This window comes from Columba livia, chromosome 4, assembly GCF_036013475.1.
Source record: "Columba livia isolate bColLiv1 breed racing homer chromosome 4, bColLiv1.pat.W.v2, whole genome shotgun sequence".
In the NCBI taxonomy this organism is placed as follows: Eukaryota; Metazoa; Chordata; class Aves; order Columbiformes; family Columbidae; genus Columba; species Columba livia.
In genome coordinates, this window is record NC_088605.1 from 69,317,417 (window position 1) to 69,528,758 (window position 211,342).

Here is a 211,342-nt window from a genome sequence, read left to right on the forward strand (position 1 = left end):
GATTGCATATTCTTGGCGATCTGTAAGAAGTGATACAATATATATGCACATATAAGTTTCAAGATGAATTCTGTTAAGTAAAATTGATAATTTGTTTGTTAAATAGCTATAACATACTTTGGTAAAATTTAAAATAAGCATGCTTTTCAATTACATCTCGCTTGATGCAGAAATTACATTTATATAAATGGATTACAGGTGAAAAATTAAACATTCATAAAATCTGAACCATGTCCAGCACTCCAACACCCCTTGACCTTTTTTGAAAAGAAATTAACTGCAGACACATACCACCAAAAACTACTAAATTGCGTATTTGGAGCTATAAATCAGAATAAAGCTGTCATGAATGAACATTTAGAAACAAGTTAGTCATATTATAGAGTTACTTTTGTAATGATTATATTAAGGAGAAAACAGAAATGGACTTCTTGAATCATTACCTATAAGTAATATTTATAAAAGGATGATGCGTATCTGCATAAGTGTTGAATGTTGTCACTGTTCTTTCTCACGCTGTGCAGTCCTCAAGAGGACTAATGGATTTCCTCAAGAATCTGTCTGGCTTTACTGAAGATACAGAACTGCTCCATGAGTAACCAGGATCTCAACTGTTCTCTCACTTTTTCCAAACGTACCATGATGTCCTTAAAAGAAATTATAATAACATCTTGAGATATTATACTCCCAAGTGTGGTGTGTAAAATTAATGTCTGACAAAATACCTATCTTTTTTGTCTTTGAGAAAAGGTGAGACTTTTCAGGTTAGTTTGGATCGGCTATCAATGCAAAAGTATATTTACAAATTGGGCAAATGTAGAAGTGATGACTTTTTATGATGTTCCTTTTCTAGTCTGGGGGAGAATCTACATTTCAGTAATGAATGTTAGGAGAGAAGTCACGGAAGCAGGATCTGGTTTTGAAACGTTATACTGTCTAGTTTACAACTTAGCACATAAATCATTGCTTATGTTTGAAATACTTGAGTTTCACACTGAGTTCAGCATTAGAAATAAATAGTAACTTTTCCGAATTTCAGAGGTCACTTAGAAAAGGTCAAAATTAGATGTGTAAGCTCAACTGTACATAAAAAAAAGGACTGAGATTTTCTTTAGTTTATTTTGGCATAATAGAAATAAAGGCACTGTGATAGTGTTATCCTCATAGCATCGGTGACCGCTCTTTTCCACAAAAGTTTTACCATGGCTTTGGCTTTTATTGGACTGAGGCAAGCAGATAGCTTTATTCTCTGACAACATTTTATTCTATAATTATTTATATCTGTTCTTTCTCAGGCAAAATGGGAGTCCTTGAAAGTAATTGGTGGAAAACAGAACAGTGGATCGGTTCTTGCGTGCCTGGTATATTAAATAAGTGTGCCACCAGAGTAAGTGTTTGTAGAGTACACAATGGGAGTACGTTTTCTAAGGCTGCACTGGCTTTTAGTTAGGCTGATGCCCTTAAAATCAGTACTCTGATCTGGCATAGGGCAAAGAGTGGGTTTACAGTGGGTTTGAAATTACCCACGATTTGGAAGCCTTCCTGAATATTTTGTGAAAAGATCCTGATGTGAAAGTGCTGTGTTGCAGTTTTCCTGTCTACTTTCACACATTACTTCTCTTTTCACTCCAGCAATACAGCTTTTGATGACACCATAAAGTTCTCAAACCTGACTTTCTGTTTACAGAGTTCTAAGCAGTTCATACATTCCCACAACAGGATTTCACAGGTTATTTATGTCGTAGAGTGTGTAACATGTCTAATCTTTGGGAAGGTGTGAAAGGTAAACACTGCAAACGGTTCAAAAAAGGCTACTAGGCTTACTGAAACCACAGTCCTGTATTCTGAAAGAAAACCAGCAGTCCTCATCATTTCTGGGCAGACACAGAGGGAGTTACCGCTTCACTCAGGCTGATACGTTTGTGCAACGGCAGTCTTGAAAACTAATTGATATATGGTCTAAATCAGTAACTGGTCTCTCTACCCGTATTTTTAAGGGATCCAAAAAAAGACTGGGTGGGGAGAGGATTTATTTATTATCTCACGAATTCTGTTCCCCGTATGCTATTATGGGTACAAGACAAAAGCAAATCTGATAGTAACTCTCTGATCTGCTCTTAGTGACATCTACACCTTTGGGAGGACCAGCCTGAGCAGGGAGACTATTTCTTCCTTTTCCACGTGTTATTGATAGCTGTGATCCTGGATCATCTTTTCTACACCAAGGCAACCTGAAGAATGAGAAGGCTTGCTCGGGGAAGAGAGGAAGAAAGAAAAACTTGAGAAAGAAAAGACCAAAAATGAAACCAGAAGCAAGAAAGCTTTGCCTTGTGGTCTGTGCTCCCTGAATGTAGTACATCATGCTGAATGGCTTTTAAAATCTTGTAAGTGCGAAAAATACCTGTGTTGTTCTTTTCAGGCTTTCTCAATTTTATTCTAAAGACCTTTGAATTACTTTTCTAATGGTTAGATAATTTTAGCTTGTTAGTTTTTTGTTGTTGTTATTACATAGTTGTTGTTATTACATAAAGTTGGAGACAAACCACTCTCCTGGCTACAGATACAGACTAGTGGAAGAAAGTGCCAAGAACGGTAAGTAAATCTGAAATGGCAGTCTTTATCTGTGGGTCATGTTGTAATGTATCAAGGAAAGTCCATGTGGTTGTGAAGCTCTGGCATGGAATGTGAGTTATCATAACGAAAGGAGCCATTTGTTTCTGAAGATATCCAAAAGGTTCTTCTATTGCTGGCATATGAGGCTTTTTTGGAAGTGAATTAGGCCATTAGACCCAGCAACTTTCTCTGTCTTCTGGAAGTAATTGGGTCCTGATTTCAAGCTGCTGAAAGCACTCATGTTTCCATCTGTTCAGGATTGTATGTAATGGGTTGTCTGAGGTATCTAGACAGCATTGAAACTCAGGTTTCTGTGATCTCACTGCACAGAACAAGCTTCTTTTTCTTTCTCTATGTTTCATGTGCTGCACATTCAGCAACCAGCGCTCCCACTTTTACATATCCATCCACATTTTGAAAGTTACCTTTTAAATAAAGCATAAGCTTTTTGCAACAGAAAGCAAGACAGCAGCAAAAGTTATGTCATATAAGGTCAGATATTAGACTGCAGCATTTAGGGAATAAACTAGGGATGGACTTGCTGTTAAAATGTCTTTCAGTTGAAGTATCTTCAGATTTGGTTGATGGTAAAGAATAAGAGTAGTTTCCAAAATGCCATTAGACAGAAGAAAAATGAGCATGGCCAAATTCTTCTTAAACTGCAAGAAGATACTGGATTCCTCCTAGTGGCAATCATGAGTGCTAACGGGGGTGCTGCATCTACCGGCTTCTACTCTAATGATGGTTCAGAAAATACCTGAAGAAAGAAAAATAAAGGAAGAAAATAACATATGGTATGTTTTATAGGATTTTTTTCAGAAGTGGAGATCTATGAACAAAGGATTGTACCTTTTTTGACAATTGTGCATTATACATAAGTCCTAGAAAAGCTCAGTGATAATTTTCAGTATGTAACATATAGAGACTACAGGTTCCTTTTGTCATCTTGCTTTAAAACCAGTGGATATTCACCAGCGATGTTGACGCAAAGCAAGTTAAATATAGTTTACTTCGTAGTGCATATACTGTATGTTATACTAGGTCCACTTTTCCAAAAGATAACATTAGCTCAGAGAAAGAAACTGCAATATACAATATTCCTGTTGACTACTGACTCAATAAGCTGTACTTTCAGGACAGCAGTAACTTCTCTTTTTCTGCTCTCACTCTTTTATGTTCTCATTTCCAAAAACAGGCAGAGAATGCATTTTCCCACAGACAGAAAAGAGCATAAGATTTAATTTAGCAGTTAGATAACAGAAGCTTCACTTCAGCGTTCTGTTCTGTTGTGTTCAGCAGAGTGCTCAGTAATGTACTCCATTTCTGTGGAACATGTCAAGGTCTTGATGAAGTGGAGAGGTTGTGTAAAAGGCAGGCCATTGTGAAAACAGAAAACGTTCTCTTTCCCTGAATTATGCTTGTTTTCACCTCTGCCAAGTGAGTTAATAGTAGTAGATACAAATACAGTTAAGAGCATGAAAGAAGATTTAATTAAGTGCCTGGATTTGAATTAAAGTTGCAACAAAGGTATAACCCATAATATAGTTCAAAGTTATTTCATGAATTCCATTAATTTCAATTATAATCAGAGCAATGCTGCTGAAGTTTAGCTTGTGACTGAAGTAACAGAACTGATTAATGACTGTTATTGTGGATTTCCATAAAGAGTGGAGAGCAGGGTCCTGAAATGTCATACCGACATAGCCTGAAAAATATATTTTTAAAATTTCTTATACACAAGAGTCTCAGAAAAAGTCAAGTATTTAATCACCTAAAATTAGTGCAGGCTGCGAAGTTTTTTACTATTCCCTAGGCTTGCTTACAAAGATCACTCTTGAGAATTACTAGGTAAGACTATGTTTATTCCTCCTTTAAATGCAGCTTTGCTTCTGCTGGTTAAGATTAGCCAGTACACAGCTGCATGCAGAAGAAAGTCAAACGGGCTCTAAAAGTGAGAATGGTTCTTCATTATAAGTATATAGTATACAGTTTGGAAAAGAATATCATTAGTATCAGAATCCAGTATATTTGGAGAGATTTGCCAAAATCTAATGTGATAGACTGATTCATTCCTTTTAGATAACCAAGACATATTTTTATTCTTTGAGATGGCTAGAGAAGGAGGGGAAACATGACCCTGTGAGAAAAAGAAGAGCACCAAGGTGTGGCTGGTATGGTCCATGGAATGAAGAAATTGCAAGTTGCTTGAAAGGAACATTTTGGGAGGGTGAACTGAATGTCATGAAATAAATACTTCATCTATCATAATCTGGTTTTCCTTTAAAAAAAATCCCAAAGTTCAAAGCTCTAAATATTGGCAAAACTTAAAGGCCAAGGGTGTAACTAGTAATGTCTTCTCTTTGAGCAACCCTCTGAAGTCTTTCTCTGACAACATACCTTTCTTATAGTGATTTGTTCCAGTTTTATTTGGGTTTTTGGTAGCAGGTTTCTTATCACTCTGGATGGACTGAACATAGTTAGTGTTGAGAAAGAGCATGTTGGAGCTTTTCGGTCAGTATTGTTTACCAAATTGTTGAACCTCTCAAGTAATCGCTAAACAGTCTCTTAGACCTGTTCCTAATATATTTAAATAATTGATTTCTTATTATTATGTGGGTAGCTATTGAGGATTTGAAAATTACATGTACATCATCTCCATTCTGTTTGGGCAGCAGAGAAAAGTATCTGCAGTTAATAAACTTTAATCTCCACAAGGAAGAGTTTGCAGAGATACAGAGGGAGCATACAGCCCTGGCCTTCAGCCCGCATGACTTCAGCAACTCACAACCTTTTGTCTTTAAACATGATTTCTTTGACATTTTTACTGCCAGTAGATTTTTTTTTTTACTTCTCTTTGAAAGGAAAAAGGCTAAATGACTAATTTTGCTTTCAACATCGGATGTGAAAGTCTGCTTAGAACCCCCCCTGCGTTGTACAGCAGCACAAGCAGAACAAGAAGTGCCTGGTTTGCGTCAGGAGGAACATGCTGTGATGCTTCCCCTCCCACCGCTCTCCTCAGCCTCCCACAGGCCCAGCTACCAAGGCATTAACAGGGAAGTCACTGAACTTTTCAGCATGTGAGTATGCCAAGATCAAATAGTTATCCCCAGATAATGAGCAAATCTAATGACATGGCACCCATTCTGGTTCCTGTATTTTCTTTCCAATCACTTTCTCGCTTCCACACACTGACTAAACTTGAGGGATGGTTATATTAAAATGAGAGGAAGATTTTCTCTATTACAGATTCATCAGGGTGAGATCTCACTGACCTCTGTTTCCTTCTCATCCGTGCCAGCAAAGACCAGCATGAGGACTTGTGCTAGAAGACAGTTCTTGAAGTTCAGCTCAAGTCATGTCTTTCTCCTATTAGTTTTTTCTCAGAGGTACACAGGAAAGCATTTCATATAATGTAATCCTAAATTCAGCTAAATTCATAAACAAATGATAACTGTTCTCATTGTCCTGTCTGCTTATACATTAGACTTGTTAAATATACAGTGTCTTGCTAAAGACAAGCTCGCCAGGTGGCTGTTTCCTATACTTTTCTTTAATTCCCATCTCATTACTCAAACCTAATAATTTCTACTTAACTAGAAAATAACTGTTACTTAATTAAACTTCATGAAAAGCATCCAGCTCTGATTTAAAGCAGAAAAATATGAAGAATCTATTACTTCCTTTTGTAAAGGTCTTGCAACAGTTAATATCTGAGTTAAAAATATATATGTGCCTTCTTTCTAATTTGATTTGATTTTTTTTATCTGGCTACAGATTCCAGCCTTATGTTATCTTTATCCTCAAGACTAAAGAGTCCATTGGCACCTGGTGTTTTCCTCTTACAATTATACATCTGTATTCCAATCTTTATTTTTTTTTAGAAGCTGAACAGATGGGGTCCTTAGGGTCTAATTATTGTATGTCATTTTCTCCAGTTCCTGAATAGGAGCTAAGACTTTTTTATACACCTTCTCCAGTCTTTCAGTAGACTGTGAAAAACATGGACAGATACAGTATTCCAGTACTAGTTTCATTCAAACCATATTAAGGAAGAAATACCACCTCCTTAGAAGTAACAAGTGCTCCTCTCTCTCTGAACTGGATGCCTGTTGTGACTCTTAAATTGTTTTAAGCGTTCTCACCACTCCAACCATTCTTCTGGTACAACTTCATTCGCTATTACACGTATTCTCTATTAGTCCTTAGCTAGTTTCACAGTATCACAGTATGTTTGGGATTGGAAGGGGCCTCAAAAGATCTAGTCCAGTCCCCCTGCTGGAGCAGGAACGCCTAGGTGAGGTCGCACAGGAACATGTCCAGGCGGGTTTTGAATGTCTCCAGAGAAGGAGACTCCACAACCTCCCTGGGCAGCCTGGTCCAGTGCTCTGTCACCCTTACTGAAAGAAGTTTTTTCTCAAAACTTTTGAGACCCTTGTCCTGTCATTGTTTGCCACCGAGAAGAGCCTGGCTCCATCCTCATGGCACTCACCCTTTATATATTTATAAACATTAATAAGGTCACCCCTCAGTCTCCTCTTCTCCAGACTAAAGAGGCCCAGCTCCCTCAGCCTTTCTTCATAAGGGAGGTGCTCCACTCCCTTAATCATTTAGTGAAACACATTTTGTTGAAGACGTTGAATTTCTCCGAGTCCGTGAATTTTTCAGGTAATCTGCATCACTTTGTGGTTGCCCTATCCTCCTTGTTGCACACCTCTCCAGCAGTCTTTGTGTCACCCGCAAATCTTGTCTGCAGTCATTTTGCAGGGCTGGACCCAATACTGCTTCCCATGAAAGCAGCTCCTTTCAATGATGATTTCTCATTGCCAACTACATTGGAGGCCTACCCGGTAGCCACTCCTAATGCAATTTGCTGCACGCTCTGCTTGTACTGAGTTATTTTAACCTGTTGCTTGCTTGGTTCATGTAGCAAAACAGTTTGGCATCCAGGAGTCTTGAAAGGCTAAATGTGGTGGGATGGAAGGGAGCTGTAGTACTCAGACTCTGCCCTGGGCATAGAGCATCCCCTGCTGCCTCAGTCTCGGGATCACACTCTCCTGGGACTGTGTTTATTTTGGTTGTTTCGTGTGAGGCAATCTCTTACCCCTTAGGTGTTGTTTAGTCTTACATGGGGAAAAAGAAACAAAACTGAATCAAGTTTGAAACTGCCCTGTAAAAAGTATTTGATTCTGTTCTCTGTCTCAACTTCTATAGCCTTTTTCTAAAAGTCCCCTGTGCAAAACAGAGGCTGAACACTTATAAAATAAAGAGGATACAGAATAAGCTCTCTAATTATATTTTATATCCCAAATTATACTAACAGCAACCATGCCTATAATGTCCAATTTAGGAAAAATATGGAAGTCTTTCTCTAAGGAGTGGATTTTCACTTTTGCACATTTCGTGATTCCCAAGGGTAGTCACTGTTTAAAGCACACTTATTTAAATCAGATATATCGTATTTATTCAGATATAACCTTCAGGGTAGCATGCAGAACTGAAGTGTTTTAGCGGTTGCATTTTCCCCACAGAACATGTTGAAGATCATCTAGGTGAATAATCAATGCCATACAACAGCTACTCCGTTTCCATCGCCACGGACAAATCCTCATGCTGATTTTCCTGGTTCTGATTACAACCTGCTGCTTTACCACTGCTGAATAGTGAAACTCACTCCATCTGATTGATACACTACTGTGATATAAATGCCTAGTTATTTCTTTCAGTATTTTACTTAACACTCTTGATTTTGAGCTGTTTCTGTACATGTACTAAATCTACCCTCACAGTTTTCAGTGCAGGGCATTATTTCTGTCCCTGTTTTATGTATAGCAAATAAGTCACAGGCTGTTCCAAGATAACAGAGGGAGTCATTGGCAAGGGCTAGCAAAAGCCCTGATATCCTGAATTGGAGTTTAATGTTTAAACCATAAGGTCCTCATACCTCAAACAGTTCATCAGGTGTGCTCTACTGGAGTTTTGTGGCAGCAGCAGGTAAATCAGTGGGCAGTAGTACCATGGTAGCCTCTTGAAGGCTTAGTTTAGCTGTTGCATACTGGGTTTGGAGATGAAGAGCGGATTTGGATGTTCTCACTACCATCCCAATGGGCTGGGGAGGCGAAGGTCACATTTCAAGATCAGCTCCTACCTGTGCTCACATTTCAGCTGGGATGAGACTCAGGTGGACTTGATGATTTGCATGTTAAAATATTTTGCTGCATCTTACAAGATGAGTAATTTTTTTCCCTAGGACAGTATCAAAGATATTTGTAAAACTGTCATCTAATTCCAGAATTTATTCAGACTGTAACTGCCTAGTGATGTGATTTCCCCAAAGAGATTTTTTTTCTTCCACCAAGTACTTTCTGAAAATCTAAACAAAAGTAGAGTTGCACAGCATCAGTACTGCTGGAAAACATGAACAGCTTTAATAATGAAAACAGGCAGGACAGAGGGTTTGTAGTTACTGCTGTTTAGAGTTCCAGGTGAGATATTGTTAATACTTACTGGCTTAAGTGGGGATTTTGTGGATTGCTAAAGTAATTGCAATTTGTGTATTAAGGAGAGGGTAGATGGAAGAAAAAACACCGTAGGTGCAATGTTACTAACACTGGCTTTTATTCCCAAAGGAAAAGACATGTCAATGACTCTCTTCTGCATTTTCTTCTGAGACAGAAGACTTCCCAAGGTACAAAAGCATGTTCCTAGTGCTGTTGTTGAGATTTATCAATGCAATACTATAACTGTGTCATATTAAGGTTCCTTAGTTTACCTTAAACAAACAAAGAAAAACTTTTTATTGTCTGTCAAATGTACTGCATTTACCCAACACTACTTCTACTGCAACATCTCAGTGATATTTTAAGTCTCTACCATTCACTATAATCACATTAGGTTTCCCTGGATTCACTCAGCCCTCAATCTCTCATTCTTTACTTAGAATTTAATGTCTTGTTTGTCTTTCTCTTCACTTGCAATTTTAATTTATTTTCATTAAAAGCAGTAACACTCTTCGTAATTCTGGATCTGCACTGGTCCTGTAAGCATGTTAGTTTTTAAGCAATGCAGATATTTCCTGATCCGTAATACGCCATAAACAGGTTATCCTGTGCAACTAGATGGAAGATTAAATCGGTGCTTTTGTTAGCTAGTTGAAGCACAGGCTTTTGCTAAATTATCCAGAATGCCTTTGCCTGACCATCTGTTTCAAACGGAAATGAATCTTGGGCTTTAATTATAAATCTCTTATGAATATTATTTTTATTTTCTTCTTTTCTAACCCAATCTGGCCTTTTGGAGATTGCTCGAAATCTCCCTGTATTATTTCAAATGGGGATGGGATTACCAGAGTGGCTGATAGTCTCATTTAATTTTTTTTATTAGCTTTCCTGTTAATGATTTTCAATCTATCTATGAATTTGCTTCAAGTTTAAGCAAAAATCTGTTACCAAACTGTGTTTATAAATTTATTACAAGATACCATGTTATGAAGCAGTCTAAGTACAAACATGTTAAACCATATGGAAAATCCGCCCAAATCCTGCTAAATTGTTCCAATGTTTAATTACCCAGATCATTAAAAGTGTGCACCATCTTTCTAATATGTTTTTATAATTTCATGGTCTAGCCTTCAGATCATATTGTAATTCTTTATGTGTTGCCCATGAAGGTGTGAATAGATTGAGACCAAACACAAAAACTCCTACTTCAGGTGCCTTCTCCAAAAAAGAATTACTCATCTCAGTAAGGATTTGTCATTAAAGCGCTTTGTAGATTTTTTTTTTTCCAAATAAAGAGTGAAGTCATTCTTTTTATTTTAAATTAAATGGAGGGAATGGAGAAGGAAACAGAGCTCTGGGCTGGGGTGTCAGGGGAAGTCCTTACTAGTGGTAAGTTACTCTGTGGAGCTTTGATCTCCTTTCCCTTCCTCTGGTAGAGTGGCTTCCTTTCCATTCATGTTGTCGGCAATCCATTCTCCATTTGGTTTCTTCTAGCTGCCTTGGCCAACATGCCTTTTGCGCCCAGCACGTACTTTTCTCCTCTGCCTACCCAGTCCAAATCATAGTACTGTCCTAACTTGCATCTTCTGTGACGCAGGGCAGCAACTCCTTTTTATGACCAAGAAAGAAGAGAAAAACAGAGTTACGCTTCTTGGCACGTTTTCAGTCTTCGCTAAAGAACTTGGCCCTTGCTAGTCCGTAAGAAGAGCTTGAGCAAGCAGAGGAATCTTTTTCCTGCCAAGCTGTCTTTCTGAGCAGAGGCCAACTTGCAGCAACACAGTGTGGAGATGAGTCAGTGAAAAATGGGCTTAGGTAAACACTGTTAACTGATGTTACAAAAGTTTCTGCTGTGTTTCCAGAGACAGCTGCATTTATTTCTTCATCCAAGATCCACTGAGGTGGGGAGGTATTTGAACACTCCTAATTGAAATCCTATGGTATGTGCTGGTCTTCTCCTCATAACTTTACCCCTGCCATTTTTGGTTCCCATCCCTCTTCGTCATCAGCTGTTGTTGCATGTCATCACAACGCAGGCCCACACATAGCACTGCTTATGAAAAAGAAAGCGTTTAGCTCATTCTCCTCAAAGATTTTGCAACTTTAGAAGGGTGCTAGGTTACCTTTTTATCTTCTTGAAGGTATTTTCTCTCCAGAATGACCAGAGTAACTTTTACCCAAATGCACTTTATTCAAATGGTCTCATAAAATTCTTAAATTAAAAACAATATTGTTTTAAAATAAGCATAAAAAGAAATGAAAATGGGAGGTTTTTCTTGTTTTATATAGCTCACTGCCATTTTGCAGATGTTCATCCAGCCAAGGCATACATAACATGCTTGCATTAAATAAAAGGAGAGGAATTTCTCCACTCTTCCCTCGTGGTCAGTTAGACTGTACTTGTTAGACCCATTCTAAATGTATATTTTGTACCAGTATAATTTGCTGATGTGATTTTGCACCAGTGTAATTAAACCAATGCATCATATCCATGATCTCTTCTACAGTGATGGATAGGTGCTTTATAGTAACATTGCAATACGTTTTTCCTCCCTTCCACACAGAATATAGATGGATATACCTACATGGGCTTCTTTATGGGCCTTCCCTTAGGGCAAATTGCCTTAATTTGAATTATGCTTGCTAGAAGGCAGAGAATCCTTCCTGCACCCTTTGAAAGTGCTTGACCATCACAACGCTTCTCTCTTGCCTTTGAATTGTGTTGATCTGCTTGCCCTGTAATTTCACATGGTGATTGTGCAAAACTCTGTGCATATCTCCCAGACCTTGGATGCCATCTCCCAAAGCCTCTCATCTTTGTACTCACTGCCACTGTTACATCAGCCTGTGGGGAGTTTTTTTCCTGTATGATTTCCCTCTACAAAGTGTTTGTACAGAAAGTGTATCTACACTAAATGTTTCATACAGCTTTTAAAAGAGTCTTGAGAAGGTTTAGCTGTTACTTTATAGCGTGACAGAGGCAAATAGCTGTACACTCCTCCCTTTTCCCCCTCCATTTCTGTACTATGTTCAGTGAGTGAAAATGATTCACTATGAATCATTCTTATTCCTTCCCAAGCTGTGTTCTACCCTGAAAAGTACAATATTTCTTTTCATATTCTCCATGAATACTGTGGCTGTGACGTCTTTCTCCTGTGTTTCTCCTAGAGAAGTTTAACAGCAGCCCCTGGAAAGAATGGACATCTGAGCAGCATGAGAGAAAAGCTGGTATTATATCTGGAACCAACACTGTGCACCTCTCAGAGAGCAATATATCTGCCCTTGGCAAAGGGAAACGTGCTCTTGAGAATTGTTCAACTGGACCTTAAAGTTACTGGGCTATGAAATGCAGAATAATAGGATTAGAGAAGCAGGAGATGGAAGTTACCTACAGAGTTCTCTTCATTTCCCTGCAAATGAAGGCTATGGCTTTACACACTCAGCTCTTAAAAAAAATGTCAGTGACAGGACAGATATCACGGGTTTGTGTAAAGCAGGAAAGATGTTGATACTTCATCCAGTTCTTTATCTGTGTTTGAAGGAAGGCCTCCAAACAACAAAAGCATTCATCTGGATTTTTACACCAGTAGATGACTGTTTACAACTTGTATTCTCGAACACTGTGTATGTGTGTATTTAGTACTAGGCAATAAAAGATAAGCCAAGAGACATGCAAACATTATCATGTGATGTTAGCAAAGTTACTCTCACAGCAAGACAAATAGTTGTATTAAGCAACCTGATCCTGGAATTTGGGCACCCTTACTTTTCCATTCATAAATCTAAACCTGTGGCTTCTGAGTGTTTATCACTAGCATTAGGTCTCTCTATACACATGGTCCTTAGGAAATGAAGCTTTGAATATTTGTTTCAGGTTCCAGCTGCTCTGCTGTGGTGTGCGAATAGTGTGCTCAGACTCATTAAATCTGCAGAGCTTGGAAGCTGTTCTCGTGGTTACACCATAGATAATATCACATGCGAGACCCAAGTGCTGCGAGACTTTGGCATGAAGCACAGTGCATGCAAGAGTTCGGCAGCAGTTCCAGAGCCGACTGTAACACATCTCCTGTTTTTCAGCTGCTGACGAAAACGTGCTTTTTTAAAAAGTCAGAAGTTAAACAGATGTCCTTGGAGAAGCTGAAGATGGAAATATTTCTCATGTGAGCAATTGCACACACACAGAAAGGAGGCTGCCCTGGTAGGCTTCTCAAGAGACCAGCAACCTTACCTGCAGGTCGTGGGGAGCAGAGTTGCTTTGCTTCTTTTCTGCCTTGAGTTTTGCAGGTGAAACATGATATGGTGCTTAACGTTAAATTCTCAAGCACATGGAAGATAAAGTCCTATGGGTCCAAATTTCCCTTGGCTAAGAGGGCCCAGTACTTTTTAAAAACGTGGATAAGCCAGCTCTGCTACTGTGGCACTTCAGTTGCTTCCAACTACAAGCAGAGATCCAGAGTCTGTTTGAAACCCACAAACTGTATGTTTAGGTCAAGTTGCAGTTGCCAGTACATAGGCGATAAAGTAGAAGTTTTTGTGCCACTGTTGACAGATGGCAGGGAAATCAGACGGAAATACTAAATAGGAAATTATTAGCTGATGAAGGGAGGGGAAAAGAAGGAATCTTTTCACTTCCTTTAGGCTTGCTCATTTCTTGAATTTAACACAGATAACCTGAAATACTCTATTTTTTAAAACGCTGCTTCTCATTTGCTTTCGCATTGCTTTCATCTAGAGTGTGAAATTCCAAGTCACTCTGAAAAAGCTGCCCTAGGGATATTCTTGGCAATACTGCAAGCAGAAAGTACAGGAAACCTCACAAGCAAGTTTGTTCCAGCAACACTGCCATCCACGTTTCACAGCTGCAAGGACATTCAAAGCAAAGCTGAACACTGTCTTTTCCCTTTTACAGAACCTTGCTGAGGTAAAAGTACCTGGCACCAGAAAAGCTGAAGTTAATGCCACAATCACAACCCCCTGGAATAAAAGAAAAAAAGTCATCCATGAGAAAAGTTTCACAAACCAAAAATGGGGCAAGATGTTACAACCCAGTTACTGCATGACGCGCTGGCCACCAGGCAGAGCAGGAAACCAAAGGGGAAATATTAAGAGCAAACATTTCTCTGCTGATTATTGCAGGCACATTTGGCAAACATCTGTAAGTGAATAAAAGCTGTGCAGTAATGACTGCTGGAAAGAGGAAGGGAGCGTTGTCTCTCCCATGTGCCTCCAGTGCTACGTCGTACAACTGCTTCTGTTCTAGTGGGCCAGTGAAGTTTTTCTTGGACGTATTTTTGGAAACTGATCATAGGCTAGCTCTCTGAAAGCATATATAAGTAAAGAAAGAGGGTGTATATGTTTATGGGGGGTTAAGCTTTCCAGTACTCTTACAGGTGCCCTAATTTAGCTGCTAAGCTTTGCTGCACTAGTATATTGGCTTTATCAGTGAATGAGATGAAATTTATTATCGGTACAAGACCTTAAATATCATCTTAATCTCTGTGCCTCATCTAAAAAGTCTGTGAGATAGAAGAGGTCCTAACCACCGCATTTTGACCAGGAGATTATTCCTCTAGAAAAGCTACTGTGGAGGAGACATAAAGTTGTATTGTTTTGTTAAAATACAGAGGCCTTCAGTGCTGAAAACTGCAAAAGAATTTGAAGGGAATAAATGTGATTCATAACTTTATTAGATTATTTCACCAAGTGTTTCAGTGCTGTCTTCCTTGAATGACACAGAAACTCAGCTTTGACTTGTATATACTGTTCTACAGTTTTTAAAGCTCCTCAGGGTGCCCCTAAAGAAAAGGTAATATCGCCAAAGTTATATTGAAAAGTATACTGTTATAATTGCTCTTCTGTTTGGTTTTAATCTCAGTTTTGCTTCAAGTTTACAATATAAGTAACACGTTTAAAGTTCAATACTTTTAGAATTATTTTCCCTTCAGGCAGTAGATGGGTTATTTATTTATTGGTATTATTGAATTTTCTTAGTTCTCTATTGGAATTGACAGATCTCTTTTTCTAATCCTGGCAGCTGTAATAACCCTGAACTTGCAATTTAACTCACTTGTGTTTATTTAGGAAGGTCATCAGAGAAATCTCCTACAGTTTAAAAAAATACCTGTATAGCAGTGTGAATGTGTATATATGTAAACAGTGAGGCATATCAGGAAATAATGTATCAGTAATTTTATCAGTAATTTTTATGTGGAAGTCCAACGTATTATTTTCTAACATATAATATTGGAATAATACAGATTTCACTAGGCAAATTACATGCTGAGTAAAATTCAGTGACAATGCAAATATTTGGCTCAACGAATTAGAATGCTTTACTGCTAGTCAGAAAAATGCAGTAAATGGTCAAAGTCTAGGCTGGTGAATTTATTGTAAGTGTAATCTCTAAGTAAGAATGACTGCTGATGGACTAAAGTCTAACTGGCACAGGGTTCAGAAATTAAAAGCTGTCCTCAGCATTAACAGTAAGATTTACATATATTAAAATAATTCCAACTATATGTTCCAACTTTTGAGGATACAGCACTGAATCCAAAAAGGCATCCTGGAACACATCTTTATTTTGTGATGCCTCAGCTCCAGTTGATTCAGAGAGAAGTTAACTAATAGCATTTAACTATAGCTACATCAAAATCTTGTGTCAAACTGTGTATGTAAGTGAAAATGGAATAACAGTCAATTCATATGCTTTTGAGACATTTCCAAATATATTAAACTTAAAAAAATATCTAAATGTATTTCTTAAGGAATTACAGGAATAGGAGATACAATTTTCTTGCAACAAATGACTTTCAAACAGAAAATGCTGATCACAAAGAAGGGGAAAGTATTAACAAACACTTGATTGCACCAAATAATCATCCTTAAAAATGTTTCTGATTGTCATGACCTTTTCTCTCATTTACCTGATCTGCATGTTACGAGTTACTAGTTGAATTGAGTGTAAAAACAAAAAAAAAAACCCCAAGTCTTTGAGAATGACTTAAGTAAAACCAGATGACAGAAGATAGCTATGCTAGAACAACAGTATTCATTATTAAATAAATGTTATATAGTAAGCTATATAGAGCACTGGGGAAAACATTGGGAAGGGGGAGTATACATTTTTTCCAGTTGTTATATTATCTTCAAAAAAAAATACAGTCACACACAGATACTATGTTTGCAATAAAATTGACACATGGAAAAAAAAGACCCTCTAAAAATTGCAGTGTTTACAGAAGTTATTTATTGTATACTGCACACATATACACAAAGCACCAACAGTCAACTTTTGTTGTTAATAGTAGCTTTCCTTTATTTAAAAAAAAAATGAATACATATGGAATCTTTGAATTATGCCTTCTTGGTCAAACCACTACAAAAATAAAGGAATATTCTGTGTAGTTGTATAACTGGACTGCTATGGCAAGGAAAATCAGTAAATCTATGTATCAGGGTAAAAAAAGAAAATGTGCAGGATCTTTATGCCCCTCTCTTATTCATTTAACTTCAAAACCAAATTCTATACTGTCTCTGATAGTACCTGTGCCATATGTGTCAGGTCAAGATTCAAGAACCTACCTATAGTTTTCCATGCTGGTTCTTGCTGTGATTTGCAACAGTTACGTATTGGCCTAGATATCTGTACGTGGCATTTAATATCATAAAAACTCAATAATCTTGATGTCTTTATAAATATCTGGTGTCTCCTTGTGAGTTTTGCTAAGATGTTGCATTTGGTGACTTCTGGTGGTGTTGAGTTCCACCGTTTGGTTACTATGGAGAGGTATTTTTGTGTCAGTCCTGGTTTTCACACCTTTAATTTAATTGAATATCATCTTGTTCCTGAGCAGTGAGGTGCAGAGACAGAAGCTTCTGAATCACCTTCTTTATTTGATGTACTTTGCCGTATCCATCTTGTGAGTTTCTCTTTGGAAAACAGAACCTCCATCTTTTCTGTCCTTAGTCATATCAAACGTTTTACAGCCCCTTAATCACTTTAGTTCTCTTAATCCTTCTTCTTCTGCAGCGCACTTCATGACATGAGGCAGCAGGTTCCGTACGGACTGGCTGCAGAGGCCTGTGCTTGTTGTTGCTTCATATTAAGGAACTACAACTTTTGCTTTATTTATTGACTTATTCCTAATGCATCCTAGCATCTTGCTAATGCACTTTTCACATCTGCACATTCTTCAGAGACTTCAGTAAAGTTTATTGTAAAGTATCAGTGAAGTATGAAAAACAGTTAACTGATGAGAAAGGGGTGTAATTTACTAAATATATTTAAGATATAAGAGACTTAATAATCTTTTTTGCTCGTGGAGTAGTTATAGTATCACACAAAGGAAACATACACTTTAATCTTTTGCTAAGATTATTTTTTCCTTTGTTTTCCTTGTATGTAAAGTAAATAATCCATGCAGAAAATGAATAGTAATGGTGTAAGTACTGAAAACTATTAATCATATGATAGGCAGTAGAATGAGAGGGCTACCTGGAGGGAGAGGATACCCTCAGACCTCATTACATGTATCTGGATTATTTACCTTTGTTTTAAGAAGCTGCTTGAGTGTCATTTTAGGTCCCTTTACATTGATGTAACTGTCATGCTTGATTTGTGTACATATTCTTGTATTAGCAATTATACAAAATTATAGAGAGGAGAAAAAGATGCTGGACAATTTCCTTATAACTATAGGAAAGGTTTGTTTTATACCATTTATGTTGCTGTGACTTTGAAACCAATGGGAAGATACTGGTGAGACCAATATCAGGTCTAGGCAAGTTGTATCTCCTGTTCATCATGTTGATTGCTAACTGTGACTGCCCGCTTCAGCTCTAGCCCAAAGGCTTGGCAAATACAGGAGCAAAAAGAATCCAGGTGCAAAGTGAAAGCATCATAATGCAGCAAAACCTTCAGGCAGCAAGGTATGATTTGGTATTATTAAGTGCAATGTCCAAGAGAATGAGTTGTGATAAGCAAAAGTTACCAAGTAGTTGTTTCCACCGCATTTGGCAAATCTACTCTAATATTGTTTTCATTTGTTGTGTCTACTCAAGCGTTTTTTCCTGGAAGGTATGGGAGTTGTAAGTTGGGAGTGGTGACGGGTTTTGACAGTCACTAATTCTTAGAATGAGAAGTGTTTGAAAAAATTGGCCTATCCAGTTAAAATGCTGAGAAATTTCTAGACAGGTGAGATGTAGAGGCACCCATGAGATTACACACTCTGATTCTGCATTCCCAAAAAGTTATGAGGATTTTGTTTAATAGGTACACCATGGTCACAACGAAGCTTTACATCTTTAAAAGATTACATTACGCTTTCCTACAGCAGTACCTTAGCACTACATGAGAGCGGGCTCTTCCCGCCAGCTTAGAAAGCCATTTTACCTACTGCAAACATGAAAACTCTTTGAAATAAACAGAGATACAAATGAGTTCTGCAGACATTGGATTAGGTACAAAATGCCGTAGTTTGAAATGGTTATACATACGCTTGCACAGAGACCACACAGGCTTTTCTTCAGTTTTGCTGGGAAACTCTTATCTACAAAACCTTCCAAAATCTCCATTATTGCTCAAAAAGTATCAGTATGGACCAGTAAATCCAGTGGTTTTTTTCATAACTTGGCTGGAATCACCATAATGACTCTCAGTATGCAATAAGATTTTCCCATTGGAGTTTGGAGAGTAACAGTTAAGAGAGCTCAAATCCTGTATTATTTTGGGCAGCTGTAAAGGAAAGTATTTTGCATTTGGTCGAGAGAAATTACTCAAGCATGTATTTTAAATTGAAAGTGTTCACAAAACCAAAGTGACCTAAATTGAAACTATCATGGTTGTTCACAAGCTGTAATATTTCCTTTAATTTGATCAAGGTGGGGGTGGGGATGCAGAATTATTACTAAAAGCAAAAAGTATAAAACCCCCACTTTTTAAGGAAAGTAATTTTTGTACGTTATTTCTAGCAAGTGAATGAAACCCTTTTTTAATCCATGTAGTGATCCAAATATTGTGACTGCAACGTTTTCTATCAGATTTCAGTGGAACAGCTATTGAGTTTATGTAAACTGTCAAGGGTTATTAGGCTTTCTGGTTTTCATCGTACTGGTAGCTGAGCTGTTGAAGCCTAAAGCTAAAGAGAACTTCTGCATGGAGTGATAGAAGCAATGATCAAAAATATTTATAGTCAAGAATAACGCAAAGAGAGAATACATGAAAGAGATTACATAATATCAAGGATGTCAGAAGCCTCCTATATTTATGGAAAGGGAGAGAGAATCAATATGCAAGTGGTGACTTAAATGTTCATTTATTGCTTTGATTTCTACATTTAAATCAAGTATGTATCCAAATAGTGCTTCTCCTGACACATAAGTATATGGTTATCTTCACTCATGTTAGAGGCCGAGAATGTTGTCTAGAGCCACAGTATGAATGTGCTGCATTCAACATTTGCAACATGTGATGCTTTTGCTTCCAGCACCGAGTGATCCTGGAGATTTACTTACTCCATTTATACCACAGCTTAAATTTTCTTTTGATTCCAGCAACAGGAAACATGGCAATGATGTTTATCTCCCGAAGGAGACACAGCAAATGGTAAGAGCAAACATCCATTCTATCAGGTGGTGGCTATGAAAATACTACCCTACCTGAAACACCAGTAACCTATGTTTTCTGGCTCGGTGTAAATTTATCCTGTCCCAGGCAGAGAGTCAGTTGCATTCTTTTCACTAGAGATTGACAAGGCGATTTGCATTTCTTGTGCTTTTACTTTATCTCCTCTCTGAACAAGCAGCAAATTTCAGCAGCTGGCATGGCTGTTACAGTCCTTCCCTTATTTACATAACAGGAAAGGAGAGAAGGAAGAGGAGGATATCTGGGGGAAAAAATAGAAGAAAAAATAAAATTGAAGCCGTAGGGAAAATACTTATTCTTTCTGAGTACAGGAATTTGAGTGTATAATAAATGGGGTCAGATAAAAAAAAATAAAGAACCATACCAAATATCATGTGCACTTATGATTCTGTAATGATTTAAGCTATCTGGCTTTTTCTGGGAAGCATCCCATATGCCATGATTATTACTAGTGACAGCTGTCATTTGTTGGTAGTTCCTCCCAGGTTGCTCAAGCCGATCAGATAAATAAACCTGCTTGCCTGCTATTACCAGTTAGTACTTGTTTGGCTGCACGTTTTCCTTTATGTCAGAACTCTGACCAGAACACTTAAGTATTAAATCATGAAATTCTGACACAATTTATGTAATCTTTGTACACAGTGAAGTACTGACTCATTGATACGTTTCTACTGTAAAATAGATGCACTCCTGAAGTGGAAACATATACTCCCTCAAATACCGTCGTTATTTTCACCCAGAAGCCTTTGTAACTTTTCTGTGGAAAGATCCCTCTGTCAGATAGGGAATGGCTACAGACCAGTTATCTTTATCTACCCAATCTGCCTATGGTAGAGGGAAAATAATAATGTTTGACATTTTCTTTAATGACCCATCATCAATCTGTCACTTTGAAAAATAAGAAATAGTTAAATTAATTATTCTCATATTGATTCCTCTTTGCCAGATTCATTAGACTATCCTATCCCTGCATAAAAAAACCCAAAGTCTTGTCTGGGTATAACTTGGCAGAAAAATGCATTGCCTCCACCAAATGACTCATTTATATTTCATTATTTTAAGAGGCTTCCTTTGTAAATATTTAATAGATGATGTATATATCTAGATGAATATCGAAGCAGAAAACTTAAAAAACCTTGACTGCAAACTTTCATGGTTCCTGATGAGATGAACTTTTTTCGTCAGAAAGGAATTAGCGGCTCATTCCTAGGACAAGCTGATCAGCTTTTTCAAATTGTGAGTAATTGCTTAAATACTAGGATCTGTCCAAATACTTGCCATTACCAAAAAGCATGAATTTGTAAATGCTTGCAGACAAGATTGTAGCAGTTGTTCACCTGTGTTCTTGCAAATGAGTCTTATTATTCAAGTCAACAGTATTAGGCACAAGGTCTATTATTTGAATCAAAATTGAATTTGTATCTCATGATGTAGAACAGAGAAGGTGTCTGTGTATTTCTTCCACATTTCTAACACCTGCCACCAGAAACCTTAGCTGACTATTTCTTGGCAGTTTCTCTACATTTCAGCTGGTTCAGAGAGACCACTGTGCTTATCATTTACACAGAGGATGAAGCCAGTTACAAAGTACAGCCATAGTAGCTCACATGAAATCTAAAGATTTGACTTGTAAGCATCGGGGAAGTATGCAGGGGCATCAAAATTAACTGTACTTGAGTGTAAACTGTTGAAAAGCTAAATCTCTTCAGAGAAGGATTTGTGGAAGCACAGTGTTCTTCAGGGAACCTTGCAAATCTGCATTGCAATAGCCTGTTTCCTGAGACTTCCTTAGGGATCACAGAGGATTTATAGGAAGGCTGTATTTTTTTGTAGCTACTCCAGCTTTACCAGCTGCACAAAATTCCTTCTTGAATGACTACGTTCCATAAAAGCAATTACAGAGAATTCTGGGATTCTTATTTTCATTTCCTTTGCTAGCTCTGTAGAGATAACTTTTCTGTAATAGGTAACCAGAGAGTGCACATGCAATGACAGAGAATGCTATGAACCAGCCTGCACATTTATCCTTTACACTGAGGATATTTGCAAAATGCTATTATGTTTTCATGCATACTGTATGCTGTTCAATTGCAACAATGTATGTAGTAAGAAATATTAAATAGAGCGTAGAAAGATGTACTTAATTTGTGTATACATGTTTGGTGGAATGCAGAAAAGGAAATGCTGGAAGGCTTCTGTGAAAACAATAGCTCAGTCGTTGAGGAGGGACTGGGTACTGATGGCCATGCAGATTTTATCTTTTCTAGTGTTGCTGCTTGGGAATATGGTACTCTTATCAATATAGAAAAAGGTCTTTTCTTTCAAAGCAACAGCGCACTAAAAGAAAGGAAAAACTGACCTCATTTGTTGGTAACAATGTGGAAAGGAACTGCAGCTCTGACCTATTTCTCCGGAGTTACAATTATCTGCAGTAATGGTACCACTTCACTTTTAAAATCCTGGGTGACAGTACTTTGAGATTAAGAGAAGTTACTCTTTGGTTACAGACCTTATTACTTGAGGGGCAAGCCAGCATGAGAATGGATGTATGTGAATGAGCAACGACAAGGTATGTGATCAAGTCATCGTAATGAGTTGGTAATTTTTATTTGAATGCACATATATATACAATTATACAATTTTTATATATATAATTTGATTTATTTATACACGCACACATGTACATAGAAATAAAATATATTGATATATCCGTATGTGTACCCACACAATGAGCTCAACTGAGGTCATGTGCTGAGGGGTTTGGGTTTTGTTCATTTGTTTGCAGACTTGACTTTGCTGAGATTTGATCAGCTTCTCTGTGCAACAAGGGAATGATAAATATAAAAGACTTGAAGAAATCAAGTTCTTACATATTCAGAACCAAACCCCTTGGTGATTGAAGTTGACATAGCTGCCTTTAAGTCAATTTAATACCTGCTTAAATCAGTGGAAGGAAAGTGAATTACATTACGTGGAGATCTGGTATTTATAATCTGATTTTATTTTTTTTAACAGTGTATCCAACCTTACAAAACAAACTTTGTTTTCCCCTGAGTTTCGTATTTATCTGTCACCAAAATGAATAGAAAACCCGATCTTATGTTTTCCTCAAGTCAATTTTCCTTAGTAAGTTTTCGATCTTTAGAACATATAATTCATCTTTTTTTGTGTGTCATCACTCAGGATACTGTTCGCAGCATTTGCAGCAACATTGCGCTGGTAACAAACATTGAGTACTGCCAAACCCAGTCATGCAGAAATCGTGAATCAGATTCTCACAAAGCATCTGATTACTCTAAAACTCAGTTTTCAAGGGGGAGTGGGGAAGAAAAAAACACAAAAAACAAACCCCACCACACAAAACAAAACACAACCTCATGTCTTTTTCGTTTACCCTCTGCTTTTTAGCACATTTTTAGCTTTTCCGCAACCTGTAAACACTGATAAAATACTTAGCACCGTTACTCAATTATATGCCAACTGCTATAAGCATAACTCTCCAGTTTCAACAACAGTACACGGTCAGTTCAGGCAATTCATTTTGGACAGGTTAGACATAGTTTACTCAATTATTTTTGTCTGCCTTCAGTTTGATGGAAAATCATCCCTTTTTTGGTAACAGATCAACTCTATAGAAGGTGATCAAATAAAATGGTTGTTCAGGGCTTGTTGGTGCCCTGCTGCCTTTCATCCCTGTCACTACGATGCTACGAGCGCTGTCCACAGAATTAATGAATTTTAAAGAGAGAAAGCCTTTCAGTAGTTACAGCAGGCTGAGTTCAAGTGAGGACAGGAAAGTAAACTCTAACTTGAATTCCTCTTAGTGAGGGGCCTCATTTGTTTTTTTGAATCCTGTGCAAAGTCATTAAGTTTTGCTGGGAGGGGAATGGTACTCGATGCAGTTTTGAGGAGACGTTTATGGCTCCATCCCCGGAGGGCTGACACGCAGGCTAAGCATCTGCTAGCATCAGCTAAATATGCAGGGGAGAATACAAGTATTTGGAGGAGCATTAGGATAACATTTGGCCGAGGCAGCTGAGAAGGATGAAAAATTGCTGCTGTTATTGAAATTACTTAGATTTTAAATGTTTTCCTGTCCTTTTCCATCAAGGTAGCAAAGAAGTGATTCAGATTCCACTGATGGAAAGGTTTGGAACAGAAGTGAACAGAAGATATTGCCATGGTTTGCTCAAAAACGAGACAGAACGTTTTCATTACTCTTGAGGGCTGTTGTCTCAGAACATGTAAAAGGTGGGTGCATTTGAAGTGGCAATAGTGTTTTGCTATAAAAGTAGGAAAGTACACTAGCATTTCCAACACTTATTATAAGAATAAAACAAACATTTCCCTTGTTCTCTGAACAAAACAGCTGAGAAAATACAGCAGAAAAGGCAGATGAATAATCTATTCAGCCTTGGTTCTCATCTCTCCAGAGAATTTCATGTACTCTTTGAATCTTGTGGCTTTTACCATAGCAATAACGTGTGTTTTTTAGATGGGACTTTTCTATCATTCTCTTCTTCTTTTTGTCTACATGCAAACTTTTTGTGATAGCAAGACACATACATTCACATGTCTTCCCCTACATAATCAATTACGTAATTATTATGGCTGTTATCATAGTCAATTACCTTTTTTCCCAATAAAATATTTAGTTACTTTCCAGCTCAAGACTACTTATAAATGTTCAATATTTAACAGTTACTCAATACATATTGAAGTAAAATTCTTAATAACATCAACAGAGGTCTTGATAAACACTTAAAATTGTGAAGTTTGTTCTAAAGTTTTCATGATGGATAACAGTTTCAATTAGAAGAAACACACATTTAACCCTGTCATCTAGTGGGACTGAGTCTTATCAAAGACATTCTGAGAATGAAACAGATTGTATTGTCTGTAGTTGCTGTTGGCTCCAGCTGAATACAGTGTGTTACTCCTTGCATGTATTCAGAATAGAATTTATAGATATTAAAACAAAGGTCTTGGTGAAGGTTATAGCAACAGGAAACATCTTCTCAAGTTTCAGTCCTTCAGAACAATCACCCTTGTCCAAATCAAACAGGGCTTAGGCTGAGCTAAGTTTCAGCCACTGTTTTGTGTCTGTTACAAGCTGTACTTTTCCTCAGGATATCATGTATCACCAGCAATGTAATAATCTAATAGACACAGATGAAAATATGTGTATTCCTTTTTATGGATCTAATATAAGAACTAATTACCTCTTACATCATGCAATGTTTAAAAATTAGGTAATGTTTCTAGACTAAACATAAAATTCCAGGTTATGAAGTATATCCTGTGGACATTTTTTCAGCTATCCACCTCATCTTCTTAGAACAGAACACTTTGCTACAGGGAAATTGTAGTAATAGTGATTCCTTCCTAAGAAAAATATGAACATTTTTTACAATGTGGCTTAGTTTATTTTTTGTTATTAAAAATTTAAAGTAACTTATTGGTTTTATTTTGACATCACTACCTCTTAAAGACAAAAGCACAAGAACTTTATAAAGTAGTAAACAGTTTGTCTGTTTTGAATCAGATTTCAAACTATGAAATTTTAACCGAAATACGGGAAAAAAAATGCAATTAACTATGGAACTGGTCAGGTTTTAAATGTCAAATGCTGATTAAAAACAAATATGTTTAAAATCTGAAGCATTTGTCCAGCTCTCCCCTCTTCTCACTTTTTCTCTGCTAGCTCAGATGGTAGTTTTTAAAGAAGAGGAAATAAAATTTCTGTTCACCATCTGTTATCTGACATTTGAGAAAAGTCATTGTTTGACCAGTAATGAGACAGTTAGCAGCATTTGGGCTGTAAATCATTAGCCTCTAATTTGCAAAGCTGGTGCATTTTTAAAGGCAAACCAGATAATGCCCTATATAGAAATGGCCCCATAACCCCATCCAAGCATTAAAACACAAAACAGATGGAGGAAACCTTTCAAGGCAATATACATAAGGGAAAAAAATTGCTGTGAAATATAAGGAAAGAAAACTCTGCCAAGCTCAACAGGACCATAGGAAGCGTTAATGACCCCAAGGATTATCTTTTCCAAAACTAAATGAAAGACACAACTATGAAGAAAGATGTTCTCCTAATACAAACATCTAATCAGGAAATAGCATATACCGACATGGGATTATCCCTGAAAGATGAAATTGGAAAGGATTTCCCATCCTAGTTATATCAACTTTTTAAGGGTCAAGTTTAGAAAAAACATCCTGAAGCTGACTTGACAACTTCACAGAAGGACTAAAAACTAAACTAAACTAAACTAAAATAAAATAAAGTAAAAAAATTTTAAAAATCAGATGTTCTGTGATATGGGAGACTTCATATTAATGAATCATGTGCATTATATAAGCAAAGGATTAAAAAAAGACCATCTGAAGGCCAAGAAATAGATGGCTGTTGTGCTAAGCATTGTGAAAACACGGGGTATTAGTTCCTGCCTCAAAGAGTTTGAGCTGTAAATAGAAATCGGTAGAATGCAAAGTGAAGGAGAATGATGTTGTAGCAGTAAAACCAATGGGCATTTACGCTTATTTCCTTTGCTCCAGGAGGGTTTCCCTGGGAGGGAATATGCAGCACAGTAGAAGGGAAATGAGAAAGGAGAGGACTGGGCCCATTGTTCCCATTTTTTTTTAGCAGAAGTAAAAAGGTAGATCTCATCGACTGCAGTAGAATGTGATTTCAACGTATGTAAACAGCATTTAGATATGAATTCTGTGAATAATTTTTATTTCTGTTTTTGCATTCTCTTTCATATGCTCATGAGAGATTATGAATATGCCTCAACATTGCCAAAGAGTACAGACTCTGGGGTCATGCTTTGAAGTCTGTGAAGATGGCCCCTAAATCCTTGCTTTCCACACAACAAAATGACACATATGAACGTGTCTTGGTGTTTTTACCTGCTTTGCTATGGGTGTACAAACATACCATCTTGTATTATTAGATTAGCAGATTGGTAATGGTCAGCACTTAATAAACGGACTTCCACAATGGGGAAACATTCGTATTACACAGACCACAGGAATTTTTACATGTGTAAGAGTGAAACAGGCACCCTGAACATAAGAAGTGACTGTGTCTTTTTGTTACTGAAAATGAGATGCACTCTGTAAAATGCATGAGTGAAAGTGGAATATGTTTCCTCTTCAGACAATCAAAGTGAATAGAGTGGGAGGGAGGAATAAACAGATCTTAGCCCTGAGGGCTGTGTTAAGAAGGCACCAGGACTTGGTGACTGACAGAGAAAATGGCCTTACAAAAAGGGGTCCATTCTTCATGACAGTCGCCTCATTCTCTTTGTTTGATGAAACACTCTGTGAAGGATTAGTTTTAGCTGTATGTTTCTAGGCAGAGAAAATGCAGTGCATCAGCTGTGTAAAGCCATAAACTGTTCAGAGAGGAGCTGTGTTTTGCTTAATCACAATATCTCAACTGTCACTTGCTCTGAAAAAATAATAATCTACTTTCTTTTTTTTTAAACATTCTACCTTGGCTGTGTCTCTCCTCTTTCCTTCCTTACTACAGCTTTTATTTGTTTGCTCATGGGAGGAAAAGCAATAGGTAAGAAAAGCCTAATTGAGGCAAGATTAATGCAGTTCCACCGAGAATAAGGAAAGATTTATTCTCTCCCTCCCTTCCACAGATTCCTTGTTAGGGACTCAGCCTCACCTTACATATATACCTTTATTCATTTACTTCCTTCTCGTCCTCTGGGAGAAGCCTATCTCATGTAATTTATTGACTTGGCTGCTTTGTTTGTATTCACGGTAATGCTAAGATGTATTGAACACTTACATATTAGTCTTATTCTCAGATGCGCATGAAGGGGGGTTATCTATGTTGAAAAATATGTACATTTGGCTTGCCACAACTAGGAGTTACCGTAAAGAAAATGTTGAAATTGGAGCCTCTGAGCTGGCAAGAAATGTAAAGCTTTGAAAGAGTAGGATCCAGCAAAGCTGCTGAAATAAAGCATCAAGTTCAGAAGAAATGAACAGCCTTGTGATCCTGCTCTATGATTTTCTTTCAGTTAGCTGACTGTCACCTTGGGCTGACAACTTTAGCTAACGACGACAAACATTAGCAAGTGATGGAGGAAGGAAATATTTATTTTAAGTAACTGTTTGATGAAAGGCTGTGAGAGGAGACGAGGAGAATGTAGGAGTCCAATTTAATTTATATATAATTGACTTAGGCAAGGGGAAGGAGCTTGGGCCAAACACTGCATATATTGCTTTCTTGATAACCTTGTACTTGGGACTCTGGTATATCAGAGTTCTTTCTGGAAAGAACACGTTTGAAGGTCACCCCATGGTGTCATTGTAAAATTGTACTCTGTCTGAGGAACACACACTTATATCAAGCCTAAAAAGGAGCGTTTTTACTCATTGTCAGGTTCAAAAACCTGTTATTGACATTATGAAGCTCGAAACAGGCACTGGGCCTTTTTACCAGGCAGCTGTATTTACTGAAATTGCTGATATTTTTCTGTATTCAAAATGACACATTCATTTTTCCTTTCAAGAAGAGTAACACTGCTGTTCTTTGCTTTCTAATATGCAACGTACCATTGATATTTCACGACTTGTCATCTTGCCAAACATAAAGCTCCTGGAAACAAAGTTCTGTTGGGATGGTGTGAGTGATGTTCCTGTTACTTCCTCTCAAACTGGTCTGAAACTCCAATGGACGACATAGGGACCAAGAGTATATTTTTAAAGCTTTCAGTGTTTCAGCTTTGCTTGCCACATACATATTTTTGTGCCCTTTGCTTCCCTTTCTTCAAAGTGCAAGTTTTTGACTTTTCTTCACTGTTATTGTCATCTCCTTCTCCTGTTAATGTGTGTTAGCCCAAGCTTAGGAAGGAAGGGTGTATTGGTTAAAGGGGCAGCCTGACTACCAAGGAAATGAAAGCACCAATATTTATCTCGCTTTATTGTGAGTTTCATTTCTTTCAAAGCCAGGCTACTTTTTAACCCACAGGTTTCTTTTTCAGCCAAAGCTTCTGGTTTTGGGCAATCTATTTAAGTTCTCAATTATCTGTCTTCTTTTTTCAGTTTAATTCTTCTTCTCATGACTCATTATGCATTAAATTGTTTCTGGCTTAAACACCAACCAAAATATACTACTATTCAATGTGGGAAATGGCTTCTTGAGTTAGGGAACTGTACTGTAATCTGTAGAAATTCTAAGGCTGTTTAAGTACTAGAGGCCCAAGGCTGCCATCAGACTATAGATAGGTACTTAGTCCTACTCTCAATGCTCAAGGATGTTCTTGTAGCACAAGGTAATGATGAATTCCTCTTTGTGATTTAAACTGTAGAGCTTTGTTCAAGACAGTAAGTGTCCAGTTTGTCATTTCCTTAGGACATGATTAGATAGAGATATAGATACATATATAGATATATAGATAGATATATATTTCTTTAATAGGGTACTGATCTTACTTCCCTTTTTATCCCCTTGATTCTGGCTCCAGTCAGTGATTTAGCAGTTCATTTGTGAAAAACAAAATCAACCAAACAAAACCCCACCAGATGCAAGTGATACCTGCTAAAATAGGTGCATGCTAACTAATAGATAATTCCAGTTGTTTTTATTTATCTCTGCAATAGGTTTAAAGTACATCTTCACTTTTGCTAAGTGATTCATTGGTGTTTTTCTTGTCATCTTGACTGTTGCAAGGTGACTTTTCCTATATTTTTCCTGTTTCTACTTTTTCATTGTGTTGGCTTAAGGGTCTCCTTGCCACTGTACACTTGGCTTATCATAACATGTGAACTATCCGAGATGCCTTAAAACTTTTTATACAGCCAATGGTGCATTTATGGATTTTTCTCTTCTCCTTTGGGACAGGGAGGATTTCTAACAAGATCCTTTAAATATTATTTTCTTCCAAGTTCTTCTGAGCTATCTGAAATTTTTATTGGGTAGTTATGAGGCCATAAATACCGATGTGAACTGTTATCGATACAGATTTGCCTGTTACCTCCAGAAACATAACATTCCTATACCTTGAACACATGTCCTTGTTCAAGGAAGACCATTCATACTCCTGCTGATTTATTTTTTACTGCAGAATCTAAAATTAATCTCAGTTTATTGTAAGACACACTAAACTCTCTCAAGTTGGGATGCTCAGCAATCATTGCCTGCACATTATGAATCTCTGCACTCTAATCCACCAACTCGGCCTTCTGAGATACTACTGTGCAGCTAGAAACCAAGTCAAGAAAGCAAACTTGCCCTGGGCATCCCTTCATTCCCCTCAACACTCCTCTTTGTCAGTCTGTTTGCTATGGACTAATTTTCTATGATTTGTTTGATTTGCTACATGAGCACACTGATCACATTTAATACCTTTTAGGGAAAGCAAATGAGATAGTAATTTGGGAGTTATGTCTGAACAATGATGCTCATTCAAACTAAGAAAATTCTGCTTCTGCAAGGAATTAGCGATTATTTTCAGCTCATGAATAATCAGTAGTATTTGAAAATTTTTTGCACTGATCCATCTCCAAATAAAAAGTGGCATTTTTCCTCTCAGTCTTAGATCACTGAAGATAATTTATCTTAATATTGCCTAAATCATCCAACCTCCAAAACTAATAGAGAGTCGCAACCAGGCAGTTGGCAGGTCACAAATACCAGCCCTGGGGGCTTGTCGTGATGGTGAGTAAGCAATTTGACTGCTCAACAGATCACCAAGAGACATTTTAACCTTCACAATTATTTTTCTCAAGGTCAATGACGTCATGAAAGGAGCCAGAAACATATTTCTCTGGACAATTATAAGCAGAGATTGCTCTTGACCTTGATATTTATAGGGTCTCAACCATCAAGAGGCTTGTGGCAGGAGCTTATATGGGTCTCCAGAGCAACCCTGCCAAAAGTTTGGAAAAGTTCCAAAATAGCAATAATCCGTGATTTCATTATGCATCGCTAATTGTTTTTCCCGAAAGAAAATCTCATATATTTGGCAGGTAGCTCTGTAGCAAAGAGATAGCAGGGGCTTTAAATCCCTGAACAGCTATTATTGCACAACCAAACTATGTAACTCATATATATCTCCCCTGGAAATACAGTAATATGCTGCTGAAGTCAGAAGAAAAATGGGATTTGGGGCCATAGTATTTTGTTACAAGCTACAGAGCAGAAACTTGAGACTATTTTTAAGAAATTATTAGCAAGGAAATGTATCAGTGTGATAGTATATCAGTATGTAGTATAAATATGGTCAAGAGGTCTATTAGTTCACTAAATGGAAAAACAACAACAACAAACAAAAAAACCCAAAAGCATAAACAAACAAACAAACAAAACCAAAACGCCACTAGGTAGATTCTATTTTTATAAACAAAATTTGGTACAGAAACACAACCATTTACCACAGAAAATTTCTTTCTTTCACCAGTGAAAGGAGAACACAAATAAGGGGAAAAACTTTGATGAATCAAACTTGTGGTCTGGTCTACTCAGCTTATGCTACAGTCCAAACACTCTTGTCTTTCATGGGGAGGGAGAAGTGTCCTCTTTTGGACTAAATCCCCATTGAATCTTGGCTGTCTGTAGTTGGGTGTGTGGGCATCTTGTTTCCTTCATCACTTGGAAAAGACTATTTGGAGATAGGCTTGGGTTTATCTTATTCAGGTGATAGTGATATGGGATTTGTGGTGCTAGAATTTATCAGAGTAGACATAAGTATGGTTTTATATTTTAAGCAGAAATAGAGAAGGACTGATGAGATGTGTGTGTGCCCCAAATAATTATAAATGAGAATTAGAGGTGTAATTATAAGTAGTATGTAGAATTTGGCTTTACCATAGTCAAGAAAGTCAAACCTGAACAGCTACCAGGGGAAGATCTGAAGATGACAGGGAAAAAGGAGAACCTGTATTCTCATCAGAGACGAAAAAAACAAACAAAGACCGATAAAGGATGAAATTGCACTCTCGACACAGAAGAGCGTTAACAGCATTTGGGGACAAGCTTAATGGAAATTAAAGGACAACATTGGAACAGAACAAACGGCTCCAAGCTCAAAATGGGTAAATACAGGCTGGATATTAAGCAAAGTTTTCTAACCCTTAATGTGGTAATGGTATTGAGCTGATTTTTAATCTGGTTAGCAGAGGAAGAAGTGAAGCCTGGCCATATTGTAATGGGCTAAAATGGCCCAGAAGCACTCTTTGGGTCCTATACATTTAATTCCTGTATGTGGCATGCCTAGAATAAAGACAAGGCCTGAGGGCACACCAACCTGAGATGGAATCACACAAGAAAAATTGGAAAGAAACCCAAGTAGCTCATAAGTTTCTTGCTGAGTTTTCCTGTTTCCTCAGAGGTTGTCATCCACATTGCAATTTCATAGACTCAATCCATTCTGTCCATTGTTATGAATCTGATCAAAAAGAAACAAACTAGCGAATACTCAGTTAAGCAAGTGTATTTCTCAGTTAATTAAAGGTGGAGCAGTGAGCAAATGCAGACTGCTGTTGATGGCATGAAATAGAACCACTTTTGTTCTATACATATTTGCTCTGATCAGCCTCTTTCCTGTTTACCCTCTCAGAGGCCATTAATTTGGTAGCATCACAACTGATCTTGTGCATTTGTGCATTTCAGGTGGTAAGCAATTTTTTTTAGGTCACTATAGGTTATCATAATCAATTTCTTCATGCTTTTTCAGTGTAAAATTTGATCCTTTTTTTCCAAAAACATATTTTAAAAAATTCTATCAAGAATAGCTGGATGATTCTTTGCTGAGAAAATGTATCTGAAACTTTGTGATGAATATAAAATGCATAAGCTGAAAATAGTTTGTAATACATGTATATAATGACCTCATAAACATGTTTTTCTGTGCAGCAGTACCCTCAGTGTTTCTTCAATTATTTTATAGTTTTTAACAAAAATAACTAAACCTTTTGCTGCCTCAATAGGAAATAGAACCCAGGTTTTTAACAATTGTTTGTTTGTTTGCTTTGTTGATGTGGGTTTTTTTGTGGTGTTTTTTGGGGGGGCAGGAGGGGGAGGAGTGTAATTATTTTTATACATATTTATTTTACTTTTTTTTTACTTTTGTTTCTTAATTAAAACTGTTGGCTGCACTATTAACATGTCAATCATCTCTTGGATCTATTCCAGGGGTTATCTGTTTCCTACATGATCATCCATGCAGATTGTTGACCACTGAATTGCATAGCAACTGGATTATTCTCTCCGATTCAGGCGTTCCTACAGGAGCGCACTCATTCCCTTTCTAAATGAGCTCTTTCAGTGTTAATGATGACCAGGTACTTTTCAAGCTATCAGCAGGTGAGCTCTCCAGAAGGCTTGGCTGGAAAGCCAGCAATTAATCCCAGGCAGGACTGACCCAGGCTCCCCTAAGACGCCACGTTCTCTGTGACACGCTCATTACCTGCTGGCAACATGTCAGTTCTCTGGTGGCAGCTATTAAAGCCAGAAGAGGTCATTAGATGACTGTGCCTGACTCCTTCATAAAACAGACCATTCTGCTTCATGCGGTTTCCTCTGCGCTGAGCCTCACAACTCCTAAACCATCAAACTGCCTTTGAGAAGAGCAGCTGGTGTTGCCTTTGGAGCATCCAAAGATGAACATTTGGTTCTTGAGCAGTTTGCCTCTAGTCTAATCATTAGGAAAACTGGGAAGTACCCCAGACTCTACCTTGAATCTCCATGGTTAGCATTATTCCATTCACTAGCTTGTGGTAACCTAAATTTTCAACTTGATCAAGAATTTAAACTAGCAGGCAGTATCTATAATGCCCATAAGTTCAACTATGACATTTGCTTTTAAATTATTTGCATAAAAGCACATGCTTTCATTCTAGAGTGACACATCAGGTAATTCTCTTATGAGTAGTTCATTTATTAAATGTAACCAATGATAAGACAAGGGGCAATGGGTGCAAACTGGAACATAGGAGGTTCCATTTAAATATGAGAAGAAACTACTTCTCAGTGAGGGTGACAGACACTGGACCAGGCTGCCCAGGGGGGTTGTGGAGTCTCCTTCTCTGCAGACATTCAAACCCGTCTGGACACCTTCCTGTGTAACCTCATCTGGGTGTTCCTGCTCCGGCAGGGGGGATTGGACTGGATGATACTTCAAGGTCCCTTCCATTCCCTGACATTCTGTGATTCATCCACACTAAAAGAAAGAAAAAAGTCTGAAAGGCAAAGAAAATTTGCTGTACTGGGAAAAATATTAGGGACTGACATTCAACCCCACCTGCTAAGAACATGAGAAACACTATGAGAAACAGTGTCTAAATCTCAGCTGAAGCCCTCTCCTTCTTATTATTACCATGTGTCTTTTTCATGCCTGAAAGTTGTAATGTTTGTATGAGCTTCAAAAAATGTGTAATTGGTAAAGCCAGCACCATTACTGATACTTTCTGTTATTAATCTTGTTTTTTTTCGTTTGAGAAGAAAAGAATAAACTCTGTAGGGAGAGCAGAGAACTGCATAGAACTATTTTGCTTTAATCATCCAGAAAATATCTTTTCCTCAAGTCAGAGGTTTTTCTGTGATTCTGTTTCAAGGTCAAATAAGTGTCTTATTTTTCAGCATAAATTGGGAAGGGGATGAAAGATGTGGTACCACTAGAGTCCTGTCTCCACATTCTGAAATAGAGAAGCAATCTTGTGTCGTGGATGAACTTATTCTTTAACAGATTATGGGTAAATTTATTCATCAGCTATTGTTGTTCATACTTCCAGAGATGCTGAATTATAAATGCAGGTGAGATGTAACACTCAGGAAGCAGCCTTTCTAAAACCTTTGGCAGGGCTGTTTAACTGAAGCTTTTCTCTCTCAGAGTCTCTTGGGGCATATTAATCCTTCACTTGGAGGTCTGTCAGATGAATGGTTTGGTATTTTTTTAATTGTGTCTGAAATACTATCAGTACTGTTTACAAAGCAGGTGAAGCCAGCATTGAGACACCAAAAATCTTACATGATGCCTCTTTCATTTGCAAGGTGCCCAGCTGACCTGCTGCTGCTCAGAAAAGTGATGGCTGGGCCTTAGTAACAGCCCATCGCTTCCAGTCTCCCCTGAAAAGCCCACTGGTGATGCCAGACAGGCAAGACCACGGTGGAATAAGAAACTCGCTTCTCTAGGAGGGTAAGCACAGATGCATGATGGCTACTTTGGGCTACTACTGTGTTTTCCCAAATTGGCAGCTGTAACACCGGCTAAAGCACAGGCTGAAGCACAGGAGGTTCCATCTGAATATGAGGGAAAAATTTATTTGCCTTGGAGGTGACAGACACTGGAACAGACTGCCCTGAGAGGTTGTAGAGTCTCCTTCTCTGGATACATTCAAAACCCGCCTGGACACATGCCTGTGCAATCTACCCTGTGTTGGACTAGATGAACTCCAGAGGTCCCTTCCAACCCCAACCATCCTGTGATTCTGTGACATGAGGTGTTCAGCAAACTAATGAACCACTTGTGAGTGCTTTGAATGGTTTCCTTTAAAGAGACGTCTTCTAAGACATGATATAGCTCTCTGTGAACGGCAAAATTTCATAGACTTCTCCCCTTGCTTTCTCCCCATCCCCTCTTGACTGTTTCTATATGCAATATATCACAAGTACTGTTCTAAAATCCAGCTGTGCATTTTGCGGGGTGCTGGAGTGGAGCTGGCAGGCAGGCTCTGTACTCAATACCCGCACAGCGTTTCCTCCTGCCCCTGGGAGAGACAGCGCACGGGGCTGGACCAGCCGCTGCTTTGAGGCAGCAGGGCATTTCTTATGCTCTTATGCTAGTTTGATCCTACAAATCCTTACTTACAAAGCAATCTTCTCTCATATAAGTAGCTTTGAGCACTCAGGCAATATATGGTTCTTTATCTGAGCATCCGATCCACATTTTTGATAAAACAAAATGGGTCACAGTCATTATTCTGTCAGTCTTTCATCCGACAGATCTACACCAAAAGTAAATCTGGTTTGCTGTGTTTATTGAGAAGCCTGCTTTCCTATGCCAAGTACTTTGCCAGCCATTTTTGAAGCTTATCATACCAAGGTATTCCACGTAAAAATGACACTCATTTTTTCAGCAAAATGAGAGTGTAGCAGCCAAATTTAATGCAATCCATCTTTTGAAACTCAGACAGGATTCAGAGTTGTTCAGACTGTTCTGGTTATGAATGGCTTACTGAGTTTTGAAAATCTATTATTCAAATCTTTCTTTGCCTTTTATTTAGTTTACTCCCCTTTTTAAAAAAGTGTTTTCAGAAAGAAAACTTGACCAGTGTTTTCTACTTAGTTCTGAAGTTGGTAAGACAGAAATATGAAGTGTGCAAGAAGTAACACACTGGAGCAGCATTTAGTTCTGTTCTGTAAGCAGAGAAGTAATTCGTGCCACAAGAAAGCCTTGTCTCCATCAGATACCAAAAAATACCGTTCCATTAATGGCACTTCCAGGTTTTCAGGTTGCCATTTGTAACTTTGTCCGTTATCAGACATTGGAGTAGTTGTACTTTCAGCACGTAAGTACAAAAAGTGCTGTGACCTCTTCTTAATCCTGACCATTTTTCCTCTATTCTGCCCAACAGAAACCTGAGAGAGCCATCATTTGCTTCACGCAGAGTTAGGCATAAATGTGAAAACTGAAGAGACCACATATTCACCATCATTCTATGCAAGTTGCTTGGGACTCCTGTGTATTTTGCATGTATATTAATGTGTAAGAAAGGGACAAATACATTGTGAATCTTACTGAAATTGATTATTAATACGTGAACATACCAAATTAATAAGTCTCATGATGGCAAGGAAAATACAAGACAAATGGAGTATATTATTTGTGAAGAACACCAAAGATGATGTAGAGACAAAAAAGAGTTTACATTTCACATTTTCAGTTTTTAGTTTTACATTTTACATGTATTATTAACTTTAAATAGTTTACAGTAAGAGAGAGAGGAAAGCAATAGCATAGGTACAAGCAATAAATGAAATTATAAACCAAGGAAAGAACATTGTCAGTGATTTACCTGTAAGGCTTAACATGTCCATGAAAGAATGTGCATGTTCTTTTCTTTGTTTTAACTAACTCATGTGACTATGGAAATCTCTCTCTTCCCCTTCTTGCCCCCCACAGCGAGGTCATATACCTGTAGGTCAAGTACAGAGAGCCTGAAGAACTACACCAACCAGGAAGCAATGCAGAAACAGAATCCTGAATCAATACTCAGTCATAGTCATTAATTATTGTACCCATGTAAAAAGATCCTTAATTCTGAAGCAACTTGTGCCTAAGGAAAAGGAGTGGAAGAGATTGTTATGTCCCTGTGGGCAGCAGCTGTTGGGGATCATGATATAGGGAAGAGATGGAGAGCATGCGAGACACTGAATCTCAAACAGTCTGAAATTCAGGAGCAGTGATGATACCCAAGGAGAGGAGAAGATGGACTTAAGGGCAATAAATTATTTTAGAAGCATGTAACAAGCTGATTTTGCCCCATCTTCATATCAGCTGGGGCATCCGATATGAAAGGAAATGTCTGCAATGAAGAAAAAGTGGAAGGGTGTCAGGCCATGGAAAAATCTCTTCACGGATTCATTACTTCCATGTTGGAATTCAGGAAGAGAGGAATGTAATATCAAACCAGCTCACATTCTACAACTCCTAAACTGGCTTTTTAAAAATAACAGAAATCGTATCTGTTCTCTCCTTTTATAAATAGTCTCATATTATACAAAAATTTACATATAGTTCTGGATCAAATACTGTGGTCAGAACCTCAAGCAGCTTCATATGATCAAAACTCCAGTCAAGTTCTTTCAAAGGAGAGTTCAGATTCCTCTCTGTACGTGTCTGTACTCGAGTGATTGCAGCATGAAAAACATCCAACCAGAAATAGCTGACGTTATGAAATAGCTGAAATAGAGGACAGTGACAACCAGCTTTGGAGTAGAATTCTAGTTGAAACACAATAAAACATCACCATCGTTGGAGAATTAATTGAAGTATGTCAGTCAATGTAAACATGAAACATAATACCAGATTACAGGTATTCTTCCAAAGAAAATTACTTCAGAGAGTTCCTGGTTTCAGACTTGCTCAGTCTGAGCTCTGTCTCTGGCAGCCTTCTGTCAGATGTACATAAGATATGTATGGACATATGAGGCTCACGTGCTTCAAACCCTGATTAAAAGATACTGGGAAGCAGGAATGTTTGCTGAATGGCTAATCAACACTCAAGGTTGTATTAAGTTTACAACCCCTCCACCCTCCCCACTCCCAGTCCTTCCAGTCTGCCCCACAAAACATCTGGGAGTACAATTGCTGAGATACTGATACTTGAAACAAGTAAATTGCAGAAAGAATCCAATGGTTCTAAACATCTCCTGTGAGCAGGGAAAGGTAAACAGCATTTGAACAGGCAGCAGCCTGCCAGCTAATAAACAGCCCATTACTTTGCATCTCATAAATCTCCATGAAGTTCATTTATTCCCTTCTGAGAATGAGTAACTAATGTGAAGCCTCTTTTTGCCAGTTATTGTAGCACTACACAATGCAATTTAGATGTGGAAGCTGCTATTAATAGCAGCGAACAAGCTACTAATTGGATGGTTATGTAATGGCATTGTTATAAAACCTTGTTTGGGTTTGACACCTTCTGTTTTCTAAAAACAACACTAAAAACCCCAAGCAGATCCATGGTTAGCAGTACATAACATGAAACAAAGACTAAATAATTACCAAATTCAAATTACCAATTCAAAACTCAAATAGGATTAAAAAGAAAGAAAAACAATTTATTTATCTGAATTCTGGTAGAAATGAGCTGGAAGTGAATCATTCAACTGATCTGCTGTTCAAAGGGAGAGTTGAAAGTAACTTTCTTTAATACCTGCTCTGCAAATACTGACAAGGGATTCAAAGTAGCCTGTTGCTGCGACTTGTGAAATTGCAGAAAGGTTTTTTTTTAATTTAAAAATGGGCTTTGAATGAGATCTAGTATTTACAGAATATAGTTTAAGGAAAAAGAACGAGCAGAAAATATTTCTGTGACACACACTGATAGAAATCACTTACTAGTATTTGGTGTGGATCTCTCCTTTTGTAAACAACAATACAGATTTACCTATAGAGTTTGACGTTTGTAAAGTAACTTTTTTTCTTTTTTTTTTTAAAAAAAAGGAAGAGAGAGAGAAACAAATGGGGATGACATTTTGTTCGGTGCCATATAGAAGGAGAGAAAATTGCTCTCTATTAGGAGAAAGGCTTTTATCCAGGGTGGCCCTTTGCAGTGCCTCCATTCTCGGTTGTTCTGAAGGCCAGAGCATCACTAATGTACAGCACTGGGAACTTCTGCTGATGAAACCCAGCTACTGTCCTGTACCTGTGAGGTTGTTTCCCTTTTGATACATCAAACGCAACAGCACACAGAGCCTATAAGAAAAAGAAACCCTCCAAAAGTTTGTAGTTATATGTATGTAAGAATATTTAGAGATTAAAATTCTTGGTCAACACTGTACAGCTCTAATGATTCTTGGTTTAATCTCTGACCGTGTAATTACCTCTCAGCATGCAGGGTGCCAGCAATTGTTATTCGATACGTGTTACCTGAAAGGAGGTTGTAGCATAGAGGGGGTTGGTCTCTTCTCCCAAGTAGCAAGTGATAGGACAAGAGGAAATGGCCTCAAGTTGCACCAGGGGAGGTTCAAATTGGGTATTAGGAAAAAATTATTCACAGAAAGGGTTGTGTAGCACTAGAACAGGCTGCCCAGGGGAGTGGGGGAGGTTTTTAAAAGACATTTAGATGAGGTTCTTAGGCACATGGTTTAGTGGTAGAGTTAGGTTAGGTCATGGTTGGACTCGATGATCCTGAGGGTCTCTTCCAACTGAAATGATTCTATGATCCTTTCATTGCTGAGGTAAATCAAGGCTGTCTCTCCAGAGCTACTTCCTTAATGAAGCAGCCCAGGATTCTCACACAGGCAACCTAACAAACACTTCAGATGCCTGTCTGCAAACACACATCCTCATGTTTGTGCGGAGAAATCCATGAAGTTGCTTCCCATTGAGTCACCTCTTAAACTTCAGGAAGCTGTGGGAGCGCTCCGAGCGGCGTGGGAGGAAAGCAGGGTGTGGTGGCAGCATCATGAAGCACGTAAAGGAATTCAGCCCCTGAAATGGACAGTGGGTACAGGAGCATGCACCGTCCTGCAGCCAGACACGGCCTCCACATACACAGATGTACACATGCCATCACACGGATTGCCTCAGTCATCTGCAGCAGTTTTGCAACTGGTAGGATATTTTGGTTTATGCTCCTTTTTATTGCTTTTAATCTGGCAACAGATACCATACTCAAACATGCTGACTCCATGCTATTTTTCATTCCTTGTCATTTTACATTATCTGCGTGATGATTTATCCAGCACAATATGTTAGGAAGGGTTTATATCAATATAGGAAAACTCTGCTTCAATTCCTTCATTGTTAAAGCACCAGTCAAAGGGCCTAGAGACATTTGATGCACAATGTCCCAGCACTACAGTAATTACAGCTAGCGTGTCTAAAAAGCAGTGACAACTTAGGATTCAGAAACTGTTGAAAGGAACAAGACATTATAGAAACCAAACAGGAATTTGGGTGGTCCAGATGTCTTCTATATTAATTCAGTTAATGATCAAGAATTAGCATCTCTTATCCATTATATGTCTCTCTGAGTGTATGTATATATATTTCCAGACTATTAACTTCATTAGAATATTTTGGGACCACAATATGGCAAATAATACCAGAAGCTTCTCCTAAAATAAAGTATCAGCATGTTTTCCCACTCCCACGCATCAGATGAAATAAGTTCTCACTTAAATGCACATTTTCACTGATAGTGTAGTCTGTGTTGTTACTGCTCTTTTGTAATTTCACTTGCGTGAGAAGGAAGAGGTTTGCAGCAGCTCCGCCAAGTAGTAATGGTATTTCATATTTCTGTTGTGGTAATACTAAAGTGTTCCAAGAGGATACAAACTTACTTTGTCACCCGTTTCACCATAGGACAGGAGTTCATCACGCCTACAAACTTAATTCACAATCCTGTGATTTCTCAGTTCTCGATTATCCTGAATTTATACTGGTACAAATTTATGCTTTAACAATACTTCAAAGAAATTAAAATACTTTCTAAATCTTTAAATGCTCTTTATACTTTAAACACCTGGAAATATTCTGAAGTTACCTTTAAATTATGATTAACTAGGGGAAATTTTTTCCTGTGTCTGATATCACTATTTTTTTCCTCTGTAATAGTGTTTTTTCCACCCTTTGCATTGCCCACCTTTCTGCAAGTGACCTGCAGTGACAGTACATCAAGCTACAACTGCTCTCCATATATACTGCTCATCACTCTTTGTCCCAGGGTATGACAACCCAAGCTTTCTTGTGGGTGAGTGCATAGAATTGTTGTCTGTCTATTGTTTATTAACATCTGTCACCATTTCCTGCTGGGTTTATATACTTCATTTAATGTGTTGGTTATATTTTAACTAATTTCTGGCATTTTATGCTGCCGGTCAAAATTCACAAGAAAAAAGAGAAGTGAGAACTAGAACCTCTGGACCCAGTAATTTCCAAAGATAATTTTGCAGTCAGACTGTTTATTTGCATGGAGAAGCAGATTGTTTGTTTGTGACACCCCTTTGATGCTATTTTGGGAACCCAGCTTACAGTGTGTTAAAAACCCAAAATGTTCCTAGGCCTTCTGGTCTTGTTGTTCAAAGGACAAAACATTTAGCAAGGTGGTGATTAAGGCTACAACAGAAAAGCCTTCCAGGTTGATTAAGCTATTTGGGTGCTCTTTTCTCCTTTGTGGTACTTAGCTGTGGAAGGTGGAATCACAGGGGAAAAATATGAACTGAAGGAAAGTTGGTTTTCCAATGGAGAAACCGAGAAGCTACTTCTCAGCAGGATATTATCCAGGAAACACCTTTTTTTTTGTTTTACTCTGGATTTTACCAGGTCTTTTTTATGAAAAAACTCCAAACAAACAAACAAACCAACCAAAACAAACCACACACACACCAAAAAACCCAAAAACTATCATTGCACTTCTGGAACTGCACGTAACCAGTTCTATGAGGTGTGGTAAAATGCATTACAAACAATTTGAAAAACAAACCAACCAATGAAACAAAATAAAGAGAACAACAACAGGCAGAAAAGAATGCATTAATTCTGGCAATTAAAGTGTTAAATTGGTATTTACAGACAAAATGACTAGTAAAGGTACACCTAAAGCATAAGTGAAAACATTGCATATATCTAATCATTATTTGGGGTGTGAATCACCCTATATTTCATAATAATTACTAGAAAAATATTTACTTAAGCCAAAGCTTAGATACCATTAAGGAGATTAATCTAATTCAGCAGGTTTCTATGCCCTGTATTGGCCATCAATTTTACTTGAAATAAAAGTAGCACATCCATCATGTTTCACAGTTCCAAGAGAAAAACTAGTGCTGCAAGTGTGAAAAATTCCATCTGGTTATTTATACAAGTTATTTGGTGCTAATACATGGAAAGGAAGATAGGGCTGTAAAGCTGATAAGGATCCAGGCCGAGTTCAGTTTCCTTCTTGTAACACAGTATTGAATTTGCTGATTTTTCCCCTCGTCTTGGAAAAGCTCTCATTTGGTCAAATGTCTCACTGTGAAATTTCTCCCTTCGTTTCAAGCAAGGGGATTGGGAAGGGCTTGGCTGGTGAAGACACTTGCCCTTAACTGACCCAAACGCTTTGCACTTTATATCTGAAGTGGATGCAGGCAGTAAAGTCTCAAAGAACTGATGGGATCATCTTTAATTTGCTCAATAAACAGAGAACAGTAAAGATCTTTACAGTAGCCTTTTGTGCCATAAAAGCAGGGAGAACAAAGATCATGTTACGTATAACTGATACGCAGCAATCACATCCACAGCTGTGCCCTTATCAAGATCTTTCCCGCTACAACAATAGATGTTCTGTGGAGCTCCAGATAACACAGTAAAGGAAGTGTTGGGAAATGCTGGCACTCTTGTAAATAGTTAAAACAAACATGCAAAGAAGGAAAAACAGGTCTCTTGTATTACCAATTTCCATTTTGCGAAGTAACTCCACTTGGAAAGGAAACCAAAACTTCCCTTATTCAAATAGTTTTGTTCCAGTGAGCTGATTCAGACAACGTGCACTTAATTCAAGTAGTCATTTTTACTTGATGTTTTTTGGCCAGTAAAGAAGAATATATTTGTTGCTCTGAGTGTTCTAAAATGTGCTGCATATAATACATAAAGACTTAAGAAATGGCATTCTGATAAAGGTAAAATAGTCTACAGACAGTTGTACATACCTTTTTTCTTATTTCCTTTCATTTTTCTCTCACCATTAGCACTCCCTGCTGTCTAGATCACTAAACCAGTTACTATATTTCTCCTCTACTTATATTTAGAGCCTCCACAAGTCTTACATCTGTGTATTTCTCAAAAGTCAGCCTTCTTCATAGTCAACACTGTCTCAACATTAGCCCATGTACTAGTTCTTTCACTATCTTCCCTTTTCTGACCAAATCTTTTCTCCCCTTTTGAGTTCCATCTGTCCAAATGATTGCCATAAAAGTATTTCAATTTTCTCACCATTCTGAGAATGTTCTCATACTTCTAAAATCTCAACAGTGACTTATTTCTCCCATAAAATTCAAACTTATCTATTTTCGAAGCTTTGATTAATTCCATTACTTTTTGGTTTTGACCTCACCTCTTCTTGGAAAGCCTTTTAGTCTCCAGTGTTGCGAATGCTGCTGTAGGGGAAGCATGGGACATTATTAATATCCTCCTCTAAGTTTCTCGATCAACAGGATGTTCTGCATCTAAAATGCATTGTAGATTAAATTACTTTGAGTCACCTCCCCCATTTGTTTTTGGAAATGCCTGAATATATTTACAAAACAATCACAAAAAAACATTGAGAATGAAGATTCAGCATGACTTAAATGCCTTTTAATTTCTACCAAATGAAGGGATATCTTGAACTTTTATATCCTTGACTTCAGTTAGACCAGACTAGGGTTTGCTTCTTGTTGTGATAACTGGCAATAATTTCCAGCAAGCTTTTGGGTGACAAAGGAATAACTGAAGGACATCATATTACTACCATTCCTTTTCACTGGCTCTTCCTGTTCCAGTTTTTATCAGAGCTGTGCTGCTGGATTCATAAGACCAGCACATAGTCACAGTAAGTTTGGAGCATTTTGGAGTTTTCTGCAATCTCTGATGCTTTTATGTAGCTTGCTTAATGCAAGGGGAGCAGAGCAGACAAGTGAATGCAGACTCCTGTGTTTTCTACTTCATTTGCAGACCTGTGAGCTTCTGTGGAGTATGTCAGCCCAGATCGTAGTTAATTCATAATCTTGATGATATTGAGGTTGTCATAGCCACCTTTTCCAGATGTGTATATTTCTCTTGAATTTATATGACAAGAGAACATTAAAATCAGCCCTCTTACCATGCCAGAGAAACACATGTATTTCTCTGAGTCTGTCACTACTGAACCAAAAGTAACAAACCCCTGGGAAGGCTGGAAGGAGATACGCTGATCCTTTCTGAGTCATCGGGTCACATGGGGCACAAGGCTGGCGCTGAAACTTCCAGAAACATTTGGAAAGCATCCATAGAAATCAATCAAACAAAAAAACCCTCAAAGAGAGGTAAGAGGAACCTACAGGAGCCCATCAGAGCCAGCACTCATTCGTCAGCTGGTCCATGTGCCACTGTTCCTACACGTGAAATGAGCATTGTCAGCAACAAATCTATACCCTTACACACACAAGATTTCATGAGCAATTTTCCAAAGGTAACTTGATTTTCTGGAGTCTGATCAGTTTTGTTGTTTCTTTTCCTTTCCTTGGAAGGAGCTTTGTCAACCTGATGGTTGATTCTTCTGAGTGGGAGATCTCTTTTCCTACTCCTCCTCAAATAAAAGTAGAGAGGAATTTAATGAGGTCTGGTTCTACATAAGTTTGAGATAAATTTGTAACAGTTATGTCTCCTCATCTCATCTGTGTTTCAGACCAGAGCAATTTTTTGTTAATGTGGGCAGCTCTGACCAAAGAAAGTATTAAAGTCATTAAATGTAAACTATGTTAGGCAGTTGATAGGGAGGAAAATACAGATCATGTTAGTGGCATCTTGGAATCATTCAATTTTAATTCTTGAAATTAATATCAAAGATATTTTTCCTGTATGGAAAATTTTCATAATCTCTTTTTTTTGTGCTTATCTCTTCCTCACAAACTGCAACATAACTGTGCATATGTGTGTGCACATCCCTATATGTAGTTACTGACAGCATTTGGGATATCAGCTCCTGGATATTGTGTGAAGCAAATGCAACTATGTAAGCAGTTTACAGCCTAGTGAAGTCTTAAAGAATTCGGTCGGGGGGCTTTTGTGGCTCTAGTGCCCAGAAGAGAAGCGCACTCTGGAAAAATCTTCTCTGTTTTCCTCTGCAAAGTGGCTTTTGAGGTTCAGCAGTAATCTTGGCAGCCTGTAAGCTAGCCTGGTTGCTTGAGAGTATTTACAACAGCTCAACTAGTCCGAGATGCTCTCTGCACCACGTCCACCAGGTGATCTACTGAAAACAAAGGAAAGAATCCCATTAATTTTAGTAGCTGTTGGGGTAAGTCCTTATTCAACTTGGAAGGGAAGGGTGATTTGCCTACAGATAAACACAACTGATGATGAAACGATTAATAATCCAGCTAGCCAACGGCTCAATTGTGGGAAAGAGAAGTATCCCTTTCCCCTTTTAGAAATATATTGTAACTATGTAGTAATGCTCCAAATGTTACTGTTTATAATGCCTTTATTGAAACATTCTGGACACTTTCTATAAATCCCTGGTCATTTCCCAGTTAGGTCTGAGTATTCAGATGTTATTGCTTAAGAACGATGGCGTTGCTGACTTTGTCACTGGATCTGAATTAATGAATTTGGCGTCTCATTGACATGCTCTCAGTCATTAAGTGCATAAAATAACAAGATGCATGCTGTTCTGTTCTTCCTTCTCGCCTTCTAGTCCTTGCTCCATTGCCTAATTAATTCACAGCATGAAGTGTCTTTTTAAAAATAATATCTGCCATTCTAATCAATGTCATGCCAGTCAGTGGCAAAAAGTATAATTCTTAGAGTGCTGCTGACTTTGCTACTTGCTTGTAAGAAGAGCTGGGTAAATAATGTAATATTTTGTTTGCTAGGAATTCATAAAAAATTACTGAGCTCAAAATTGAATTGCATTAAAAAGAAATCACTCTCTTCAAAAGTATTATTTTAAAGAAACATTCTTAATTAAAAATACCTTCAAATAAAAAAGAAGAAAAACCTATTATTTAAAGTTCTGAGGTGAAACTTGTATCTTACTAAAGCATTTGTTTCCTTTCCAATGCAAACAAATTAAAACATCTCGGTTTTGCTAAGCCTGTATTTTTGTCCTTGCCAGATACACATGCACCAAAAAAAAACACAAACCAAAAAAGATTTAAAAATATATAAAAATCCACATTAATTCTTCACCTAGTTCTCTCTGTAGTGCTTCTGGAGGTAGGAGTTAAATGGCCAGCAACCTCTCCTAGTCTGTCAGGAGTAATGCTTTTTTAGGCCAGAGAGAAGTCTTGGTCTCCTGCATACCAAGAGCATGACAGAATCACTGAGCTATCAAATCAGTTATTCTGCCAACATCTTTCTGGTTCACTGAAAAGCAAATTAATCCTACGTAAGAGTGCTCCAGCAGGAGAATAAGAGTGAACATACACACACACTGCCATAGTCAGGTAGTGAGATGCTTGCCAGGAGTGTAAATAATGGATAAACAATTAATTTTCTTTGGGGAACCTTCAAGGATCTACTTCTCGGAGTGCTTATGCACGCATGGTGGAACAACTGCAGCAAGGGACTGAGCAAGAAAGCTTCCCCATGGAAAGGAAACCAACCCTAGGGCAGGTTCCTCAGCAGCTCCACCTCAGCTCTTTAGGACTCACTGGAGACCCAGATGATCTGGGACTGGCATCCGGTATCTGGAGTCAGCACCCGGGGCTGTGGGTGAAAAGGTGTTTGGGAGGGAGTTGCTCCAACAGAAGACATTAGGACACGTGTTAGACCACCATCATCACTTGAAAATTACAGGCTACGATGAGGGAGTCTCTGACATGCCAGCCAGGTGATGTTACCACTGCCTCTGCCTCCCAAAAACTTTATTTAGGAAAGTCCAACAGCTCCAATGAAAAAACAAAAGAGAGATACAACATGTGGTGCAACAAATGATTCAGGACTGACCTGAAATTATTTAGGAAAGTCCAACAGCTCCAATGAAAAAACAAAAGAGAGATACAACATGTGGTGCAACAAATGATTCAGGACTGACCTGAAATCTGTTGCCTCCAGTTCAAGCTATTACAATGAACAGGAAACCCACATATTGCCTCCTTTGTGATTTCTCACTGTTGATGCTTTTTTTTTTTTCCTTCTGTTCTTACACCTTCCCTTGTTTCCACATACTTGATCTTTTCTCTGATTAACTTCTCTCCATTTTTCCTGCTATCTTCAGATACGCTTTCAATATGTTGTTAAGAAAGTGACTGCCAACTAATCCATAAATTTTAGCAGTTTGGATTGCATTTTAAATCAACAAGTTAGGGATATTTTATTGATCAAATTCCAGGTTTTCAGCTTTACTGCAAAAATGTACCTGTAACTGCTCCAGTGTTTTCAGTCAGTTGCCCCAAGGCCATAAGCGCTTTGCCACAAGAATACATGAAACCTTTGGAAAGACTAAGGATTTCTGTTCAAGACCATCTGGTTATAAAGTGAGGATTTATCTAAACCCCAAGATTACTCAGGCTTTCAGGCCATTTTCTGCCTAGACCTCTGCTGTAAATGGCTGCTGCATTTGTTCATGAACTAAATATACAATATTCCTAGCAGTGCCCATAATGAGAAGTTTACCCGAATGACCTTTTGAAAGCCCTCTGACTCCTTCAAAACATAAGCAAATTGAAAATCTGTATTTGCAAGATCAGAAATTAAATGAAAACCTCACTTTGGCAGTCTAAAAATAAAGCCATATAAAGCAACGACCTTGCTGAATAGCAAACTCTTAAAATAATAAAATTTTCTTTGCCACAATAAATGTTTCAAATTCTGAAGCTGAAAATATAATTCATTCCACCGAGCTGTAACATTTTGTTATTCAGTTTCTTACAACTTGAACTGCTTACTGCTCCATGAAAAAAAAAAAATCTGAAGAAGAGAAACACGCTCTGGGATATTTTTAAGCCTTTTTTTGTTCATTATTGAGATCTGACTTTCCATATCCACTAGAGCAACTACAGATTAAGTGCTTCTGTGGCCTTAATAGAAACTTGAAGCTCTAACCAGCTTTTAGAAGTTAACCTAGAAGGGCAGATCCTTGGCTGCCATTCTGGCTGCTTTGGTCTACTCCGAAAGAATTTGGGGAATTTATGGAGTACTTAAATGGCAGCTACAAATTACGTTTTTTTTTCAGCTCAAGAGTGAATTACATTAAAGAAAGGGTTGTTGTAATAAGAAAAAAGCAAAATGAAACAAAGAAAAGAACCACACCTGAAGTGTTTTCAGGCTATTAATCACTTCCCTAGTATCTCTCCTCATGGAAATTCTCCAAGTCCTATGATACTCATCTTGTAAACAACTATTTTCTTTCCTTAGCTCCTAGTAAAAAAATCGTACTTGATATTTCTGTGAGAACTCCTTGGCCTCTTCTTGGACTTTGTTTGTTTGTTTTCAGATTGTAAAATGGGAAACAAACAAACAAGCACAAACAAAATGAATTAAAACAAACAAACAAGCAAACACTGTTTGGATCACGCATCCTTATGTCATTAAAAAAATCAGCAAACATGTGAATTGAGTTTAATAATGTCTCCTGAACATTTTTTATTAATTAAATAATAAATGCATGGCACAGTACTGATATTTTGGCCAAATGCTTGTTGTCAGGATATACTCTGACATAGGACAGGGGAATATGTTTTTTAATGTCTATGTATGTACAGATAAGGAACCTGGCAGACATATCCCCATAAATACTCACAATCATCACACCACTCTGGGTTTCAGTACTGCTGAATGTGTTATTTATGCAGATATATACAAAATTATGCACAACTCGCATGTTATATTTTTGTTAGAGGGAACTAAAATATATACTTCCCTTCTGAATACTTTTTAATGCACTGATCTGAGAATAGATTCATTCTTGCTTCCATGTAAATTTGCTGCTCTAAATTGAAACATCCTCCAGTCTTTTCCTACTCGTGGTGCTGCACCAAACGTTCCCTTGGAGAGGAACTTAGAGAGTAAACGTTTTGTACTTGCTCGCAAGTTTCAAAGTCTTCCTTTGCTGCAGCCTTTATGCCATGAATTTCAGTGTATTTGTACCAGGGGCAGTGGCCTCACCCAGAGGAAAATTGCCCTAGTATATAGGTTTATGCATTCACATTGTACACACATCCGTGTTCACATATTGAATAAACGTTTAAAATGCTGTGCAGATGTTAATTTAACTCTTATCTCACCACCACTTAGTTTATCAGAAGAGAATAAAAGCAAAATGACTTGCTCAAAGCAAAGCAAATAATCATTGGCAAACCTGAGGCCACAAACAGGAGTGAAGTAAAACAACAACAACAACAATTTGGTGGTACATACACATTTGAAAAGCTTTTTAAAGTAAAAATGTCAAAGTTGGGAAATAGTGAGTTTTGCTTTTGAAAGTTGTTATAGTTCCAACAACTACCATTTCTTCATCTGGCATTATTTCCGCTTTAAATATTTTAGAAAATGAAATATTATGGGTAAACCAAATATCCACACCTTTTCCACTTCGACCACAAAATTCCAACACACAAACGCTTTATTTCAACAGCATTTTCAGTATTGCTCTCAGAAACATTAAAACAATTGCATCCCAAACACTTCAAAAATTAAAAATCACATTTGCAGTATCTTGCAGAATTATCTCTTGAATTTCAGTGCAGTTCGGAGGGCCTGGTAACGCTCATTTTGCGCTCATTCGGTGATGTGGTGGCACGCTCTCTGCCCTTATCTGGGACAGAAATTAGCCCAAGGTCACACAACCGACACAGCTGGTTACTACTGCGCTTTATCTCCATCACCGCACAAGCGCTGCCTGCGCGAGGGCTCCAGTCGCCCCGTCGGGCTGCGCAGGGAATATTGGGCACAACAGTTACTGTGACATGTGGCAGTGCCGGGCGGTGCGGGGCTCGGTGTGCGCGGGTCTCGGTGTGCGCGGCGCTCCCCGAGCTGCCCGCCGTTCTCCTCCCTGGGTCCCGCTGGGTCCCCTCACCGCGCGCGGTGCCGCCGCCGCCCCCCGCACAGCGCCCCCCGCGGTCCCGGGGCTGCCCGGTGCGGGCACGCGCTGCCGCCGCAGCCCCGCGCGCGGCCCCACGCGCGGCCCCGCGCACGCGCGGTCCCGCTGCCCTCCCGGTCCCGCTGCCCTCCCGCGCGCGGGGCAGGGCCACTCGTGACGCCACGGGCCGGAGCGCGCGCCGGCGGGCGGGGCGCCCCCGCCGCTCCCGGGCTCGCGCTTCCCGGCGGGTGCGGGCGCTGCGCGCGCACGCGAGCTCCGCCACCGCTTTCCCCCTCCGACCCCCCCCCCCCCGGCCCCTGCCGGGCGGTTTGTGACGTCAGCGGTCGCCGAGGAACGGGGCGCAGGTGCATCCGCTTCCTCCGGGCGGGAGGCAGCGGGCGCGCGCCCCTCCCGCCGCTGTTCTCGCTGCGGAGCGGGGGGGTCGGGCCGGGTCGGTCTCGTCTCTGCCCCGCTCCCGGTGCAGCGCAGGTGCCCGGCCACAGCGTGACAGTCCCCTCCGCACAGCGTCCCCGACGGGCGGGGCGGGCCGGAGGCAGAGCCGGCGGCGAGGCGGCAGCAGAGAGCCGCGACGGCGCGGCCGCGGGTCGCTAGGGGGAGGCACGGCACCGGGAGACGGGGCAGAGCCGCGGCGGCCGCGCTGGCTGGCAGGAGGCGCCGGGCCCGCTCGCCGCCAGGGGAGTGCGGAGGGAGGAGAGCAGAGGACGGACGCGCCCCCGACCCGGTTTTATTTTCCCTTTCGGCGTCACCTCCCCCGGCGGGCGGCGCGGGCTGGAGAGAGAAGAGACATTTATTTATTTATTTTCGTTAAGGGTGGGGAAGACCTGCGCGGGGAGGACGCGCCAGCTGGCGGAGAGGAGGGCACGGAGGCAGCGCCGTCACGGGAGGAGGCGGCGGCGGGGAGGAGAAGCCCGCGCGGAGGAGAAGCCGGCGCGGAGCTTTGCTTAACCTCGCCGCGCCTCGCCCGCCGCGCAGCCCCTCCGCCGCTACCGCCTCGCCGTCCGTGGCCGCCGGAGGCACCGGCGGCCGCCCGTCCTCATGATGGCCTCAACCGCCACCTGCACCCGGTTCACCGACGAGTACCAGCTCTTCGAGGAGCTCGGGAAGTAAGCACGGAGCCCGCCGGGCGCGCCCCGCCGTTGGGGACTGGGGAGCTGGGGCGGGAGGAAGGCAGCGGTGACACCGAGGGGTCGGTGCCGGGAGGGAGCCATGGCCGGGGGCCGCTTCACCGGTGCTGAAAGCCCGGCGGGGCGCCCCGCTGTCAGGGCCACCTGGGGCAGCGCCCTGGCCCCAGCCCTGCGCCCCCAGCCGGGCGGTATTAGCGGGTGCGGGATCGGGCTCCGCGCCCGCCCGCGCGTCCCCGCGGGTGCGTCCGGCCCCGGGGCGGCGGCAGACTCCAGGCGGGCGGCGCGGGGCTGCCCCCGGCCTCCCGACGCGGGAGGCGCCGGAGCTGCGTTATGGCCATTTTTTATTGTTATTATCATTATTGTTCTCGCTGTAGCGGGTGGGGCTGGGGGGTCGGTCGGTGACCGGCGGCCGTTGGGGGCTCACGCGCGCCGCTAACGGCCGGCGCGCGGGGTGGGGCGCGGCGCCCCCCGGCGGCGGGGCGGGAGGCGACGCGAAGCCGCGGCCGGCGATTCTCAGGTCCCGCTCGCCATGTTGGTGTCACCGGGGCGGGGGGGACGGGGCCACCGCCGCGCTGCCCCCGCCGTGTGTGTCGGGCTGGGGCGGGTGAAGACGTGCCGCCCGGCCGCCCGGCCGAGGAGCGCTTCGGCTCCCACTCGCGTTTCTGCCCAGAGTTTAGTGCTCGGGTGAATAAAATCAGTGTGGATCGACATCGCACCTCTCGCTGACGCCCGTTACAAGCCTCGCGCCGGCGGTGGCAGCGACTGTTGCAGCTGGGCTGACACTTTGTCTGCTTCTTGGTTTCCAGAGGGGCGTTCTCTGTCGTGAGGAGGTGTATGAAAATCACCACAGGACAAGAGTATGCTGCCAAAATTATCAACACCAAAAAGCTTTCGGCTAGGGGTGGGTATATTTTCACCCAGTATTTATGATACCTTCTCCCCGTTTTTCTTTTTGCATTCTTGTGGAAAGCGTCAAAAAACAAAACCAAACGAAAAGAAAGCCCCAAACCACCATCAACAAAAACCCCCAAATTATTTAATTTTCCTAATACATTCTTCCCCCCATTTCCTTTAAGAGCGCTTGTTCTTTTTCCGTGTTAAATGTGTCATGTATTGATTGCATGGAGGTCTGAGGTTGTTGCAAAGCATTTCAAGATGTACAAATTCTAAAACAATGTACCGTAATGCAGCCTCTTTATTTTTGTATCTAAATAACTTTGGATATCAGCTTGCAGGCATTTTACCAGCTGATTTTTGGAGGGAAGGCTGGGAAATAAGTTTCCATTATAGTTTTTATTTTAGTGTGATATAGCTTTACTGAATTCTGTGTTTCCACCGTTGCATTTAAACATGAACATCAAGGCCTGTCTGACTATGAATGTGTGAGAAAAAGTACACTGCTACCCTATACTAGACTTTGTTATGATATACAATAGGAAGGAAATTGTCATTTTATCAACTAACCATTTGTGAAGCAAGTCATTCTGATTAAGTGATGGACTGTTTACTGTTACAACCCAGCCATAATACCTGCTGTACAGCTTGTTGATACTTTCTGTGTGATGTGTATGTTTCCTAGATATTGTCAGTATCAGTGGATATGTCTGTGTGATACATTTTAGGAAAATACACACATACTATGGGCTGTTGTTGTCAAAAGCAAACCTTAATTGTGATGTGTCAACTCCTCCTTAAGTCCAGGTCAGAGTGCTTGTGCTAGGATGTCAGGGATTATGGATTACTATCTGTTAATGTTATCTGTGTTTTGATATGAATTTGTGTTGTGGTAAAGAACACAGTAGTGAACAAGCAATGTCAGAGTGTAAACCTGTTCATGGCCTGGTTTGCTTTTGATGCAAAGGAATCGCTGTAGGTAAATGGCAGCCTGTATTCACTAAATTTAAACATAAAATATTACATATGATATAAGGGCATATTCTGGTAGTGTGCTGCTCCCTGATAAAGATCTTTCAATATTGTGTCAATACTCTTATTTTCAGCTGATGAGAGTTGTGTGAATTTTAGTCTTTGTACTTTTGACTGTGGGATTGGTGTTTCAAAACATACTTAAATTCAAAATACTTTTTTTTTTTTTGGTAGAGTTATGGATTTAAAGGGAGAGAGCCTAAGAAAATGGTAATACTTGATAAAATATTTTCATAAGGTTGCTTAAAACAGATCTTTCTTTTTTATCTTGTTAGCACAATAACATGATCCATTGAATTTTGATGCCTGAAGTAAACCACCACATTCTGTGCGATTTCATAGATCTAAGTACCTTTGAATGCGAGAAGCTGTTGCGATATGAACATGAGATTACTTGGTGAAATACGCGTTATTGTCAGAACACATGTGATGCTATGTCCATGAATGCAGCAAATGCACTTCTGTTTCTGTTTTCAGAGATCCCAGAAGTAGTTGACATCTTTTATTTGCTTGTTTGTTTTTGCGGCGGTTGTTTAGATTCTTAGCTTTTTGAAATCTACGAGGCAGCTTTTGAAGAGCAAACTTCTTAGAAGAATCTTCAGATTCTTATTAGGCAATTTTTTCATTGCAGAAGGGTGCACTGTAATTGAATTCATGGTGCAAAAACTAAACATTAAAAAACCTCAAACTGTAATACTTTCTCATGGGTGATCATAAGTATACAGCTTATAAGTAAGGTACTTCTTTCCAAATCTAAATTGTGAGTCTCATGTTGCTCACATTTGAACTGCTTTTTGACGAGGTAACACTTTTGTGTTTCATGCATCTCACTTGAAGCACCAGTTATAATGTAAATCTTAAGGACTGTTCATTAGATCAGCTTCCTGTGTGAGCAGAGTTAGAGGCTCTTGCCTTGGAAATGCCTATCGCTTGTACAGTGCCTGGTGCTCTGGAAGTCTTATAAGCACAATGTTGAACTTGGGCGTTCCTGCATGCAAGATGGAAGCACAGTTTAAGTGTATAATACAGAATCATTTAGGTTGGAAAAGGCCCTTAAGATCGAGTCCAAATGTTAACCTAACGCTGCCAAGTCCACCACAAAACCCTGTCCCTAAGTGCCCTATCTGCAAACCCCTCCAGGGATGGTGACTCAACCACTTCCCTGCGCAGGCAATGCCTGACAGCCTTTTCTGGTAAGAAATTTTTCCTAATATCCAATCTGAACTTCCCCTGGTGCAACTTGAGGCCATTTCCTCTCGTCCTATCACTTGCTACTTGGGAGAAGAGACCAACACCCTCCATGCTACAACCTCCTTTCAGGTAGTGATAGACAGCGATGAGGTCTCCCCTGAGCCTTCCCTTCTTCTTTTCCTCTTTTAATTTGGAGGGCAAAGTAAGCTATCTCCCGTGTTCTACCAGAAGTAACCTTTGCTCTTTTAAGTTGATGATCAGTTATTTGTATCTGCTATGCTCTTATTTACAAATTGTAATCTGAAATATAATTAAAGCACTTAAAAAATATGATCTTAAATACTTTATGTTGCAATTCTTTGTTTTTCTGATGTTAGTAATACAAATAATAGCCATTTGCAATTTAAGTATATTTATTTCAGTATGGCAATATGGTTTTATTAGAATAGCATTCTCTTATTAAAGTAAACTTAAGCTGCACTTAAGTATTCTGAGCTTTCACTCCACGTCTGCTAAGTCACTTTAAGTATTAAACCTATATTAGAATTTCAACAGCTAGTTTTGTATCAATAGAGTATGTTCTACACAAGCTTGCACTGTTTAAATATGCTGCTCATTTTTGAAAAGGGGGAAAAAACCCTGTTTGCAGCATACCCCTCTAAAATTAATTGCAACAGTGAACAAGCACACAGAAAACAAAGAATAAGTGAAGAATGTATGTTTGCTGGGTCTTGGTTCTGTATCGTTTCATCTGATGAAGTCATTGGGATTTTCTTGTTACTCAGTTTCTAAAATGTGCTGTTTGGGCTTCTCTGAGTTTTTATGGTGTTGAAAGCAATGTAGATAAAAGTGAACTTCCATGAAGTGGCTTTACTTTTCTTCTGTCTTTTCCAAATACCAAATAATTACACAAATAATCTTTTTATTTTTGTCATTTTCTGTACATCTTTTAACTTCTCTTTTCAGAGTCTTCTGGCTTTAATACAAATTGATTTCATATAAACAGATGCAATTTTCTTGACAGGTTTGGGCCTCATTTTCTGAAAAGAAGAATTAGACGAGTGTTTGCTTCTCTAATCATACTTGAAAAGATCAGTTACTAATGTATTTTCATTGGCAGCGTTTTTTGCTGATAACTCATACTGACCTTTTCTCTCTAGTGGCCAAACGCACTGTGCCTTTGATGGCAGTTTGACAGCATCTGTGAGAAGAAAGTCATATTCCAGTCCATTTTCTAGGGTGCTTTTTTAAATACTGCCAAGACACACCTCTCCCAGCCCTTAGATTGCTGCAACAGAAATACAAACTGCTTTGTTTATGAATAGACATACTATTCAGAGTAATGCAGGAATCAGCTGGAGGTTACCACTTTGTCCAATGCTCTCATGAGCTTTCAGGGACCAGCCATTCCATTAGCTTCAGTCTGCTTTTGAACTTTTAGCCTTGGAGGCTTCACTGTGATATTTATCTGCCTTTATAAGAAGGAAAATTCCCAGATCTTTTTCAGTATCTTCCTATTCTTCAGAGAAAAGAGTATTTCCTGTGAGCTTGTGACTGCAGATGCGAGGCATGGCCAGAGGTGAACTAGACCCATTGCATTTGCCTGCAACAAACTCTGATGGATGAGGAGGCTGAAAATCCCACCCTTTTGGAACAGTATTTTAGCAGCAGTGTTGAGTAATTTTGCTGTGTGAAGAGTATTTCAGTGTCTAAAGCTGTCCAAGCAGAGCACTTCAGGATCCCTAAAGTGATTTAAAATACATTAGGGTGATGAAAGAAATGGAAAGCATATAGGGTAGTATTTTTCAGCATAGCTTTTCATGACACAGAATAAACATTTTTGTGGTGTCACTAGACCAACATTTCATTTAGTCAGGTAGCGTGTGTCAGTGCTGGATGTTTTACAGGAAGGCAAGCTTTGATAAGGCTTCCTATACTCTGTAGGAGGATAAAATCTTCCTAATCTAGCAAAGGTTCCTAATCTAGCTAAAAATTGCTGAAGCATACATTTACCTGTGCAAGTTTATTATAATGTGTGTACTTGTAATGCTAATTTCTGTTCTTATGTACACATGGTTATTCCCACACCTGGAGTGCTATCCTTAAGTGCATTTAGTCATCATTGAAGCAGGTTTTGTCTTAGTGATGGCAAGAGTTAATCGTGGGATTTTAGTTATTTTCTTCAGTGTCTTGCTCTGGTCTGTTTCTCTGATTAATTACCTCTCAAGGAGCAGTATTTTTGCATTCCTCCATGTGCTAGGAATGTGTTTAGAAATTTTTGTCCATAGTATGTAAGAAGGCTTACCTGCCCTTTTTTAATGTTCGTGCTCTTTCTGTCCTTTGGCTTAGTCATGACATTCTTTTCAGTTTGACATAGATGTTTTGTTTTAACAACGGTACATTTACATATTTATCTGCAGGTATTTGTTTCAGTTGGTAATTAACCATAATTTAGCAGGCTAAACAGTTTCTGTGAGTGTTAAATGAGTCAATTCAGAAAGCTTACGGAGTAGTAGAGAGGTTAGGTGTTTTGTTTGGTTAGGTGCTCTGTTTTGAAGGTTTGGCGCTTTTATTGTGTTTTGATTTTAGTGAAAATCTGTAGAGGTTTCAAATACCAGTGAGAATAAGGACTTTAAACTCATTGTGATGGATGTTGGTCAGTAGTAATTTATTCTAACGGTTCAAACTAGATTTGAAATGAATTTTCCTTGCAGTTCATAGTTAAATTATCCATAGCAAACATTATATGATTTTGATAACGCCACTTCTGTTTTTCTTTGTAAAGGATTTGTTTTCTCTGTCCATTGTGACTTATGATAGCTTCGTACACTGATGGGCCTTAAATAAACTTCATTAGAATCTGGCGATGCACATGTTGCTCTTGTTATCACTGGAGCTTGTTGCTGGTGTTCTTACTGGGAGGTATGTACTGGAAAAGGTTAAAATTGTAGTGCATTTTTTAACATATTTCCACATGGAGGATGGGGAAAAAGGAATTAATTTTGTGTAGTGTGCTGCTTTCCTCTTCACACACTTCAGATGTCCTCGACATGTAGCTTCATAATTTGAGGTGATACTCCAAAAATAGTGCTTACAAGTTATCCTGAAAATTGACATTTGTGGAAGTGTAGTCATTGATTGCAGTGGACACATGACCCAAATCCAATATGTAAAATAACTTGAGGGAGGAATGGAGAATTAAAAAGGTGTTTGCATCGTCTGTCATCTAAGTTTGACCATGCTCAATGCAGAGGAAAGTATGTAAGAGACGTTTTTCTGTCTGAACTCCAAGATTATTAAGCATGCTTGAAAGTGTAAATCAGTTGACTATAGTTGTTCCTCTTGGGACCTTCCCACTTCCTGTCATTGTATTTGCCCACTACGTTGGCATGGACCCCTCTCCACTTTCGTATCTTTTCCACTGAAATATTAACACCAAAGGGATTCTTGGGAACTTATTTGGCTACTGCTTTCCTTGCGAATTCTGGCACTGATGTGTGCTGCTTTTGTGTCTGTTTGCTTGCTGCAAACTAAAGACTTAACTACACATCTGAACAGCTTCAGACTGGATTTCTTTCCTTCTGTTGGGAGAGAAAGAACTGGACTCAGAACCGAATACTTTTATTCAGCCTCTGCATCTGCAACCTGATGCTAAGATGTGGATTTGTTCTTTTTCTCCTGGTCTGAGAGAAGTTGTGTTCCCTGGAAATGTTTTACTACTTATGTCCAAATAGTCCTTCCAAATGAAAGCTTTTGGTCAAATATGAAAACAAGGGATTGGTTGTCTGCATGTAATACTATACATAGAAAACATTGGTTTATAACTATTGTAATGTGAAACCACAGGTCATCTGAGGTATTTAAGTGACTTGCATTTGTCCTCACTGACAGCACATTAGAAATGTACTTGTTTCTCAGGGAACTGAGACTGGATTTCTGAAGGTTTATCCTGCATCTAATTTCAAAACCTTTCTTAGTCTTAAAATCTTAAATAAAAATGGTATTATAATATGAAAGTACTAAGTTATGTAGGTATATTTTTGTTCAAATACTAACAATTATTCACTTTGTCTGGTGGTAAGTGGTAAATCATCTCTGTTGCTTTTATTTCCACTTTTAAGATTTCAAGGTCTGGGCTGGTGTTTTGTTTTCTGATGGTGACCATTTTGGCTATTGCTTGGAAGACAGGAGAAGACTGTATTTTTAATTCTTTCTTCATTTAATTCATAAGCGCGTGATCTGAGAGACTGAAATAAAAGTTAGCTAAATATTTCGCTTTACAAATGTAAATTCTGCCCAAATAATGCTTTTCATGTGTCTGTCCTTCATTTGACCTTCTCAGAAATGTAGGCCAGGGTATTTCATATGTCAGGGTCCAGCTTCCTCTTCCATATACATTTATTGCAGATTTGTCAAATGCTTTTTAAGGATATCGTGGGGCTTTTTAAAAGATTGTGTGAAAAACAACTTCCCCAGTTCATTAAAAAATGTTCATAGAGAACAGAAACCTAACTTAAAGATGGTAGCTCCTTTTGTTTAATTCCTTATTACAAATAATTATGCCTTGAATTTGAAAAAGCATCTGCTGTGTTTTGGAGAGACACAGAAATCCAATCTGTCTGTTTATTCCTTGTATGTGTTGAGTTCTGTGTAAATCTTTGTGTGCGTGTTTATGCAAGCTCCTTCTCCGTTTAATCCTAGTGTTATGAAAAATGTCTTTTGCATTGTATCACAGAAGGTGGAGAATTTGCGTGACATGGTTTTAGTATTATATTTTCTTTTCTTCAGGGAAGAGACAGTTGTTCTGTTATCTAATGTAATTTTCTAGATTGTTGTCAGCTTGTTCTGAAACACATTGAGTTTCAGTTGTTTGAATTAGAAAACTACTTTGAAAGCTTTGCAGCCCTGTTAATTTCTGTAGCATTTGATTGGAAGCTGCTGGATATATTCTGCTGAACTGAGTGTTTAATTAATTTGTCTTGAATCTATCGCTTCTCAAAATGCCACTGAATGGAAGCACTAGCTCCAGCCAAGAGTAATATACTCAAAAACTGGGGAGGGCAAGCTTATGCAAACTGGCAAATGTATCTTATTCCTGATTTCGCTTTTATTCTAATCCAGGACCTCTCTAGTGGAAACTAAGAGTCCCAAATTGTGCTACAGCTTTTTTTTTTTGTTTGGTAATTAGGTTTTGAAGTCTAGAGAATGATAGTTAATATGCCAAGCAACTTCGTCCACTCTGGTGGTCTGAGGTAGCTTCTGTTATGTGAGTTCCTGCCCTTTCATGAGTAGCAAGTATTTCACAGGAAACTTGGAGAGTAAAACATGCAGGCTTAAGTTAAAAACAGACCCCAAAACCTCTCAAAAGTAACCAAGTAGATTTTGTTTAATATTGGAAATGTGATGCTGTGCATTTTTGCTGGTCAAGATGAAACGCTTCATCTTGTGATGGGAGGCATTTTTTTAGTCTAACCACTGACCAAGAATTTATACACTGCTACAACAAATTAACATCCTGGTCATGCTTTCTGAGAGAACTGTCTGGCATCCATAAAACCAGTATTAATTTATGTTTTGGCACTCACTTTCACTTTGAATATAGAGCATGCTTGTTGAAAAAGATCATGACTGGTCATGTGGTTTCTTTTGATCAGTTACAGCCAAATCAATCAATTTGATTGGCAGTTGGACAGCCTGTCCCCCCATCCTGAACGTGTTGTTTGCCTGTGTAGAGAGTTGATTCTTTTTATTGTGCACCATTTTTTTCTCTGCCAACAGAGAGCTGGCAGGGCTGTGGAAAGCATGGATGCAATTACTTTCCACTGGATGTAGAACTTCACCCAAACCCATCTTTAGTTAGTGGTTATTATTTGCAGAATTAAAAACTTCATCATTTGATCTATAAACAACAACAACAAAAAGGTGGGATGAACTCAGTGTTTGCTGGATAAAACAAGCAGGTGCATGGGTTTTGAGAGATGTCAGGTAGATGGAAGAATATATCAAAGCCTGATGGTAAAGTTAGTTCACTGTTGTTTTGTATGTAGTCTGCAGGCAAGTATACAGCCCTTCTGAACAACTCATCCAACCCTGTGGCCTCCAGCTGGCAACTCTCCTTACCTGTGAAACTGTTAATTTGTTTGTACAGCGCTATGGGCAGTGCTCTGGCTCGCGAGGCAGAAAGTGATCTTCCCGCAGCCCTGCGCTGCAGTGAACAGTGCACCTTGCCCAACAAGGGAGGTTGATAATACACCTCTGCTGTAAAGTTTCATCATCTCAGCACGTGAGGGAAGGAGAAACATAGAGCATCAAAGGTTTTATTTATGGCAAGCAATTTATTGCATGTATTTTCAGAACTTTGTTCCTGATTTAATTATAGGCAGGAACTGCTTACTTGTAAATTTTCCGCAATGTGAATGCAAGTGTTGCAGCAACAGTCACGTTGCATATTCATGTTGCTGCATGAACAGATGGGGTTCCTACATAATATCCATATTCGACAATCTGATGGGATTTGCCAAGCCTAAGCTTTCATTTAAATTTTAACCTCTTGGAGAGATAGGTTTGTGATTTAATCAGCCAAGGGAGGCCTTGAAGTTATTTGTATTGCATAGCAGATTTCAAGCTAGTGCTTAGGTATGGTTTTGGTTTGGGAGACTTCTTGTAGGAATATATTTAATAGGCTATTGCTCATTAGAATAAATAGCCACCAAATTTGAAGGTTTCTGTTGAAACCTTATTCATTTGACTGATTTTTATTAATCATTTAATAAGTGAAGATGTATTTTATATTAATGTAACACTGACAGAGTTCTGTTGCTGTGGTACTGCATTGCAGGGAGGATTTTGTACTGATTTACAGATGACCTTTGGCTTCCCTTCGGGCAGCTTCAGGTGCTGCTGAACTTTGGTCATTAAAACTCACTTAAATCTTGTTTTCCACCTTTTTTTTTTTTTTTTTTTTTTGGTAGAAAAACATCACAAACATTGTATCCAACATGCAAGTAAATTTCAGTACAGAAAGCAACCTTCTGGTTTTGGTTACTTAAGAAACACTATAGCCATGCAAATACAAAGTTCACCTTGGTGCTTTTCATACTGTTGCAAACTGCTTTTAAAACGAAGAAATGAAACTCAGATGTAAGGTAGATTGCTTAGTATTTGGTTTTTCTATGCAGTATGGACAGTGATGGAATTGTGGTTAGGACTGCATTGATACATGTGCCTGGGACTAAATTTTCAGGGCTTTTTAGAATTGCCATCCCAAAAGGGGGGAGGGGAAAAAAAATCTGTCAAATTTCTTCATCTTTCCATGATCTTCTTGGTGATACTAATAATTTATTATTATTATTTATTATTATCACCAATTTATTAATTTAACTTACAGCATGTTAGAAATATTCCTAGTTGCTCAGTCTTTCAATTAAAACATCCGAGTACTCTTATAAATCTCACTTTTTGCCAGTATTAAAAAAATTATGTGTACTAGTGCTGGATGGAAAAGCTTTCAAAAGTCGGTGACATTTCTTTTATACCTGTAACACTTTATCACCTTTCATAGCTGTTGGGCAGAAAGGCCACTGGGATAGCGTGCTGTGTATGCATGCAAACATTAGATGCAGAAAAAGATCTGGCAGAGCTTGTGTGTACCCAGCCAGCTTGTTTGCTGTAGGAAAATGTTTCATGCTAAAAGACCTATTAGCTAAGTAATTTTACTTGTAAGGAGGGCAAGAATTGGTGTCCTTAAAATTTTGTTTATTTGTGGTTAACATGATTCATCTATCTAAATTAAGTAATAAATTGCTTCCAATGCCATGCTAATCAAAACATGTTTACTAATGAGATTAATTTTCCCAGAGTAGAAGTTGCTTATGTGTGGTCCTCCCCATCTCCTAGGATATGTGTGTTAATACTACAGATGTTCTGGAGACTGGATCAATGGTGCAGCTAGCCTTGCATACTAATGGTGGTAAGCTTAACATATCTCATAGAGGGTTTTAGGAAACTTGAAGTAAGGGAAAAAGGACCCATGAACTAGCTGCGTTTCAGATCTATAACAGATGGAGATTTTTTTAAGTCTCAAAATCATGAGGTTTAATATTCCTTTCATATTTTTCAAATTAGTTTTATTATAATCACAGAATGTTCTTGTAGCCCTATAAATCTCATCAAGTTGTTACCTCTCAACAAAGTTCATCCTCCTTAAAGTACAAAATATTTAAAAAGCATTTTCTTTGCCATTTAAATAGGATTGATTCTCCTTCACCTCCTTTAATAGGATTGATTCCTCTCTATCCCCAACTCTTTTCTTCCTTAGATAGTTTTGAATGGTAGGGATTGGTCATTTGCCAGTACTCACTGTGGAAGTCAAATTTATAATATTTCAGTTGTAAGGGACCTACAATGATCATCTAGTCTGACTACCCAGCCACTTCAGCACTGACCACAAGTTAAGGCGTGCTGTTAAGTGTATTGTCTTAGTGCCTCTTAAACACTGACAGGCTTGGGGCATCGACCACCTCTGTAGGAAGCTATTCCAGTGTTTGACCACCCTCTTGGTTAAAAAATGCTTCCTAATGTCAAATCTGAACCTCCTCTGGTGCAGCTTTGAACCATTCCCACAAAAATTAGTCGGATTTTTTTGTTTTGTTTAGTAATCTGTTCTTGGTTTTCCTGTTTCATGTAACAGGTTCAGTCTAACTAAAACTGGTACCTTCCACTTTCAGATCACATTTAGGATAAGAGAACATCTGAGCATGTGATCACCAGGGGCTGGAATTAGCTGAAAAATGGGAAATAAAAAGTATCCAGGGTAAAGCTGACTTCTTCAACAGAGTAAATAATCTCATTCAGTAATCAGTCTTTACTTTAAAATTAATTGGAAGGTGAGGGATTTAGTTCTTCTTGTTTTACTGAAGAGGTAATTTAGTACTGCACTCTTTTGCTTTGAAGACTTTTCTGACTTGCAACCCAAATTTATTCATGGACAGTATTTGTTGTATGTGTCTAGGTTGTGCTTCAGACAATTCTTTGTCTTCCATCACTATATTTATCAAGGACAATCTTGTTTCCTTTTTTAATTTTTTTTTTTTTTTTAGTAGCTGCCTTCCTTTAGCTTCCTCCTGTATGATAGACTTGCCATTACTTTGGCCATTCTTCCTTACGTTTTCTCTGTTCTAGGCTAATATAGGTTTGGAATTAACCGGGGGAAAAAAAAAAATTGGATGAGGTCTCATGATGGCTTCAGTAATCACCTGTATCTCCATGGGAGGATCTTATTTGGTAAATTCCAGTGTTTATTTACAGATGCATTTGACAGGTGTGCCTTAGAGGTCGTTTTTAGTCATTCTCCCAATACAGGGATTGCCTTGTCATTCTTCTCTTTTCCTCTGAAGCTGATGAGTCTCCACCTAACAGCATAGTGTTAATTAGTCCCTAGAATAAGAGACAGTGGCCTGAGCTTCTTGCTGTTAAGTTTTGTACCACTTTTATTATTTTTGTCTTCAAATTAATCCAGTTTCTACTGCATGTTAATATGATCCTTCATGTTACAGTTGTCTTGCTTATTTACCTTAGTAATAAAGCATACAATATACTAAGACTGATTCTGAGACAGATACTGTAGAAACTTCTTTAGTAATTTCACTTCAGCTGTTCTTTTCATGATTGCATTTCCCGTCACCACTTTCGCTAATTTCCTATCAATTTCAAAGCTAATCTGGTAGTCTCCATTTTTACTTATCCAGAGATGTCTAATTTTCTTTGTTTCTACATCTTAAACAGTTGAGCCTTGCAGGAGGCATTGATCCCTGCCTGTAAGAATTCCCTGCAGTAATATTTTAGAGGATTTACTGTACACAACCAGTAACTGATATCTGTAGATATAGGTATATGCTTTTGTTGAGGGGTACAGTTTCTTAAGATCATGCATGCTTGAGAACTAAGTCAAAACCCAGTTATTTCCAGCATAGGTGTATCACTCGGTTTCTGACGTAGCAGCTTTCTGCAGCCTGCCATTACTCTCACCTCTGTGCAAGATTGAGTGGAAACTGCTGGGAAAATAGCTCCATGAAATTACGCTAAATTAGGAATAGTTTCTGAGCGTCGACGTTTGTTTCTGCAACCACAGATGCTCTTCTATTCAACACAATGGCTAAAGAAACTGAAAACTCTGCAAACATATCTACAGCAGCTTAGTTCAGGGTTTGGTTAAAGAAAAGTTGTATTGATTCACACACTACATAAATTGAAACACTTTCAAAATGTTGCTAATTGTTATTGACTGATTCAGTCAATAGAATGTAGTTTGGTAAAATGCCTGACTAGCTCAATATATATATGAAGGATTTTGAGTGTATTGCGTGGCCATTTTATTTCTTTTTCTTAGAGGTTCTTTCTCTTAATGTTTCTCAAACTCTGTTTTATAGATTGATGATTCATAAAGCTATGACAGTGGACAGCAGAAAATTCCTGAACAGGCAAAATGTGTGAACTTTCAGTTACATGAATTGCAGTGCGTGTAGTTCTCTTGCCTGGTTTGTGTTGATAGCGTTCTGGCAGTTAGCAGTGAGTATGTTGGGCTGAAGGATTGTGCAAGAGGTGCTGTTTGTGTCAGGTAAGAGTACAGGTGCTCAGTGGCACTCCCTGGTAGAGCTTTCCCTGGCAGAGGGACCGGCAGAGACCTCTGTGGCCTGAGCTTTCCTTGGGAGCTGCTACTCAGTGCCAGTTCCATGGTAAAATGCATCTGGGGCTTCTGGAAATAAGGGCTAAGTAGGCAGGTTTAAAATCTTGAACTCAGTGAATGTGTCTTTTTGGAGCAGAAAAGTTCATTATACTTATATCAGGTCTCTACAATCTAATCTTGAAAATGAGGTAATTTTACATAAATCAACAGTGGTTGTGTATTTAGCAAGAGAGGTAAATGTGACAACTAACATACTGAATTTTGTTAACAAGTGTAAGCATTCGTGAGATCACTACCTGGGTTTGCATCTGTCAAGTTTACTTTGCTATAGAGAAAAAAATATTTTTTGTGAAAAACTATATGAAAGAGGTTTTCAGGCAAAAATATTTACTAGTAGTAAACTAGAAAGCTTCACATAAAGCCACATGCTGTTTGGCGTAACCTTTTTTAAAAAATTGGATAATGTTTTTATGAATATGGGAGGTAGGTATTTAAATGGATGGAGTATTAAGCTTCCTTGCTCTTGTAAATACTTAGGCTGATTGATTGATTTAACTTTCTAAAGTAGAGGTGTGTCCCTTAATGTTGAATTTGTTAATAAATATTAATGATAAATCAAAACCTGATGCTAGACAGATTAGAAACCAAAACAACAAACAAAACTATAATTTTTAGTAAATTGTGTTGATAATTTGTTGAGATTATCCCTGCAAAGAGAAAAATACTCCCTTGTAGGACATTTTACAAGCTGCAGGACGTAGATCTTCATGGGAAGTGGGGGAGAGAATAGGACGTAGATCAACATGGGAAGTGGGGGAGAGAATAGATAATTTCCAGTATTGAAATACAGACAAGAGGTATGAAACAAGTCTATGCTAATTTAGAATTATTACTGGCTCTTTTAGTATAGAATATAATTCTATAATCATAGCAACTTAATATTATCAGACTTGAACAGCAAAAGTCAATTGAATCAAATGCATATTCTTCATATCTCTTAAATATTCAGCAGACTATGCAGATTCTATATAGAAAATAGGCTTATGGGAACTTGAACAGCTCTATATACCTAATACTACAATTGTATTCCTCTCAAAAATCTTAATAATGCATCAAAGCACAGATATCTGAACTTGACACATACAAATCTACATTTCATAGCCCAGAGTTGCTGAATAATCTCTGCTGTGATAAAAAAAAAATCTTAGATTATATTGCATAAATGCATTTTCAGCATGCAAATGACATATATAACACCTATCTGAATTGCTCAAAGTGACTCCAAAAAAAGACATAAAAACTCCAACAATTCTCTTATTAAGCAGAGATTGTAATCTCCTTTGGGAATTTTACTACTAATTTTGCCCAGAAGGTTTTTATGACATCATGATATCTAGATACCCAAAATTCACAGATATAATTCTAATGTATTTGCAGACTAAGTCTGCTTCTGAACTTGCACGCTGGGATGCACAGAATGCAAGCATTCACATTTGATTTTTTATGTATTTGAAGGATTCCCCCTCCATGTTATTAACATATTATTTCTATGCCAAGAAAAGAGTGTATGAAGGAACCATCAAAGAAACTGTATATAAGCCTGGTCTGAGAACCTCTATAGATGATGATTAAGCTCATGTGCTTTGTTTTGCACTTAACTGCACACAGTCAGGAAACTCCACTTCTGGGCAATAATGTTCCTCCGTCACTGTAAGCTGATCACATTTAGTCTGGCACCTGTAGCCTCGGCAACTTCTGGTGAGGTAACAAAAAGATATGGATAGTTTCAGAGTCTGTTCATATATCCTTCTCATGCACACTTGTTTCACTAATTTTCTTAAGGTATTAAATAGCTCCTGGTTTGAGAACCATTGTTCACAAGCCCGATGCTTGAGAAGGTTTATATAATTGCGCTCTGCGTTTGGCATGTCTAGGTTTGGTGTATTTTTTGTTTCTTTGTTTTGTTTTGGTGGGGTTTGTGTTTGTTTTTGAATTGAAATTGTTACATTTGGTCTTTATGAGGTAGGGCCCTTATAACCTCATTACAAGGCAATCTGATTATTTTAAATCTTGTCTTTTTAATATTGTTGTTTTTGCTTGAAATTGACTTGTTTTCCTTTCTGCGTTACGTGTATAGTGAATGGAACAAAAGTTCTTGTGGTTAAAATGTCAGAAAATCCTCTTTTAAAATGCATGTTCATTTGAATTTAATATGCTTTGGTTTTGGATATATTTCAATTCTGGCATACATTTTGAACAAAATAATTTCATATACAGCAGTTAAGCACCTTAAATGTTCAGTTAGTACTGCTGCAAACTGTGCTGAACTTATCTTGAAACTACAAGTGTGTTTCTGAGCTTAGATTTGCTCTTGTTTTATTTTACACTCTTAGTCTTTGAACTCAAGTTGCCTCCAATACTGCAAACATATCCTTAGCATGTGGTAGTGTTTTCTGAAGGTCACTTTTCTTTCATGATAACATTTACCCATTCCTACTGGAAATCCATGCTGCTTTAACTTCAATTCAGCTTTCTGAATTTCAGTTTTAACCTATCCAGCTGGGATCTCTTGGTGTACCAGGGGCTTTTCTCTTTACACTGTGAATAGACTGCCTTCCAGATACGGGAGAGGAAGCATTTCCATGGTTAATAGTCACCAAGAGAGAAAACTTCATGGTTATTTTAAAGGATTGAAAATCTGGAGGGAAAAAGTAACTGATTATCTTATCTGGAAAGTGTGAAGTTCATTTAACCTGTTCTAATGTTGGTAGTTTTGCCTTTACAAGTGAAAATAGTATACTGGCATCCCATTATCCTGTCAATCTAGTATAGGGGCTAAAGAAAAATGCATTAAGAAAAAAATGTCTGCTGCTAATAGAGTATACAGCAGTAAACTATTGAAATCTTATCTTGAACGACCTCGCGTCAAAATATAAAGCAGAATAACAGTTTGCAAGATTGTTAACTTTTAATTGTATGTTTACAGTGATAATACCTTTGCCTTATTAGTGTGGGAAGATTCTTCATATTTGCATAAGACTTTATGAAAAAGCTGAATAAAATGGTCCACCACTACTTCAGCCTGATTCTCATGAAATACATTGATATTCGGTGGTGGATCGTTGAGTGACAAGCATTGCAAATGCACTTGAAGTTTTCCTTAATGACTAAGCTTTCTTGCCTAATATAAAAATGAAAGGCTGCGCAGGAGTGAGCAATGTTGTCAAACCTGTCATCGAGTTCTCAGAGTTGGTTTGAGTACTTGCAATGTTCTGCCTTTAATTGACTTGGAAATTGGCAAAGGTTGATTATAAAAAGGGAAAAGCAATTTTTAAAGATGGTGGAACAATTTAGCTTCATAGTTAACTGTGCAAAGACGTAAGTAGTTGGGGTTTTATTGCCTGCTTATAGCATTTGGTTGAAACATCAACCTCTGTCAACTTGAGGATTTTAATCTTTTTTGAGTAAGACTAAGTAATTTAGTTTAAGCATCTACAGTCCTTTGACAGTGTCTGGAGGTTGAACTGAATAAAACAAAACAAAACCAGTCTTCCATTTGTTCGGTGTGAGTCTGTTGTCCCTGCCTGAATGTCACTGGTTTTCTTATTGTCAACAAAAGTGAAAAAAACCCACCTCACTAATAAGGAAGTCTAAAATGGAATTTTGTACTATTTTGACAAATGGCAAACAGTAGTCATCGTGGCAGTATGGGGACAACAGATTGAAAATTAAAAACATTTCAGAAACGGCAGGTTTTTTGAAATCTTACATCTTCCTCTAGTGCATAGCTGGTAGCCAGAAAATTGAAGTGTGCAACAGCGTAGTAAGAACTTTTAATGTCCTCATAAGCATCTGTGGCAAAACCCTGTGGAGCTTTGGGCACACAGCAAGGGTGGGCATCTGAGAAGGATCCATAATGAACTCTCCTTTATCTCATCTTTGTGTTACAAGCTTCAGCATAATCCCCAGTGTCTGTCAGAGCCAAAGGGTAGGGCGGTGTATTTGTTTCCTGTGATTATGACTTTTTGCTGCATTTATCATCAGCGTTGTGACCAACCCTTAGTACTGCATTTCTGCTGTACGATGTGGTGGGCTGCATTCGATGTGATCACAGTGATACATGATTCCTCTTCTGAACTGCATTTTTATAATTCATTGTCTCAGCAGAATTAACTTTAAAGAATAACTTATGAAACTGTTGAATTTATACAACTGCAGAGTGCCAAGGACAGATGGGGATATGCTATTAAAATGGCAGATGGGTCTCTTGTACCCTCTGCCAAAGAAATTACATTAAGAGACCAAATATTTCATTTAACTTTTGATTTCTGATGTTTCTTTTAGGAAAAAGCATATTATATTTTTTACTCTTGTGTGCTTCTCCAGTGATTCCTCTTGAATATCAGGAACTAAATCAGGAAACAGAGAATTGCCCTTGGGAAGACTATAAAAATTCACAGTATAGAGGTCTGATTTCAAATTTCTCTCTCTTAAAAAATGGGCAAATGATTGAAATGATGTCAGTAATTCTGTTTATGTGTTTGTAACACTGCATCCTGTGTCAAACCAAGCATAGAATTCTGAGTGTGGTCCCTTCACCAGCTTTGGTTGAATCTGAGGAGAGTTTAAATTGGCCAGGACAGATGGGTGAAATCTGTTCTGTAATGTTGACAGTCTGTAAAATTGCCATTTCCATTCCTTTCTAAAAAGATGCATGTACCATTAACAATTACTTGTACTTTTCCGATTTGAAATGAGGTTGCACAGCAAGTGCAACCTAGAAGTAAGTCTGCCAGAGTTTTATCCCCATTAACACTTGAGCCAATAGGAAAATTGCACAGTATGTCACAAACATTTTATGTATATATAGCATTGCTGCCACTCATTGTTGAGCCAAATAAAAATAACTTTAGCAGTTCTGATCAGTAGCACATATTTGGTGATGCCATTAAATGGACTATGGAAAGAATTTTCAGACCGTCTGTTCAAAATTCCCTTTTAATTCTTCTTTTTATATCCAGTGCTAAGTGCTGTTTGTCGTGCTGTTCCTTCTCAGAGAATATGAGGGGTTTGCGTATGTGTAACATGTGGACTATGAGAACAGTTTTAGAAGTAGTCTTGTCAGATAACCATTTGATGAATACTTTACCTACCTGATAGATTTAAGATAGAACCTGAAACTGTGTAATGTGCTTTGGTGATTCATGACAGTTTCACTTAGATCTTGTTTACACTTAATTACAAATATTTATTTATTTACTAGTCAGATGACCTTTCCTGAGTGGAAATTTTTGCCAGTGTAAGCTTTCCTTTTGCGAGGGACGTTCTCTTATTCGAGTGTAAATTATGCTGCTCTGTTAGATGGAGGTCTAGTATTTGGATTTTTTTATTGTTGAGGTCTTGTTGGTAGATTTGAAATGAGACATCTGATTTATTTTATGTAGCAATCAAATTAGTTGTCCCAAGTGGTAACTTTTCTTCTGAAACCTGGTCTATATCTAGCCAGTCACTTTTAGACCACAAAATTACTATACACTTACTACTTCTTGAACTACAGTAGGCTTTAGATATTTGAAATATTTGCTACAAGGCTATTTGATGAATGATTTGCATAGAGCTTTCCAATGAGGAATTTTAATTCTGAAATGAAGAAACAGAGCTAGTATCTTCCCACCTCTAGAATACTAGTAATATAGAACTCTTCTGTATTATATGGGAGACTTAGTAGTAGCTTAGAAAAAAAGGTTTCAAGAAAAAATAGATACACTCATTTTACTGAATACTTTGGTGATAGTGCTTTTAATATTAGTGAAATTTGATATCATAATGTTAAAATCAAATTGTAAGGAGGTGAAACTGTGTTATTTAGGAAGCTTTAGATCCTTCAGCATAATTAATTGCATATCTTGAAGCCTGTGAATAATCCATGGAACCAAACATACCTTAAGTCTGTGTTTACATACTCTGCCAAATCATAATTTCAAATCCATTTCAAACCCAGATAGTGATCATCTTTGTTTTTCAGTGATTGCATAGTTCTAATAAAAGCAAATGTGTATTAGCAGCACAGGTAATTTGTGTATGTGGCAGATTTGTCAGATAATGCCAATTGGTAGTTTTGTTAATTTGAAATGTGACATTTTATATATGTATATATCTCTATAATGCAGGGAACAATTACTAGGGTAATTTAGACTTGATGGGTATTACTTTATGTTTACTATAGAAATCAAGAGGCAAAGAAAGATAGTGTGCAATTTATTAATGATAGAACTGATCATCTCTACTATTTTATTTTTTTTAATAATAGAACTGAAAATCTTAGAATGTGGCCCTTATGAAAAGCCATGTGGCAGGCTCGCTATTGAGAGGAAGGAAGAGAAATGAGATTTCTGTCCTTGCATCTTAACATAGGTTAGTTGTCCTTTTTGCACGCAAGCTGTAAACTCATTACTGGTTTAAATAATTTTCCTGTTAAACTTTTATGTCTCTTCCTTGCCTCTCCTTTTGGGACACAGAGAGGGGGAAATTCTGTGCAGGTGGTGCTGGGAAGCAGACTGAGAGATTTTAAACAGTTGTGTAGTGTTTAATAGACTAATAAGCAAGATTTACATGTTTGGCCCCTTGCTTGTAGTCTGCCTGCCTATTGTAGCTTCTACAGGTTCAGGTGTAATCATGCTAACGGTCTTCTACAATGAGTAATGTTTTCTCTTGTTGCTGATATGGCACAATCATGACAGCCCCTATAAGCCTCACTTATAAACACTATTGTGTAAAATTCATCAAAAAATTTGAAAAGGCTGAGGTGTAGTACAGAATGGCTTGTTTTGGTTTAACATCTCAGAGTTTTAAGAACACATAGAAGGGAAGTGTAGGCTTATCTTTTAGGCTAAGATTTTCCAAAATCAAGTGATAAAAAGGGCATTTCTAGCTTCAGAAAAAAAATACTTCTTGTGTCCACATAAAACTGCATTAACCTGTGTTACTTCTTGCTCTTTATTTTCATACTCCATAATAAACCACTTTTTAATGGGAATAATTTTTATGCCATTAGTTGACAAAAAACAGCCTAGAGCAACATTCAACATTTTAAGACTAAAAGAATGAAACATTTTGATTAATATTCAAAACTGTGAAAATCTAAGAGTAATTTATGTGGAAAATAAGAATTTTTTAGTGGGGGGGAAGTGTAATGATGCTGAAACATGAAAGGCTGTTTTGTTTTTTGTCCCAATTTTGTTCAGATTTGGCACACTGTATTTAAAGTGTTTGAGCTTATGACCATGAAACGTCTGCAATGTTCTTTGGACAATATTGTTTCTGATAGAGTTTTTCTCAAGTGTTGGGAAATAATATGCAGCTTAACTGCTGCAAAATACTTGTTTTGAGAAATGATCTATGCTTCTGGGATGATGTATTCCTGTTTGCAGTGCGATTTGTAAGTGATGCAATTACTGTTAGCAAAGAAGGTGTCACGCAGGGGAGATTACCAAATTGAGCTCCTCTTAATGAAAGCCTGAAATAGGATGCTTACCATGGTTCCTACAGAGGTGCCACATGTTCTGCCTGAAATACAGATCTTGTAATGCTTGTTCACCTTTCTCAATGTCTTTGTGTGTTCCTGAAAGGGATTATTGCTGTCTGATAAGCTTCTTAGTTGCTCTGCACAGACCTTTTACTTCGTAACTATTCCCTCAAGATATTTATAGGTGCAGCATTAACAACATACTCCTTCTTAGAGGGAAAAAATGGATATTTATATAGGCTTTTACAGGCTCATTTGACTACAAAGGAAATTCAGCTATTAGGTGTCTTTAAATTTTGCAGGATGTTCATGGAGTCCTATGGGATATTTGTTTCTTGTGAGCAATTGCCCTGTGAGGTTTTTTTTCACCCCTCTTTCTACACTTGTGCATTCTATGTGAGACAGAGGTGGCTTGTGAACGGAAAGAACATGCAGCAGGAGAAAAGAGCAAATAGAGGGGGCAAGGATGGAACATGAGCATAGTTTTTTTACTTATGATGTTGGAAAGCTGTGAAAGCAGATTAGCTGTTTGACTTTCCTTATAATGCTTTGCCATGACACTATAGGATCAACCTTCAAGGGATAGAAAATGTCCTTATGCTAAGAACACATTCATTCTAGGAGGCAAATTGTAACACGGAAAGGATGCTATTCTGCTATAGTTACCTAGTACATGTTTATATATACACACCATCTCTTCACAAGGAACTTTGAGAAGATGACTGCATCCAAATCAGATTATGCTTTTTGGATGGACAGTAAAGGCATGTATAAAAGATAAGATAAATCTCTGAAAAGACTACATGAATGAAAAGCAGATATTATCAATTCAGGATTCATTGAGAAGTCTCTCTCATATAGCTTAAGGTCATCTTCATATTAAATATTCAGACTACTGTTCCTTACTTAAGTGTGCCTGTAAGCTATCATTAGTTACTGCATAGATGTACAAATCTTCCAAGGAAGTTCTCCAACTATTATTTTTGTGCATGAACTATTCTTAAAGAAATTGCTAAGCTATTAATATTAGATTATTTTAAAGAAGTTGATCCTAGCTGCTCTTACTTTTCTGGCGAAAATAGGAAATACAACTTGCCTTTTTGCCAAAAAAACCCATCTTTGCTGTTTAACTTGTTTTAAAGCACTAATGTAGGAAAGGCTTCAGTGATGCTACCTGGTAAATAATTTTGTGAGTTTTTTGATTTGCCAGTATGCAGTCTCCTTATGAAGTTCTTCACTGTTACAGAAGCAGCCTTGGTCTCAGTTATTTATCTTAGAATGAGTTAGGTTATGGTTGGACTCGATGATCCTGAGGGTCTCTTCCAACTGAAATTATTCTGTGATTCTATAATAGTTTAAAAAAATTACTACCAAGCTTAGATGAAATAATTCTGTGCATTTTATACTTGTACATGAAGGTAGGTATCTCTGGATGAGTACTTTGTTAACTTCACAAATTTTGACACGGATAAGACAAAAGCTTGTTTTGAGGTAGGTAAAGTAGAATCGCTTTTTGAACAGGTCAAGAAGTGAAGAGATTTGTGAAGTTTTGAAAGTTTCAGAAGTTCTGTGAAACACGCTGAACGAGCTCTTCTGATTTAGAAGAGGAAGAGGGGAGTTCGCCTTTGGTAGTGGGGGGTGTGAGAATAAAACAGAAAACCCCAACAGTTCCTCTAGAGGAAAATGGATGATTGAGAAACTTCCTCAATAAGCTTCCATATCTTTTGCCCAAATTGTGAACCAAAATTTTGCTGAAGTGCTCATGGAGGAAAGTGAATAGCACACACTGTAGTTCTCATGTATTGTGGAGGAACTGAATATGCTTCTGAAGAGGAACAGTCTTCTGTCCAGGCAGAATGAGTTCTTAACTCCTTTTAACCTTCTGGGAGAAGCTGCTATTTTTCCTTTTTTATTTTTGGATTAGTAGAGTTCTGGATATTAAAGAAGAAATTTTACTTAGCCTGAAGGAACTGGGAAATACTTCTGCCTAGTCTGTCCTTTACTCAAAGCTAAATGATTACCTTCCCCCCTCACACCCTTTGGACAAGTTGTATTTGTAGGTCATAAAGAAGCACCAGGCAAATATAAAGCAAACTTATTAAGCAGAGCAGAGGAGTAACACATTGTTTGATATGTTGAAAGGAATGAAAATATTTTAAAATTTTCAGTATAAGTATGAACAGTGTGATTCTGATATCCAGTGATTGAAAATTTCCTTTATATTCACTATAGCTGAAGGATTGCTTTAGCTTTGCGGGCGGTGGTGGTGTTTTGTTGTGGTTTTTTGTTTTTAATAACTTTAATAAATCAGATTTACACCTTTAAATTTTGTAGGCATTTTTATCTTACTACTACCACACACGTTTAGTACTAGCAACTGTTCAGGTTGATGAGATGATTGTTTGAAAAGTGAATAAATAGAAAGTACCTCTAGTTCCAAAAAATCTTAGTCAAATGCAGGCAAAATTATCCAGTTATTTGTGCTAGTTCATAAATAAGTAATCATTATTGCTTGGGATGCTTTTTTGTTGTTTCTCTCCCTGCCCTTTCCCCCCCTTACCCTTCTGGATACAATGATAATGTGATTTTCCACAAAGCTACCTTAACAAGTCTTCTAGCCTTCATGAAAATGGTTTTCAACTTGTTTACGTTAGTGGCTCTTTACCGATGTGTTAATCCCTAGCATCATCTGAAAAGCCAAAGAATTTTAATGCAGAGTGAACGTGAGTTAGACAAGCTTTTCTGACGAAAGGTTAATTCGCTCTTTAAGAGGCTTTTTCTTGGCGTCTTCTGGAGTATTTTTTGAGGATAAAATTCTTCCATGTTTCAACCTGGTCTGAATCTTTGGGTGACATCCCAGTCCTGTTGATACTTGGGTTGTCTTCATTGAATAAAGATTGGAAATATTTGCTTTTGACAATATTTTTCTTTTGGGGTTTTTCTTTGATCTTCACTATTTTATTTCACTGTTGGGTTTATCCACTGTGTAGCCATAAGCATGGCCAGGCCTTTCAGGTTCTATTGCTGCATGATGTTTGTTTTTTCTTCTGCTTGTGACTTCAACTTCCTTTTAAGAGTTTGCATTTTGAAAGCTTTTCTGTGTGTCACTCAATAGACGATGACAGTAAGACACCCTTCATTCCTTTCTGTGGTTTAGAGTCTTTCTTTTTCTCTTTCCGCCTCATCCCAACTCCTCCAGTCTCCTAGATGGAGAGGGGAAGACACCTGTCTACTTTAATGGGTATCAGAATGGTTTCTGAAAGCCTGTGGTGTATTATTTAAAAAAAAATGGTGTAGCTGACAGAGCGTTTGTACCAGGAAATTTTAAGAGAGGTTTGGGGCTGCTGAGGCCAAATTTAAACTAGCCCAGTGCATTGAAAACCCAATGTCACCATTTTGTGATCATCCTTTTGAGCGCTCTACCACTCTGATGTGCTGAAACCTTAGTTCATAAATAATTAGATAGTAGATGGAAATGTGTAATGGCTACCAGAATACACATTTTATTTTTATCTGTTAAAACTCAGAATTTTATTTTGTAAAAATCTCATTGTTATTGATGAATGGACAATTTTTTTCAGTCTGGAATCCCTTTGTCTGCATCCCACTAAACCTTTTGAACTGTCTAATTTGATCTGTAAGCAGAAATATTGACGCATGACCCCTAACTGCAGATATGTTAAATTAAGATATGAGTGGGCAATTAAAAATCTGTCTTTAAATAGAAGTGCTCTCTGTACAGTATCCAGCCCATTAAGCAAACTGTCACTGCAGCCTCTAATTCTCTTTGCTGAGGGAAATGGGAAATTAAAGTTCTTGAAGTAGTTTAATAGTGAAGAAAAAAAAGTGGGGGTAAGGAGGATGGAAGACGTGGATTTGAAAAAGGTAAGCATGTTTAAATTTCACCTGTTCATTGAACTAATTTACAAGTGAAGGTTTGAAGTTTGAATGTTCTGTGAGAGATGGTTGATATTACCTCACCTTATTACACTCTGAACAAATACTTCAGAGTGGCAGAGATAACCATGGAACAATGGTTTTTACTTTTCTCTCATACATGCTGCACCCGATTTGTAGGTTCAGTACCCTTCTGTACACTGAATTCTGTAGCCCTTCCAGGATGTTCCGTGATGTCGGATAACTCAGCTAAGCAGGAGAGGTATGGTCTGTGTACTGCTGTAGTGATTCAGAAATACAGCTTGGAAACTGGAAGGGGCTGGAAGGTGTTAGTTTACCTGAAGAACTACAGAGGACCTGGAAAGTTCAGAAGTATGCAGAATGAGGCTGTATTGCCTCTATAAATCTGAAAGCTGAACTTTTTCCTGTTAGGTGCAGAAACTTGATGTGGTTAATTCTGTGGAGCTTAGTTTTTTTTCCTAGTGGGATACCTAATTAAAATAATTAAAAAAAAAAAAAGTAGTCTTAATGTGTTACTTTTTGAAGTGTTGCTCTAATTCTGTCTAATGTTTTCTGAAAATCGTGAGAAAATGTGATGATTTGCTCTGTGGACTGGTGTGTGTTTACCGATAAGTTGGTACAATGTGTTCCTATTAAAACAAACCAATCTTAGTTTCTGCTTTGGTTTCCTAAGCTAGACTAATGTATTTTATATAGTGATGGTTCTCCTCCCTCTGTAGCTTAACAAAGTGTAAAAATAAAGCTCATAAAGCCATCACTTTTTGCTGGCACTCATACACACACTAACATAAAGCAATCCCAGCTATGATGGTACTGGGAGAAGTGATTCCTTTTATGTGTACTCTACTCCAGCCTGTGTTCAGTGTGACGTAGTGAATTCAGACAGGCTGTTGCTGTTCCCTTTGGGATCTATTGATGGATTCCTACATCGGAAAAGCTTAGATATTTCTTCTCCACTAAAAACACTGAAGTACAAACGCAGAGGGAAATTTTAATAAAGGTGAGGGGGGTTTGTTTGTTTATGTTTTGAGAGTTACCAGATCTGTCTGTGGTATTAGCAAGCAAAGCCTTATGTGCAGAGCTTAAAGCTATTTGAGGATCTGACCCATTGATCTTGCTTTCTGCTAAGTTAGGATGGACAATTAACTGGCTCTAGAAACCTGATAAACTTCCAGTTGCTTAACAACGTCAAAGCAAACAATAACTACCATGTGTTTTCTCTAAGCTTGTTTGTATTTAAAATAGCCATGAACATGTCAAGTAGGGACATGAATAAAATGCTGTCCAGATAAACTACTTAGATAATTAAATTAAATTGAATTTTAAGTACTCATTTGTTTCATTTTATGATGTTGCATTGTGTAAACCTATTAATTTGGGGTTTGTACAGCTGTTCCACTTACACTGGGACCAAAAGGTCAACTTTTGTTTCTTTGTGGTAGTCTCCTGTTTATGTACAGCGAACATATAGATCAGATGTTAGAACACTGGTGCAATGCCAAAGGTGCCCAAACATCTCAGCTTTTGAAAGTCTCCTGATAGGTTGAGAATGATGAAGAAAATGAGTAGTTTAATAGTGTCCGGTTACATACATACTTTAGAGTAAATCAGCATTGTGTAATCAAACCACGGATCATTAAGCTTGATGAATTAAAAGTATTAATTCTGTAAGTAAGCTGAATACTGGTCAATACAATGGGATTAGTGGGTTACGGACAACTTTTTTTGCATGACGGTTCCCCAAGTAACTGGAAAACCTTAACATTATTTTATTTAAAGAAAGGAAAAAGAAAAACTAATAGTAAAAACTTAAGCTTTCAGCCACACAGGCTCTATGCTTACACAAGAACTGAAATTTATATGCAGTAGTTGATTCTCTCCATTATCTATAAACAGCTGTACACAAAAGTAGTACAGTTTAAATACTTGAGCAGTAGCCAGGCAGTAGCCAGCAACTTGGACCCAGTAGTGAACTGGAATGAGTTTCAGGCATGTTTGGGCATGCAGGCAGCTCGTTAGTGTCCAGTTGCTGTTTTCGCTTCCAGAAGTGTTTGCTTGGTGGAGGGACATGAAGAACCTCCAAAATTATGGACCTCAAAATTTCTAAAGTTTACTACATCATAAAATAATTCATGCAAAATAATTTTGTGGCCTTGAAAGAGGTGAGCATTTAAACTCTGCTGGTTAGATGGAGTAAATGAGCCCAGAAAATAAAATATTGACAAAGAATATTTTAAGACTTTATTTGTAGCAGTATGTGCACGCAAGAGTATTTAAATTAATATGAATGTGAGCAAAAATTTGTTAGTTACGTGTAACTTGGAGAAGTTTATGTGCAAGTGAAAGTTCACAACTATATGGGTGAGTTCAGGTGACCTGACCAGCCTTGTACAGTAGGACAACCTCAGTTTGGGTCCAGTTTGTTCTTGGATTCATTAGTCTGGAGAGAGAAAAGAAAAAGGTAATGATTTAATTAACCAAGCTGTGTAGTATTTCTTTCATTTTAGAACACAGATGCCTTAACTGAAAGCAGATCAGAATATTGTTCTGCTAGTAGCCAAAGCAGATTTTTTAAAATGATTCTAAATCAATGAAGAAAAGAAGGTTAGATGAGATTCAAAGCCAGAGCAGTTTACCTGCAGCTGAGATTTGTTAACAGCTGTGAACTGGTTTGCATTTTAGACAGGCTTTTTGTTTTTTCTTCTTTTTTTAAATGTAATTTTTCTACTGTGGGTCATCAGCTAGGAATTATGGATCTTTAAACTTGTATCTGTATCTACTTTCTGTTAAGTTTGTAAAGCAATAGAATTTTTTATTGCATTTATCCAAATATATTATAAATTTAAAAGTTTTAGACAAACTAATTGTCAAATGTCCTTTGTAGCAGACTTGTTCATTTAAATGTCTACAAACTACAGCATTTTAATCCAGACAATGAATAAATTATTTGTTTAAAAGTTATCTGACATTTCACCAGTATTATAAATGGTTCTGTCAGTATAATATAAAAAATTAAAATGGGGAGTGGGAAGAGACTGTGGTTTAAATATAAATTCTATTAATAGTCTTTTATTTATCCAAGAATTGGTTGGCTCACTTGACAGCAAAATGCATGTGACTTCTAGACTGTGAACTGTGATACAATCGATGGCTCTTAATTAATGCTTTAGTAACTGAGTTCTACTTTGTGTAGTTAAGTTTAAGCTAAAGCTCTCATTAAGTTTATTATTCACTGTAATTTTGTGGATCACTTAGATTAATCTCTGTAGGTGCATACAAACATTTGTCATTATTTTTTCATAAAGGTTTTAGGTAGCTGTTTTTCTGAAATGCTGATAAATGCTCTAAGATTTATTTAATTTAACTGATAAGTGGCAGTTTGTAGGTATACTGTTTAACTTAGTAACATACTCATTATGTTATTGCGAAGGATTCATCCCTTTAGTTCATGTTAGCAATTTTAATGGTTAATTCTGAAATAGCCTGAAAGTATCTTCAGATAATTAAAAGGGGATCAGCAGTGTTCTTTTTCTGTATGAATTCAAGAGGACTTCCCAAAGGAAAGGCAGATCTTGGGCTGTTGGCAGTTGATACAGGTAGCAACTAAACAGTGGTATTCTATTCAGGCTCTTCCTGAGATTTTACTACTTGAAGTCAGACAAAATGTTCTGCATGTTTTTTTTAAGGAGTAAAATGAATGCTGGTCAGTCACAGAGTGGCTGCTTCAGGCAAAGAATTGAAATCTGCAGTCAGAACAGCCGTATCTTTTGTGCTGTGAGAAATGAGACCTTTTTATAACTCTTTGTAGCTTTTGTCTGGAAAATTTCAGTATGTTGAATGCGTGTTGGCCTGGTTCTGGTCAACATTGCCTGTTTCCACGTATTACTTCCCATGGGCCTTGTGTGCAGAGTGGTCCATTGCCAACATTGCACAAGATTTTGGTCTATTGTGCTTTTCTTAGCAAAGAAGTTGAGTTTTAAGCTGTAGTTGTTTATCTTTTCAGCTCCTGGTAGTGCTTCCCCATCTTTCCCCATTTAGTAGTTCATTTTTATCTTCTGCCAGACTGAAGTGGTTTGAATAATTTGATAAAACAGATATATAAAATAAATTTGTGATTAAATCAGTCACATCAGCTGACTGTACCTCTTACTAGTGTATTTCTTTCACTTTGGTGACAGGACATAATGCTGCATACCTTCAGTGAAATTCTGATTGTAAATTGTATTCTATGGCATCAAATAAAACAGTCTTATCTTCTATAATACTGCTTCTTGATATAATAGTTGCTGTTCACAATTTGTAGCTGATTAGCCAATTAACAGTTTAATCTAACTCTCACCCCTCTGAAATCTGGGAAATCCTTTTCTTGTGTGACATCCTCTGAAGGGCAAACTCATGTGGAACCAAAGTTCCTTTATGTGTAGACCTTGGTAACATCAGTTTCATGTGTTTGGTATCCTTACAGTGCTGTACCAGGCTGCACTGCTTCCTAGGAAACCTGTGATTTTTCTGCAGTGGCTTTGTAAATGAGTGTTAATCAAAGATGTGAAGGGGAAATCCCTGCCAGTGTGGCTGGAAAAACAATATACCCATACGTGTGTTTATTGCCACACACACTTCATTTCATTCTCAAAGCACTAAGTCTGCATAGTTTTATTTTTTTTATATACCTCACCTGAAATACATGCAGGCAGATCATCAGAATAGATAACTTAGGTAAAACTGCCTCTTACAGGGGGACTTTTTAAGAGAAGCTATGAAATTCCAGTGTCGATTAGTTTAATTACTTGAGTTTCAAGATGTATCATCCCTGAGGTGATCCAGAAGAGTTTTTTTCCCTCTTTCTAACAATTTCTCAAATAGATTGTATTACTTCAGTGAAATGACAGCATGCAAGGTGTGCTCAAGAATTTACATTCTAAATAAGCTTTTTTGATACTTCAGCTTGAGACCTTCAGGGTGCACCTGGTCATAAATTTGCTGGTGGTGTTACTATTTGAGAAAATGCTTATTAGTTGAAAGTGTGACATGGGAGGTTTCTGATTTAGAATATTTTTTTTGTTTTGCGAGGCAGCTTACAGCTGATTTATTCTATACATCTGAAAGATGATACATTGTTGACCCAGTGTCTCTCAGACATGTTCTGACACCTGGTGTCGTGGGACTAGGGGTCATTCGTGACATGAGTGGATTCAAAGGTGTGTTGGGAGAAGGTGAGTTTCATAGAATGAACCTCTTCCTTTTCCTTGCTGTCAAAAAATGAGTTCCTCTCAGTTGTGAAGGTGAAACCACTTGTAATTGCTGCAAACCACCTTCTAGTCCTTAGCATGAGAAAAGGGAACAGGGAGCAGAAGAAGGAGAAGAGTTGTGCAAAGGCAGTTATGCCTAGAAGCTTGTGACATGAATAAAAAACTTTGAGAAATGCTGGTTTACATACTACTTGATAACTCTGAAGCATGACATACTTTTGCCAGCATCCTTGGAGAGGGTGGTGGTCTAGGAATTAATGTACTTGAGAATTTAGCTGTTTTCAATACCACGGCATTACAGATTTTTATTTTACTGAAAGGAATCAGGCACACGATGTTGAAGTAATTCAACATCCCAGTGGTTAAATGCTGTAATGCCTTTGGATTCGCCTATAAATGTTGGTTGGATTTGCTTGCTTAGAGCTGATTGTTGATCTCCAAGAGGCACTGTGATTATTTTTTTCATCAACTATCCTGACCTCACCAATCATACCAAACTAAAAATGTATTTAGTCATTGGCTTGTTTATTAGAAAAAATATTTTAAGATCAAATAGAATCTGAAACTAAATAGGTTTTCATTTTGGGCCGAATTTCTCAAAATCTTCCCAGTTGCCTCTCCTCTAAAATCAAAACAAATTCCTGATGCTTTTCCCCCATAATTAAATTCACTTTTTCAGAATGCTCAGTAGTGGAAGCAAGGACCCATGGTGATCTCGGCACCTTTGGCTATTATCTGTGGATAACACTGTCTATGTTTTCTGTTGGAGTCCTGAAATCATGTTTCTCTCTCTGTGTTTTAACGTAGCTTCAGAAACTTCTAAAATTTGTCATTTCTAAAGTGTTACGTAGCCATGTGTAACAACAGTAAAAGGAAGATGCTCAGGAGAGCAGGGAAACCTCCTCTCATTTGATTTAGCTGTGAAGGACCAGTGGAGCTGCTTTGAAACTGTTTACCTACTTCAAAACTACTGTTTTTCCATCTTGAACCGAGGGGCAGGAGCTGTTTTTAATAGTCTTCCAGCCAGTCATCCTTTCTCCTTTAGGTCTTTGTGCACAGAAACATGTTAGCTGTACTTCAAAGTCCATCTTGCCTGTGTAGAGGCAGATGAAGGTATAAAACCTGTTTTCAGAGCTCTGCTTAAGTGTAAGAAAGTTTGGCCATTAGCTGCTGTTGTATTGCGCTCATTTGAGGTAGGTATCCTCTAGAAAAATCTCACAAAAATTGATGCTACTGTTTATTTGAAAAAAGTCCTTGCTGACTGTGAAAAGTTCTCATTGGAAAAAACAGTCAAGATTCGTAACGCAGTTCTATCTTTATATGTTTAATTTGATAACCACTTAAACTGTTTTCTTCTGAATGTAATATTAATAAAATACCAGGCATTCTGGCAAGTGATTTTAAAAAGTCTGATTGTCTTCTGTTAACGCTCTAATGAGGTTTTTTCCTAGGTACTTTGAGAATTGTAGCATTTTTTCTAATAATATGTATTTTTCTATGAATATATAGAATAGTTATTTTAAGTGCTATAAAATTGACTCATTAAGCTTATCACATAGCCATGAAAATCCATCTGCTTATTTCAGAGACATGGCTTGGCAGGATGCTGTATCACTTATGGGAAGTATCGACATGGGAAACTTTTTGTTCTACAAGTAAATTTTGTGGGACATTTATTTCCGTAACATAATCAAGCATTTCTCTGTGTGAACTCTGATCAAACATAAAAACTTACCTGTAATACATGCACATCCTTAATAAGGCCTGCTGGAGTACCAAGTATTTACACAAGCAGTATGTGTATTTTATCAACATGAAACCCTTAGCTGAGAATGGAAAAGGACATTCCAGGTATGGAAGTCTTTAGTAATTAAATGTATGCCCGTTTTTGTCTCAACATTTCAAAAGCAGTTTTTTTCCATTCTCTAACTTTTTTCCTATCATCTGCCTGTCCATGGTTTTGGTCTTTACTGATGGGAGTGCATATTTTTTTTTTTAAGACACATTCTTAACAACCATAATTATTACCTGAAGGTGCCAATGTAGCATCTGCAGTGATGCTGGCAGTAGGAGAGTAAAACACCCTTCAGGAATCCTTCACTTTTTCCTTTTTAATATGGCTGGATAAGAAGTTGTGTGTTGGTCATGGTGCAATGCAGGAAGTTTACTCTCTAGATGTTGGGAGCGTTAATTCTCAGGGAAGGAAAGATGGCGTGTGTCTGTTCAGACCTTATCTCACCTTTTATTATTTAGAAAATAAGAGAATATTCTTAGTGGTTCACCAATTAGATTATTCAAAGGGAGATTTGGGGTTCATAACTCACTCTGAGCATGTTTGAAGTTAGTGAAAATAGTTTGATTAATATTAGTCAGTTTTGAATAAGGCGTGGTAATCAGGAATGCTATTTCACTCCTGATTTTACTGCGGGGAATTATATTTAAAACTTTTAGTCTGTGATTTTCTTATGTGCATCGGCAGTAAAAATACTGGCCTGATTCCTTACATTGTAAGGAGTCAGTTGCACAGAGAGTGGTGTTTGCAGGCAGAAATAAGATACAATTTTATTTGCTGAAGTTTTGATGTTGGTAATAATACAACTTGATTATTGAATTCTGAGATGGCATTTCAGCAAAACGTTAATTCTAATACAAAGACTGCCAAAGGAATGCAAGTTATTTTGTTCCTTTATTTTTATAAAGCTCTGCTCAAAGTAGGATCAAAGCAATAAACCAAAATGCATTTATATGCTACCAAATGGAATACTATCCTAGTTATACTTAGCATAGATAATTGCTAGCTTAAATGCCTTATTTCTGGCATAAAATATTGAATTTATTAATAGGAACTTTCAGTTTTGGGTATGAAGTTAGACTCTAAAATCCAAATTTAGGTTTATAAACCTGTGACTTTGTTTCTTTGGTGTTGAGATTCCATATTTTTGTCAGCAGTAGTCCAGGTTTGAAAATCCGTAAGTTTTATTTGCAGTATCTGTGAGAGGCAAGAGACACAGAGGAATGCATAAACAGGCTCTTCACCAGTATGAGCTTTATATAAAGATGTAGTGCTTTTCTAAGTACATGCTACTCTTTATAAATCCGTATCTTGAGAAGAACTGCCTCTAAATACCTAGTCTTGTGAACAAAAGTTGATCTGTTGAAAGTTTTGAAGTGATACATTCTGTTTACTCTAACATTTATAAATGAAACTTGAATTGCATGCGAGTCCCTGTGTACATGAACATGTAAATATCTTGCCAGGTGTTACTGGGAAGGAGTCAGTGTGCCTGTATGAAGCCACAAACTTCCACTTGTTCTGTGAACCTCCACTAACTTTAATGTACATCATATGCTTTTCATAATGTGTTTCTAACTACCTGATGGGCCAAACTCTGTATGGTGTTCAAACGACAGAGCAAATGCCGAAGAGTGGAGGGAAGCTGCTGCTGAATGGTTCTTTTCTGGAACCATTAAGTGGGTATGGTAAAGAACTGAAGTGGGTATGGCTGAACTCCCAAAAACAGTAAGAAAAAGAGCAGCCGTCCTTCCTCCTCCAGTTTTTAATCCTGAATTTTGGATGGGGTTGGAACCCATCCCCTTGGGGGTTTGGTTTGACCCAACTCAAACCCCTTGATTGGAATAAATAAATGAATGAATGAATGAATAAATGAATAAATAAATGAATTTGTGTGTGAAGATTTTGAGGCTTACTTTGGCAAGAGCAGGGCAGAAACTTCAAGATCAGTTAATGGTACAAGAAAGTGGATGGAGCAGGGGAAAGGGAGCAAGAGGGGTGCTATAACCTAAGATAAAGAAAAACAATGCTACATAAATATGCTGAAACCATGGCAAGATTTTTATGTGCAGTTGGTGATTTTTTTTTTTTCTCCTTAAATCTCTCTCTTGTGATTTCAACAGTAGTGGGTGTTTGGTTTCAAAGATCATTTGCACAATATCTAACTTGCCTAAAATAGCAATACAAGAATGTATGAAGGTTCAGTTATTTTTTAAATGAGGCTCGAGTGTCAGATACTTTGGTACTTCCTTTGCTGCAAATGATACTGGGTCTCTGCCCTGGGAACTCAAAAGCATTTTGTGTTTCCTGTATCAGGATGCTCAACAAGGGCTGTGACCGTCGGTTTCCCCTGAATCTGTTTTGGTTTGATTTGCTTGACACTTCAAGCTGTGAGTGCTTACAAGTCCTACTAAAGTTTTTCAGTGCTTCTGTTTCAGCCTTTTAGTGTATTAAAATGTTCCTATGGCTCTATAGCTACTGAAAACACAAGGCTCATTAACCCATTTTTGTTTTGCTTTCTGACCAAGCAGTTACACATTTAAGTAATGCGCTACTCACAGCCAAGCTGCTAATTTTCATAATCTATCTAAGATACTGAGTGCATAAAAATAAACATGTCTCTTAATCTTAAAAGACGAGTTGCTAAAACTGCGCATAGTGGGTGGCAGCATCTTAGAACAATTTTTCTTACACCTGAAGCTGTAAAATAGCTCTTTCTAGGAGCACTGTTTCTGAATTCAGGCTTATGAATTACTGGAGTTGGGAAATTCCATATTTTAGTGCAGAATTCACACATTCATGAATATTGCAATCAGATGCTTTTTAGTATGGAAACTCTAATGTCGAGTGGTGCAGCCTTCTTTAAAATGTATACCAAAAGTTACTGCTTAGGTAAAAGCATTTGTTTTATTGCAAAACGATTAAGGAGTTAGATAGAGGTATCACAGCATTACCCAAGCTACATATACACTAAGCTTGCTGAAAATGCCCTTGATTTAAGGTGTTTTTTTGAAGGACCAATTAGTGGTCTTAGTGGTTTGTGTGGCTGCGATAATTTAGCTTTGCAATTGTTCTTTTATTTTTAAGTTTTTGCTTGAGTTTTTATAGATTAATTTTCCTGAGATCAAAGTCTCGCTTGTTTAATTTTTTTAATGCCCAGGCATTTATTCAATATTATATGTTACTCTGTGCATCTCCTGTGCTGTAAAACAGTGATGTGAGTTATGTGTTAGTCTGTGTCTCTTTTTTTATAGACATACATACATAATCCCAGTTTTTTCCCTTCAAATTCATTATGATTTAGATATTCTCTTCACATTTGTTGGTGAAGTGAGTCAAAAGCTGTTGCAGGTCTTTTCAAAACTAGAAAAGGTTGAGGTGTTTCACTGCATCCTATGTATGTAAGGAGAGGATAATAATAGTCTGTGTTTGTAGCTTTCTGCTGTTCCTTCTTAATGCTTCTCAAAAGCTGTTTGTCTAAAGTGATTCTGAAGTTTAAAAAAGTAGTTTGGATTTTGTTATCCTTAACTAGTTTTGGACAAGTCTCTGCAGTATCTGGGTGAAGGAAGCACATTACCTGCTTATACCTAAACATTTGTCATGTTAGCGCTAAGCCTGACTCCACAAGGGTTGTTCAGCAGTATTAGCTGGGACAACAAGAAAAGCCATTTTACTAAAGCTGGAAAACTTGCTGTACCAGATGGTCAAAACAGAGCTATGTTGTTCTTTTAGTACAACTAAGTGGATTTGTGGAATTTGCTATCAGTGAACTCTTGAAGTTGTGGGATGGGTTTAGTAACAAGTTGTTAGGCTGTTGCTAGATAACTGCAGTGTCTCTTTCACTGCAGTGAAAAAGTCAGTTTCACAGTGGATGCCGAATCTGTAATGCCTGAAAAATCCTCTCTTTTGAAGACTGTTCCAGCTTTAGCTTGAGGTGCATAGGTGAAGTGGCAGCCATTCAGTGGTTTCTTCTTCAGCACTGCACTCAAGCACATTGTAGATTTGTTCATATTCCCTGTGCTTTCAACACATCCGTGGTTTGCTTTGCCTTTTTTTGCCTGCTTTGACATTTGTATTTGCACTTCACCCTTGCTCAGTCACTTCATCTTTGCAAATTCCACATCTCTAGTTGCTTCATGCCTGTATCACCGTGGTGTTGTAAAACACACTCAGGAGACTATTTTCAAGGTTGACTTTTATTTCTTTTTATCTACTGTAGTTAATTGTTATGAAGTACAAATTACTGGTGATTACTTTCTGAGAGCATAGCATTCTGTACTAAAAATAAATAAATGAGACTGTAGACTGAAGTTTTTTCCCAGGAAGTGTCACTGTGGTGAGAAAAGATGTTCTAGGCAAATGGCTTATTCTGCCTCGGTTGAGAGGAATTGTCTCTATGTAACAAAAATCTTCTCAACTTGGTTTGAAAATGGCTTCTGTTTCTTGTTTCTGGGGTTTTGCGTTGTATCTTGTACTGAAGCTCTGAAACAGTTACAGGATTTTCTTTCTGTTTTGGATCCCACTAAACCCTGGAGAGTTGAGGAGATGAGTTTAGACTAGTGTTTAATTGTAACAGCAATGAGCAAGGCAAAAAGGTTATTGCTCCGTTTGCCTCTAGAGATCTAAACATTAAATTCGGTATTTGTGAACTGAGGGAAATTTGTTACAGCAATCACTAACACCATCAACCTGGAATATTATTAATATTTAAATATTGGTACAATATTATGCATCTGGCTTCAAGTTAATTTTTGATTAAGTGTTCTATGGCACTATTAGGTTGTTGAAATATAGTTCTCTTTGTGTTCCTGTCTTCCACTTGGTGGAAGACTATAGATAAAATATTCAATCTGTCTTATTTTTCCATATCATTGAAATGGAGATAATAGTTATTCTTTGTAGAAAATGTCTGTGTGTTTTGGTTTTTGTTTTGTGGATTCATTTTGGATTTTTAAAATTTTATTATTATTTTAATAATAAAGGAAATGTCTTATTAGTAGATGAGAAATAATGAACGAGTATATTTTGCAAAATGGAACACACCTTGTTAAGCATTTTTTTCAAAAGTAAGCATAAGATCTGTTAAATTGCGTATTCGTTATTTTTCTTCCTACCATCAATATTTTCAGGAACTATATAGAAACTACATTAAAAAATTCGGTGTCTAGAAGAGTTCCTTTATTATTGTAATCTGAAAAGGCCTTTAACCAGCAGGAACCAAGTGCTGCTGTTACTGTCTTTTACGTAGCTTTCCTAATGAATCGTAAAGCTCTCAGTCTCTGAACATGTGTGTAGGATTGTCTAGCTCACTGGTTACTGAAAATACAATATTTTCACATTTTATCTTGAGAAACAGGGATCCAAACAAGAAATATTTTTCTCCTTTTGAGAGAGATTTTTTCCTGAACTTTAGTTTGTGGAGAAATTATAAATGAAGTTGATGATAAGCTCTTCCTGGTATAGGACATCACACTATTCACACAGGTACAGAAAACAAGTCAGTTTGGTTGCCTGCTCATTTTGCGCTGAATCCCAACATACTGAAGCTTAATTTCTGTGTACTTAAATCTGATTTGCTGTGAAACACTACAATACATTTTCATGGTCTTTTCACTAGACTTTTTGCTCTTATTCTTTATGAACTGTGACAGAAAACGGAACAGTAACTCTGAAAGCCTTGCAAAAGTATTTTTGTGATTCTTACATGGCTCTTGCAAAGGTGAAGTCTTAATGTTTCTGTTAGTAAAGTGACAATACCTAAATATTTTTGCATGCTGGCATAGTTTCTCTTACAGCTCTATTGAAAGGGTCTCAGTGTGATTGGAAAGTAGGTGTCACGTAATGGATTGTGCGCTGGATGAGTGAGTGGCTGCTACTGGTGTTAGTCATCTTCTGAACCTCATGTAGTGTCTGTGGGAGACCTCAGCAGTTGTGCAGACAGCTTGTTTTAGAGTAGATTCCTAGCCTAGTTTGCCTCTGAGCCGCAACAGAATTAATGCTTTGGAACTGCCGTTTCTCATGGAACAGTCTGGAGGGCTTCAAAATTGTCTAGCCTTTGAACTTTCCACTATTCATAAATTACTTGCTCCCTCACCACCACCCCCTTAGATTGCTTCCCTTGTGGATTCACATTATTGCACAGCTTTGTAATAAGCCCATGAGCACGTTTCTTTTTTTCATCACAAGCCTTTGGCTTCATTTAGTGCACTGAGTTGCGCTCACTTGATTTGTTGCTAATTTGAGGCCTTGTGTCTTTTCTAACATCAACTCTTAAATTCCTGTTCTGAAAACAGTTACATATTCTGCAATTTTCTGCTCTGTATCAATATAACGCTGCAATGCTGCTTAAACAAACAATTGAGTTTCTTCTCTCAGTCTCCTCTGTGTGATGTGGAAGATGTATTATTCCCCTTCTAACAATAAGGACTTAAGATAGAAGTCTCTTAATTTTGAATTGAGATACCTGAAACCCAGTTGTTTTGGTTTGTATTTCAAAAAATCCCATCTTATTCACGGAAGGCATTCCGCTGGCTTCAGTTGCAAACCCCAGCACTCAGTAGTTCTATATATCAAATTCTCAAGTTGTGCATCCAGAAAATGAGAAGCCTGTTTAGTGATGTTTTGGTAAAAAAAAACTTCTGTTTAAGTGACCTGAGAAATGCAGCCCATCCTGGTTGCTCGCCACATGGCTTTGCTTCTCTAAGCAGGTACTCTAAGAAGAACGACTTGTGTAGTTGATGTGACTGTGAGATCTATTCCCAAGGATTAATTTTGGGGAGTTTCCTTCTGTACAAAAAGCTCCAACGGAGAGCAGTTCAGGACACCTGAAACTAGCTGCTTGCTCTGAAATGCTGACGTCTTTTCCTTTTTTGTGGTAGGAGTACATTGAGATTGGTCTTTCTAGCTGAAGTTAACCTTTGTGAATGTGTTTCCTCCCTTGATTCATATCAAGGGGTCTTCCTGCAATGCAGCTTTACCCACTGCTGAAAGTTGTACACTGATAGCTGTAGTAAGGTGGTTCTCCTTACAGCTGGACTGTGCATCCAGATCAAGACAAACTCATGGATAGTGATTTTTCAGAAAATACAATTGCTTGTACTACTTGGGTAGCTTCTGAAAGAAGTGTAAGCATCTAGTCCTTTTGTAATGCTTGCAGTGGGTAAAACTTGTCTGTTTCTTTTGCTGTGTTACTAGAATTAGGTATTTTCTTGATCTGAGCATAGTTTGCGCTATTATTCTAATAGCGGAGAACATTAATTTAAAATAGCGGAACTCTAGTCTGTTTTTAAAGACATGACTGTCTCACTGAGCATGTGGACTTGCAAAAGAGACCTCTATTAATTTGGGCTTTAAAGGTGATTTTTTTTTTCTTTGAAGTCTTTTGTACTTTGCTTATATTATAGATAAAAAGATTGGGTTAGCTTTTATTCTCAGTAGGAATGGGGGTTTTTTGTGTGTATTTTTGCTGATGATGACTGAATTTTTTTCTCTTAAAAGACAAAGACAATAGTATGAAGTATTTTCATATCTTTTCTTAGTGGTTAGTACATGCTGAAGAAGCTGTATGCAGAAATATGAAGCCTCAAAGTACTTTTAAGTGCAACTTCATTTCAGCAGCCATATAACAATCTTATATGACAGTGACACTGGCTTTGAAGAATGATCCACAAGGTTGCATGAAGAGACAGACCCAAGGAATCTTTTTTTGCAAGAGAAAATGTTCATGTTGACTCCTTTGGGCTCAGTTGTATGTTGTCTTATTCCTTTATGCCTGATAATTGTACAGGTCACCAAATCTTTACTGGTATCTTTGAATTACATTGTAAAAATATAAATAGTAATTGAGGAAATTCTCAAGAGAGTTAAAGCAGAAATAGAACCAATAAAATAAATGAACTAAACGTTGCTTAAAAACATCCAATTAAAAATAAAAGGCAACAGAAAGGTTTTTACAAACCCTCTGGGAGGAAGAAGTGAAGTCAAGCCATATGCAATAAATCTTTTAGGCTAGCCTATAATATACAGAAACAGTTTACTTGGTGCATATTTGTTTCTTTAACACTGTACTACTACTGCTTCAATTGGTTCTTTAAAAAAAAAAAAAAAAAAAAAAAAACAAGCAGCAGCTTGATTTCTGGTTGCCTATAACTGGGTCCCTTGAAGAAAGAGGCAATCAAATAGATGATTTTCAGTGTTTCTCTCAGTATTATGTTTATGTGCTACCTCCGGAGCCAGTTTGTGGTGCTGAACAGTCATTTGGCAGCAGCCACAGATACCGATATTGTTATGGTAAAAGCCAGATTGTAGGATGTTTGAGTGAATTTTAATTAGATGGGAAACAACTACAGGAGCCAAGTTTTTGTAGCATGACTCATGATTTGCACGGCATGGACCAGCTCCATCAGTGAGAGTTCTCCCAGAATTATGACTACAGTGACTGGCCCTCTGCCAAGAAAGGGTGTGAGTATCTGGCTTTGTATGTTTACTGAGGTGTCTATTAGCCCTTCTCTGAGTAGGAGCTCCTCTAAATGATTAACTTTAAAGAAAACCTGCCCTTTGAAGAGTGTTCATCCTTGTTCAGGACTAAATTCAGGAATGTACAGATATCAGTGGACAGTGTTGTGGAGGAGATAATTGCAGTACTACTATTTCCATTATTGATCAGGATTTTGGTGCTCTGTCATACCTCCATGGTTGGGTTCTTAGTGTTTACCTGGCATAGCACAGGTTTTACGTGCAGTATTGTACATGTGGGAGCTGGGTGGATGAAGACTGAAGACAACTCTGTTCATACATGATGCACAGTAACCTTGCACACAGTTCAGCAGTGATACAGTTTATGAATCAGACTTTAAGAATGTGAAAGTTAGGCAATTCAGAGTAATGTTTTCCATGGCTCTATCACTCAATTCAGCTTCATAGTGTAAGAGTTTGTTGTACTTGTTATGCAGAAGTGAAAGGGTGGTACAAAGAGCTATTTAGCACTTGCTAATTGTGAAAGCTGCTTTAGCCCTAGTGGGCTTTCAAGATAGACATCTAGCTTAAAGTGTATCTGTGCTAGACTGATGCTTCACAGCATACTAATGCTTCCTCAGTATACTACTTTCTCATTGTTGATACATTCATGTAGTGAACATTTGGAGCAAAGATGGAATCAGAGAACTCCTTTTCTAAAAGGAAATTTTCTGCTTATTTGCACTCTTCCCTTTATGTTGCCTGAGGAGCAAAACTAAGGCAGGTTCCAGAGGAAAATCTGGTCAGCTGTATTTGCAGTGAATATTGTTACATGTTGTATTCAATAGGTGCAACAGCAAGTGCCGGAAATCAACATCTGTCCACACCATAGCTTGGAGAATTAAAGGTTTTGCTACTATCAGCCTAATCCTGATCTCCTTGACAGTGAGATTCTTGTCATGATTGACATCCTGTTTAGCAGATAGCTTGCGTTCACATGTAGTTACCTAAGCTGCCAGACAATGGTATGATGTGCAAAGGTGTGGAGTGGTTACAATTAATTTGGAAATCTCAGAGCAGGAAGTTCATGGCAAAATAGTTAGGGTGTTGTTAAAATAAAAATTACTTAAGCAGGAGAATTCTTTGCATTCTTAAGCACAAAAAGATACATGAGAAACATCTACTAGGTTGCACAAATGGAATCTTGATGTACTAGGACAGGGGTGTCAGACTCATTCAAATGCCGTTCTCCTGCAGCGCATCCCGTGTCACACTCACTGCACGGGTGACCAAAGTGCTGGCAGGAGCTAGGGGGCAAGGAACCAGGGAACAAGGAGCCTGGGCACAAGGAGCTTGGCACTGCTGCCTGATGGAAACAAAGTACTAGGCTAGATAAAACCAGGAGGTGGGCCAGATCCAGCCCACAGCCCATGTGTTTGATACCTGCTTACTAGGAGGCCAGAGGGCTTTAGGAATGCATATGCTCTTACTAGTTCCTGTGGTGACATTAAATGAGTAGTTGTCTCTTTAACTTGGTATTGAAGAGCTGTGAAGAGCTTGGTTTGATATCAATCCAGACTTTGGAACTCTCTCTGGAAACTATTCAGTCAAGGAATGAGGATCATGATCTCCATTTTAAACACTTGTGTTTGAAGACACTGAAGACAAATGTTCGTAAGAGTCAGCTGGTGTGGGATATCCAGCATCTAGGCTTTCTTCACGCTGAGGGTTCACAGAATCGCACAGGATGACAGAATGGCTGAGGTTAGAAGGTACGTCTGGCAGTCGTTTGGTCCAAACTGTCTGCTCAAGTAGGGTCACATAAAACAGGCTGCCCAGGGCCATGTTCAGATGGCTTTTGAATAGCTCCAAAGATGGAGATTGCACAACCTCTCCAGGCAACCTGTGCCAGTGCTCAGTCAGCATCACAGTGAAAAAGTGCTTTCTGATGTTCAGGGGGAACCTCCTGTGCTTCAGTTTGTGCCCATTGCCTCTGATCCTGGCACTGGGCACCACTGAAATGAGCCTGTCTCCATCTTCTTTATGCCTTGAGAAATGATCCCTCACCTGCTTTTTCTCTAGCCTAAGCAGTCCCAGCTCGCTCAGCCTCTTTCCTCAAGTAGTAAGTAATAGGACTAGAGGAAATGGCCTCAAGTTGCACTAGGGGAGGTTTAGGTTGGATATTAGGAAACATTATTCACTGGAAGGGTTGTCAGGCTGCCTGGGGAAGTTGTTGAGTCTTCATCCCTGGAGGTGTTCAAGAGGGGCATGCATGGATGAGGTTCTTAGGGACATGGTTTAGAGGTAGACTTGCCAGTGTTAGGTTAACTGTTGGACTCAGTGACCTTAAGGAACTTTTCCCACCAAAACAATTCAATGATTCAATGGCAGAGGTGATGTTTAGCTGGTATCCTGTTCTGTCTGCAGCTGCAGCTTTGCTTGGAGGATGTTTAGATCTATCAGTGGTAGGTGAACACCACATCATAGGTGCCTTAAACCAGGAACTTTTGGGTAAGAGGGAAGGTTGCTGAGTGTTTTCCACCATGTAAGAAGACAGCAGTTTAAATGGCAAATGATTTGATCCTAGTGAGAAGCTTATGAGAAAATCCCAAGCAAAAAGACAAATTTTAAATTAAATAGGTCCTGCCCCTTTTTGTACCTGATATCTACAGACGATCCTGGTATGATACAGCAGTAATTTCTCTTGGAGGGGACTGACTTTAAAGAAATCTCTCTGAAATGTCCCTCACCTCCTTTCTCTATTGTCCTGGCATGGTTTTGTGCACTTGTTGATTCAGTGGCAACCCTGCCCTTAATTATATGTTCAGCTATTTCCAATAAGGAAGCGTTGGCTAAAGTATGCCTAACTAGTCTTACCCGTCTCTGTGTGGGTATTGGTGATACTAAGAAAATGGAAAAGGTATGTGTGGGTGAAAAGGGGAGGAGGAAAGACAGAAATGTAACATACCTGTATTTCTTTTGAAGAGGAGAAGAATACAAGTATTTTACAACATTCCATTATTACACTGTCTGTCAGGGCACTTGTAAAAAGAGGTATCTTTCAGGGCATGTTTTCAGGTTAGGGCCCCGGATCAGTTTATGCCCTTTTCACTATCATTGATTCTTTAGATTAACTTTAATGAGTTCTCCTCCTCCCCCCATAGCACTCATTAGAAGTGTTAGGAAAATGTCTGTTAATGAATTATTCTGAAGAGTTTATTTTATAAGCTACTTCCTGTCACAGATTTGTTCTCTCAAAGGCCATAGGCAGCTGAAAAAATACTGCCACGGGTTTCTCTGCCCTCAGTTGGAGCACATCCAGCTGTGTGACAGGTGGTGGAAAGGCACTAAAATGCAGATTTGGTTTTAAAACTGATGAGCTGATTGGGAAGAAACAGAAATTGCTGAGAGTGGCTTTTGTGCATTATCAATGTGTTCTGTGTCAGTTCTCATGGGTGTTTTAGAAGCAAAGTGAAAATGTTATTGTCCTTTTTCTGTGCTTAACTACAAAGCCTTTCCATCTCCCAGAGCTGTTCAATACACATGCTGGCTGTGAGCTCTTGGATTTAGCTGAATGGGCTGTGGGCAAATACAGTATGTGAGTAATACATTTCTATTCTATAAATCTGGCATAACAGTGGTACTATTTCCTTAGTGCTTTGCTAGCAATTTAATTAGAACTGGCAGTTTTAATTAGATAACACAACTAGAGGCTGGGTTACTTCCCATCTCCAGTTCCCTTACCTCACTTTCAGAAGAGAAAGATTTTTCTCTACAGTAGATTCAGTTAGTGGAAAAGTGTATATGGTAAGTACAGTATTCAGCTGAACCATGGAAACCACATTAAATTGGGCTGTTTAATAAAAGCGGTACATAACATTCATAATTTAAAGTATTTCCACTAAATAACCTTTTCAGATATGCAGCAGATCCTAGCAAAAAACAGTGATGGTACCAGAGGCTGATACTTGGAGGGAACAGGAACTGGACAAAACACCAGCTTTTCTTGTTGGAAATAACCTCTATCTAGTCATGGATTATTCTGCTGAGCAAACTGAAGTCCTTCCATTTGACTCTGAATTGCATTTTATTATTGTTGTTTAGGTATGGTTTGGGCTGCATTTCTTGGGGGTGATTGTAGGTGTTTCTTTTTTTGCTGGAGTCCTGTGCTGTGATTTTTCAAGGACATACTTGCATCAGTGATCAGGGTTTGGCAATAGAACACCTCAAGCATACCATCTCTAATTAGAATAATATAAAGTAGTGGTATGTATATTTTGAACACATCATGTTGCTGTAAGTATATTCTTATATACATAGTGTCTTTAAATCATCAGGCTAATAAAATTCAACAATTTTCCAATTATATTGATTACTTTCTTCTTGTCTTTTGTAATATCAATTAAATACTATGCAATAACTACCATTTAAAATATTCCAGTTTTACCTTTTCAGATAGCTAATATTAGTCATTGTGCCAGCATGTTCATTCTGTGGAGCATTAGAGTATCTTCCCTAGGCTCCTGATTTACAGAAACAAGGGATAAACATTCATTATCTAGAATGCTCTATTGACTGAGTTTATTTTATCCCTGAAAGCTACACGTGGTTTTAAGAAATTGATCATATCTTTAATGCTGAAGTTGTACTAGGGATGAATCTGACACTGGGAGAAACTGAAATGTGTCAAGTGTTCTTTTACATAGAAAGATTATTGTGTTTTTCTCCTTTTGACAGGTTTTCCTCACAGTTCTGTTTCTCTCTCATGCTCTGTGTGGTCTAGGATCTTTGTATTTTCCTGAAGTGGAGAACAATTTCATTAACCTGTTCATTTTGCCAGCGGAGAAATAACCTGATTTTATAGTGTTTCTGAAGAAGCTGGGTAGCTAGGGAAAAGGCTGGCAGCTTGGGAATTAACACTACCCATGCAAATACCCAAGCGTTAGTTGCCCTAACAGTGAGAAAAAGCTCAAGTGCCTTTAGGCAGGTTCTGTGCAACCACTGACCATTAAAGAGGATAAATTGCTTCCCTGCTTGCAGTACTAGACGGCTTAATCGGATACAGGTTTTCTATATCCTTACAGTTCCTTTGATTATCTTCTGGATTTAATGTATGACACAGAGTACAGCAGCCAATGAAAGAACACAAGTAAGAGAGTTTGTTAACACAATAAACCCCAGAAACTTGTCAAAAGCAAAAGTTTAAATACCTGGTATTGCTTGTTTTCCTTTTCATTTGTGGCTGGTTTTAAAAATCCTATTTATTCTTTCCTCAGCCTAATTAAAAAAAAAAAAAATAACCAACCAAAAAAGAAAAAAACAAAACCACAAAACTTCAGACTTCTGAGAGCATCTTGATTAACTGTTTGTAGAAAGAGTGAAATGATGGCAACTGTTGAATCAGGCAAGGTATTTATGTGTAAATGTCTTACTGAAATAGAACAAATTAGGAATTAGGCAAAACACTTGCAGGATTTGGGCATTTATTCTTTGTTTCAAGTGTTAGAGACTTTTGTGTTTTCGTGGTTCAATCAATTATTGTTGTTAGAAAATCCAGCTGAAAGAAAGAGAGATCTGCTCAAACTTGAGGACAAAACTCTAGATTAGTACAAATTAGACCATTAACCTTCAATAAAGGATTCACTAGTTAGCACTGGTTTCACTGACTGACATTGCTGTGGTAGTTCTTCAACAGTAACAACAGTAATCCTCTGAGATGAATTTTTTTATGATAAAAGATTCTGGGTACTGTCTTGTGTTTGCAGTGAATTGAGTTACAAGAAGGCAATTCTCAAAAGAGTGTCGAAATGACCCACTTTCAAAATAAGACCATACTCCTGCAGTTTGGGAGGTTGTGGCATCAGAGTCCTGGTATCAAAGGCTGCTGTAATAACCAACTTCAGATGGTTAAAACCTATTAATGCACATGGTATCTGAGGAGGAGATTTATTATTCTTATGAGCAAAGACTTAGCAATTTGGCAGAGTAGCAAAAAATTAATATGGTGTGTTAGTCATAAACCATTTCGTTCTTTTAAAATAAGTTAATGGAAGGAAGATAATCATATTACTATTTAATGTGGAACTCCTTTTTGAGTTCATTATTATTCCTGTTGTAGCTTTTTTATGGGCCATGTAGAAATACTTGTTTTACTTAAGACCAACTATTTGGTAAATACTGAAGTTTAGTCATTAGGATATTTTTATTAATGCAGGAGTATCTTTAGTACTATAATACTAGTACAGCCTATTCCTGTAGGCATGTGCTTATGTATTCTTACCATTTTGTTTTGTTGTGAAAAGCTTTGGCTTTGATGTGCTTAGTAAGTTTCCTCTGAGTCATGATGATAGTTGCCAAACCATTATTTTTCTTCTTTTTGGACTTGATTCTAGTTCTGCAGTTGTTTCCTCCTAGGGGGTTAAAGTCCCTGTGCCTTTATTAAGATAAATGTCAGTGATTTCAAGTGGATTTGCATAAAAGAAGCCCTTAGTCTCTGGTAGAATAAGTCATGTGTAACATTTAGTTTTAAAGTAACAGTGACTACAGAAAATGTTGGAAATAAAAGGTTTTGACCTTTTCTCCCCAGTAGAATTTCTGCCTTTGACCACTCTTTTTCCCTTTCCATTAAATAATGGAAATCTGTAGCATCCCTAGGCTATCAGTGAGCTGAACATCTCAACTGGTCATCTTCTGTTTGAAGATATAATGAAAATGTTTAAGTTTCTCCCTCCCAAATAATTAGTGCAATATCTTGTTCTAGAAATTACATCAAGGCAAAAGATAGTGATCATCGATATGCTTTATAAAAATAAATATTGCCAAAGTGAAGAACTTGAAGTCAGAGTTCAAAAGTTGTTCCCTGCAGCAGCTACAAAATCAGTAACTTACTCATGTCTGTCCAAGCCAAGTGGGTGTCCTGGGCAGTTATCATGATTTAATGTCTTACATGTAGTAATTAGTCACTTGTATTAAAATTAGCTCGTGTCAGTCAGTAGGACATGACTTATTTAAAGTTAAAAAAATAATTTGCAACCATAGTTGACATATTGCTGGGTCTGATGCTAGTTTTTGGGTTTATAGTAGTCTGCATTTTTTTTCTTTTTACTATTAGACAGTTGTTGTTTTATCAACACTTGGAGGGAAAATGAATATGTCTCATGCCTGAAACAATACTGGACAGGCATAAACGTTAGTCACACTGAACATTTGATGGCAGAACATCGCAGAAGCAGCAAACTGTAATTCTTTAGTGTTTGTTAGACTGCTGAATCAAAACCTGAAATTCCAGTCATCTCTTATTTGTGTTGTACTTTTCTGAACTGACTTTCAAAACCTAAGAAATTTTTTCCAAGTATTGTAGTTTCCTGCAAACTTACTGCAACTTTTTGCAGGAAATGAGTTAAGTAGAGAAAAATTCCCTAGTCATGGTTTAGAGCTATTCACTGAGGAGAGATAATATAACACTAATTTTCAGTGTTGGTGTTATAGACAGGGTATGTGACAATAGGCGGGAGCAAGTACTCAAGGATTTAGTGTTTTGCCGAGTGACTTCATTTTCACTTGCTGGAACATAGGACTGGTAAATAAAACCTCTATACTTAATACAACACAGCCAGCAGACAGCTGTGTTATAAAAATCTAACAAATTTATCAAGTTCCATTTAAAAGCAAATGGTCATTAAGCTGCTCACCAAGTTTGAAGTGTCCCCCACGTGGGATGAAGCTGCTATTCACATTAGCTGTATTTGCTGACTCACTGCATATATTCCTGTTAATTGAGGCATTTCTGACTGAATCAGGAAACTAAATCTGTGATTTTTCTGAATACATCATATATTGTAGCTTTCACACCTGTTAGCACAATGGGATACATGGAAAGACTTTCAGACAGATGCTTCATGGAACTAAAGTGCTGATTCAACAGCATTTTGTAATTACAAGTGATTTCGGTATGAGTTTCAGGAGCTTAGTGTATGAGGCATTTAGAGTTTTCATCAAATTGCTCTCCTTTAATCCCATTCTCCACACTTGTCAAATTGTATGATGCAGAAAGATGGCAAGCTCCCTGAAACTCCAACTGCTGAATTGTTACATATTCTTCTGTAATATCTGAAAAATGGAACCTGCCGTTTGGCTGAAACACATTGTGCTAAAGCAGTGTCAGTGCTTTTGGTCCGCTCAGGTGTGTGCTCTGCTTTAACTCCTGCTGAGAGTCAGTGAAGCAAGCTTGCATATTCTGGAATAGAACTTGTCATATCTAATGTCTGAGCTACTCAAATATGAATAGAATAGACTACTTCAGTTGGAAGGGACCTACAATTATCATCTAGTCCAACTGCCCGGCCACTTCAGGGCTGACCACAAGTTAAAGCATGTTGTTAAGGGCATTGTTCAAGTGCCTGTTAAACACTGATAGGTGTGGGGCATCAACCACCTCTCTGGGAAGCTGTTGCAGTGTTCAGCCACCCTCTTGGTTAAGAAATACTTCCTAATGTCCAGTCTGAACCTCCTCTGGTGCAGCTTTGAACCATTCCCACGTGTCCTATCACAGGATCCCAGGGAGAAGAGCTCAGCACCTCCCTCCTCACTTCCCCTCCTCAGGAAGTTGCAGAGAGCAATGAGGTTGCCCCTCAGACTCCTTTTCTCCAAATAGACAAACCCAGTGTCCTCAGCCATTCCTCAGAGAACATATGAATCATGACTAAGAAGCCTAAAAAAAATTAAACAAAATAGCAGAAAATAGAAGATAGGACAAAGCAAGAAATACAATATGCACTCAGATATTTATCAACAGAAATTTAAAAAATTAGGGGTAGAGGGCATACAGTCTGAAAGTGGGAACCAAAAATGAAAGGAGGGTAATGAAGTAAAGGAAGAGTTCCCAGCATGCAAGATGAAGGACATCTATTTGTTTAGAGATAGAAGGGGAAAATGCAGAGAGCATAGGCCTGCAAGGACAAAGTGTGGAGAGCTTTCAAAACCTAGTATATAAACACCATGCAAACAGTGACAAGTCAGCTAAGGGACCCCAGACGGTTTCCCTGGTAAAAGTGGTGGGGAACAGCTGCTTTGAGGTGCCAGATGAGGGGAGAGAAGAGTTCTGGGGGGCTCTACCATGTGAAGTAACAGAGTTCCAGCCAGAAGTGGGAAGCTGAGACTGAGGCAATAGGGAACAAAAGTGGTCAGTCTTGAAAGAATCCTTATTTTTCTGCTTTTAAATGTGCTTAGGTCTTGTACATAGAGTTGTCACCAAAACCAAACAATGGTCCAAAAAGAGGAAGAGTTAAGGTAGTTTTGGCTGACTATTGGTTGTAAGAATTTGAGAGTTTGAGTCACAAAGGAATATATACTGCTGTGGGGACAGAACGAGGTAGTGAGGAGAAGATTCTGGATGAAAAGTGCATTCAGGTTTTCCTGTTAAGGCAAATGTAGGTCTTGCATGAAGATATGATAGGGAGGTGGTACAAGATGCAGCACTGGACAGAAGACAAGAATAAAAGAGGTGATACAGAGGAGCCATGGTGGGACATGCTGTAAACAGAGTTAAATGTCAGGTGAAGATTGATTGGCAAACAGTTGTAGGTGACTAGGTGATCAAAATTGCACTGAACTGGCTCTTAGGGCCTTTCTGTTTACATTGGCAGTGATGAGTTGTACAGCGTATTATTGAATTTCAGTAGATGCCTTGTTTATATAATATGTAGGATATATATAAAACAATGACATGTAATTGTATATATATTTTTATATAAAACGTAAAGTATATATTTATTATTTTAAAAAGTGGAGATTTATCTCCTCTAACCTGATCAGGGTAACCCAGAAATAGGCAAAATACTTATAAACAATAACCACTTTTTGTTCACTATGAACTGTTTTTTAAAACCGTTTTCACTTATGCCAGTGTGGCTTGCTGGGACAGTGGAGCAGTTTCAGACTTTTACTAATAGTAGTCTTGCTTTTTTAAGACTTATCTCTGAAGAGTGAAGTGAGTGGATCACCAGCTGGCCGTTCAAATCGGCAGGAATTTACAGTATAAAAAGGGGAGGGGGAAAAAAAGGAAGGGGTTATTAACTTAAACTCGGCACCATGTGAATGCGTGCTTTTAATGACTGTTTAAAGGTTCCCAACACTAGAATAAAATACAGTCTGTATTCTTATAATTGTTCCGTTGCTCACATCGGTCTGTTCATTTTGGATATCATTGAACACAAATAATATGAAAAAGTAAAATCATCTTGGCTGAATGCTTTGTTATTAATGTCAACAGTTCTCTTTGCTCTTTTTGTCACCTCAGTTTAAAGTGCATCAAGTGCTCCTCAATTTCAGCAGTGATGCTAGAAACAGAAGAAATGCAGGAATATCCTGCACTTTTTTTGGTCATAGTTATAATAGAAATCAGGGCTATAGTGTCTTGCTGAAGTGGTCTGAAGGCACTTGTACCACGTCTGACTTTGTAATCCATGCTTTGTAGGTAGTAATAAAGTCTCTGTGTCTATTTATCAAATTTGCACATGCTATGAATGCTAAAATATTAAGATAGAAAGTGGGTGGGAAGGGTGGGAAGTGGAAGAAAGCCCTACAGGAACATTAGCTAACTGAAAACTGCTATTGTTGGCAGCCTTCACAGCTGAGCACGAATGTGCCTTTTGTTTTCTTAATGCCATGGGGCAGAATTCGAAAATCAACAGGTGTGGTTTTTATTTGTTATTGTACAAAGCATCTTGGATTCATATGTTTTGCTTTTCCTTGAGATTGAGAAGCCTGATTGAACACAAGTGTGTATGCGAACATAGCCACAGAAATAACTGGAGGCACACTCTGTGCCCTGATTTCTGGTCTCTTGATGCTTTTGACCGATGACCTAATAAAAGAATTGGCTCTGCTATTGTTGTTGCATACTCTTATCCATTACAGATCCGGGTATCCATGGAAAAGAGGTCTTTGTAACAATGAACACCTGGCATCTGCTTCTGTTCAGGAAGCATTAGGAGGGGTGGGTCAGATGAGCTCTCTTAGTGTCCGTAATTGTTTATTATAAGAATGTCCCACTTTCTTAGCTATAAATACCAGGAAGACAGGAATAAGTAGAGACTGTGTTTTCAAATGTTTCCCCAGGAGCAGGTAGTGAATGCTAGAACATTCATTTTGAAAAAGTGCTTTTGGGAATTGAAGAACTTTATTCCTTAGCATTTATCTTCTCTAAGAATAGTGGGGGGTGTAAGTGAGGTTTATCTCTGAGCATTTCTTTAGCATGAACTCAGTAATGGAAAATGCAAAGGGCTGGATGATGTACTGTTGCATGAATAAATGGGATTCTTGTTTTCTCTCATAGGCTGAAAATTACTGGGTTGCAAATTACTAAAGGTCTATAAATTATGTTTCAAAAGAACCAGCTCAGTCAGGGGCTTAGTAATATTGTTAGTCATCACTAATGACTTCAACTTACAGAAATGATCAGTTCTAAGAAATAGAACTGGACTGTTTCCAGAGTCTTAATACTTCCTCAGAGAGAGCTTAAACAAAAAAGTATTTGATGCAGTTAAATTGTGTATAAACCACATTCCTAGACTTAAAGCAAGTCACTGTTGCAACACCATTCCTCTTACACAATATACCCTTAAAACACAAATATTTACACTCCATGATGCCTAGAATACTTCATTGTGCTCTATAGAGTTGTCAGAGAAGTTGACAAAATCAGCAGGGTGTTGGTGGGGCAAGTTGTATTGCTGTGTTAACCTGTGTGTTTACCGCACTGAGTTATAAAGAGTTGGTTTGCATAACTGCCAGGGAAGAAGAATGTGTAGAAAGAACATAGTTGCTGTTTCAGGTCACCCAGGCATCACATTTGACATTTTGATATTATTGAAAGCTAAGCTTTCTTTGATGCATTTCCCCCAATCCACCTTCCACGCCCCCTGCAATTTTTGTAGCTCTGTGGCTTTTTGGCCTAGAATCTGCACACATGGAAGGGTTTATTGTCATCTTAACATTTCAATTTTACGTAGTTTTATTACATGCAGCACATTTGTTTCTCAAGGGAGAGCTCAGTTGACTTAATCAGTGCCACTGCATTGTAGGAACATCATCCACAGACTCGTCCCAGACAGTCTTTTTTGTTCCTCAAAAGTGAGATGGGAAAGCTTGTGTTCCTGTCAGAAACAGTGACCTGGCTGCTTTGCCCATGTACAGCCAGGCACTGCTGCTGCTGTGGGAAGAGGGCAATACTGCTGCAATATACCTCTTCTCCTGATTATGCATGGCCTTGGCACTTAATGATGTCAGTGCAGCCTGTGAACTGGCCCCAGAACTTCTACTTTGGGAAGATACAAGCTTTTCAGTTATTTAATAGAAAATCGGAATACAGGGAACCTGTGCAAAACAGGAAAGGTTCTGACCTGAAAGTCTGTGGCAGCAGATGATATGTTTGTGGTCTGGGGTGGGAGACCTTCAGAGCTGTGTCGTTGTTGCATGGCTTGGAAGGTATGTGAACGACTCTGCACTGCACAGTCTGTAGGGAGAGTCTCAGCTCACGCATGTGGCTCGCTCCCTCATGTGTCTGCATTTGGCAATCCTGTTATAAAGAGGAGCTCAAATAAAAAGTTTTGTTCCTTGGTCACAGACCCGCTAGGCTGTTTTCAATTCTAAACCCTTAATCTTACAAACATCCTGAATGTAGTGAATAAGGGTCAGATCTGACACAGGGTGTAAGCAGGCTTCAGGTGCCTTGCACCTGTGTTGTGCTCACGAAAATTCCCACTCAACAGCCCAAATATTACCATGTATGTTATTGCGCAGCCAGAAGCTGCTTGAAGGTTGGGTGGTTAGTTCCTACCTGGCAACCGTACTGCCTATAAATTATGTTGAGCAGGTCTTAAGTTTCTAGCAAAGGGCTTCATCTCTGAAGCAGGCTCAAAGCTCTCTGGCACTTGGTTCCCTACCAGTTCAAAGACCTTGAACACCTTTTGTCTTAGGGAATAGTCTTTTGATCTCTCTTATTAAGATAGAAGAGCTTATTCTGGTGAGATTTTTTTGGTGCCCAGAGGTTATGTTTTGCAACAACAAACTTTTAAATTTAGAAACAAAAAAACATGAGGAGAGATTTGAATGTATCACAAGGTTTCCTTTTAATACGAGCTTTGCTTTTCTGTGAAGGAGAAAGAGTGAATACAAGAAATTGTTTTATAGTCAAATAATACTACTACTAGAACGTACAGTTGTGACCTAGCACATCCCACTGTCAGAATTTCTGCAGTTGTCTTCTGATTTCTGTGGGAGGATGTAACGGGGGGCGGGAAGAAACGTACAGACAATGGAAGGGACTAAAGACATAGAAGTACTGGGGAGATGCACTTCATTGTTTGCTGTGGAGTGCTAGCTCTAATGATAAAATAACAACAGGAAAAGCACAGAAGTTACTACAGATTATTGTTAGAAAGAGGCTTTGCTCTGAAGAAGTTTGTTGAAGTTTGGATACCAAACTGAGAGGTGGTGAGCAGTAGACATATTCCTGCCATGGTGATAAGCTCAGTTTGGGTAGTCATGCAGGATCAGTGCTTTGCAGTAAGAATCATGACACTACAGTAGAAGAGATTTATGCTGAAGAGATTAATTATATGCCTCTTTAATTATAAAATATATTATGACTTAATTCAAGAAATAGTTATAGTCTATGTGTATAAACTTTTGTAAGAAAGTAAACCTTGATAGCACTTAAACAATTTGTTACTTTATTTGCCTACCTAATATAAACCATTCAGACAGTCTAATTTTCTGATGCAGATGTCTTAAGTTGTAATGTGAGATTTTGGTATATTAGAGTATTGTCATGAATTAGGATCAGTTCAAGTCTTCTTAAGTCTGTCAGTATTCCAGATTTTACACATCCATATTCTGTTTGTCTCAGGTGTCACAGGATTTCATTAGTTATAGTAAAGGCTGAATATTTCATGGTTTGGTGCATTAGATATTTTTTTTTCCCCCCTTGGTTATGTGTCATATTAAAGTTATTTGAAGTTTCCTGCAAGGTTTTTTCCATTAATAATACTCTACGATTCTCATTGCTACCTTTTTTCTGGTTGTATCATTGTTTCACAATGATTTTTTTCCACTCTTGATTACTAGCCCATGCTGACATAGATGCCATTGTTCACAGATGGTGACTTGCTTTTGTAACATTATCTAGAATTTTTAGAGTATTCCTTCTTCTGCATTTGTGTTGCTGCTTTTTGAGCTCCTTATTGGTATTTTTCATTTAATTTTCTTAGAGTTTCTTATGTAGACAGTGTAGGAGACCTTTTTATAATCAAGTATAGGTGATTAAATAAGAGCAAAGGAAGCAAGTACATAAATGTTCTTGCATGTTCCCTTTTTATCATGTATTTAAAGCTTGGATCATTTTCCCCTTTTCGTACTGACAGGTGAACAGAGTTTTACCTGATGAATTATATACTGTGAAAAAAGTGAGAGGAATTAACTTTTTGTTCTTAGTAATTGATTTAATTATATTTTTTTTCTAGAGCCTTTCCTCTGATATTCTTGTAGCATAAATGTTTAATGCTAGACGCTATCACCAACTTTCTCAGGATTCGTGGTGTTTGGCTGCCTGCTAGCTTATTTCTCGGGCTGCACTCATCACAGCAGGACATGTCTTCCCTACTCAGCCCTTGGTGCAGTGGTGCACCTTCTTATGCTTCGGATGTTTGGGGGCTGAGTGCTCAGAGTATTTTGGTTTGACTTGCCCTTTGACATTCACCTTCAGATCACCAGTAACTGAAACCTGGCAGAAAATAGGGTAACAGAAATAGATATTTACGTACAGCATTTGCAGTTAGGTGTACTTTTAAATAAGCGGAGCGGATGGGGGAAGGAACACAGTATTTCCTGAAACATGTAAAAGAAACATGCAGACTATAAAGGCAAGTTGATTTCTTGGGTACCCTACAAAGCTGAATTTTCGTTTTGTTCCCCCTCCAAAAACTTACATGCTGCAGCCTTGCCCAGAGTGTTTCTGACACTCCTCTACCAACCCTGAGGATTACTTTAGGAAGTGCAGCTGTCATCTTCTGGACCTTGATATCCATTTACATCCCTGACTCAAGGAGTATTTAATGCTCTTTCTGCTGCCTTATGGCACAATGTGCATGGTGTTGGGTATCTCCATTCATTTACAATTTCCTTTTATAACAGGTGTAATAACAACTACTCTGATGTAAGTAACTGAATGAGGTAAATGCAGAGAGATCATTATTATAGTTTTCATGACACCAGATACTACCTAATTGGCACCAGTCAATATAGTAGTTAAGTTTGGGGTGAAAATTTGCAATACTATAATGCAGTGAATAATAATAATAAAGATGTAACCTTCATATATTGCAGTGCATCCAGCAGTGTATCTGAGTAAGATGTGTTTATTGTGATTTACAAAAATATCAGCCATGTTTTTTTTAATACAGTTAATGTTCTTAAATCATGCAGTAACAAATTAGCCTATCGCTCATATCTGAAAATGTTCAGCTCTAGTATTTGTTATTTGAGCACACTATTATGTCCATAAGTAAGAGCTGAATATTAATCCTCTCTCTCTGTGTGCTGCTTCAGAAATCCTTTTACTAGAATTACATCATTTTGTGAATTATCCTCGTTTTATGGCACAGTCTGAAGCAATCTGACTGAACGCTGTGGGCATATGACATGTGGGGCATGTTTAATACTAATTAAATGTATTTTATTTAGTTAATCAATGAAAATGTTTAATGTATGTGAGAAAGTAATCATACATGGTGTCAGTTCAGAAGCTGTGGTAAAGCAAATAACAGCAAAGAAATTTCAAGTGTTTACACATTAAATTCAAAGTTGAAGTGTTTTATTATATCTGTGTTATTCCTGAAGAGTTGACATAAGATGTATTTAGCACTCATAGAGGACTCTCGGCCACCTTCCAGGCTTCTAGCTATGCTGGCTAGTCCTGTAAATATAGATGGAGGTAATACAGGGTAGCCTTTGAAAGCAGAGCTGGTGGTGCACCACAGAGAGACATCCTATGCCAAATGACCAATACACTGATCATATTTCCATCTTTATACTAAAGCAGTCTTGGTTTAATTTGCATTTCAGATTGTCTCCCTATGTTCTGTGTATAATATCGCAATGGGTTGACTCATTATTAAGTTACAGCCAAAGCTAATGGGCATTGAGAAGCTGTGACTGTATGTCCTTATGTTTCAAACCTGCTGCAAATGAATTTACTAATCTTAACATAAAACCTCAGTGGAAGAGTTCAAGTTTATAAAATAACTTTAAGCTTGTCTTGCAGATTTTTTTAAAGGGTGTTTTTTATATTTTGAACTTCTGAAATTTAAAATTACTTCAAAAAATTAACAATAAAATAAACATGGAAGAGACTGAAGCTGACAAATTTTCTCGTGCAGCTGTCACAGGCTTTGAGGCCTCACGGAGAGTTACATTGCTTTTTTTGTTTGTTTTTCCTTCAGACTTAAAAAGTGTTTTACAATCTTGAAGTGCTAAGTATTTAAAAGATGGACTTTGCTTTTTATATTTTGTATTAAATATGGTGCTACAGTTTTTAAACATATATATCTGGCTACCTGGATGCTTTGAAGTAAGGATGGAGCTTTTCAATGGTCTTTTAACATCTGATGGTAAATTGTTGGCTCTAAGTTCTCATCCATAGCAACTTTTTCATTGCTTAGTACAGAACTAACCTTGCTATGCAATTATTGCGACACATTGTCGTTTTATGTAATGCCTAAAGAGTCTCATTTCAATTTCAGCATATTTTTTTACATTCAAAACAGTTGTATTTTCCAAAGTTGGTGTTTTGGGAAATTTGTGATGCTTCTTGTAGTTGCATCATAGTAAACCCTGTAATTTAATGTTTGCATACTCTCTTTAAAAGAGTGCAATTGTTGTAGGGAAAATGAACTGATGTTTGCTGCACATCTCCATTGGGCTTCAAAAAATCCTGGAAACTTTTAGGAAAGAATATTGTATTAAAAAATTATGCCTTCATTGGTATGATTTGAATGAAAATAGTTTTTTATGTGTTTTATTTGTGTATTTTTAAAATATGAAAAAAAGATGAGAATAGCATCCCTAATAGAAGGGAAAATGTACAGAAGAACTCCCTTCTAATTAACTGATGTTTAAACATGCTTAAGCTACATGTTATTTGCCTTCAAAAGTTATTACTCTTGCTGAATTCCTTCAAACATGTTGCAGGATAGTGCTTAATTTTTTAATTGATTTTTGTCTTGTCAACATACTAAGTTAGATTTGCAGGGTAGAATCCAAATGCTTGGATTTCTCTGAGTATATTTGCTATATGTTTCTGTATTATTATTAATAATTCTGCATGTAGAGGCTGACCTTTTACATTGCGACTGTTTTTCTGTTTATTACAGAGAGAATTGCTAGAGCAGCAGCACTCCTTAATCTCTGCTACTGAATCAATGCCTACTTTATCATTATTTGACTTTGGAAATCTTTTACTTTCAGAGAAAGTAAAAGTAAATATTGTGCCTTTATGTTTAGTTTTACATCATATATTTCTCTATTAATGTCCTCATAATTTATGTTTTGTTACTGTAGCATTTAAGTGTTATTGGCAACCGTGTTGAAGATGTTTTGATGTTTCCTTAACATTCATACCAAGTACAATTGCTGCTGTCAGTCAGTGGTTCTATGATTCAGATTCCCTCTTGATTTCATGAAAAGACCCTATACAAATGTTACTTATATTTTCTGCAAAAAAAATGTTGTCTCCAGCCAATACAGTTATGGTTACTGCTTGTTTTGGCTTTTTGTGTGTGTGTTTTTCTTTACACTGCAAGCTTGCGTTGGTGACTCCATGCGAGTTTGTGTATGAAGCCTGATACTCCGTTCCTCTTGGAACTGCCCTATGGTGTCCCTCTCCTACACTGCTTGTGCCACAAAACCAGATTTGCTTGGCTTCAACACAAGAAACACGGATAATGACAAAGTGCTCTTCCCTCCCCTATTTCTTGAAGTTGTCCTCATTTAAAATTTGTTGCAGTAGTGAAACAGCTAAACTTTTTACAGGACTGTTGTATTAAAATTCATTGCTGTTTGTTGATAATCTCTCTGTCTACATCATTAATTGTGCTTACTGATTATACCTTAAACAGTTGGACAAAGTGAATTACAAAAAAAATAGTATTTGTTAATTGAGGACAGTTACTTGTTATGTTGTCATGATCTGTCAGGAACACCAGAGATTTAATGTATCTCTTATATTACTATTTGATATTATTTAATAGTATGTAATATAGGTTGGATTGGTGTGAGTTTAGCTTTAAGGAGCTGGTTCTGAATGTTTCAGACCCAGAGTTGTCTGCCAAGCCTCTTGGCTGTAAGGGTGCATCCTCCACCTGAGACGTCTGCTCCAGGAGGTTGGGATTTTCCTGCCCAACTTGTCCCTCTATCCCCATGCACTTCTTAACACAGCAGCCAAAGGTCATCTTGATGAGTGTGTTAAATAAGCCTTTAGATTTTCTGACTTACGTACAGACTGCACTCTTCAGGCTGCTACGGCACTTTTTAGAGTTCAGTTTGGTTGCTCTTAATCTTCAGAGTCTGCTTGTGTGATACTTGGATCTCTGTGTAATAAACTTGGTATCCTACCTGAGTTTTTAAACACACTTTAATTAGGTGCAGTAGGAGGGCACTAGAGTTGGGAATTGTTTGCTAACCATGTACTTTAAAACAAGCAATCACCCTCCCAACCAACCAACCATTCCACCCAAACCCCAGCTTCCACATTTCATCAATAAATTAATCTTTGATATGCTCCTTTAGCTATCATTGATTTTATAAGCACTGAAGTAACCCAAAGGATTGGAATTGTTACTATTTGTCATTTGATTCATATCATTCTCATACTTAAGAGGTTGTGCCTGTGATCAGGACTGCTTGTTCAGCAAGCTGCTGACACTGGCTAGCTGGTAGTGAACACAGACAATGGCAGGAGAAGCAGCATTCAAGATCCCAGTTCAGTCCTTGATAGTAACTGCTACTGGAACAGCAAGGATACAGAAGTACTCTTGGGACTGAGCCACCAGCCTGGTGAGAAGATGCCTGGGTTGTGGTCACTGCTCCCATCACAGCTCGTGTGTTGTATGCAGGGGCTGTTGATGCTTTTCACATGAAGCATTCCTCACAGCAGGGAGATGCAAATCCTCACAGCAGCTCCAAGGTGAATGCCCAGGATAGCTGCCATGTGCCCTTACACACCTGCTGCTCCCATCTGTACCTGCTGCTTGTCCAGAGCGTCTCTCTGTCCTGTTCAGCAAGCTACGTGTAGAGCAGCTCCAGAGCAGGCAGGCTGCAGCCAGGGCCATCGGCAGGAAAGTGAAGTTGTGGTTTCATGAGACAGTTTTTGACAGCAGCAGAGGCTGCCAGCCGCCCCCGCTGGTGTACTGTGCCACCCACCTTCCTTATGCTGGCACAGCCGTCTGTGTAGCTGTCCTGCGAATTCCGTTTTCCCACTTTTAGGGCAATCCTGCTGCTCTGTGTTTAGACTAAATTCTCTAAAATGAGCAGCACCTGATGCTTGATTGGAAAGTGAGATCTGGAAGTGCACTTTCCACAGAGCATGGTCACTGCCTGCTGGTTAAATGTGGCTGCGAGTCTTCTGGTCACCCTTGGGCTGATTTAGGAAGGAGAAGCTTATGGATTGTGGTCAGCTTGAACAGGGACATTAGGACTCCCCATGGAAGAGAAGGGTGAAAGGGGGTGCACCAGCTGAAAGGAGGATGTCAGGATCGCACTACTGTATTCAAGTCCCTAAGACAATGGGTTTTATGGTGTGTTTTTTCTTGAACCCTATTCTGATTCTTGTCTAATAGACTCTGTTGTCAAACTGGTATCAGAGGAAGTATGATTTAATGGCCTTGAAAGATAATCTAATGACATTGATGGTATTCTAAGTGAGAATAAGTACCATAATAGATCTGTAAAAGTTACATTACAGAAACAGATAACTTCTTCATTCTTACTGTAGCATTTTGGTGTATAATATTCCTTTGTAGATCAAACTTTATGTATTCTCTGAATGATGGTTATTCACCTCAAGACTTACTGGTGGACTAGAGTTTTTGTGGAGTGGAATGAGAGATAAGAATTTCCCCTTCCACTTGTTAGGAGTGTTCTCAAACATAACTAGGATTGCAGAGATGTCACAACCCAAATTACTTGTGTGACATTTGAAGTTTGAGTCCCTGTGAAGGACTGGTTATTATTATGTACTTGGATATCGAATTGGAGCTATTTAAAATAATAGCAAACCAGCCTAATATCCAAGAACATTTTATAGTTTCTCTTCTAATTTTGAAAACTTATTTTTAGCTAATATTATAAGATTGAATCTCTGCTGCTTTTCTGCCTCTTGACAAAAGCTTAGTATTCTTAGCAGCCATAGAAATGATGCTGAAGAAAGTGAGGATAAATGCACTAGAAGTTAGTTAAAATTACAGGATTACAGTAGGCAGTAACTGGCTATTTTAATTATCTCCAAATTATTTATTTTATTGCCTGAATTACTTGTTGTGTATGTTTTACATTGCTTGACAATAGACATTTTAACATACCTGAGGACCTTCAGATATTTCCAGTATAAATAATTTATGCACCCTCCCAACACACTCATATGTATTGTATAAAACAAGTACTATATTACTTAATGGTAACCAAAATGCAGCAGAAGTAGTACTATAAATGGTGGTGTTTGGAGCAAATATTATTTAAGTGTGCTACATTAAAAAAACAAAAAAACTTAAGCAAAATGGAGTTTGACGCAAGTAGTAGTATTTTTATCTCCAGTAGTGTCATTAGGGCTCAGTGGTGTACAAGTGCAGACCTGCTGCTCTACCTGAAGGTTATAAAGAATGAAATGGCAGTGAGAGGGGGAGCCAACAGATGGTATACCAGGACCTACGTTTTCAGTGTGTCTTCAGGTTAATGAATAATCACCCTGACAGCAAGATTAGCCCTGCTGGGAAAATAATAACTGCTGGTCATTAGTTATTGGAAGTTCTTGTAGCATCATATTGTGGTGGGAGCATGTGGTGACAGGAGTGCTGGCACTCTGAGGTGGCTGCTGCGTGTCGAGCTGTGTACCTAGCACACAAGATATCATTAAAGCAGCTAATGGGTAGGATTTAAGGCAATGCTAGAGGTTCAGGTTGTCCTTATTTTGTTTAATGTTGTAACGAGGTTTATTGCCTGGTAATTATAGGTCCTGGCATGACTACTTCCTGTTCTCACCAATAAATGGGCAGCATGATTTTTCTAATGGAACAGTGCCTCTGGTAGCCTATCAAAGAAGCAATCGGATGCAGTAACCAATTCAATATTACAAACAGTATGAATGTAAAATTATTTTGTTTGTTTGTATGTGGGTTTTTTGGTTGGTTGGTTGGTTTTGGTGTGGATTTTTTGTTGTTGTTGTTGGTTGGTTCGTTGTTTTTTTTCCTTTAGTAAAGTAAATACATTGAATTTAATCTTAATACTAAAAGCAACTGTTCTGCTTTCCTTTGTTGCAGATCACCAGAAACTGGAAAGAGAAGCTAGAATCTGTCGTCTCTTGAAGCATCCCAATATTGGTAGGAACATTTTATTGCTTTATATAGTAGATATCAGTTTAGGAAATTGAGGGAAAATACAGAATAACAAATATAAATAGCAGCTCAGAGAAATTAGTGGAAATATCTCCAGGCAAGAGTCTGTATTTATAATGTGGTGCTCCTTTCTAATTTGGCTATGGGATGTAATATGCCAATAGATCACCTAAAGCATCAGGTATTGTTCTCATCTTCTTTGAGCTATTGCTCTGCTATCAAGGAGCTGGCTATGCCAGGTGTTTGGGTTTTTTTGAACAGTGTGTAGGAGGAGTTATTTTCACTGCTGCTCATGACTTTTTGAGGCCTGCAGAGGAATTTCATCTAACAGCATATGTTGCAAAATGAGACAGACCAATGTCGATAACGTTAGTGTTGTTTTTATTGAGATGCTTATTTTATCCTGTTTTATTTTGTTTTCAAGATTCTGTTTTTCTGTAGAAAGGATAGGTAGATGCAGAATGCTTGGCTCTTTTTGTTTCCACAACTGTGTGTTTTCTACTCAAACATTCATGGGAAGGGAAAAAAAGATATTTGGGAGGCTGGGGTGTGTTTGTTTCCTTGCTTTAAGAACAGTAGAAAGGGTTAAGCACTTTGATCTTTAAATAGTCTATCTGTTTTTTCAGACACTGAATTATATGCCAAAGGTATCTCTCACCAGAATACTTGCTGTACCTGAGGCTTCTGTGGGAGGGTGGGATTTTCCTGTCCATCCTGTTCCTCTATCCCCATGTATGTTCTTAAAAGTTGTGATCAGAAAAAAAATAGTAATCTCATTGAAAGTTTTAAATGAATGTGTGCTTGGTACTGCAAAGGCACTTGGCAGTCTGTTTGTTCTTTCTTACTCCTGATTAGTTTTTCTCCTCATCATGTTTAACTAACAAATGCTGGTCTTCATGACATTTTTAAACTAATATAATTGTTTCATGTCTGGGCAAGAATCACCTCCTTCCTTTTAATAATAACCAGAAATTGAAAACAAATGTACTATAGCTCAAAATGAAATGTTTAATCTCTGAAAAAGCTCTCTTGTACAGTCTCAAAAGCTTAAGAGGTTTCACATGCAAATTTGGTTAAAGAGGAAGACTAGTCTTATCTGTGTTATTTTATCCCAGCTAAATTTTTTTGCATTGTAAAGTGATGCAAAACAAGGGAGAAACAGAGAGTTGGTTGCAGGTAGAAGATGTATACAGCTCTTCTACAGTTATGGAAAGCAGTGGTTACACATGGTTCTAGTCTGACTCTAGAGTCATTTACCTGTGCCTTGCTGTAACTGTTCTCAGAGTAGATCTGTGAATTTGAACAAGCCAGGGAAGATGAATAAATAACAATGATAAACTGACGAAATGTAAGAGCTGAAGTGCACAGAATTACTCAGTTGAAACAAAAGTCTAAATTGATTTCATGCAATCACATTTCTTTGGTTTACTGGGTAGTTTGGGCCGATAATTAGGATGTAGTCCAGATCCTCTGTGGCAGGCCAGGTATTTCACATGCAGTGTTTATATTTGTGAATGTATGACTTGAAATGCAGTGATGACAGCTCTGGTGACAGGCAAGTAGGGTTCTGTTAAGTCAGCACAAATTCCATGCTTTGCTACCTGCACAATTCTGTCAAAGGATTGTAGACAACTTCTTCTACTCCTGTTTCAGAAAAGATGTTTTGTTGTTCCAGATCTGTCAGTGAGAAGATTTTTATGACTTGGAATTAACACGCCAGGGTTTGGCAGCAGCCTTTACAGTCTGTTGTCGTTCAGTTTCTGCTGTCAGCTCTTCTGCCAGCCCTGCCTGTGTATCTGCTGCAAAAACCCTCTTCCAGTTACTGGGGTTACAGTAGCTCCTTGTTTGCATAATTGCTCTAGCGAAGGCCACTTCATATCTGGTTCCTCTCTTGGAGGAAGATCATAAATGTGGTCTGAAAATGAGAAAACTTTTTTGTAAACTTAGAAAGAGTAACTCTTTGCACATGTAATACTTTCAGGCCTCCGCAGTCCTGTCACGTAAGCTGCTGGGCTGCAGAGGTTCGTGTTTGCATGCTGAGCTGGCTGTCCAGTCTCCACCTGGGCCAAGTATAACACTCTCTTTCCTTCTCCTGCCCAGCCCTGGCTGCGCTTTGCTCTTTCCCCTTCTGGCTGCCCCTGCGGTCGTGTCCTCAGCCAGCTAAACCTTAACCCTAAAATCGTTCTAGGTGTGTCCTTGCTTGTACCTGGCTACATCTCTTATTCCTGCGTCACTGTCGCATCCCTTTTTTAAAAAAGTCATCTCTGATGGGTAATAATACTACATGAGATTAGAAAGCACTAATAGCAAGAAAAGGAAGTATACCAGAATAAGGTAACTCAGCTGTAACAGCAGAGATTATCTTGTGTTTTATATGTTTCAAAATGGTAAAGATTAACCCTTGTAAACAAGATATACTTGCCCTATGTGTATGATAAAGAGTATGCATGGTTTAAGATATTAGCAAGTCCATTAATATAAAATTCATGCTTTTCTCATTGTATTTTCTCCTGACTGCTACGGATTAATTTCTAATAGCCCAGAAAATAAAAGATTTTTTGAAAAGGAACTTGTCATGTTAACAATATGTATAATTTAAGAAAAAAAAATTATAATATTTTCAAATGCAATCTCTGTAGGAAAGCAGAGATCTGGTTTAATTAATGGGACAATTTCTCAAAGATGATTTTGGTGGTTTTCTCTGTTTTGCTCCAATGTAGATTTTTTAGTTGTCTTTTTCAATTCCACACTCATTGCAGGGCAGCAGACTTCTCAAGTTAGAATTCAGTAATCCTTTCTCCTTTCAGGCTGCTTCTTTATTCTTCCTAGTTAGCTTGATTAAATCTCACTTCTAAAAGTGACTTAGTGCAAAAGTGTCAGGTTAACTTTACTTCTAAAATAATACATATATAGTAGTATTCCTTTCTTATAGTGTTGCATAGTCTCTTCGGTTAATTATCTTTCACATCTTTAGACTGTCACTAGATACTTTAGGATGAAAAACTCTTTTTAGTTACCTTTTTCGTACTTTCCCTCCAGTCGGATTAAAGCAGCACAGCTGTGGTGAATCACGTTTTTATATTTCAGCCTGTGAGTAAACACACTGGAGTTTTCATATGAGAAAGATTTTCTTTGGAGAAACGGAGTAAAAACAAACAAACAAAAACAAGCCCATAAAGCACTGGAAATATTTTCCAATTATCTTTACAGAGAAAACAGAGAATTATCAAATACTTTACAGATCACTATATTTTTTTGATTTCTAAGGTAGGTGTACAATTAGTAGCTAACTAGAAAAATACTTATTTAGTTATTTCATCAGGATAAAAAAGAATTCAGGACTAAACTTCTTAACAATTGACATACCTATTTTTAGCCTCCCAACACTACTATTTTTATATCCATTTCATATCTGATTTCATGGTCATTTTAATTAATGGGTGCCATTATGCAGTTAGGAAATCTTAGAATGACATGAGTCTTTCAATTTTTTTTTAAAAGCAGAATTTAAGCAAAAGATTTGGAAAAGCACAGCCTATGGGGAGAAATTAGAGAACTAAATCAGAATGTTTTACTTCAAAAGGATAAAACTGAAATTTGGAAATGAAGGAGGCACGTGAAAATATTTTCAGTTCATTATTTGAATCTCCGCAGGCAGTCACTGTAAAATGTTAAATACAAAAAACTGAGAGGAAACAAATATATTTTCTACTGCCTTCTGGGAGTATTTATGACATCAGGTTGTTATTTCAGGAATCAACGTATCTACCAAATGTTCACAAATAAAGCATTGAAGTATGTACTGAGGGACCTTAATTCTTAATCCAAATTATCTATTAGGCATTTCTACCGAAATAATGATTTTGAATTAGGGTAAGATACCAAGTTCTAAATTAATGTATGAAAATTTAAATGGTTGATAATTATTCTCACTAGATAAGTGTCAGGAAGGGAAGGTAACTAAATCAAAATCCAGTTTTCTGGCACTTTCAAATCCTTACCAATTGAAGAAATCCATGGTAATTCATTTTGATACACAGATATTGTATCACTTGATATGAATACGTATACTTATGCATAGCTAAGCCTATAGAAGCATTAAGGTCATTTGTAAAATGCTTTTTAGATGCAGCAAATTATTTTGGTTTTAGACTTAGGTCTTGCCGACCACACTTGATATCCTCTCAATGAAGTACGGAATCTAGCTCCTAGTGTCAGCTGCCTCCTGTAAGGCATTCGTTTAACTGCTGCATTAGATGCTATTTTTTTTATTACCAAAATCAGCATATTCTTTATTAGGGATATTAGGAAAACAGATAACCACAATAAACATGTAAGACAGTAGTTCTCCTATGATGGGATTCTCTGTGGCAGAGCTCTAAAGAAGTCTCGTTCATATCTTTATCAACAGATTTAAAGCAAAACGTGGAAGTGCTATCAGTTTGATATGGTGGGACTAAGGAGCCTTACGAGCAATAGATGTGTGCTCATATATCTAAGAACAAAGAATGTATGTCAGTCTGAAAGGGAGCGTCTGCAGCTTGGGAAAGAGTGACTTTGAACCACCTGTGATGACAGGAAATAACCACTTGAACACAAATCTCATTGGGAGGCCATAACACACAGGGGAGGTACCATTCTCAGATGCACAGAAGTAACAATCACAAAGAGAAAAACAGTATTTAGTCTGTATCTGCCAGCAGAAGCCACTTCTAGAGTACTGTGCTGAACTTTGACATCCATGTCAATAGCTGCATAAAGGGGGCGATTTGAGGGATAATAGAAAAAGTTATTTATCAAGAAAAAGGCAAAAAGAAAGATGACTGTAGTGCTGAAGTCAAATGTAAGAGTTTTTTGGCAATGACTATATAAGAACTATTTATGGGTATGATGTTTTCTGAAGTGTGGATTTGATTTGATTTGATTTAATTTTATGCTTTATACTAAAAACTGTCTATTACTGAAGATGTGTATACTCCTGGTATTCAGAACTATGTACAGGCCATTATTTTTGTAAAGTTGAATATTGTTGAGCACTGAAAGGTAATGATTCTGTTTCTGGAGTGCTTAGGAAGCTGGACAGTCCTTGCTGGTTGTGTTTGTATCCAGCACAGAAGTGTCATGGAAATGTTCCTTGAAGAAAATGGTTTTACTTCACATACAAGTATAGCTTCAGGACATCTCTGAAAGCTGAATACCTCTGTCCTGACACTGCTTTTTATATAATTAATTCAGTTAGTTTCTCAGCATCTCTTTATTCAACTTTTCATTTGAAGAAATCCATGATTTCTTCTTCTCTATCCAGCTGTGTAGTCATGATGCCTACGGAATGGTGTAGGAAAAATGTCCACAAGGAAAGTGGGTTAGAAACAGTATTTCCTGTTCTTTTTTCAAATATCCATGTCCCACTTTAGTAATGTATATATGAAGGTTTGTTTAAAAAATATAGGACTTCCTCATCATTTTTACCTACAATTATTCCTCAGTAATACTAATTGCTTTTGTTGTGATTTCTGCCTCTTCTCACCTCAGTTTTTTGTATCAAAGTAATGGTAGTAGAAAGCCGCCCCACTGAATTTGTCTTTCAAATAAAACTTGTTCATTTCGGCTTGTATGTGTATTCTTCAAGTAAGCATAAAATTACAAACAATGTCTATTTCGGCATGTAATGTTTTATTTATGGGAGGCAGGAGTTTCATCTCTATTATTTATTTGTAGAAAATTATTTACTTAGTAATGCTTAAGAAGTATGTAAACATCCTTGTCTGCTGGCACTAAAATTATATTGCTTTCATAGCCCGAGTAGTTTTTTCACTTCTTAATAGCCTAATAAACAAGCAAAAATAAGGAATAAGATGGGCTTCACTCCTTTGTGTAACAGGACTCTATTGAGGCATACTTGCTCAGGACTCTGTACGTTATTGTCAGTCCAGACTCCTGCGGTCTCAGTGAGAATTAAAATGATGCAAAATCCATTAGCTGAACTTCGGGCCTTGAGAGAAAACTTAGCAGGGGCTCAGAGTCCTTTCTTCCTCTTCAGTCTTGGGCAATACTGATATTTTCTCATTTTCCAGCATTTCTTGAGTAATCTGGCTTGTTTCCTCTGTTAAATTGTGATAAGAAATTTTGAGGCAAACAAAGCTCAAGTTTCTTTAGTAACAGAGCTCCAACAGTTTGTGGTGGGTGCAGTAGTTTGCACATTACTCTGATTTTTAGTATTGCTGTATTTCTCAGGTTCTTACCATGACAAGATGACTGTAACAACATCAGTGTGTATAGGTTTTTACCTATTACAGCTTGCCAACATAATAGAGTTTAAAGTGAAACATGTAAATGTAGGTTGAGCCTCACTGTTTGGAGAATTTAGCACTTTTTCTTTGTAAGATTACACATCAAGTTATATTAAAAGCTTATCTCCTTTACTGAACAAGTACCCATGAAGGATTTGTTATCTTGTGTAACTGTTATTTTTACAACAGTTACATGTACTAATGCTTCCAATTTTTTAATTTAGAAATTTGGAAAGCTTGTAAGGATAATGATAATCTCTTCACCAAGAAATTCACTGTTGTTATCCTGTTTTCTGGTCTTTCTCTGCTTTTGGTGCATTTGAGTTTCTTGGTCCTCTGTTAAAGTTGTGTTTAGCACTCTGATTTCTAGTCTAGCAATCCATGTATGCAACACCGTTGCTTCATCTTATTATTACTTCTTTCGATGTTGATGTGGAGCCTGCTTGGGTAACTTTGGTTTATGAAGTCCCAGCAGATGATAAAAATGGCATTAGCCTGATGGTGCAAGTCCTGACCCAGTCTGAAAAACTGCTGATCCAAGCCTGGTAAAAAAGTGCATTTTTTCCCAGGTTGAGTTTGCTCTTTCAGAGTTCTTGTTGAGTTGGGTAGTATTTTCCTAAATCAGAATTAGTGTCGCGCTCTCTAACAACTGGAAGGGCTGCTGCTGTCTTTACATTCCCGCTTGTTAGACACTGTACACAGCATAATGGTATGTGCTTTTTAGTAAGATCACTGTAAATAACCTGGTTTTCTCACTGCAGCACTAACACACCTGGCTTCATCACAGAACATTGTTCCCTGTCTGCTGCCATCTCCTCCCTTTGCTTTGTAGATGGAGTAGAAGATATGGCAAGCAGACAGGATCCATTAGCCAACTACATCAGGCTCAAGTCTGACTCTGATGAATCCTCATCCCTTCCCAAAAGTCACAGCAGATTTTACTGACATGTGGCAGCCCTTCAGGTGATAAATGAAGGCCTCTTGGCAACAGGACAGGTTGTCCCTGAATGGCTTTTTAAGTCAGGATATTTAGAGGTAAGTAGGACTGCCAAGCCGGAGCGGTGCCATGTCAGCTTCAATAGGCCTGAGCCACTTGTGTGCAGATCTGCTTGCGTAGGCTCAGTCGGGCTGGAGCAGTGCCACTGCTGGCGAGCGTGAACTGCTGTGCTTGGAGGGCAGAATGGCACAAGTCTCTCTCGTTTTTGAAGAACTATAGCTGGACCAGCATATGGGGATACAAGGCAGTGTCCTTCTAAGGAAGGGTGGTTTGCAGTGGGTCAGGAGGCAGGCTAGATGCAGGACAGTCTGAGATGCCAGTAAAAATTACTAAACTGATTTCATAAATGTGTTGATGTCTATTTGCAATCAGCTCTGGTTTCCGTACTTTGAGCTGGGAACTTGTCATAAATTGCTGAGGAAATTGGCAGCACTCAAACTTGGTACTGCTCCTCCTCAAAGTCTTCGTGCCTGTGCTTCAGCTTACTTATTCAGGAGCTTCCCCTGATGCCTGAAGGAAAGGAGGAAAAGCCTGCATCTCAGGGTTTTCTCATCTCTCCCCACAGTAACACATAACTTGAGCATACTTGTTAAATGCTTCATGTGGGGGTGAAAGTAAAAAACTTTGTATTGCCTTGTCCTTTTTGGACAAAGGGTAATTAAAGATATGTGGGTTTTCTGTGTCCTTTATGCAAGACAGTGTGTCCTTTATGTTTTATATTCACCAAGTTTGTGCGTTGGACTTCATGTAAATTCACAGGAATCTGAAGAGAAACACTATTATTATAATGCACAGCAAATGTGGATTTAGTAAATGCTTTTTGACTTTCATTTGACTTACTGTGGCAAAGTTGGGAGTAGCTCCACTGGCATCGGTTAAGTTACTGTATAAACAAAATGGGGAATAAAAACCAAGCCTATTTAGGTTTGGTGGTGTAGTTCTTTAGCACAATTTTCTTCTCTGAGCTTACTTTCAAATTTTGTTCTTTACATCAAAAGTATATTAATGCAGACTTAAAAGGTAGTAAGACAGCTCTTTTCTAATGCAGTGAAAATCAAACAAATCCTCAAATATATATATAAATATATATATAAATAAATATATAAGTTTATATACTCAGGAATGTACTAACTCTATGTATATAAATATATAGGGTTGTTTATCTCTCTGTATATAACAGCTTTTGTTTATCTCACAGAGAAGCCGGAAATCTGTGGGACTGATGTATGTAGATCTCACTTCCTTTAATTATTTTTATTGCCTAAATGAGCTGAACATTTCAACAATTTTAAATCTCATCCATTCTATTGAGTTAATTAAATTTGTAATTTCCGTGATGAATAAGGTTAATCATAGTCCTTGAGAGAATTAAAATAAAACATCAAGAAAACAAATAAACCAGTGCTATAACATGATTTTGTACTTAATGTAAAAGCTAATTTAATGTTATAAAATAACAAAATCAGTGTTTCAAATCAGGTGTGGCTACAGCATGTAGCTGAATAGTGAAGTGCAACAGCAGAATACAGATGCTGGTTTTGTAGTAGCTATTTGTAGAATTAAATGTACTGTAACGAGACTGAAATAGGACAGAAGGCACAAGGAGGACATCGTGGGGTTTGGTTTTTGTTGCAGCTGGCTTTTCTGCAGTCTTTCTCATTCTCAGCAGTTTTTGTTATTAGTATACATTTGATTTCTTTTAATTTGTGAAGTTGTTGTGCATGCATAGTTGATGTTTAAGATGAAAATACTGAAAGTTTTCACTTCTGATGTAAGAATTTGGTGGGGGAAGCGCTTTCTGTAGAGCTATTGGTGGCCCTGAAGTGGGTGAAATATCAAAAAATATACCACAGTTAAAACACTAAGTTGTTTTGTGTTGATCGGTGTCAGTAATTTTCAACATGTAACGTTAAGTGTCAGTCTGGTCAGAGTGCAAAAGGAAATAAGTGTGAAGGCAGCTTTATTAGGTGTTAAACCTTTTGTTTCTGTTTCGCTTACAGCATAATCCTTTTATTCTGGTAAGAGTGGCATTGAATCTTTAGGTTTTACTCTTCAGGGTTACTGTGGAGCATAAAAATGTCTTTTAGTATAGACAGTGACACCACTCTTTGCTTCACTAAGTTAATTTGCTTTCTTTTAATGGAGGACAAGATTATTCTAGCTCAAGTGAAGCATTACGGGTTGTAATATCCCTGATAACTGTAGAAACATCCATAATATACTTAGGAAATGAGGTTTCACTAAGGTATGCCACAGATTTTGCCATTTTTTTGCCTCAGAAAGTATATATGCATAATTTGCACTAAAACGGGTAATGAAAAAGTATAAATTGAGCATGAACCTTGAAGAATTTGAACCTTGAAGACCTTGAAGAATTTTCCTTGCCTGATTATAACTGGTTTTGCATGTTTTATTAAACAAATGAAGATGGTTTTCATGGTATGTCCAGCTTCTTCTACAGGTCTTTTCCTTCCATAAAGTCAGTTACGCTTTTGTAGCCAGTCATTTAAAATGTAAAACAGAGTAATCCACAGCAACGGGAAGTGGAATTTAAATTTGTCTCTTGAGGAACTTGCTGCAGGGGGTCAGTACTAGGACGGCTGCCACACTTCCCATTTGTATTTTGATCTCCTGTTCTGCTTTACTTTCTATATATGCTTTCTGGAAGGAAGGGTTTCATAATTGCATTGCTGACTTCAAGAACCATATAAATAAGCTAGATTAAAATGAATTGCTCTGTTTTTACACACACAAGATGAATCTTTGAGAACCTACCTTTTTTTTTTTTTGGAAAGCTTTGTTTATTGTGACTCTGCAACCACGTGTTATGCATACGCATAGACATCGTGACTCCCAGCTCAACCACAAAAACGCAATTTTCCTCTGGACCCTTTCCTCTAAAAACATAGATCTCAGCTACTTAAGCTAAAGTAAGCTTTTTCTTTCAGTAAATCTAGCACAGACGTTTTTGGAGCATTTTTAGGGGATATTGTAAGTCCTGTTCCCTTTGCTTTGTACAGACAATGTTGTCAACAACTTAATGGATGAATTCTGGAATTCTGCACTGCTTCTCGGATCAATACACAAATGCCAGAAAAAATATTGTGAACCTCTTACTTGAGCTGGAAAAAAAAATACAACCAAAGTGAAAAAAGGTTGTAGTATATTTGATTGTGTGGATGGGTGCCACTGCTTGGATGGCATTAGTGCAACTCTCACAGGGGTGGTAAGATTGTTGTTGAGTGTTTTCCATTACAAACCCAGCTCCAGCCTTGAAATTTGTGGCTGTGGGCTGAACCTGCTCTGTGGGGCGCTTTGGTCTTGGGCTGTTCCCTTTCCCAAGAGAAAATAGATAATTACCGTTCAGGCAGCATTTGCTTTCCAAGCAGCCTAAATCTGCCCATTTGAAGTGTTTGGCATCCTCACCCAAGGAGGGTGGGTTGTCCCTCTTACCAGCAGGGAGGCTTGGGGGAGCAATGGGTGTGTGCGGGCTTCTGGGAAAGGTCTCTCAGAGGGGAAAGTGTGTGACCGTTCGTACCACCTCAGAGCTCAGTCCCACCCTTAACACCTCATCTCTGTTGTCACAAATTCAGTTCCCTGTGACATGAAGAAAAGGATAAATTCAGAGATGAAGGCAGAGACGCAAAGGAGGAAAGGTGGCACGAGTGACGGGAAGGAGGAAGCATTTGAGTGAGAGGATGGGGGAAAACTGGGGATCTGAGCTGGTAGCAGTGAGTGTTAAAAGGAAGGTCTGACTTTGGACCAAGGATCATGTTTTAATTTGCGATCATAAGTCAGGAGCGGCACTTTGAGAGCTCAGAGTGGAGCTTGGGAGCTCTTTTCTCCTTTTGCAAAGATGGTACAAACCCAGGAGGCTCATTAGAAGAGGCAATCTTTGGGGCTCCTCCCATCTGCCCAGATATCTTGCTTTACTTATATACCCTGCCCCCTGAAAAAAAGCATCATAAATCATGGAATCATGTGGGTTGGAAGAGATCTCTGGAGGTTATCCAGTCCCAACCCCGGCTCAAGCCATCTCCTGTAAAATTAGGTTAGTCAGGGCCTGTCCTGCTGAGTTTGGAACATCTGCAGGGAAAGAGGTTGCACAACCACTCTGGGCCCCGCTCCAGTGTTTGACCACCTTCCCGTCAACATAAATAAATAAATAAAAGTGTCTTTATGCCTAGCTGGGATTTTCCATGCTCCAGTGTGTGTCTGTTGCCTCTTGCCTTGCCATTTGCACCCTGGAGAAGACTTTCTCTGCCGTCCTGACAACCTCTCTGCTGGCAGCCGATGGCAGGAGCAAGATGTGTTCCAGCCTTCCCTTCTTACAGCCAACCCAGCCCCTCCTTGTGTGCTGCATGTAGCCCCCCAATCATCCTGGTGTCCATCTGATGGACAGTGCCTGAGAGAAATAATAGCTAGCAACAAATTAAGCTGTCCTAATAAGTACTGAAAGTGGGCTGAAATAAAAAGTTAGTGTCACAGGTTACTTCAAAGGTACAAGGAGTGACGTAATTCAGGGTGCTGTCTGTTTTCATGCGCGTACTTTTAGATATGAGCGTTGTATTATTGTGCTTTCCCAGGAGAGATGCTGCAGAAGAAAATAGTTTAGGGAGCAAAGTGTTTCAAATGTTTGTTTTCTAAAATCTTTCCTGCTGATCAACAAACAGGTTACTGGAAGGAAAAGTGGATGTTCTTTACAGTTGGACTCGATGATCTTAAAGGTCTTTTCCAACCTAAATGATTTTATGACTCTTGAATACCGCTGCAGCTATGTAGGATGTTTTTGTTATCTTCTTAAAAAAAATTTGCTTTTGTGTTTAAATATTGTGACATAAATTCTTAATGAAAGTGTAATTTGACTAAAAACTGTTCATGTTTTTTTGGAGTGCATCTTTTTCATTAGTGGCAAGGCATTCATGTGGAAGTACCTTTTGTAGCCTGAACTTGTCTATGTCATGTCACATGCAGAAACCCCTTTTCCTCTTACTTTTTGCATTTCATATAAATTTCTTCTTCATCTTTACCAATGGAATGCCTATTCAGTAAGAGATTTCATATCTTGAATACCAATATCTTGGATATTATAATTGAGGACAGCACATGGAAAATCTGGTTGCCTCCTAAAAATGTAAAGTTTTATATATAAGGTAATGAACAAAGCACAGTGAAACCGTGATACTAGGAGGCTGGCTGAACAGCAGTTTCTGGCTCTTCTCTGTTTAGAAACTTGGACCTAGGGTGTGTGCTCTCTCTATGCAAATGCACCTTATGACTAGTAGCAGTACAAATTATCCTTGTGTCGTTCTGGAGAAGTCATGAGAGAGGGGAAAAAAGTACAGCTACTTTCCTTGCTCAGATTGTGGTAACTGTGGTAACTTAGTGATGACAGCGGCCACTTGTTAAGAGACTGCTCACTGGTACATCTCAGAAAAATCACCAAAAACTTACAGATTTTGAAGAGCTTCTTGTTTAGTTCTGTGTTTTCGTAAGAGGAGTCCTCTTGTAAATTACTTACCACGGCAAAATGAGTTTTTTTTGTGGGGATTTTTTGTGTGTGTTAAATACCTGCAGGTCTGTCCTCATCAGGACCCAGGGCTGTAGCATGTCTGTAGCTCTGCTGGGCTGGTCCCCTTTGTTGTCACCCTGCATGGCAGCAGTGTGCCAGCAGCTGGTGCCCGTCTGGCTAATCCTCCCCTTGTGCTCAATGGCTAGGGGACAGAACTGACCAGTTCCAGGTTGACAGCCATCCTCCTAAGCATCCCCTGTCTTGTAGCAAGGGTTTCACATGTCCTTTAGGATTTTCCTTGCTCTTCAAATGTTTGTTTTTAAAAAGTCACAAATTCGCTTTTCATCATGTTGGGAGATTGTTGTGTTTCCCACTGCTGGAAGGATCTGTAGAAGCCATTGTGTACCAAGGGGTGCCAGCTGGACTGGTCTCAGCTTTTCACATGCTGCAACCTAGCAGAGTGATTGCTTTCACCCTGTAAATACCACTGATCTCCATCATTGGCAATGGATAAATATATTTTAATTGCTCGATGTAGCCTGTTTTTTTCGCACACTTCTGCACTCAAGATTTTCTTAGTCCTGTAGAACTGCCAATCCAGGATATTTTCCAGTTGATAGGCTTTTAATGATACCTCTCTCAGTCACCTTCCAAATTTGGAAGTTCTTTATTTAGTGGCTTCACCAGAGTGTTAGTATTCTCATGGACTGCTCATGGGAATGTGCTTCTAATTTTAGTTTCTCCTCTAGATGCCTGTCTTCTCTAAATAAATACACCTCATTACAGCCATGCTGGGGCAAGCGTGGCACTCTGCTCCTGATACTTGTATGTTGAAGATATTCTGGTACTGTAATCAAATCCGCAGCTTCTGCTCTTGGGCCGCACAGCAGTGAACAGCAGTCATGTGTATCAGGAATTGTATCATCCAAGTACTGCTTTCTAATTTATTTATTTGTTGTGCATTTATTTACCAGGTAACCTTGAGAGTTATTAAATAGTATTCCATACATTTATACTTGGTCTAATATCAATGGTCTTATTACTAGGATTATGTTGAATTTGGCTATGTAGTCTTGCTGGGAAAGAATGGCCTGATCTAAAGTCAGTTGCAGGTGAATGGCTTGGAGCTATCTTCTGTAGAATATATATTTTGGGAGTAACGGCATGTACTAAATAAGAGTAATATTCAGAGAGAAGCTTCAGCTGCAGTTAGTAGTCTGGTTTTGTGAATACAGACTGGCTTCCAGCTCTCTGGTGCAGCTTCTCTTCCATCCAAGTTTATGTGGGTTTTCATTGAGCTAATTACAATCTTACAAATGGTCTCGTCGGACAGGACAAATTCTCTAATTTCCATTTATTGTGAGACTGTGATTAAAAGACAATGGTGGTTTCTCATCATAAGCCTCAAGTTTGTCAACTATTCCATTAATATGCATTCCCTGCCTTTTGTAAAACAAACTCTTTCAGTCATTTTGGATCATCATTCACTTGTAAACTTGCACATTAGGAAAGTGATAGTAATTTATAGTTGTCTTCAGTTCTTGTAGCATGACTTACTGTGATAGATAATTGATAGAGGGGAAAACCACATGCACTCAGAAAATAGTACAGATGGTTTTGAGCCCAGCCCAGTGGACAGAGATGGAGTGGGCTTATTATTGAAGTACCCTGCCTTGGTGTAGTACTTTGAATCTCTCAGTCTCACACTATTAAAGCTATGGAAAGTTTCTACTTACGGAAAATTTTTGTTCACTATGTTTGATGTTGTATGGGTGCCAGCAACATCATACAGATAGGTAGAAATAAGAGATCAGTTATGTAATCTTATTTTTTTTCCCTTGAGACTTTTCAGATTTGTAATGACTGTAAGACACAGACTTCTTTGCATCTTCATTGCAACCTGTGACATAGTGTAAAGATGCCTAGGCTTGCTTTTTGTTTCTGCTGTTGTCAGAGAGCAGGTTAAATAAGTCATGCTGATACAATTAAACTACTAGAAGCACACGCACTGGTTTGTTTAAAGTCAGTCAGGATATCAATACACCATGTTCCCATTTGTTGTAATGACAGGCCCTAGGAAACATGCCATAACTACAACAATTACAAGTGAAAATATTTATCTGTAATTGTTATGTGCTAAATCATGCCCTGCTAACAGAGGGGGAAGTAGGAGCAGAAATCCTTCTGCAAAGTCCATAATCTTTGGAAACATCTTGAAGTAGTCAGTGTTGGCTGGAAGCCTCCCTTTCTGCGCTGCTGGCTCTCTGGGGAGCTCTAGCCGGGCAGACCGTGTGTTTGGAGGAGGTAAGCTCTTCCACCTACCAGAGCCTATTGCTGGCTTGTGCACTACCGCAGCACAATGCTCCATAAATACATGATAAATTATTGGTATCGTTTTATTGTAATATTTAGAAAAGAAGTGCTCTTTTCACAATAGTAATGGCTTCCTCAGGAAGAAAAAAAATATAGTTCCCACATTTCCCCTGTTGCTACCACAAGAAGTTCCTGTATAAGAAATAGGTAATCTCAAGTCTAAAGGGACACTTGAGTTTAATACTGCAATCTGCACTGGTATGCATTGCTGTAGTGGTGTGCATAGAGCTGATCTCTGGGTTTATCATCTTGCTCACGTTTAGAATATTCTAAAAGAGGACATTAAGGACAAAGATGTGATCACAGTTATGTTTTAGGTCTGTTTCATCCATTTTAGGTCTTTTTCCTCAAAGCCATGAACACAAATTTGGGGACCCAAACCTAAGAAAGTTTCTTTAGCCTAGTTTTTATGCACAGATATAAAAAGATCTATCAAGTAAAAGCACAGGCAGGCTAAATTTACAGTATTACTGTGTAACATAAGAAAGTAATAGGTTAATTTCCCAAAATACAGAATGTAAAAGGATAATAGGGCAAAAAGACATTTCTTTTTGCCTTTGTTCACTTGGAAGATGATCTTTTAATTCCCACTTTGTGAATAAAATGGTCCTCTGATAGAAATGTTTAGACAGGCTTCATCATCTACAAAGGGAAAGTATAGTTGTATGCAGCTATGTGATGAAGCAGTGCACAGAACTGAAAGACTTAGCCAAGTAGGCATGAACTGCAAGAAAATGTAAGTAGCAATATATGCTAACAATTGCACAACCTGTCAAGATAGGAGTAGTGGTGTTTCTTCTGAATACTTCTCTGGTCTCCAATAACTGCAGGTCAAGAGCTTCCTAAGGAAATGAAAGCTTGTATGTGTTTTAGTAGCAGTGTGAGTCTTTTCCATGAAGTTGATTTTACTGGCCTAGAAATAATTTTTGCTGGAGCAGGTCTATGGCCTGAAAATGCCACCATCACTTCAGAATACAGCATTTTCCGGTCTCCAAGGACTACTGCATGTTAGAATAACATGTGGCATATCAAGAAATAATTTAGAAATAATCTTGACTTAGTATCTTAGCTTTTTTTTTTTTTTTTACTAATGTTTTTAATTTGGAAAAACACCATTTTGATGCCATATTCCAATATTTAGTATTGCAATCAAAAGTACCTAGAGTCTGTCTTAGTGCCTCGAGTAGATGATAAGGGATTTGGTTGCCTTGTTACCCAACTAAATAAATCTTCCTCAAATTCCAGATATGATACATGGTGTGATTAAATGAATCAGTGTGCACTGTTGGTGGTCATACCACATAAAGATAGCTGTGTGTAGATCTACAGAAGTGAAACCATTTCTGTTGGCCTAATGTTTACAATTGCTTCACTAAAAAGTACAACTATATTTATGACAACTCGCGTGTTTTAAACTTCTCTATCTTGTAGAAAAGACACTATTCATGGTGTTCATTGCAAATATGAAAAATTTCAAGATCACACCGATTTCTATTGTCCACAAAGAAAATGATTAAATATGTTTAATCTTTCATGACCCACTTGCTCTTTGTGACATTGTGTGATCATTTTTTACATTCCTCATGAATGTAGTTTGTTTACAAACATCTGCTTTACCCAAGTTTACTGATCATATTCCACCAAAGTGACTGGGAGAGTCTTCAAAATGGGTTCAAGAAAACTTTTCAGTTTCTTTTTTTTTTCCTATAATGTATCTGCTTTACTCAGCAAATGCCTGTTACATCAAAATGCTGAAAAGGTTTCCTTTAACAAAATGAATGTTTGTATTTTAAATCAGTATTGGATTTTGGTGAGGTTTTTTTGTTTTGTTGTCTTTTTGTTTTGTTTTGTTGTTTGTTTCTTTTTTGTAGACTGAAAATTATTTTTTAGTATTATTAGTGAAATGACAAATTCAATATATTTTGGGGGAAGAAGTGGGGACGAATGTCAAGTTTTCACTCAGCCTTCAGAGAGGGAGGGGTGCATAATGTTCATTGTAGCTTCACTGATTCAATTAGGGTAAATTTGCATGCAGTTTCTAACAGCAAGATGGCAATTTACAATGCCTTTAATATATTAATCAGCTTATAGAGCTTGTTCTTCAACCCTGCTGCATTTCCATAGTGTTAGAACGTAGGTAAGTATAATAATCTGAAAGATAATTGTGGGGAGAACAGCTTCGTGCTTTAGTTATGTCCAGCTGCCAGTATTTGCCATTGTAATACACTAACGCCTTTGTTTTCCTAAAGTATTGAGAGACCAAAAAACAATGGCTGTGTATATAAATACTACGTTTTCAGTATTCCCATTGGTCAAATCAGTAGTTCAGATTATCATAAATATTCTTTGTTAGGATAGTTATATAGTGATGGATGGTCATGGAATTTAAGTTGGATACAAGAATCAAATTATTGCTCAGTTATTGAAAAAAAAAATCTGGCATAATTATTGATTAATATTGTCTTTTTAATTCTTCAAGCTATCACAGTCCTAATCAACTTTCAAATGGAGAATTTTACTAAATTACCTTGAATACAGAGTCATTCCCTTCTGGTTTTACTTGATGCATTTTTAAAGCTTATTCATTAGTTTCTCATAGTAAATTAAAAAAAACAAAACTAAAATTAGATGTTTTAGGAAATTCAGCTGTAGTAATTGCTGCTACTGATTGAAAGAACTTGACCTAGGTTTTCTGAAAGTGACTGTTACTCAGAGATGCCTTAAATATAGAGCTAATTGCTTTGAAAGCATTGTCTAAAGCTGCTCGGTCCATGCCTTACCCCTTTATGAGAGTTTCTAGTGGAGTAGGTGACATTTCTGTGTTACTTCTTGAGTCCTGTCACAGGATTACAATTTTTTGCTTTTTGTTTATAGTATTTAAAGTAAGTGCTTTGTTTTCATAAGCTGATGCCTTTAAATAACTTAGGGCCTAGTCCTCCTGGAGGGGAGGCATTTAAAAAATAAACATATTTCCCTGTGTGGTCATTATATAAGTTGTTCATATTTCTATGTTTAGTGTATTTTAAGAGAGGAGAGCCAAGAAGGAGGCTGCGTCCTGCCCAGTGGTTAGAACCCCCAAATATCCATTTTTGTAGACAGGTAAATCCTACATATTGTTTACATACATCTGTTTTCAATGGTGACCACCACTGTAAATATTAAAAGGGACATAGCCTAATTTTGACAATTAGGTAATTCTGTCTGAGGTTTTATGTTCTTGTGGCGCACCCAGAATCTAGCTGAAAACTTTCTTCTGGCACATTTACATTTGGCAAAAGTATCTATTGAAAAAGATACAGAACTATATATTTCCAGCAGGGATTAATACTCTTTTGCTTGTCTAATTAAGATGATAGATTCTGGGTGTTGAGTGGATTTTGTTCAGTTTTCCGTTTGATCTTTTCCCTCACTTCAGTTTCTTGAATTGCTAAAATTCTGTACGTTGCTTCATAATGAATTTTGGCAAACGATGAGCTGTCCATCTACTGTGGCAATTTTAGGATCCCTGATCTACAAAGAAAACTGACTTTAACATGAGAACTAGGCCATTCTTTTAGAAAAGTCAAGCAAATTCCATTCCCTCTCTTCGAGTATGCTGCGTGTTCTTTAGAACCTGTTGTTTTTAATTAATGTAACATCTCTTTGTTACAGCTGGTCCTTTTCTTCGTTAACACTCCGTGAAATTCTTGTGTAGATTGTCGTAATTCCTCTTCTTATGTGTTTTGATAAATGCTAAAATGGTTAAAAAATGTTAATGCAGAAAGCATCAAAACTGGCAGCTGAGGCATCAGTTTGCTCTTAGCAAAAATGTGTGTGTTGTGTTTTCTTTTAATCCATGCAGCTATTCTCATAAGGCTTAATCTGATGACATTTGTAAGGCTTTTCGTTGTATTGTAAAAAGTCTTGTTAAACTTAGAAAATCAGGGCTTTTACTGCAAAGATGAATTAGTTCAACCTGAAATGCAGGATTTCTAGTAAAAGACAGGATTATACACTAAATGAAGACATACGGTATACATTTTAGTACTCTGTTCTTTTTTTTAAAACAACCATGTACAATTTTGCTATTTTCATACCTGAATAATTAAGGTTTGTAACTCTAGCTGTTCCTTTTGACTTTGAGGATATAGGCTATGATTCCGCAGTACTCTTCTGTGCGTATGTAAATACATAAATGCACACACACATGTGCTACGGTGTGCTAAAAAAGCAATAAAAATCTGTTGGCTAAAAAAAAAGAGTAGTTACAACCACTCTCCCTGGAGAGTATTAATACACAATGGTATGTTTTGGAATGCCCATTGACTTTCTTTTCTTTAATTAGTTAATGTTTAATTTTTAACAGCTAGATTTCTGATGTTTAAACAGAATCACTGTCTTTTTGAAACATCTTTAGTTAGTGCATAGTGCCTGAAGCATGGGTAGAAGCCAGGCCTGAGGGTCTGTCTGTGCTTGCGTGTTACTGGCGAAGCCATGAGAAGCTGCCTTTTTAGGGTGTTTAGTAGCTCAATAAGCCTCCTCGGATTGCAAAACATACCTTTTCTGAAGCATTCTTTCTTTTTCTCTCTCCCTGACATTTCCCACAACGTGTATTTTGCAACATATTGACGACCTGTTTAAACCGTCAGTCTTCATCCACCAGGGATGAGCAAGAGTCTCATCATGCCAAAAGGGCTGGTAATTTGAGTCCATCTGCTTTGACATCCATACCTGGATTAACTTGATCTCACTTCAAAATTTGGTCTTTTATCTACTTTGGCAAATATATTTTCTTCTGTGTAGCAAGAGTCTTTTACTGAAGTGAACCGTTTGGCAAACTGACTTCTAAGCATGCAGTGAACTTGAAGGGTTTTAATGAAGGCAGTGAATGTAAACATTCCTGGCATTTAATCAGAATACAGAAGTTTATTGTGTGAGAGCCTTGATGGGGAGGATTTTGGTCACAAATGAGTATTTCTAGAATATATGGCATTTTGTTCTTACTAGTTAACACTGTTACAGTGCCTTGGGGACAAATGCAGTCTTTCCAAATACTAAATTGGCTCATTATTTTTCCTGTCATTTTTCATTATACCAGGACACATGCAGTTTAATAGAATTTTTTTCACGTTGTTGACCCTAAATAACTGAACTTGCACTGCAATAAAAAGTTATCTTTTGAGTGAATTTGGAAGCTGTATCATTTTCATTCACTGTTGCTGAATATAGACCTGTTAATAGCATACACAGCACTGAGGGCTTGCATAAAGTCATTTGATGATAGTAAGTATCACAGTATACTGCTTGCGTGTCTTAACAGCATGGGGGAGGATTATTTTCTTAGATACACAAAGCATTACTCTATGTTTAAGGTCTCTCAGAAATCAGCTGCCCTTGAGCATTGCTACTGTACTAATCTTACCAGATTAGCCTTTAAATATTTCAGATTGTTAGGTAATGGTTCTTATTAATATTTGCAAAGTTATTTCTGTTGTACCTGAGAAGCTTTTTTATAGAGAGCCCCAGGCTTTCAAGGTCTCAGAAGATTAGTATTGTAAATGAGGAAATACAAGCTTAAGGAACAATCTAAGCTGTAAAGGTACTGCCTACATTTCTGACTCTGAGGTCCTGAAACATGAGCAGGGGGCAAAGGACACTTCCCTCTACACAGAGGGCATTGCCCATCACCCATGGCAAGAGCCAAGTGCTGCTCAGTGACTTGGGCATCCCTCCTCTTGTGGCTCAGCACATCATGGAGGAGCTCAACCCCCACAGCTGCCTACTCGGTTTCTGGCAGCAGAAATCCAGTGCTGAGTACCTGAATATTCATCCAGCTTTCTTGGTAGGTTTGGCTGAAATCTAGAATTGGTTGTTTTCAGGGAAGCGTCTAAGCTGCACAAAACAGGAGCTGTAGCCACAGCAGTAACTCCAACTTACACTTAAGCAGGGTTGTTTTGTATTGAATTCAAAGTCTGGAGCCTATAGTCATGACTGTGTTATGCACCAGTGATTTAAGGAGTTTGGTGCTCTGCAGAGGTTTTTTATACCATGCATCAAAAGCGAGAAAGCAGTGACAATGATGGAAAAATGTGGAACATTGAGGTACAATGAGGTTGCAGTGAAGATGGGCTTTTTGAAGGAAGCACATGTCTGATCAGTGCAAACAGCAGCACGCCTGAGTAGTGGTTCTCAAGCGTTTGCATCTGCAGCTCTGCTCCCATATGCAGTTTTGTGCTTATCATGTTTAGCCTGGGATCTAGATTAAAAGCTATAGGATGAATTTTGACTTTGTTCTCAGGTTTTAGCACTGCTGTAATGACTTCTGCACTGGTATCCATGTGAGTTTCTGATGAAGTTCTAACAGTAACTTTATTTTCCTTCCCTCATTACCTTTGGTTTATTTAGAAGAACAGAAAAGATGACAAAGGGTGACTTTGCAGAAAGATCTGAGTCCTAGCAGTGTTAAGCCACTGTAGATCTTCTCAGCTAAGAGGTTTTGCTGAGTAAGAGGCAGTCTTTGTGAGTGACGATAGAGTGGAAAATGCTTATAGAAAAGTGTTTCAAAATAGAAAATAGAATGGGTCAAATATCACCAAAAAACATACCAGCTACAACTGTTCAGGTTTTGTTATACCTCTCTATTCTCAAATGCAACAGTTTATTCCATAGCTAGTGGCCAGCAGGTACCAATTCACAGAAAACCTGAGATTAAATTGAGTCAATTCCATTAAGTTTCTTTCATTAAGTATTTTAAGTTCATTTTTAAAAGTTGTTGTTTGGTTGGGGGGTGTGCGTGTGTGTTTGTTTGGGTTTCTGTGTGTGTGTGTTTAGTTATCTGCATAAGATCTGTCTGCATAAATATTTGAATACACTTCTGGAAGTGAAGTGAACATGGAGGGAAAGCAGATCTGTCCCTTTATTTCACTTTTCTTGCAGGAAGGCAGGAACTTGAAGAAATAATTTTCATATTTCAGCAAATACAGCATGCACTTTCAAACTCATTTAAACCTATACTCCTGATGAACAACCTCTACAACTTCCTAACAATGCACGAATTCGAGACATCTGGCTTCACAGAGTTACAGGATTAATGCTTCTGGGAGACCACGGATTTTAATCTTTAGCACCAAAGGGAAAATTAGTGTCTTTGAGAACATTACCATTAGCTATGTTATCCCTTGCCATGCTCTATTCTTACACACAATGAGTGGGATTGCATAGAATGTGTCTTGTTTAAAGAGTGGCAGTTTGACATCTCAGCTGTTGCTGTACTGACCATGAACCGTAACTTCTGTTTGAGTTCAGTCTTCTCAAATGTTTTGTTGTTGTAATGTGAACTAATTCACATACCAAATTTATCAAAATTATCACTTCAGTGGTTTCACAAAAATAAATGCTTTTGGCAATAGTTTTTATATGTGATTAGATATCTTTATCCTAAAGAATTTTTATCCGGCTTTATCTACTGTCCGACTTGTTTCCTTACCTGGAAAAATTTTAATTTTGTATTGAAAGTATGTGGAAAAATATTAATTTGATTTATTCTTTTAAAGACAGAAATTCAGAAGGGACAGAGTAAGGTTGTTTTGCCACTATATCAAGCTGTTTGCTGTAGAACAGACAGAAAATATTACAGTTAAGCACAAAAAGTCAAAGGAGATCATTTCACTTTTCAATCTGATTGGAGCTTGCCCACACTAATGGCTAAATGCAGAGCTAATGAAGCCAATAGTCCTCCCATGAGTTATTATGCTGATGATTGTAGAGTGGCGATTGGAAAGTATTTCAGATGATAATTAGTGCTGAAGACAAAGGGCAATATTCCTGACCTTCTATGGGCTTATAGCATTTCTCCAAATGCAAGGGCTGTGTCCTCCCTGGATTCCTATCAGACGTTTCAAATGGTTTGCTGAAGGGCAACAACTTTACTGTGAAAGGTTGTTAAACACCTTCTCTGTAACCCGCTGGAGAAGAATGACTATAGTGTTCCAGCAGGCAGGAGGGAAAAAATAATCTTGTGTCATTTCTGCCATATAATGTGTTTGTTGATGCTAGCTCTCATGAAACAATTAATAATGATTAGGTCTAACAACTGTAACCTGTTCAAAAAAGACAAATGGAACTGTTTCTGCTGTTGAATGCTTTTTGTGCCTCTGGAGCATATGTTACTGATGTGTGTGCAGTGTGAGTTACTGATGGGAGTTCTTATATTGGATGGAATAATCTTTGTAATTGCTGCCTTTTGGTTTGTCATGCCTGAATCCTGCCTGATACATGTGTATAAAGAAATACATGTGCTTGAAAAGAACACAGGAATACTTTTTGTAGTGAATCACCTCTTAAACTTTGTGAATAGCTTCTCAGATTGTCAGCACGACATCCCTTTTCTTTCCCAGTGAAAAGCTGAGTTGCAGGCAGAATGCAGCACCAGAGCCTGGGCCATGCGGGCTGTCGTGCACCCTCGACTCTGGGTTGTCAAGCTGTCTTGTCTTCATCAGAGATTCTTCTTCTTTACTTGTGCTTATGTGGGATTTTCACCTAGTGGATTTACTGGCATAAAAACTGTATCTGAACTGACCGAAGAAGCCAACATAAGCACTTGCCAAAAGGCAGTTTTGATCTTCCCTGGCTGCTTCAGTGTGTTTTCCTTTCCAGAGACAATCAGGGCAATATGATCCTGATTCAGAGGATTTGTTCCATCTCACTTCTATGATTCAGACATTTGGGAGGAAAGATGAAGAAAGAATGTGATCTGTGAAGAAAATGTCCCCACAGACATGTCAGACTAAAGTTTGGCTAGTAAGGAAATAACCAGACCGAGGAAAAACATTGTCCATAATCTCAAATCACAATCCTTTTGTAGTAAGAAGGGAGCTACGGTTCTGTTGTGACACTGAACCAAGAAGCCATCTTCTAGAAAAGGATGTGACAAAGTGAAAGCACCTCCCATTTTAGGCATGTAGTGAAGCTCTAGAAGCCCCTTCACATGGTGCCATGCTGGTCTGCTTAGTAACAGCGTTATGACAGATGACTCTATCCAAGCTAAAACTGGTACTCCTGGCTCTAGTTTTTATACACTGTATGGTGGTGTGCAAGGTATTTATCTTCTCTGACATAGCAGGAATAAGCTACTGATGTGTATGGAGCTGCTGATACCTATATGTAGTAGCTGTAATAATGTGTCTATTATAGTCTGTGTAAATATGAAGTGTTTATCACAGGCTTAAATATATTATTCCTAGCAGTACAAGTGGTAGACACAATTATTTAAAAAAAAAAAAAAGAGGGAGAAAAGGGGTTTGTACTGCCTCAAACCAATGGCAGTGAAATGCGCGTTATTCTTCTCCTATGACTTTATGGCTTCAGGGCTGCAATTTTAAAACTGCTTTAATGACCATAGGTTTGTGTTTTCATTCTTATCTAGGAGTTGATTTCTCATAAATTCATATAAGAAAGCCGTTCTCACAGCAGTTATTAAAGAATACAATCCTCTGCTTCACCTGGTTGCTAGCAAATCCATGCTGATGGAGTAGAGGGAATGAACCATAAAAACTGAGGAAGTATGAGTATGAATATTGGCTGTTGCTTGTTTCGTAGCCACAAGCTGAAACCAAGACTGTCTGTTTTTAATACAAAAGTAGTATAATTTTAAAGGTGCATTTAATTTCTAAATTTTAAGGTTTAATACTTTGTTTTAGTTCTCTAAAGCTGTTTCAAAAATCTGGGTTGTTTTAAATACTTTAGAGCTCTTTGAAAGCGGTTGGCAGCTAATATGCTGCCTCACCAGAAGTATTTGGTAGTTCTCAATATCCGTACATGACATGGGAACTCGAATATGAAGGCTTCTGCCCATCTGAATAGAATGCTGTTAGCGAGCTGTGAGGAGAGGAATGCTGCTTCAAATCAAAAAAGAGTTCACAGAAAACTATGCTTTGAGTTCTTATGAATCTATTTCAGGAACAGACAGTTTCTATCAAAAGGTATAATTTGCTATGTATTAAATTTTTACAAATTGTAAACTTTTTTTGGAGAGGCATATGCAAAACGTACCAAATGCACTCCAAAAATCAGTATTTTAGGGTTCTCTTGCATCTCGGTGACATACCAAAGGGTCTGTAGTAAATCCCATTGCTAATTTCTGAGCGTTCATTCATGAGTAGTATCTTTGATGCTACTGTGCATAGTGTACTCAAAAGGCAGAGGTTTTAGGGGTCTCTGAGACAGAAGTTTCAGGATACTGTTCTAGACTAGTACTTGGTGTTTCGTCCCACATGTGGTTTACTTTAAGGACGAGACATTTGGGGGTACTGAAATCTCAACTCAAAGAACACAACCAGCAAGAAAGTTGGTTTTGGTTTTTGTGGTTTTTTTGGGGGGTGGGTTGGTTGGCTGGTTTGGGCTTTTTGTGATGTGGCTTTTGTTTGTTTGTTTTTATGGGTTTTGTGTGTGCGTGTGTGTGTGGTTTTGTTTGTTTTTTAAATACATGAATAACTAAAGATATTAATAAATAATGTATCCTTCATTCCATAAAGAGACATTGAAAATGCACTAGTAGAAAGATCTGGAAGATTCCTATTTCTTGCTGTTCCTACACTGTTATTTGATTAATTATTCTTTTAGTGTGCTCCATTTTTTAAAATCAGTTTTATTCAGTTTAATATTTACACTATTTGATTCCGATACCCTAAAATATATGTCCCTCTAATGTCTATAAATAGGGTATGTTTTACCACAGCAGCGAAATACTGCCTTGGTCTTTTGTGCTTAAGGCTTGCACTTTGTTAAAACTAAGACAAGTCTAGAATACAGCACCAGCCAAACCCACAAGTTCTGATTTAGACCTACTTGGCTCTTCTGAATCATCACGAGCTCCAGGCAGCGAGTCAGCCAAGAGCTGGTTTTCTCTTCAGTATTGTGTAAACACAAGATGTTTCCCTGGGCTAAATATTATTAAGTAAAAAAGTAATGTTTATTTGATTTGATTTTTTTTAATGTCATGTATTGTATGAAAAATAGCAAGTGCATAAAGCCACCATCTGGGGAAATCTGAAAATCCTTTTGTATTACACTTTCTTCATCAGCTGAGTTTTGAACATGAAGCAGTTTTAGAGTACCCTGACTTTTTTATTTTTATATTATATATATTCATATATATATTTATATTCTATAAGTGATCATGATTTGGATCAAACAACGGACAAAGCTTCCATGTATTGTGGGAAAAATTAGCATTGGGAATTGCCATTTAATTTAAAGTAATTGAGAAAAACCACACGACTTAATTCATAGGTCTACCATGATGCAATTTAAATTCTTAAAATTCAAAATGAAGGTTCTGCATATGACTAGTACATTCTTGGGGAAAACTTTAGATATGGACACATAGGTGTATGTAAACATTCCACGGGGTTTTAATCATTAGGATGCTGTAGGCTTGTTGGCTGTGACAAACACTGGAAATGGTAATGACTGTTTTCTAGACATCACATCCTTTTGCTTCTGGCACGTCCTCTCACGTGCCTTACCTCTTTCCAGATACTGCTCTTCACAGTGATTTAATGAGATGCAGGTACCTTGCTGGGCTGTCCCACCTCCAAGCACTGCTGCTTTGCTCTTCTTGCCCATCTTTGCTGTCTGTAGGTCTGAGTACCCGTGGCCAAGGGGTGGGTGCTCCCCATCCCTTCCCTTTACTCTTTCTGCTGTGGTGTTGATTGCCACTGTGGAAATTCAGCATAGATCAGCAGGCATCAGTCTGCTGGGAGATTTCTCTCTTTGTGATAGAAATATGAGCAGGAATACAGCATATTCCCTTTTTGACCCCACTGAGAAGTGTCAGTTAAGAGACAGAGGCTAATGATGGAGCTGGTAGCTGTTTGATGCAGACAATGATTTTTCTTTTTTTACAGAAAGGAAAGTTTTCCTTACCGAAGGCTGCCAGATTTTCAGTCAGAGCTTTATTTTTGTCAGACAGATGTGGTTTGTGATTCTATAGGCTTTAGGTCCTTTGTTTCTCATCCATATTCCTTCCAGCCAGCATACCCTTCACCACTGCCACACACATCAGATGCAGAGCAAGACAATTCCTTCTTCACATGATTCATTTCTCTGAGCAGCTTCACATGCGTCGTCTTAGAGTTTGAGGATTTTAGTGATTTTAGTGATCTGCTTTCATAAATGAACACAAAACTTTTGAAAATGAAGACCAGCATTTAATATAATGTTTTCAGTTGAGCTAAATATGAACTTGTAAAAAGAAGCTTGCCATTCTCAAAATTTCTTCTCTTCCTACATTGATCTTTAACTGGCCTCCCAGGCAGAGACATTCCACCAGGAAAATATGCTGTTGATGGATACAAGGTCTGAATGAGTGCATGGAGTCAGTATTTTATGGGTTCTGTCTTACAGAAATATTAGTATACTCAGAATATATATATATTTTTTGAGGCTGTGTTAAGTGCTTAAGGAGTCATAGTAGGAAATGTGGGCTTAAATTGTTCTTCTAGAAGACTATTCTCGATGGGGTGGTATGGACTTGGTTGTTACCCAGTTGTCTTTATTTGATAGCGAGGGAATGAGCAGTTTGGGTTTGGTTTGGGGTTTCTTTTTAAGGGAATGTGAATGTCACACCCAAGTTGTTTCATTTCTCGCGAGTATATCATTATGAAAATGTGATGTTGCCAGTGAACAGAAAGCTGGCTTTCTAAGGGAGTAGTGCTGTATTTTTATGCTGTTGCAGCTGACTGTTAAAATTAGTCACTGTCTTGGCAGTTAACTTGTTTAAAAATTTGATTATTTTATCTTGAATAATACAGAAGGCATTTAATTAAAAGTTATAGTTAGGAGAAGGTAAGACTAAAAAAAGTTATATTACTATAGGTTCTACAGACAGTAATTTAATTTTTAATTTAAGTTCCTTTTTTTAATGATTAGTTAAGAAAGAATTTTGAATTATTAACTGAATGTGCACTTTTGCTTTCCATTTATTTTAGTATGGTTGAATGCTTTTAGTTTGCCATGATGCTTTCTCTTTCAAAATCAGCATCTATTGTCTGAGTTAACATAGCCCTTGAAGTTTGTTGTTCTGCTGAAATCTGTGATTAATTGTGCGGGGTTTGTGGTTGTGTATTGTTTTGTTTGGATTTTTCCTCTCCCCATCTTGTTTATTTACAACTTTTAAGATGTAATGCTGCTGAGAAAATAGTTGTTTGACATTAAGAATACTATTTAAGATAATAAAAATCCAGTGACTGGAGACTCCTGCATGTGCTATTTAAAAGATTGATTGGAGGTTCTGCCTAGGAAAAGGGGAGTTGAATCATACTAATACAATATATAAAGATGAAGTCTGTGCTTTTAGTACTTGTTTAGTCATGATTGAGCATGAAGAGCAAAGGCAAGGTAGGTGTGCGTGGTAGGAAATGACTTTAGCATTCTCCTGTGGCACCTTTAAAAATAACTGTACAATGAGCTGCTCACACAGTCTTTTGGTTTCTTCGTTTATCTCACCTTAGGAAAAAGGCGATTCTGAGGGTAGAGAATTTAAAAAAACACACAAAATGACCACAGATGAGGACACACATGGATGCGATACCAGCTCTACAGCAGAATTAAAAATCTTCCCTCTTCCCCAAACTAAAAGACAAGCATTAAAGACATGAAAAAGGTGACTGATGTTTATCTTTTTTTCTTTTCCCTCTTTCCATAGTGCGGCTTCATGACAGCATATCAGAAGAAGGATTCCATTACTTAGTCTTTGACTTGTAAGTATGTGTTTTGCAAATATTTAGCATGTTGGGGATGTGGTATTCAAAACTCTGAGATGTAAATACAAGCTCAAGAGATACATGCATGACTCTGCTGCAATGAGTTGGACAAATAGATGTAAACGGAGCTGAAAGGTCAGTAACATATTTGATCATTTGCATGTAGAAGAACTTATCTGTAAGCATCACTGTAAGAATTCCATATTAAAAACTTCAAAGTAGGGCCACTGTTGAAGTAAATTTTAATATAAAATGTAGCTGTGTAAGTCAAAGTTGCATGATATCTGCCAAAGCTAAGCAAACATATGACTTGGAAAATAATAATTTGCTGCAAGCCAGTTGTCTGTAAGGGAAACAAACATGTTGAGTAGTTTCTCTACAGAAAATCCTCATTGCTGGAATGAAAGGTAAGCCTGAGGCTCCTAGAGGGAAAGACTTGTTCAGTAGTTTATTCCTGTTTTATATCTTACTGATCTATAGAATGTTTCACTTTGAAGCCATTCAGAATGCAGAATGCCCAGCATATAGAAAGTTTGCCTTTTATTTCCCCTTTTACTCTTCATGTAGTGAGTGTGTGTGTGTGGAACTTGTTTCTTCTGGATGCTCTTTAGTGAAAGAAGGGATGGTGACAACATCAACTACGTGTCTCAGGCTCTTAACTGAAAAACACACACTGATGTTCTTCATTCTTCCCTGGGACAGGTGAACTTCTCCACTCACTTAAAAAGTTACTGCTTTTGGTTCTAGGTATGGGCAAACATTAATGGTTAGGAATTGTCTTGCAAAACTGACTTATTTAAGTAAAATGAATTGCATCAACTGCAAATTTTTCCGGGGCCACTCATGAATTCAAAAAAAGACTCCCCCTGTTTCCCCCCAGGAGGTTTCTTAGGCTTAACGTGGTTTTGCTGCTTAGAATGAGAATACTTTATTTCACGTAGAAATGTGAAATAGCTCATTTCTAAGCGTATAAATGGAAATATTTGCATTCAGCATAGGTAAGTCAGAACCTGGATCTTCTACAATCAATTGTGTGCTTTCATGTTCAGATTACATTCTGGGTTTTGGGTTTTTTTGGCTTAGTTTTTTTAAAGAAATTTGCAAAGACTTCTTCAAGACTAGATTTTAGACTAAAAATACAAAAATATTAAAAACTCTGTCTGCAGTGAAGGCATTCAGAGTTCAGTACTGAAATCCTAACTGGGCTCAACAGGAATTTATGGCTAATTTGTGTATACCTCAGGTAAGTGCTCTGACTGATAGCTTGGAAATGGCTCTAGGGCACAACATGCACGCTTGTCGTCTGACATGCACTGTTTTCTGTTTTACTTGGTTTTGGTTTGTTTTGGTTTTTAAGGATTACAAAGAAAGTCCTTCTATGTGGAAATGAAAAAATCTTAATCCTGAATATTTCTAAAAAGTGCATGCAGAATTCTCTAGCTCTAGGGACATGATCTCTTTTGTAAACTGGTGGCATTTTCATCTTTCTATTTTACTACTGTACTGTTAGAAACTGTGGCCTACTGTAATTGCAGTTAGTCCACTTTTGCCTTAAATTGAATATATAATGCCAAATATATATCAGGAGATCGTGATTGTAATGTAAACCAGAAGGCATTTGAACAACTTCAAAGTTGTAGATACTAGTATCTGTATTTCATTAGTAACAAAATAAATAGAAGCCTGTATTCTGCAATAGAAATTAATACCCAAACCAATGATACTGAGGTAGTAGAAAGCTCAGTTGGACAGGGAACATTCTGCACTGCCTGGAACCTCTCGTTTGCCTGTCAGTCTTGTTCAGGACAAACATATGAACAGACTCGAATGTGTGCTGTTCATATACAGCACTTTGCATGGTTTTGGTTTTCATCCTCTTCAAACAAGTAGGGCTGCAACATATACATACAGCTTTTAATGTTTTGATCATGTGGTTTGGGTTTTTCATCAAAATGAATTATTTTTCAAAAAATAAAATGTCTAAATGATAGAGGTAGTGACTGTACTGCTTGATAGTTGTCTGCGGAAAAGTGACGTGTTGCTTTCTCAAAGAACTTTTGTCTAACTAGCAAGGATGGCTGTTCATATCTAATTTTTGATTCAGACTAAGAAATTATTACTTTAATGCTCACTAATACCATGTATTAGTGAAACTTCATCTTTTACCGCAGTTAGCATGGTTAGTGGCTTGTTTAAATGCGCATAAAAGATCCGCCACCAAAAAAAAAGCACCATATGAGCTTCTTTGATATGAAGGCCAAGTACATGCTATATTTATTTAATTTTTATTCAACAGTAGCCTGACTGTGTTGTAACACTGTCACTCCACCTACACATACCATCATGTCATTATCCTAATGATTTCTTTCAGACTGTGTGGGATTCGGTACTACTGCATCTTTAGAAATTTCTTTTAGACTGCATCCCACATCAGAACGTGAAGAGGAAGAGTGCTTTTGCTCTGAATAGGGAAAAAAACCAATCATTGTCACTTTCTATTTTGAATTCCTAATAATTTCTTTGGAATCATTGTCATAGAGATGTCTGCAATCTGGTGGAGAAGCCTGTTGCTTCTCTTGCATAGCTCAGAGCTAGCTGTGCTTTTATCTGGTCAAAAAAAGAGATGGATTGCATGAAGTTTCTCACTCCCCTTCCTTTACTGGTTAAGGCAATTGTAGTTAGGATTTGTGTCTCTCCATCAGCCCATTTCAGTTGCTAAGCACGAATGAGATTGTCTTCAGCATTAATGATGTTAGATGAGTACAAATCCAATCAATTTTGTCAGTATTAATTGCTGTATCTGAATGGAAACAGCTGTAGCACTTGAAGACTCTCTTGTGCAACTCAATGAGATCCGCTTTTTTTAGTGTCTCCTATTTTTTAATGCACTTGATGAGATGCAACAATTGGTACATTTACAATCCTGGTGTTGCTGTTGAATTCCAAGTGGAGGGACTGTACTGTATAGGAGAAACAAAAATAATAATAATAAACTAATTGCAGAGCAATCATTGCGTAGGATAAGTGCCTGAACCTTTCTTTTTCAGAAGGAGAAAGGTCACAGATAAATGTAAAAAGTATAAGGCCATTGTAATTTTGTAAAACTGCTTCCTCACACCATCATTTTGAAAGCCATTTAAGAAATAAGAAAGGTGAGCCAGGAGGAAACATCCCCAATGTGATCATCAACAGAGGCTTTATAGCTAGATGTGCTAATTTGGGGTTTCCTTTTAAATATCTTCTTATATTTGTAAATTTTAATAATCAGTTGAATATCATATATAAAGTGAGTAATTTTGTATGTGTCGTTACAAATGTTTACACCAAAAAGATGACATTTAATGCTGTAAATGCAGTAATTTGTTTTAGTGAATATAGAAAGTGAGTTGAATGGAATTAAAAATTCCTTCTTAATGTACCTCTTCTGAGATTAAATAGAAATAGCATCCTTTGTACTTGGAATCCTTCTGGTTGCCCCCTCTGCAGTTTTTATGAAAGACATATCTGTTGCAGAGGGTCTTATTGTTTCTACATGCTGCTTTTACTTCTTCTGTTTGAACAAACCCATGTACTTTATTTGTTGCCATTTTAGTATACTCTTCAGAAAACTATGAAGGAATGATAGTAATTTGTGAGATTCAGTGGCTTTTAATTTGTACCCTGAAATTTACTAGAGCTGTCTTGTAATGAAATAGGACCTCACTGAAGTTGACACTCTATCTGTATCAGAAAGGCATTGAGATATGTAGCTTTATAGTGCAGGACCAAAGTTTTTGTTTGTGTGTGGTTTTTTTGTTTTGATTTTGGGTTTGGTTTTTGGGTTTGTGTGTTTTGTTTGGTTTTTTTAAGTTTATTTTTACTTTTCACCCTCTGCTTTATGATCCTCACTTACATAGTGCATAGCCTACCTGCATATATAACTGTACTGCTAGTTGTCTTCTGAGTTAAGTACACAGACTAGAATCTGTGTATGATTCCCTCTCTGCGTCAATGGTACAATGGATCAGGTTTTCATTATTTTAGCCTAAAAAAAAGAGTTTTAACAGAAGCAGCAGGCAAGCAATAGGCAAGTCCTATTTTAATGTCCTTCTGTAATTTGATTTCAGAGATCAGCCTAAGTACTTCAGTTGATATAGCAACATATGCAGGGGTTCTGATTTCAGTGCACCTCTCCATACGAGACAATTCAGTGCTCCTGCTGGTTAACAGAGCAGGATCTCAGAACTAGACATTCTCCGAAAAGTACATCACGCTTTTATTCAGGTCATGGCCTTCGCTAGGCAAGGAGGACCTCATAACTAAGGAACTCTTCTATTAGTGTAGTTTGTATTCATGATAGGTATCTCTGGTCCTTCCCTAGTCATCATATTTCATAGCTGACAATACAGGGTGCAATGGGGAGGCATCAAAATCCACCTAGCTAAATGACATCTAATAAGGAGAAGAATGCTCTGTAGACACTTCGGTATTAAACTCTTTGTAGTATAAAAATAAGGGTATTTGTAACTGCTCTGTTCTTTATTTATAAAATCAGTTAATAATATGGGTTGATAATAATCCTTAGAGGTTATCTGGTCTTGATCCCCTTCTTAAACAAGGTCCAGTTGCATCAGGTTGCTCAGAGATTTGTCAAGCTTGGAACATCTTAAAGGATGGAAATTCCACAACTTCTTTGAGCAACAAGTACACAGTAAATAATAATTATAACAATAAAGGAAGAAAAGTCCTTATACCTAATTGATATTTCTGGTGTTTCAGCTTGTCTGTTGCCTTTCATGCTGTCTCTGCGTATCCACCCATTAGAGCAAGGGTGTCTGACACATTTTCACTGGGGGCCACATCAGCCTCATGGTTGCCTTCAAAGGGCCGAATGGAATTTTAGGACTGTATAGATGTAAGAGTAGTTATATGGCCCCCAGTGAAAATCAGTTTGACACCCTGCATTAAAGGGTTGTAGAGAGCAGTGAGATCTCCCCTGGGTCTTCTTAACAGTGAGCTAAACCAATTATCTCAGCCTCTCCACATGCCTCCAACTCTGTCTTAGTGGACCTCCATTAGACAGAGTTCAGTATGTCAATGTCGTTCATGTAGTTCAAGCTCAAAGGGGAACACAGTACTCCAGGTGTGATCTCATGACTGCCAAATCCAGGGGAAGAATATCTTTCCTTCACCTGCTGGCTGTTCACTATCATGATGCAGTCGACCTTTTCTGGTGCAAGGGCACATTGCTCATGTATGTTCAAAGGCCACTAACGTGGCTGTAATGATTTTCTCAGAAGATGCAGAAAAGTTCTGGCCCCTCCTTGTCCCCTGCACTACCTTCCTTCTGATAATTGTTCCTAGTGTATCCTTCGTAGAATGTCCTGAGTTGGAAGGGACCCACAAGGATCATCGAGTCCAACTCCTGTCCCTGCATGTGACAACCCCACAGTTCCCGCCATGTGTCTCAGAGTGGTGTCTAGTCTCTTCTTGAACACTGTCAGGCTTGGGGCTGTGACACCTCCCTGGGGAGCCTGTTCCAGTGCTCTACCACCCTCTGGGTGAAGAACCTTTTCCTAATGTCCAAACTAAACCCGCCCTGGCACACCTTCCTGACGTTCCCTCGGGTTCTGTCACTGGTCGCCAAAGAGAAGAGTTCAGTGCCTGCCCCTCCTCCTCCCGTTGTGAGGAAGCTGTAGACCGTCATGAAGTCTGCTCCAGGCTCAACGAACCAAGTGACTTCTGCCGCTCCTCATATGGCTTCCTCTCCAAACCCTTCACCAACTTTGTAGCCTCTTCTGGACATTCTTCAGTAGCTTAATAATTTTTTTATCCTGTGGCGCCCAGACCTGCACACAGTGCTCCAGCTGAGGCCACGCCAGTGCAGAGTAACAGAGTGACAGAGCTTGGGAATTGTTGATGACTTGTTTCATTGCCAGTGAAATTCTTCTGCCCTGTTCTTGCTTTTATTTTGCCATTGTTCAACAACAGTTATGAATGCCAAGCAAATAAGAATGCATATCTCCCTCTTTTTTCTGTGCATGATCAGAACAAACATCAGCTTGGTGAACTCTCCCACTGAAACTCACTTTGATGACAAAAGCTTTTTCTTTTCTTTTTTGGCTTGGATCAAAAATGAGTGTTTTAGGGAAGAATAAGATCAAAGGATGCTTTGCTTTTTCATTCATCACAAAGTGAGAATTATTCCTCTTTACCAGAACTGTGGTAGACAAATATATATGCAAAAAGGAGGTATCAAAGACTGTCAAAATATGCATCACTCAAGCATTTTGTTTTACAGCAACCAAAGACAGTTTCTGGAAGGTAGAAGACAAAAAGAAAAAGAGAGTACAAATTAGGCAAGCAGCTATTATGCCTCCTACAGATTTTATTGCAGACATTTGTACAAAATAGCATTCTGTTACCTGAAGTGATTACTTTCCAAAGTCAGCAAGGTGTGAGCTCAGAATGATGTAGCCCAAATGTAAATGGAAACACAAAAATGAAGTTTTTAACTGGACTTCTGAAAGAAAGGAACTATGCTACTGGTTGAGCACATTATTTCTGTCATCACCTAATATGACAGAATAAATGAGTCTACAACAAAGTGTTAATGTAGCAATTTGTAAATTAATGGTATTCTGAAGATTCCAAGTATCCTCACTTTAAAATTTTTAATCCTATTAAATTTAATTGTATTCAATAATAATTGTATTTGTTACAGATATTTTAAGCATCCTGTAGCCCACTCTGGCTTTTACTTTGTGGGAATTTATTGAGAGTATAATGTGCTATATAAAAAAGGACTACATTCATAAACAGTAATTAAATACAAACATTGATCTCCCATCTAGGAATTATTTATGTTGGCATATCAGTAGGTCAAGATTTTGGGAAGCAGCAGACCAACTCATGCATCCTGCCTTTTGAGTCTGTGTTTAGGTGCTCTGGTTAGGCTGTGCACATGGGTGCTCCACATTGTGTGCGTCTTCAGGGCTTGCATCTGTTTGCAACAGTTCAGTACAGCACCTGAATATATGAAGATCCGCATTTAGCTGTGCAAGTATGCCAGTGTGTTCCTCAAAAGAGAAAGTACTCAAAAGGTCTTCCCATTTCTTTGAGTCCACTCTCTTGTTGACACAGGCAGCCAAGCATCATGATTCTATTTAAAAGCTCATCAATCTTAATCTTAAAAAGTAGAGCACTTGTCAGTTACTTTACCAAAAACTGTTCAATTACAGCAGTTTTATGGTTGTTAGAAAACTACTCCTGATTTTAACTCTGCATTCATTCACAGATACTATATGCCTATTTATTATTATACCAATACTGTCACTTACAATTCTCCTCTATGGAGAGTACAGTTTATGCTCTTTGTCTTCAGTATTTATTTTCATCCCTCTTAAAATTTGTTTTGCCAAGTGAAACTGACTTTTCTTCCCTGAGAAGACAGGATTAGTAGGTGAATGGGTGGCCTCATAACCATTTTCTGCTCACATTGCTGTTGCAATTCCCTGTGCTGAACGTGAGTGACCAGAACTGCGTATGACGTGCGGGGGGATTTTACTGCTGTATGCGAGGACATTGCTGTCACCCTATCTCAGATGCATTCTAAGGCTGTGGCAGCATCCTGCTGGTGACTCATTCTGGACTGTCATCTTTGGGTTATAACAACACAGTTTTATTCCTTTTCAACCACTTCCTGCTAGTAAACCTGCGGTTGTACAATGAAATGTGAAGTATGCAACCACGCACAGTTGCTTCTGTTACTAGTCCTCTGGATTGTTTAGTTCTTCCCTGATAGTATTAATGCCTCTTCAATTAAGTGGCAGTTTCACTGAACTAGTCTCACTTGCTCGACAAAGGAAAATCTTCTAGTTAAAAATCAGCCATTGAAGTAATTAAGGTACTGTGCTTCTACTGATATCCCAACTCAATAATGCTCTTTCCAGCAAAAGCACAAAAAGCAAGCCAGTCTGGCACATGGGTACACCTCTGTTGTGTTTTGACATACACTTAATAACTCTTTTCTGTTGATAGAATTATTGTATTATTCTTTCTCTACGTCTATCGTACATTGCAGTTCTCAGTTTATCATGAAGTGTTCTGATCTTCAGCCACAATTTTCCTTGCTGGTCAGTTCCCTTTGTTCTTGTAGTTTACTACTTACTCTTGATGTCCTTAACTGATGTGTGGCATCTTGCCCAATAAACACTTACTCTTTGCTTTTATTTTCCAGTTATGATTCCTTTTCTACCACGTCCTTTGAATTCCTGTAATAATTTGGGTGGACAAACCTTATGCTTAGATCTGTCACCTTTCTGGTCAAGACCTCTTGCATTTCTGTGCAAATATTTCAATTATTCTTCTCTGACTTTTCCCTGTCAAGCTAATTTAAGATGCACATTTTCACTTCTGTAATCCTTCCCACCTTGCTTTTTCTAACAGAGTCACTGGAGGTGAACTGTTTGAAGATATAGTTGCAAGAGAATATTACAGTGAAGCAGATGCCAGGTAAGTAATTTGGTTTTCTAATGTTGCCTTTAATAAGTCTAGAATAGTTACTTAAATTTCTCATGGTGTTTGGCATCAGTTTCCCTAGCAGTCTGTGAGACTCAAGGATTTCTCCTGGAGTTCTCTTAGACTTGGAAGGCCACGGTTTGGGGTTTTGAGCTCATGACTGTGTGGTGGAGAACTCATATGAAATCTTGATTTCTGCTGATCTGAAAAAGCTGAGATTGGATCTGTTTGTTAAAATCTTTGTAAACTTGTGAAGCTGGTAGAGTCTTACCCAGTTTTTTCCTTTGCAAACTGGATATAACATTTCAGCTATCTCATCTAAGGATTCTTACATTTGCTGATCAAAGTTTGAAATATATGTTGGTCTTGAAAGAATTTTATCATAAATATAATTTTTGTTCTTGATCTAGAATTACTAATTTCGTTTTCATATTTAAGCATTTTCATTGTGTTTCACCAATAAGCAATTATACTGTGCATCTCATAGTCTGAGCTCAAATTTGAAATCTCTAGTAATTTCCTGCAAGTGCTTGTTGAAAAAGTTGAAGAATAAGTTGAAGATTATAATAATTTGCATGCTGACATAAAGTATAAGGACCATTTTTCCATCTCAGAATCTGTTTGCCCTCATATAATAATAAATCTTAAATATTCTCACATCATGATGAATCTCCAACACTGTGGTCAATTACTTTAAAGAAAATATGTTCTGCCACTATACTGTTAACAGAAAATTTATCTTTTAAGTAAATTTAAAGAATTATCATGTTTTTGTGTGTTCATAGTCACACACCGCCATTGATACATATTTAGTACATATAATTTTCAATTATTCCTTTACATTTGGAATTAATTTGCAGATGACTGGAAAGCATTAACTGCCCCCAACAACAGTGATAGGATAATAACCAACAACTAGAAGTTACTCTGAATATTAGGAAGCTTCTGCTGCTTATTGCTCTTACTAATATCTGTAGGAATGTTAGAGGCATCATTACTTTAAGCATTTAAATGTGGAACAACATATAACAAAACACACTGTAGAAGCGAAAGCAAAATTAGTAATTTGGATGGGGTGGAAGGAGAGGCGCTATGTTTAAATGATTTTTTAATATTTTTTTTGCCTGCTCTGATTCAAGCAAAATTTCTAATATTGATGCCAAAGGCCAGCGTATGGTGTCATTGTGTGGTTTTAAGATTATTGTGATTTAAAAGGAAAAATTGCAATGATTTTTTTCTGTTCTAGAATTATGACATATTGGAAGGGGCTATGCATATATATATATACAGAAGATATACATATGCATTTTATATGTTCAGTAAAAACTAGACCAAAGAACTAAAATATCTAGTTATAATGCATCTCTGTATTTTTATATATTTTAATATATATTTGTGTGTGTGTATATGTGTATATATATATATCTATCTATATATATAGTGCGTGTGTGTGTTTATATCCCTATAAAATAGTTATTGGACTTAATAGATGCATATCCTAGGACTGTAATACGGGTCTGCTCCTGCAAGCCCTTACTCATGCAAGTAGTCTTTGTTCATACAAGCCGTCCAGTTCAGTGAGTCGAGAACTACTCGCATAAGAAAGGGTTTTCAGGCTTGGGCTCCCAATTACTGATTTATGACCATTCCTTCTGAATCCCATGGTCAAAATGTTTTGGATGGGCAGTATCAAACCCTTGGCCCTTGACTATAATATTATTATTTATGGTCACTGGCTTCTGCCACAAGGATATCTTAAAAAAAAAAGCTGATAAGCTCTTGTGCTCAAAAACATCTGAAAAGTTCCAGTGCTATAAAAAATAGATATCTCAGCTGTGCTTTTTCGCACCATAGGCTGGCCAAAACTTGCAAACCTGGGCATGGAAAAATAGGTGCTAGTTAAATTATTGAAAGCACCAAAATAAAACATAGTTCTACATTTTTAATGTGGATTTCCATTTCATGAGTGACTCCTAACTAAACTCATGCTTGACAATCTTTTAAATGAAAATGCATGCCACCTTTTTGAATAACTTGGCTTTATTCAACTAAGAGTTTTTAAGAAAGCATTAGATTCAAAATGCAAAATGTTTTGTCTTTTTTTGCTTTTGACTTTTTTGGTTGCATTTGTTTTCTGTATATAATTTCTGAACATTTTCTTGTTTCAGCACTAGTTGTAACGTTAATTTCACTGTATTTTTTTAACCAAAACATCACTAATTGTTTTATTGCCTCCACTTTGTTTTTCCTGTAGCAGTTTTTGGAAACTGGAAAAAGCTTCCATACTGCTGACTGAAAATACAATCTAATGATTGTGTATCATAGATGTTGTATGTTCCATGTTATATGTCTTTTTTGGTTTTGTGTTGGGTTTTTTTGTTTTGTTTTGCTTTGTTTTTTGGCTGTGTTAGAGCTGGAAAACACTCTGTATTTGACATTGTTTTGTTCCAGTTCAATGTGCAATCAGGAGTTGTGAGGAGGTGTGAAATTGGTTTTGTTCTTTATAATTTTTTTAAGTTTTCTTTTCTTTTGTATTTAATGTGATTATGTGCCTTTAAAATGTTCTCCCTTCCATTCTGCCCTTGTATCTTTGCAGTCATTGTATACAGCAGATTCTAGAAAGTGTTAATCATTGTCATCTAAATGGCATAGTTCACAGAGACCTGAAGGTCAGTATCTGGTGCCCATCAATTGGATACAAGAGTTTTGGGTTTTTTTTCCGCTGGGTAGGGGCAGAGGGTGGGCTGTCTGCAATGTTTCCTTGCCTATCCTACTCACCCTCAAAACAACCAGACAAACAAATAATGCATGACGCCTCTTTCCAGTTTGCAAGTCTACAGGCCTAATATACATCATGGCAAAAGGGGGAATGGTTGCCAAAAAATGTGTATCCTTCCAAGGCGCTGGATTTATGCCATGCTGTCGAACGTGTCTGTTATGCTGTTCCGGGTGTCCATGTATCGCTGTGTATGCACATGGAGGTGAACTTTGGCTGTGATGTATGTCAGCTTGCAGATTTAAACGCCACTTCTGTTCTGAGACCCTGGGTTGCAGTAGCAGAACAGCCGGTCGCACACTGCTGCATTAGAGTATGACGAACCCTCAGGCAAGTGATGCTAATTGCCGACTAAATTGGACCGGGAGCAGTTAATAATTTACCTAAAACACCTCGCTTGGAGTGGGGTTGTTACCTCAACGCCGCTACAATTTCTTAACGCCTCTGAGAGAGGAAAAGAAAGAAGGAGAAAGTCCAGAGGATGCCAGATATTTAATACGACCCCGCCAATGAATTCCTGGCAAAATTTGTATGTTTTTCGAAGGTTTAACTTTTAAAATGGTCATTAAAACAAAACCAAACCAAAAACAACCAAACAAAAAAGGCAAACAAAAAAACCAACCCAAACACCGCTACCCAAAACCCCCGTTAAATTAAAGCCACGGCAAAGCCGCCCCCGCAGGTGCAGGCGGGTCCCCCCGCGGCGCTGCCTGAGGCCGTCGTGCTCTGAGCGGCGCGGGCGGCGCGGGGCGGGGAGCGCGGCCTCCCGGGTCCCGCCGCCGCCGCTGCTGCCGCCGGCCCGGCCCCGCTGCGGGCGGGCGTGCGGCCGCGGGTGCACGCTTGGAACTAACACGCGCCCCTGGTGTTTGCATGCAGTCATTGCATTCAGCAGATCCTGGAGGCTGTGCTACACTGCCATCAGATGGGCGTAGTCCATCGCGACCTCAAGGTGAGTGCTGCTGCCCCGCCGGGCCCTCCCCAGCCGGAGCCTCAGCCCCGGCGGCGCTCCGCAGTCCCACAGCGGAGAGCAGCAAGCCCTAGCAAAACGGAGCCTTGATCAGTGCGAATGGAAACGGGTTTCTTTTTATTTTCTCTTTCTTTCTTTTTTGTTTTTAAACTTTGCTTCACCTTTGCACAAGCACAGACTGCTAGCATTGGCTGGAGAAAATCTGCTCAAGGTTTGCCAGTGCCCAGCTCTTCAGATCTGGGCTGTGAAGACAGCCATCAGAGTCTGCTGGCACATGTGGTCAGTACCAGGGAGAACAATCACAGAATCACAGAGTGTCAGGGATCGGAAGGGACCTCGAAAGCTCATCCAGTGCAATCCCCCTGCCGGAGCAGGGACACCCAGATGAGGTTACACAGGAAGGTGTCCAGGCGGGTTTGAATGTCTCCAGAAAAGGAGACTCCACAACCCCCCGGGCAGCCTGGTCCAGGCTCTGGCACCCTCACTGTGAAGAAGTTTCTTCTCATATTTAAGTGGAACCTTTTGTGTTCCAGTTTGAACCCATTACCCCTTGTCACCAAGAAGAGCCTGTCTCCATCCTCGTGACACTCACCCTTTACATATTTATAAACATTAATGAGGTCACCCCTCACGATAGTTGCCTTTTGAGCATTTGGTGTGTTGGTTGAGAACACCATCTTCCTCTCTGTCGTCCAGAGCTTTTGGGGCAGGGTGTGGGAGGAACTTTCAGTCTCTTCTCAGCATAACTTGGAGCACGTCTGGGCAGCTCACTAACGTTTGCATGTCACACATGTGATAGAAGGCCAGCTGCCAAGAGATTGCTGGCACAAAGACCTCTCTCTCCTCCAGATGGCTGGGCTACAGAACATCTTTAGAAAGTGGGAGTTCCTACAGTGTTCTCACCATGGTCACCTGAGGGGTTGAGTCCCTTCCAGATAAATGGGATAGAAACTTCAGAAAGAAAACTCCTGTCTTGAGAAGAGCATTACTTCTTTCTTAACCATATATGTATCCAGATGGCTGGAGACATCTGATGTGGAAATGATCCCTGCATTTAAAGTGCATTAGCATGGGAAGAAACAAGAAAAGTTCATTTTCTTTTACTGGGAAGCTCAGTGACAAGTCTGTCTCTCAAAGCTGGTACTGAACTAGTCTTGTGGACAAGGGAGAGGACTTAATTTGGGCACTTGGCCTTTAAGATCCTTAAGTAAGAAAATATTGTTAATTTTGAAATCAAATGGAAGCGCACTGTCTGAAATATCAGATCTGTTACAAAGGCAGAGAAAAAGTGGCATGTGGGTGAAGGCGCGGAAATACACTAATTCCTTCTCATACAGCTTCTCTGTCTCTCATTTTCCTTTCCAAATGAATTACAGGGAGCAGGAATTTCTAGTGGTTATCACTAGTAATAAAGTTGGAATGAGAATGCCTTCATCTTTCTTACCATCCTTCATTCCCAAATAAACAACTGTTATAATCATTGTCTGAATTTATTAAGTCTCTGTTGTTGTCCTGTGTGAGCACAAAGGGTTACGCTTTGAAAGCTCAGAGAGCTTGATGGATTTCAAAGACACAGATACAAAATTATCTACCCATTTTACGCTTCTGGATTCTCCCGCATCACGGTTATATAACATGAGGCTGACAAGTCTCTATCCAATATATAAATCTTGCATGGCAGCCAGATAACGTGGAACAAGTTTAAATGAAAGAATGTCAAATTTGTCCAGCTGCTCCAGCAATTCCTGCCCTCACCGTACATTCAGTACTGTGCTACTAGGGTGAAAAACAATTGAAAAAATAAAAAGGATTGTAGCCATGCAAGCTGACAAAAAGGAATGCTTTCTAGTACTTTTCATACATTCACACAAAATAACTTTAGAAACGCATTAAATCCAGCTGTTCCCTGCTCCAGATCATGTGTGGATTTGTTACTCTGGCAAATCAAGGATGAATTGGAAAAACAGTGTGAGAAATAATGTTTCTGCCAAGCTGTAGTACCCATTTTCATTTCTGAAAGTGAATACTTGAGGAAACAGAAAACCACCCATCTTCAGTTACTGCTTTGTGGCAAAAGAAAAAAAAGTGAAATGAAAGACCAGTGAAATCCCAGCAGAACTCTCCGTACTGAAAAGAAGATGTCAGGGCCCAAGACCAGAACTATGGGACATGTAGAAGATGGTTCTGGCCTGGCATGGATCCTTGAACTGCAAAACCTGGTTTTGGTTTTGGTTTTTTTCCCCCAATTACTCATGGCCTGTTTGGTGGTGGGGAGAGCAACAAGAGGAGGAGATTTTGGACACTCATATTGTTTAACTTCCCTTTTAGCATAACTTAGTAGCAACAGGAGAGGAGCTTTTGCAGTCTCTTATGACCTGCAGAAGTGCTTGTTGCTGCTCTGCTTGTAATCCTTGGTATAAGTCAGAATGGTGGTGGATCCTAGATCCAGAAAAATATAACCCATTAGTGGCTGGCTGTCTTTAAGAGGTGGAAAAAGTGCACTTCCATGTAGGAATTTCAGTTCTTGGCAGTCAGCAGCATTGCTACTTCTGTGAAACTCTACAATTACAACACTCTTGTGTTGCCCGTTGAAGTTAAATTAAAAACAAACAAACAAAAAAGGCAAAAAGCTGATGTTCTGGTTACATTCAAGGAAAAATACACAGAGGCGTAAGTACTTGATCCCTAAGAATTAAAGACCTTTTGAAAAATAAGGCGTAAATCATGTTAATTTATTTGCAAGTAATTTTAGTAGCTAATACTGCCATTCTACACGCTTGACTGCAGCCAATCTACAGGTAACATAAGGTGACATTATTGAATCCGAAGTGAGTTGTGAATGGCCCATGCTGGTTGTTAATGTTTCCCAAGTAATTGCAGTCATTCTAAGTTCACGCATGATAATTATCTAGTATGCCTCTTGTGATGCCGAAATATCAGCTGCTCGTTGTTCAGGTGCGTAGTCCCACACAACATCGCCCAAAAGGCTGCTGCCTTTGGGCTAGAAGTGAATCAGGAAATCTGCTTCGGCTTCTGTTGAAACATATTCTCTTATGACAATGGTATTTCTGCTGAACACTTTGTTTGGCAGAGTGAAGACACGTAATGGAATTAAAAAAAAATAAAAATCCCAAGAAGGAGGAAAAAAATCACCTCATAACCAAAAACCCCAGCAGCAGAAAACACAAAGCTGCTGTTTTGAATGGAAACGTTGAATGTGTTGCAAAGGGATATGCGCTTGATAGATCAACCAAGTGGGTGAGGCATTTCAGTGCTTTGGGATTGCTGAAGGTCACGACCAAATAGGATCATCCATTGCTTTAAGAGGTTTATATAAGAAGTGCATTCCAGGAAGTAATTACTGTAAACTTCTGTCACTCTGACAGGAAACCTTCAAGAACTATGTGACTGTATGTTGAAATTAGGGTAGTTTAATGGCAAGCGATGTGACATGACTTACGTCAGTGTTGATGAACCTAGAGAAGAGTTCTCAGCTATTTGGATCGTGTTCGATGTGATGTAGTTGAAGCGGTTACTGATAATTTAGGTGAATGTAAGGGTTGTATTTTATTCTGAGAGACCTTTTAAAATGTGGAAATACAAGGTTAATCAAGTAACTACTGATGAAAGGTTTTTAGTAGGCTTTTCTATGACATAGCAACAAAGGGATGAGTGGGAGAATAGTGTTTGTAATTTGCTGAAAAAATGTTCATTTACTGAGGGTGGAAAAAAAACGCCTTTAGGCTAAAGAGTTTGTCAAGGCCAGTTGTATTACTAATTAATAGAAGTATCACAGTGGTTGTGATCTTAATTAGGCTCAAGCATATATTGCCAGGTAGTTGGCAGATACATTAAAGATAGCCTTTGCTGAAAGAAGATTGTGATCTTAATTGTTTCCAGGCTTAGTACCTCCATGGGATTAACTGTATTCACGTATATAGTCACTTGGAACTCTGTATGATTGCTGCTGGATTTAAAATGAAATACACATTTCAGAGTTTGCAGGATTGGGTCCCCAGTGTCACACTGGATATACAGAATCCCCGTGTGATAGATCACTGCAAAAATCGCTTCTGGAAGAATCACAGCCATACCCTTGAAAATGAGGTTTTGTTATAATGTACATGTAGAACAAAACCTTTTTAAATAACAGTGGAAATAAAAATGAAAGAAATAGCCAGAAAATACTATAAAGGTCACGCTTGTCTGAAATAATCTGTTGAATTCTACAGTATTTTTAAGTTTTGGGGGTTTGATGGGGCTTTTTGGGGGTTTTAGGGGGGTTTTTTTTGTTTGTTTATTTTTGGGATGGTGGTAGTGGTTTTTCTTTTTTTTTTGTTTTGTTGTTGTGGGTTTTGGTTTTTTTTTTGTTTGGTTTGTTTTTTTAATTAAGGTTCCTAGAATAAAGTTATCTTTGGACAATTCACATTTGGTGTATTTGCCAAATGAAATTCAAAGGATACATTGTAAACGGTAGAATGAACACCATTGTTAATGTTTAAATCCTTTACTTTTAATTGCCTGAGCATACTGTAGCATTTGATTTCAGATGTGACCGGCATACTCTAAAGAAACAAAGTGGGAACTTTTGCAGACTTATGCTGTTATTTGTAATAGGTTCTCTGAAAGCACAAACGTGGGCATGTTGTTTTGCTGAAAGATTTGCAATGTAAATACACCTGCCCTCTAAATACAAATATAATAATACGGCTGTTATTGTTAAACTGTCATGGAAAGCATATTTATGTTTGGCGGTTACAGATGCCTAATCCTGCAAACTGCATAGGTTAGATGAGTAATCAAAGAATACGTGTCTTTGGGGGTTTTTCTGCAGCATTTTTCCTTGTAGTGAACTCTTAGGAGTCTCTGAATTATCTTGTCACACAAATGGATGTCGCGGTTCCATACGACCACTCTGGCTGACCTCCTTCCCTAGTAGACCTGCCCGCTGGCTTTCGTCTTGTTAGGGGATTGTGAAGACTGTTTAGAGGCTCAGTGGTTCTTTCCAAGTAGGAATGGAAAGTGCGGTTTTTGCATTTTTATGGTGAAAACTTATGGGTTTTTTTATCTTTTTCACTAAGTATTTTTTCTTTTCCGACTACCTTAACTAAAAAAAAAGGCGACAACCTGTCTAAAATATATTTACTTATCTTTTCATCTCAATTTTTTTCTCTCTCTGAATAAAGCCTGAGAACTTACTTTTAGCTAGCAAATCCAAGGGAGCAGCAGTAAAGCTGGCAGACTTTGGATTGGCTATAGAAGTCCAAGGAGAGCAACAGGCTTGGTTTGGTAAGTAAATGTTTTTTAATTTCTCTCAACATTTATTCAGTGTTTCAATTGAGCCTCCCAAACAGCCCAGCTCTCACCCCAGTGTAAAACATGCAGCTATGTGGCTACTTGATATGTAGCATTAAGGCGTGTTTTGTTCATAGTCTTTACAACTGGCTACGCTTTAGACCTTTTTCTCCATGAAGAATGTTATCTGTAATTCTCACCAAGTTAAGCAGAGCTTGGCAGCAGGCCTTGTTTATTTCCAAAAGAAAAAAAAAAAAGAAAGAAACAAGCAAATACTTCAAGAGTGATCAATGGCTACATTTCCAAATCTCAGAGCTCACTTAGACAGGAAAAGGATCAGCCTCACTGCCACCTCTTCACTAGCAAAGCCAAATCACCTTTCCAAACAAACATAAAATAAATTGGCAAAAGTCTCTTCTTTTAGCACAATGGTATTCATACTGGGGATTTGGCCAGCACAGCAGTACTGGTATGGGGTAGGACAGAGGGAGAGGGTATTTAAATTCACACTTCTAGTAAACAGAGCTTTGCAAATGCTCCTTTTGCATGTAGTCTGAGTGCCATCGACATTTCTTGACCCTGAAATTAGGGTTTCCTGATTCCTGGCTTGTCCTGGCATTGGTCAGCCTCTACGTTTGACTGGGATGTAGTCCACACACTTTACCCTGTGTATCTACAGGAATGACATGACAAGTGTAGAGCCTGGGTGACATAAGACCGTAGGTTAATACCTCTGAGTGTACCTGCCCAGTCATCACAACATTTTGTCTGAACAGTTGTCTGTCACTGCAAATACCTGAAACTTTTCTTCTGAAGCACTTTGGAATGTGACTTGAATGAAAAAAACACACAAAACACAAGAGGTTTGAATACCTGAGACTGTACACCAGGGGTATCCAACTCATTTTCATCGGGGGCCACATCACCCTCACAGTTGCCTTCAGAGGACCGAATGTAATTTTAGGACTGTATAAATGTAACTACTCCTACATTTTTACAGTCCTAAAATTCCATTTGGCCTTTTGAAGGCAACCACGAGGCTGATGTGGCCCCTGGTGAAAAAGAGTTGGACATTCCTGCTGTAGACAGTTTTCCAGACCAGATAACAGTGCAAGTTATCTGTCCCAGTTGCTTATATTGCTGTCCTAGAGGTGACTGCCCCTTCATACCTGCAAGTAAAACTGTTCATAAAACCCACTTTGATGCACTGAGGTCAAAATATGCTGGTTTATTAAAAATATACAATTGTTAATGCGTAAGCAATTCAAGTAGTAGATCATGGAGAGCATAAATCCAGGAAGGTAAAGGGTGGTTAAAAGTATCAGGAATCTTGCGCCATAGTCTGGAAAGGGTTGTCTATGCACAGCTTACAAACATCTTGTGAAGTTGGGATGGGAGTTTCTCAGCCACTTTAGTGATTTTGAAAACATTATTTTCATCTGCAAGGAACCAAGAGTAAGCTTGCTTGATGGTGAAGGTGACAAAGATGTACCAGAATGTGGAGGCAAACTCTGTGCGTACACGTGACCATCAGGAGGGAGCATGTTCTGTGCTTCAGATTTGCTCCTGAAACTGTGGAAGGGGGGAGGTGTCTGCCGTCTTGACAATGGCACTTGACAATGTAAACCAGGTCACCAGAATCAATAAATGGAATGTATCTTTGTGTCCTGCACAATGCTCTGCCTCAGTTTACAAGAAAAGGATGGGGGGTGGTGAGTTAAATATTACTCACTTCTCACCAGTTTCACTAAACTATTCTTTTTGTTCATTTAAAGAAATGCTAATTGCAGATCGTTTGTTACAGTTAACAGATGCCCAAAATAAAATGGTGAAAAAATTTTTAATACTGGTAATTTTAAATACCAGGACATATACAAATATGGTGTGTCTATCTGACATACCATCCTCTTTGTATAGATGTGAAGCACAGGACAAAAGTTATTGTCAATCCCAGGAGGAAAAAATACAGAATAAAATATTTATATCAGCTACCTCTTCTCACAGTGGCTAGAAGGTGCAGTTTAAAATTGAACAAAGTCATCGTGAGCTTGCTGTCAAAGCTTGGAATAAAAGCATAAAGGATTTTGTGCAGGCAGTGGGTTGAGAGTGTTTGAAATCTAGGATATAACTACATGTGGATGCACAGGCAGTACTGTGGGACATATGTTGGTAGCTTTATAAGCTTGCCTGTTGTTGTAAATCCCAGCCTTAGTATAAATGGATTTCAATAATCCACAAAAGACAGAGGAGATTGCTCTTGCACATTAGCAAACAGCCCAGTACAAAAGCAGTGGAATAGAAATAAGAAAAAACACAAGTGTTTTGTTATAATGACAAAAGTATCAAGTAAACAAGAAGAATCTCAAGAAAAAATCAGAATGAACTTGACTTCAGGGATGTTTTCTCTAGATTATACATCTGTATGGATGCAGATGATGCTCAGGAGGTTGCAGTTCCCTGTAAATGTTGCACATTCTTATTTGGTTCTTGTGAACTGCTTGGTTTAGACTCATAGCATCATGAGGACTGGCTTGCTGAACTTGATAGGAAAGAGAGTTAAAAGAATGTCTTCAAAATACATATGTAAGGAAGAGATAAGCTGGCAGCAAGATAATAGAAAGTAGTCTAATGTGGTGCCTTTTTTTTGAGGGGGGAGGTTGGTATTCAGTAGGTCTAGTGGGTTCTGTACCTTTTCTGGAACTTCCTCTGGAAAACCTTTCAGCCTGAGAGCTTTCCTTCAGCTTCTTAGTAGTGCTTTAACAAGGCAAAATATGAACTCTGATGTTCTCGATGTTTTAAACTTTCTTGCTTCCTTCCAGAATATTTTTCAGCTTTCTACTGGATTCTGCAGCACTTAGTGACTCATGGCATGCTCCAATTCTAATTATAGCTCTGCATCAGTATGTTTGTCTTTTTTTCCTTTTTTTTCTCCTTTTTTTTGGGTGTAGTCCTCTGGTATGACGGTTGCTTTTCTGCTTAAACCATGGCTACGGCTCAGCAGGAAGCCGGCCAGAGCTCTCTGTGTTTGGATACAGCAGGATACTTCCCTGGGTTGCATGTTTGTAAAACAAACCTGTTCCTTGCCTGTTTGTAAAAGTGTCACAGTTGAAACACCCCACCCTGCCAGCAGGTGTTTAACACACAGGGAAAGCGCCAGACACTCCTGGCTGACCCCGGCAGGTGACTCACTGTGCCTCGCTCAAGTCTGTGGAAGGGCTGCAGTTAACCCGCTGGTAGCTAGATTTAGCCCTAGTTCCGTCTCAAATTAAGTCCAACCCTGCAACTAGGACTAAAATATTCACCACTTAAGTCATTCAAGTAGCCACACTGAAGTAGTTTGCTATTTGCATTACATTTATGTTGTGTACAGTTAGTCTTTTGGATCCAGCTGTGCAGGAAGAGACAGCTGCTGCCCATGCCTGCTCTCAGCTGCTTGCTCTTGCCCCTTGCTGCTGCTTTTTCCAGGTCTTCTCACCAGACTGCTCATTTTAATTTTTGTTATTGAGTCAAAGGGAGGTGTGTTAGCAAAGATGTACAACTTACACTATTTAAACTAACATGGTTTATTCTGACGTTTTATTTTGGACTCCTTGCATGAGTGGTGCGTAGAGGCTGTAAGTCTAGCAGGGGGGTGATGAAAACATGAGGCATAAAGCAGTAATCTGCTGTGTGCTTAAGATGCATCTCTTTACATTAACTTAGTTTTATGTTGTGGGATTATAGTTAACCTTCAATCCAGGTTTGACTCGAGACATGCTCACCATTTATGAAGTTAAGTATGTATGTAATCTTTGCGTAAGAGGGTTTTGAGACTGTAAGCTATTTAAGCTGAGTAACATGCCATGGCGTGTACCCATTCACCACTGAGCACAGAGCACCGTGTTTGTCTTGTGCCACTGGACACTCATTTAAATCGTATGATGATAGGAGTACAAGGTGCTGTAATCTTTTCTAGACGCTATACCGTCACAAACAGTTTCCAGCTTTGCGAGTTGTTTTAGCTAAAATAAATACTATTTTAGCAATAGTTTTCTGAAAAGTACACACTCGTAGGGGGATTCTTCTGACTATTTACAGAATTACCTGATAAATAACAGTTAACAATTTCAGTACATTTTTTCTTTTTCACTGAAATCGTGACTATGTTTGCTGCTTTAAACAACTTCATAATAGGTACTAAAACCATAGCAATTATTTCTGTTTAGACCCATTCTGTATCCTCACCAAGAGGTAAAGTTAGCTAAGTACTGTATTTATTTTCCATTTTCAAGTGATGCATAATAATGTTAATGGAGCTGTGGTAAGTTTGAAGGTCAAGACAACTTTATTCCCCTCTAAAATGAACTAAACTATTCATGTAGAGCACTACAGCCAAGAAAAGATACAAAACATCACTATATTTAAAGCTACTTAGACCATACATTCTTCAGCTTCTCGAAGGAGCTTAAGCTGTGTTTCCTGTATGATAGTGCTCTTTAACAATTCATGGCTCTCATATCAGGAGACTGCAAAAAACAAGTTTATTTTTCATTAAAATATTTTAGCTATATTCTCAGTAGAATACACAGAATGTGTTCCTTCACTTCCTCCTCCCACCCTCAAATGATTGCCAGCTGCAGAGCAAAGGTTTCCTTTTAATGTAGCTGTACGCTTTATACGTTATCACTGCCTCTCATAAGTTTTGTGGAATCCAGTGTGGAATTTCAGAAATGACACATGGTCTTTCGGGAAAGCCACCCAATTCTCACCTCTCAAGAATTCCTAAGTGTTTATTTTAGGCAAAGATGCTTGAAAGAACTGGCATACTAATTGAAATGGTACAGAATGTTATTGGTCATTAAGTTTTTATCAATTACAGTGCCCTAAGAAAAGTCTACATTTTATACCTACGTTTTGCATTTCTCCTAAGAGAAAGCAGCACTGCTGGTAATGAATAAAGAACGAAGAACATACACATTTTGAAGGGTAGATTACTTCAGGCATGTTTTTTGTGAACTTTTGTAAGGAGGTTTCCAGAAGTAGAATGACTTCAAGAAAATGAGTTTAGCAGTGGAAAGATTGTATTAGAAGTAGCTGTGAGAAATACGAACAGCAAAGGCTGTAAGAAAGCTGAGCCCTGAGTTGGTGGTCTTCATACTAAGTACTAGCCAGCTGTGCTCCTGTGAAAGCTAATCCTGAACATCTCTGAACATTTACTTTGCCACCATCTGGCATTGACTGAATTGAGTTTCCACTTCTGTGCGAAGAAATTTGAGCAGTGTTTTTACTTTCTTTTTTTCTTTAAATGAGAGGTCTCTCCATACTGTAGCCCTGCATGGTGTTTACTCAGAAATGTACCATCCCCTAAGACTGAGCAGAACTCTTTAAATGCTCCTTAGAGTTATGCTGCTGTAGCTTAGCTGCCCCTCTGTTTTGTTAATTAGTTCCCCTTAATTGTCAGTGGAAGAACTTTGTGTGTGATAACAGTCTTCAAAGCTCACAGCTGATGGACTCCCAGAAATCCCATGCAAGTCATGTTTACAGTCTTCATTTTTAGAGTTTGGGGCTATTTTTAGATAGACTAAATTAAGCTATTGTTAAAAAAAAAAAAACACAGTCAGAGTCTTTGGCATTCCTGGTGTGCATTTTCTGTGTTTCAATTAGTATCTCCAAGGGGAATCACGTTTCCCACACTTCCTCTGCTTACTTTTTTGACCTTGACGCTGAGCCAGATGCATTTGCACCTCGATACTGGATGTCTCGTTACATCTTACAGTAGTGCAGAAGACATGAATGAAATTTTGTCAGCTATCTGGTAATCTTTCTGGAAACCTCCCACTGTTGTACTGTCACCAGCTCCTCAACACCAATGTTGAATCTGGAGTGCTGGTGTAGATGGGTAACCAGCTGGCTTTTTGCTGGTCTCCCAGACATGATGGCAGAAGGGGATGCGCCGAGTCTCCATAAGCGTTCCTCTTATTGTAACTTCTAGGTGATTTGCCCTAAAAGACAAAGTTCAAAATGAAGTGGTTAGTGGTTGATAGCTTGGGAAATAACGTCCTGTATCTTGTGGGCTGAGATGAGAATGACTTGAGCTTTGCAGAGCGTGTACAGCTGTTGAGAATACTTGACTTGCCTTTTGACAGGGTTTGCTGGTACTCCGGGATACCTTTCTCCAGAAGTCTTACGAAAAGATCCTTATGGAAAACCTGTGGATATGTGGGCATGTGGTAAGAAATAATTCTGAAATACGATGTTCAGTCCACCATAAAGTATTTTGAGGGAGAAAGATGATATCTAAAATATTAGTACATTATATTCTGCATCAGATAATATGTATTTAGTAAAATTCAAGATTGATTTTTAGAAGACTGGATTTTTTGTTGTTCTACCAGCTTCATTTTATTGTTTGTGAAGGTGTGTTGTTGTGGCATTCTTGGACACGTCTACACAACATACTTTCACAAAGTATTAAAAATAATAGATGCAGGCACATGATACCTAACTATTTAGAAAACCAAACAGTTCATGCTGTGAGCTGGGCCTTAGTTTTGGTTCACAAGCAGCCTAAAATCTGATCTGACCAATATACCAGACCTGCAGTTTTAAACTGTGAAACTAAATGTTTTATGAACAGAGTAATTACTTTTTTGTTCAGTTATTGAAACAGTATAGTTTATGGTACTGCCAAGTGGTGGCTCCCTGCCTGAGAACAATTGTTGGTTTCCTTATTTTACTTCTACCCACGCTTATTTTGTTGTATTAATGAAAGCACTTTTCTGTAACGATAGTGAATCATCTCTGTAAAATGAGCAGATGGACTTTTTAATTTCCTATTGACCATATATTTATACAGATAAATTGAGTTGCCCAAATTTTCTTCGCAGTATATTAGTTAAAACACAAGGTTACAGGCACCAATACAAGGTCATGGTAAAAACAGAACTAAAAAAAGTGTGTTTTCCGACAGCATCCATGATCATTGAAAAGTACAAATTATTTCTCCAGGCAGCTAGATACATTCAGTGCTCCTGATCTGATGATGTGTCAGATATTCATTCTTGCCCAAACTCTGCATAGGAGGCTATCTTGTCAACACTATATTTACTATTTTCTCCACAACGACTAGGCAGTGTTTTTCAGTAGCTAGGATAATGCTATTGAGCCATTTATGTGGTTGTCAGATACAAAATGAATTTCTGGGGTTTGTTTCTTGAAATCACTTAATTCTATTGTGAATTTTCTGCAGGTGTCATTCTGTATATTCTCCTGGTGGGATATCCTCCTTTCTGGGATGAAGACCAGCACAGGCTTTACCAGCAGATCAAGGCTGGTGCTTATGATGTATGTGCCGTATTCTGTCTATTCAATTAGTTATACCTCTTAATAGGAGTTTTCTAGAGTGAAAGGTGAAATTAGATTTTTTAATTATTATTAATATTTTTTTATTGGTTATCTTTATGAGCCACTCAATATAGTAAATGTCACTTTAGTAACATGAACCTTATTAGGATGGGAACATCCTGTGCTAATTACAATCTGATTTCCCTATGGCTCCAAGCTTTCATTTTCTGGTCCTTGTATAAATCATGCAAGTTTATGTTATCCTGACAAGCCTCTTCAGACCCCTGTGAACTCGCAAGGGCCTGTATTTTTATTTGTGGTTTATCACTTCAACCAATCAGTTATTCCAAGTTGTTTTTAAGAAATCTTAAGCTTCCAAATATATACCTTGCTATTATTGTATTGCCTGCTTTTGGAAATACAAGTTGTTATAGAATTTTTTAAAAGGAATAGTTTGATTAACTATTTGTATTTAAAAAAAAAAAAAAAAGCATTATGACTCTTGGCAATGGAGAACTGATGATTTGGTAATATTATGAATTTTGCAACATGATCCATCTCTATGATATTAAAAGACAGAAAGCTATTGGTGCTCAAATTTAAGTAATTTGTGAATGATGAAGAGGAAAAGACAGAACCTTATAATTTCTAAGCTTTTACTTGAATCCAGTCCTGGAGGGTGATGACTGAAAAGAGAATTGTTTTGCTATGGCCTTTGAGTGAAAATAGACTTATGGTCTGTCAAGTCTTCCTCCTAGTGAACAAGTAATCGTATGGTAATAAACTGGGGGACAGTGGGGAATTACAGTTTCAGCTGAGAGAGCAAGAGCTGAGGAAGCACAGAGACTGAACTGTGCATCTGCATTGTACATACACGGCATATACTTGTGCCATGCTGTGCTTGGGGAATGTAGAATTCCCAGTGTCTAAGAATAAGTGTTTTTAATAGTGAATATCACAAAATCTTCAAGGTTAACTTCTGGTCACAAAAGCAGTTGAAGATTTTCTTTCATTCTGTTTGCATTTGAACAGACTGACTGCATATATAAATACTTTGCTGAGCAGGGAGGTGTTAAATTCATAACTAGTTACCTTTATATACCATAACTATACAGTTAGCATTAAGATTAACATTGAAAGAAAGCAACCAACGAGTTGAATAATAATGCTTAATATTTTTGTCTTTATTAAAAGATAAACTAAGGCCGTATTAAGTGCTGTGTGACCATGTGCCGCTCAGATGACTGGAATTTGTCATTCTGTCCGCCATTGTTATTTTATGCCATGAATTTTAGATGGCATCATGTTACTGTAAATATATAAATGCTATGTATTTGAACCAAATAACTCAAAATAGTAAAAGAGGAAAACAGTATTTATAAAACTGGCCAATTCAAACTTTTCTAGTTGTGGCAAACTGCATTGTTCCCCTTAATACTGTTAAGTGCTGGCAATTAGTATTATGGAAATAGTATCAATAAAAGTCCTTAGGTAAAATTGTGTAGAGTTCGCACAAGATAATAATACATATCCATATTTTTTCTTAAGTTTCCCTCACCAGAATGGGATACAGTGACTCCTGAAGCAAAAGACCTTATCAATAAAATGCTTACCATCAACCCAGCTAAACGTATCACAGCATCAGAAGCACTAAAGCATCCATGGATCTGTGTAAGTAATTTCCACAGATTTAACAGAATAATTTGGAGGAAAAATTAGTTTATGGTATATACTTCAGCATATAGTTAAGGTATTTAGAGGATATTTTTCGTCCTTACTTGTGTTGCTTTGTAACTAGGAGAGTGTAAATTTATAATTAAACAGATATAGACAATAGTGTCGTATATTGAGGTCTCAGCCTGGGATAAGAGTTTTGCAGAAACAAAGTCCTGTGCCTTGACTTTGTGATGCAGAAGTTCACTGCCAGAATTAGAGCATTATTTCAAGTTGTCAGATAAAAAGATGTACAAGAAAGTAATTTTCAATAAAACAATGCTTTACATCTTCATTTCCCTATAACCATTATAAGCATGAAATGTAAAGGCAGGAAATTAAGGGACTTTTAAGAAGTTAGTTTACAGGTCGCAGAGGCTGCCTATCTGTTACTGGATCCAGAACTACCTTCCAATTCTCCATACATTCTACACTTTGACTTTGCAGATACTCTAGTCTGATAATCTGAAAGTCACAGTGAACATACAGCGGGTTCCCAACTCCTTATTCATTCCAGTAGGCTGCATTATCTTGCTTTTAAAATTGTGATGCAAATTGAATTACTGGGAAGATGTAGATATCACTGAATTTTCTGTGGAATATTTCCTGCTGCTGTACCCCACCTAATATTACTAGTACTAAGGAGAAGTTTCCTTATATTTTAAAATACATTTTCCAAAATCATAATTCAGTATATTACTTTATGTTTGTACTACATAACCCAAGTTCTAAGCTTCTTTGTTTTTCTTAATCCCTGTTTATTTCAAGAGGAATTTACACATGGGAATGGCTGAGTAAAATGAGACCTTGGTTTTGTTGATATTGAAGTTTCCCAAACATGTAGAAACCTACACAAAAGGTTACTCAGCGTAGACATTAAACGCCTAAATTTTGGACAATGTGGGTTGTATAATGTATGTAGTAGAGTAAATAAAATGCAAAACATCTGACTGGGTGCATTCTTATTTTCTTAGCAACGTTCTACTGTTGCCTCTATGATGCACAGACAAGAGACTGTAGATTGCTTGAAGAAATTCAATGCAAGAAGAAAACTAAAGGTAAGAATGGAAACTTCTGCAAGGGTGAGAAGCTAATTTTGGAAAGATAAAAGTCTGTTGGCTTGTGTTCAATACTATGCTTAAATGAACTATTTGATAGAAGATCAGCTTTTGAGCATGAAGATCTTAAAACTTTCCTGAAAGTGAATAGAACATAGAATAATTTTGTTGCATTCAAAAATAATTAACAGTAATCTTCATTTATACACATTAAAATTATTTAGTTGAAGTAAAATCCTTAGGGTTATTCTTTTTGATTGTCCCTTGTTTTCTCCAGACCAGACAGGATAACTTTGCAGGTGTGAACTTTTTTAGTTTGCTCATTACAAATAAACTCTCCTTCCTACCTAAAAAGGAATCCAAGCAAATGAATAGAGTGTCTTTCATATTCCGCTATGTGTTTTGTTGATGGTTACTGTGCCTGCGAGTACTCATGGTTTGTGTGTTACTTAAAATTGGTAAATATTTGATATTGTCGGGATTGCTGATAGGTGTGTAGTTAAGATTAAACTGCATTTTATACACTCATGGCTTCACATGTGGCAGGTAACACAGACAATCTGTTCTTTCCGAGTTAATTTAGCAATTGATGTAATTTACACGTGCGTTTTCCTTTTTATTGTGTCATGTTCACATTCAGAATTTTACACAAGTGTGATGCTAATTTAAGAAAATGTGTGTGCACACAGGGGGCCATTTTGACAACTATGCTGGCTACCAGAAATTTCTCAGGTATGTTCACTGAGCTCCAGATTAATATGGTCTTTATGTTCTGATGTCTGTAACGATTAAGATCTAATTAGGATTTACTAGTAATCTTTACTAGAAAGATCTTTGTTATTCAGGAGCATATAAATACGAAGTTATTCCCTTCATGGAACCAAATACGGGAATTTAAAATACTTGGGTCAAATAGAATCTCTTGTAGATGACAGTCTAGTTTTTCGGTAGAATATGGGTTTCTTCTTTTTACTTTTTTAGTGTTATCTCTCGAAAGACAGACAATGTTTTCCCATCTGTTTTCATGGAGGAAAATTGAAAATAATGCATATAGCTCTGCATGCATTCATATCACCAAACAACGTTTAAAAACTTAGTTATTTTTATACACCTGAAGGATACCTTCCAGGATTCTGTTGCATCTTATACTAAAAAGACCAACCAACCAAACAACAAAATATATGTTAGTTCTTTATTACTTTGCTAAAGAGTAATAAATGTAAGAAAATGAGTCCTTCTTTTCTTTCTCTTCTAATGTATAGCTTGAAATAACGAGATATTTCCTCTTTATGAAATAATGTTGTAGTGCTGTCCCTGGAGATTAAGATCTTTATACTAAACAAAGATTAATTGCAAAAGCTAAAGTAAGTTTGGTGTTAGTAGTTAGAATTGTCCTCAGTAGTAGTATTGCAAAAATGTTGATGCTATGCTGAATTTCTCATTTTGTCATTTGAAATTTCAAGTGAACAGTGAAAAAGAACACCAAATTTAAAAATAAGTAATTTGACATTTCCTCCTATTCTGTGATGTAACTGTTGGAGTGCAATGTAAGTTAATTTACAGACAGAAACATGATAGTGCTTTGGGCATGTTTTGAATGATAATTAGCACTGAATCATCCAAAATAAATTACATAATCATGAATGCAAGATCAGCTTGTTCAATTTGCATAGTACTTGAAATACAATTTCTTTCTGAGTTAAGTTCCTCTATTTAATCCACACCTATAACACAGAAGGCTACATTTATGTAAATTACATTGTGTTAATGCTTAATGGATTGCTAGTATCTGCCAGTTGATTTTGAAGGTGGGAGTGCTGTAGGCTACATAGCTCATAAATCATGAATTATTATTAAATAACAAACAAATATATCTCATCGCTTTTCATAACTGTCACTGTCTGAAAATATAAGGGTCAATTTCACCTTTCATGAAGTAAAAAAAGCTGAAGTAATCTTAAAATGTTTTGGCGTGAAAAACGAACAGGGGTTTTGGCTTTGTTTGGGGTTTTTTTGACCTGTCATCTCTGTTTTACACCATGATGACCCATATTTTTCCTTGATGCCATTTTATTTTGTCAAGTTGTTTATTTATGTTGTTTCGTTGCAAATCATGATTTTGAAGGTCATTTGTCCATAACGATGTGGTTATAAAAGTGTTTTATTTTCCTTTTTCTTCCTTTTATGTGGAATGTATATTTCTTGTGAGGTAAGACCCTCAGCACGTGAAAGGAACATCTTTTTTCTCTTCTAAATCAAAACTGCAGTTTGTCCTAAATCACTTTAATTTCTATGTGTTGTCACAACACCACTTCTTTTCTGTCTGCTTTCTGGCCTATTAGCGCTGCCTTAGGTTTTATTTATAGTTATTGCTTGTAGTTGCAAGTAATCTTTCATTGTGGGCTTAATTTAGAATATGCTAATTGCTCTGCTGTTGCAAATTCTTTAAATATTTGATTTGTATGCAGTATCCGTGCTTAAGGAAAGTCAAAATACTATTAAAAATACATTCCAAGCCAAAACCAACAAAGGCAGTTGAGCATGGAATATGTCCTATAACATAAAGTACTGCATAATAATCCATACCAGGCACATTTCGAAGGACGTGCTGGCAATACCATAAACACAATACTTGTAGTTATTGCTTTTGGTACCCTCATTTTACTGGCTTTCATTTATTTGTTTACATATAACATATAATGTTTGTTAAGCATTGAAACGACTCAGAAGTTTTATGCACAAATTTCGCAAAAGGACCTAGTTTGTTGTGAACAGCAGCCTCTAAGAATTAATATGTTTTCCCATATTTTTGTAAGGATTAAGAGTACAAAACAAGCTTTGAAAGCATTGAACTTCTGAGGTTTTTTGCCTTAGGTTTTAGAAATAGCTTCTTCCCTTTGCTTTCCCTCAATGAATTTCTGAAGTTAATGGAGTGTGCACAGTATCTGTCGTAGTGTAAAATCTAAGGCCATGTTGCATCAGGTCCTATAAGCACACATTTCAACAGTATATATCCTATCTCAAAAATATCTTTAAACCAATTTATTTTCAATGTGAATTTACATAATTCTATAAATAAAAACATGCTATGGTCTTGTTGCTTAATACAGGCAAATTTATTTTTCTTAATTGTAAAATTAGTTGTAAATCATATGCTCTCTGAGAGTTTCAACAGTAGTGTTGGCCAGTGTCCATAACTAATAAACTGCATTTGGAAGGGTGATACATTAGTGAAATTTTAAACATTAACCTGGCTTCACATTCCATTTTTTTTTATATAGACAACACAATAATGGACATTAGTTATTTCTGTACAGTTTCTGAGGTGATCTTACCTTTTCTGTACTCTGAATCAGAGCTAAATGAACACTTAATGCAGATGTAGCTGGAGAATAAACCGCAAGTACAAAGTTAACTTCAAGTTTAAAACAGATACTCACCAACTTCAATATCCTCAGCTAGTTTAAGCAACCTTAGGCTTGCAAGGTCCAATAGTTGTTTTTTGCTTTAAAGAGAAGGATGCCGGTAACCATGGGAGCCCCGTGTCAGGACTGTCTCCCTTTGATTATGCCAGATTGTTGGCTGCAGCATTTCCCTTTCAAAAAAACATGTATGGAACAGCACTTTCTTAAAATCTAAGCTGTGATATGTTTTCCAATAGGAAAATTTGGTTAGAAACAATTATAAAACAAAAAAACCCACCAGGCTCGCTTTGTAATTTATTATTCTTCAAGCCTTTGGCAGTGAGTCATGAAGCATTTACACTTTAGTGAATAGTTAATTTGAATTTAGTAGGTCACCCAATGTCAGGGATTGGCTCAAGGAGCATGGACATGAGTCCACCAAGCAACTGTACGAGCAGAGCCCATTTTAGTTGACATAAGTAGGCCTTAGTTAGCTTGTCTATTAGGCCGTGGGAAAGGGGGAATGGAAAAGTACTAACTAAGGCAGGGTCAGGATATCCTTGAAGAGATAAGAGTCAGAAGAATGCAGGATGCGCATAGCTAGCTAAACCCAAGTAGGTGGAGTAAGTAAATGTAACCTTTTAGTGCTTAGCCTATTAGATAGAGACAAGTATGCATAATTATGGTATTTGGTATAAATGCACGCTATCTTGGGCAATAAAGTTGAATCATGCTTTATCACTCACATTGAGTCGGCCTGCATGTTTTCCTCAGCCGCGTACTCGCAACCCAAAACGTATTTCTGCTGTAAATGTTTTTGGGTTCAGAGATGCGGTGTGATTGTTGGCACATTAGCCCTCCAAAATTAGTAGTTTGGAATAGTTTGACCCTGTTCTTGGTGTCAGTTTTAAGTGGTGGAATTCAAAGCTTAACACATGGATAAAGTCATGTCAAGTGACATTTTGCCCAACAGTCCCCACTACTTTGAAGAAATTTGATCAGTGTGCAACATGATGCAGAAAATAGTAGGTTTTCTTCAGTAGAAGTTGAAGCAAAGCCTACCATTTGTTGCTAGTAACTGTTAGGAAGCACTTCTGCAAAACAACACTTCACTAGCACCTTGTTCTTCCTTTCTTATTTGCAAAATTCCCGACCCGTCACTCGAGGTGACTGATGCTGTCATGGTGGGAGGTTCCCAAAGAACCATTGCTCAGAGGCGCTTTTTTAAAACCCAGTTTACTTTGCATTAGGTGGGACAGATAGCATTGTACCTCACTATGCTCTCGAAATACCTTATTAATCTGGTAGTGGTTACTTTTATGTCACTGTTATATTAATAACATCCTTAAAATAGCAGTGGGCTCTACAAACACCTGATGGAAGTCCCTGCCATCAGAACAGTACTTTTCATAGTCATATCAAACTGTCCCCATCGACAATTGCAAAAATATTGCAGTTGAGAAAATGAACATATCCAAAGGCTGCTGCTTTTACACTCACCCTGCTTCTGTTTCCTCTGTGCTGCCCAATGACGTGTCTCCTTGTATAAGTACAGTTAACCTACAGCTTTAATCAATGGAAAAAGAGATGTATGATCTCAAGGATTTGTATTTTCTTAAATATTTCATTTTCTGTACTCAAAGCAAGAAAAGGAGGAAATAAAAACTGAAAACATATATGCAGCTGGGAGGCAATAAGGGTTTGCTGTGCAGCTGGTTGACCTTAGTGGTAACCACCTGACACTGAAATTATTTGTCTTGTTTTACAGCAGCCAAGAGTTTACTGAAAAAGCCGGACGGAGTTAAGGTAGGTTAAACGTGTGCTTTAAAATACGTTCTATTAGTCACCACCTATCTGCAATTTCTGCCAGTTTTTATAACTGATTGTTATTACTTCCTTTATTTATAGAGTTTGTTAACAAGTGATTCTTACAGTATATTTGAAGCGATTAAATTTAGTGGGTGAAGCTTAAAAAAATGGAATAGAAGAAATATTTGAGAAACAAGTGGAAGATAGAAAACTACTGGAGAAAATGCTTTTCTTGCTATTTAAATGAAAGGTGATTGTATAATTAATGACTTGGTGTTATTAATGGGCTTGTAAATATAAGTGATGGCTTGGTGGTGGGCATTTTAGCTTTTTAGGTATCAGTGTTTATCTGCAGCTCTGTTGCCTTCGGGTTTCCCTTTGACTTTTTATTAGATTTCATGGAAGACCAAAAGTTTACTGATGGGCTTGGCTCCACATGAGGTGTATTCTGCCAGATGTACTTGCTATATTTGGCAGAACTTGAAGGGTTTACTATCGCAACAAATCAGCTCATTCTGACTAATAGACCTTGCTAAGAAGGGAACATTTTGGCAGCTTTCATATATGATTTAGAGCTCCTGTTCTCATGTCACGAGATCCTGCAGGAGGAGAGATGCTTCACAAATGAATGTTCTGCATAAATACTTTGAAAAACAGCCAGGAAAAAAAGAATATATCACTCAGCAATGAAAAATATTTTATTTCTTGGAGGACTCCTGAAGACTAGAATAAGTGCCTGATGCTTTTATGATATGATTTGAAAGATACTCTTCTGTGCTCTGTTTGTTTACTCAGAAGTGCCTTTGACCTGAATTTTAATGTTCTATTTAAACTTAACTTTTTATTTTAACAAAACATTTTATAATTGAATAGCAGATTCATAGTATATTTGTCCCTGTCCTCCCACACATATGCACTTTTCCTATCCAAAAAGTCGTGAGGCTGATTTAGAATGAAGTGAGTACACTATGATTTCAGTGCTTCTCACTGCCAAGTAGTAGATACCACAGTTATATGGAGAAGCATACATTCAGTGCTGTTCTGTGATACCTGTGGAAAATCCTTACCATGTTTCATTGTGGAATATATAAATTTTATGTACTCTAGCTGATCAGCTTTTCGTTTTTAAATATCATTCCTCCTACAGGTCTATGATGCTATTTGTTATATCTCAATCTTGATTACAATATTGGAAACAATTGTTGCCAAAATTTTGCCTAAATTACATTTGTTGGGATTTGGTAACTTTGGTTTTCAGCATTTATGTGTCTGCTGTTTGTCTGCATGGTCATGTGGAGCAAAGGGAGTAAATTTACATCTGGGGAAGTCTGTTTTTGTCAATTCTATTACTGAGTTATTGTATACTCTGTAGCATTTTTCCAGCCCTTCCTACAACTTAAGCTTTTTCTTAGAAAAAAGCCAAAACAGAAATATGCTGTACTCCATGCATTGATACTTCAAATCCAACCAGTCACATTTTCTTCTTTTCCTTTCTCTCTGACTGGTCAATTCAGAAAAGGAAGTCCAGTTCGAGTGTTCAGATGATGGTGAGGATCTTTATCGACAGATTGTTTTTCCTCCTGTGAAACATTCACACTTAGAAATCAAACAGTTGCATTTAGTTTTGTTAACATACTGTGAGAGGCTACAAGACTTTAAAGCACAGCCTTGTGAATTTTAAGCCTGCAGTTGCTATATGCCATCCACACTGAATTGTTCTACAGTTCTTTCAAGAAAGTTTTTTATTTTTTTAACCTGGGGACAATCAAAAAAAAAAAAAGTAGATGTAACATTGGCCAATGCAGCTGTTCTTAGTAAATAAAACCAGTAACAAAACAGTAATCTTATAACAGCCTTCTATTAATTTTTAAACCTCCTTATATCAAAAGCTAATAGTATTAATATCATAAAATGTAACACAAATCACATTGCTCTGCACGGTGAAATAGTATCGCTTTAATTCAGCCACTATAGACCAAGATGCCATGACAAATGCTCGGGAGTACAAAAGAAAATTTCACAGCCTTTCCATCCTACAGTTTCCCAACTAACTTCGTTCACAGCTCAGGGCTTTGTCACAAGGTGTCTCAGCTGAAAGTCAGTAACTTTCTTCTTCTTCAACCTGTTCTACAGTCTTGCCTTCATTTGGCCTCTGTCATCCCACACAACAACTTACTCAATTCCTGTGTTATTATGGTTTCGAATCTGACTTTTGAGATGTTGGTGATGATCAGCTGTGATGTCCCAACCAGCTTCTGTTGCTGCTGCCAGTGGAGTGAAGGCAAATATCCCTTTCCCACACCTTTTCCTGGGAAGTACAACTCTCCTTGAAAAGCAGAAATTGCTGGCCAGGTCTGAGCAGACTCGTAGCTGTGGTGGTAAATAGTCTGTTCTTTGGGCAAACACTGATTTTCAGTGACAGAGGATCAGTGCTAACAGTGTCCAAATGAGGGTAACCAGAAAGGTGCAGTGAGGGTATCTCTAGTATGCCAAAGGTGAAGTGTGCTTTAGCCTGCTGTGAAAGATTAAAGTCCCAAGATGTAGGTTTTGTTTCTTAAGAGGTTTTTATAATATGTTAAAAAAAGACCAATAATGATTCTACAGTCATGCCCAGTTTTGAGTGTTTGTGTCTGTCTGTCCTGCACTACCATCTGATCTAAAAGAGTGGCTTTTGACGAGCAATGCAGAAGTATAAAAGTCTTCTTTCTTTGTAACAAATAGAAGGTCACCACTTAAACATAATTCAATCTTAGAACAACTGTTTCATATGAAATTATATTACTCCTTTTGGAATCATTCCCCTTTGCTGTTAAAAATATGTGCGAAAGATACAATGTGTGTTCATATAATAAAAATAAATAAGAGAGAGAAAGCGTACAGGCTTATTGCTGATTCCTCTCTTAAGTTTCAAAGGGTTTTACCAAGTTCTGCTTACATAGAAGAAATAATTGTAGAAGAAATAATTGTATTCTGAATATCATTATCTCTTTCTGCTTTTACTAATGAATGTTGTATTCACAATATCTTACTAAGAAGTTTTGAATATATTTCCTGCAGTTTTCAGCAGTAGCTGTAATGGATATTGTTTATTTTTATAGGACTTTCACCAAGGGAGTATGGACCCAAGCCTGCTCTCCTTACTCAGGCAAAATTGGAATTGAAATTTGATTAACCTGTTTTCATTATGTATTCAACAACAAGCATTCATTTGGCGTATCACTTTTTTTTTTTTTTGTATTAAGCTACTACTGAATAGGACTGTATGAAATCTAGTGAAATCTTCATTTCTTTCCTCATGTTTTTGCTTTATGTGTATCTGCCTTTTGTTAGGGACTTTTTATTTGTAGTCTTGTGATGACTACGCTGTCATAAAAATATGAACTTTTAGTTACACAACTTGATCTGTGATTTTTCTCATGTTTTGAGAGGTTTGGTATGCCATCAAGCAATGTTGTGTGTGTTCTCACTATTCCACAATTCTCCTATAGAACTTCCATTTATTGAACTGGTTAAGGTATTTTTAACAGTTTTTTTCCAAGTAAGTAGTTCAGGTTTTGCCCAGCTCACAGTCCCATAAATGTCTAAGCAAGTTAGGCGATATATAAAATACTTGCTAATACTTATGTCTTCCCCATAAATGACATTATACACTAAGGTATTGATTCCCTCCCTGTTGTGAGTTCAGACACCCTTGCAACATACGGCTGTAATATTGTTAATAGAGAAATGAAACTTATTTGGCAACAACTAGGCCAAGCTGGAGCATAAACTAAACACTTGGAACTCAATAATGACTCGTATTTTGTCTGAGTGACAATTTCTCCACAAAAACCATTGTTAAAATAATGTTTCTCATCCTCCTGCTGTAGAGCACTGTGAACTTTGATTTTAAATCAAAGAAAATTATTCTCTATGGGAGAATGGGTTCTATCACAAATATTACTAAATAACACTTAGTGTAATGCTCCCTGATATTAACTACTAAGAAGTTTTATATTCTTCAAAGTAAATTAAATGCTGGTTAAGAGAAGGAAATTTGCAGTTTGTAATTAATTAATGTAAATCCTGCTGACATTTCCATAATCCTGACGTGCTAAGTAAGACTTAGTTCAGCTGCAGGCTTAATTCCTGTAATCAACAAGTCAGCTGCCACACCTGTACCCGAGTAGAAATAATCATCAAAAACTGCTGAGGACATGAAGTTCAGTGAATTTCCCCAGTGGTGCTGACTTCTGAATGCTTGAATTTCACAAAGCCTTGGCACAATGTTAGCCTGCATGGCTGAGAAGCTGAACACTTCATCTGAGACTACAGAGCCATGGCAAAGTGTCAGTCACAAGGCAGATGTTTCATGCACATCTCAGTTTGGTCCGCTGTTCTAGGACTTCCTCTTTCTTTATGCCTTTTCATATATGTTACTTAGCGTGGCATCATTTTTGAATGGTTTATAAAGGCTTTTCTTTTAGAAGAAAAAATACCAGATTTTGACTCCAAAATTTCTAGAGTTTGTTCCTTTAAATGGAGAAATCAGTTACATTTTTTACAAAAATCCATTCAGGAAACAATTTTGGACTTTTTTCCTTTATTTTGCACATTTATTATTAAGTACTGTGGCTAGAAGGTTCAATAGAACTTTTTTTTTGGATCAAAGTTCTTCCAAACAATATGTATCTATACACCCAGTTCTGCATGCTGCTTTGGATTGCTCTTGTTAAAATTAGACACGAGTAAAATATACATACTTTTTTTTTCCTAATTAATGCTAAAGAAAAATATGACATATTTCAAACTAGTTTTACTATTCTTTAATCTTGCTGCTTAGTGCATGTAAAAAGTGGCTCAGTACATTATTTTTAGTATTTCTGTGCTTTTCATACCATGGTATTTATGAAAGCTGAATCGTAAAAATGGATGTAAAGAATCAGATGCCTTTAAACTTTAAACTGCTAAACAGTTTATTTGAATTAAAAGTTTGTATAAATAAAGGCCAGTAGCCTTGTAAACATGTAGTACTGCGCTAAGCATAAGAATTAACATGAGGACCTACACGTAAAATTCAGCAAATATGTACTGATTGTGGAGTGAGACAACAGATACTATACATAGTGTAAGACCTTACACTTTCAGGTTATAGTACCAAAACTGAAAGGCTGATACACAGTTACTGTAGGAAATCACAGCTGCCAATTATTTTTGTCTAAAATAACTCTAAAAAAGCTAAAGGGACACTAGTCTCTTTTGACCATCAGTTGTATTTATTCAGATCTGGTATCAGTTATATTTATTAAAATCAGTTCCCAGAAGCCAGTAGAACAAATCTATAGATTTCTGGAGAGCTATGAATAATCAAACATTATTTGTGATAGTGATAAGTAATTAGAAATAAAGAAAAACTGAGTCCAACTTTTTAATACTGTTGCATGACAAGAAATCACAATGGCTATTTAGGATTTTCTTCAAGCCCATATTAATTCTATATTCTTCTTACATGTGCTTAGCTGCTACTTGAAGGCTTTCTGCTCTTTTAAGTGTCACAGCTGAAGTCATGTATACCTTATATAGACCATAGTACAGTGCATCTGAAAACCCATAGCTAGCATGTTTGGAGGAGTTGCAGCTAGTCATCAGATCTATTGTTAGCGTTTTTTCAAGTTCATAAGTTCATCTTTCTGTGATTCTTTATTTCCATATCTATATCTATATATAGATATCTATATCTGTATATAGATGTTCTATACAGAGAGATATAGATACGGTGCCTACTGTGAATTCTAAGGCCTGTCTGTTTCTATTTTCTGCATACCTACAGATAAACAACAAAACGAACGTGGTAACCAGCCCCAAGGAAAATATTCCTACCCCGGCGCTGGTATACCTGGAATCTTCCTTCTCATGCTATCTTGACACTGTCTCCTGTTTGTTCTTTCCTCTTTTTTTGCTTTTTCATGCATTTACTCTGTTTGCTTTCTAAAAACAGGCTTTGGAAAAAGTTTTTGTTTGAACTATGCTTATTTTTGTGTGTGTGAGGAAGTCCATTAGAGCGTGTTTATTAACAGAAAATGTTACATGGAAGCTGGATGCGGTAGAGTCATAGCATTTGTAACCGTAGTTGAAGTTTTTGCATGCTGTGCCAGAAAGTGAGCAGAATGCGCTTTGTGTTGCTCTTAGCTCTTTGCCTGATGATTGTTTCCATCTTTTTAATGCTAACCTTTTGTGGGGGAAACACAGTAATTAAAAAAAAACGCCAAACCAACCAACCAAACAAGCAAAACACCCCAAAACCTCTGTTATTTTCTCTGGTTTTGTCTTAGTATAAGTACTGATATCAAGGAGAGCTAACAGGATTATTGCTAGGCAACCATAAAATAGACCTTATTCAGATTTTCATTCCATATTTCCTAAAACTCAACAGGACTTTGCAAGACTTCACTGAGATCAAGAGGCATCTAGTGCTAAACACTTTTGCTTGTTCTCTTACATGTAAATCTGCCAGACACATTACTCATTAATAAACTCCACTAGGAACATATTACTAATGAGAGTGCTGTTCATGAATGTTTCTAGTGCAGTCTTGCTTTTATTAGTAGCTCCCATTTCTTAGGGGCATACATGTATCACATGGCTTACAAATATAAATGCCAGTGCATAAGTACCTGACTTTGTCACATATTATTTCCTGTGTGTCTGCATATATAGCTTTGAAAATGTGCATAATTCATATGTATTGGGAGAGGTTTTTCTCTTGAATTGTTTTGTGCCACTGGCACTGAAGCATACATTCCTAAGTAATTTCTAAGGACCTGTTAACAGGTTTCCTGCATGAATATATGGCAGTCTGTTCCCAGACACAGACATGCACAATAGTCCATACTGAAAGTGCACTGGCTAACTGCCATTTCAAAGATTATTTGATCTGTTTTTAAGGGAAATGGATTTGGGGAAATTACACTCTAAAATGACGTGAAGATCTGCCTCACTTACTGCTGCTCTGCCATAGCAGCAATTGGTAGTAATCTATGTCTTCCAAAACATGCTAGTGTTTAGAGATAGTTAACTCGTCCTTAATCCTTATCAATTCTGTATTTTTATTTGATCACTTAATACTAATACAAGCAAACATGCTTAGGGAAGAGAGGTCATTTCTGGCTTTCTCGTTTGTCCCAGCTCAGACAGGAAAACAAGCAAAGCTTTTAGTATCACTTTGTGCAAAAGAGCCTCTGCAGGTCTCCAGAGCTTCAAAGCCCTCTATACATTGGTCATGAATAAGGTCTCTGCATGCTGCTGCATTAGGTGAGATGGTCTTTTTTGCTGGCTTGCTGCTGAGGAAATCTGTGTTCGAGACATCCAGTTTCACCCTCTGGCAACAGTTAACATTTTGGCTCTTGTCAATGTTCAGCGTTTGTGAGCTGGCTCTTCTTGCACTCCCTCACACAAATGAGAATGTATTTACCAATGGGAACTCTTTCTCTCTTTATTTTGTTCTTGCTCAGGAGCCCCAAACTACAGTAATCCACAATCCTGATGGAAATAAGGTATTCAGAAAGAATCAACTCCATTTTGCTTTTCCACACCACACATTCCGTCCACTATTCCACAACAAAATAGGGCCATTCCAGGAATTTATCAAGGAAAATCTCATTCCTGCATTTGTTACACCTGGTGTCTGTTGAGCCTGTTTTCATGTGTGTTCACCTGCTACGTGCGTCCCGCTGGTTGCTCTTGGGGGAGTCGGTGGCGATGGCAGAGCTGAGTCCCCTGCGCAGCCGGGCTTGGGGAGCCCGGTGTTTCGTTTCAGCCAAAAGTGCTGCAGCCTAAATAAAACCAAAGAACGCTGTTCTCAGAGTGTGGTGAGATTGTACTGAGAAGTTTTATGTGCAGTCGTCACCTTAGATACAGATGTCATTTCAGTTTATCCCATCTGCTGTTTCTCAGCATGCTTATACACCATGTTGTGACGTGTCGTTTGCACAGGACTTTGGTTTTCTTCCATAGCATCACTTAATTTAAAAAAAAGTAACATTTTAAATTACAAGGAGGTCTTTTGATTTTCATGTTTTCTTCATGCTTTTTTTCTTTTTCTTGTGGATTGTGATGGTTGCTTTTGGCAGCTGATTCCTAAAATGTGTTTTGTTTTGTTTTTTTCATGCATGGACTTGAAAAGGGACGGGAAATATCATCATTTACATATAACATATGTTCCTAGGTTTCCTGGAAATAATTTACTCTCCAACAAAAAATTCACTGTTTAAAGTATTGATCTAAAGATTTGACATTTCATTTCTCTAGTCTTAACTACTTGTGGTTATTTCAAATGAGAAGGATTGAATTTGAGTGAAAACATAACGCATGCAGACATTTCTTAAGCATGAAAGTGCTGATGGCGTGGGTTGTGCTTGTGTATTCCATTCCTTCATGCACCTTGCATCTGTTGAACATAGAGCTTTAATTTTCATGTTACTACTTTTGCAGCTCCCCAAGTTTAAACTCATAGGCAACAAACACCCTGTGTTTGAACACTAGTCTAATCTTTATCGCTGAAGTCCACTAAAGCCCAGAAACCCCAGATCAGATATTGGCGTGACTACATCTACTTGACTTTATTATGTAATCATCACAATTAAGATATTTAATGTCCCAAAAGGTCACGGCAGACAAGCAAACCACTTAATGCAGAGAGTTACTCCTAAATTTTTCTGAAAGACTGATCGTTGTAGTATGGCAACTGGAGTGGATGCTTCAATATTACAGGCTACATCTGCTGTGTGAGCTTGTGCATGGTGTTTACAACCTGTATTTGTGTGGGGGGGGTTGTTTACTTATAAGTACTTTATCTAATATTTTAAGTGATGGAGCATGATACATCTGTGTAGAGTGAAATGTCTAACACCAGCCAGTTCAGGAAAAGCATGGTGACTTGTTCAGTTTTGTTTGTGTGTGAATTAATTCATGTAGTTTTATTTATGGATGGACACTCATTTTGTTTTGGGTTTTTGTTGTGTTGTTGGGTTTTTTTTAAGGTCTGAGTAATGCATTAACCTTTATGAATATTCCTTCAGCCTTGTGAGGACACAGTAAATAAAGGGCACTGTCATATTTACATTTATTATTTCATTGTAAAATCCTTTTAAGAGTTAAATACAATACCACTCTTCTATCTCTCAGATAAAAAATAAACCCGTTAATCCTTTTTGCTGTTGAGCTGTGTATTTTTTATATATATATATATATATATATATATAGTTTCTACTTTTCAAGAAAATGTACAGATTTAAAAAAATCAAGTTTAAAATCTTTCCAGCTTTCTAAAAATGTGTGTCTGTTAGATTTGACAGTGCCCTGTTGAATTTGCCTGTAATATTTCATGTTTCTGGTAATTCCTGAAAGACTGAGATCCAGTATCCTTGCCTTTTTAACAGTGTGGTGGCTTAAGTGCAAACTGTCTGATACATGAGTCATTCCTCTACATGACTGGTTGTTCAAAGAACACTACTGCAAAGACACCTTAGTTTATCAAAGTCTTTATCATCTATTTATCAATTCTCCGTCTCCTTCAAAAATGTTTTGGCCACATAACCAGTATAAAAATTATGGAATCTGATCCAATGTTCTTAAAATCACTGAGAGACACTGTTTTAATATACATTGCATAAGCCATATGAGCAGAAAAACAGTTGTAAATTGCAGAATGGAGAAGTCTGCATACTTAGAATGGAATGACTTATTTTGCACAGTCGGTGTAATCACTAAGCTTAAAATGGCAAGCTCTCCTACTTGGCTGAGGTAATTCATATAACATTTCATATGGACTTTGTACAGTTGGATGTTAAAGAAAAATATTCCTTTACATTCCTGTGAAGTAAAAGCATTAGACAGCAGGAAATGTATTTCTGTTCCCTTGTGTAGAGAATTACAAGGTTTGACATCAGTTGCAGGTGGAAATGTCTTAATCATTGTGTGGCCATTTGTTCGTGAATTACATCCCACCCTGCTTCAAGGCTTTGCATGATATCTGTAACTAACTGTAATTCTCAAAGGCACGCAAATAAGGCTTGGCTTTTTTTAATACATTCTACTTATATTTACTTGTCAACAGGAATCAACAGAGAGTTCCAATACAACCATTGAAGATGAGGACGTGAAAGGTATGATTTTAAGCTTGAAACATTTGGAGAAACAATAACTTGAGTTATGGGAATTTATCTCGGTAGGTCATTAAACACAGAAAGCTCTAATGAATCTTAAGAGAGAATACTGTTTTTCCTCATTTAAAAGAAATTACTATTATGCTCTTCTGTGTTACTTCTGACATGTTTCAGACTTACCTTTGAGTTTTCATTTCCCAAAACACCATTTGCCATGATGTTTTGGAATGAAGAATATAAAGTTACTGCTTATTAACTAAGATACAAGTTCCAGTAATAGTAGCAGTAGATTAAAAAATGTGTGAGTCAGTGCTTTGTAACTCTTAATTTGTTTATGTACTTCTAGCATGCATTTGTGTTTTGGGTTTGTTTTTTATGTCATCACCATTTCAATTTTTATTCTGTTCAGATGCCAGTGTTTTTCATGTTTCTCTTTTGTTCTGTCCATACAATTCCTTTAATCTTCTTTTTTCTTTAAAAAGCTAAAATCAGTTATTTTTTTTTAAATAAAATTAGTTCTGTAACCTCACAGATACTGATTTTGTTTCCATTGTTTCCCCTCTAATTTTTACACTGCGATGTTACTCATACTTATTTTAATAGCATTTTGTTTTAAAACAAAGAGTTGTTTTGGGTTTTTTTTTAAAGGGTAATAAGTTTGTGTACCTCTGGTTCACAGAAAATATTGGTTTTCAGCCTCAGAGAACAATGTTATGCACACAGGTGAAATGCAAACCGGAGGTGATAGTAAGGAAAATGTGGAGAATGGGAAAGAAAAGAGAATTCTCAGTGAAACATTGTAATTTGGGGTTTGCTTTCTGTTGGAAGTAGTACAATGTGTAAGTCACTGTTAAAAGTGTTAGCAAAGTTGTACCCTAAAATAGAGACTTGAGTCTGCTGACGGGCTTCATTGGTTTCTGGAGAGCGTGGGAGTGTTTTAAAATTCAGAAGATTTAAAGACAAGGTAGTTTGAATTGTATCAAAAATGTCTAGTGCTTAGTTTCTGGTGGGTAGGATAGGTGCTAGGCGTGTTTGATAAAAATATCGGTATTGCCAGGGTGATGAATTGGTAGTGTAAGTATGCAAGTGTAGTCTCCAGATAGCAGCTGTCCATGGACCACAGTGTTGAAAACACAGATTTTTAAGTACGCTGCGAGATACATTGGGCACCACATCACGGCAGCTGAGCTGGGGCTGGCACAGGACAGCAGAGTAAGCCTGGTGCAGAGCCCAGCGACTTGCTGCTGCTGCTGCTCATGGCGTGGCGCTTGGAAAGGCTGAGGAGCTCAAACTCCGGGTGGGCTCACCCCCACGGTCTGCTGCACTGCAGGGATTTCCTCTACTTTTGCATAGTTGCTATTCCTTTGGTGGAGATAAGATTTTCTATCTACTGCTGGTAATGATGCAGCTGTAAATTGTGACTTACATTGCTGTATGAGTGGCAATTAGCTTTAACTAGCTCACCAATGTTGACGATTTGTTCTCAAAGTTTCAGTGAACCATTTCACCTGCACTTGAGCAAAGTCTTGGGCACATTAACAGCCAGTACCCACTCACTTCAAATAACAACCTAGTAATAGCAGATTGAGTTAATGTGATATAATGGCTTGGAGAACAATTACAGGTATCTGCAGCTGATGCAAAGGAAAATACAGTGTAATTTACCTTTATTCATAACACTTTGTGTTTCTTCCTTCAAACCATTATAAGTAGTTTAGTAACTAACCTCAGTAAATGAATAATTTAATTATAGGGCCTCTGCATGATGTATAACATGATGTTACAACCATAGGATTTTTGTCTATAAAATTTTGTCTGAAGCTTAGTGCACAGAATTGTATCTCAGGAATACAATTATAAGGAAAAAAAAAACACACAAAGATAAAAACAACACAACAAAAATGTTTTGTCTAATTCTTCTATATGATTCTGTAGTATCGCAGCTAAGATTAGATTGGATGGCCGTGATATACTTTATTCCCAAACCAGACAACAGGATCTTGCAGTAGTCACAGGTCTGAGAGATGAGATGCTGGTTGTGTCCTTCTCTTTGCAGTAGCTTAGGGACGGGTGTAAAATGTTTAGCGGATGAAATTTTCTGTTATTTTTAGGTTCGTGACCCACTGCTACCTAATAGTGATACAAAGGTCATAAAGCGGATAGGCCAGTAAGATGAGCTGAGGCTGTACTCCAGAAGGACTGTTGTGTTGTGTTGTACTCCAGAAGGACTGTTGTGTTGTGTTGTGTATTTTCTGGAGACTGCAGAAGGAGGAGCTGAAAGAAGTTGCTGTGCTTGCCGAAGAGGAGGCAGAGTAGTGTGGTGTTGCTCTTCACCTGCTTTGGTGGGAAGGTGGGACGATCCTGATAACCTCATACATTGATGCAGCTGTTTCAACATCTGGTCCCTGGCCTAACACATAGCGGTACCACTGCCCTGTTCACCAGACGCCAGGTGCACATTTTGTTCCAGTGTATGGGGATTTCATTTTCTGTTTCATTAGAAAAACAATATAATCTCCCTGTCATTAATTGCTTTCAAGCTTGCTTGTTTTTCACTGTTTAGTATTCCTGTCACACTTCCAATCTTTGCACTGGAGGCTTCTTTTCTGGTTCTTTTGTTATAAATTAAAGCTAACAATACCCTTAGGGTCTTACTTCTAGAATGATTCAGGGAATAGGCAGCCTTGCAACCCTGACAGCTGTTATAAGTTCAAGCGTAATGCTTTAACAGGACACTTAGGAAAGATATTTTCCCCCTACATCAAACTTGACTTCTGAATGTAGATTTTCTAGGACAACAGTGAGAAAGCTGTTGTCAGGAACAGCTACTGGCTTCAGCTGGAGATAAGATACTGATAGGACAAATGGATGTCAGAGCAAGCAGAGAGAATTCTCTCAGATTACTGACTGTCTAGGTCCTTGTGTGTATGCTCAAGTTCGTGTTTTTCACCAAACTGAACATCTAGAATGAAAGTTCCCCACCTGAGATGATAAAGGGCCTTAAAAGTTGATTTGCTTTTCTTTGCAGTGTGGAGTACAAGAGGGGAAGAGATGCTCTCCTTCCTATGAAGGAGAAGGGAGACAGGGATACAACTCTGGAACTGGATAGCGGTATTAGTGTATGTTTTATAGTATTGCAGTATGGCCCACACTTCACAGAGAATGACTCTTCCTCACAAAGGTGTGCAGTCTATACACTGTATCCCTCTTCCTGTTGTTTTAACATTGTGCATAGAATGCATAAACAGGTACAAGGTTCCTTTCTTTGTACAGATGACCAGCCTACACATATTTAAAACATTCAGCTCTGCATTGAGTGGTTTTCTTACTTTTTATTGATTATGAGAGCCTGTGTGCTATACAGTATCTCCAGCACAGTTGGTTTTGTGTGCCCTGTGGGAGTGTGTGTGCATATGTATTTGTACAAAGTATTACAAATGTTATGATTCATTAAGAAAGGTATCAATTAAAAAAAAAAAAAAACCCAAAACCAAAACAAACTTAAATCTACGATCAGAAATGTGTGTTTAGGGACATATTGTTACCTTCATACCTATCAGAACACTGCATACAGTATTCTCTCATATCAGGATCTCATAATATTTTTCATTTCTGGAGGCAGATACTTTAACTTGAAGACAGTAAAATCAGGCTTACTTTTCATTTGTTGTATATTGAGAAGTTTTAGTGTCTGTAACTTTGTCTTGTTTATGTATGTATTTACATCTTTTAGGTCTGGAACATATTTCTTTTACTAGAAGCAATATCTGGCAAACTGTAGTGAGCTTTAATAATTCAAGGAATAAGCTAATTCTAGAATTTGAGTCTGAAATTACTTGAAGCTTTAGCTCAGGTTCCTTGCTGACATAGATTTCTGACATAAAGCATTTATCTGCATGGCAGTGATCCCCTCTGAACATAAGGAGAGGACTGAACAGAAAGAACATACTGAAAAATGAGCTGAAGGCAATGCCTTCTTCCACGGTTGCTTGTGGGATTTCTTCCTCTAGTAATGAGACTGGAACTCTTTGGCAGCATCTCTTTGATATGAGATTGATATGAGGGTTTTTTCGGTAATGCTGTAGAACACCACGCTTACTTTTGGCAACCATGCACACAGACTTTTACAAAGCTGAGTTGTTAAATTTATCATGGTAAGGAAATCTAGATTTCTCATGGTGTTCTTTTGCCCCTGGAAATGAACTCATGAAAACAGTATTAGGAATGATGGGTCCTGATGGGAAAAATTGCTGAGCTGTAGGGCACTTGCAGATTAGATAGATTATGGCCAATCTGTGCTATTTAATACATGTTTAAGATGCATAGCTTAAAAAAATTAACCATTCAGGAGGCATGTATTATCATATATTTTGCTAATTTATTTCATTGTTTTTGTTTAAAAGTAGAAAGAAACCAATTTAAACTAAACCATCTGGAACATACTTTCCTATAGAAAAGCCTTTAAATTGCTAAGAACCTTTTTTTAAGAGCTCTTCCAAAACCCTATATATCTCAGTACTGGATGGAGGGATAAATCTGTGCTGGCATCTGAACAGAGTCATTTATGGCTACGACCTTTACAACTGTTCTTTGGCACCCACACTGCCTCCCAAAACTACACCATTAACATTGTTTGTGTGCTCAAAGATTTTATAAGTTCTTGTTGCTTGTAATTAAATTCTCGTTATTTTTCTTTTGGCCTTCTTTTTTTTTTCCTTCCTTCACATCTACTTGACCCTCATACAGCTCTCACAAAGGAGGGTGACACGGAGAGGTTGTGTCCCACCCACCACTCCTCTTCCATTGCTTCTTCACCTCACTGGTCGCCACCCTTGCCGTGCCCCGGCGGCCGCTCCTGCTGCCAGTGCCTGCTGAGGATTCTCATCACACTCTACCTCTTCATCTTTGTTTGTTCATATGTTGTGTTTCTTTCCATCAATTCAGCGGGCAAGTCCACGAAAAATGCAAACTCGGAGAGTCATTCGCTTGAGTCTGAGCTCTCCCACTCCACTCCTTCCTCTGTACTGTGTAAGTTGAGAGGCTCATCTGTTCAGATGATCTCTGTTGTCTCCTTCTTTTCCCTCCCCATCATCTGACAGTAGCACAAAAAATGTCAATACTGTGATCTGTCTGATCTAGGAATGACCTTTTCTTAGGGCTTATAAAAGTACCTATTTATTTATTGGCCAGGTTTTATTAATTGTAAAATTATGTCATCAACTAACAGCAGTGTGAATAGGTGTATATTTCAGAAAGTTGTACCTCGCAGAGGTTAGTCTCTACAGTAGTTTTTAGCTTAAAGATAGATGTTGCTCTCACCTCTGGCTTAGATCCTGGATATAGGGTCTCCAGATCAGTTACCTGTTACGTATGTCATCAAGTTACTTTCTTTAGCATCGCCGTTGGTATGCCAACCTCAACGCTGCTGTAACAGCTGTTAGCTTGAGGCATTGATTCATGACAACTGGAATGTTTCACGCTCTGCTTAGGAAGAGACTTGTGATGGTTAGTGACCAATCAACTGTAAAGGAAATCTTTAGGGTGAGGAGACTATGTTTCAACAGTTTATATATAAGAAGAAAAGGGCATTGTATTAGCAGCTTATATATGGCAGAAACGGTCTAAATAGAAGCATTTCTTGTTTATAAATTAATTCAGAAATTCTTTAGAGGGTGGGGACCTTGTGAGCTGAAATGGGGAATAACTTCCTGGGAACGCAGGCTCTGCTTGCCAGATTCTGATCTGGCATCCTATGTGTGTTGGGGTAATTGCACTGTACTAAGAACAGGCATTTGCACTGATAAAGGTGAGATCTGCATGGGCCCTCAAGGGCTGCGTGCAATTGTCCTGAGCCTTATTTTAAATTGGAGAGGAATTTTTCCTATGTGCAACTAATGCAGTTGAGAGGGGAATCAGTCCTGGAGATGATGGGCTGTCTTAGCTCACGACAGGTAGTGTCAAAAGGCTAGCTTTATTCTGAGGGAGCAGCAGAATAATTTGGCTTTGGCAGCCTGGAGTTGACACTAAACAAAGAACTGCTGCATGATGGAAAAGCTCCTCTTAATTCTTTAGATTACTGTTTTGACAAGTGGGGATCAGATTTTTTTTCCTGTATTTGTAAAAATACTTCTGAATCAGTAATTGACCATCTAATGACCGAAGAGGAAATTAATGATATGTCTGTCAAAGTGACAGTCGATGATGAAGTACAGACTTTCTTGCGCAGTGGTTAGAAGCTGTTCTTGTGATATAGCCATATGCTGCACTTTGGCAGGACGTGTTAGTAGCATGACTATATATCAAACTAGAACTACAAATACCAACAGTACAAACTACACAGAACCTTAAAAGTGAGAGGAAGTAATAGAAAAAGCATGGACTTGTGTAATGTTCAAAGCAGCCAGTAACATATGCCATAAGGCTTTTGTTCCATCTGCAGTATCTATACCCAGATGTACCCAACATTTTCAGATCTGAATGCTTGCTGCCTCACATTTCCTCCTTCATTGGGGAGGTAATAGTGTTAATGCCACTATTAATATTTAAACATAGATGTTGCCAAATTTAGGAAGAGAGGCACCTCAGATAACACGACTGTTCTTGAAAAATGTAGATTCTTTTAGTTTACCTGAAGGAGCGTGGTGTAGAAATGCGATAGTATATATACACAATGACATTTTAAGACAGTAAGTGATCTCTCATGTATTCTCTTCTTTCTGTAACTCCAGAAACAAGCACTTCTTTGCCACTTTATTCCACAGGAAAAAGAAAAATTCTCAAAAACTCTGTAAAATAAGTGAAAATGTAAATCAGTTTAAGGAATACAATAACAATCAAGTCAAACCACTGCCTGCTGTGAGGCAGGAAAAAGATTATAATGTGAATCCATTCTGGTAAAGCTACTTGGTAGAAATATGATGGTACTAGTCATCTGGTAATTTGCCTACCAACTGAGTTTTAGTTAAATGATTTATGGATTAGAAATTTAGAATTTGCCAAAACACTAGTAGGCAAAACACCACAAGTTAACCCAGTAGCTGAATATGCAGCAGACTGAATATGCTTCAAAATAATTTCATCCCAATAACTGGAATATTGAAGTTAGTTCAATAACTAAATTTAGTGACTAAAGGAACTGTAAAGTCCCTGTAACACCTCACCTGTTCTCAACTAAGTTTCTAAAATGTACTATTTTGGCATAATATGATTTTAGAAATGTCCATGAAATGCTGTGTTTTCTGTAGGGTTCATCTATCCTGCGACTTGGGGAACTTCAGAAAGCCGAAAGCAGTTTTAGTCTACTAAGAACAGGATTAATTCAAGTACAGATAAAAAGAACTTAAGTGCTGAGAGAAGACATTAGGAACATGATAGGCTGTTAGGGAAAAGGTACTGGTGTGGCCAACAGAAGATGCATTCGGGCTAAAATCATTTGGAAGTAGAGTTTTCTTGCGATAGCTCTAACAATCTGGTTTAGAATACTGAGTATAGAGGACTCTGCAATATTAATATAAATGGGCTCCTGGAGTTGTATACAGTGGGCAGACTTACACCCACTAGAAAAAAGATAACTGCTATAAGCAGCTATAGTAACAAATTTACTAGCAGTGAACGATATTAAAAAATCAGTGAATGTTAACATTGCTGAGACTTTTTTGTAAACTACATGGGAGTTACTGGGCTTGTCAGAGATAATGGTAAAGGCTCAAGTGATTAGATTTTTAATTTACATCACAGGAGAATTCAAGTCTGTTGTCAAAAAGCATGTCTGAGAATTTAGAAGAAAAAATGATACAGTGAAGTCAGACTGCAAAGCTTGGGATGGGAGTGGGGGCGGGCAGAAGTGTCTGGAAAACAAGGAGGTCTCCAAAGTTGCACTGGATAATTAGTCATACCTGGCAGCTATTCCATGACAGCACAGTGGTGAGAAAGTGGGAACCAAACTAGTCTACAATGTGTAGTACGAAACTGCATTTACTCTCTGTTTGTTGGTAAGGAGCAATTATTGTATGTATAAGTTATAATTACAAACAAGAAAAATGCTGATTTCTTAATTGGTAAACTTGATAGGTTTTAATCTGCTGTCGCAGATGTGGGAAAAAGATGATGTAAATGTGGCATATTGGGTAAAGACAAATTGAAGAAGGATTATCAGTTAAAAGCAAGCCATGGAAATTAAAAATCATTTTCAGCCTCACGTGCTTGAGGTATTCAGGAATATATTTTTAAAGGTAATACAGTTTTGCTATGAGTATAGTAGGCAAATACCACTTTTCTTAGAGTTATTGTTTAGGTATTATTAATATTATCATTTATTTCAGCACGTCTTATGCTTTTAAAGCTTATTTTAAAGGAAATCTATGTAGAATTGAGGATTATTATTGATTTTCCATTGTAAAACACTAGTGAACAACAGGGTTTTTCTGAATTGGTAGAATAATTGTGCAAGAGCAGAGTTTAAATAAAAATGCTCACAACAGCAAATCTTGTTAATGTCTCAGTCATCAAGACTTCAAGCATTATTTCTTGAGACAGCAGCCAGATTCCATGATTAATGTAACATGTTGAGAAACCGTAGTGCAGTATCTTGTAAGTGCAGAGGCCATGATACTGCTTTGTTCTGACACTGTAAGTGATTTGTCATTAAAAAATAAACATTTGCCAACATTTTCCACACTGTATACGATGGTAGTGTAATTTTATGGTAGCTCCAAGGAGAGAGCATCTTTAGGAATAACTAATTCCATATAAATAAAAAGAAGCTCTGTAGTGCATATGACAAGTTGCTTAATATCATAATATGATAAAGGTAATGTGTGTATATATATATATATAAAGGTATGACAAGTAGGAGATGCACTCGTTTTGCTTGATCTTTTTTGTCAGTATAATGTGGAAAAGTGATTTGCTGGGATAATTTTTCAGATATTTGCCTACATATCTAATGAAGTAATTGTTTTTTCATCGGGCGAGTAGTAGGCTTGCAGATTTTCAGAAAGGTGAAAGAGCATCAATAGCCAAAAAAAAATCTGAAACCATCCACCCTTATAATAAATTGATGAATAAGAGTGAATGTTTGGAATCAGCAGGCATGAGGAAAGAGATGTTACTCATCAGATGACAACCCAGATGTCTTAGTTCGTATCAAAGTTTAAGGTATTTTGTGCTACAAGCATGGAGAGGAGAGGCAAGATTCAATCTTCTGGGCACTCAATTTGGACAAACTAAATTAACAAAACTTAATGTAGTTTTGACAAAATTAAACTAAATAAAAGTCCCCTGGGACGTGCCTTGTCGTCTGAGGGTCTGGGTATTTTTTATGTACATCCAGGATTCAATCAGTCAGTTATTCATGCAGCACCTTCTTTTCTTATCTTCACAGAAATTACTTTCTTGGAATATTTGTGGGATAAATTAAAAGGGAAAATATCAACAGAGAACTTAAAAATATTGGTGTGAATAGAATGGCTTTGAAAAACATTTTGTGACATTTGCTGTATTCCTCTCCGCTTCTGGGGCAGCAGTACCTGCTGTAAAATTGATTGACATCTGGTGCATTCACATAACTAGTGTTTGTTATACAAGACAGGATAATATTTGTAGTCTCTTCCTCTTTCTTTTCAAAGTGTCAGAGTATAGAAATAATATTAGCGGCTTTATTCTTTCCGTCTAATTGCTATTTGTTGGTAGAGAAATAAAGCTAGGTTCACACATACCGTGCCATACAATTTTAGCAGGCCAATTGTCACCTTGATGAGGACTGTACCATTTTTAAATGATAGCACAGTGAGTGCTATCTATTGTCTCCCCAGATTTAGATCTCCTCCACAATGTAGATGTCTATATTTGAGCTAGTTGTCTAGACTTTCTTTAGTCAACCCAAATAGGTCAGATGAGTCACACTTGTCTTAGATACCTATTTTAGGATATGATGAATCATGCCCTGAAAGTGCTTATTTCTCTCCATCAAATGTAAGGGAGGGAAGTTGAGAGAACAAACTCACTTGTCGGTACTTATACATGTCTAAAACGTTGTGAGATTAATGCACATTGACGTCTACAAAGATATGTAGTTAAGAGTACTGAGTCGAAAACTTTAAGGGTTTTATTCTTGAGAAGCAGCATATGAGCTAGTAAGAAGCAGAATCATTTTAGTAATCTTTCGAGTTCATGTACTAATCTATAAACGGGCTACTGCATAGGTGCCTTACTGCATAGCAGGTTTTCATCACTATCTGATTCAAAGCAAACGGTAGTAAGGGGTAGGCATTTCCCCAATTTGGGTATTATTTGAAAGATGGGGGTGATTGGTCTTTGCTCTGGATTTCACAGGCCCTGTTGTGAGTGGTGTCTGCACTGCAGTTAGTTGATAAGCTATTTTCTTAAAGACCAAAAATATTTTTATCCTTTGGTATAATAGTATGATGACTGTTCCTAGAGTTATTTGGTTTCAAAAGAAACATGTCAGAGAACAACTTAAAAAGTGTGTTCATAGTTCTGTAAGATCAGTGGGGGTAACTAGTAATCATCCCAGTATAGTAATTACATAATCATCTAGACTATTAATAACAACAAAAAGATGCTCCAATAGTGGAATGAAGCATAAAGTGTTTCAAATTATGTTCATAATAAGCATACTGGTGTCAGTTTTGAAGAAAATCATGGGTAGTATGGTAGTCAATTATACCAAGGATTCTAGGATTCTTCTTTGTGTTTCAAAAAACACGAAGTTTCTGGTATGTGTATTTCTGAAGATATCCTCACAAATCCACAGCTCATTTTTATTCTACACCTTCTCTCTGCAACTAAAATGTCAAAGTATCTGTCATTTGTGTGTCGTTCTTGTAGAATAAGTTTACAAATGTTACCTGGGCTAAAGGAAAGGAAGAAAAGCTCTAGAATAACTGGTTTTGCTACAGTGGTTTTCAACGTTTTTTTTTCCTATGATATTTTATTTCACTAGCTGTGAGATTGCATCTTGTAAATTTAAAGCGTTTGTAGTGTTAGATGCTTTTTGAGTAAATGATCTTCTTATTTTGTGTTCTTCAGATATTGGCATTAATGGTGTTCTTTAATTATTAAATATTATCCCTAACCTGTAGCTGAGTGGGAAAAAAGTAGTGAAATATAGCTAGAGGTTAATAACTAATTTAAAGTCAACATACATTCTACAGCAGTGCTGCAGAAATAATTCTAGCCAGTGTTAGAATATGTTCTCTTTTGTTCTTTTCTTGTTTGGTCTTTTTATAGATGCTCTTCGTAATATTCTTGCTTGAACTGCCTTTGTATCAGTCATAAGTATCACCTACTCGCTTGCCAAAGCAGGGGGCTTATTATTTTGAATTGCTGAGATCTTATTACCGTAAGTCACCATTGCGACAGGGGTAAAGGTTATATTTAGAGAGTAGGTCCATGATCTTTTCTTTAATGGATTTACTTCACCATATTCTAGCAAGGAATGTAAAAGCTACCATGCAGGTTTTTCCATGCAAGTTTGACGGTTTTGGTAGCTTTCTGCTGTACTATCTGCATTCCGTTTCACTGTTAGTTTTCAAGAAAATGGCTCAGCATCTTTTAACTTCTTTTTACAACACTCTTCCCTCACACCTCAGTAAAACACCGAATGTATTTTTGCTAAGTAATCGTTTACTTATAGAGATTATATAATTTTATGCCAATAGAAAACCATTGCCATATTCTAACACAGTATAAATGCATCAGGCTTTAGTTTTTCAATTGCGTCTTACATCCCCCTTAGAAAAATTAGCTGAATTAGTTTTATCAGAATCTCTGTACAATGTTTGAGTTTTCCTGCTGTGTCTTAAGAGTTTTCTGTCATTTATCAAACTCTCTTACATGCCATAAGTCTATATATTGCTCTTGCACTCTAAACATGTGATGGTGTTTTAAAGGGAGAGAATAATACAGTCATAATACATGTATTAGTAGTTCATTATGCCAAAGAAACTGCATTTTGGTTCAGTCCCATCATCTCATCACATTGTGAGAGCATACAGATCTCTAACAAGTTTTAACCAAAACTGAAGGACAGTATTGAGGAAATTCCTACTGCTTATCAAATGAAAAGTATAATAGCGTAAATTTGCCACTGCACATGAAACAGCATAATTCCCCTAGAATTCAATACGAGCAAAGTCTACTATTGAATCAAAAAAAAAAAAAATCAATTGAAAATGGTGATTGTAAGTGACAGTTATCTGGCAGATGGGCACTGGCCAGATGCCTCTTCCCTTATGCCTCGTTTGTTCACTTGTCCTTGTGTAGTTTGTAATGTGTATTTAGATAGAAAAAGAAATCAGGGGTTTGGTAGAGCACGTGTTATGTGGAGTCCATCAAATTTGTCACGAGAATTCGGTCATTTTCTTCCTGCTTTAATAAATGCTAATTCTTTATGCCAGGTGTTGTCAGCAATAGCAAGATTCTGTTCCTACCAATACGCTTTTCACCTTAGTTCATCTTCAGTGCCCTCCTATTTCTTCCTTTGTGCTAAGGAAAAGTGCAAGTATTTGACTTGATTCCCGTGTCTGCCAAGCCATGGCTATATTTTCTTCCTCATCTTCCCTTAGTGCCTTCCAGTCTCCTTCCAGTTTTCTGCTTGTATTCCATTCCTCCTTGTTGACCTGGCCTCCCTATCTCCTGTCTCATCTTTCCACCCTTGCTAAACCCCTATGTCCTAGGCAATATACTTAGAGGCTGAAATACTTTTAGCATGTATTTGTACTCTGTTTCCCTGCCCCCACATGCATACCTGCACAAAAAATGTTAAAATGTAAAATGTTAAAATAAAGAAGATCCCCAAGAACAATCCAATAGGAGGTTTGTGTAAAATCACAGCAGCTACTGGGATTTTTAATGATTGTTTGATATCTGATGCTACTGAATGTTTCATATTGCCTTGTTCTTTACCGTCTTTTTCTTATAATGTTCACTCTTGCTCTCTAATGAGTATGGGCTGAGAATGAAGTGGGGTTTTGCACACACAATATGTAATGTCTGGAACTCCAGCTTCTAAATTATACTCTACCTATGTGTTTGACTCTTTCCGCCAATGAGGTTCCATACCAGATGACTAAAGAGAAAGAAAGCTAATATTCTAGTATGTGTGTAATAATTTTGTGTTGCTGAAAGGGAAGAGTAGCATAGTTGCTTTCATATACAGAATTTCATGTGGTGCTTGTAATTGTGTAGAAAAATTGAGAAATTAGTTGAAAGGCAAGTGATCTGGCAACATCTTTCTGTTCTGACAGCCCCCATTGTGAACCGCAAAGTCTTTCCACAAGTACTGGAAGAAGTGACACTCTTGCTGGAGTATGATAGAAATGTAACATTTTGATTCACCCAAAACATCTTTTTGAATGTATGTGTGCAAAGCTTTCCATTCTCATTTAAATTGAAATCAAGTTGCAAAATCTCAAAGATTCACGAAGAAACTTCTGTCATTCACACACATTTAACTCCTGCTACTGAAGGCAAGAAACGTTGCCAGTGAATCAGGTTACCATCCAACTAAATAGAGCTGTGGCACACCATTCACTTAAAACAAAACAGAACACCTTAATAAGCCTCTGGGCTTGGTTCACAGAATGTTGTGCAACAGAATATGTTCAGATACTCACTGTTTGCTTGCTGTTGCCTGTCAGAATGTGAGTTAACATGTGAGTTAACTATGGGCTTTTCATGGTAAAACTTGGAAAAGAAAGGACCAGTGGTAGTGAAAAAGGGAGTATTGACAATTGTCTTTAGCAAAAGTGAAAGTAAAAGTACGTGTCTATGTGGTTTCATGTCTCTTGGGTGTGGAAACTATAGTACCCTTGTAGGCATTTTCATTGTTTACACAAATCTAAGAGATATCGAATAACACAATCTCATGATTATTTAGCAGCTCATTTTTACCTCATTCTCCACTGTCTGATTCAATAATCTGTATTTTTTCCAGTCTGACTGGAATGTATTGCTAAGTTATTTAATCAAATCTTTTAGTTTAGTTATATGGACATACGGTGTAGCATGGAAAACTTGTGGTTTCCTCACTCCATGAAGTCTGCATATTCTGCATTTCATTTTACCAGTCTTTCCTAACACTGCACCATTATGTCTTACTCAACTGTCCTACTGCTTGGCTTGTGCTGATGATGCCATAACAACATCCACAGTTTGGTCTGTGTTGTTTAAATATGTGACAATGGAGCCATTGCTGATCTGCACTCAGAACATCTACTCCTTAAAATTCTTTGTTGTTTCCACAATCTTTGTGAAATATAAGGCAATTCATACTCTAAATATTTTCACCCATCATGAAAACTAGTAGTCAAGAACTACTCACAAGAAGTGTTTATATCCACTTCTTCCTCTATCGTCTCTTTCATTTCTGGTTCCTTATTGATGCTTTTTATCTGAATATATTAGGCGCACACTTCAGAAATACTAAAAGTGATGGTGCAACATAAAAAAAATGAAAAAGCTTTTTACTACCACAATGCCCGTTCTTGCAGTACAGCACCAGAGACTTACATTCTGCCTGTTCTCCCCAGATTTTATTTTTGAAGAAATATGTGAATGCTCTCAGTACTTCGGTTTTAACATTCCAAGCATGTTTCCATGTGTGTGTGTTAATGGGCTAATTCATGTGTAGGAGTGCGCAGGAGAATTGAAACTACTGCTTGCACAAGTGATCTAGTACAGGCTGGCTGCTTGCATTTCTTTTTATTTCAGGCTGGGTCTTCCAAATTTATTTTCCAAGATTTAAGAAGAAGTTGAATATAAGTTAAATATTTGCAAATGTACTGGTAGAATTTCCCTCCCTTATTTAGCATTAAAGTAACAAAAATCTGTATTTGAGAGCAGTGCCACTCTGCTTGAAATTCATCGGTATAATGATAAATGTACAGTGCAAAAATATAAAACTTCTGTTCTTCAAAAAAACAAGTTTTTAAAAGTAGAAGTCAGCTTGCAAAGTGAAGCCAGTAAGATTTTCCTTCTTGTGAAAGTCTTCTAAACTTTGCCCTCCTAGAGCAACTGGTGTTAGTAATAATCATACCACTGTGCAGGAATTTGCTTGCAGTGTTTTAGTGTCTCCTATCAACATTAATAAATATTGATCCGTGAGCTTATTTCTTGACTGATAAAGAAAGCAGGAACAGTTTCACGTACTTTTGCCTTTGAAGCATATGCAAACACTGTGTGAGTTTGAATATTCTTACTAGGAATACATACTCTCTTGTTCTTAATGTAATATTCTTTTGTTACTATTTACCATTCATTATTATTAGTTAGTAGATGTTCTGTAATATCCCCAAATAATCTGACTGAGATTTATAGGAACATAGACGAGTTAAGCATTTTACAAGCAAAGGATAGTCACAACCTCAGAAGTCAGAGCTGAAGGACACTGTGTTGTAATTGGAGCCTTGAGGGTGTGTATGCGTAGTATGTAATCCAGAAGCTTTGCACCAGAGGATCTTGATTATAGGCTTAGAGCCTAGATTCCTCTTTACTTAAATAGACGCATTGGGCCAAAGAACACACCAGTTGTTACAAAGATTCCTGAAAACCAGCATGATACACTAAAAAGCTAAAGGCCCTGTGTGTATATGAAACATTAGAGCATTGCTCATAATCCAAAAATCAGTTTCCTTTAATTTGAAGTTAAGAGTTGGTATTTGGGTTTTGGTTTGCTTTTTAAACAGCAGGTCCTTCAGTGAAGGAAAGAAGGCTTGAAGTGTGATAGAAAAGTGGATTATTTTGACATGTGTGTAATTTCCTTATGAATACAGGAGTACACTGAAGCCACAACAGTGTAAGGCAGCAATATAACACGATGTCCTTTGGCCATAGACAAGAGAAATGGCCATTGCGCCAGCTGAGGAATGACAGAATTACCTTTGTTAGGGTTGTTCTTCTGACAGCCGCTCAGCTGTCACCTTCCACTTTGCCTTCCATTTTAAGAGTTGTGTTTGTATCTCCTTCTAGCTCGTAAGCAGGAGATTATCAAGGTTACTGAGCAGTTGATTGAAGCTATCAACAATGGGGACTTTGAAGCTTACACGTAAGTTTTCTCATTAATTGGAGGGGCTGAGGAGATTTCATGTATGTCAAACTGTATATGTAAATATGCATATTTATAGGTGAGTGTGTGTCTTTGTATTCATGTATTGTTGAAGTTAATTCTCAGATTACCCCAAAAACACAGGACATTTCATCGCTGCTCTGCCTTGGTTTAAAACACGCATGGTTGACAATTTCAGAGGAGGTGCCTGTGTAAATCAAACACACTACTCTGTCAAGACAGGATCATAATTTTGATGCAAAATATGCAGTGATCTATCTTGGTATATTAAAGTAAACTCATGTTTGCCATTTAAAATCCAGAAAACACAGCAGAATTCTCTTTTAAGAGAAAAATTGTATGCTATGTAGAGATTGATGTTGCCTAGAATGCCATTTGTGCTTCAGAGTGTGAAAGACCGCATGGAATTCAGGTGCCATCATCCTCTACTGAGCACCAAGCATTACTGTGCAAGAATGTGCTGGGCAAAAGTGGCCTGATTTCTCTCTCAACTTTTTTCTGCAAAGACAAAAATAGAAGCAGAGGAAAGCCCTTTCCAGCATTTCTTTTGGTGTCCTGTGTTTCTGTGGGTAGATCGTGTCCTGTTGCTGCACAAGCCTCACAGTGACACTGCTCGTCCTATTTAAAGATTTGCCAGCAGTAAGCGCTTGTTTGGTGTGATCACATTAAAGCCTTTGTATAAATGTCAAGTGGAAACTTATCCCAAATTCTTATCTAAATTTTGTCATTAAAAAAAAAAAAATTGTTTAAATAATGATGTGATACATTAAAAATACCCTTTGGATTGCACAGAAGTAGTTTTCAGAGTTACAAGTGAAAATTCCTAGTTCTAATACCATTCACTTGTGGTGCCATCTTTGGCAGTCTTTCTTTTGGTCAAAATTATTTATATGGAATCTAGTCCACCTGAAGCGAGCTGCGCAACTTACTGATTTAAGTGAAACCAGAATTCTATCAATTCTCCCCATTTAAGTTCTTTTCCATTGTCATGTCACAGGTAACACGTCTGGTGGGAATAAAGGAAGTTTTAAAAGTAATGTCTCCCGTGTTACATAGCTGTATGTGATAATTACAGAATTTCCTCCTTTCCACAGAAAAATCTGTGATCCAGGCCTTACGTCTTTTGAACCTGAAGCTCTGGGTAATCTAGTAGAAGGGATGGATTTTCACCGGTTTTACTTTGAAAATGGTAAACATTCCTTTTTCATCTCTATGAATCTTCATTTGTTCCTTGTTATTCGTTTCTCTGGTCTAATCAGCATTTTGGTTTAGAAGTTAATTGATTTGGGCATGGGGAAGGAGTATTATTTTTTTCATTCAGAGTTCTGCTATATACGTTTTTCCATCTGTTTCTGCTGCACTCATTCACACATCATAGGGCACTTTGGATAGCAGAGGAAAGTTTCAGGGATTTGGAAAGAGAAAGCCAAGATGTATAAAAGAAAAAAACAAACTGTAGATAAGTAATTCTCATACATTTTATTCCATTGGAGAAAAGAGACATCATGCTGTGAATATACTTAAAAGAAAGGTCCCTAAATCATGTGATTTCAGTGATTGGGACTAACGGTCAGCACTCCCAGTGCGTATGTGATGTATTGGGGAGGACATTGTAGTCACTCAGTCTACATGGCTGAGGGTCTGATCAGCTGTCTCTTCTGTATTGGTTTCTGTTTTATTTTAAATTTTTAATGTATATTTTTCAATATATATATTTATATAAATATGAAAACCTCAATATATATACTATATATTACAATCTTGTCAGCTATAAGAAAGAAAAATTACCCATAAAGTGGATTTAATAAAGTTTTGGAGGATCAGGTAATGTAGGTAACCATTTTAGAGCAGACGTGACTCAAAAGGAAATAAAATATAAATGAAGATACTGGCTCATCCAGTAATTTCTGAGAAATGCCAGAGCATAAAATGGGGTTATTGTATTCCTAAATTCTCTTCCATCTCCAAAACAGCTTTTTCTGTATTTTTCCTTAAATTGTTTCCTTTCATTATCACTGCTTTTCAGTTTTCAGAAATCTCAGCACCTAATAAAATATGTCACAGGACTGAGTTAAAAGCTGAATTATTATAACTGAAAATATTAAGTATGAATGTCATTAGACAGTAGACACAGCAGTGAAACTCATGTTCAGAGAACAATGAATTGGGAAGCTCAAGATAGTGGGTCCGCCTTTATTTAATCAATTTATATGGATTAAATTATATGCACTTTGAATACTTCCCTTATAGGAAAGGGGAAAACATACTTTATATTGTGATTGTGGTTATTTCTACTATGTACTTGAGCTAGATGTCAGTCAGGTTTATCAGTGAGTAATTTTTACTTTGTATCTGCTAAGCTTGCTATTTTTGTTTTGTAAGATGAAGTGAGGTGAGTTATTCTGGCTTACAGAGAGAAAATTTAATTTATCCATTGTCTGTGTTTGTTTCATAGCTTTGTCCAAAAGTAATAAGCCAATCCACACCATTATTCTCAATCCTCATGTCCACCTCGTGGGTGACGATGCTGCTTGCATTGCATATATACGGCTGACGCAGTACATGGATGGAAGCGGGATGCCAAAGACTATGCAGTCAGAGGAGACGCGGGTCTGGCACCGTCGGGATGGGAAATGGCAGAATGTTCACTTTCACCGTTCAGGGTCACCAACAGTACCTATCAAGTAAGAGACAATTGGGACCACAAGCTATGTAGGTCAGACCAGATAGTGTAATAAATAGCTGCTTTGGGCCTTAAAAACTATGAAACTGCCCTGGATAGTGTAATTTCTTGTGGTCATTCATGCAGTGTGTATTATATTCAATAACGTGCATATAGTGTTGGTGCAAATATTTTTAAAATTATTGTTGTTCTTGTTTTCAACTGTGATGCCCACTGATCCAACTCAGTCCCTGAACTGACAGCTTCAAGAGCAGAAAAATGTTTTAATGTAGATAAGGCTTGATGGAAGTCACACAAAATAGGACTGGAAAACCTGAAACAGAATTTCAGGAAAACCTGAAAAAAATAAGAAGCAATAGGATACATAGAGCTGTTAGAGCTGACTGAGAGTTTCAGGAAAAAAGTATCACTTTTCTGAAAAACTGAAGTTTGAGTTTTATTTGTTGTGATTTCCAGCCACGTCTACTTACTCAGGCCTAGTTATATTCACTGCAAATTGATTTTGAGCCAATTTATGTATTTATTTTGTAAATTGTCATAGAACTATCTGTTGCATTCTTATCTCTTGGCACGCTCTTTGCTTAACTGCTGAACAGTCACTGTCTGGTAGCTATGACATCTATGTGGATAAGCCTCAGATCTCTCCCATCATCTTTTTTCCTCTCTTGTTCATTTGGGCATCTTTGCGTGCCCTCCCATACCCTCGGAGTCATGCCGTGACTCAGAGCACACAAACCTCAGTTCCTTGAGCCAGATGTTCAGCAGTGCAGGTTGCAGCATGCTCATAGCTGCAATAGCGAGACAAAGAGTCGTGGCCTTCTCAAGAGGCTCTGCTCAAGTCCTTTGCTTTTCTTCTGCTTTCAGCCTTCATTAATGCTGCTGTGTCCCTCACTGGCCTCTGACTTAGGTTAGGCTATATCCAAATTAGACAGTACTGGTATAGGCTTTGATTTGCTCGAGTGCAAGCCCTCTGTATAGAATATAATTAAATTTGTGTGAGGTGTCTTAATGTGAATGGTGACTGAATTTCCCAGTTTGGATGATAAGGCCTTAAGTTTCATCTTTCTAGCTTCATCATGTCCCATAATTTACTTCTTGCAATGCTATTCTCCCATATGAAATAATACTTATCAGGTAAGGAACATGATAGAATGAAGTGTTAAACTTCAGTGGAGGTGATTTTTTTAAGGGAAAAAAAGTAATTTGATTCCATAGTGATAACTGTTACATTTTATTTAAGAATATGAAACCAATGGAAACAGGAACAATGTTGTCCTTTGTTTTTCACATCCTAGCTGAACTGCCAGTGTTTAACAGATAATATTGAAAGAATAGTTACATTTTCTTGAAATGCAGTGTTAAGGAGATTTATGATGTTTTCATAAAGGAGATATTTGTCAAGGTGTCTGACCTGGGTATTTGTAGAACCAGAAAGCATAAGTGAAACAGCTTCACCTGTCTCAGTTCACCCTGGACAGTACATGTTCACAGCAGAATGGCATGAATTGAACTGGAGAATTATTTAATGTTTTCCTTTGGGATTTCCCCCCCCCCCTCGTTTTTTTGAGAAGGGTTTCTTTTAGGGGGAGAGAAAGAGATTTTTTTTTTTAACTTAACCATATTTGTAGGAAACAATCCTAAAGAGAAAAGGTAATTAATTACACTGCGACACCAACACCAGAAAGCAGAAGATCACAGGAATTATTGGGCAAATTATATAATAATTATTCCAGTAATACTTTGTAGAGATATACTGAATACCTTCTCCAGGTGCTTCTTTTTGAAGTGTTGTAACAGGAGCCTCAATACTTCCTTCACGTAACATGTACATGTGCGATGGGCTGTTGCATGCTATAGCATGTACTTTTCTTAGGAGCATTTGTCAGCAGTAGTTTCTCTGGAATATAAGGGGATGCACTGTGCATCTAGCTGCCCCAGAGAAACCGCTGGCCCCTCAGACTGCACGTTTTAAGGGAATGCAGTCGTACATACAGATCCGAGATTTGCCTCACAGAAGCAGTGCCAATACTTAGGACTTATGTAATGTTCTGTAATGTTCTGTATGGCAGCTCACGCTCTCTAATAAGGATAACAACTCTGGGACTGAGAGGTAATTCTTTTGAGGCTGCAGGGTTGTGCCTGTGTCAGTGGGTGTTCTCTGCCTATGGGGTCAGACAGAGGAGATTTCAGGATTGTGAGAGTGTATTTGAGCTGAAAAGGTCACAGAGGAGGAGCAGCAGCTCAAAGCCTTAGAGCATGGCTGAGCCTTAAGGAGAGATGCTTTTAGATTGCAACATAACCCTAGATAGGTAGACCCTATGTAGCACTGGCAACAGTATCATATAAATCCCGTGCCTAACCCTTACCTTGAATTCAGAGGGCTTTATGGACTTGCTCATATCACTGTTCTAGAATATTATTGGTCTGATGGTTAGAAACCTTACTTTCCAGTCTAAATTTTAGTTATGTTCATTATATCCTTGTTTATTCTTCTTTCATCATTGTTCTCCTATACTGGGGATAGGTATGCAGACATGAGCTCTCTTAAATGAAGGCTGATTAGATCACTTCCCACCTATTTTTGTAGGGTAAATAAACAATGCTAACTTGCTTGGCTTTGTTGGGTAGGATCTTCATTTTATTGGCTGCCTTAATATAAGCTCTTCACTGTCTCTTTTGGTTTGAGGTTTGTCTTTTACTTGGCTTGGCTTCTTCTGAAATAGTGCATACAGTTGTGGTCAGGGCTTTATTTAACTTCACAATGTCTTTCTTTTCGCTGTTGAGAATGCCACACCTCCTGTTTCTGGCAGGAATTTTGCACTTTTGTTGTCTACATCCAATTAGCAGATCATCTAAGACAACCATGTATTTATCCTCAACTGTCATTTCCAGCCAGTGAGTATATAGAAATTTATGCTGAGTGCGCAACTTTGCACTTGACATTATTACAAGTAATATTTCTGGATTACCCAGCCCTCAGGGTTATTTGATTCTTCTTGTGCAATACTCCTGCTTTCCTTTGTATTTAGAGTGCCTTCCACCTGAGTGTAAGTATACTACGTGAAATCATTCCTACTGCTTATGCTTAGGTCATTGGCAAAGACTAGTGAGTCTCCTGTAGGCTGATAGTTCTCCTCTCAGCCTTTCAGCCCAAGCACTGTCATTTTTCTTTTAGTTATTTTACATAGTCTTTCTTTAATCCTCATCTTCTCAGGTTTAACAGGCAAGTTCCCATGTAGTGCCATGCCAGAACTCGCCTTCTACAGCCCATCCTGACTGTCTTTTAGACTGTCCTGAACTTTGCCTTTGCTTTTCCCAGTCAGAGCAGCAGTGTACTAGTAACTCCATTTTGGAAACTTCAGAAGAAATTTAACTAAAATATTGTTCTAGATTGTCCTTCCTTGCTTTTCTCATGGCTGAAATGTATACAGTCTACAGCTATTTATTTATTACCAATAAACAATAGGTGATAGTGGCACTTCCATGATAAAAAAAAGAATCTTACACATAGTGTCTGAAGAAGGATTTCAGCTTGCAAAAGCATTCCTAGCTGTGATCTGCTTTTGTGAATGGTGGCATCCTGGTTCATGTCAAATGCTGCAAGCACCATAGCGTATTTGTTTTCAGGACTACAGTAAGGAGTGTGCATACATCTAAGGGCAGAACTGAGCTCTTTGGTAGTGGTAGGTGTACAGAAATGTTCCCCTTCCAGCAGGTAGTTTATTTGGAAAATAATATGAGCCCAAATGTATATTTAGTTTATAGATAAATTTTCTTTGTACTTTTTGCTGTAAGACCACACAGACTTTGGTTTCTGTCTTGTCCATTGTTTCTCTGTATTTGAGTGATATGACGGATGGTAGGAAATCTTTCTTAAGAACTTGTGCTGATGGGCTTCTGCAGAACCGTGTCTGCATATACCCAGAGAGCAGACCTGCGTGATATAAGCAGTCAAAGGGCTATTGGACCTAAAACTGACTCCCAAACCTAAATTCAAACCTACCTGAGGCTCCCAGGCGTGTATTTCCTCACTTATCACTCCTTCTTATATTTTCATAAGTCAAATATCCAACAGCAGGAAGACTTAAGAGTTTGTTCTGTGTTTGTGCAGTGCCTAGCACAGTGGGATCCCTATCATGACTTCGGCCCCTAGATGCTACGGTAATACAAATGTTATTACAAGCTGAGTTAGTTAACTACTTGCTTACACATTCTTTCATTTTCTCTTTGCATACGGCTCTAGCATGTCTTGCATGTGAATGACATCTGATTCTTCCTTGTTACTCAGTTCAGTTTTTTATGAGAGTCTCAGTCTGTGGCAGTGTCTATAATGTACATACTAAGGAAGTTAAACTCAGAGATTCACATCTGAATTCTGCCCTCCCTCCTTTGGGAAGCTGATTAAGGCACTTATCTTCCTGCCTCAGTTTCCCTTTCTAACAGCCTCTCTGGCATGTTGTACAGATTGAAAATGTCAGTAAAGTGGTTTAAATAATAAAAGAATGCTTTGCCTGAGCATTTGGGTTGTTTTTTTTTTCCTCTTGATTTTCTTCACAATATTGTGTTAAATGATCCAGAGATTTTTTTTTAATAGTATTGGCTAACACTTGAGCATGTGTTGTTTGTCTGGTTATGATGTTGCTTCAGTAATGGCAATCCGTTTTTTTTCTCCTTTCTCCTAGCTAAAAATGTCAGCGGTGCCGCTTTTGCATTTTCTGTACCCAGCGCACCTGGTTGATTACCATCTTGGCCATCCCGTTCTCTTCATGCATGTTTCTGAGTGCATGAAGTTATAAAGGTTCTTCATGTAACACTTCTGTGATGCACCATGTTGCTGTATATTCCATCTGTACACTGTTAACATTTCAATGAAGGTGATGTTCCATGCAAATAGAGAATAACAAGGCATAAAAGGAAAAAAAGTATTTGATGGACAGCAGTAGATACAGAATACATTTGTCACTTTCTCCATTTATGCCAAGTTTTGACAGACAACTTTAAAAATATCCTCTTTATTAAAGAAAAAAAAAAAAGAAGAAAAGAAAAAAATAAAAAAAATAAAAAGTGTGGTTTACCCTCTTTTTTTAAAGAACTTTTTTTTGACTCTTCTCCCGAGTCCCCAGATTTTACTTTGGTTCTATTAGGGATGGTTGGGATTTCTGCTGGCAGCTCTGTTACTGCAAAACAGACTTTTATTACAGCATGTAGCTGGATGAAATCACTGATAAATGTGGAAGTGATAATATCTTGACTTTGTACCAGCTGAAGAGCCTTCTTAGTTTGTTAGTTTATGTAAACTGGAAAAAAATCATCATTTGCTGGCTTGGTCACTTCAGAATTAACTGTCTGTGTTCTGACGAGCCAGCAGCTTCTTTTTTCTTTTGGGTCTTTACCTTTGCTTTCTCACTACGCTAACTGAAAATTTCTATTGAATGATAAAGCAAAATTAAACATTCTAAGGAGCTAAGTGATGATTGAGGGGGCAGTTTTGAGGACTGAAATTGAAGAACAGAGAAAGATATTTACTGCTTTTAGAGTGTACTGTAAATTTTTTTAAGGAGGCTTTAAAAATTTTAAATTTTGGTTAGGCTTTAGACCAGTTGTGTGGTTAAGTTACTTGAGAATTATTAGGCCTTAAAAGCTTCGTATTTTACTTACTTTACACTGCTGCTTCTCTGGAAATGTATTGTGGATACACCAGTTTTCTAGTAAGACTGAACACTTTACCACAGATTTGCTTCTCCTCCGTCTTCCCCCTCAATCTGCTCTTGGTTTCCTAAAATCCTGGCGCAGTGTACAATATGAAGGACATCAATCTCTGCAGCGTCACCAACCTGTTTGGCCCTCGATCCATGGCTGCAGACGCCTGTAACGCTGCGCAGGGAGCGCTCCCGGTGGCAGTTCCAAACACAAACTTTGTAACAGGGACTATTTTTGCTTCCCTCATGTCGCTGTGAAAATACATCCTTGCAAGCATTTAGGTTGATTCCTGTCCATTTTTAATGGAAAAACACAGGGATAGGATATTTCTTTTTTTCATTTGTTAATTGTTCTGTTACCAACAGGGCTAACTGTTCTCTGCAGCGCTGTATAGTGCATGGTATCTCAGTCAATGTTCTTTTTAGTGGTTAAAAACGTACAACTCGGCAGCCTGAAGTTTTTAAAATGGGAAAGCTTCCTAATTTGTATAATTTCACCTTTCTGTGTTGATTACTAATTAAAAGCAGTTCTTAAACACTTTGATGTTGTTACTAGTGGATGTATGGTAGATGGATTTAAGCTTCTCTGATAATTACTACATTATTTTAAACAATATATATTTAAAATAAGCATCTACAATAAATGTCTTGAGCCATATTAACCTGCCAATGGGATCTGTGAAAAAAGTAATGGCCTCATTTTTTTTTTTCTCATTAATTACTTCTCTTTTTTTTGTGAAGCGGCTATAAGTGGCATACCTGTATTTAAAATTATCAAATTAGGTGTAGGGTGGTTTTTTTTATACTTCTACCATAGCATGTGGTGTTGACGTATTACTGTAGACCAAGTTTGTCTTCCACACCAAGACGTGAGGAAATTGTGATTTGTTCTCTCCACCACAATTGAATGATACACTTCTCTTCTGTCATTTGGAACACTGCAGTTTACCATGGGACACAGTGTATATATTTCTTGCCATAATGGTAAATGATTGATATATTTAAGGATTAATAAATATGTGATTTCTGCTGACATTGTGCTTGTGCTCGTGTTTTAATTTCACAATTAATTGTGATTTTTGCATTGGAAAACATTTAGCATCTGTTTGAATTAAGTCAAACGTGCAGATACAGTCTCTTACGAGCCAAATTTGCAGTTTGAATATACAAATGTTTGCTTTTGTGATTTGTCTTTTGGTTAGTTCTTAACCTGCCTTTCCTCAGGACCCAATTA

The 211,342-nt window shown here is 37.9% G+C and overlaps 1 protein-coding gene and 1 long non-coding RNA gene across 35 annotated transcripts; both read left to right on the forward strand.

Moving 5' to 3' along the window:
* The first annotated feature begins 7,055 nt into the window (after window positions 1-7,055).
* LOC110356365 (uncharacterized) lies at window positions 7,056-36,897 on the forward strand. 3 transcript variants are annotated; one of them, XR_010472450.1, is made up of 8 exons: window positions 7,057-9,298; window positions 10,970-11,047; window positions 12,276-22,318; window positions 23,861-24,000; window positions 32,918-33,088; window positions 34,364-34,476; window positions 34,775-34,919; window positions 36,358-36,897. It is a non-coding gene; the product is annotated as an uncharacterized LOC110356365 (long non-coding RNA). The 3 variants fall into 3 exon arrangements; XR_010472449.1 differs by having other exon boundaries at window positions 7,056-9,298; window positions 10,708-22,318; XR_010472448.1 differs by having other exon boundaries at window positions 7,073-22,318.
* A 13,947-nt stretch (window positions 36,898-50,844) lies between these two features.
* Window positions 50,845-211,141, forward strand: CAMK2D (calcium/calmodulin dependent protein kinase II delta). 32 transcript variants are annotated; one of them, XM_065062245.1, is made up of 23 exons: window positions 50,845-51,317; window positions 52,145-52,239; window positions 113,665-113,724; window positions 142,596-142,650; window positions 151,081-151,146; window positions 153,749-153,821; window positions 160,082-160,184; window positions 166,316-166,399; window positions 167,419-167,513; window positions 169,062-169,184; window positions 170,201-170,284; window positions 170,974-171,016; window positions 175,457-175,494; window positions 177,012-177,044; window positions 181,307-181,366; window positions 182,988-183,029; window positions 185,591-185,639; window positions 190,584-190,667; window positions 201,630-201,705; window positions 202,821-202,915; window positions 204,182-204,410; window positions 208,521-208,570; window positions 209,092-211,141. In XM_065062245.1, the coding sequence occupies exons 1-22, from the start codon at window positions 51,250-51,252 to the stop codon at window positions 208,525-208,527; spliced, it is 1,662 nt and encodes a 553-aa protein (XP_064918317.1). In that variant the 5' UTR covers window positions 50,845-51,249; the 3' UTR covers window positions 208,528-208,570; window positions 209,092-211,141. The 32 variants fall into 32 exon arrangements, with proteins under 32 accessions (XP_064918317.1, XP_064918321.1, XP_064918318.1 ...); XM_065062249.1 differs by having other exon boundaries at window positions 175,460-175,494; XM_065062246.1 differs by lacking the exon at window positions 153,749-153,821 and adding an exon at window positions 154,805-154,877.
* The last annotated feature ends 201 nt before the right edge of the window (window positions 211,142-211,342 follow it).

Bases quoted from the DNA above. Each gene is read 5' to 3' on its own strand.
- CAMK2D (XM_065062245.1), top strand. From the start codon at position 51,250: ATGATGGCCTCAACCGCCACCTGCACCCGGTTCACCGACGAGTACCAG. The intron at 151,147-153,748 runs GTAAGTAATTTG...GTATCTTTGCAG, and splicing joins TACAGTGAAGCAGATGCCAG to TCATTGTATACAGCAGATTC. The intron at 201,706-202,820 runs GTAAGTTTTCTC...TCCTTTCCACAG, and splicing joins GGGGACTTTGAAGCTTACAC to AAAAATCTGTGATCCAGGCC.